Below are 270,679 nucleotides of genomic sequence, written 5' to 3'. Positions count from 1 at the left end.
AACTGAGGCTTGTCTGATAAGCAGGAGACGAGAAGTGCTGTCTGAATGTTTTGTGAGCTGTGTGGACATGGCGTTGCATTTGTGCAAATCTGAGCACAGTTCCTGGGACTTGCTGACGTTCGACTGCCTATCTACAATCGATCCCAGTCTGGTATGGGGACTCATGATATTATCCCCACAGCGGGAGACACAAAGGCCACGTGTCTACGTGTGGTCATTTTCATTTAAAGTTAAGTTGGGATGCTCTCCTGCACACATGGAATTGCTTGGGCTCATGTCGCCAATGGCTGTTACAGATTAAATGAAAAGCTAAAATAACAAACCAAGCTTGCTCAGTCTCGGAGCAAGAACCTTAGGTGGCAAAAGGATTCACACTCTTTACCTTAGCATTGGTCACAGACCGTTTTCTTCGTGTCATATTACAGCGGACCCCCGCCATACAAAATTAATTTGTTTCGGGGTTGGGATCGTAGTTAGTGCTACTTATATATTATACATGTATACGATTAAATAACATCATGAATAAAAACATATATAACGGATTTATTTACCTTTGACGTGACGAGCTTGTTACGGCCATATTCCCTAGTGAGGCTAGCCTAGCCTAGGCTTCTTTGTATTTCTTGATTATATCCAGCTTCATTTCCATACTTATCATCTTCCTACTTCTCTCTTTAACATCTCTAGCAATCTTGGGACCATGGCTAACCAATTAAAGTTTGAATTAAGCAGTAAAATGCACAATAAATACAATATTGTAATGTAAGAATTCACACGAGAACAAAGCTTTAACATGCCGCCATTTTGAAACCGTGATGCTGACCAATAGCAGACCAGCATCTTAGCACACTGACCGCCATGTTTGAGAAGCGCAGATGTCATGAGGCGTACAAAATGAAGTAAAGAAGGGACAAAAAAACGTCATGATCCACGTCATAAGGTGAAAAAAACATAAGGCAGGGACGTCCTTGACCGGGGGTCCAATGTATACCCATTTGGTTACGCTCATTCCAATGTTGTAGTTTTTGTTTAGAGTTTTGATCCAATTAGAGTTCAGCTAAATTGGGTCGCCGGGCTGTATGAAATCAGCCCGAGGCCTTCTGAGTAAATAGTATGGGTGTCTGTGCATGCGCTGAGAGTGAACGGGCACATATTGTTGATAGACAGTTGCAATCGCCAATCAGATCACGAGTTGGCGACAGAAGGGCCAGCTAGACGGCTAGAATGTGTGATTGGATCAGTTGGATAGAACACAGTGCTATGCAGAGCAACCATGCTACACCCTATGCTACACCCTGTCACTTGGTTGATCTGCATTAACAGTGTTGCCTACACCACAGCCAGACTCTGGGACCTTAAAAATAAAATAAAATAAAAATAAAATATATCTACTCGCTTTTTGTACCCACAATGACTGAAGGAGAGGAAAATGTCTCAATGACACTGAAGTCTTCTTGAGGACACAAAGAAGATAACTATAGATAAGAATCTAGGTTTTAGGATTGTCTCATCTTGCGCACCTGCACTTTGTTATTGTACATGTAAAACGCAGAGGATAGTGAGAAACGCAATTTCGATTCCTTTGTATGTTAAGCACATGTGAAGAAATTGACAATAAACTTGACTTTGACTTTGACTTTGAGCCTGTGTTGTACAGATGAAGGTGATGCACCGCCCAGTAATGCGTACGTGTGCTTCTGTATATGATTTCTCTAGCCCTGGCGTCATAAATGATGGTAATATTCCAGTAGGACATCACTGAAGGCCTAACTGTGAAAGGCATGAACCGCCACTGCATGAACCGCCACTGCATAGGAACTGTTGCATGTTTGTCTGCTTTTGTTACAAACAAAGACAGAACAGGCTAGTCCATCTGAGCAGAGGCTGCAAAAAGAGCAGGGATAACAACACAGTGTACAAAGTGTGTTCAGGATCAAAAATGTGCTAGACTCCAGAGTCTAATGGCTGCTACTTTGAATGACTGTGAATGGTGATTATGCTCAGTGTTAACCAAAGGTCACGGAAATGAAAAGAACAAGTATTTTGCTTCCATTAAACATCCATTTGCGACCTGTTTCTCAAGGATAACAAGTAGATTAAAAAAAAAGTAGTGGGTGCGTGTGTGTCAGAAAATTACATTTAGTCGATAAAAGCGTATATTAAAAGAAAAAAAGACAGTGCTTGTGCATTTACTGCAATACAATGAACACCTGCTCTTCCTAGCAACAATAATGAACTGTAAACCGCAATACTGTAGATGCATGGACTTTTATTTGACTATACATTCAAAAACACACTGTATAGGAAATCAATTGTATCCATCTTGGGTGACATTGGCAGCTTTTGAAAACATGCTTTCATGAAGACAGTAAAACTGTAAACCAAAACATTCACACTCATAGAAATCTTTGCACACTAAAAAAAAGAATCCCCCAGACCAAACAGAATCCTCACATATTTACATGCATGCGTAAAAAAAAACAACCCTCAACCATTGTTAAAATATCCTCAGTACTTCATAGACAGCATCATGTCTTCTACTTTTCGGGTGTATGTATAGAATATACTGCCATAAAACTACTGCAAACACCAAATGAATAGAGCATGAACACATTTTTTTTAAATTCTGTACTCGCTCATAGTAAGTGATAGTGTCATTTGCCCGTAGTGAAAATGTGTTTTAATTTTGTCAAAGAGTTATATATTTTACTCAAATATAAGTTTTAGAATAACTCAAATTTACAGACATTATAACATTTCCCTGCATTTTTTTTCCACACATTTTATTTAAAAGTGGCCTGTAACTCAATATAGCACATTTGTGTGATTGTTATACGATTGTCAATGTTGTTGTTGTGTGACTTGAATGAAATTAGAACTTTTGAGCGTTATGTCACTGTCTGTATAGCCAGTGGTAATATTTTTTCTTTCTTTATATTCTTTAAAAGTGTTTCTGAGATAGAATAAGATTTGTCTTCTTACTGCTCCATTCCATTCTAACTTGGCCAAAGTGTCTATTGGGGGTGGCTCGTAGGAAGAGTGGTTAGATCGTTTGCCTCACAGTTCAGAGTCCAGTTCAATTTCAGCATGCTCCGGCCTTCCTGTGTGGTGTTTGCATGTTTTTCCCTAGCCCGCGTGGGTTCTCTCCCAGCACCCCAGCTTCCTCCCACACTCAAAAATCATGCATGAGAGGTGTATTGGACACTCTACTGTCTTTAGGTGTGTGATTGGGTGCTTGAATGGTTGCTTCTGTGTGCCCTGCAATTGGCCGGCAATCAGTCAAGAATGTCCCTCGCCTGCTGCCCGAAGATGGCTGGGATAGGCACCGGCAGGCCAGCGACCCTAGTGAAAATATGAAGCTGGAGAAAATTGGATGTTTCTGTTTTCTTTTTATGGACAAATAAAATAAATCAATAAGAAAGAAAGAAAGAAAGAAAGAAAGAAAGAAAGAAAGAAAGAAAGAAAGAAAGAAAGAAAGAAAGAAAGAAAGAAAGAAAGAAAGAAAGAAAGAAAGAAAGAAAGAAAGAAAGAAAGAAAGAAAGAAAGAAGGAAAGAAAGAAAGAAACAAAGAAAGAAGAAAATGAAATATCCAATCAGAAGGATCGAAAGTCTCGATGATCCCATACCCATTCAAAAGGTTGAAGTCAGCCAACAATGACTCCAACATTACCACTGTGTTTTCTAAATTAATCAGACGTTGCGAACCAACCCCCAGACGCTCCCAAACTTCCCAAGATCAAAGGTGGCAGAAAACGTCAGCTTAAATATGCAGTTTCCTCGCTTGCCACAAATTTGAAATAAACTCCTTAATTTGATTGGGAGGAAGAGTTCTAGATATATTAAAGGTATAATGGTGTTTCAAAACTCAAAATATATTATTGTTAAATAACAGGTAAATCAATAACCAATAACTTTTCCCAATGGTGACACAATTGCCCTGACCTGAATTCCCTGGAGGGTCCTCGAAAAAAAAATCTTAAATTGAAAAAGGGTACTCGTGAGAATTAAAGGGGAGTACTTTTCAGTATAAAAACAGCTTGAAAGATACACATGTAGACTCACTTCATTAATCCCTGAGCAAATGCGATCCTGACCAGATTGCAATATGAGGTACGCAGGTGCCAGCATACCTCAATAAGGTCACAGGCAAAAATACTGAGGTAACAACTCTGAAAGAAAATTAGACATGGGTTTAGATGTGGAGAAAAGTGCAGGAACGCATGCTGAATGTGACTGACTCACTGATTGTGTAAATTTCTCTGTCATCATGGTGCCGTTCAGGATTGGCTGAAGACTACATTTGATGATGATTGCACCCGCAGGACCTTGATCAAACATTGGAAGAAGACTCGGCCACAGTTAATGTTACAGCTATTGATTGTGCTATCAATCAGGGAACCGGTGAAGAACTCGTAAACGTTATTTCAGTTTGATAAAAAAGTGTAATGGCTGCAGAAAAAAACTACAAAAAACCTGATCCTATTGACCTGATTGGCCGATAAGAGCAAAGTATAAGTTTGGAACATAATGCATTCGGTGACTGTGAGGGCCTCCAAGCAGTGACCTCCATTTCAAACTTACACAACATTGTGTTTATTGTGATTTCATATCCAAACGTTTTATCTTCAATTCATAGCAATTCTTTGTGTATTTTTGGCCAATCAGATTTCAGCTTCTATACATTGCCATTTCAATGGAATATACACATTGGAAAAAACCTCAGCCACCTGTAAGTCCATCAGTGGTTGTCACAACAATCAGTTCTCTCAACAATGGATGAAAATTGACCATCATAGAGGGCTGTCGGGTTGGTAGTAATGGCCTTAACGTTGGTCTGTCGCAGATGGACGTCAGGTTTGCAGATGGACAGCCGGATGATGAAAACATTTATAAAACGACAGGCCGAGCCCTGCGGCAAGGTGTAAAAGAGGTTAGCACGTCTGCCTCACAGTTGAGAGTCCTGAGTTCAATTCTAGTTGGCTTCGGCCTTCTTGTGTGGAGTTTGCATGTTCTCTCCAAGCACTCCAGCTTCCTCCCACACTTCAAAAACATGCATGGTAGGTGTAATGGACACTCTAAATCGTCGTTGGGTGTGATCGGGTGTGTTAATGTTTGTTCGTCCCTGTGTGACCTGCAATTGGCAACCACTTGAGGGTGTCCCCCGTCTACTGCCCGTAGACAGCTAAGATAGGCACCAGCAATTCAGCAACCCAAATGAAGATAAGCGGCTATAGAAGATGGCTGGCTGGATGAATGAAGCCTACCGAAATGGTTGAATTCGTCCGTCACTTTAATTTGCCGTTGTAATCGTCACCACCTGTTTTACCATGGTTAACCATTGATCAGCTGGTTAAATCTTGTAAATTTCTGAGAAATGTTTAAACTGCCATATACTTGGAAGCAATGGAGTTAAAGTATAACACAGTCCAAGCAAGCATACGCGCACCCAGGAATAACTGAGTGTTAGATCATTCGTATGCAACAGCTACTATTAAAGGAGCTTTTGTGTTACAATGTTGGCTACCAATTGAGCCTTTTAGTAAAGTCAAATGAAAGTATAAATAATCTTGTCCCATTATGATATTTTGTCCCTTTTAGACAATAACTAATCCAGGTCTTGACATCTTAAAAAGCACATATCTGGATCAGGATGATCCAATTAAATTTTGCTTGGGGGAAAAAAAAACAAAAAAACAAAAAACCTAGAATAAAGATAACTTGGTCCTGGATAACAACAAATGGGACTCGGGACCAAATCCACATCATTTTGATCCCGGTCAACTCAATTTGCACTAAAAGAATATAAATGTTTTTTCTCTCTCAAAAACAAGGCAATGCATACAGTAGTAAGACCAGGGTTCCAAGCTAACATTGTTTATGTAATATGTAAGACTGTACTATTAAAGTGATTATTTAGCACAAGACCATCATGCACAGCATGCAAATACATGTTTGAGCGATCTGAACGGGACTGGAGAATGTTGCTCTATGTTGCTCATCAACAGTCGCTATAGCTCCGTGTTTAGTTTCAAATTTGACGTGTGTGGCGTTATGCATGCTGTTATCTTGACGTCGCAGATCCACTTATATGAAAGAAGACTTAGAATCTCTCTTCTTTCATCTATTACCACTTGAACAAGGCAGGTGATGTCACAATTTTATGTTGTGTGTTCTGTTGTATTGTTTTGTAAATTTTGGCGGTGATAAATGTTGTTTTATGTTAATCTAATCTAAATCACCCATTTCGTTGTACACTCGTACAATGAAAATAAAGGCATTCTATCTATTCTATTCGCGATTTAGTAACGACCCAAGTGAAAGTGACAAGCTTCTAAAAGTATTTTTGTCTTTTTTTTGTTTTAATATCATAATGGGATGTGCAATCACAACCCAATCACAAATCAGTGATTCAGAGAGAGCTCTGCTTAGCGGATTCGTGTCCACACCGTTAGGAAAACAACACTTTGCTCCGGTGCCTCGTCCTGATCAACAAAAAGCTTCTTCAAACCAACACCCCGCTGCTCGTCATTCTACTGATAATAAGGATGGATGCTTCAGAACATTGTAGCCAGCAAGGTTTTTGTTGTTGAGTCTGCATGGTGCTGTGGGACAAAACAACAAACAGCAATGTAACACTCTGTGCTTCAAACTGTTACCTTTGAAAGCAACGTGAAAGAAATGTGGAAAAAAAAATGTGCACACTATTTGTTATCTTCTGCACAGTTAACAAGGAGTTGGATTCTTCCTATAGTAAGTAATCGGAAGTAAGTATAGTAATAGTAAATAACAGTAACTAATAATAAATAATAGGATTAGGTTTGCATCTAACAAAAAGTCCATTCTTTTCAGCCTGCAGTGCTCTACTAGCGCCAGCAGGTGGGGCCAAGCCCCCTGGCCCCAAATGCAGAAATTAGTGTGTAAAGTACAGTGGTACCTCGGTACTCGACCATAATCCGTTCTGAGGTGGTGGTCGAGCACCGATTTGTTCGAACACCGAAACCATTTTTCCCATAAGAAATAATGGAAAGTATGTGTGCACAAGTAAATGTGCACAAGCAGTACATGATAAAGATAAAGATAAATAAAGCATTATAAACCATTTTGTATAATTTACTTACGTTTTGGAGAGTGGTTGATGGCATACAGGAATGGATGTGGAGAGGACGGGAGGGAGTTACTCCTTCCATGATGACGCTAGCTAACTGCGACGCGAGGTACACCGCGTTCATATTTTGCTATAATTTCCTTCTTCGGTTCAATAGTGGTCCTCATTGTTTTCCTCTTTGCCTTCCCCTTATCACTGTCTTTCTTTGGACCCATTATTAAGGGCTAGAGCAACACGAAAAAGTTTAAATCCGGGAAGAAATACTCGAACAAACGTCTTACTCCGCTGGCGGTCTGAGTTGAACTGGCGCTTACCCGCTGGCCGAGAAGGGCCGAGGAGCGCGTTCGGGTCGGCTCGGCTCGGCTCGGCTAGTCGAGAACCGAAAATCTGTTTGAGGTCCGATGCATTACCTACTTGAATTTTTTGGTCGAGCACCGATTTGGTCGAGTATAGAGGCGGTCGAGTACCGAGGTACCACTGTATGTTTAATTAACATGTGAATACTGGACAGAGATGAAAAGTAATATTTTTGTTTTGCATGTGTATTATCGTTTTACAGAATAATGCGTACTGTATATATATTAGATGTAATTAGCTGTACAAGGCCGGATATACAAGTAAAATATCTTAAACTTCCATGTCAGGCTGTCTTTGGACCACCTCAACTCAAGTGTTAGCTACTGTATCTGTCTAGTTTGACATCAACGTCTCAAACGATGTCAGAATAATGTGAATTAAATGAGCTAACCAGGAACAAATATGTATACAGAACAGAAAGCAAATGGTCCGTAATCAACACAACACAATACTTCAGCATGTTCACAAATGAAAACAAAACACGATAAGACAAAAAATAGATATACAAACTCCAGTGTGATTCACGAACACATATAAATCACATACATGTAAATTAATACATATAAATATACTGTACTAAATAATGTTACAATTATGACTGGTAATGCTCCTGATATGCTCAGAGATGAACAAACTCGCACAGTTTTCACAGTTTGACCATACTCTTAATTTAGCTGCTCACTTAAAAATGTTTACTTTCATAAATTGTCGTAAATGTACCAAAAAATATGAATAATTTTCGTTTGGGCAACAGTTTTTCACATAATATTTTGATACTGCTATTTCCTGTGAAATTACCATGTAACTGGTCCTACTTTTTTTTTTAAATTCATCTTATACTATAAAAGCTATACAATTTTCATCCATCCATTTTCTATAGCAGCTTCTCCTCACAAGGGTCAGTGACTTGCAGGTGCCTATCCCGGCTGAATTCGGGTAGTAGACACCCTGGAATGATTGCCGGCCAATCGCAGGGCACACAGAGATGAACAATCAGTTACACACCTAAGGACAATTTAGTGTGTCCAATACAATACACCTGCCTCCCATGCATGTTTTTTGGAATGTGGGAGGAAGCCAGAGTGCACGCAGAGAACCCACGCAGGCTCAGGGAGAACATGCAAACTCCACACAGGAAGGCTGGAGCCAGCTGGAATTGAACTCTGGTCCCTTAACTGCGAGGCGGAAGTGCTAACCACCCTTCCACTGAGCTGTATTATACAATTTATAGCTAGCTTCAAAAAGTAGCAGTTGTCCACAAAAAAGACACTTTGTGTCCAGCAGACAGAAGTAGCATGATGAATCTGTGCACATCTATATATTAAGGCGGGATTCATTATTAATTGAATCGAATCGTTTTAAATAAAAAAATCGATTCTGAATCGAATCAGAGGCCCTAAAATTGGGATCAAATCATGACAGTCAAAGATTTCCACTCCCACTGACAACTGAAGTTTCAGTCCTTGATCTGTTCAAAAATATTTCCAAATCGATGCGCATGGATTGTCCAGATGATGGCAGTGCTGTTTAGCTTCATCTTTGTCACAAACTTCAGTACCTGCTCCTCTATTACAGCACTGTAGTTGTGGCTCAGTTTATACAAAATCACAGGACTCTATTAATGGTTCCTTGTTTGATTTTCCCACTATCACTATGCAATTCCTCATATTATCATTTTTGTTTTTGTTTTTTTTTTAATCATAGCAACACCGTCCACTCATATTGGCTACCTGCTAAACCAAATTTGTGACCCAACAATCTTTTGTTTGGGGCTCAGCTGCTAGGCAACATAAATGGTCACCTAAGCAACACGGGCAGGATTTACCGAATGGCCCCAGTGTTCATCTTGTACTCTAATAATTTCACTTGTTGTAAATTTATTGTGCTATTATATGCCCTGTCTGTGCTTATGAAATGTAATTCAGTGCAGCTGCTGGCCCATATGCGTTTCCAGATAATGATGGAGAAATTCAGCTTCCTGCAGTGTGCGCAGACTTCATTTCTATAATAAAGCTGGTCATTTTGACAGGTTAGTCTATTTTTCATTGGATAACAATAGAAGGACATAAACATTCAGGTAATGTAATTATTTTATCACTAATAATCATTAGACCTAATGAAAGATTTAATTGTAGTGCATTTGTAAAATACATGAAGCAAAAAAATCAGTAAAGCAATATTAGATTTAAAAAAATATTCATTTAAAAAAATAATAGGCTTTCCCAGTAGCTGATCTTTTTGTAGGGTGAAAAGAAGTTAAATTTCGTCAAGAAACATTTTAGGACTCTTGAAAATGAAAACGCCTGGTGGTACTTATTCAAGAATAGAGGGACCAGCGTGTGGTCGGCAGGTTACTCAACCCTGCTTCAATAATATATTTTGTTTATCTGTTTTGATGGCAGGTGGCTCGGTTGCGCAGTGGTTAGCTTGTCCGCCTCACAGCTCAGGGACCCGAGTTCAAATCTACTTCACTTTCGGCCTTTCCTTGTGGAGTTTGCATGTTTTCCCCGAGCCCGCATGGGTTGTCTCCGGGCACTCCGGCTTCCTTCCACACTCCAAAAACATGCATGGCAGGTGTATTGCACATACTAAATTGTGTGATTGTGTGCGTGAATGGTTGTTTCTCACTGTGTGTCCTGCGATTGGCTGGCAGCCAGTTGAGGGTGCCCCCCGCCTACTGCCCGAAGTCAACTGGGATAGGCACCAGCAAGCCTGCGACCCTTGTGAGGATAATTGGCTCTCGAAAATGGATGGATGGATGTTTTGATGAAATTTCCAATGGAAAGGAGGATTCCCAATTAGAATCATATACATCAAGTTGAGACTAACCATTCATGCCAAACTTGGAGAAACCTGTGAGGCCTTTTTTAATCAAGCCTGTGTTATTATGTTATTAGGTTGTGCTATTGTGTAATTATCATGTGCCATGGCCTGGATGCCAGCCAATCGCAGGGAGGACACACATAGATCACCATTCCGACACATTCACACTTAACTGCAAATCTGCAATTGGCTGGCAAGCTATAGGCGGAACCTACATTTTTTTGTATTGGTACAGTATCAGCGACTCTGGCATCAGTATTTACTGGTGCTAAGAACTGCTATTGACCGATAGAAAAATCTCAGTTATCGCACAGCTGTCCTACTCATTCAAATTAATTGAGTATGCTTGAACTATTCAAGAATGCAATTTTTTAATACATGTGCAAAATGTCATTTAGTGAGGAAACCAGGGTAACCAGAGAAAACCACACAAGCACGGGGGAGGACATATAAACTCCTGAGGCAAACTTTGAACCCAGAACACTGGAATCCTCTATGCTACTCATTGAACTTATTTAACATTTTTCACAAGGACGCATTATGAGACAGACAGACATACACGCACACACACACACACACACACACACACACACACACACACACACACACACACCCATATACTGTATAAATATATATATATATATATATATATATATATTATATATATATATATATATATATATATATATATATATATATATATATATATATATATATATATATATATATATATATATATATATATATATATATATATATATAAAACAAGAACTGAATTTTTTTCTCTAATCTAGGGCAAGCATCCATAAGCATTTTGCTTACCTCATCCAACTTCTAAGGGTGTAAACAGTACCCTCAAACTTCTGGAAGAAAGAATGGAAGATAAACCAGCTGAAGGAGTTGGTATCATTCAACAAAATCTCTAAGGGTACGCACGGGTTTGAAAGAACCAAGGAAATGACCCAAATTACCCTGAAATGCGTGCTTCAAAACAAAATGGCAGACTTCCTGTCTTTTTGGGAATGGCTTCTTGGGACTTTTTTTTGTTTTGAATGACAGACAGGCTCTTAAGTGCTTTGATAGGTCTGCAGGGAATACGCATGCAACAAATAGTTTACATTTCCGCTTTTATTTCTCAGTGCAACACAACCAAGGCACCACCGCACACGCAAAGAAAGATGTCAGGGGAAGAAAACAAAGAATGAGGTGGATGGATTTTGGCTCTATTATACCATATAATTCAACAAACCTGGCAGGCATTCGAGCTAACGGACTGGCAGAGTAGGTGCCTACGAGCTTTGTGAGATGTGGCTCAAAAGACGCTGAAAGACACTTGGTGTGTAACATAGTCCAAAAAAGGTTGCTAGTTTCATGTGATTAAAATGTTGCAGGACAAGGATGAATGCGCTCTGTATACTTCACAATTTACAGGGAGGCCCACATGACATGATCTGAGTATCACTGTGTACTTAAGTCAATATAGAACATGATGTGCTGCATGCTGCTACGCATTTCTCCAGGCAGCCCCTTCAGATGTTGTCCCTCAAATAGTTCTGAAAAACAATCATTGCTAATAGCCAAAATTGGGAAAGGGAACATTTTATATGCAGCTTACCATCTGGTACTGCAAATTGATGGAAAACTGCTGATAGAAATGTTCTCGGTGCCCGGCTTATAGACAATTTAGCAGGGAATAAATAAAAAATGTGTCGTTTAGGGCTTTTTTTTCTATTAATTGTCGAAATGTATATATGATAACTAAACCAGTTCACATTCTCACTAGAAAGATGAAGGCTGAAAACAGATAGCTGATAACTTTTTTACGCACCCAACCTGTTAACATTTAGGTAAGTAACATTCCAAGATTGACTATGAAAACAGTTAATTAAATTAGGGAGCATATTTGTTCAGGATTATGTGGATCATAAATAGATAACATTCCTTTTATTTTGTGCAACTACCTTGTTTATTTTTACTTTATTCGAAACCACAATGTAAATGATTTGTTTGCAAATCTTCTAATTCAGTCACTGTTACGCTTCACGTGGCTGGCGCTGCATGTGGACAGCTGAGAGCAACCATGACCATGAAAGCAATTTTTTTTAGAGTCAGTGCCGCCATCTTTGTGCTGGACCTCACTGTGGAGGCTCCTCATTGGCTGCTGTTCTTCACAGTAATGTCTTCAGTAGTTTGGCGCTTGGCAGTCATCATCCTTCTTTTTCCTGCAATGTAAAACTGTGGGAAAAACAAAACACACAAACCGTTTACGACCAAAAGAAAATTGTCAGTTGTTTGCTTCACTTGCTATTTCTGACCCTTCCTCCCACCCAAATGTGATTGGTTCGCTCCTGGATTTGTTTGAGAGACTGCTAAGGATGCATCACCCCAGGAAGTCAAGTATACAGTCTCGGTGGGGTTAGTGATGAGGTAGTTTTTGAGAAAAAAAAAATCCCAGTGAGAATAATTGTTAATATTTCTGTGAAGGAGTTGAAGAATAATGTTGTCGACGTTCAGATTCACTTTTCCACTGAGGGATAGTTTATCAGCTTTCACGTAGCTTTTTAAACCAATAGCAATATGAAACATATTGCCTAAAGGGTCATATTGCTAGAACAGTTAGTTTCATCTATATGCAATTCAAGACAGATAAATCAAAGGCATTTCAGCTTATGTCTTTATAATCAGGAATTGGCAGTGTATATTCACGTGGTGAATAATTAACACCTTTTTTATTTAACTGAAAAAACCTCTTGGTTGAAACATGTTCACCAGTCTTGTTGGGCAATTGTGGAGCTAAACAGAGATTTTATGATGATGTCCATTACACTTGGTAAACGATAAAACACAAAGAAAATCCACTGAAAACCATTTTAGGGTGTTACAGAGCGAACCTAAAATTATGTGAATAGATTCCTGTTTTGTTTTTTGTGGGGTTTGTGTGTGTGTGTGTGTGTGTGTGTGTGTGTGTGTGTGTGGGGGGGGGGGGGGGGGGGGGTCAGATAAAAATGTCCTTAGGTGAATGTAATTTTGAAGTTGTATGGACCTAAGTTGATATAATACAATTTGGCTTGTGTTGCTCATGCCTTGTATGGAATGTCAGTTGCGATCAGATTAAAGTGTATTAACAGTCGAAGTGTGTTGGCCTTGTTTGGGAGAAAGCACTGTTAGTATCAGTATACTGCCATTTCCCTTGTATTTTTCTGTTTGCTAATAACAGCAAGCACCCCTTGTCCTGCATTCTCTTATGGAAGTTTTCCCCAACACAACATGGACACTGATGCTATCACATCTACCGTACCTGCTTGTACAGGAAGACTCACGCACTGCCACAATAAGCGGAATACAGATGAAAATATCTTGCTTTAAAAGTCCTTTTACAACTCAGTTTTCACATTTCAAGAAGAAAAAAAAAATCTTTTGGAGGGGCATGTGAGGTGCCAATAACATTGATGTATTGGAGACAGTTAGCAACAAAAAGATTTGTTGTGATTTTTCACACAGTGACATGAACGATGCCCTCTTCACATCTGCGACTGCCGCGGTCAACTTGACATCATCCGCAAATAGAGGTCTTCTTGCCGTTTTGTGATATTTTGCAAGTGCCAATCTTCTACAAAGACTCCAGTGACTCAGTGCTGCTTTTGCCATGTGGTAGATTTGACATCTCTACTCTGTCAAAAGGTAATGCGAGGAGCCACCTCCATTAACCAGGGAGCATGTTTTCACGCTAATAATGGCGCAAACGCCCTACGTGTTTGTGTGAAAGTACCAAGTGAAGTTAAATGTATTTGTGTAGCCCTGCGAGTTGGGGGGTAGAGGCCAACAGGGCCTTTTCTTCTGACCAGAGTATAAAATGAATTTGCAGCCTCGATTCCAATATTAGTTCCATGAAAATGTATTATGGTCATTTCATCCCATTCATCTATCCAACCATTATTTGTCGCCGCTTGTCCTCACTGGGGTCGCAGGCTCGCTGGTGCCCATCCCGGCATTACGCTGTCAATTACTCTGTCACCAAGCCGCCCTCATTTTATCCCAGCAGTTTGTAATATCTCTTGGCCACACTGTGGAATTCTAGTATGTGTGTGTTATAGATTTGTACTATCGTATTTCAGCCTCTATCCATTACAGTGTTAATCTAATCTACCAAGGTCTTCAAGAGCAATAACCAATTAAGTTTCAAATTTTACCTAGAGGGCCATAGTACTGTGGCATTGGTATTAGCATTATCTGATTGGTGGAGCAGAGCACCACTTTACAACCAGTTCTTGTTGCTATTTGCTCACAATGATACTGTCCGTTTAATATTTACACTTGGGGAGCACGATGTATTCGGTTTCTTAGATGTTTGAGTTGCTCCTTTAGATAAACATTGATCTGCTCTAGATTGTGTATGCAGCTTGATGATGTGCTGTTCATCTTGGAATAGTATTCCTGGCTTCTATTGTTGCAAAAAGTTGAAGTGGTGTGAATTTGTGGTGTGAAGTACAGTAGATGAGGTCAGGAAAATTCCCAGTGAAGGCCCAGTTAAATGTATGTCCCACTGTTGGTTAATACTATTCTGCAGCCCTTCCCTGCAGTTACTTGTGACTCCTTCTTTATGGGTAAAGCCTTCACTTTCGGCTTCAGTAGGCTTCAGTATTTTAGAAAAGCATCCTGATGAAGGAATGCGTTGGTATGGGTCTGTTTTCTTTTTAACCTTTCTCCTGTTAAAAAATCTGATTCCACATAGTGGGGAACTCCTTAATGATTTCGGCTGAAGTCTTGCCTTTCCTTTGCATTCATGTTACTCATGTGTAGTGTCTTATTCTATGTCCAGTGTCATCGTATTGTTGTGAATTCCAGCAGGCTGCCAATTACAGTGAAAAGCAACTTTAAACTTTTTTGAGGCAAAGAATTGCTTCAATTAATGGCCTGACCTTACCTAAATAGCAAGATGGAAATACTGTTTCATTCCAAAATCAAGACTAATATGAAGGCATTTACAATCTTGAGTAATGTGACGAACAAACTACTCATTTTATCAAAGCAAGTCAAGACAGTATTATAGTCATGTAAAAAAATTCTTCAAGCATACGACCAAGACCAACTTTACCTCAGACACCTCAGTTTTACTCCCTGTCATACAATACTAGTTGAACACTTTTTTTTTTTTTCTATTCGGAATTAAAGCTAGCTCTTTGTGTAAAATGTAATTAATTTGAAACTGTATATCAGAACACTGGAACCGCTGAACACAACTACGTTAATTCTGTGGTATTGGTCAACTTCCAATTTGCTAAAAAGTGCAACTGTTTAATGATTTATAAAACTATGTTGTGTTTTTTATATACGTCTTGATGTAATAAAATACTTTGAACAAACTGAACCCCCTGAAAGGGTCAAACCCACCTAGGTGATTTGTTTAACCTGTGCAATTCAGGTTCACTTAGAGTCTGTCAGTTGTCTTGACTGAGACTCCCTTCAAATGTGAAGTGCAGTCATAAAAGGAAATGGGTCCACTTACAATATCTGTAAAAGTGTTTCTGGGTCACCATACTTGAATCTAATGTGTTCTGTTCATTTTAAACGAGCTATAACAAAGCACAAATCACAACAATGATCCAGTCCCTGAACAAATACTGAATTATAGCCTATATCCATTCTTGTTAATATTACAAATGACAATTATGAGTGACCACAATGTTATTTATAAACACAACTCATAATATTAGAAATGTGTAAATTGAGAAAACACCATGAATACTTTTAAACATGGAACGTTTTGCCAAAGTAAAAGCCAATTTAAAAAGTTAGTGTTTACAGCAATAATTTCAGTCATTTCATTTTCTTTTGCCTGTTCCTTAAATACACTCATTCAGTAAATTCATTTCCCTTCAAAATTTTAAATGAATAAGTTGAGGTTTGTGTGTACATTTTGATTTTGTGAATATTATCATGAGTAAAGTTTTTATGGATGGATTGGAAAAGCCTTAGCCCATGCTTCAACTTGGATTAAGATCATGAAAAATAGATAAGAAACACTGCAATGCTGGTAATCCATGAACAATTACACTTGTCATTAAAGGATTGTGTTTACGTGACAGACTGTGTAGGCTGTTGGCAATGTTGATAAGGGCTGCTGTGATATGCCCTCAAGCATTTCTCTGACAACAAAGGAGCCTATACGTATTGAGAATCTCTCCTGTAAGAAATGTAGCCCCTCGGCACTCAAGGGAACAAAGGCATGTTATCGACATTTTTTTTTATTTATTTATTTTTTTTATGAAGTCACAGCTGTGGATAGTTAGCTTTTGGTCTCTGCAGCAGACAGAAGAGACAGCATAGCAGTATGACGATAAGAAACAAGTATTTGAGGTTGTACTCTTGTATTAAACATGTGTTTTTATGTTCCTATGTCACGTTTCATTGATGTATTGATTTTGCCTGTAAAACAGCACCGGGATCACAATGAATTTTGTAGAGCACATTTTACTCTAAAAGACGAAATTCAGTTTGAGTATAAACAGAATGTACATTTTTCCAATTGTAAATGGTCCTTTGTTTAGGTTGGACTAGAAGCATACGGAGTATATATAATATATATATATATATATATATATATATATATATATATATATATATATATATATATATAGTTTGTGAATTCCAAGTATTTAGCACTAACAAAAAGGAAAAAAGCAGCATATTGTGGCTACATGTTAGAAAGTTAAAACACAACACCACACAGCAGGTTACTATGAATTTATAATATGTTAAACTAGTAATAACTCACTTATAAATCTTTAAGTGTACTGTTGTCATAAATGGTACCAGCTATATGTGTTCATCCTGTCACTGTGGCAATGTATTAATGTTTCCGTTATTACTGCCTGAATGCTAAACTCAAACATGATTTATTAAGGTGGATTTAAATTCTATTAGCAATCTGTACGTACAGTTCCCGATTACATTTAGTTGTTTATGCCTTTGTTTATTAGTCAGCTTGTGGCTGCACTTTGGATTGACATTGAGCCAAATGTTATGCCATTCCAACTTCAGTATAAACTGCGTGGTAAACAGCCTGTGCAGTTAATTGGACTGAGTGTTCTGGTCAAATATGATAAAGAATTATCTGATGTGCTGTTGGGCCTCGTCCACAGAGGCCCCCATGACTGGCGAAAAGCCATGTTAATATTTGCTAATACTGTATGTGCCACAGATCTCAATGTGTCAGCAATACAAGGGCAATAAATCACAAAAAGCTCCATTAATAATGTGATCTTTTCAAATCAATTCAGGAAATGAATTACATACGTGGTAAAATAACTGATGATTGTGCAGTCCTTTTCAATCATTCACATTTAAAGTATTAGTTTCCACTTTAATTTTAGAATGCTGAAACCACAAAAGTTTCCATTGATTTATTTTTCTGGACTGTCGGGCCGATTGCACTGAAGAAAACTTGAACTTGAAGATATGGCTATCTTCTTTCACAATATGTAATGCAGGGAATAAAGTCTGATCTATGTAAAAGTAAAGGTATTTCTTCTAAGTCTAACAGACTCAATTAACTAAACATTTTTATGCCATGTCAATATGCAATATTATGAACATTATTAACTAATGTAGCATGAGCTCTTAATAGCATGTTTATGCATGTCATCTCTCCATAATATTAGTTAATATTTCCAAATTCCAACTGAAATTATGATTTTATCACAATCACCCCCCTCCCCTTATTTTTTGATCCATCATTTTTATATTTTATTTTATTATTATTATTATGGAAGTTTGCTCTTGAGTGAGTTGAATTCTAATATAACGTATGAGCAATAATAAGGAAAATCCATAATGACTTTATTGGATATATTTTCTTTTCAACATTCTGCTGCATTATAAACAAACAGCATCTCTAGCAAATAAATAAATTTGTAACTTTTTGCAACAATGCATTGCTGTGCTGTCAGATGACTGCCAACTAACGCTACACCTAATTCTGTTGCGGAGCTCAAGGTTAAATGAGGACACTGCTGCAGATGTTTATCCCTATAACATTAGCTTAATATTTGCATGTGGAAAACAAGCAATAGGCAGAAAAACTAGTGAAGTAATAGGCAAATAAACAAGTGAAGTAAGCATGAAGTTGATAACCATGACCACTGTTTGGGGGAAATTGAAGATAGAATTGAAAAAAAAAACTTACAATCTGTCCTCTGCTTGTGATAAATCGTGGAACTGTGTACTGCCGTTGGACTGCAGAGGAACTGGAGAAGCCTCGTCGATCTTGTTACCTCGAGCGCTGGCCAAGCTACCAGTTGGAGTTTTTCGAAAGGAACCCGCCAGGCCAGACTCAGCCCGCCATTGAAAGCAGGAGCAGCGAGTCTGCACTTCTTTGTAGAGTGTGTTGAGCCACAGGGTGGACAGCCACGGACAGCCCAGAAGGTTCTTGAAGGCAGCGCGGAACTCTGCGCTCCGGCAGTAGATGATAGGATTGAGGCCAGAGTTGACATAACCCAGCCAGTTTAAGAGTCTGAAGATCCTCTCGGACGGAACGCTTCGGTCAAAAGCGTTGATGATGTTGGCAACAAAGAATGGCAGCCAGCACACAGTAAACGTCCCCATGATGATACCCAAAGTTTTTAGGGCCTTGTGCTCTTTAACAAGCAATAACCGGGACGGTCTTCGCTTGACGCCCTTCCGCCCCGTCCCGTGGCCTACGCATATCGACTGAAGGGCTGGATTGTTCATGTCAGCATCAACTTGCATTTGCGTTGTCGGACTCTCATGCTTGAAACGCAGTCTGCTTTTGTCAATGAGCTGCACCTGCCGCCTGGCTATTAGGAAGACCTTTGCATACACAAAGATCATTATGAAGAGAGGAATGTAAAAAGAGACTATGGAAGATACGATGGCATAAGCCCGGTTGGTGACAAAGTCACAGCAGGCGGGGTCGTCGTAGCACATTCTGGCTTCGTGTTCACTGTCCGCTCGCCAGTAGCCTTTCATAATCGGCACGAAAGAGATTAAGGCGGAAACGAGCCACACCAAGCAAACGATTGCTCTGGCGCGCCACTTACACAGTAAGACCTGGTGTCGGAGCGGCCTCGTAATTGCAATGTAGCGGTCCACCGCTATCACACAGAGCGTCTCTATGCTCGCTGTCACGCACAGGACGTCCACCGAAGTCCAGAAATCGCACGAGGTTTCGTCTAGCTGCCAGTTGCCCGTCAGCACGATGGTGGCCCCAAGGGGCACCACCATGACGCCCATGATGAGGTCAGCGCATGCCAGCGACATGATGAAGATGTTTGTCGTTGTCTGGAGCTGGGAAGTGGAAGCTACGGCGATGATGACCAGCAGGTTTCCCACAACGATGATGATGATGACAGTGACCAGTACCAGGAGGATCCAGGACCCCGCAGCAGGATGGTAGGGGCCTGTGTTGTTTCTCAAAGCGGTTGATGTGCTCAGGTTGCCGTCCATTATTCACCGGCTCAGTCACTACAAGTTTCGCGCACCAACATTTTTTTAGGTCATAAATATTTTACCGATTGCAAAAGGCAGATGTTCTTACATTTTTCGCCTGGGGAGGTTTTTTTGGCCGCGCTCAAACTTCAGCCCGGGCTTCCCATGCTTCCACAAACGAGGACCTCTTAATGGAGTCAACATGTTCTGTGCAAAAAATGCATGTCCCTCAATGCTGAAACAATCAAAGTTAACAGAGGTAAAAGTCCAAATGCCGGTCGAAAAAGTCAGCCTTGTACACTACAGCCTCGGAACAACAATCACAGAGGCGCGATCCACAACTGCTACAATTTGATAATGATCGAGAAAAGTGGCGCTGTGCAGAAGGAAGTGCGCGAGTGCATCGGCGTGAGAGCCCACCTTTTTCATCTGCTCTCTTACTCTCCCTCCCTCGCGCTCTCCCTCTCTCCTCGGCTGTCTATGACTGTATTGGTTGAGGGGAGGAGTTGAAGGGTGTGAGCGCTGTCCAGTGTGCAGAAACCAAACATGCATTAGTGGCTTCACTCAATCATGAAGATACATACTGTTTTAAGTAACAACACTTAAGCAGTGCTTTTGTATTTCTTTATTTCTCCATGGCTTTTGTGGACTGGACATTTCTACATTAAAAATAAAAGTTTAAAAATAGTTGAACATGAACAAAATAGAATACTTCCTTTTCACGCTATGCTTCAAGAAAAGTTGCAGCTGAACTCTTTCATAGTTGAGCATGAAAAAAAAAATCATGTTTAAAGTGCCAAACAAAAAAATAGTCAGCGAGATCTTGTCCCATCCGTAGTAATTAGCTTCATTCTAATACACTAATCATTCATCATCGTAAAGTCATTTATTTCATTTGTAATTTGTTGTGTTTATTTGTTTTTCACTGTAGCTAATAATAATAATAATAATAAAATGTTAAAATGAAATGTGTAGATGTTGGGTATTCTGGACTCTGATTCATTTCAGCTTGTTGAACAGTTTGTTAGTCATAGTTTTGTCAATAACTTTATAATAAAGATATAAAACGCATTACCCTGGTTTTGTTGACTTAATTTTCAAACATTGAAATGATAAAGAGCGCTCGTTTTGAAAGCCCAAAATGAGTGTGGCCTTGCATGCATTGGGGCTTAAACACCATTGACAAGTTTATGTCAAACTATAAAAAGCAACACAACATTAAACTTCTGCATTATACATCATTCTCTATAAACCTCTGCATTATACATCATTCTCTATACTGCAAATCCATCTCTTTTGACTAAGACCTCGTCTACACATCACCAGGGTTCTTGCAAAATGCCAGTAAATGTTGCCGTTTTGCCCTATTTGCTATAGGTGGCAGGGCTTTTTTTTTTTTTTCATCGTAACCGAATCTTTCAAAACCTCCTGCCAAAATGGAGATTTGCCCAAGCCTCCGGTTTCGTAGTTGCGTGTAACCAGCATAAACCGTAGATTTGCTTTTTCCTGCCAAAGACACAGATACTGGTGACGTCAGAAGCGAAAGTTCTTTCTGATTGGGCAATTTGGCGACACTACTGCTGCCCAGCGACGGCATACTTGTAGGTGAAAGAAACCGCACTGTGTTGGATTCGTACAGATGCAATTTCTTGAAATAAACAACAACAGGGAGGGGGAGACTATGCGGATTTAAATAAGATGGTTACATGTACCCGTAGTTCTTGCAAAATGGCGTAAAGGTTTCCGGTTTGCTCTATTTGCTATATGTACCCGGGATTTTTTCTTCATCAAAAACCGAAGGTTACAAAACCTCCAGCTGAAGTGGGGTTTTCCCAAATCCTTCGGATTCGTGTAACAAGCTTAAACCTGACATTTGTGCCATCACACTTCTCTTTTTCCCACCAAAGCTACAGATACCGGTGGCGTCAGAGGCGGAAATTCTTTCTGATTGGATATGTCAGCCTTAGCATGCTTGTAAATTAATGAAACCACACTATGTTGGATTCATGTCACAGTGATTTCTTTAAAAGAAACAAAGCGATGTGGTTAGAGTTTTTTTTTACACATGAAGGGTCAGAGACTACACGGGTTTAAATAAGCCTGGTTATGTGTAGACAAGGCCGAATATATTCACCTACCCACATACCTATTTACTCCCACCTTTGCTTGCAGCGAGCTCTTCTTAGACTTCATTTAATGGCGTTTGTGTTCTGTGTGTTATCACGATGTTTTGTTTTTCTCTGTTTTGGGCTTTTGTTATGTTTTTTAATGGTCTTTTGAAGTTGTGGGATTTTCTCCAGGTGTTTAAGTTCATATTTTTGTTAACCCCGTGTCAGTGGCCCAAGTGTTCCTTGTTTGTCTCGTCAGTTTTGAGAGTATTTAGTTTACTGTTTCCTTTCAGTTCTTATCGGATCATTGTCAAAGTATTGTGGTCGATATTGCATCATAGTTGCTGTCATTTCTTGGTCGTCCTCCCTTCGAGCTTTATTTGGTCATCCACACCTGTCCCCCTATGCCAAGACATACAGTAACAATGAGCTTCAAACATAGCCGGAGCAACTACAGACATGCATCTTTTTCATGTGCCTTAAAGGAACATAAATCTTTACTGAGTCAAATGTCCAAATACTTTTGTTAGTATTCTACAAATAAAATGGCTGTCATTTCAATACAGTAAATATATATGCAGATAAATACGGTAAATATATATAAACAATGAGCTCTCATTCATCGAGGTAGATACGTTCCGGAACCGGCCATGATAAGTGAAAATCCGCGAAGTAGTGACTCCACTTTTCACATAAAGAAACCTTTTTTTTTTCCTTTTTTTTTTAAACGTGAAAAGTCTATTACTGCAGTACACATATTTATCTAAATCTTAAATGATTAAACCTTATTCACTGTACAGTAGTGAACTTGTTGGGGGGAAAGAGAGCGGGAGAGAGAGACTGCTAGGCTGCGCGGGAGCGCCTCATCCACTAAGCATCCACTCATCCACTCAGATCAAAGAGCGGTCGGACTCATACGGCTCAACAACATGGCTTTTATTTTACTTACAACGTCACAACTGAACGTGGCAACTCCAAAACAATAAACCGAACTGTATTTCTACTCATGCTCGCGCCGTCATCGCCCGCCAATACAATGTAAACAAGTCCCCCGTTCAACGTCGTAGGACCCCGCTTAGCTGTCCCGTAACATGCCCGCTCCAACCATAGCACACAAAGGACCTCCCCCTGCTTACACACACATGGCTGCAATCCACCCTCATGCACATCAACCCAGCACCAACCATTCACCGTTGGAAACCTCTTCCGAAGATTTCTTTTATAATAAAATGGTATTTCAAGTGTAAACTCTCCATTGTAATCATCTTTGATCATGTACAGATTAGACTTTAATTCAACGCCCGGGCCGCTACTAATATGACCTCAGCTGCGCAAAACTTCAAAAGAAAGGGCTTCAGTATGTTCTTCTTCCATCGGGAGTCGGCAATCCAGATTGCTAAAGCAGCTTCCATACGGACGATCTTTTTATTACGAGCCGCAGCAACTGGCTTCGCTGAATTGTCAAAGGTGATGGCAGCCGTCTTGTTTGTCTCGTCCTTAATGTAGCGAACGGTGGATTCGTTCGCTCCCAAATGGCGGGCCACAGCCGTGTAACTTCTCCCTTCGCGAAGTATCACATTCTCAGCAATTGTCATCATTTTTTGATGGCGTTTAGGCTCAGTACAAGCCGTTGCGGGAGCAGCACGCTTGGGAGTTATTGCAAAAGTTCAATGTGTAATGAAAATAAATCCTTGAAGTCGTGAATCTGCGTAATGGGAAAAAAAATCTGCGATGAGGTGAATCCGCGTAATGGAAAAAAAAATCCACGATGGGGCGAATCTGCGATAGTGGAACCGTGAAGTAGCTAGGGTTCACTGTATACAGTCATATACCCAGGAAACCTTTTAAATTATAGCCTGATGTCTATTCACATCACTGATCATGTTGATATATGACGATAAACTTGGCATTGTCTGAATATTTCTGGGTTTAACTGTACCTACCTCTCAAAAAAGAAAAATTGCTCAACATATCTTTAAAATGTGGTCAACATGTTCACAACTGAATGAATCGCATTAAATGCACAAGTTGGTGCTGACGTCTGTTTACAAAGTTGCTAATGTTGTGTGTTAATTGCTGTGGTCTGTTGCCACTCTGCATTTGTTAACTTATTAGGTTTATCAGTCATATGGCAGTGTCAACAGTGTGACAGGCTTTTCCACAGCTCGCCTGTATTTAAACTCTTGACTGTCAAATAAGACTGGAGTGAATGAAGCTGAACACATAAGACGATTTATACATCGGTTCACTTCATTCAACAGCATGGTAACATTACACAGCGTTTGCGTAAATGTTGTGAATGTAATTGAAAGATCGTTTTGATGGTCAAGACAACACAAACAAACTTTTTTCTCACTTATATACACAATTAAGGAGCATTTGGAGAGTTCTTCTTCAATATGTGAAACAGTACATTTTGATTATTATGAGGAAAAAAAAACATTTATTTACCTAGACCAGCAAATTTAACTACATTGGCTTAATCTAAACATATTAAAAAAAAAAAAAAAAAAAAAAGTTATTAATACGAGGGTCACCAGCTTGATGCCCTTGAAGGAACACATGAGGTGTTTGTTGGCATGTTCTAACAATAGCTTGCCAGTTATGCAATGTTTTGATGTTATAAAAATGCTGCAGAACACCATTATCAACAATTATTGTGCTGTATTTTTTCCTTTCTAGGCTCTGCATGCAGAAGCTGCTGCAATCTTAAAGCCAGTCTTGCATGAGTCTCTCCAAAGTTGGACTTGTCATTGGCCCAGCAATATATTGGGTGAGCTTGCATAAGACACGATCAGCCCAATAAAAAAGGTCTACTTTTGACAAGACATGAAATACAAAGGGTGTGTACAATTACAATCATTCTTGAGCTTTGGAGTATTTTGATGAAAGTATATAATGTCATGTCAGACGTGTTCAATTGAACCAGGGAACTCTTCAAGGACAGCAAACAAAGTTTCCAGAAGCAGTGAGAATAGACATTATAGTAAACAGTAATTTATGGCATATTGTGATTTCTCCATAACTTAAATTTTAAAAATTGAGCTGAACACAGACTACTCAAACTCAAAATGTTTAGAGAAGTTATGTATATGTGACATGCATCTCTAGATGGATACCTGATATTCCTTGCATTCCACACATTCCTTCTATTTACATACTACCTGCACATTCAGAAACAAGCGTTATCATATTTTCAGCACATTGCATGACAACATATTTCTTCTACAGCCTGTACTCTGCGGTCCCCATGAAACTTAGAATACAGCCAAGACTAGCTTCGTATATGCACCAGATAGCTGGATGTCAATTTGTCTATACACTGTTGCACTCTGTCCTGTGCAAAATATGATCTGTGATGATTTTACTCTCTGAATGAAAGTTGTGAAAATGTTCTGTTAGCCATATGGCTTAGCCAGAAGGCATTCTAAAGTGCAGAAAATAGGAAATCATTGCACTCCCTTTCTTACTTACCATTAAAAGAAAAATAGGAGATGGCTATCAATTCGGTGAACTGGAGAACATTCAGGCAAATGCCTTCCATGAGACTTGAGATATTCATCTTGCGGGAGTGCAAAACATCTCTCGTCACCCCGCAGCTCCTTCTTTGGTTATTAAAACATTGAATTGTTTTTGTCTTTCCTCACAGTGGAGTAATCAATTGATTGTTTTGATCGATGGTTTGACATTTGACCCCAGTATCTCAGTCAGTCAGTGTACTGACAAACAAAATATACTTACAAATATCATTAACGTCTGCAAAAACTAATTAAATCCAGGTGATCCACCAATTACTCACTGAGGTGGTTAAAATGAGGTTTTGTGGGCTCACTTAGTTCACCATAACATCTTACTGAGACATACTGGTCACTTGTGTGCATTCAACATTTTAGGGGAGGCCTTACACGACTGTATCCCAGCGCGCAAAGTTAGTTGCTAAAGGCACAGTCCCCTCAGAGGGGTCAAATATCCTCAAAGCAATGAGTTTTGTTGAATAATGGTGCGAGAGTCAAGGAAAAACAGGTAACAAATCTTTAATGGTTGAACCCTTTAAAGGACTATAATGTTATAGTCAGTCTTCTTATGAGCATGATTATCCAGTTGACTGCCAAAGCAGTGAGAGGCCATTAAAATATTTGGAACACTTTTACCTGTATTTACTTTGGTAAAGAGATTGGTAGCTGTCATCCTTCTGGGAAGAAAAGCATGTTTACAGTGAGTTGCAATGACAATTGCCTAATTTCAGCATGGTAGGCTGAAAGTCAGCTGAGCCATCATTGAGGTTTAACACGCTCATCACACTTCCTCATTCACACATTCTGCCCTGGGAATGTTTCTGTCCTCTCCATGTAAACCTCTAAAGCTGCCATTTAAAAAAGTTTGCGATATTTATCTTCTGTGACAAAGCAGTATAATAAAGCCTGATCTGTGTTAGCCATGTGGTTTTTACAAGCTTGCTTTTCAACGCATCTGTTCTTTGTTGAAGATCCCAAGTTTGGAATAGGCCCTTGCAGTCATTGCACCATGAACTGACAACAATAAGATCATAGGGAGTTAAGTTTATCATTCATTAGTTGCAGCTAGCGAGTATTCGGATCACTTCATGCCATTTTTAAAATCCTGATGCACTGGTACCCCAAACTCTTGATGTCAAACACAGACCGACGATAGAAAATGGCCACCCTCTTCAGAGCCTCATATTCATTACCTTCACTGTTTGTTGCAATAAACATTTGGCTGAAGTTCTTCAGAGCACAAAGTTGTTTCTGTATATTATATGTTTACACATTTCTTCTGTGAGTGTTTGGAGGTCTCAAAAGACAGGAAACCATCCATTAAAGGCTGAAGGAGGCTGGTCAAGAGCGGAAGCGGGAGGAAGGCACAGCTTCAAGCATAGATCAATCTTGGCGCTCCAAAAACTCAAAAGAACTCTTTGTGTTTTGTTTTCCCGTTAAACATGGACGCCAGTGTGTCTATTTTTTTCTTCCCATTGTCAAAGTCTGCGCACCTCTCCTGCACTTTATCTATTGGGATATAAAGGAAAACAATTTGGCTGTGAGCACTCTCACGACTCAGACCAAACATCGCTTTTTGCATGAAAATATCGAATAATTAAAACAAATAAAAATATCCGCATATGTGCATATTTCAACCGCACCTTGCGATAGACTTGCGTTGGGCAGAAAAAGAGGGCTCAGTGTGTATTGAAAGCGTCTGGGACAATAAACTTTTCTGCGTGACATCATAAATTCAACTACTTCATTAAAGTAAAAAAGCAAAACTGCCATAAAATAAAACAGCTTTTGCGGTATATTGACCATTTCATAAACACAAATGATTTTGGTGATTCCAGATGCTGATGATGGGAACTTATAGTGCGGGCATTAATTTGGGTGGTGGACTCTCTAATTTGTACTCTGTGAAATTATTGCCAGCCATTCCAAATATCTGAATAATCCACTCTTTATTGATGCATTAGGGTTTCTATTATGGTTTAATATTGTAAGACTGTACTTTCATTCTGGAAATTATTTAGATAACTGGAAGAAGTATAGGCAGTACTATATATGAAACACACATGAAACATCAGCTTTTTATATTCTTTTAAAAAAGTGATTGTACATGAGACCAGAACAGATCAGCATTCTTATCAAGTACAGATTTAAAACAATGGATTTGCAGCTATTGAGAAAGGGTTTTTTTTTTTATCATTTGATGAACACAACATGTCTTGCAATGCCTTTGTATCATTTCTAGTCAAAAAATATCCATTCACCATGAGAACTTTCAAAAAGTTCTTTAACTCAATGTTTGAGTAAAGTATGAATCACGTTGCACTTATACATTATTAGAAATCTTGCCTCAAATCAACTTGTGACTTGCATACATTTTTCCATCTGAATGAAAACATATGTAGATGTTTCCTGGGTTTTTTTCTGGGGGATATGCACAAAAAGCACAAAACCCTTAAATCATCAATGAATGTCCCATCACACACTCTCAGGAGAACAACGACAAGTTATTTTGGGGACTGTTCTAGATACAGTATTTCATTTTGAAAACCCAGAGGCCTATTATATCTCAAACCACTATTCTTAAACAAGTGGGAAGAAAATGTTGAAAGTTGCTTCAGTGTTGCTTTTTACCATAATTAATTTTGCCCTGTTCCTGCTTTGCATGAATTCTTGAGGGTATTGTAAATAAAAAAGATTGTAAATTGTAGCCATCACAATATCCTGCATTGATCGCAGGTCATTCACTGGGCATTTATTGACAAATAACAAATTACACTTACCATCAAAGGTGCGCAATTTGGCGCACCATCGTGGTGACGGCTGAATTCTAACCCAGATCTCCCGGCAATAAAGAGTTACAGTATATATTCAATATTAAATCTCACGCTTCACTTTTGGCACAAAACTTTAAAATATCTTATGTTGGAATCAAATAGTGGTCAGGGGTGTTTTCACTCAACTGCAAAAACTTCCAAGTATTTATAAGAGGTTGGGGTGCGATTCTCTAGACAACAATATTTTATTTGATAGCATTCCAAGGGCTGTGATTTGATGTATCTTGAATAGAGCTCTTTTATTTCCTGCAGTGTAAATAGTTATAACTTGTAAAACATTATTTATAATGACCAGTACATATGAGTAAAATGGATGACATGAATTTTCTAAAGATAATGTGTACATGTGAGCGAAATCTAAGCCATGGTACGCCAGCTCACACAGAAGTACATGTGCACAAACTTCAAATCGAATAAATAATGCAATTATTTCTACTTCTGGTGACTAATGATCACCATCAACCTGCACATAACAGTAAGACTGGAAATAAACCAGTCAGAAATGTTGCATTAATGCAATGTTCCATGAAAGGGCTTCATGCACAAACAAGCCTAGGAGTGTGTCTTGAGCGACTGTGGGACTGCAAAAAAAAAAAAAAAAAATCATGAAGAGAAAAACAATGTTGCTTAAAAAACAGTACACTAGTGAAGACACAAAAGAACAGTTGAGGTTTCAGTGTAATCATCACATTTGTTTTTGAAACAAAAGTAATATGTGACATGGTTTGAATGCAGCTCAGCTTGTGATGGTCATATGATACTTTTATCTGTTGTCCTTCTGGCCAGAAGGAGCGGGGAGCAGTTTGCTTATGATCATGCTTTGGATCAGCTAGGTGGGAGTGGGCAGTTGGATCACACAATGCACGGCGCCAATGTCCCAGACATACTCAGAAAGAAGAAGGAGGTCTGGATCGATAGCTAAAGCCAACGCTTGCAGCATGTTGTTGAGTTGCAGTGACATTAATTGCAGTTATTACTCATTATTAGCGCTCGTGATCTCACTGAATGACTGAAAGCGGTGCAGTTGCAGGTCCAACGGTGTGTTAAATCCTTGCAGAAAAAAAGACCTGTTAAATAGAGATTGATTGCCTGGAGTAATGGTGGCAGTCTTGCCAGTAGAACAGATGAATGGGAGGCAGAACAGCAGGCAGCTAATTGAGCATAAAACGGCAAATACCATACAGGCACAAGAATAGAACACAACAGGAAGCTCTACCCCACATGGAAATTGTGACTTGATTAGGGGCATGCTCACTCACTCATTTTGAGTTTTCAACCACAATTTTGTATACTCACTGGCCATAATGTTAGGCACTGCTCAGCTTTCGGTACGATTGCTGGCAAAACATGGAAAGGGATGGTGCTAAGTTTTATTACAAACGTTTGCAGTTGGTTTGGCTCATATCTTAAAAATACCGCCTTACAATTGTTCATGAGAGAATTTCATTTTGTGTTGATTTCATCAAAGTATTCAGCAGTCTTGCTTTATGTCGGAGCTGTCTCGGTTACCTTTAGTTACCTAAATCAACTCACCTTTTGCGCATTTTCCAACCAAATAAGTCTTGCGGATCTAAAAATATTAGTTGATCATCAGTCAAATGTCACATAATTTCATTGTGCAAGTCATCACGTGTTTAAGGGTTAGGGTTAGTCTGTTGAAATGTCAAAATGTCACCACCATAATACTGTACCATGAACATTATACAGTATATGAGTTCTTTTTTGTTAGTCTTTTTATCTTTACACGTACAGTGATCCCTCGCTACTTCGCGCCTCGCCTATCACGCCCTCAGTGCATCGTGAATTTTTTGGGGGGGAGAGATGGGCAAGTTATCTATAAATGCACTTGTCACTGGCACTCCTTGGAAGTCGAACTACTACTGCAGGACACATATTTACTTTAATCTTAAATGATTAAACCTTATACAGAAAATGTACTGGTATGCCCTCTCTTTTCCGTGTCTTCCGTGTCTAGTCACATGCCTATACATTTAGCACTTCCTCAGACGTCAGACTAGAGCGAGTAACAAGAAGCTTACCGAACATGATTAAAACACAGAGTTTACACTTTGAATCCCAATTTCTTACGAAAGGCAAGAGGATCCAAAAGCTTGCTTTCGTCTCTCCTGTGTCTCTCCTGTAACCGCCCGTGTGCACTCAGCTCAGCACACGTAACGAATGTGCTAGTGAGCACATTGATTGACAGCTTGGTCTCTATATCACGGTTTTCACTTATCGCGGGGGGGTTCCGGTCCCGATTAACCGCGAAAAACGAAGGATCAATGTATTGTTTGCCCACTACATTGTATTTTATTTTGTTAAATGCTTGAGGGTTCCACTACCTGTTTTAGTCGCACGTGTAAGTCGCGAAGTGAAAAATTGCAAGTGCCATCTGATTTGATGAAGCTGTTAATGTTTCACCTATTTTCTTTGGAAGTGACTCTTTGACAACATTTGGACTTCATTCCCCCCAGGATTTGTATGCAGCCATCAAGGTGTTTTTTGCTGTTGATATGTGTTTGTACTATTGCATTTAATAGCGTTGTGGTGTTTTTTGTATGAGTAGTCATGTATAATCGTATCATATATTGTATTTTCTTTTCATGTTATTGTGTATGTTTTATTGTTTGACGGTGACAAATTAATAAATGTCAGCTGTATATGAAAACCTGACAGCGTGTTGTTGATCAACTGGAAGGAGTGACAAAGTTGTTTCACTCAAATTTGTTTAGCACTACTGCATTTGTCAACCTTATTATGATTATTATTATTTTGGTCTGAACAATTGTGGCCCTCCGAACATTGTATTCCCTCAGAGTATCAGATATAGATAGTTCAATATTTTCTGATAACAATATGGGAACATTTTATACAAGTAGTCTCTTTTGTACCTTGTGATGTGTGATGTGATAACACAACTGTGACTTTTGTACATGAGGCAGGTTTGACTAGACACGAGAGATAATGTGGGATCAGTGTGTCCATTATTATGATTTTTATTTTTATTTTATAATGATTACTCCTTGGTTGCTTGCTTGCTTGTTTGTTTTCTTCTCCTAGACTAAAACTTTAAGATTTTATCTTGTTTTTGCAACAAAAAAAAAAATCACTCTTTATTGTCTTACCACATGAGTTCTCACTACTTCTTATGAATGGATTATGGGACTTCTTTGTTTTCATCATGAGAATTCAATTTTTTGGCAGTTTAAACCATCTTACAATATTGATTTCTCAACCTAGACAACCCCATTGTGTTATTTCCCTTCAGCAATGCATTTCTAAGCATTCCTTACTAATTCTGGGCTCTCAGCACCTGCGCAGATAAACATGACTCGCAAAGAGGCCTGATGATGATCTAACGACGACTAAGTCTTTGTACCACACATGCTAAATACACGCCAACCTTATCTGCGTCTTTTAGTTTCGTTTTAGTCGCAGAGCTGAGGGGGAGAGAGTTGGCCAAGTAAACAGCAACAATTCATATATTAGTGACAACATTTTACTGTGGAAAATGCCAAAGTGGCGTAAATGTGTGTTGGAGAGCACACAGCTGAACAATCAATGTCAGTAGTAAATAATTCACCAGTTGTGATGAGGACTGGCTTCCCACAGGAGCGATTTGATAGGGCTTAGTGAGTGTGGGAATTTGACACTGTTTTACAATTTAATGTCATTAAAATGCCTCTTTTTGGCTCCTTCATTCGCACAGCTGGGGTAGGCACTAGCGACTTTCGACCTTTGTGAGGATGAGTGGGCAAGATAATGGATGGATGGATGTTTTATGGGCGGTCGCCATTCAATGACGTCTTGAAAGGGGTGAGGCATGTGAGAGGTGCGGCTTCAGTAGACAAGACGTTTCACTTCCTGGTTAGAACTATCTGTACCATAAAACTCATATTTAATAAGAAATGAAATTGCCATTGTGCCTAATGTAGTTTATACGCATACATTTAATTTTAACTGTGGAAATAATTCCTCAATCTAGGTCCTTTAACATTATAATAGAACACAGGGGTCTTTTTCTAAAATTTCAAAAGGCCTTGATTCTGGAAAATGTCTTCAAGGTAAGGTCTGGAACGTCATAAACTATAGGTAAAACAATACAAAAAGTGAGAAATACAAATTTTGAGTATTTTTAGTACATACAATACAATATTTACACTTTAAATATTACATGTAATGTATGTTGCATACTTTAACAGTATTTATTCTTCACACTGAACTACACTGACCAATAGAAATTGGTGACATATTTTTTTTAATAGTTTTTTAGACAAGGTATTGAAAATTGACTCAACTTTGAAGGATAAACTAACACAGATAACGTTTTGGGTCCAACAATTTTGTCAGGCTTCATTATTTCTTGACATTTTCAAACTATTTTGGATACAAACAATCTGAACTACTATTAACCACTAAACAGTTTAAATCGATTTTTGTTTTGTTTTAAAGCACAACAGTATCTGTTTACACTGAACTTTCATGCTTAATGTCTCTCCTCACAGCTTGCCTGCACACTGGATAAATAAAATGATTTAAGTGGTACATGGAAAAATAATGTATCTAAATGGATTGCATAGATATTATCATAGTTGCAAAAGTTTAGATTTTGAACAACTTTTGAACAGGAACCTAATCGCGTATATATGAAGAGGTTTGCTGGTTTGCATGTGAGAATTTTGACTAGCTGCATTTGCAAATAATTTTGGATACAAACAATCTTAATAATTTTGCCAACTAAGTACCGGTAGCTTAAATCATTTTTTTCTTTGCTGCTTTCCTAGAGCCGCCTCAAATGCTCACTGGATTCATAATGATTTACAGGTACAGTATATAGAATACAAGTATAATGTATCAAAATAGGCTGTAGACATGTTAACATAATGACCAGGAAACCTATTGAATGAAGTTTGGATTTTGAGTAACTTCCGAACAAGGACTCAGAATGTAAAATACAATAAAAGTAATACAAACAAAATACAAACAATAATAATAATATCCATCCATCTTTTTCTTAGAGCTGCTTATTCTCACAAGGGTCGCAGGCTTGCTGGTGCCGATCGCAGCTGACTTCGGGCAGTAGTCGGGGGACACCCTGAATTGGTTGGCAGCCAATCGCAGGGCACACAGACAAACAAGCATTCACATACCCAATTTTGTATGTCCAATTCACCTGTCATGCATGTTTTTGGAGTGTGGGAGGAAGCAGGAGTGCCCGGAGAGAACACACGTGGGCTGCATTTTCTTCTTGACATTTGCAAACTATTTTAGATATAAACAATTGAACTAATATTACCAACTAAGCAGCTTAAGTCGTTTTTTTTTTCCTGTTTTCCTGTTTTAAAGGACAACATTCATGGTGCGCATTGAACCTTCTTGCTTTGACTTTTCTCTTGACAGCTTGCTTGCCTCACACTCAGATACATAAATGTGTCTGACTAAGGTGTCATCTGATGAATTGCACTGCAAAATGCTGGAGAAAAATGCCCAGGTTCTCACTGGATAAAATGTTCCAATCATCGATCAGTGTCTTTATATTATAGAAAGGTGCCGGTGCTGGTCTGGAGCACAGAATACCTATTGAAGACATCAAATATTAGAGTACTCCTAAACACTTTTCCAAATCGCATTCCATTCTACAGTTTCCATTTTCATGTTTTAGTGAATAGCGTGGTTTCCATTTTGACCCAAGTTTGGGAAACTACCCATTACAGAGACGTTGCACTTTGTTTTATTGCTGTAACAAGACACTGTTTCTATACCTGCATATATCAACACTTTAATCATTCAGGGATAAACTGTATACCAAAACTGGTTTATGAATGGACCTGGAAATCCTCCCATTACCACTTCTAAGACGCCCTCATCTTCAGCGGTCAAACTGTGGCAATGAAATTAACCTCCGCGTCATGTGTATGCAATACTCAGACTGTTTCAAGCAGGTCTTTGTATGAGCACCCACCATACACAGCGTGTGGACTCATGGCAAGTCTAACTAGTCATTTTTTTAAGCTGTTGATTTCATTGCAGGTCAAAGGTATTTTTCATTCAGTTCTGATGATGGAGTGAAGGGACAAAATCATTTGTAACTTGTGCATGTACCACCACAATTAGTGTGTTGAGACCCACGTGATAAAATACACAAAACAAGCTTACACCCAAGTCACAAACTGAGCTGACTCCACCCTTTTGTTTCAATGCACACCCATGTGCTCACGCACATGCACGTACGCACAGACACACACTCACACAGGCACACACATACACACGCACACACATCATTTTTAGACATCACATGCGCTTTTATTTAATCTTAATCGCTAACCTAGACTCAACCTGTCTGTAACGTTGTTGTAAGTACAGTGAATTATATTAGCAAATGAGCTGTGTGAGGTGTGGATAGGGGCTGCAAAAAAAGTACGTTCATCTTCTCATGGTCATGAAAAGAACATCCTGATATCTTACAGTTTTTTTCTCGTTGCTTTAGTACACCTTTTGCTACAAAGGTGTTTAGGTGTGCTAAAAAGGATATGTGTAATGGCGGCAGTTTAGGGTGTTTTGGAGGCACTTACTGTCACAAAAAGTGTGTAGGGAGTCTGCAAGTAAACCAAATTTGATCATGGATATTTCAATGGTGAGCTAAGGCAAAGTAGAAAATTATTGTATTATTAAAATAAATATGCCAACCCTAATTTTTGGGGGAGGCTTTTTGATACAGCAACTCTGAACAGATGTATTATAGTATGCGTATTAGAACAAACACTGAGTCCAAAAATTTAACAACTTGTGGACCTTTTATTTTAAATGGAACATTGAACATATAAAATATATTAACAGAAGTTACCGTTCAGTACAGAATGTTTCTATGTGACTTTATGTTGTTAGTATTTACAGTTATAAAAACATATACATAAAAGTACACATCTAAAAAAAAAGTGGTGAAATGACAAAAATAATAAGGGTGGCATGGTGGCAGACATCCTCATCACAGTTCAGAGGTCACAGGTTCAGGGTTTTCTGGATGTTTTCACCATCTGGATATAATTTCAGATCCCTACTTTCTTCTTTCAATGCTTTCTTCTTGATATGAAATGCCATTGGTGTAAAGATCAAAGGATTGGACAAAAAAAATGCACATTGGTTAAGGAATAACGGGTTTCGTTGAAAGGCACATCTCATACTCCAACACATTGTACATTGTCAGCATAAAGTATGCCAAATGGCAGCAGCCACTTATTTGCACTTTCGAAAGTTTTTAGCAACCACCACGTCCTCTGAATTACGGTCAATTAGGTAATGCAGTGCTGGTGCTGACAAATGAGGCTCAAGCATGATTTGGTTTGAGCTGCAGAATTCCGTTGAGCTAGCACCAGAAAGACACTTCACAAGTTCAGAGATCAGGGTCCCTGGCTTGGTGGGGCCTATCCCAGCAGTATACGGTACAGTACAGGTAGCCAACCAATTGCGGAGCGCACATGGAAGAACAGTCAATCGCAACTATGGACAATTTAGCGTGTCGAATACACCTGCCATGCATGTTTTTGGAATGTGGGAGGAAGCGCCCAGAAAGAATCCACACAAGCACAGGGAGAATATGAAAACTCCACACAGGAAGGCCGGAGCAAGCTGTAATTGAACTCAGGTCTCTTAACTGTGAGGTGTACCCGCTAACCATTAGTTTAGAGATCATTATTTCCAAACAGGTGAACAAGCATTTCCTTTGGATCCCTTCAGGCTCAGAAGAACCACAGATTTCACTGCATGTCTCATAATTTGACTCAACAACAAATCCATCCATTCTCTTTATCTTCTGACACTGTACAGAAGACAGCTTCAAGACTGCTATCTGGTTTGTCTCAAATATAGATCATTGCTTTTGCATGAAAAGCTGCTTCAGTCTCAATCGCTGCATCTTTGTATGCCTGTGGCTGGCCAGTATCTATGGTTTCCTTCTGTAGGTATCTATGTAACCCTGCTTTTAAGGAAATGAGAGCTGTGAAATCAATCAGAAAAGAAGTGACTGAGTTTTGACTTCAATCCAACTGCCACAGCTGCATTGAAAGAAGAGGCACTCAGTGATGGCAGGGAAATTGTCAAGCACTGCAGCCACTGAAAGATACTGGCATGCCCACCGTGTGCTTGACAGTTGCACAAGTTCACGTTCCTGCAATCCTAACTTTTTTCTGAATGTCCACAAACAGGATGGTTCACAAGGTAAACAGCGTAGGAAGAATGGCCACTTTCAAACATGTCGAAGAGCTCTGTGGCTTCACAAATAGCTAGTGTGTATGAAAAAAAACCAAAACAAGATATAACTCATGTGCATAGCAATGCCCATCTATTGCCTCACGATACTGTTTTTGACACAAGGTTTGCAAGGACCGCCACGCGTATGACACCTTCTCAATTATAGTTCTGTGTCTCACACTTATCAACTGCTCAATTCCCTTCTTTTGCAATTGATTGTCAAACTGTTCTGTCAGGGCAAGGAACTTCTCTTTAACTCCACCTTCAGCAGGTGTAGACATGATGATAGACATGATGGCAACTGTCCTGATTTTCAGACATAGCGGCAGACATCTGCAATGACTTAATCTCACAAACAATAGTTGCAACTAGCACATATGCTCATTTGATTGTGTGATGTTTGATGGGGGTTTATATTGCTGCAAGAATGGATCAAAAAAAAAATTCTGTTTTGTTCCTCTCTTTTGTTACATCATGACCTCACAATGGTATTCCTTGCTTTCCTAAGAAGCCAAAATACCTTTGTGGTATGCCCTTATTTCAGTGGCACTCGTTGCCTTTATCAGTTCTAAAAAATGACTGTGTGAAGGACTTACAGTGGTTTTTTTAGTTCAGTTCATTGCTACTAGACTAAGACGAACTGAACAGTAGATTTGGTCCATCATTTTAATCCGTCTTTGTAATTGTCATCACCTGTCACTGTTGGTAACGGCGGGTCACCTCAACAGTTAAATTCTTCAAATTTCTAAGAAATTACCATTTACATGGAAGCATGGAAGGGAAAACATAGTCTAAATGGGCAGCAAGCATACATATACAACAACTGTCTTAGCACTAAAGCATTAGTATGCAATGGCTACTATTACATGAGAATGTGTCCTTAATAGTCATTGCTCCTAATTTCATTCTATTCCTGATTCAGTACACTTTGAACATATGCTGTTTGATGTGTATGCTTCCTAGGAGACCTGATTGCTTTTTGCAGCCTAGTGCTGAGGGAGGCTTTGTGGTGTGTGATTACCGGTAGTCTATTTTGTTTTAGGCACATTTATTTCATTTGGATGATTGAAGTGAAGACTATAAAGTTTATATTTCCTTTTTGTTAAAGGCCAATCAGTAGATAGTGATTATTAGTAGGATGACAGAGATTTCATTTTGGGGGGGAGCGGCAGGGGTGTTGATGATAGGAGTGAGTGACAGACTGATGATTGGCTGATTGAACGATAAACTGATTAAAATTTTCAGCTTGTAAAAATGGCAGGCTGTTGATAAGGGAAGGGGACGTCGGGGCACCGATGACAGACGGGCCAGCAACAAAACGTGAAATGCCCACCTCTGGTGTTTGTTTTAAAATAACAAACTCAGTGCAAAGCAATGTTTTTGCTTTTAGTTGAAGAACCTAAGTGGTTTTGCGATACTTGTTAATAGTTTTAGAGACTAGAGGCTACATAAATCACTTTTAGAGTCTAAGCATTTACAAAACAAAACAAAAATTGAAATTAATTAGTTCCAGTGATGGTTTTATCTCTCTCTCTATCTGATTCACTCTCTCACTATGTGATTGAAAATTGCTTCTTGGCCCTGGTTGTGTTATGTTCAGACAGTGTTGTTGACAAGACTCTTTATGCCACTGGCATAGAACATTAATGAGGTGCACACAATTTGACAACACTATTTCCTTGTAGAAGTGGTCAGCGTCTGGCGCCATAAGCAAATGATAACAAAGCATAGCGTACTGATTTTAAAATAAAGATGAGAAAGAAATTCTAGGAAGGGAAATTGTTTTACATAATCTAAAAGGTTTTTTTTTCTTTTTTTCCAAAATTAAGAATTTCAACAAAAACTGCGTTATAGCTCCATCCACAAGGTCTTGCTCCTGGATCTTGGGTCGATCTCAAGAGGCTGTAGATAACAAGCTCATGAGACCAGTGGGGTGGGGGGACCGGGGCATCTGCCTTCCTTTGACCTAAATTCCTACTCTGCACGCAAGTCCCTTGACAGCGTCAACTGCAAACTAAGATTGGCAACAAGACACACGCCGTGTGCTTGAATCCTGTTTACCTGCATGTTCGTAAGAATGTTGACAGGCCGGTTCATGGTCTGATTGCAACGGAGAGACTGAGGGCAGAGTCGTCAGAATGTGCGGGTGGAGAGGGACACGCTTGAGCAGAGAAGATAGGTGCGACATATTCGACTCTAGATTGAGACGGAGGAGACACTGCCGTCTCTGATAACATCTCTGGCAGACTTCCGTCTGCCACGGAACCTTGTTCAAATTGATAAGGATACAGTATATGAAGGTAGTTTACAAGCTTTTTACTGAAAATAGAACAGCCGTTGTCTTGTATTTGCCAGGCTAGTTGAGGCAATTGACCACCAGCCCAAAATAGCGAGATATATCATTGCTTGAGGCGAGGGAGGAGGGGGCAACAAACCACATCAAGTGCATACAAAAAACTATTCTCAGATACATGCTTTGGTATTCTCGAGTTATTTGTGTTGTTAGGGGATAATAATAATTATCCCTATTTTTTTCACAAAAGTGTGAGAAGTGTCTGCATCTGGTACCCAGCTGATATCAAAGGGCAATATTTTGTTCATGTAGAAATTCATCCAGTATAGATTTCCAAGGAAAAACGGTAAGTTTAATGTGACATGTCCACAAGGTCGTAGTGCCTATTTGAGCCAGAAGTGCACAGGTCACATTACAGCCAATTCACGTGGGAGACATTGCTAATGGAATTATGTGTTATTGATACAATAATTCACCTAATTCTTAGCCGGTACACAGCAGGCTGGTGGCGATGTGATCCGGGCATTGCTTGTACAGCAAATTGCTTGATGTTATGTAGCTTTGTAATGGATTTAATCTTAAACAATGTAAAACACAAGAAACAGTCATTGACATCACGTGACAAGAAAAGCCAAACAGACAAGTGACGCATGTGACAAGTTAAAAGTGCTGTATTCCTTCAGTTTACCCTTGTTATCATGCATTCAAAATATGACGCTGGAGAGGGAGCTCCATTGTGTCTTTTTTAAGGCCCCACTGTGAGAAGACTGAGGGCAGAGTTGTCAGAATGTGCGGGTGCATGGCTGCACTGTTTTCATTTGGAGGTTAGATATTTTTGTCCAACCGCATCTCAGCATGTCTTGCCATGTCCCTTGAGTTTGCTCATGGCATTCTGAATGAGTAGGGCTCGCCTATATTGCTTTCAGTCTATTCCCAATGAGATTATTTCTTTGACTAAACATTACAACTTTGTCCTCACAGGAATACTCAAAGCATCAAAACTTCTTACAGTCAACTCCGACGAGTAAGCCAACTGTCTATTTAGTGAATAAAGTATGACGTACTTTGTTTGTATGTTTATGAGCATGCTGTTATATTTCATTTGTGTATACTTGTAGTATTGATTACTGTATTTCTCTGAGTAAAGGCGTGTTTTTTTTCCTCAATTTCAACCCTCATATTAGGGGGTCCACTAATAACTGTCATGTTTGGTTGGAGTTTGGGGTTTTTTTGGTGTTGAGGAGTTTCGGGTTTCTGTTTTTGTGAGGTTTTGTTCAGGTTCTAGTTCATGTTTCGCTCGCGTCTGCCTGTCTTGTCTGTGTCCTCGTTATTATGATTTTGTCCACCTGTCTGTTTACCTGCCCCCAGTGTCCTCCAATCAGACGCCCGTGGTTCTCGTTTCGTCCAGCTGTTTTGTGCTTTGCTTAATTATTGTCCAGTTTAAGTCCCAGTTTAGTTCCTGTTAGTTGTCAGTTTATTGCCAAACAGTCATATATCTTACTTCTGAGATTACCGTCCTGGTCAATCCGAGTATCCCCTGTCTGCCTCCACCATCTCCCTGCTATTTCCTGTGAGTTTGTTTCAGTTTTGAGTATTGGTTGTTACTTTGTATTGTTTTTGTTTGTGTTACCTCATCCTTGACCGGAAATAAATCCTCAGTTTTTTTTTTAGTTCATGTACCTCCCGGCGTCTCTGCCTTTTCTTGGGTCCACCATTACTCATCGCCTCCTTGAAATAAATAAGTAATATCATAGCAGTAATATATCAATAATATCAATATCAGTAACACATCGCAAAAATGCACTTTTTGTCAAGTGCCTCTTTGATGTCGACAACGAGGCTGCGTGGCTCGTTTTTACACAAATTAATATTCAGCTGTGTAAAAAAAATAAAGCATTGAACTTTAAATCATTTTATTGTTGCAACATAATTTTCAGCATATGCATCTACATGCACACGTAGATTGCCTCGCAGTCTTGTCCGCCCCCCCCAAATGAAATCTCCGTCACCCCCCCCATAACCGCAACAGTGTGTTACTCGATATACGATGTAGAAATGCCTCTAGACGTAGAGTGATTACGTCATTTTAATAACACACACCATGTGTTTTAATTGGACAGCCATGATATATGTAACCACCAAAGTCAGGGGTAGACTGATAATCGCATTTTTGTAAAATGTATCCAAATTGCAGTAAAAAAAGGGGGGGTCGAGTTATAAGTGAGGTCAACTTGTGCACGGAGAAATCCGGTAGTTCTGTTATTGTGATGTGCTATAGGTAAAGAGAAAAGTCAGTTAAGTCCAGACTGTAGGCTCAGGTATATAGTGCATAGCCTGGCACTGTTCAACACATAATAGTGGCTGTTGCAGTTGTTCAAATAAACACTTAAGCGTATCTATATTTTTGTTTGAACTAATAATGGACACACCATCCAACACTTTTTAGTGCTTTTGGATGCTGAATAAGAGACTATCATTCATTCTATTCTATGCTGAGATTTTATCCATCCTATCTTGTTTTCTGCAAATGTATGTTTGTTTCTGCTGACCATTTTTTGACCCAAACTGTGCCCTTATGGTGACTGGATAAAATTGACCTCAGTTAGGTCCTTCCCACAGAAAAACATACAACCAAGAGTCTAAATGAGTTTAAATGTTATTATCTAAGGATCCCATTCATTGCCAGGAAGTTCTTAATGGACAGAATGTTAAGTAGGCACATTTTTAGCATGCTGTGAGAGATTGAAGTTCACTTGGATTAAGCTACACAAATATACTGATCACTATGTTTCAGTGGCATGAGGAAAAGCTGCTCTTCATATGGACAGATTGAACGCACGCATGCACCCCTGGGAAACCCCTGTCAATGTCAGAATAAATTTGTGCTGTTATCTCCCATCATCTCAACTAAACATTAAGAACAGATCTGGAAAGATTTTGTAAATACCGTAGGTATTTTAATTTTGCGAAGATACAAGACTATACTTTCACAACTGAAGATTATATAGAATTATGTAATAGTGTGTGTATTCATGTTATAGTATTTCAAATGAGATGTGTTAAAAAAATTTATGGCTGTTGTTGTTTTGGCATTCCGCTTGTCAGATCAGAGTTCACTTGATCAAGTTTCTTTTGCCAAGAGTCCTGGGTAAAATAATGTAGATTAAGTTTAAAACAGGTGGTGTGATAAATACAATAAATATAACAGTTCTAATGCAAGGCGCCAATTGTGACAGTTACTTTGAATAAACAATTACACAGACAGCTTCAAACGCCCATTAGAAAGACCGATTTTACATAAAAGCTCTCAAGATACCTAAACACCAGCTCATGTATTATCTAGAACAGCAGAAGTTTGACTACTCAGTGTCATGTTTGAGAAAAATAATTGCAATCTTTTTAGTGTGTGACATTCACCAGCATAAAATAGATGCAGCTGTTAATGTGTGGTCTGAGAACAAGGCTCTTTCCTGCCAACACTACGTTTGTCCCCTAAGTGACTCGTACAGTCACCATGTGCGCAGCCTCACTCAGGCGCTGTGTGTAAATCCAGACACATTACATCAGATGATCAGATTCTTCTCATTCCTCATCAGATAGACCTGCTTTTCACCTTTCACCTTGTTTGCCCGCCCACACGTATGCTTTCCACATAAAAGGAATCAGTATTAATCCATCTGTTGATTAGACATCACAAAAATAGCAGAGGCCACAAACGTCTCAGTCCAAATTATATCGTTTGAGAAATGTGATTAAACTACAATTTTATGTGAATTAACTCTTTCAGTGTCATGGACGAGAATTTTCGTCATGTAAAATTTTTAGGTTGTGTGCCAGTGAAAAGAATTCTAAACAACTATTTTTTTTTCTTAATGAATGGATAGATGACTTAATATTATGCCACTCAAGCCCTTTTGTAATGTAGGTATATACATAGGCAAACTTATTTTGCCATCAAAAACACATGTTCCCTGTTTTTGTTCATGTCATTTTTGTTTTGTCATTTATTGAAGGAAAGGACTGTTGAAATGTTTTAGATGGCACTAAAAATAATATTTGTGTCAAAGTGTATGTGAGGATTTTTCTTGTTTTTTTTGTTTTGTTTTTTTCCAAAATAGCTTGGTGTCACTCAAATTACCTATTTCAAACAGTGATTACTAAAGTACAGAATAGGGTAGGATCTTACTTTATTTTCTAGGTAAAGAACGGAATCCAATCTTTCAAATGGTACCACCAAAGTCTACATAGTTACACAATACAATATTATGTCAGCATTGAAAGATGCGTCAAAATGCTTGAAATCAGCTGGCACTTTAAGGGGTTGCCTTTTCAGATAATGCTTGAGTCAACAAGCAAGTCATTGATAGAATGCAGCAAGTAGCTTTAACCCTATCGGTTAACATGGATTTAAAAGGCTGCATTTTTTATGTTCAATTACAGTGCACAATTACTGCAACTGGCATTGCATTCATGCAAGTGCTTGCAGTCTGCTTGTAGTCCAAGAAAGAGCATGCTAGGTGCTATACGCTCCTATGAGTAAACACACAGACACTCGCATGTGCACACCCACACACACACACACACACACGCACACACACAAAACTCAAGCACTCAATAATAGTGACTGGAAGTTGTGGTAATGTTGTTGAATGACAATTGCCATTATATTATTCTGATCACGAATATAGATTCCCATGTATACTTAGAGTATGTTATTTATTTCAGATTCCTCACAGACTTATTTTAAAGGTTTCTGTTTTTTCTAAACTCTAGTTTGCATTTGCTTGTAAAGTGAAACACTGACATTCCGGTCTTGTTCTCAGGCCCTCATGCTGGCCTTCCGCTGGGACGAATGAAAAACAGATCCTGCACATTTTGTCCCAACCAAATCTTCCGGCTAGGTGCAGAAAAAGCATACTTGGAAAGTGAAAATGTTATGATTTTTTTTTCCCTGTATACACCCCAACTTTTTTTGCGACAATTTTGCAAAACTCAAAATTATTTTACAAAACTCACAATCCTTAATTTCATTGAAGTGCAGATGATGTTTGAAACACATACAAAACAGGGTACAATGATTTCCAATTCCTTTCAACCTGAATTTTAAATATAAAGTGTAGGTATAGACAACAACACGTTACTTCATAGGGAAGTAAAGTACAAAAAATCTTTACAATAATATGTTCTATGTAGGCCCCACAACTCTTAACTACTGCATTCTGAATAACATTGTATGTGAGGAATATGACCTAAGAAGTCACATCCCCCTGTTTGAACCAGCTTGCGAACGACACATGCACAAACTAAATGAAACAGGTGACCCCCAGCTTCTTTGATGTATTTTCATTCATTTCTGTGGTTTCAAAGCCGAAAAGGATTTGAGCATTTAGCTAAAAACCACAATGGACTTTTTCTTTTTTCACTTTGATAAATTATATGATAACTGATGATCTATGGTAATCTCCAAGAAGATTTGAGATAAATAGTAATTTAAGGCATGTATTACGTGGGTTGATGCAATTTACTAAACCCAGAGTTGACCTTTGCCCTTATAACTATAAAACAAGGTTTTAACAAGCCTCTGGCGGGAGCCTGAGAGAACGAATTGGAGCTTACGTCACATTAATGGATCTGATCTCACCATAAACTTTTTAACAGCAATGACATTCTGGCACACTGCCACTGTAGTGCCAAAAAGCTGTATTTTCTCTCTCTGTAATTGGCATGATTACTGGACGCATTAGGCAGTTCTGATTACGCTGGTAATTGGCAAAATGAAAAAATTGTATAGATGCTGTTGTCAGTGCTAAACTGCACTGCACAAAGTAACACACAACCAGAATAATTCGCACAGTCAACAACTTAAATTGGTCAATTTCTTGTTCCAGACTGGGAAAGTACCTTTAATAATGGAATGATAAGCATTGCGATTTTCATGCTGAAGACCCATGCTGAAGAGTGAAGTCCAAATTGGGACAAATTCACAAAATTGTATTTAAAAAAAAAAAAAAAAGTAAAAGTTCACCTCAAGACCAGTTTACATCTAACTTTGAGACAACAGCACATTTTGATTGGCAGCTCCCAAGTATCCCATGACAAATGGATCAATATTTGACATGCCAGATTTAGTTGTTTTCAAAATTTAGGTTAGTTACTGCTCATTGTCTTAAATGCTGAAACTTTTACACTCACTAGATGGATGAACATTTTAAGTAGGGCTGGTACGAGTCCTCAAGTAATTTGAGTAACTGAGTTCAAAAAGATCCTCAAGTAATTTTGTTCTTGTCCCAGATGCCCAATTATTAGTGAAGACATAAAAAAGAACACTTAACACAAAAATAAACCATAGTTAAGCAAATAATAGATGAAGATGAAATCTTACGATACGCTTTTATTTTGAAGTTGTTCTCGGCAGCGTGTCACAGCGAAACAGCTTGAATGGTATTTCTAGCGCAACTGTTACTCCAGACTACCGATGCAAACAGCACAACATTGTTCTGGAATCATACTCAATCGCCAGTTCAGAGCATTAACAAATGACTTAATTACGCTGACATCAACACATGGCACCGGTAGCCAGCGTTTACTGGTGGATTGGGCTCTGATAGACAGTAGCTGTGTCTAGCAATAATTAGCTGCTAGCTAGAAATGCTCATTCTCCGTATAGGCTTGATAGGTGTGATAGATGTAAATAACTCTAAACTCTTTGATGCTGACAGCCTAACACAGTTGCTGTTCCGACAGTTCACGTTTTAACAAACCACGCTATAATAATAATAAATAAATAAATAATAATAGTAAATGTTACGTTTAAAAGCATGTTTTGGTCTTTAGTGTTTGTAATTGTATTTGAACAAGTAAAAAAATATATTTTGTAATACGGTATCTGAATAATAAACATTCAATTTGAATAATCTGTAGGATATCCAAATACCAAAATTAGTCAGTAGCTATGAAAATGCATCAAAGTCATCAATGCCAGACAAAATTGCTGGAACACAGCTCAATTTTTACATCCATGCTGCTCGAAAAAATATATTAATTCTCACGTACTGTGCCATTACTGCAATGGCTTTGTCAGGAATTCTGGCTAGTAACTGTTAATTATTATAAGATGTAATGAATGTGTGCCATGTGAATGACTTGACTCAAGAGCGCAGAGCTCATCAATGATCCTAAAATGGCAAGTGACAGAAAATGAATGTATGGCGGTTGTTGTGATTTTAATGTTTAGTTCAATTTGAAAACATTGTTAGATTTCTTTTGAATAAAAATAAGCTGAAGCCCTGCCTGGTACCATTGGATGCCAGCGTCAACTTTAACTTTTGTCCAATTCCTACAGCCACAAAAACACATCTCATAAAATAAAATCGTTGTGAGAGAGTCAATCGTAAAGTGATGAAAAACAGCGTGGTTGTGGATGAATCAAGGCCACATCGAACTGTGAAGATTCTTATTATAATTGTGTGACCAGGACTGCGTTACACTTGTTCAATATGTTTCCTCCACAGGTGATGGTGTCAAAAGTCTGGTTTGAATTTCAGTTGAGACAATTCTGTGCAGAGTTTGCAAGTTGTCACTATGCTTGTTTCAAACCAACTCCCCCCTGCAGTCTGCAAAATTTATTTTGTTTAATTCAAAAGTAAAAATATTTAATAAATCCTGATTCATCCATACATTTCCAATACTCCTGATCCTGTTCAGAGTTGTAGAGTGCTGGTGCTTTATCCTCGCTGACTGGGGGGGGGGGGGGGGGGGGGGGGGTTGTTCCTCCTCCTGGTCTCCCTGTCATGGCCCACGTGAGTATTGAAGTCCCCCAGCATAACGAGGGAATCCCCCAGAGAGAAAACTCACCAGGACGCTCTCCAAGGACTCCAAAAAGGGTAGGTACTCTTGGTACTCCATATGTGTATGTAAAAAATGTATAAGTTATGATCAGCATCTTTGGCATTATTGAGAATAACGATAGTTTCTCTAACTATCACCATAATCATAATTTAGGTTGGAACTATGAAAAGTGAAGGTAGTTTGTATCTGATGTCGGAAATGTCTGAACTGTACATTTGAAAATACCACATGAAAAACTCCTTCAAAAGTAAACGTGAAAATGTACACTTGTGTTGTGCATGTGACATTTATCTGCTTAATAAAAAAAAATATCATCGCTGTTTGTCTTTTTCCACTTAGAAAAGGATAATGGTGGGATCACCTTTTAAGTCTTAGCATTTCTTCATACACCATATCTTATACATATGGACAGCTTATTTCCAAATGCAGATCAATTATTTTTAAAAATGAAAAATAAAGTCTTTCCAAGCCATTTAAATGTGTTAAGACTCTTATCTTTTGTTGACCTTGTTCAGGCTGAGCCAGTGAAGTGTTTTACCAGGATAAAATTGAACTGGAAAAAAATAGCAGGTCTGGGTAAATACCTGTTTCTGAAAATAATCTAAATGAATTCATTTTTGAAAACATCTCCTCATATAACCATATACAGTCAGAAATGTGATGTTTGTAGTTATAGTAGTGATGTCCAAAACAAATTATTTTGGCAAGATGTTGTAGATTTTACTTTGTGAGAAATGCTTGGGGAAAACTCTTTACTCACCCGGCAGAATGCCAGAATAAAATATGCGATCTATACTTTTATGAGTTTATTGTGGAAGAATTTGGAGGCCATTCGTTTCGTTTTTTTACTTTCAGTTTCCTTCTCGCTCTCCAAAAACATTTAATTCATGGTTGGCTTGTTAACAATGAGAGGTCGAAGCGACAAGGTGCCTGCGCATCCTCTGACGCAAATGGGGCAGCAGCCTATAATAGCACATCTTTGAATGTTGGAACATCCTCACATGTATATACATGTCACCTGAATGTAGCTGGTGATCAAGCAGGCACACAAAAATACACTGAAGGTGACAAGCAGATCGCAGGTCTCAGGGTCCGTTCAGTCGAAGTTATCATTGTCTAAATCTAGATGTGCCAAAAATTCTTACTTGGCCCAGGTCTTCACCTCTCCACAAAGTTTCATGAAGACAGGCTTAGCTTTTATTGCTTTTACTATTTTTCATCACCTTAACACTAAGAACTTCAGATTATGTGGTATATTGAGAAAGGACATCAAGAGTGAAATGAAGACAAAATTAACTTTTGTTGGCAACTGGCAAGCGATGAAGCATAACAAGAAGCTTGCACGCATCATGGCCAAACTTCAGATCCAAAAGGGAAATCTGCTCTCAATTTTGTGCACTGTTGTTTTCAATGAGGGGGGGTGGAGCATCAGGTCAATTGCAGGGAATAAAGGACCAGAAAGTCCAAAAGGCTTTCAAAGATTTTAGATATCAAACTAACAGCCAGACCCATCACTGAGACAGCTCTTTACTCCACTCACTTAAATTGATTTGTCATCTTGGCTAAAAGCAGCCCTCGAAACGTTGAGACTGTTTTAACAACTACTGAAAAATAAAATACAACAGGTTTAATTCCTGTAAGAAACAAAAAGCAGGACTCGAATTATGTTAAGAATGTTTTATGTACAGAAAGGAGCCGATGGAAGGTTACTTGCAGAGTCAATTGCAAAATTCACACAAAACATGGTACCATACAGTACAGAGCAAAAGAATTGATTCATCATTACAGCACGTTGGCAATTTTTGACTTGAGACACACAAGCCATGAACATTTTGCAAATATCCTCTTACTTCAATTCTTCATGAGAAAAGAGTGATAATAGCTATGTGGCACAGTGGGCCCTTTTATTAGGTTGTCAATTTTCATATGTACAATTAGTACACAATGTATACACTTTTTTTTTTCATGTTATGACCCTCATGGGATGAAGTATTTCTCTCTGTCTGTATGCTTAGCTAGCTAGCTAGCACATTCACAGGACGGGCCCACATCTAACCAGAACGGCTTTTATTGTATATCTCAAAAGGAAACCCTAAGCGGCGCCGTAAAGTATTTCCTTGGGGAAGGTGTGTGGAGAGGATGCAATACTTTACCATATAAGGCATGCATTAAATGAGTAATAAATGTGACAAACAATATCATGCGTGTTGGTGGGGGGGCATTAATCTGCATTTTGTCTCATTGAAAGAGACAAATTAATAACAAAAGACAAGTTCCGTCATAAATTGCCTTGCTAATTGTCAGTTCAGTTTAGAAAAACATGAATGATTGAAAGAATTGTTTACAAACAAAGAAGACTGCAAATCAAATGGCGTGTTTGAAGTCAAAACTTGACAATTTTATGTTTGTGTGAGCACACAGGAAAAAAAGATTAATGCATTTTCCCATAGGATGAGTTTGAGAAATGGCTGGGGGTGTTTAAGTTATGTGGGTAGAATACCACACAGACTCACAAATATTGTGTAATATCAAAGTAACAATCCACTTTGGGTTGAACTTTGCTGATAACCGAACCGTGATCCCACTATGGTCATAGAACCTGTCAGTCTAGGATATTCATAGTCGAGACTTTCTTGACCCAGGTTGATTTCTAACATCTGTTGTATATTTAAAATTAATTAGATAATTTTACTCCGGAGGGACCACACAAAATGAGAACAGTGTGTTTACCTTTTGTTAATGTTTCAACAGAGAGACAGTACATTGTAGATCTGTTTATATATATAAAAGTACTGTATTATCATTAATCATTCTAGCACTAACAGTATTACATCTTAATGGCATCATTATTTATGCATAATTGTCATTACAAGTTTAAAATTCAGCGTGTGCATCACAGTGTAGGTATTTGCTTGACCAGAAATGTTCTAAATAAATAATGGTGTTTCAAACCTCACAACACAGTGAAATTAGAAGAGGCTCTAGAGAAGAATCTTACTTTTTCAATCTTGCAGTCGTTATGTTATAATCGTTTATTAACTAAACGTTTGAATACAACAGAACCAGTAAGTGAATTGTTAAATGAATGGGGACGGTTTGAGACACATCCGGCATGTCAAAAACATCAACAAAATCTTACTCTAAACGATAACGTATAGAACTTTGAAGTTGGTTTTAGTGGGTAAACAGTGACCTCTAGAGGGGATAAGTTCGAGTCACGTATAGCAACTGGATAAATTTAATGTGACATTAAATTCTCACTCCCAATTATTTGCTGGTTAAAATATAAAACAAAGAAGAAAAAAAAGAAAACACTTTTTATGTTAAAATTTCATTTGCAGGACTTACAGCAATTTAACTGACATTATTTTCAACATTTACAAAAAAAAGGGAAGTCTGCAAACATAAATGGTAAAATCCAACTTGTAATGAGGCTCTTTAATTTGATCAATTTTACAGTATCACGAGGGGAGGGCGGCTCGGTGGCGCAGTGAATAGCGCGTCCGCCTCACAGTTAAACCAAGTTCAAATCCACCCGGTTCAGGTGCCTATCCCAGCTGGCATCGGGCTGTAGGTGCCCTGAACAAGTTGCCTGAACTGGGCACACAGAGACAAACAACAATTCACGAAGCCAATCACATCTAAAGACAATTTAGAGTGTCCAATTACACCTGCCATACATATTTTTGGAGTGTGGGAGGACCGTGAGGAACCCACGCAGGCTCGGGGAAATCATGCAAACTCCACACAGGAAGGCCTGCGACCCTTGTGAGGATAAGCGGCTCTAGAAAATGGATTGATGGGCGGACATATGAAAATTATATTAATGTTCATTATCATTTACACATTTAGACAATATGAACGTTGAGCATTGTGAATTGTGGGTGGTTATCATTTCCCACATGACAGGCAAACAAATATACGATCGTGTAAGTATATAATTTTCCCAATTGGATGCGAAAACACATGCGCGCGCATCAATTGTACACATGAACAAATCTAAACCTCCATGGCTGTATTTTGAAAGGGATTGTCTGACTTTAGTTCCGGTTAGAGGCGGGGCTTGAGACAAAAGGGTCGGGAAGCACTGCTGACATTGACCAATGATAAGAGAGAAATGACGCCGATTCTTTCAGCAGGCTCTTGTTTGTTGCTACGTTAGCGTTTTCCCTAAGTTATTTAATAAAGCTCGCCGGACTAATAACATCACTGACAGCTCAAGAAACGATATTTTCTGGCGACACCGAAAGGAGAGAAGTTGATTCTTTTCGCGTGATGTGATATCTTAGATTAGAGGCGTATTACCGGCATGTGTGATAAGCCGCTTTGGGTAGTACGGAGCTACCTGGCTGCCAGTCTAAGCAGCTGTCAACGCACCTAGCTGGTTAGCTTAGCCGCATAGGTGCGCTAACCACTGTTCCCGGGGGCTAATAGACTGGCAACACAGAAATCCAGTTTTCGCTTTTTGGGAGTTCAGACTTGAGCAGCATTTTACTTCGTGAGCAAAACGCTTCTCGAATCAAGGTCTAATCCTGCGCTCCATTCGAACCATTCGTTAGCCTGGAAACGTTGCCTTGTCTTTTCGGATACTTTGAAGTCCAGTTCTTCGGCTAGCCCTCAGCTAGCCGCTGTCATTCAAAGCCAGCTGACTCAGTAGCCACCAGCTCCCCTCGACCTCTCATAACTAACGACAGGCTTTCTCCGGCCCGCTCGAATATCGGGATTCTGCACATCCCTTTGGATAACACCTGGCGAGAATGAAGAAATTTTTTGACTCACGCCGGGAGATGGTAAGCTCGGGGCCTGGTCCAGGATCCGGGGGAGTCGGTGCAGGTTCCAGCAGCGGAGGCAGCTTCATCGGCCGGGTCTTTACCATTGGACGACACCAAGTGACCATCGAAGAGATCGTGGCTGAAGGTAAATGGATGTGCTTTTCTCTTTTGCGTTTATGAAATGAAATCCCGTAGCAGCACCCCGATGCATTTGACTTAGTTGCCAAACTGATGGGAACCAGGATTTATTTACAAATGTTTAATTGGGGCGAGGGGTGGTGTTTGTTTGTTTGTTTGATTTTTGGTATTTCACTCTCACATCTTTCAGGCTTCATAGAACTGGTTTTGTGTGTCTAATCATGGGATAATTTTAGTACATATGGATTTTTAATATTTCCTCCAAAAAAGTATACCCGTTTTCTTTCCTCTTAATATCACTGTCCCCTATACAAGATTCATTGTAAAAGTTAATGCTACACTGAATATCCTTTCTGCACATTTTACCTCAAGGCTGGGAGTAACTTGGTACAAAGGTATTTATAAAGTCAAAGGCCTGCTGAGTCATTGCTAATTGTAAGCATAAACATTGACGTTTTCATGCTTGCATAGTCATGCATGGAGTTTTGCTGCTCGGTTGTCCAAATAGTTACAGCAATACTGTTAACTATTAGTGTTGATTATGACATTTATTTCTAAAGATTATTTTCTGGTTTACTACAGTTAAACAGAATTGGTGTTTTCCATTATCCCAATGAGAGTCAGCCTTTGTTGTGTTAGCCAAGAGAGCTTGTTACTGAATAATAGATTTAAAAAGACTGATTAATTTATCAGTGTTCTGGCAGGACTCCAGCTGCCTGGCCATTTTATGAATGGTGTGGTCATCTGACCACAAACAGCAATACAAAGATAAACCAAAGTAATGTCATTAAAACTGCACTGATGCTGACTTACTAGAACCCAGTTTGTTGGAAATGACAGAAAGTGGAGGATGGTAAACAATAGTTTGTTTATATATATATATATATATATATATATATATATATATATATATATATATATATATATATATATATATATATATATTAGTCCGTTTTTAAAACAGCCACATTTTCTGTGATGGTCACAGCTGTTGAAAGACGTGTTTACACAATTTCAGTGTGTTGCCTTTATCTGTTTAAACAACTTGCGTACATGCAGAGACTTGCTTTACAGTTTGAAGTACTGTAGTATTTTTTTGACAATTTGCATTTTTAGACACACTGTTTCTTCAAATGTTTAGTGATGATGTGCTTAACACAAGGCTCTAATGATTTACCCCCTCATATGTGAAGCTAAATCATCCACTCAGCTCGAACTCTGTAAAGAAAATACTGGAGGCCCCAGGCTCATCTGTCTTCAGTTGACAAGAAAATGCTGCTTGTATCTTGTTTCATCATGTCTGTGTAACCTTGCGGTAAAGTAATTGTAAAGATATGGAAATTTCCAAAGCGGCGTCCATTACGGCGATGACAAGCGGGACCAAATATTGCACTTTTCATATGCCCAAAGGGTGCTTTTAGTTTTGTGAGCAATTCGTTGTGGGCGTATGCATAAGCCAGTGCAGAATAATCTTGACAGTTGGTCACGTCATTGGGCAGTGGCTATTTGTAGCCGTACTTAGTTATTCTTTTGGCACTGTCTCTTAACAGAGTACAGCGAAATGGTGCTCAAGAAGCTTGCTAATCCTTCTAATTTCTTACAGCCATCTCAGATTAGACAGCAAGTCTTAAAATGTCTGAACTCTCAGGGAACACACACGCAAGATGTGAATCTACGGCCTAATGCAGAATGATATGTTAGATTACCGGCGATAATTTGCCCCTTTTTAAGACAAATATAATAGAAAAAGCTAAACAGTTCTAACAACTCTCACACTGCATACAGTATTTGTTCAATATTACGGTAATTTCGGCACAGAATTTGAAAAGCCATTGATACGCTTGGTTATCATACCCTCTGAAAATTGTGTCACCACAAAGACCATGTGCACATCACTGCAAACAGCCCTGATGACTATGATTATGAAGTCAAGATAACCGATGCTGACTAAGTGAATCTAGTGACATAGCTCAGTCTAAAACATCAGTGCTCAAATTTGCTCGTTTCAATCTATGTGTTGAATTTGGATCTTTGCTGACTCCCTATTTTATGTGACAGATTTCTTTAATTGGCTGAACTAGTCCACAAAAGTACTCTTGATAGATTTGAGCCATTGTTGACAGTCTAAGCATTATAGATACCTACAATGAAGAATATTTCAATGTTTTGTAACTTGGTCCAAATGGTTTGTCATCAATGCTTTTGTGGTGAGCAGTACTTGATCTCTATATTGCTCCATCTGGTTGCAGGAGGTTTTGCCATAGTTTTTTTGGTGCGAACAAATCAGGGTCAGCGATGTGCTCTAAAGCGGATGTATGTTAACAACGAGCATGATCTACAAATCTGCAAGATGGAGATACAGATTATGGTGAGTTAAAAATAAGTGAACAGTAATTCAACAGTGTTTATTGGGCCTACACCAAGTCATAGTACTTTAAAGCTATGTTCTCAGCTACTTTTTTATTTTATTTATTTATTTATTAAACAGATAAGAGCTTCAAATGTGCATCCATTTTTCTCAGTGTCTTCACTTTCATAATGGTGGTTGATTTTTTTCACTGTTTCCTTTCTGTGTTTATTGATATAGCGGGACCTTGTGGGCCACAAAAACATAGTTGGCTTCCTGGATTCTAGCATAGCTGCAGTTGGCGCTGGTGATGTGTGGGAGGTCCTTATCTTAATGGACTTCTGTCGAGGTAGCATTGTCTTCCATTATCTCTTTTTGTCTCTATATCCAACAATTTCACATTTGTACCACTGTCATGCATATTTACCAACGCCCAATAAAAGATCATTTACCATATTAGTGGCCAATTTACACAATGAAATGGTCGTTCTAGGTTTGAGCCTGAACTAAAATAAACCATAACAGTTTCCTTTAATGAAAAAATAACTTGGCATTGATTAATCTTTTAGCATATGCTATATTTATTTTGTAGGCGGACAGGTGGTGAACTTAATGAACCAGCGTTTACAGACTGGCTTCACAGAGGCGGAGGTGTTGCAGATCTTTTGTGATACGTGTGAAGCTGTTGCTTGTCTGCACCAGTGCAATACTCCAATCATTCATAGAGACCTCAAGGCAAGTTACAAGTTTGAAAAGTTAATTTATTTGTCCTTTTTTGGTAATATCAAAGGGGTTAGTTTTTTTTTTTTTTTTCCTCTCCCCCTGTGTAGGTAGAAAATATTCTGCTGCATGACCAGGGACATTATGTGCTTTGTGACTTTGGAAGTGCTACAAACCGCTTCCAAAACCCACAGACAGAGGGTGTACCTGTTGTTGAGGAGGAAATCAAAAAGTAGGATTTCTATGCCCTTTGCCTTTTATTCTTTTTATGATTTGTTGAATGCATGTAGAAAATGATGCGTTTGGCTCTTCACTAGGTACACTACCTTATCATACCGCGCTCCAGAGATGGTCAACCTCTATGGTGGTAAAATTATCACAACAAAGGCAGATATATGGGTGAGATATTCAGATCATGTGATTATATTAGCGCATAAGTGTAAACTGAGAAAATGCACTTGTGTTTTTGTAATTGTGCGTGCAGGCTTTGGGATGTCTTCTCTATAAACTATGCTACTTCACACTTCCTTTTGGGGAGAGCCAAGTTGCTATCTGTGATGGCAGTTTCACAATTCCAGACAATTCACGCTACTCCCACGATATGCACTGTCTCATTAGTAAGTAGCATTTAGTTTTTGACTTCATTTCACAGTGTGTATACCTTATCGAGTTGTAGGTCCACGACATTTAAATTAGGTTTCGCTGTAGTTTGCATATGATCCAACATGTGCTTAGTTTAAGTTTCGTATGACAATCTTCTTATTTTGCGCAATAGAAATGTAATCAACTGAAATGGCCTAGAAATCCATGGTGTATCCAAACGATACATACATGTTCAGGTCAAACTGAAAATCCCATTCCTTAAAAATGTGCGTGTGCAGTTTCTCTACAAGTGTGAAGGGGGATATTTATGTTGCTGAAAGCTGAAGTTCCTCTGCCGCATGTGAATTTTTCAGGATATATATTGGAACCCGACCCCGACAAGAGGCCAGACATCTATCAAGTAGCTTACTTTGCATTCAAACTGAATCAACGAGAGTGTCCTGTTCCAAATGTACATGTGAGTTCAGAGTGACAGAAATAAATTACATTTTTAATTGGATCACACCTTCCTTTGTGTCAGCACATTCTTCAGTAGTTTCCAGACAAATAACTGCGGACCATTGTATTGGGTACCTAAAAAATAAAAAATAAAAATCTTGTGTTCTCTAGTTTGACATGGTCTATCTGTGGCATATTGTCTGTGCGTGTGTTTTTTTTTTTTTCCTGGTTTGAGTAGAGTGCACTGATTAAACACAAATTTCATATTTTCTTTTCATCAATTTAGAATTCATCCATTCCTGCAAAGCTTCCTGAGCCTATCAAAGCGAGTGAAGCAGTGGTAAAAAAAAGTCAAACCAAAGCCAGGTGAGAGACTTGCCAAGGTTTTTGATGTTTTCTGTAAAATTGAATTCACAATTCCTTCCCTCTGTTTAGGATAACTGATCCCATTCCTACCACTGAGACCTCAATAGCACCTCGACAAAGACCTAAGGCTGGCCAGAGCCAACCACAGCCTATATCGGGCATTCTTCCCATACAATCATCTCTGACCCCACGCAAAAAGCCCAATGTTGCTGCTGGAGCACCACAGGCCTTAGGTAGCACCTCGCTGACATCGAGCACAGTTAAAACTCGTGCTTGTTTTTATTTTGGGATAAGTCAACTTTAGTTTTCGGACTAATTACACTGATGCGTGGTTGATTTTTAAAAATGATGTGTTCTGTTTCTTTGCTCTAGGTGTTGGTATCAACGTTCCACCTTCAGTTCCAGGGTCCCTCCACTCTGCTCAACAGGCTCCTCCTGCTGCACAGGCTTCAACGCGACCAATACAGACCACCAACATGCAGCCTCTGGTCACAACACAACAGCAGCAGCTCCTCATGAAACAGCAGCAGCTTTCCGCTTTCTTACACCCACAGAATAACCAGGAGGTAGGCATCCCAGCAAGAAAACAAGAAAAGAATTGCAGTCTCCAGTGTTAATATCGTCATCACAATCTTAGTTTCGTGGGAAATTCAGTCTGCCTCTGACAATGCCATATGATATCGTCGTTTGCAGGCAGAAATATCGAAAGTATTCTTTGAATACAAATACAATCAGGACATATATGACCAAATTTTGGTTAGGTTCCTTATGTGGAGTCATCCGGCACAGAGTTTTGGCCACCAAGGCCAACACTGTGACACCCACTCTGCTGCCGTGTAAAGCTAAGGCTGATTTTTCCTGTTCTCACAATGCACCACCAGCAGCAACACGAGGTCCACCAAAGCCCAGTTCTACATCTGAACCCCATTCCAGAGTGTTCCGTCATTGGGCCAGCTGCTTACCCAGATGTGGTAACTTCGTACTAATGGCGCCGCGTTTTATTGAACATGGCACTGTAATCACAACTCTGTCCTTTTTTGCGCTCTATCGAAAATCTGTGTGCTTTCTTGTTCCGTTTGACCTCTAAATTGGGCAAGCCTGAAGTCCATCATGCCTTAATGTGAACCACCTCATTTCTTTTTTTAAGGGTGTCTGATCTTTGGCTTTCATTGGCAGGAGGCTCTAGACATGATTTTCTAAATAATCTTTTCCTTTTTCTTCAATCACTCTTCCCTGATTTTTTTAGTACTATATGTTAATTGTTAGTTGATGCTTGTTTGTCAAATATTGTGTAGATGTTTCTCTTGCTTATACAGTATACTTTATTGTCTCCCAACCACAGACAACTGTAAGGGGGCACAAAGTCAGTTCCCTAACACCACCATCATCACCCAAGATGGCGGCCAAGAGTGGTCATAGACGCATCCTAAGCGATGTCACCCACAGTGCCATCTTTGGAGTACCCGTCAGCAAGTCCACCCAGCTACTGCAGGCGGCCGCAGCTGAGGCCAGCCTCAACAAATCCAAGTAAGCAGAATGAGCTTCCATCAGTGATTTTAGAAACAACTGTCATTTCATGACTCTGTGATAGAAAATCTTTTCAGATGACACAACGGCAATGGATTAAAAGCATTTATTTTTTTTTACATTCAACATAATCTTCTGAAGATTTACTCTGTTCACACACTTTGTTTGCATGCACAAATAAGTTTAGACCCCAGTAATACAAACTTTCTAATTGATTTGTAGATCAGCCAGCACGACTCCTTCTGGCTCCCCATGTTCTTCACAGCAGACTGTATATCACCCAGCTGATGCTGACGCCCAATCTGCCTGTATTACAACCAACACTCAGCCCAGTTGGAATCCCTTTGGCGACGATAACTTCTCAAAGCTAACAGCTGAGGAGCTGCTTAACAAAGACTTTGGAAAGCTAACCGAAAGTAAGCGCATCATTGTCATGTAGTCTGTGAGAGGTTTTAAATCCGAAAACATGTTTTTCTTCGTTTGAGCACAGCTGCTGCTACGGAGGAGAAGTCCAGGGGTGACGGTTTAATTCACAGGCTCAATTCATTTGCAGGTAAGAGTTTGTTTTACTCTTGTAAAACCCACCGTGCAGAATAATTTTGTGTATGTTAAGCACATTTGCCAACATCAAAATTGCAACTGCTCATTTCAGAAGCCTACCTTTTGTTGACATAAATTAGCAGCTGCATAGTGACTCCTTGTCACTTGATATGAATAGAGTCTGGCCGACGGTTAGTTCGCATCTCATTTGCAGATCTGTGCTTTTGCTGTCACAAACACTTCTTTGTTTATTGGATTTCCCTACTGATGGAGGACTGTGTTCACAAATCAATGTGCCCAGACAGTCATTCAGTGTTTTATGTTGCTCTTTTCCTTTAGCTGTATTGGTTCTATGCTCTCTTATGTAGTGCTTTTTGACTTCTTTTTTTTTTTTTTTTTTTGAATATGTTGTTATGTTGAAGCAATTGCATAATCAGTGTGTGTGTGCGTGTGTGTGTGTGTGTGTGTGGGGGGGGGGGGGGTTCTGAAGCTGTGTCTAAGAATAAGTTTGTATTTGTGTCTTCTTTAATTCTTTTTTTGTAGAATATGTTGGGCTTATGTTAAAACAATGGCATAATCATTGGGGGGGGTTCCTAAGCTGTGTCTAAGTGGCGTGTGGGCTGTTGGAACTGAATCTGCGGTATTAGGGATTTAATTGATGAAATATAATATGCACATTATGTATTCATTAAACATTAGTTACATCGGCTAAGATACAATTATAGTTCACTCTGATAGCATGTGTTGATGTACCACGGCCAACCTAAACTTTAATAACCAAATGTGTGTATTGTTAAATTTAAGCCTTGACACTCAATAAAAATTCTGCTTTTTATTTACAGTGACACAGAGCTCTCGTAGGAAATCACATTGTGTGTGCCTATTGTTTGGGCCAATGTTTGTTGCCGTATTTGCACTGTCTGCAATTAGCATTAGCTTTTCTACCATGCTCTATCTTATAGAGAAGGGGGTAAAGGGCCACATCTGCTGTGCCATTTTCTGAGCCATCACATTCCACCTGTAAGCCCCCCAATTTTTCTCTCTGTAGTTTCCAGTAAGTATGGTTGGCTATGAGTGCTGTGAGAGTTTTGCTTTATGCATGGGATCAAGTGATTTCTTTTAGGAGTTGCGACTGTGGTGTTGTCTTTCCAGGTGACTGTAATGAGTTGTCACCTTCTGCCGAGTGTTGTTTGTTCAGCTAAACGCTTACTGATGAACGTTCAAGGTTGTCTTTGCCTGTGCCTAGATGGCCTCATACTAATGGCAAAAGTCTTGGGCTAACTTGGGAGTGTGTTGCTGTATTCACCAGAACTACTGTATGTAACTAATACATTAGACCGGGATAATGAAGCCTTTTATGAATACACAAGGCATGTACAGTATTATAATAAAATACTACATCTTAGTTTCTGGTCAGATTGGACACTTCTTGAACACCTAATGTTGCCTGAACACCTATATTTTCTGTTGTGTTTATACTGTACTGGTTTGCTGCCTTTTTCTCTCTCCTGCTATGTTTCTGTTTTTCTTCTCAATCATCTCTCTCCATCAGACAACTTGATTGATCATGGACAGAAGTCTCACGAAAGCTCTCTTCTGCACCCTGACCTCTTAACCCTGGCTGAACCCCTAAGCACAAATGCTGGTACTGGTGTCATCTTTTCTTGTTTTTCTTCCCTGCTTTACTGCCCTACTACAAGTATGTCATGCATTTTTGTTGCCTTCCCATCACTCTTCTCTTGCTTGTTCCTGGGTTGGAAGCCCCTCAAGCTCAGCGGCACACGCACCGGTCAGAGCTCACCTCCGCCAGCATGCCAGGTTAGCGTTGTAGGTCTCGGTATCAGAGTGTCAGCACTCAGCTGCATAGAATATGATTACACAGTGGGCCCCCGTGTTACGAACTTAATCCGTTCAGCGGCTAGGCTCGTAACTGGAATTGGCCGTATGACGGGCAATCCAAACCTATGTTAATGAGTGAATGCGTGCAAAGCGTGCAAAACCTTAGGTAAAAACATCACGACTTTATACACATATTAAAAATTAGTTCATAATCTACTGTACAGTTAAAGTAAATAACATAAATATACAAAGGAAAAATGACATTTACCTTTGGGGCGACGTGACTTGAGCTGGCGGTGGGTGGAGGCGGAGGGGAGCAGAGACCAACTCGCAGAATTTATTTTGATTTTTTCTTAAACGAGAACTTTTCTTAAATGAGAACATATCACCGGCGATTTCCTTCTCTTTAATCCATAATAGAAGAAGCCTCTCCATTTTGTTGTTGACCGAGGTCCGTCCCCTAGCAAGGAAAGTCTTGCCCTTAGAAGATTGCCGAGCGGTTACGGCCATACTCACTAGCAAGGTTAACTATGTGTGCGCCTCTTTCGTATTTTTTTTTTATCATCTCCTGCTTCGTTTCTATTATCATCATCCTCTTACTTCTTCCTTTACCGCCACTTGCAATTTTAAAAGCCATGTCTAACAGATAAAGTTTGCAAAGTCTTCACAACACACCGACCAGGACAAAAAAATGCTGCGGTCCACGTCGTAAGACAAAAAATACGTAAAACGGGGTTCGTGAACCGGGGGCCCACTGTATTTCACTTTGTTCTTATTAGGGTCCCTGTTTGATCGAATCTTACTTGCTGTCCTTAGAATTTGCTGTACTGTACTCATATAGTGGGAAATGGAATCAGTCCGTTCGGGATCAAATTGTTGCCATTACAAAAAGTATTTTAGGTCATATTTGCTAACGGTCAAGGCTGATATTTATAAGTCATTCCATTTAGACCATACCCACAGTTTTTCCACGTCAGCTCTTGTTCTAACATTAACTGTTACACAGGTATTAGAAGGAGAAAAACAATTGTATGTTAAAAATGGCGAAAGGTTATGTGAACAGTGTTGAAAAGGCCCCAATAATCTGTTGCTGAAGGAAAGGATCGCATTGCTGAAAACTGCTCAAAGAGTTAATCAGATATATTTTCATTAAGATTGAAACAATGATGAAAGTATGCGAGATTTCCATGTTTCCCATCTAATTCATTCCGCTGCTCAGGCTTTCACTCCATTCTTTTACTTTGCTCTCTTGTCATTCATTGAGAGTTTGCCTTCTTGCTGTGCTTTAGACTCTTTAACTGGGAAGGACACTCTACTGGGTTGCGATCTTCTATGTCATACTCCTCCTCATGGAAACCAGAATGTTTCTGCTACTTCCTGCTACCTCTCCTCTGCTCCTCTTGGCTCCTGCTCGGCATCCTGCCTGGTGGAGCCGCAGCCTGCTCAGACTGCTGCTGGTAAGCCCTTCTAATTTTGCATGAGCTCGCTAACTAAAGATGATGCATGAAGACACAAAGGCGATCGGTATACACCGTCTGTTCTTTCCATTTTTATTCGGCAATCAGAAAATGCAAAAGTGACTTATTTTGTTTGCTCTTTAACTTAAAAACAGGTTTCATAACAAGCATTTGTAGAGGTTTGTTAACATGGTTGCTACCACAATCAGTCAAGACCAATACCCACGATCTATTAGACATGTAGAACAAGGAAAAACGAGTTTGAAGCATATTTCTAATTGGCTTGGTGCATTACAGTATGTAGGATATGAAAGAGATGCTTTCACAATTTGTACATATTACACAAAGCTGGAAATAAACAGTTTTAACAGTATTTTAAGAATGAAAGAGTTGTTTTTATTCGAATGTTCATTTGATGCGAAAGACAAAATCAGCAACAAAGTCACTTTTTTGTCATTGCCAACTAGATCTAAATAACAAAAGAGCTCAATAGATCAAATGCTGCACAGATTAATGACACAGTCTTACCTCACTCACTCGCGAAAGAACCCAAAGCCACTCTGCAATGCCACATTTGTATGCCGTCCTAATTTCCCTGCCCCTCCTTTATTTGTTGCCTCGTGCTATGGCTGAATTAACTGCTTTCCCCTCACATCTGCCTTTCCTTCACGCCGTCCTCCTCCGCTCCAGAGTCTTCTTTCCTCATGTCACAAGGAGAGAAAGGGAATAATGACGAGTTTGACCCTATTCCCGTGCTCGTCTCCAAAACCTCAAATCAAGGTAAGAAGAACAGAATCTTAAGACGAGTAATTGCTTCTGCTGTCAGCGGGGCAGCTTTTGAGCCCTTCACCCCAAACATGGCTCCCTTCCTCTGTGACTTGTGATGTAAGAAGTCATGCCAGTCTAGCACTCAAATTGGAACGTGTGATACTCAACCCTGCAGGGGTTTGTCTTCTGACGTCATCGTCATGAAAGTCCCCCCATGTTAGATTTGACCTCACTTACTCTCTCCTGTGTTGATGCAGCCATGTTAAGATTATCCCAGCTCACTCTCTGCTTATTTCTCTTTTCCTGCTCCTATTCATGCACCCCTCTGCTCTGACCATCCTCATCCACCCACCCCTCTTATTTCTTGTCTTCATACAAATTTGTTTCACCTATCCTTTGGCTCACCATCTCCCTCGGATCTCCATCTACATTTCTTTGTCTCGTCTCTCTTTTTCTTTTTCTGACATGTTTCAGGTGGTCACTCGCGCAACAACAGTGGAAGTTCAGAGTCCAGCCTTCCCAACTTGGCCTGCTCCCTTCTACTTGTGGATCAGCTCATCGACCTCTAGAGGGGGTGGGAGAGGTCAAATGGGCAGCGTGCATCCCTCGCGTTGGGATAGAGGGAGGAGGGATGAGTGATGTGGAGGAAAATGTAGCATCTTATGACGTGAAAGAGAAGACTCTGCATAGACTTGTTCACCTTAATCCCGTTAGGCTGTTTTCATGAAGCTCTGCTAACATTCCCATCAATGTTTTAAGCATATCTTCTGCCACTAACACGGCTACACCATGGCCTCCCTCATGCTTTTCCCCCATAATCGCTCATTTAACATGCAGCCATGGTGGTCTACTTTCATTTCATGATAACCTGCTCTATGACACCTGCTTTGCTTTCCCCTTGTATGTGTGTGTAGTTTGGGAGTTGAAGATTTATTTGAACCCGCTCTTCACCAAAAGAGTGATAATTATGGTTTTATGCGCTTACCCTCCAATCTCGTACCGTAGGCTTACAGGTAGCACCCTCACCGGAACCCCACTGAGGTTTTGTCCTCACGCCAATAATGGCAAAATATCTGTCCTGGCAGCTTTTTCGGATGACTTTGGCCTGTTGTGAAGGGGTTTTTCCATATACTGGTTGGTAAACATACATAAGGCGATGCAGTATAAATTCCAATGACGTTGACACTTGAAATAAAAATACAATGATTTGCAAATCCTTGACAACCTACATTCATATACTCCAAAGGCAAGGTTTTTAATCTTCAAACTTTTCTTTTTTTACAAACACAACCCAAGTACACATAAATTCGTGTCTCGGGGAAACATAATCCTGCCATCAAAGGGGAGCCTTTTTCAGGGATATTCCAATGCCAAGGCACATTATGTACATATGACTTTGGAGCAAAAGTGTGACTACTAGACTTGCTTGACAGCAGTCCAAATCCGTCTCCCATTGGAAATGTGTAGCACATTACTAGACCCCTGATAGTTGAGCAACTGATGTTGTACTAGAAAAAATTGGTAAGAATTCCTCTTAGAAAGATTCAACAAATAGTGTCTTCAGTTCCCAAGTGCTTATCTGAGATTTGTTAAAAGGAAAGATGATGTTACACTGTAGTTAATGTGCCCCTGTTACTGCTGCAAACGTCAAATTACAAATCGTGAACTTTAAAGTGGTATTAGTTTAAACATTCAATATCTTCTCTTTTAGTTAAAATTTGAAAATCAAAGCCAAAGTGTTAGAATAATAGGGAGCTGATGTCATGATGATGTGCATTTGTTTTAAAAGACACTCAAGATACCACTCCCCCCCCAGTGAATAATACGTTCACGTGATGAGGCGCGCTCCTATTGGATGCTGACTTAGAGCCGTGTTATCATAGGAATCCACCATCCCAATTTGTCTCCCTTTCCGTAGGCCGCGAGGTCATGGCTTGAATCTCAATCTGGGAAGACACTCGATAAATATACAGCATAATTCTTGTTCAAATACAAAATAATAATGCGTGCATTATTTATCACATGTTTGCATTTGTCTGTAAAACAAATTTCTGACAGTGTAATAAGTCAATGTATCACATGTCATGACTCATTAGTGCTTAAGACCGACTATAAATGTGAAATATGTATATTGTAAAAGGACATCTAGACTGGAGTCTTACTTGTATATAAATGCTGTCAACCTTTTTTCCTGTCTTTTATTTTTGGTGTCACTTTTGAGACATCTCAGTGGATCAACGTGAACATAATTATTGTGTGATCAGACACGAGACAGAACTGTGTTTGGCACTCTGAGTCAAATGTTATTCCTCACGATCGCAAGACGACGGAAGTGAACACCACTTGTACAATCGTGTGGTTTTAGCCGCGGCGAAGATTAATAACGTATCAGGTAGTGTTTCACTTTTAACCTCCTTGGCGAGGGCAGCCTGTTAACGGCCGCCGTCGACGCGTCTGAGGTAAGACTGACCCGTGCGTTCCTCTGTGCTCGTCTTGTCTTACTGCACTGCCCTCCGCTACCAAGGCCCTGCTCCTTATTTCCAATGACTCCCTTGCTCACACCCCTTTGAAACGAGGAGAGCAAGTAATGGAAACAAGGCCGCCCCATGTCGTGGTGATGAATGTTGTAGGCTTTGCGTATTGTCGTGTCTCGACGCTTCTTCACTTAGTGCCTTATGTTCGTGCGGCCCGAAGTTCGTCAATATAAATGAATTAAAGATTGACTCGTTTCTCCGTTTCTGCCCTTCCCATACAGATGTGCAGCCGGAGAGGAACGACTACTCAATACAGGGCCAAGAAGAGCGCCGTGGCGAAAGCGCTGTAGGTTCCGCAGCAAACGACGGATGCATTCACTCCAGCGACGACGACCAGGAAAAAGAAACCTGCCGAGAGCAGCGGAATTTTGGGGGTGCCGCAGGATGTCTTATTGAAGCCCACGACTGCAGCGGCTCCAGGCCGCTACTGCTTGATTCCGAGGAGGAGGAAGAGCAAGGAATCCAACCAAGTGTCCGCTTAACCCCAACTTCCTGTGTGGCATCATCTGCCGTGATCTTCCATCCACCTGCACCTGCCACTGTTGCCCAGAAACATTCCCAGCTTGGGCCCGAGCCAGCTGGTACAGATGTCTTCTCAAAAGCTCCTTTCCGGCTTACGCAGCAAGAAGCAGGCGACGTGTTTACCAACGCGCCATTTCCCAGCGGGCCGTTGGGAGTCCAGCAGAAGCTAGACGTCTTTTCCCAAGCTCCCTTCGCAAAAAGAAAGGAAGCTGCACCACCTCCGCACTTTCACGGGGCAGCCGCGGTCCCCGAGCAAGGTGCGCTGGGACAGATTGCGTCTCATCCCTTCCGTCCGCAAGCGCTGGCCAAATATTCCCGCCATTTTGAGGGAATGGTGACCCCTCAGCAAGAGGGCCCTTTTAATGTGAGCAATCAAACAGCTGTACACACTGTTGACCCCTTTGTCTGTGCACCATTTCACCTCAAAGCCCCACAGGAAAAGCCCTGATGACACAAGCGCTGCAGCTGGACTGCAAGCCTCGTCGAGCTGAAGCATTTTGCAAGTCTTTTGCCTTTGAAAAACGGCGTCAATGTTTTTGGGGTAATGACACAAAGACTTGTTTTAGGGGACAAGGTTTCTATGTGTTTCTCCACATTAACCAAAATCAGCAGAGAAATCTGGCATGCGAGGGATGTTTTTTCTGAACCCACCTAAGTGTTTTTGTGCCTAAACCTGAGCAGACCTTAATAGCACTGACACGTGGTCTCAAATTCTTGGGGAATCGAAGTTCAGTCGTTGACATTGGCACAATAACCGTAAGTACTTCGCACAATAGGCATTTAAGCTCACCGTATGGAACTGCTGCTCCATGAAAAACCAAAATGTCTATTACGCTGCATGTTTGCATACCTTTGTCTTCTCTTCCAATCACAGCTCAACCTTTGAATGACACAAGTGTCTTATGATTGCCATTTATGTCGGCAGAGGTATTGCATTCATCATCTCAAATAGTTCTCACTGGCATTCTTGGACTACCTTTGCTGTTCAGTCCACCTTCAAAAAGATAGCTTTGTTCACTTGCCTACCTCATTAGACTCGCGTGTCTGCCTGTTTGGATTCAAAGGGGTCATAGTTGCCTGTTAAGTTGCTTTCCAGTTAAGTCCCTGACCTATCTTTGCTGAGTGTGACATACTGTTCATGTGCCCCCACTCCATGTGGCATAAAGACCTTTTTGTTTACTTGTTAGTAATTGACTCTTGGACAGTGGACATTATTCAATACATTTGTCAACATTAAGCAATGTTTTATTTTTTTTTTCATATTTTCTTTCAAATATGGCTGTGAGTGTGTTTCATTGCACTTCAACACCAAGTAGTCTTCTCTGCAATCTGCATTATGCACAATAGTAAGTACTGTACGCCTCTGTAATGGTCAAGTATGCACTGTACAATTTACAAAGAACTCCTGCAATGAATGTTTCTCTTTTTGAAATACTGTCAAGAGCACTTATTGGTCAGGGGTTGGCCAACGGTTAGTAGCAAAGATATGTGACACATTAAAGACATTCACTTCAGAATTGTTGTGTTACTGTGCTCTGTCAAGTCCAAAAGCACTTTGGTTACCGTTATGGCACTTTTATGCGACAACGTCCAAATCGATTGAACTTAAATTGAAATGATAATGGTAACCTCTTGAGACCTAAAAAGTTTTGTTTGAATGTCATGCACCTGTAAAGAGGATTTTTGTGTGTGCTTGGAAGCGCAGGTTTCAACAGCTGACTATGGATGAAAAGTGCTTGAAATACATCACAGCCTGCCTTTGCCGCCTTGAAAAATATTAAATGAATGTAACTCACACTTTTGTCATGTGATTGTTGTTTTGTTTTGTTTTTTGGAGGAGGGGGGGGGTGCTGAGTTAACGAGAGACATGACACACCACATGACAGCAAGTCAGAACTGTACTGGGCCTTCACTGAAATGATTGGTTCCATTTTAAATGTAAAAAGTTGTGTTGTTTCATTTGTGCGGGTCCTGCAAACGTGTGTGAATGCCGTATTGAATTATACGCTAGTATAGCAAAGAAGCTGAAATTTGTAATAAAAGTAATAACCCATGATGACTGTAAGCTGTGCAGGCATCTCACATGCTATCAGAGCGACACTGTAAGATTGACAGTTTTTCATTTCGGACACCCGGAGATTCTGCATTTACCGTTGTCCAGACATGGCAGTCTCCGGGGGAGTGCCACCCCTCATGTAATGAAAAACGGCCTAAATCTTACACACTGTTCCTTTAAATAAAGAGAAAACTATGTTGGTAATAAATTTACTCAATATTTTAAAAAATAAAATTACAAGATTTTTAAAGCAGGTCAGTGCTTGTTTTGACTTCTGAGAAGCTCAGGGAATATAACTAGTGTAATCTGATTAGGTACGTTTCGGGGTGCCAAAGCGTGATTATTTGGCCACTGCCTATTAAAAAATAATTTTAATCGTCACCAATGGTTTTGGTTATGGTTTGGTAATAGTTTTGAACTGTTGAGACTCTTGAAACTACCACTAGTGTCAGTATGTAATTTAGTTTAGTTTTTTTTACGTTTAATTAATTCGTTTTATTTTTTATGTGTATTTTTTTTTTCAAGATAGCATAACAAAATGAATTGATGAACACCGCTGTGGAGTACGTATCGTTAGTTTGTTTTGTCACGTGTTCACTAGGTGGCAGTAGTCTGCATAAATTGCGGATGTTACTCCTTAAAGTAGAAGAAGACAACATCACTGCCTGTTCTCCCCTCCTATTATTTATTAATCTTGACAAAATTCGTTTTAGACTGCATGTAAGAATTTCTTTCATTCATTTTCACCACGGCGCAACCATATAATGAAACATTTGGCTAAAACTTTGTGTGTCGGAACAGCGTTTCGCGTTCGCGTCCGCCTAGCTTGTATACACAAAGTCCCCGCGTCTTGAGTACGTTCACAGTGGATGATTCCGTTCGCGTTCATGAAGAGACTGTGAGTAAAATCGCCATCGCTTTTACCTGAACACAATGGCGACCCAGAGAGCGCTTCCTCAAAGCAAAGAAAGCCTACTGCAAAACTACAACAAGAGGCTGAAAGATGATATCAGGTCCATCTTGGACAACTTCACCGAGATCATCAAAACTGCCAAGGTGTGTTGTATCATTGTTTTTATTTTTGTCGTCCTTGCTGCCGGTCTAAGTACTTTTGCGGAACGGGAAATTATTCCTTTTCGCTTATTCCAATCCAAAAAGCAATGGTTTACCCCGAAGAATCTATGCTTACCCATCCACGGCGTCTCCTAACTTTAGTGTCAACGAACTAGTTATCATTTGAAGCTGACACCACTAAACATAAATGAGCAATAATTGGAACACCTGAAATATGCACTTTGATGTTTAAAACTAATCTCATTTACAGTCTCCTCCAGTAGTATTCCAACGCCAAAGTCAATTTCTTTGTTTTTGTTGTAAACTTCAGACCTTTAGGTTTCAAATCAAAATGTGAATGAGACAAGTTTAGAAGTTCTGCTTGTTTTCTTGCTATTTACATCATCCCGTGTTTTTATAACTATTGGGACCTAAAATTCTGTGTGTTTAGGCAACCCAGGTAAACCTTTTGGAAATCACAGCTCTAAAATGTTTTCATTGTTTTCCCCCCACAGATTGAAGACGAGACGCAGGTTTCCCGGGCAACTCAAGCAGAGCAAGACCATTATGAGATGCACGTACGAGCAGCTAATATTGTGAGTGCGATGACACAGAAACATGCCGAATCTCTATTCATGTCAGCACTGGGTTTAAAATCAATTTACCGTGGAGCTTCAACTCCACACTTTTTTTTACATGAAAACAATCTTAGCAAAATAATTGGGTTCTATTTAATTGTACATGATAGAGTCCATATAAATGGACAATTGAGTTGGTAACTGTCAACACATTTTCAAATGTGGAAGGAGCACCTGGAGAGAAACCGCACAAGCATTGTGAGAGCATTTAAACTTCACAAAGGAAGGTCATCGCAGAGATTCGAACCCCGCAATGCTGAAACATTTGTGTGCCTATCAGGTTCGCGCGGGCGAGTCGTTGATGAAGCTGGTGTCGGATCTGAAACAATTCCTCATCCTGAACGACTTCCCCTCGGTCAATGACGCCATCAGCCTGCAGAACCAGCAGCTGCGCTCGCTGCAGGAAGAGTGCGACAAAAAGCTGACCTCCCTGCGCGACGAGATCGCCATCGACCTGTACGAACTCGAGGAAGAATATTACTCCTCCAGGTACAAGTAGGCTTATTTGCCACTCCCTCATCCCACCTCTGTCCTGCGCTCCCACCCTCACCATTCTCCACTAAGCCCCAGAAGACATCTACTTCATCATCACCATCAATCCCATAGTAGCTGTGTGTGAGTGATGGATACACACCATGTGTAACGTGTATGTAGTTAGCATAGCCGCCCCTTCCTTATCAAAAGATTTACAGTTGTACAAAGTGAGTATGGCTGCCCTTTAAAAAGACTTTGAATAGAATTTTAGCAGGGTAATATGATATCAAAGCCGCTTTAAATATTTGGTGCCTTTTTTTTGCCAGCAAGGATGATAGGTGTAGATTAGTGGTATTTTAGCAACTTTATACCCTAGGTATGGTACATTATAATTAAAAAATAAAATGTCATGACTCACCACCCAACAAACATGTCACCAAATGTATAAATATTTAAATTTTTTATTCTGTTGTACGAATGGAAAGATTTAGTGATTATTTATTATGATTTCTGCTGTCTAGTGGAACAGCATGAAATTGTACTACCGGTTGATGACATTGAGAACTGAACAAAAATACATTATTTGGAGTAAATACTTTATTTTCCTGAAAATTAAACCGGACAAACTATGAAATTGAATCTTTGGACGCAGCATAGCTCTCACCAACCACTTAGAATGTGTCACAGCATGGTTGGCAATCGCCGTATTAGAGCAATTATTCGGATATCTCCTAAGTAAAAGTCATTTTATTTATAAAGCTTTTTTCAAGAAAAGTAGCACGCTTTTTCGAACAAAAAGTGTATGCCAGATTCTTAAGAGTGCATTTATGCTGGACAGGGTGCACCAACACTCTTAATCTCTGGTCTGGAAACAAGGATGACTATTTGATTAAATTGTCTATTCACTGGGAAGAAAAGGAACTATTGACTCACCTGTTCCTTTCACTGAACTAATTTTACAGATTTTTTTTCTGCCTCTCGCTTAGTCCTAAAAAACATGCAGCCATGTTTTATCAAATTCTGAACCTTCAATCTAAATGTTTTTGAGGCTCATTTTTTTTTCCATGTCACAAACGACCTTATGTGGATCTTCTGAAATTGTAGGGCTGTAAACTTCCTGATGGCCTTTGAAACACGCCATAATCGAGTGTTTCAAATTACCTTTCTTCCACAGTCTGGTGCCCTACCTTGTCAGTGTGTAGGTTTTTACATTGAGGAATAATTTTATAGGTGTACCCTGATTAAGTGACCAGCTTTGGCTATGTTAGGTTATACATTTAAAGCATTATTGTTTTACATTGGAATGTGTGTTGACACAATAGGATGTTGTTCATTCAAGGAGAATATCTAAAGTCAGGGAGACATTTTGGTTTGTGTATGTATTTTACTACAAGTATTGGTTTACAACGTTGTTGACTCAAGCTGTAAAATAAAGTGTCAATCTCACATGGTTGAACATATGTGCCAGTTGTGCGCAAAGATATAATGATTGAGAAATAAAATAGCGAGGAAACTGGAATAGTTTGCCGTGTTTTTCTACAAGAAAGCAATGAGTGTGTCTGTGCATCTTTCGTTGTGGACCGGCGTCACTTTCTGCATTTGCTCTGCTTTCCCCTCCCATCAACTAATCATCTTGACAAGCGTTGATCAGCGTTGGCCGCAAGTTCCTCAGCGTCTGTTGTCTATATCAATATTCCAGTTTCCGGCGTTGCTTAATTTCCACGCTTGTCTGTTACTGACTTTGAGCTTGAATGTGCTTGTTCTCACTTGGCGCTCTTGTCTGCTCCTCCGCTATGCCTCTGCTGAGCTGATTCTTTGCCTCCCGCTGGCCTTCCGCACCTCCAAGCTACAATCAGTGGGACAGTGCCGACCTGCCCTTGTGTGAGGCGTACCGGCGGCGAGACAGTTGGGCCTCCCCGGACAGCAGCTGCAGCTCCAGCCAAGGGGAACAAGAAGAGACTGAGGGACCTCCGCAACAAGAGGTCAACCCGCAACACCACCTCAACGGACACGCAAGCGCCGCTCCCATCGAGAAACCGTGAACTTGGGAGTACCTTCAGCTACTGTAGTAACTTGTGAACCTGCGCAAGAAACCTTCCTTCCAGCGGACTGAAAAAAATCTTGTCACAGTGCATTCCACTTATAATATGAATATGTTCACACTGCAGAGCTATTTCTTGGTTACTATATTTCTTTACTGCATCAGCATTAAAACAGGTCTATATGGAAATTTAAAAAAAAAAAGATGTCGGCATGACAAGATTTAAAGTCATCCGTTCTCATTTGTGTGTTCTACTTATTTGGAATAACGTTAAATAACATAACTGCAACTTAATATGACAATGGTGTGTGGACTTCATCTTTGTGTGGCTGCTGTCATGGACATCTTGCTTCTGGAGTTTCTCATTAACTGTTATTGCGATGATGACATTGCATGATGACTTTAATCTCATCATGGTGGCTCTTGCCATGCTGACATTGAATCTCATCTTTTGCTCGTTGACCCTAACACACTGTTGTATGGAACAGTAAATTTTCATAATTCATTTGTTTGCATGCTGGACCGCTTTTTTTCATTTATATTGATTTGTAAAATGTCCTGCTGATATTTCACAGCATGATGCTAATAAAGAACACGTTTTTTTCTTTTGTTTTTAATAAAAATGAGTGTCTGTGATGTAACTTGAAACATGTACATTATTTACAAAACACAACTCATTGGAGCTAGGATTTAGAGGTAGAAAGGATCTGATCTGCACACCGGTCACCTCCAGCCATTATTTTTTTTTTCATCATTGCACGACAAATTAAAGGAGGAAAACTACACCATTCACAATATATTTGGGATATTGTGAGAAACTAAGTGGATGTCATACATATGGTATTTATTTCCCTTCAGAGATTTTTTTTTAATTGGAGGGCAATTGTATTGGGGTGATGGACACACTTCCTTTTGTATTTTCCACAAAATGGTCTCCCTGCGTACAGTGTGCCTACCCTCATGCAAATAAGAGTAACTTATTGTGAACGCCGTAAATCTCGCGATCAATTTTTGAACACTTCCTTCTTTCCAGGATGACTTAGAAAATTTGCGTTATCATATGTGACCATTCAGCGGGACATTTAAGATCACTTTCATTTTTTAATCTACCCTCTTTACCCTTCATAACAAATCGGCAAACTTTTCGTAAGTCAGTCCATTTGATGGAAAAGTTCATTCTCACCAGTTTGCTATCAAAACATTAATATCGTCGATTCATCTTCTTGAACTTTTCGTAATGGTAGTCATCAGTAGCCTTTTCATTATTTGGTCTTTTGCGGAAGTTAGGGGGCTCTGATGCTGTGGAACGACAAAATTGAATGAGAAATATGTTGCAAAGACCTGGAGGAAAAAAAAAGTGTGTGAACACTTACTCTCTGGCCCAGGTTTTTCAGTGTCCCCCACACGCAGTGGTCTTGCTTTGGGTTCTTCTCGATCCCGTCTGTGGTGCCTCTGAGCTGTGTTGGCATCCTCATGATAGACTGCGGGAAGAATAAATTTGTATGGCAGAAGAAACCTCACCATCAAACATTTACGTAATGTTGTAACGTACATCGGTTGTGCTGGACATAATTGACGGCAATGTTGGTAGGTACAAATGATGTTCCGTTGTCCTTTTTCTTGTTCCTTTGTTCTGCAAGCAGTTTGGCTTTGGCTTCCTCTGTCTGAATGATGTTCTTTATCTTTGCACTGAACATATATTAAGTGTTAGTTGTATTTTTGTTTTTGTTTTTTTTATTTAAAGTATCTACATACTCAATGCCAAGGTCGACTTCAGGTATTCCACTGAGCATCTGATTGGACAACATCTCCTCTGTCTTCTTGGCAGAGTTGACGCGGATGTTCTCGGGCAGCTCGTAAAGGTGGTCCTCAGCGTTTTTCACCTTAACCTTTTGTTCCTCTGCTTCCACCAGGCCCTTCTTTCTTCTCAGCTCTGTTTCAATGTATTTCATCCTGACGGTACAAATTAAGCCAGGCATTAATCAAGTGTGTTTGGCTAAATTACACACAATCACAGCCCAAGCATATGTTAAAATGTATACTTAAAGCGGGTATGAAAAATGATTACTACATACATGTCAGCATCTTCATCTCTTCTGTTTGTCTCAGCTGAAAAGGAGGTACCCAGGTTAAGGTCTGTGTCATCTTCTGTCCTGTTAAGACAACCGCAAAATATAAAAACACAATGCTAAGTTGTTGGTTATGAAAAAGAGAACAATCACCAAATATTTGAGTTTATTTACATGTCTCGATTCCGATCCTTAACTTTCTTCATGTCAACAACTCCTCCGGTTTTGAGTTTGAAGGGGTCGTTCTGTAAAATGAGCAGACATTATTCACAGAACCATAAAGAAAATACACAACTGCACAAGACAAAAATGTCCACGTTGTTCAATTAGATTAAAACATTTTGTTTAGAGAGTACTCACGTCAATCTCAACCTCAGGTGGTAATTTTTCCCCAACCAATAACGCAGTCACGCTGTGAAAAAAAAACACGGTTATTGGATTGTTCATACATCATATTTAACCTGTAAGTTTTAAACTTCGGTAGTAATTGAAACACGTTCGCTGTTACCTAACTCCGTTCTGTCGTCGCCGCAAACTCTGCAGCTCCTTGGCCTCTTCTACTTTACATCTAAGCGGAGCCACAAGAACATCAAACTACACATTTGCTTGGATGAAAAAAAAAAAAATATATATATTTAGGTCACGGGTAACTTTGGTAGCCCTGTTAGCTAGCACGGCGTTCGCTTAGTGTACCTCCAGCAATATTTAACTTGTTACCTGACTTCCTGAGTCGTTTCATCCTCTTCCACATCTGAAGAGTCTCTTCTCCTCCTAAAGTTTTTGCCAGAGGGCATTTTAACATGCAACTTTAATCCTGGCTTCAGTTCTGAAAGTGAATACTGACTGAAAACAAAAACAACTGGACGGGGGACGATTTCAAATAGCGCACAACAATAAGTAAGCCATCCACTTCCGGTCGCTTCCATAATCAAAACAAACATGGCGACTTCCAGGCAGGTCGGCAGTTTGCTGGCTAATTCTGCAAGACTTATGCGTTCGTAAGTTCATTTTGATGCTTAAACGAGACGTTTTTGTTGTTCTTGGAAACTATATAAAAACAACAAACGGAAAGGGTGGGTGTTTTTGGAAGAATGGCTGCCATAAGTTTCTCGCGTCAACTAGCCTAATTTAGGTGTGACATACTGATTATGTGACGTCACCAGCTTCGTCGATTAAATTCGAGGGCCCTTCTTACTGTAAGGTTAGCCACTACACATTCGCAATGCAAATCACGCGCGTAAATGTTTTGGAGGGCGTACTTTGATAGCCTTGGAACGTGAGACTCATATACCCGTGGTCGGTGTGATTCGTTTAGAAACGAAAACCATTTGTTGGAAGTGCTTAGCTGTCATTTGTTTCTTGACATACAGAATATCAGAATACATACCCCAATATTAAGCCTCCTAAACACCGGTCTTTCTTCTTCTTTGTTTATTCGAGCAGGTTGGATGCCTCGTGGCGCCATTCTGCCTGTCACAGGTCAGTCTTTGCATGAAACCAGGTAACTTGCACCCGATTAGGGGGAGAAAATACCGTTACATGTGTGATGTGCTGTGTGATGGTCACCTCAGACACAGCACACGCAGTAAAAATAGCAAGCACAGCGATTTTGCTCTTGCATTTTAAACTGATGTCAACTCCAGATAATCGAGTATCCCACTTATCACTTTATAGAAAAGGTGTGCAGGGAGGCAAAACAAATCAACATAATAATCTGGATAAAATCTACAATTCATCAGAGAGGCTATAAGAAATCATACACCACACCGTGATCTAATCCCAAATGCTCATTGAAATGTATTATGGAATATATTTTTACTTTAAAAGTGTTTATCAGTCAGTCTGACATCCAATTATGCATAGTACCGGTTATGTACGGTCATTTAATGTTATTTTTCATTTTGCTTACAACGTTCATTTGTGTTGCTGGCAGTGGATGTCAGAGTGCTGGTTTTCACTGGTTTTCATACAACACAGCAGTCAAGACTAGATGGTCTCAGCAGTGGGTTGTCCCTGGTTGGTACCTTGATTCTTATGGCCATCTATCCTGATTTTTATTAAGTGTTTTATTCATTGTGCAATGCTTCTTTTATAGGTCGGAGTATGTTTGTGCAGACACAAGACACACCAAACCCAAACAGCCTCAAGTTTCTGCCTGGGCGTATAGTTCTTGAATCAGGAACTATGGATTTTTCCAGCCCTCGTGATGCATACACCTCACCCTTAGCCAGGTATATGGTTACTTTAAAACAAATTGGAAATAGACATTTTGATATCAAATTTTGTAATACGAAATAAGACCACATTAGCATTATATTGGACCTTTTAGATCACAAGCAGTCAATATTGGAAAGCAGGCCAATCTCTGATTTAGTTTGTTGTGTACTTTTTAAACATTACATTACAGAAATAAAAATAATGTATTCTGGCGTCAAACACTTGTGATCATAATGTCTGTATTCAATATACTGACATTTTATGGTAACATTCTTAACTGTCCTACAACTTTACAAAAAAAAACCTAAAAAAAATGAATAAATAAATGAGAAGTCAAGACAATCATTTTTATTACAATACTACATTCCGTGCATCCCCACCAGTCTAAACATGGCATTTTGACTAATATTGCAATTGCGCAACATGACTGAAGCAGCAATCCATTTTTATCCATGTCAGCGGGCCACCTATTTGCCAGTTGCTGGCATATGAAAATGACATCACAGTTGCTCAGGTAATGACCAATAATTGAATCATGAAAAGGTTCAATATGGGACCCAGTTGTCCTTTGTAAAACAGACACTTTGAACTTAGAAAACCTACGCGGACATGAGAAAAACATGCAAACTCCACACGGGATGATTGGAGCCGGAAGCGCGCACACAACCTGCGCATATGAGGCAGACGTGCAATCTGCTACGGTGCCACCCCTTAACTGATTTAAAGGGTTCCATTACCAATTAAATGTTTAAGCCCCTAGGTCTAGGACATTAGGTGGTTTTATGTGTATGTAGATGTTTTAGATAAACGTGGTCTTGTTGCAACAGCATGAAAAATAAACTTGAAAATTTTGGATTCAGGCAGCTATTCAGGATTGAAGGTGTCAAAAGTGTCTTCCTGGGCCCTGACTTTATCACCATAACCAAGGTAGAGAAGATCAGGTTGAGTGAAAAAACATAACGCAATCAAATAATACGCAACGTTTTTGTTCTTATTTAGGCTGATGATAAAATTGAATGGAAAGTAATGAAACCGGATGTGTTTGCGGCCATTATGGACTTTTTCACCTCTGGGCTTCCTGTCGTCAATGAAGATGCTCAACCTAGTGAAGACACGGGTAAAATTGACCCAGTTATGCTGGACAATGTTCATCATGGGCCCTTCTTATGGATTACTCATCAGGGACTTCTTTTTCCTCTGCAGCACCATCAGAAGACGATGACGAGGTCGTTGCAATGATCAAAGAACTTTTGGACACAAGAATAAGGTAGTTGAAACAGCTGTCCCTTGGTGTAGCTGTTGTGGCATTTTGTCTTCTTTCTTGTCATTTTCTTCAGACCCACAGTGCAGGAGGACGGAGGAGATGTTGTGTACTGTGGCTTTGAGGATGGTGTGGTGAAAGTGAAGTTACAGGGATCGTGCACGAGTTGTCCCAGCTCCATTGTCACTTTGAAGAATGGAATCCAAAACATGCTGCAGTTTTACGTCCCTGAGGTTGAATCCGTGGAACAGGTTGGTTTCAATTCCCAAGCCCTTTTCATAAACGCATGATAACATGTTTTCTCATTTGTTTGGCAATATGGAATATTTGTTTTAGGATTTTAGCAGTGTGATAATCAGAGCAAAACATATGTACCTTTGGAAAATCTCGATGTATCCATTTAGTTATAAAGGCATTTTAGAATGTGTGTCAAAGATAGTTTTAAAGTCATTCTGGCTTGTCATTTTTTTTTTTTAATTTATTTTTTACTTATGATTTACGAGCAGTCACTAATGTCATTGCTCACTACTTTGTACTATAGTACAGTCATTAAAAATGTGACTAATTTAAACTAGTTCCACACTATTTTTTATTTTTTATGTATAGCTGTTTTTTAATTTACTGTATTGTTCATATGTAAAAATGCATAGCATTGTTTGCAGTACTCCACCAAGCTGTCACCTTGTCAGGGTGAAATTAATTTCCTTCTGCTTACCTGGTCTTTTGGGGGGGAATATACATATATATTTATATATATTTATATATATATATATATATATATATATATATATATATATATATATATATATATATATATATATATATATATATATATATATCATGGCAAATGCCATGAAGAATAAGATAAACCATGTTATTGCACGTTAAAAACATATATATTATCTGTTCTCCTGCTCCCACAGGTAAAGGATGAGGAGGAGGCTGCTCAAGTTTAACTGACATTTAACATGGACAACATGAACATTCATCACTGTACTGCACAGTAGCACGCAGTGAGGTTACTCATCATCATCATCATGTTAATCAAAAAGTCACATGATTTAGACTGTGTACCGTATATTATTCAATTGTACTTCAACAAGGGACAATTTTTTTGTCTCATATTTATCATCACTCACTATTGAACATGTCCATAACTTGCTTCTCCAAATTACTTTGTTTGAACGCACAATATTTATATGAATAAAGTTTATGCTTTAACATTCTGTGTGTTTCTGTATTTTTCGAGGAGAGAAATGACCATTTTATTTTGAAATCTTGTATAACTACAGTGCAGTTGGTAATTTTCCGTTATATAATTTGAGAGAGCGTCATTGATGAATTTGGGAAAGGGCATAAAGACCTGTCTTTGTGCAGTGGGCAGTGATGCTGACGTATCGGCGGTACACGGATCCGCATCCGTTTGCCACGTCAGGAGAGACTACGTTTAAAGGTATTGTTTGATTGACAGACTGCTTTGGCCAATCACAAAAGATAAGGAAGTTGCGCTTTGGTTCTGATTTGTGCAACACATCAGAAAGGCGGTGTATTTGACAGACAATCCCAGCTGCCGGAGTGACAGAAGCGGGCAGCCTAACGCAAGTCATGTGTGGTGAGTGCTGCATGAATTTACACATTTACGCCATTGAGTTGATCGTCTGTGTGCATCTGAATCTATCGGACGACCGTGACAATCTGTTCGACATATAAATAACCTTATTCTTCTCGGTGGCTCTTGGAATTAGCCAGGGGTGGCTAACCAAGTTAGCAAACTGAATGATAAACCAATGATGCTGTTTAACCTCTAAAATATTGATTCATCATTACTGCCTCGTTTAGTATTTTACTCATAAGGCTGGAGGGTTCAAATAAAATCATTTTCTATAATTTCTGAATGCATCACGACATGGCACAACTAAGCTAGCTAACGTTCCGCGGCGACTTGAGGCGGTTCGTAGAAGAGCCACTCAATGTTTTAGTTTACAATTTGCCTTCAAATAAGAGAATTGTGTTGAGATTTTGTCATGTATGATATTAACTTTCTATAGTCTGAACAAGGAAGAAGTCGATGCTAACAAGAAGAGGCGTGACACTTCTTCGAAACAGTCTTACAGCTGGTTCTTTTACTTTTCGGAAGTTTGCTTTGGTGTGTGACAGATTATCGTTATTGTTTTACTTTTCCCGTCATTTAGAATATGAGCTACCTACGCAATCTATGACCCAAACTATCCAATTCGATTAGGTGATATTTTAAGGTTATAACCGGAAGGTACACTGAGTTAGATACACTGAGCTGCAGGATAAGGCCTTGGAATTGAAATAATAATAATCAAAATAAAAATGATATGTTTTATTCCTATTATTTTATTTTAATATTTTTCCTCAGTTGTTTGTTCTCCTAGCTTTATTAACATTTATTTCCACAAAACAAATTGAAATTCGTTTTTTTTTTTTCTTTACAATAATATTGGAACATTTCTCTTGATGAAAACCACATTTGTCAAACGGGGAAGTGAATTTAAATAGTTTCCTAAAAGTTAACTTTAAAAAAAACTTTAAACTCATATAATGCACGGTTTGATGACTGACATTGCATGCTCTCCAGCTCTCAATTTCTCTCATGTAAAATTGTACTGATGAGGCAAGGGAACCGCTGCAAAATAATGTGGCTCGGAAAAAGCCCCCACCATGAAAAGTTTCCAGCATGTCAAGAAGTCAATGTATAGTGACTTAATTAAAGACCGAGTTTACATTGTTTTTTTTGTTTTTTTTAAGTTATGGGGCTTTGTATTGTGAGCAAACATTTGATTTGTGACCATGCTTCAGACATGCAAGTTGCTTAAACATCCAGGTTAGTTTTTAAGATTGTATTGCGGTTGTTTTTGAGGAAAGCAGGATTCTAAGAGTGATGAATGTGTTTGTTTTTATTTTGTTGCCCTTCTTTATTTGGAGATTGTACATTGGCTCTGCTTCTTACATCACCATTTGTTTTAAGTCAAGTCAAATTTATTCCTATAGCCTTTAATCACAGCAAAATGTCTGAGGGCATCACAAGTCAAAGTATCTTGTTTGATATTGTTTGTTTTTAAGTATAGTGTCTTGTTCATATAATATAAAGAGTGTAAGTGTCCCATGAATGTGATTCCTGCACTTGAAAAAAAGAAAAAAACATTCTGAATGAAAGCTCTGTTGAACGATCCTGGCCCTTGCTTCCATTCAGTGCTTAACCCTTTTACCCAATGTACACTGCACTGACTCATTCGTCATGATGGTGAAGTCAAATATTTGCTCAAAGAGTGATTCCCCCTAAAAATTGTGTTTTTATTCCTCTGCATTGGTAAATATGAATTTTAATTCATCATTATTGACCAATAATACAGTTGAATCTCCAATGTTGCATTTAACTATAACGTGAAACTTCAGCAAATCTGATAGATTGACAGCCCAACCTGTTTAGTTTAGTTTTGTTTTTTTGCACCATTTTTACCATGGAGTGAACAATTACTTTCCATGATTTCTAATGGACTGTTGTTGTTTTTTTTTTTTGTTTTTTTTTTTAATCGAACCCTAACTGTCTATGAAATGGATTGGATTGTGTTTGAAATGGGAGGCAGTACTTTGGTGCTTCTATTGTTGGGGAGTTTCTTTCCCTTTTCATTTTGTCTGTGGATAGTTTATGCGATACTTATACACACACATACTCTGCTCCCTGACAACACAAACTGTGCTTCACGACACATGCCTTTGTCTCTAAACCAGTTACAAAGCTCAATAACACTCGTAAGACAGGTTTTTTTTATCGTATACGTCAACAGGTGACGTGCCTTTCATTTTTACTGCTAAATGTAGTGGTGAAAGACTGTGGTGATAGGATTGAAAGTTGCACATCCAATCTTTGTTGTCTTTCATCACTTGTAGTAAGAAATGAATGATATGACAGATGAACAATGAGAGGATTCCTTGGAAAGATTATCGGATTTGCAGTATGCTAAAAATAAAAGTGTAGAAATATAGTCTCGAATTTCCTGCATTGTGGGAACCTGCTTTGAGTTAGAATACTGCACCACCTAGTTTTGTTTTGACATCGCTGATCGGTGTCATTAATAATAACTGTATACTCTTCTCTCCAGGAATCTTCGCCTATCTCAACTATCATGTACCAAGGACTCGCCGCGAGGTCCTTGAAATACTCCTGAAAGGCCTACGACGTCTGGAGTACCGAGGCTATGACTCTGCCGGTGAGACAGATGACAAAACTGTTATCAGCAACGTGCTCTGCTTTGTTTATCCGTGGCTATCTCCTCACTTATGACCCAGAGTACAGTTACCTTGATTATTTTACATAGCTGCTGCTGTTAGAAGACACGGCACACACAGCAGAAACATGAATGCCTTTCTCGACGTAGAGCAGGGATACCCATTTAGTAGATTGTGAGTTACCAGTCACATATCAGTACATCTTATGGGATTAACTTGGTCACTGCTGGTCCTTTCAGTTTTAGACAACGGCAGTGCATGAGTTAAAAAAAAACAAAAAACCCTATTTGCCTGTCTTTTGTTCTGAAATTTGTCACTTGACTAACATACAAAGCAGCCAGTCACACTTCTTTAAAATATGGGTCCATGCACTTTTGCAAGGTACACCAATGTATTGTACATATAAAAAAGATTTTTCAATTGGATTTTGTCTTTTTGTAAGTACCGGTGTTACATGAAAAAATGTGGCCGCTCTGCTTAAGCTCATATCAACAGGTAGCCCCATTAGTCTAAATGTCTAACTTTGAATTTGATGTTGATGTGGAATTTTGTGGGGTGCTTTTTTTTTCCCTTGCCAGGTGTGGGCATTGATGGTGGCAATGGCAAGGACTTGGAGACCAATGCCAAGACCATCCAATTGATCAAGCAGCGTGGAAAAGTGAAGGCTCTTGATGAGGAGATCCATAGTAAGCGAAAAGTAGTTTATCACATGACAATGAAAGAACCTCTCTCGAATGTTCCAATGTTTTGCACGAGGGTGTTAAAGTAGTTTGTTTTATGTGTTTAGAACAGCAGGATCTGGATCTTGAGGTGGAGTTGGATGTTCACCTTGGCATTGCTCACACCCGTTGGGCCACCCATGGAGAACCGAGCCCACTCAACAGCCACCCACACAGATCAGACAAGACCAATGGTCAGTGATTTTGTCATCATGAAAATATTTTTTTTAACAGAACTTACTAATTTTTTTTCTACACATCAAAAAAACACGTATGTTTTTGTTTTTGCAGTCCATAAAAAGCCAGTTTTTCTCAAACACTTCAAAATCTTTGTTAGTGGGCACTTCTTTGTCAAGATATTCCATCCACTTCCCAGAATTGTTTAATTGATATTATTAGATGGCACGATTCTTGGATAGGTTTATCATTGGTTGCTCAGAGCAAGAGGCCACTGTAAAATTTACATATTTACTGTAATTTCCGGGGACTGAACAAAATGCTAACATCAGACATTGACTTGTTATATGCATCCCCCAGCCCCCCACACACACATGCACATAAGCACATACAGACACACGTCAACCAATCACCATGGTGGTGCGTTGGCTGCAATGGTGGGGGAGGATGCCGATCAGACCTGGGTGACCCAAACATATTGTGAGCCTTTGGTGAGTCCCCTGTCCAAAGGAGTTTCAACTCCCACCTCCGGCAGACTTTTTTCTAGGTCCCGGGGGAGTCAAGGGACATCAAGTCAGAGTGTACCATGTCCCACACCTCCATTGTCGAGGCGGCTGATAGAAATAGCCATAAGGTGCCTGGTGCCAATCGTGGGGGCAATCCCTCAACCCGATGGAGGGCACCGGTGATAAGGGATGCTATCAAGTTGAAAGGGTCCAGTCAATCCTTTTTTTTTTTTTTGCCTGTGGGACTCTGGAGGCAGCTGACAGGTACCGATTGGCCAAGCGGCAAGAGTGCGGCTTCGGAAGTCGACAAGGCAAAAAATCGGGTGTGGGAGGAATTTGATGTGGCCATGAAGAACAACTTCCGGACAGCTTTGAAGAAATTATAGTCCACCATCCCGGCGTCTCAGGAGGGGAAAGTAGTGTACCATTGACACTGTGTACAGTGGAGATGGGGCGTGACTGATCTCTACTCTGGATGGCATGAGCCGGGGGGCAACATACTTAAAAGACCTCCTCAATTCCACTGACATTTCTTCCTTTGAGAAAGCAGAATCTGAAAAGTTCAATTTGGGCTCTTATCTCTGGGGCTGAAGTCAGGTGGTCGAGGTGGTCAAAAAACGTTTTGGTGGCAAGGCCCCCGGGGTGGATGAAATGTGCTCAAAGTTCCTAAAGACTCTTTATGATGATGTTGTAACATCACATGGACATCAGGGACAGTGTCCCTGGATTTGCAGACTGTTTCCCTCGGGGAATTCTGTTGGATGCCCTCAGGAGTATGGGGTACCAATCCCCCTGATACGGGCTGTTCGATCCCTGCATCACCGTTGTCAAGTTTGGTCTGCATTACCAGCGGAAAAACGACTTTCTTTCCAGTGAGGGTTGTACTCTGCCAAGACTGCCCTTTGTCCCAGATTTTGTTCATTATCTTTATGACAGAATTTCTAGACGCAGCCAAAGTGTTGAGAGGGTCCAGTTTGGGGGTGTCAGCATTGCATCTCTGCTATTTACGGATAATGTGGTTCTGTTGGCTTCTTCAGACCGTGACCTCCAAGTCTCACTGAAGCCGGTTAGCATCAGAAACTGCTGGGAAGAAGATCAGGCTGGAATGTCTTCTCTGTGTCGGGGTTTACGTCCTCAAGTGGAGGAGTTCATCTTGTGGTCTTGTTCACAAGTGAGGGTAGGATGGAACTGGAGATCGACAGGCACATCGGTGCAGCGTCTGCTGTGATGCGGACTCTGTACCTGTCTGTTGTGGTAGAGAAAGAGCTGAGCCAAAAGGCGTTTCGGCAAAGCTCTCTTTACAGGTTGATCTACATTCCTGCCCTCAATTACAGCTCGTGACCGAAAGAACGAGATGCCGGATACAAGCGTCCAAAATGAGTTTCCTCCGTACGGTTAGGGTTGTCCCTTTAGAGATAAGGTGAGAAGTTTGGTCATCTGGAAGGGTTTCAGTATTGAGCCGCTGCTCAGCCCTGTTAAGAGGAGCCAGTTGAGGCGGTTCGGGCATCTGGTTAGGATGCCTCCCGGACACCTCCATGATAAGGCGTTCTGGGCTTGCCCCAATGGGAAGAGGCCTCTGGGATGGCCCAGGGCACGCTGGAAAGAGTCTCTCGGCTGGCCTGGGGATGCCTGGGGATACTCCTGGAGGAGCTGGACAAAGAGGCCGGGGAGAGGAAAGTCTGGGCTTCCCTGCTCAAGATGCTGCCCCCGCGAACCAGCTCAGAATAAAGCGGTAGATGATGGATGGATGGACACTTTAGAATTCCCTTTTGCTGTGGGCAGCCTAAGCCACATAACAAATCACACTCTCAGCATCTTTTTATGCCAAATTTTATGAGGTGAGTGGATTATTTCAGCTAAAGAGTTATGGTCAACCGATTTAGACAGAACAAAAATGACTGCATAATACAATTAATCCATACTTGATCAGGTTTGGAGCGTGTAGGTCATTAGCTCACAATCTTAGGGTTCTTTGTTTTTCTTTATGCTCTGCAGAATTCATTGTTATTCACAATGGAATTATCACCAACTATAAAGATCTGAGGAAATTCTTGGTGAGCAGAACATTTTCTTCTTTATCCATAATTATTAGCCTCATACATGACCCAGACAGGAATTTAATCTTTACTCCCACCTCACAGATGAGCAAAGGCTACGAGTTTGAGTCTGAGACCGACACAGAGTCCATTGCTAAGCTGGTCAAGTACATGTACGACAACCGGGAGAGTGATGACATCAGTTTTGCCACTTTGGTGGAACGTGTAACACAGCAACTGGTAAGGATGCGTGCACACACACACACACACACACACACACACGCACAATTATGGAATATTAATGGAATTGTTGTGGACTGTACTTCTCAGGAAGGTGCTTTTGCCCTAGTTTTTAAAAGTGTTCATTATCCTGCTGAGGCAGTTGTCACACGGTAAGAACATTCAAAGTTTTTTGTTTTTTTTTAACCTCGTCGAAATGTTGCGCTCCAGTGAATTTTCCTTCCTGTTTGATTCATGTGCAGGCGGGGAAGTCCTCTACTGATTGGTGTACGAAGTGACCACAAGCTCTCAACTGACCATATTCCTGTGGTCTACCGCTCATGTAAGTGCCATTTCAAGCCGCGTTTATCTTTTAAAACATCAGTTGGATTTAGACCTAGTTACGGCTATTTTCCTCAGCTGCCAAAGATAAGAAGAGCTGCAGTTCCCTCCCCAGAGTGGACCAGGACACCTGCTTGTTCCCTGTGGATGAGAAAGCTGTGGAGTATTACTTTGCCTCTGATGCAAGGTAAACGCATCTCAGTCATTGCAGCCCCCCTTTTCAACTTCAAATGTCATCGCGCCACGCTTCTGTGGTCCTATCAGAACGGTAATCAATATTTTTATTTGTGACTACAGTGCAGTTATTGAGCACACAAATCGGGTGATCTTCCTGGAAGACGATGACGTTGCTGCTGTGACCGAAGGGAGGCTGTCCATCCATAGGATCAAACGCCGAGCTGGAGACTACCCTGCCCGTGCTATCCAAACCCTTCAGATGGAACTGGAGCAAATTATGAAAGGTGAGTTGAAAGTCTGAAGGACAAATTAAGTCCAAGCTTCAAATTTGGTTTTATTGTTTTGAGGTGAAATTTTTACCAGAGCAGATCAGTAGTAAAATCTGTCTGGCGATGTGGCTGGTTGTAAAGGAAACCAGAGAATGCTTCAAAATAAAATGTGGAACATCATGTAAAGTATAAAATGAATGGCATTGGAGCAATTTTATTTCGAAATTACTCCCGGAAGCATGGTCGTGACAATGATCTAGTCGTCATCTACTTGATCATTACCTCACAGCGTGAGGCTCTCTTATGTAATCAAAGTGTTCTTTTTTTTTTTTTTTCTCGACTGACGTTAATTTTTTCCTCAAGATTAAAACACATATGGCATACGAAGTTGTCAAAACTGTTCATAAGTCTTCATGTTTGGAAGTTTACAGAGTGGATATTTTTATAATATTTTGATGTCAAAAAACAATGCGTCCAAGGGGCACACGTTGAGTTGAAAGTTTACGTCCTCTGTTTGGGGCATGGACGCAGGCAAACGATAGCACTGAAATGTATTGCCTTCCTCTGCATTTGCAAAGTAAAGCACTCAAGCAGTGCGCTGTAATTAGTTGTGAAACCCGTTTTGATTGTATCTTGTGAAAGGATAATTAGGAAGATGAATGAAACCGTAACTTATCAACCTTGAGGCAATACATGCTTACATCAAAGTTCATGTAAACATTCAGATCACTTTAGTGAGCCGGCTCCCTTGAAGCGTGCTAAGCACGTCTGCCTCACAGTTCAGAGTACCGAAGCACCCTGGCTTCCTCCCATTCTCTAAAAACGTGCATGGCAGGTATATTGGACACTCTAAATTGTGATTGGATGCGTGAACGGTTGTTTGTCCCTGTGTGTCCTGCAATTGGCTGGCCACCAGCTCAGGATGTCTCCCACCTAGCAAGCTAGGGACCCCAGTGAGGATAAGCAGCTATAGAACATGGATGCTTGGATTTATTGACTCCCAGTATTTAAATTTAGACATTGTTTTTTATTGATTACTTTTATTTTCTGTGCATATTTATGGAGGATGTACTATATATTTTAATTAAAATTTTAGTTAAAAAAAAAACGGAAAAGTTGGAATGGATAAAAAAAAGGGAAAATAGTATGGAATGGATTACAACAAGTGAAGTGGCTAAATAATTTTATGTATTTTAACTTTTATTTATTCGTTTGGGGACACTAAATTGTCATTGACAGTTGCCCATTTTAAACCAAGGGTAATGTATTATTGAGCCCATGCCCTTGTTGTACCACAGCTGTCCAGCAGAGAGCAGAACTTGGCTGCTGTTGGCTGGACTCAGGCATTCCTTTGCGGTCCAATCATTTCGCTGCCTGTTTCTGGAAGTGATCTGCAGAATAACCTAATTCGCATGACCCAATTTTTTTGCAAAGGCAAACTGAAAAACACACGCATTTCACAGTTGCAGTTTGTCAGAGATGGAAAAACATTAACTCCCTCGAGTCCCATCTTTGCTTTGCTTGATGGAAAATGGTTGTTTTTACCTGATATACGAAGAGTCTATTTTGGATTGAGTAAGCTCTTACATTTACAAGCAAGAACTGAAACACAAAAGTTTTTACTGGTCCTCATACCTCCTTATGTTGACAAGCACATTATTAAAACCCACTGGTGTGTTTTTCAGCTGGAATTTTTAACAATATAATGCATGTCTTACTTCTTTTACCATTTTACTACAGGCAACTTCAGCTCCTTCATGCAAAAAGAAATCTTTGAGCAGCCCGAGTCCGTGGTCAACACCATGAGAGGAAGAGTCAACTTTGATGACAACACAGGTGATTTAGCTAGCATCTGATTGGAGTCTTACGGAAGTACTGTTGGAGCAATGTCTCACCATGACTTGTGCATCCATTTCTTGACAAATAGACATTAGTGTACGTCTTTACATAACATAAGATTAAATAACAGTGAACCTTTAGTATTCACAGGGGTTAGGGACAGAGCCCACCAATGAATACCAAAAACAAGCCGAGTAATTTGCAACCCACAGAAATGTACGCATTACTCATTTAACCTACATTTTTGACAAACCCATGATTCCAAAGCACTTAGATATAATTGCTTATTAATCACATATTACACATTACCCTTAGACACAAATAGCTAAGATTGAATAAAAAAATATAAAAGAAATGCACCCAAAGTGCATATATGTACCGTACATACAACAGTAGTGAATACTCATCATTTCTCTTGGTAACAAATCTGTCTTAACTTATCCCTCCCGACATACAGAGATGGACAATTCTGAAGAGGAAAAAAGGTTTTTTGGTTTTTCTAATATTCCCCACAGATTGTTCTACAAAAAAAAGTTTGAGTCACAAAGCAGCGGGTATTGAGTGTACGAGGGATTCAAATCCATGTGAAAGCGTAACACACAAACGATTACTTCATGACTGACCTCTCTCAGCGATTTCATGGGCTGCATTTTAATGATGTGGAAAGTTGTGGGGCATGATGATGGATAGGTTGTTTACTTTGTTCCCAGTGACCTTGGGTGGACTGAAAGACCACATCAAGGAGATCCAGCGATGTCGACGCCTCATCCTTATTGCATGTGGCACCAGCTACCATGCGGGCGTTGCGGTGAGTAGATATTAAACACTTTTAGTGTAAATTGTTATCATTTAGCACATTAGACAGACTTGCACCCCAGGATGTTGCCTGGTATGGATTTAATAATTTGTTGCCCCCACAGACCCGTCAGGTCCTGGAGGAGCTAACAGAGCTGCCTGTGATGGTGGAGCTAGCCAGTGATTTCTTGGACCGCAACACACCCGTCTTTCGAGACGACGTCTGCTTCTTTATTAGCCAGTCAGGTGAGGGCTGGTCTAGTGCGCGGGCCTCGTTTGCGCATCACTTTCCATGTGACGGAGCCAGTCTGCGAACTGCTTTGTAAGCTGTTTATTTTCTTTTGTGTGATGTCCATGTGAGCTTCCTTTGAGGTTTGCTCAATTACAGCCTTGCGTGTGTCATTTTCTACCAACACTAACAATCACAATCACAACCTTTACATTGATTTTCTGATGAATTTCGTTTACCCTTACATGTTATCCCTCAGGGGAGACTGCTGACAGCCTGATGGCCCTTCGCTACTGTAAGGAAAGGGGAGCTTTGACCGTGGGCATCACTAACACAGTGGGCAGCTCCATCTCTCGAGAGACTGACTGTGGAGTCCACATCAATGCCGGACCTGAGATTGGCGTGGCCAGCACCAAGGTGAGGCGGGAGACCTTTGTTGCTCAGCTTAGTCTTAACAATCGAGCGAGTATTGGCCACCGTTTTTTTTAAGAGGAGGGCTCAAAAACCTTTTAACACACAACTTAAAGGTGAAGGCGCAATGCAAAGGTGAAACTCATCTAGGGGACTCATTAAAAAGTAGCTTACATTCTTCAGTCAAAATACACAAAAAGTAAAGAATTGTACTACACTAATTGCGTGTTTGTAAAATTCACCCAAATTGAAGTAGGAAAAGGTGGGCGGTCGACTTGTAAGCGAGGTCGAGTTGTAGTCTGAGAAATGTGCTAATATTTTCTCGACACACAAATGATTTTGCTCTGTAGGTGTCCTTATGTTTCCTGTGAATGAGCCGCTGCCTACACCGCCCAATGTGACCTCTTTGTTTGGCAATGTTCATAATGACTCGCTCACAGACACATTTATTGAAAATTGGCAGCTAACAGAAAGATGGTTTGGCAGGCACCCAAGTTAGTGCAGTCATAAACTGTCTGCTCAAATGTGGAGAATCATAATTCTGCATTTTAATCACCTGTACTTGTGTTTGAGATTTGCAGTAACAGTTGCGTAACTTAGTATTAGCAGTGGACAAAACATGGCCTAATCTGTTCTTTAACATGACTCTCTTAGCATTTACTTTTGTACATGTCATTCAGTATTTCTTGCATTAATTTAGATTTTTTTTTTTCCAAAAACTGAGAAATGTATATTTGATCTTTATACGTGATAATTTAACTGATTTATTATTGTGAATAGAATAAAACATGTTAGGAAAAAAATACCTAAACATTTAAAAAATGTTTATCAATGGTAATGGTTTGCTAAACAACTAGAATCTCATTATTATTATTATTAAACCTCATACAGTGCGCTGGTCCAAATGTTTTGATTTGTTGTTTAGGAATGAAATCTGGTCCGAGGACAAAAGCTGCATAATAATGTATGACATCATCTTTAAAGTAAAACCAGCACCTGGTGACAATGGATGAAACACAGATGAAAATGCAACGAGTGCCTTCTCTTGTTGCTCTCTCCTACGTGCAGTTTGCAACGTGTTTGGAAGTCAGACGCTGTCATCTCATTTACCAGTAGCTCAAAAGCAGATTACTTGAAAGGCCAAATTTGTGATTGGGTTCTCGTTTTGGGCCTCGTTAGGATTGTCCAGATGGGCCTAATTATGAGGCCAGTGAGCATATGTACACAATGGCGCACAAATAATAATATGTGGGCTTATTTGTTTAAAGCGAGAGAATGACGCAGGTCGCATGCTGGCCCAACCCTTGCGCTTGGCTCAAGGACTTGAGTGGTGTGCTGCTCCAGAGCCTGCAAGCACGCCTCAGAGACGCCATCGTTTTACTGCTTGGCTGCCTGGGCCACACACCCGCTCCAAGCAGTACTGCACAACGTAGCTCACCAAATCACTGGAGAACATGTGTCACATCCCGCAACTCTAATTTAGCACAGTGTGATTTGATGTGTTCTGTGAGGGGGGGAAAAAAAAAAAAGACAGTCATCGTTTTACATGGTCATATTAAAATGTTTCATCATGGATTCAATTGCGGAACGGTGGGGCCTGATGAAGACCCACTTGTGGAGGTCGTCTAACAGAGTAGAAGGCTTGTGCTTGTACCTTTTGTCTCAACTGCATTTAATTGTGGCCATCGTTCTAAGATCAATGAGATGCAGCTTGTTCCTCGTGAATCACACTGCGTGCACCAGTTAAATCACTTTTTTGGGTCTGCACATTTGGTTACAACACCAGGGGACTGTAGTTGAGGGGGGAAAAAAAGTGTTAAAGGTTTTTACAATTATATAATTGGCAGTGACTTTCAAGGTTCTTATGTAATGAATTGGCTTCAGGTGAAGATCATCTCTCCCAAATGGGCACTGAGGCCACTCAACTTGCACAGAGATGAAGGAACACACCGCACATGGCTGATGTCAGGAGGCGTCAGGTCGCCCAAGACTTTTGTGAAGCAGTGCTACGTATTCCCCAAGTTTCAAACATTTGTTCCGAGCTGAGTGCTGGTTTTGACCGAGCTCCACATTAGCCTGCACCCACCTCACTTTGCATTTCTCATCTGTTACGCATTATTAGATGGAGACGATATTAATTATCAGAGAGGCAGAAAAGAGATCATAGTCTCAGAAACATGACTCTTTTCAAAACTTAAATTGCAGAAAACAACATGCGGTTGGAGATATTTGCTAGTAAATGTCATTGGTCCCTACAGATTGTTTCCTGTGTGTTGATACTGAAACCTGCACTCACAGCCCTCACAATCTTTTTTTTTTTTTTTTTTCTCCCCCTTGAACTGTCCGCAGGCCTACACAAGCCAGTTTGTGGCCCTGGTTATGTTTGCTTTGATGATGTGTGCTGACAGGATTTCCATGCAGCCAAGACGGCGCGAGATCATCCAGGGCTTGAAGGTGCTTCCGGGTAAGTCAAAGGTTTTACCATGCTGGAATTGGCAAATTACAATGCGTTGTAAACTTCAGCTGGTTTGCTGGAATCATCCAAACTTGAACAAGGCATGCAAGAGCCATATACCGTGCGATGCAGTGAAACTTAACTGAACTGGGCAAGTGGGGCATTTGTGGATAAATGTCCTGCACATATTATTCACAGCCTTCGCTTCCTACTTTGTTAATGCACCTTTGGCAGTAATTATAGCACCATATAATGAGATTGAATGGTGGGTATGGTTTTGCTCATTGGATGGGGAGCATTGGTCCACAGCCATCTTCGGATCTCTCCAGAGATGTTTCAAATCTGAACTGTGCTGAGTCATTCAGAGACATTGACAGAGTCTTCCTGAAGTCTTTGTTTCCTTGTCCTGGCTTTGTACTTTTGAATGCTATACCTTAATCCCACTGAGTTCCTGAGCACACTGGAACAGGTTTTCATCCAACAAATCTCTGTACAGTACTGCATTAATCTCTCCCTCAATCCTCACTAAGGCTGGATTCACACTGCAGGGCTTAATGTGCAATTATGATACCCCCCCCACTATTTATTTATATGTGGACTTACAAAACTTTTCACACACAACTTAAAGGTGAAGGTCTTATGCAAAGGTCAATTGCATTATAAATGCACTTGAATAACTCTTACCGTATTTTCCGCACTATAAGACGCACCGGATTATAAGGTGCACCCTCAATTGACATATTTTAAAACTTTTTCAATCACAATATAGTAATACTCAAAGTAATAACAATAATAACTCAAATAATAACTAAACTCTCAATAGCATAACTCAATGTCAATATGAGCAACCTTGTTCAACTGTAAACACACAAAAGAAACAGGTAAAGCTTACTTTATCAGTTCGTTCCCCATCTACGAATCCCAATCTCAATATTGATCCATATATAAGGTGCACCTGATTATAAGGCACACCATCAGCTTTTTAAAAAAAATAAGGCTAGGTGCACCTTATAGTGCGGAAAACACGGTAATTGTTTCTGACAATCCGATATATATATTTTTTTCTGGTGAGGTTGTTGACATTTATAAATAAATGTGACCTACGTTTGAATGCTGAGCAAGCCAAAACTGTCTTGTATGTCCGTTGAGGACATTGTGACGTCACAGACAGCGTACCTAACGTCTTTACAGAAGTATCTGACGATGTTGAGATGGCTGTCATAGTGGAGCCAGAATATTTTCATTCTTGTTAAATGTTTTTTTTGTTTGTTTTTGTTTGTTGTTTTCGTGGGGATTATTTCAAGTAAGAAAATACTAAATGTTCTTATTTTATTTTATGCAAACAGTTAAACTTTTTTTAAACACTGTCAATATGGAGGTGTTGTGTGGAGAACTTTGAGGAAAAAAATATTAAATGTTAGAATGCTTCTGGAACTACAAATGTGGAAAACCTTAGGCATGGCACTGTAATGCATTGCTATTGTATGCCAGAGCAATGTAAAACCACAATAATGTTGTTCTGGGAATAACTCTCTTGACTTTTTGACATAGCTCTTAAGTTGGAACATTTATAGAATGTGCAGTTGTCCTTAATATTGTGGCCACAGAGTTTAGAGAAATGGAAAGGCAGTTTTATTTGATGCATGTACCGTATCAAGCAATGCTTTAGTCCCATTCATTTGTTGCTAAATTAGATAATAACAATGAAGGGGGGGGGGGGGGGGGCATGAAGGTGTGGATCTTCACTCTGTGCCTTTGCATGCTTTTTTTGTTCATCTAAAGCAGATGACAGCAATAAATTTCTCAGCATTCCAACCTGACTCTTGACGCGTGCATTTTGCGCAGCATATTTCCGCCTTGTCAAATCCTGATTTGTCTCCCTCCTGTTTGTATCAGACCTGATTAAGGAGGTCCTGAGTTTGGATGAGGAGATCCAGAAGCTGGCGACAGAGCTGTACCAGCAAAAGAGTGTATTGATCATGGGCAGAGGCTACCATTATGCGACCTCTTTGGAAGGAGCCCTGGTGAGAAAACAGACGTCCTTTCCTGACAAGCTCGATGTCATTTTTTTCCCAATTGTTGAACCTCGGCCATTTTTCTTCCCTAGAAAATCAAGGAGATCACGTACATGCACTCTGAGGGCATTCTCGCTGGGGAGCTGAAACATGGCCCTCTGGCGCTGGTGGACAAGCTCATGCCAGTCATCATGATCATCATGAAAGACAACACGTACGTCAAATGTCAGAACGCCTTGCAGCAGGTCGTGGCCCGCCAGGTAGGGCGTAATGCAGTACCGATGTATTTCTTTCAGTCCGGTTTTCCCACCCATCTGACATTTTTTTTTCTTTTCGGTGCGCTGCGACAGGGCCGCCCCATCGTGATCTGCGACAGAGACGATTACGAGAGCATCAGCAACTCATGCCGCACCATCAAAGTACCTCACTGCGTAGACTGCCTGCAAGGCATTCTCAGCGTCATCCCCCTGCAGCTGCTCTCTTTCCATCTGGCCGTGCTCCGCGGCTACGACGTAAGCGCTTTAGGCCCGACGTCTGCAAAGCGTCTCGTTTCCGACGCGGCCACCGACCGCAGCCGGCACTCTAGATCAATGTGGACGTGATTGGACAGTTACGCGCGATCTCCGGCTTAGGTTTATTAACGTTCGGAATCTTGAGAACCTATTTGATAGTGAACCTTCAGAACTTGCGTGATTATGTCATCCAGAATCTTAAGGGGAATTCATTTGAACTCTTGGATGGAAAAGGGTGGATGCGTGCACTTGACATTTTGTTATGGAGGAGTCTTAAACTTGATCCGCCGACTATAAATTGGTTCATGAAGACTTGAATGTGCTTATTTTTAACTTGTGGCTACGCTGTGTAAAATATATTTTTATTTCTTACTTCAAACCACTTTTATCAAGTTATTTTCCTCCCTTTGTTAAAAACATGAGTTTTTGCCTCGCGTTGTGTAACTTCCAGACCCTAGTCAAACAAAGTCAATATTTGTCGTAGAACAATTGAACTGCCCGTTTGAACGTTCGAGCCGAAGCAGGGCATACTTGATCCGAATCCCGAAGATGAGCTTTAAAAGTGTGAGACCCTCCGACTGAAGCTGATCTGTGCTGTTTCCACTCAGGTGGACTGTCCACGGAACCTGGCCAAGTCAGTGACAGTGGAGTGAAGTGGTCTGGAGGCTGGAGGGCGTACGGCAATGGAATGAAGAGCAACGCGTCTTGTGTCTTGCATCCTCTCTTATGCATTTTACTGATTTCTGCCTGTTTCATCTCTCTGCGTCTCCTTGTTGGACTTGTTGGTGTTGTTGTAGACTGGTGGTGGTTTGGGCTGGCACTCGCGTAATCCTCCTCGCTCTGACTCAATGTCAATAGCGATGAAAAGGGGCTGCTTCTATATTCATCCAGCCAACCGGTGAGATGAACTCATTTCACCGGGAGTATCCGGGAGCCGATGTTACTGACAAACGCAATTTAGAACAACGTTTTGCCTCCTTTCTTTTTCCAAGTGCTATGTGTTAGCATTTCTTTCTTTCTATTGGGCAGCTGATCATTTGAATTATGTCAGGCCATAGGAGTCATCAACGCTGCCGTTTTGATGCCGTTGGATTTGTGCACACCTTTTACTGCAGTAGCCACATGTGCATGTGTGTTGTAACTGAATGGTCTGTCTTGTTACAATTACTATTTTTACCCTCAAGTTGTTTTTTTTGTTTTTTTTAATGAATCGCTCAATTTTCATATTTCATTGACTGACATTTGTGCACAAGTAAAAGACTTAATTCTCTACTTGACACAATGAAGCTATATCAGTGAGATGAAGTTACTGCCGCCCCACACCCTTCCATCATGACTACTGCAAACACAATTTTGGGACCATTTGTAGCATATTTTTTTTTCTTATGAGGAATCTGCATTTTGTATTGTGATTCTAGGATTTGAAATGTGAATGTTAGTCTTAAGGAAAAAAGAAATGTCCTGTCAAACCAAACACACATCTGGTTTGGGCCGCTGGGAACCAAAAGCTGTGTATTTGATATGCACATCCTATGGTGTTTTTGTAGCCAAATACAGTGAAGATAATTCAAGCCCTTAGAAGGCTGTCACACACACACACACACACACTCTGTCAATGTAATGGCAGTGGGTCACTGTAGATGTACCGTTATTAGACTCTGACAAGGGGAGTAAGAAATGTGTCATTCCTACACGTTTGTGAAGGAACAGCAACTGCTATTGTTAGCATTTGTATTTTTTTGCGTTCAACATTTATCTTGCTTCTGCAATTAAGCCTTAAATCGTGCATGTATCCCCAACATTGAACTTTGCCAGGTTCGCAACCCTTGTTATTGGTGAGCAAACTATCTTTTTCAAATCATTGATGTTGCCGATAATAGTGGGACACTTATTTAGCATTCCGCCCAATGTAGTAAAGAGTCCACTAGTTGTCTTTGTGAGCTCCTTTATTGAGACTGTGCAACATTTTGGGATAGAAATACTGACAATGTATACTTTACCGATGTATTCCAATAAAGACTTTACGGCGGCTGTGCAATCTATATGGTGGTCTGTGACGCAGTTGGAATATAATGTAGTGTACCTATGCAAACATTTAGGCTGGTACTGATTCCGATTTAAGCTTTGATGTGTTTGCACGTCTTTGTGCAAAATATTTGTCCCGCGTCTACTCCTAACCCTCAGCACCGGTGTCAGCAGTTGAAATCACTGCTTCTTTTACAATCAGATTTTGGTTCGCAACACTTTTATTTCTCCATCTATGTAGGTGAATGGGTTGAGCTTTATATGATTCTCTACATGATATATATATATATATATATATATATATATATATATATATATATATATATATATATATATATATATATATATATAATCATTGCTGGCTGTTGTGTTTTCTTTGCACTTTTAGAGCTAGGGTACGAGTGGTATCAGTTTGCATGTCCAGGAATACATCTATGCATACTCTGATGACGATGTATTTATTTTTTAATATATGTATTGGTGAAAATTGTAGAGTAGTGTGTGGTGTCGAGATTTGGAGAAAATGAATTAAATGATACTCGTCCTTTTTTGCCCTTGCCCTTCAGCATGAGTTTGCGTGGAAACCAAGATTGACTGCTACAAAGTGATAGTTATTATTTGTTGGTTATTATGTGTATCAACACAACTTTATGGACTATTGGCTTCTTGTGTACACTAGCCCAAAGTCTGTGAGGTGGCTGCTAAATGCATAATTGGAGCCAAATGACGGCTTAATTCCCAATGAGCTCATGTATACAATGAGACTTCCAAAACACCAATGTGTTAAAGTATTATCTTTTAGAAAAATAGTGACTTTTCTCCACAGTATTCACTCAAACGCTTTGCATGCCTGTGCAATGTGGAAGGTGACCATATATGTCAGGTTCAAAGAGGATCAAGTTGAAAGGAGTGAGAACTCATGAGGGCCGCAGATGTTTCCAGACGGTGCCATGAGAGGTCACTGATGAGGTCAGTGAAAGGGCTCTGATGAGGGTGATATGTTGTAGTCTTCACAAGCGCCACATTTCAGTTCCCTTCAACTCCCAAGACACATGTTGCACCACCAGAACGCCAAGAGCTGTACAGAACAAGATCCTTTTTGCTGTTCAAATTCCTTACAGTATATAGAGGTGGCAAAAATAGTTTTCCAAACCCATTTACTGGGTAGCTGTGGGTTTTGAGCAGATAAGCCCGATTTTGCCTTGACGGTCAGACTTGACAGTTGAAACTAGTTGTCGTTTTGGAGCTTTTGGAAATTTAAATTAAAATCCACATTCTTAGAAAAGGGACATTTTGGCACTGGGTGTATGAGTGAGTGGGTAACATTGCTTTTTTTGGACACAGGGTTCAAATCCCAGTCAAATTGGATGCCCTACCCACAGGCTAACCTGGTATTGCATTTTTTGGTAGCTTTAACACAAGAGTATGGGTAATTTTTAACCCGTCAGATCAAAATCCCAACATGTTGGTTAATTTAATGCGGCGGATATAAATGTCCCAGGATTGGCTCGATACTTTTGGACTGGGTCAGCTATTTGTGGGTTACGCTTGGTTTTGACCCAACAATTATAAGAACACATCATGGGGTAAGTGCCGATTTAACTCCTTTGCCTAAGTCAAAGTAAAAAAATAAAGACATAAATGTAATGAAATGTGTGTATTCATGACTTGATCAATTCGTTAAAGTCGCTCATGTAGTCACACACAAAGCCTCGATCTAAGTCTTAGTTCTCTCATGCGACACGTGGCCCTAGTTTGTCATTCCACTTGCAGTCCAAACCCCGCCAGGAGCCATTAGCACCATTTCGCCTTTCCTAAGGCCCGTCCATATTTCCAGAGGATTAGTTGAGCTCCGCTATTTTCCGTGATGGCTCATGCACATGTGTGCATATTGCAGCGTGTGAACATCTGGAGCTGGTTACCCAAACTGGTGAAGTTAGACTCCCCCCGCCCCCAGCCCTCTTTACAGTCTACATCGCCCTGCGAAGAGGCCGTGTGTGAACCCGGTGATCCGACTCACTGTCTCACTGTGCTTGAATGCAACAATATCAATAAAATAGTGGGCTTTGTCAGAGCTTCTTAGCTCACTAGAATGCGAAACATATGAAGGTAACAGAGAGATTATGAGAAATTATGGAGAAACCGCCCCCCTCCAGAATTGCAACTTTCATTTTATGTAATAAAAGGTTTACTTTGATTATGAATCAAACACACCATCTTCTTTCTTTTTTTTTATACATGACATTCTGATGGACAACCCGCAGGAACATTCTGGCAAGACTAATCTCACCATCACAATAACATGAAAACAAATCTTTACACTGAGCAATATACATGCGTGTTTTGCGAGCTTCATTGTGAGCACAGTTTGTGGATAAAACAAATACATGATGATTACGATTACTTCATAAGTGGTGCATCCCAGTGATCAATTTTAAATAAGAATGTATGGAAACACGCAGTCCTGAATTAGTACTTTTTCCTATTTCACAACAACAATGCAATGCAGTTGGGTTGTTTTTTATGAAGCAACCAGTATTAAGCTTTGAATGCTATATTTTTGAAGGACTTTACAAAGATTAAGCTGAACTGTCAATGACCTTGAGTGGTAATCAGTTAAGGGACGTTTCTGTTCAAGCTGAGGCTACTAATGGAAGAAATGCGGCATGTTAAGGGTGCAGTGTTGAAAGCTTGCCCCTGATTGCAGCCCGTCTTTCTCCACATCTTGATGGAGAGAGCGTCTGCGATCGAGTTGAACAACAGCGATCATGCATGTGCCAAATGCCGTGTCCAACTCTTGGCTGTTTACTGTGACGTGCATGAAAGCGGGCCAGCTGCGACTCGCATCATGCTGCTTCAGCACAGTGAGGAACATGATGAGGATGCTGAAAATGTCTGTGTAGTCTACACTTCAGCAAAAAGGGGACTGCTGGCTGCTCAAACTGGGATCCACAAGGTATATGTTGTGGGTCTGCAAAATATTTGCAAAACAATTTTGGAAAGGTGCTTGTCTACAGCATATACATACGTGGACCAGCATGTCAAGTAAAAAAAAAAAAAAAAATACTTGACGTACTGTGGTGCATCACTTTTTTTTTTTTTTTTTATGTGATTGGAGTGTTCCAAAAGATGGTTAGTATCGCAGCCAAAGCATTATGCTGACCACACTGAATGTCTGCTGTTGTAAACTTGCCGGTCTCTGTGTACAGTCCTGTTGTTATGAAAGCAGGGCACATCAGTCAGCGAAAATGGATAATTTCATCAATTGTGATAAGTTCTTTGCTAATGTTTACTGTAACTGATGTTGAGGGGGACACTTGGACACTAAGTTTGATAACCCCAATAACAATTGTACTCTTTGTACATTACGGCATGCAATTGCTCAGCTGACTCACTCCTTTTCCAGAGGTATGGACCAGACTGTGGTAATTTGCGCCTGGCAATTGACTACTCTTTTCTTCTTTTTTCCCCTTTTTCTTACACCGAACCGAGCCGAACATTCCGGACTCACATTTGGAATCAGTCCATTGCGTAGCTCGCCTCATAGACCGCCTCACGGCCAAATCCCGACTCACCTTTGGCCTCGAGCAACGAAACGGATCAAATTTGCTCAGTTTCGATCATATCAGAACTAAAGGGTTTGTTGAATTCAGCATGATGCACTCGGAGTCATCTTCGTCTGTACAGGAACACGCTCCCATTTGTGAGTTTGTCACCTCTCTGCTGGACAGGGAGTGGACACTTAAAGCTCTCTGTGGGAGAAAAAATTCTCTCATGCGATTCAAGGTCGGTGATTCAAGCATCCGTTGGGCTAGATGTGTACAAGGGTCAGTGTAGACAAATAGCAGAAAGCAGCTCCTTGTTGTCCTCTGCGCAAGGCAGGTAGGCCACAGCCTGCTGGGCTTTGCTCTCCTGCAGACACAATCAAACATGGTCACGCGCTTACGTTACTTGCTGGGATTCTCACGTTCTGGGCTACAGGCCGGGGCGTGGCGGCGGGCGGGCCGGTGGCGGGGCTCGTCCCGGAGCGGGGCCTTGAGGTAGCGGAGGCAGGGTGCCGGTGGGCGAGAGGGGCGGCGGCGGGGTGGGCGGCAGCTCGGGCGCGGCGGCTATGTGCAAAGAGGTGGGGGGGAGAGCCCGCTTGGGAGGCGGGGTGTAATAGGGAGGGGTGGACGGCGGGGAGGGGGATGCGTCGGAGGGCGTGGAAGGCAGAAGGGGGAGGGTAAAGGAGAACGGCGGGGACGAAGGCGGGCCGCTTGGGGATGGCGGGAGGATGCTCTGGGGTTCAGGTGGACTCCTGCTGGGATGGGTGTAGATGGGTGGCGGCTTGTAGTGGGGGTAGCGAGGGCTGGCCGACTGCATGCGGATCAAGTTCATGCATCTGCCCTGAAATGACAAAGTCGACCAGATGTCCAGATGTTAGACAGACTTCTATATGTTAATATATCAAATGATGTGAAGCCCGAGAGCGTTAATACTCAAGGTCCTTATGAAGAAATATTGATGACATTGTTTAGTAAACAAAATATGTGAATCATTAAGTTTCTTTAAAGTAAGAACCATTTTTCCAGATAACGGCTCTCAGCAGCTTGGTATTTTTTCAGTCAGCTTCATGGTGTAAATGATGCTTTATGACCTGGAATGACTTCAGGTTACGGCTGTGCATTTTCAAGAGTTAAAGCTCTTGAATTTCTTGACCTCTTAATTTGTTTCAGACCGTTTGTGTTTGAAGGAGTCTCCAAACTTTTGTCTGAGACTGTAATTCTACTTGACAACTAAGTGTGATTATTTTTCCCACCTGTGTTTAGAGCAAATTAATAATGTTTGAGAAGGTAGTAAAGACTGGACCTGTCATTGTTTTGGAGCGCATCAGTGCACGTGTACAGAGCTCAGCTGGGAGCAGGCCCAATGATTCTCATATTGTTGGAAAATAGAGTATTGTAGTCCAACTCAAACTTGATATAGTGCTTCATTATTTGTACAAGTTCCTAAATGATCACAAAAAAAACGCTGCAGAAAAAGGCCAATGAAGTCAAGTACATTAGCTGTTTATTAGACCATTTAAATAAGGAAAATATGTAAATGTAGGAGCCATTGTTTCTTTATGTAATTATTATTGCATAAGTGGTCACTGGGTGGCGGTATAGGTGGGCGGGGTAGTGTTGAGGAGATAATTAGGAACTTATTTAAGGTCAGGTGTGTTGGCAGCACGGGAATGGGTGACGGGGAGATCCTACGTTTAAACCGCAAAAACGCCAACAACGCAAAGAACTCGAGGAAAACGCCACACAACTCAAGTCCTCAATGCTATGCGGAACTAATAAATAACTGGAAACATCACAAGCATAAGGTCAGGATTCGACCACATCATTTACTCACCATTTCATTGCCGCGCGTAAAAAACATCTCCCATCCCGCACCCACCTGAGCGGCTAAAATTTGTCACTGGATTAGTCGCTGCAGTTAATATAGAAAAAAATAATAAAGTTTTACTTTACATGAACTCATTCCAGACATTTCAGTGAGTGTCCTTTACAATATCACAAATTGATACCAAAACAAAGTATGACGCTAACAAAAAACAGCAGTTTGAAAATTGTATGTGTATATCGAGTGTTATTTGTGTATTAAGTTTTAATCTTCATGACAATAACTTGCGTGTGTTGCATTTAACAGGGTGTCGACTAGAAGGAGACACCTGCTTTCAATTACAGCACTTTGGTTTATTTGTCTCCGTAATGGTGTATAATTTTCTGCCAACATTTCTTCATTCAACCTGGATTCATTCGATAAGGTAGATGATGTTGCCAAAAAAGTTCTCCTGACATTCCACATATTAGAGGGACAATGAATGTTGTATCTCGATTCGAATAGAACGTGTATGCAGGCTTAATGTTTATTATGTGAATTAAGTTTTAAGTGTATTCTATTCAGTGTTCTAACTTTTAACGTGATTTAATGTGATTGTTTAAGCTTCGGTGAAGGTCTGTGTTCTCTGGGGTGTTCGTCTTGTTTTGATGCATTATAACATCAGCAAATCTGTTTTAAAGTAACAAACAGACTATGACACAAAGTGGAAAACAAGTGGGCACGCAATTAGTTCTTTCCGTGAGAAGGCGAAAGACAAAATGCGGCATGTTTTATTAGTGCATTTTTACCGGACGAGCACGAAAAGCAAATTGTCACTTATTGCATATACTCAGGTAGTTTTATAGTAATCCTTCAAGATGTCTTTTTGTTGTTTTGAACCCAATGCGTTGTATTGAAGTGGATCCCTTACAAAAACTAAATAATGCAACTTTTAAAAAAACACAGTTGATCTTGGCGACATGTTACAGCAATCTGACATTAAGTTTGCCACCGATGGGTCTTGTTAGTCCGACCGCTGCATTCAGTTAAGGGAAGTTATAAAAGGGAGGACCCTAATTGCAAGCAGACTATTCCCTGCAAATACTCACGGAGGATTTTTTTCAGTGCCCTGAAGAAAGTTTGCGATGAGGAAGACTAACTTAAGCTCAGGATGTTTGCTGATGGTTGCATAAAGTAAAAAGTGCCTGAGGTTGTACGATTCGGCATTCCATTCAATTTTTGCACAAAACTTAGCAATTTGAAATGCTGTCATATATGAAGTCAGATGAGGCATCGGCATGTGAAGTTAGACTTAAGGTTATTATCTTGTTTGTTAAACTTTGTCATTTTTGCGATATTTTTTTTTCAAAAAATTGTTTGTTGTTGGGAATGGCATCAAACTGTACCTTACCAGACCTCACTTCACTCTGCGTTGAAAGATTATTCTTGGTTGGTGCCAAGCTTTTTCATTGGCTTTTTCCATTTTTTAATTTTTTGTTTTATTTTTGTGTCCTGGACTTCACTCAACGAAAGGTCATTTGTCGTTTATCCGCTGAACCATGCAATTCGGCAATAGCGTGGCACTTTCAAAAAGGGACATTTGCTCCATTGTGATTGTTGAATCAATAATTGACTAGAGAGATCGTAGATTTGTGATATGGAAATTTGGATATTATCTTCCACCATTCACGCCGCTAGTCTTCCGTAGCTGAACGGTGCATAGGCTCTGTCTTCGTAAGGCTCGATTAAATTCACACAAATTACATTATATAACCCCTTCTAGCCAAGACAAGGTTCTACTTTCAGCCACCAAATTGTCAGGTGAAAACAGCATGGCACAGACATTAATTACGCTAAATTTTGAGACGTAATCGGTGGGCACCAAATACAAGGGGCTTGTGTGTGCGTGTGTGTGTGTGTGTGTGCATGTGTGTATGTGTTTTAAGACATGTTGGAAAACATGACACATACAATAGTGCAAGTGTAACTGCTGGAAAAAAAAAAAACTTGACATCTAATGTGACTTTAATATATGGGGTAATGTTGAACACCTGTTTGCATTTTTTCCTTGGTGACTTCACTCGGTTGACTTGCCGAGCGAATGCCTCAACGCGAGATGTAATAATGTGAATGTTTTGGTTGGTGTGTGTGCACGTGTACATGTGTAGCTTAACATAAATGACCTATGCGTTACAGGCATGCTATAATGTTTGCAGCTCTCTGGATATTTTTTTTTTTTAAAAGCTTATTATGACAGCGGTGGCCTGCACAAAGGACTGCAGCCTTGGGCAAAAATGTTACTAATGGATAATCGACTCATCGCAGACTGAATGATTTAATGATGAGCAGTGGTTTTATAACTTGGCCGCTTCTAGGAAATATAGTACATTTTGCTTACTCAATGACATCTGCAGACATGGATGTGAACATTTTAAGGATGTTGTTGTTTAAATGTTTTCCTGTAATATTTTCTAATAGGTTTTGCATTTGTGGATAGTTTGACCTTGTATCTGCTTGCATTTTCAGCCAGATGTGTAACATACTCTGTCACGGTTTTACTCGTATTTGTGTGTATACGCATACAGACCGCATCTCTCTACAATGAACAACTAAGAAGATTTTTACCCCTGAAAGTTGCCATTCCCTCTGTTGTCCTTGTAGGTTAAATTGGAAACACTTGAGATGAAGCAATGACTCACATTGTTCCATACTCCCGGTCAGACATGAGTGTAAACACAGCTGTGTGCCACCTGACACAGTTTTGTGAAAATAATCAAGCAGCTGGTATACATATAGTTCATAAGTGTATGCAAAGGTCTTTATATAGAACAGCCTGGACTGTAAAGGTGATTGTGACGTTGCTCCCCAAACGCATGTTGATCTCAAATGTGTTATTAATATTATTAGTCTAAAATACTTTACACATTTATTATTAGCTTGTATTCAATCATAATTTTTTAGCTGATCAGAGAATTGAAAAAACAACCCTAGGGATCCCTAGGAATGGGACTAGATTTCGTACATTAGAAGGCCAGAAGATTTCTTGTCCCTGTACAACACGCGATCTTTTTTCTTTTGGCTGTTTTTTGGCAATGGAGTACATTGTACAATGCACTACTTATGTTTAAGTAAAATAAAACATTCATAATTAAGTGGAATTGTGTTAGTTAGTTAGTTAGTTAGTTAGTTAGTTAGTCTTCTGTGTTTATAATCGTTTTTCACCAACCAACAAAATGGTTGTTTTTTTTTAATCCGAATGCTCAGTTCATTTTCAAAACACCGGTGTGATGTTGTTTTGGTTTTCCAGTTGAAGAAAAAGGATGGTAAAATATTGGCAGATAAGACAAAGTCAGTTTGTAAACACTGTAAACAATTGAGCCAGCAGCTAACACAAGTTGTAGGCAATTTGTTCAACTATTCAGTAAAATATCCCAGCTGCAGCTGAAAAATTAGCCTGACTGTAGATAGTAAATGTTCTTACAGTTTCCTCAGTAAAATCAAAACATTTAAAAAATGGAAAAAATCATATTACGCATTATTTTACAGTTAGAAAGTATCATTTTGATTGCCATTAGTTTACTGGATCCTGTCAAACCTACACAGCTGGCTTCCATTAATTCTATGAGGTGGCAAATGTGCCACAATGTTGGTGCAAACATACTGATTTTTAAAAATCTAAGTCTGTAAAGCGTTAGCTCCCATCTAAAGTTTGGCTGCGGTGTGAATCGATGCAGTGAAGAGATTTCTGCTGAAGTCATCACAGGACAAAGCCAAATGTGATTTCTCAATGGACAGCTGTGCGGGAGGTGGGGGTGGGGGTAACATTGGACGTAACTGTTAGCAATGAACATGGAGACTTGAGGAATGGAACCTTCTCAAAATTAGTGGAGTGATCTAGAAACAGAGAATGATGCACCACACACTTCACTTTTTTGGGGGCTGCGGGGGGCAGTTAACCTGAACAGAGGTTGTGCAATGGGATTCACTTTGTAACGTTCAATCCAAATCCCGCTGTTGTAGCCTGTTTGGTCACTGCCAACAGTAAAATGAACTATGATCACCTTGATTGCACAGCTGGCCATTGAGAAGTAACGTTAAGATTTTTCCTGCAATGACTTTAGCAGACAACTTTTCCCTGCATGATTTTGCGCGGCAGCCAGACGAAGGTTAACTTCCAATTTGCCATCTGTTTACCCACGGGGCTGTCTTTACGCAGTGATTCTAAAATAGGGGTCAACGGTTCCCCGAAGGTCCACAACATTATTTGCAATGCAGTAAATTAGCATGTTGTACATTTATTGCTAAAATAATGGCATATACTATTTTTTTGACTGATCATTGTATGCTTCAAATGGCAGTTAACATATGAATCTACTTGTTGCCATTTTTCCTGCAAATATGTCAGTTCCATTCTTGGGTGCTTTGGCTTGATAAAGTTTGAGGAAACACTCATCTGAAAAGCTCACATCTCCCCGAATTTCTGCACAATTAGCCTCCTTTTTTCAATCACTCACAATGATTGACAATATCTGTAGTTTTGTGATATTCTTACCTTATCACCTGGATGAGGCCTCATAACGGACACACGGTTGTAGGCTTTCCTTAAAAGGACCCACAATGCATCCAGCTTGCTCTATAGAAACAAAGACATAAGATCGGTACTCTTAATGACTCAGATGTTGCAGTGCAATCGGCCATTTTATTTGCTTCTTCCAGACATAGAAGGTCTCAAGGCCCTATTTACATTCGTCCTCATTAAGTGACTTATACATGGAGGATAAAAAGGCGACACAGTTGTTTTTTTCCCCTCACAAAAATGCTAGTCAGGCAGCCCAATTCCCTGGAGGTCAATCCAACAGGAGGCTGGTTTCTATTAACAAGTCTCCTGCTGGCTGGGAAGGAAGTGTCACTCTTTTAACCCAAAGCTAGAGCAGCAGTATTACGTGACTATACACGAGCTCGTGTTATTTTCATAAACAGATCTTAATGTTTCTACTTACATAGCTTGCAGCTGATTAAAATGCATTCTTTGTACTGGGCGTGTGATATAGACAAACCAACACGCAAATAGGGTAGCTGCTTCATAAGTCGAAACCGTTAAACTTTATTTCATCTGGCTCTGATCCTGTATCAGTTTATCATATTCAAATCCTTTCTACTTCTCACCAGATCAAGTTGTACCGTACACTTTTTGTGTTCATGTATAAGCAGATCTTTACTGTACGTATGTGCTCAAAATTGACAAGAACAATCTTAGCCGTATCAGAGCATTCATTCTTGTACCTGGATGGGGGAGTACCACTTGTGGGGTCCCAGGGGCTTCTGCATGCCATTGTTGAGAACACGCGTGGGGGACTGGACAAACTCCTGCTCGGGCATCTTCACTTTTGCGTTTTTGGCCTTCTCCAGCTTTGCGCCTTCTTCAGTGGAGCCTTTCTCACCCCAGCGGACCTAACAAAGGCCAGTTTGGTGGCTATTAAGTCCAGGTCCCCAGGAAAAGTCCTAAAACATTGTAACTTGACAAACACACCTCCATCCTTTTGATTCCCCCGACTCCCCGCCCGCCATAGTAGGAAGCATCTACAGTGGGCCATTTCTTCTTTGGTGTATCGTCGTCCTCATCGTCCTATGGGGTTGTGACAGGAAGCACTGTGATGAGGGGATTTAAATGTGCCGTTTCACTAGCTTCATGTAGCAAATTCAGGTTTATTATTGTTCTCTTGGTTACAATACAGGTGGCAGCGGTGATATACCAAGTGTTGAGTATAATATTAAGATGACCATTTTTCTATACACTACATAAAAGTGTAAAAATATTACAAACCACTCCCAGTATGTTACTGTGCCTTTCCATTATGAATATCTCAAAACTGTCCCACAAAAATATGCCAAATAGCTTTAAGGCAACAGCCATTCAATTCTGCAAGTGTACCTAATGTTGTGGCCAGTCATTGGATGCAATCTGTATATTTACATACTGTGTGCTGTACTGTAACCGGGCATCGTTGTAAAGTTCTCCTACAATATGCGGTTCTCCACCCTATCATCCATCCTTGTTTTTTCACTGTTTGCCTGTGGTGGTTGACAGATCCAAGGCAATAACATAGAAGCCCCAAAGGAAAATGTCATGACGTTACATCCATGTAATAAACTGTCCATCTGACTAAATAACCCGTCATTTTGTAAATTTGGCAAAGTCCTGACGAGCGTGCCAGGCTGTTAGATTCATGAATAAACATTACAATTAGTGTCAACAAATGCAGAAAGGTATTAGTGCCTTCTTTTTCAGCTATATACTTCCTAACAGAATTTCGGAAGGAATTTTGGCTTGAGACCATAAATTAGAATCAGCTGTAAAATGGGATGGGTTGGAAACTAGCAAAAGTACAAAATTCAATGTTAATGTTGGAGGGCGTTAACTCGCAACACATTTGAGAAATTGGTGAAGACCTTCATTGCTGGGAGACGTTTGAGAGGTTTAAGATGTCGGAAAAAAACTAAACATTGGCAGGCAGTCATTAGTCAGAAAGGGTGCCGCTCCTACCGAACTCTCCTCCGCAGTAGGTGGCGGCGGCTCATGGATGATCTGAGAAGAAATAAACACAGAGAGAGAGAGAAAAAGAGAGAAGACCATTCCACGTCAGATAAAGTCATCAAAGCATGTTGAAAACTTTGTTGTCTCCGCCCTTGGCTGAGGAAATGCTTTGTCCACTTAGATGAGCAATGCAATGACCTAGAAATCTGCCTTCCACATTTTTGGGCAAAATGAACTTCAAAAACGCTATATTATCTCTTTATTTATTTATGGAGCAATATCCTCTCTGTGTAATCTTCAGGACTTTCTCATATTTTCAGATGTGCATTGTTTGGTTTTGCTGTCAGGCTGGCTGTGGTACCAGCATACGCACGTACAGTTTAGTCTGCCTGGCACAGGCTGCTCGCACCTCTCGTGTGTGTTTTGGTGTCATTTTTGCCAACAACAGATGAGCTGCGAGCTTGATTATAAACCAAATAAAGACAGCAAATTAAATGCAATGCGTGACCCTGATTTTTCTTATTTGTGATTTTCCTCCATCCTTCTCCCAATCCTGGAACGAGAATGACTCTCCATAGTAACCCAGCATTGTTTTCCCAAACAGACATGCATAGACTTCAACTGCCATGAAAAAGACAAGCGCAGGGAGAGTAAAGGGAGCCATGCTGTAAAAGGAGACATATTGCTCCGGTTGTTTCCAGCTGTGGTAATATTACATGTTTTTTTTCAAGCAAGAAAGACTGAATTCGACTGTGACGAGATAATTTGTTGCAATATTCTGATGCTGGCACCGATGTGTTGTTTTATGCACATTACACTGTCCAGAGTAAGTGACTGCCTCACAAATCACGTCGCTTTTGCTGATTTACAATGCTATTCCATATCTTTCATCAGTTTCATCCATGCAAAAATTTTCAGTGATTACTGATTTTTAAAAATGCATTGGAGGAAAAATGTAATTACAGGATTAAAGCTGTAATGTTTAGAGATAAGTCATGATTTAATGCAAAGTCATTATTTTTTTCAAAGAAAAAAGTAGCCTACAAGAAAAAAAAATCATAGTTTCAATGTACAGTACAAACAGTTTTGGGCCAGCCGCAGTTTTCTCCAGAGATCTGTTTTAACTAATGGAATCAGATATTTGTTCCAACCACTTCTCGTTGATGATGAAATACATTCACAAAGTAATTAAATACGCGCATTCACTTTGCATCTCTATCACAAGAACAAACACATGCTATTGTTTGCTCGATCACATTACGCTGCTAATTCTGATTGTGTTGATGTGCCAAAACTGTGACTATTTCATTGTTTCAGCACTCTGCTGATTGAAGTGGGTCCCTGTCATCTCGTAAAGCTAAACCTTTATTCTTGTAAATGCGCAATTCCTGCCTCTACCTTTGATCTTGTGAGATTTAATTTTATTCTAGTATTTTTTTCTTTTCAATGCGGCGTCTTTACTAATTTCTTGAAAAAAAAAAAAACCTAACAAACAGATAATAGGAAATTACACTCACTGACTGCTCTATATGGTATTACCAACAAAGTCTTTTAAATAATATTGCTAATTTGGGCTTCCCCTATCAGAAATAGTATGCTCTTTTCGACAACTACTTATTAAATACTTACTTACATAAATATTACAATCGTAAAATCGTTAAATTGTTAACTTGATACCAATGATAGCTCCATCACGATTATTTCACAGAAAAATCGTATTTGAAACAACCCTCACTTAAGATCTCATTAGCTGACCGAATGTCCTGATCTTTGCGAGGTCAGGTGCCCTTACTGACGCATAGACACGCGACATTCACTGCTGTTAGGTTAACGAGACAATAAGGTGTGCTGTTGCCCAAACGTGAAAACTGCAAACCAGCCTATTTCTGCATTTTCAACAGAGGTTTATCGTAATTGTCATCATATAAAGCAATTGACAATCTATATGAGAGAGTGGACTCACCACAGTGCAGCAGAGGGGCCAGAACCACCACAGGAGAGCCAAGATGAGAAGCAGCATGAGGATGAGCAGAGTGATGGCCAAAATGGTCCCGTCAGACTGTGACATAAACACAGAGCGTCACGGTGGGTTGTCTTTTATTTCTTGCTCATTTACCGAATCAAGTTGTAACTTTAAAGACCGCCATATCATTTATTTGTCATGAGTGGCGGAAATAAACGCCGTAAACTACTGAATAGCTTAAAGGCATGCTTCTTTGGTGGCAGCGATGTTTGCTGTGTTCTGGACTTGAAGTCAACCTACACACATATCACTTGGTTGACTGACAAGGTCCAGATGCTCCTCATTTTGATTCCAGTAAAACTAGATGAAGCAGCAACACAATGAATGGGTCTTTCATTGTGTGCCTTAGGGATTTTGTTCCACTGAGGCGTATGTGAGATGTTCACAGTTGTTTAGTGTTCAGTTGTCATCACTGGTGGGATTTTTGTTGCGTATTTTTAGATTCAGAATGTATCTACCATATTAGAAGACTACATTTTGAGCCATATTGTACTCACACAGCTCACGGTGGTAATGGTAACTGAGCTGGAGATAAAACTGAGCCCTTCGTTCATACTGACATAAAGGTTTGCTGCCCTGGAAAAGAAAAGAGAAACTCTTTCATTGAACTGCCACGCTGGTGGCACTGTGGAAAAACATAAAGGGTGTAACGGTCAACTTACATTCCCTCATCCTGAAGCACCGGTGCCTGGCAGAGGAGGTACGTATCCTCCACTATCAAAGGTTTTACCACTAGGAAGAAAAATGGAAAACGGTCAGGAAAACAATACATAACCATGAACAAACATCCTAGTTCCCGCCTTATATTTAATGAAATACGTAAAGGGTAGCTGGTAAGCCAAAAAAATACCTCAGTGTCGGAATGTTTCTCTGAAATTGGTTTGTTGTTCACAAAAAGATGTCACATTTAGTGAATGGATGTTGGGCAATTGGAGAAGGCACTCCAGGAACATGTTCATGGAAAATAGTGACTTTTACAAGAAGTGGCTTCACAAATTTCTGAGAAGTGTGTTCCCTCTAAATCCAAACAAGTGTTTTCACTATTAAGAGACTTGAGTTTCTCATCGAAATACCTTCAACAAAATTGACAGCTTTTGTTTTTGAGGTAAAACTAGGTCTTGTCCATTTCCAGCTGGCTATTAGGAAAGCAGCTCCAACAAGCTCCATGACCAGCCCCCAGTGTTTATTCTGGCAGAGGGAAAGCATACCCCAGAACTGAGGAAATCAACACGAGAGTCACGTGGGTCATGGCTGATCCACTCTGGAAACTCCATGCAGGATGGAAGGATAAGCGAATAATGTGGCCACAAACAGCTTAGCCTCAAAATGAACTGAGCCAGAACATATATGATCTCGCTCAAAGTTCATCCCTGCTTTTTTCCTCTATTAAAGAGAGATAAATTGAACTAGGAGATTCACAAGAACAACTCCACAAATCTAGTGAAGAGCACACATGATTTAATTCCCCCAAATAGGCAAAATTCCTTTTTGGAAGAAGAGTTTACGTCCTTTGTTTCCATTTTATCTTGCATGAGGACAATTCAGATTGCATAAGAAGTTCATCATAGCAACTATAGTGTTGTTGGGGCGTATCAAAAATGACGGCATACAACTTGAATGTCCCCCGGTGGAGCGCAAACCTCCAGTAAGACTGAATCATTGAGGGGGACTTGGCACTCAGAGAAGGCTCTCACAACGCTGGCCAGAATTACTGGGGAAATTATATCAATTAATGTATCAATCGGAGGCAATTGTACGATTCCAATAGTGTGGAAACATTTTTTGAGGGCACATTTCTTCTCCAGGACGACCGTGTACCACCGCGTAATGAAGGGTCCAGGTTTGGTGCGGAAGTGTTTGATCTTTGTAAATTAGACCAATACCTCCCGCAGAGCTGCGGTGTGCACAGTAGGAAGTGGTTTTCACAACTATATCATTAATCCACCAGCAAAGACTCTGGGAAAATTGTTTGTGTGCCTGAAGGCATTTTAAACTCTGTTTTATGTGTGGAACTAATTGTCATCTTCTTTACAGGCTGGAAAATTGCAAAAAAAAAAAAATGTAAGCAAAAATAAAATAGCAGAAGCAGTAAACTAAGCACCTCTCTTTGATCATAGTGTCCAGCTGTGCTTTGAATTTAAGCTTACAATACAGTACAATACAACAATACAGTGTATGTATTTGTATTGGCCCATTTAACTGTAACTATTTATATCCATGGAAATTACAGCCAGAATAATAAACATTGGTCATCTTGATTTAAAAATAGGTTTCACTTACTTTTAGTAAGGGTGTCGTTAATGCGGAAGCTGCAAAGGACCTTATCAACATTGCGGGCATGGAGAAATCCATTTCCTCTTACTACGACCTGGAATGACTCTGGTGGAGGAGATATGAAACACAAATGTTACCCCAAAATCTTACAGGCCAAGTTTATATTGCTCAGCATGAAGGGAAACGCTGCTTGCTCACCTCCTGCACAGATACTGGATGGCTCAGCTGCCAGAATCTCAATGCAAGACTTTTTCAGGATCTGAGGAAACGTACAGTTCTCAGTGTTTTCTGATGCTAATTTCATGCTTCCCATTCCATCCCATGACAAATCTCAGCTTCCATTTGTAATGTGCTTCTTGAAGTGATACTGCTACTTCAACAGTTTTTAATTGTCCCTGGCAAATTTTAAATGTAAGAACATGCTTGCTCCTTGAAAGTCAAATGAGATGATAATGCACTGCAGATGAGGAGCCTAGCCTATCAAATGGCAAGCTTGTTGTCACGACACATTGGTTTTTAGTTCCTGACAGCGCTGAGGTCACCAGATATCCAGTAAGCTATTTGATCCCGTTCAGCCAAACATTGGCCTCGCTGATCAAAAACAGTAAAGTCACAGCAACATTTTTTGGGGGTGGAATTTTGTCCTAGGCAGTTTCATGTATGCAAACATTTAGCAAAAGCTTGCAGTCCTTTAAATCTGCTATGTGCTCCGTCTAACTATGAAGTCATAGGGTGCACTTATTATATTTCAAGGTAATTTCCTGTGCGCTTACAATGCAATGTCACTTATTTGGAGGCAGGTGCTGTTTGCGTGGACAAGAGTCACATACTTACAGAATCGATGACCCCTTGCAAAGCCTCAAATCCATCAGTGACTGGGAACACGTGGTCCTTACTATCAGCAATTTTCGCCAGCTTAAAAATGAGCAATAAATAAAGACAAGTCAGTTAGTTTGTTCTTCTTAGTCATTGTTCAGAGTTCAACATTTTTTTTATACTTGATCAACATTTATTAACTAAATAAATGACGGCATACATAATCCACCGTGCATTTTCCAATGAAAACAAAGCAGCATTCAACTGTGACAATTAAGTACACCATTGTACAACAATACTCCTCAATCATAATCGTTAAAGTGTTATTTTAGGTTAATTTTCTGTATCATTTTTGCTCCTGCCAAAGAGATTCCCAGAAAGCCTAACCAGAAAGCCCGATTGGGTGTGGCTTGCATTAAGAAAGTAAATTATAAGGGATGGACTGAGGTCTTGTACGATGATCTCTCAAGATTAGAGCGCCACGAGATTTGCACAGCACAAGATTTTTATTTATTTTAACGCCGCCGCCAATGCTGCACAAACTGTTCCTTCCACCCGGAGCGAGATGGTAGTCATGACTCACAACGTAAACAATACAACGGTGTTCTGAAATCGAATTCGATTAACAATTCAGGGCACTAAAACAATGACTAAAATACCCTGATATTTTATTGTACAAACTAGTTGCCAGTGTTTAGCACACAGTCGAGCATAAATAAGCCACCCGCTAGCTGCATTCGAGTGCCCTCGAGAGCAGTGGGATTATTTATCACTGGAATCTTAATAGCTCGAAATGAGTGCACACTTTGATGCTGACATGCTTGCTGTTGCTACTCATCCCTTTTGAAGCCACAAAGTAAATGTATCTTCTGTGTATGACATCATTTAGCCTCAAAATATTTATGGGGAGAGACCTTTCTAACAGTTTCAATTTAAGTCGTAAAAAATGTTGGTTATGAAAAAAAATGAAATTTGGTTATTTATTATTAAGTGGAAATGTGTTATTTGATCTTCCACGTTTATAATTTATGTAAAGTGTATGTTTATGTAAAAAAATCACCTGTGTCTCATTGAAGTCCTTGACTCCAACGCAGTAAACGGTGGCCCCAAGGCTCCGGGACCGATTGGCCTGCCCGGTTGGCAAAGATTGAGAACACAAATAAGACAACATTCCATGCAGATGCAGCATCTGGATTCAGTTACATCTCAGCAATTTACAACATCCTACAAAAAGCTACACAACTTTATATTTTGTCATGCCAGTAAATGTTTTACAACACATGCAGCAACCAAGACCATGCTGAATAATGAATCATTGTTTTCATAATGTTGTAGTATTATTGCTCTCTCCGGCCACATGTGTCTGAACACACACAACAAAGTCGCAACACATGTCACCTGCGCTGGGCTCTTCCAGAAGCTATTACATAGCAGTGAACAGCAGGACAGATGATCAAAGCGATCTTGTGGCGCCATTTAATGGCATTCGTGGTACAAATGACATGTTTCACCTGCTTGCAATTAGTGTGGAAGCCTGTTTGTCTTTCTGACCTCTCTCTCGGCGTAGTAGAAGAGATCCTCATGCAGCTCTCCATCTGTCAGAGCAATAATAACACTGGCGGTGCGATAACCTGCGAATGAAACCATGTGATCAGAACCTTTTAGAACAAATTGATTGTCTGTGCTTATCTAGATGAGCGTGCCAGACCTTAATTTGTGGACATGCAGACACAGGTAATGCGGAGCGTTATTGAGTGATGATGCAGTCGAGTTTCACTTAGAGCAGAGGTGGCCAAGTCTGGTCTTTGAGAGCCACAATCCAGCCTGTTTTCAAATTTTCCATTCAACCAACACACCCGATTGAAATGATTACCATTTTGGCATTATTCGCAGAATCCTGATAATGACCCTGATCAACAGGCTGGATTGTAGCTCTCGAGGACCAGTCTTGGCCACCCCTTACTTAGAGCATAGTCAAAGGCTTTTTTTGAAGATTCCTTTCATGAAAACGATCCTCTGACTCTTAAGTATTTAGCATAAATGGTGTTAATGCTAAGACCAAAATCTTGTAATACAGACCTTCTGTGTTTCCATAGTATATTTGCTCACTGGCCTGTTGAACAAACACAAATACAACGAGCTGTCAAACAACGATACGTTTCAGGAAGGCAACATCTTTTCAGATCATTGGGTCATGTGTTTAGTGTTCACGTTGTACGAAGAGTGGAGAAAGAGATGCTCCAGCTCACCCTCAAGATGCCCTCGTGCATGAAAGTGTCTCCTCCTGGATGAACTCCCTGCAGCTCCTCCAGACCTTTACTGATACGTTCTCTGAGGTGGCATACGCAAAACAACCTTGTCTCATATAATGCACTGTATTTTCCTTAATCTAGGAGTGGAAGAGTTCACAAAATTCACAGTGAAGTTTGTATCTTGGTTTTGTGATCACCAATTTCAGTTCAGTATGCATCAACTGATAACAATCTATTTGTCTTGTTTGGAAGCACTTTTAATAATAACAATAACAACAATAAGCATCATTAATTAATATAATTGTTATTGGATAATTTGTCATCCAACCACCCATCCATTTTCTAAAGCCGCTTATCCTCAATAGGGTCACTAGCTTGCTGGTGCCAAACCCAGCGGTCTTCAGGAAGTAGGCGGGGGACACCCTAAACTGGTTGACAGCCAATTGCAGGCACACCGGGACGAACAATCATCCATGCACCCGATCAGACCTCAGGACAATTTTCAGTGTGAAATGCCTAACTCTCTCAAAAGCTCATAAAGGTCCTCCATCATCGTTGCCGCCATGTTTCCAACCACTTTAGGCCATAGCAATGGATTGGACAAGATTTGACCTTAACAGGCTTTGGCCCTGCTGCCTAACTTTGACAAGCGAGTTTTACAGATTAAATGAATTTATTTGAAAATAAATTTCATGAAACAACATGAAATGATTAATTAAATTGAGAAATAATTAGATATGTTTTTTTTTACATATAGACATTGATAATTAATCAATGAACATTGATTTATTGAATTCCATATTTAATTATTTAAAATTTAAATTATTATTAGGTACTTTTATTTCAATATTGAGTTAAACATGTATTTATTTAATTTTGGCACTTTGGGTCCTCCATACGGGTTAAGTCAAGTCATTGTTAGAATTATAATACCTCAATCATGAAGATAGCAATTTCCGGTGGGTTGTAATTTCAAGTTATTCCTTTTATGTACCGGGGATTGATAATGAATCATCGTGAAGCCAACTGCAGACGTCTACGAGCTAGGAGGTGCCCTGCTGCAATATGATTGGTTACCGTGTCACTAGAAGGTTACGACCCACATGTTGTGTCCTGCTTAGAACTCTTAACATCTCGTAACCATACGTGCTGTGATCTGTACTTAGCGTTCCTGATGAAAAATGCAAACGTCGTGTGAACGGCTCAAATATAACTCAAACGAACCAAACCAAAATTGTTGAACCAGATGGTTATGACAGTATTCAAGAACCGCAAATCACATCAAGATGTTTTTATTTATATGTTATTATTCTATGTGTTGTTCACATTATTAATATATGTACCAATTAGAGGGGCGGAAGAGCATCCGCTCATAGTTAAGGGACCCGAGTTTAATTCCAGCTGGCTCCGGCCATCCTGTGTGAAGTTTGCATGTTCTCGCTAAGCCCGTGCGGGTTCTCTCTGTGCACTTTGGCTTCCTCCCAAATTCCAAAAACATGCATGGCAGGTCTATGCGTAAATGATTGTTCCTCTCTATTTGCCCTGCAATTGGCTGGCAACCAGTTCAGTGTGCCCCCTGCCTATTGCCCGAAGTCAGCTGGAATAGGCACCAGCAAGCCTGCGACCCTTGAGAGGAGACGCGACTATGGAAAATGGATGGATGGATCCATCATCTCCCAAAATAAATATTAAATTTGCATTTTTTTATTTGCAGAGCTCCCAATTTCATTGTGTATCTGTGTACACTGACAATAGAGGTATTCTATTCTATTCTATTCTGCTTTTAAAAGGGACTGCATGTTGTGCAGAAAACACCTGCACATGGAGCAAGCAGGCGTTTCCTTTTGAGATCTGTATGTTGATTTTTTTTAACATTATTTTGTTCACTTAAATACTATATTCTGAAGAAGTATCATTTAAATATTTGCAAACTACAATGCATAACTAGTTCTAGTTGTAAAAATGGCACAATAATATTGTTGGTGCATGGCACTTCACTACTCTCGCCTCAACTGTACAGAGTGACACAGTTGGATGACTTTAAGGACAGTAGTACTATATTTGAGTGCATGATCCTAAGAGAACAAATCAGATACATTTGAAAGCTGTGTGCAGCACAAGGCAGATATTTTTGCCATAATTAGTCATAAGATTAAGACAAGGCAGTACTATTGATTACCTAAAAACTGTGAAGGATTTGATGCATAATATTGAGACCAAACATAATTTAAAACCATTTTTCCCCACTGTTAATTGTACTGTAACCTTGAGTCAATTAAAAATAATTATGTATATTTTAGAAAGAAGTAAACAAATAATTCAGCAAAGATGAAAAAGGCTGTGGAAAAAAAGGGTAGATGCGTGAGCACCATATCAGGTCTATTGGTGCAAAGCAGGGCATCTTCGGTACTTACACTAAATTATGGATGGATTTTAGAATGATCCTTGTCAATATTTGCTCCAGATCAGGGAAGAAAAAAAGCTGAATCGTGTCATGTACTCACCTGTCCTCAGTCAGGCTCATCAAAATCTTCCCTTCGGTGGAGAACACGATAAACGACATCCGTAATTGTGGACTACAACAAAGTAGATATACACACTCAGTAAAGATCAGTAAAGATTTTTGAAGGCTACTTTATACCAAGACACTGATTGATTTACCTTATAAATTTATGAGCTAAGTGCTCAACAAAATGGTAGATTTCAGTCCAGTGGTCCATCACACTCCCAGATCTACCATAGGAAAACATCACATGATTAGTTTCCTACACATAAACTGAGACAAACTGAGTGATGTTAATTTGGAAGCTGGAGTGCCCGGAGAGAACCCACGCGGGCTCAGGGAAAACATGCAAAGTCCACACTGGAAGGCCGGAGCAAGACGGATTTGAACTCGGGTACCTGAACTGTGAGGCAGACATGCTAACCAATGCGTCACTGAGCCGCCAGGCCAAGAAGCAACTGCTATAAATTCCTCTATCCTGTGTTACAAACTAACCATAACATCATCACAGAGTGGAAGGAAGCCATTAATCATTCAATTATCTTTTCATGTTAATTGCAGTAAATGACTACCAAATGACATAGAACTTAAATGGCGTTTATGCAATACAACCGTGCACATTTTGCTATTCTATCTCTGAATCACAGTATAGGTCCTCATCTAAATTTTGCTTGTATCACTCCCCTCCCTCCCTCTCACTCTCTCTCTCTCTCTTTCTTTCTCTCTCTCTCTCTCTCTCTCTCTCTCACACACACACACACACACACACACACACACACATACACCTCCTTTTTTCAAAACACCTATTTTTCCATTATTAGTATGACATAAGTTCCAGTGAGAAGAGGCCAAGACAACTGGCTGAAGCATTAAAACATCTAGAGCCAATATCAGATAGGCTGTGAAGACATCAACAGATGATGAGGCTAATACTGGAGCAGGAGGGTGGGGGCAGGTGGAGGTAATGCTTGGTGCAACTGTACTGCATCTCAAATAAAATACGTTGCAAAATGGAATTGCATTTCTGACAACTGGACAATGCATCAGCATGTCTGGAATTGAAAGCACATACTCAAGTCCCACATCTCACATTCCACATGTACACATTAATACTACTATGATACTTGTATTTCTTGTTAGCCTACTTGGCTGATAGTGAACGTTTGTTAAATGAATCTTACAAGTGAGTACTACTATAATTCTTAATGTGTTTTTTGTTTGTTTTTTTTAATGGAGGTTTTGCAGTGAATCAGTGGCGGAGCAAATGCACCACATGAAACTGTCATGTGAGTTTGGTTCATGTTAAACACACCCTAAACCATTCTCTTGGAAGCAAACCCATTGACCATCAATGTAAATGTCCCCCACATGGTCTGTGTTATGTAGATGAGAACAAACACAACACTATATCAGTGCTAATGGTTAACATACAGTATGTGGATATGCAGTGAGCCAAGCTGAGAAATAACTCGGAGCCGATGACAGCATTACAACATTAGTTCATCCATACTGATGGCATCTCATGACACCATAATCATCACCAAAATATTTCTACTGACTTTATTGCAACATGTGTATGACTGAAGATTGGCAAAGCTAATTGATTATTAGAATTCCTATTCAAATTCAACAATACATACTGCATACTTATATTTGTTAGTTTTTTACAGAATTTTTATCATGTATTGTTTAGAAATGTAGTGTCTCTCTTCTCATTGAGATATAGAGAGTCGAACTCACTTGTCCAAGACAAAGTAGAGGTCAAAGCCTCCAAAGCATGAGGACGATCCTGCCAGCCTTCTGTCATGGTCCCATCCGGCATGAACAAGAGGAACGATCAAAGTGGCAGCAAACAAAGCTGGAAGCCAATGTCTTCTGCTCCAACATGAAAGCATTTTTCCATCTGAATATCCTACACCGGTAAATTGGAAAACAAGAGCACTTTTTTTAAGTGTCAATAAAGATGGAATCAAGACAATTGCCCTTGTGGATCTCTCTGTCAGTCCTTCACGGTCATCTGCAGCATCCAAAAACAAACAATAATCCAAAGCAGAAGCCAACTCAAGGGGTGAGGTGGAGAACTGAGCGAGTGTTGTGAGTCTCTCATCAGTGGGTCCAACACATGATGCAAAGGCCTTTTCGAATCGCTACCTCCCACTTGAGCGTTTTGTTCTCTACATGACCTTGCAAACCAGGGATCTTTTGACTTTTTAACTCTCACTAGTTAAACTTTTTTTTCCCTCCCTCAGTGCCTGAAGTTAATGAAAGCAGGATCCGTCACCATTTAGTATATTATGCCCCCTAGAGGTGAAATACGACAGTTAGATGAAGTGAACCCGTGATGAAAAAAGTTTTACAAATTTAATTTTAATTGTACTCTTTGTAAGGTTATTGCATGGAAATTGGTAGGTAGGGGTTTCTAAGTACTTCCCATTCGTCACAGTTTTTCAACTGCTCGATTAGTTTCCTAAATCCAGATAAATTTCTTTTATAAAATAGAACACAACCCTCAAGGTCAACCAATTTTAAAAAGCATCTTGACCAGGGTTCATCAACATGGTAGCCCACTAAGGACCACAAGAGTAGTTGAGGGGCCTTTTCTGAAATTAACTCAACGGTGATGGGACTTACTTACAATCATTTGAAATGTAAACACTAGCAGAGATTTATGCAAATAGTAAAATGGTGCATATTGTTGCATTTGTTGCTTGATTGTTGTGATCAGTTTCTCCACATAAATGAATATCATTATTCATTACATAAAAACATAATTAGAGCTCATTTGTTCTGACAGAAGTGAGTAGCAAATTGGTAGTCCTTCGCATTAATCGGTACCCAAAAAGTAGCTCTAACTTTCAAAGCTTTCACCACAGATGCTTATTATTACATGTATTCATTATTACGCGTATAGAGGTTAATCGAAGTTGCCTTTAACAAGTTTTGTGCTGACCAACCAATCAGCATCGAAATGTTGGCATCATTTAAGAGCCAGCACGCTGGCCCTGCGAGAATGAATTTGAAATCGTCCCGTTGCTAATCTAGCTGAATAGACATAAGTAAAAGAAAAGACTGTTGGTAATACAGTTAATGGCACCCATGTTTAGATTTTAAATGTAGGTTGTTGCTTCTGATATTGTATTGGCCAGCACAATAAGCCTCGATAGCTCTCCGCTGGTGGCTTTGGTGCTTAAAATTCGTCATGTTCATATTTCCTGAACGATCATAAAATGTTGTCTTATGTCAGACGTAAAAGCCATTTCATCAGACGTCAGTGGGTTCTGCGTGTGGGCAACAGGGGGCGACAGTGGGCCCCCTTGTAGCCATACGAAAAACCTCAGTGGGTGCAGTCGTTGATCTTAGCTGTTAGCGGACAGCAAGCGCAAGACTTTCTTTCAAGCGTTCACTTATCCGAGTAGCGCTCGTCATCGACAAGCCGAGAGCGAAGAGGTTTCATCGAGGCACTCCGAAGACCGCTTCGCCAAGATGAGCTTTCTGTTGTAAGTAAAGTTGACAAACATTCGCTAAATCGTGACAGGATTTTGTCATCGGCGCTTGCGGTTAACGTTAGCTGAAGTTCCGCCAGGGGAAGTAACTCGAATGAAGAAGACAACCTTGTTTAAAACGACTTACCACCGTTTATATTACGACTTGAGTCACTTTGTCGTATATGTAATTGATCGGAACGCGTGGAAAGCGTTTATTTCCACTGTTCATTCAACTGTCATTTATTTACTATTTAAATGCTAGCGAGACCGTTATTGCTAGCTTGGACTTGAGTAGCTCATTTTCGTTTGACGTGTGGATATTGGGAACATTTGTTACCGATTGTGTCTTTAGCTTCTTCGGTGAAATATCACTTGTATTAGTCTATTGTTTTAGTTTAAGCTTTAGTTACTTCAGATTGAACCATTTGGTTGTCCAACGCCAGGCGTTGATCATTGGCTGCTGGGCACCTCATGTTTACTTAGACGTTTTACGTGTCGTGCATGAAGACCATACGGAATCTCTATGCGATCTAAGACCTGAATTAAGATTTGTACCTTCGCAAAAGTGACCGTGCTCATTTCTGATTTAGTCACAACACACTTTATTTTTGATCAGATGCGGTTTTATTTTCTATATCACAAGTCACAGCTGTGTAAAATTTGATATTAAGTTTAAGGGTTGTATGCAATAGCAAAAGAAAAAAAGTGATACAGATTGTTAACTAGATCGCAATCAAAACACTGAGAAATCCAGCGAATGTTAATTGCATAATACAGGATGTACATATGATCATTTAACAATTATAACACATTCTTTAGAAAGGCCAATGGATAGACAATTCCAAGGTTATTGCAAAGTAAGGAGCAGATATGGAAGTAATTTGTCTTACGTACACCTGCTGTCTACTCCTTTAATCCACAACTGTCTCAATCTCAATAATTTGTTGTTCATAATTGTCATGACTGCCTTCAATATGCAATCATGTAGTTTTTTTCGGTCTGCATATCCGATTTTGTTTCCATTAACAATGATTTAATCAGACCTATTACTGATGAAATAGGTCCCCAGTAATTTGAGTCACTCGTATGACAGCAGCAAACAATTGCATTACAAGATTAAACATGTAATGCATATAGGGAGTCGGTGGTTCACTGACTTTCAGCAAATGTAAAGAATCATCAAGCAGTAAGCAGTAAAGGGATCACTATTGGTGTAATAATGATAAGATGACATTGTAGAAATTATGAAAAAATGATGTTGTAGAAATTATGACGAGCGGTGAAAAATATGCACAGTCTGCCTTTTCTTGCAGAGTAACTATTTATAAGGGGTTTATATAGCTTAGCCATTTTTAAGTTTGAACACGGGCTTATGGGCACTCTGTATGCAAGTGCTCAGTGTATATTAATTCCTATATTGTTGCAGCAGACAGCTGTTCAGCTCTGCCTGTGTTTGCCTCCAGTAGTAGTCGCTCATCCAAAACTTTCAAACCCAAGAAGAACATCCCAGAGGGGTCTCATCAGTATGAACTGTTGAAACATGCTGAAGCTACGCTGGGCAGTGGAAACCTGAGGCAGGCTGTCATGCTTCCGGAAGGAGAAGATCTCAATGAGTGGATCGCAGTCAACAGTGAGTGCAGACACGCAGTGAATAAAAGACATGGCTTTTGGTGATGCCGCGATCGTGCAAATGACATAACAAAGACCATACAAAAAGCATTTATGGCTTTAAAGTGACGCTGTGTAAGATTTTGCTACAAATAGCAGGAGGAGTGTTTATTGTTTATTGTGTTTAGTGTTTAGTGTTTATTGTTGCATTTACCGCAATGCCCCTAAAGCTCCCACAGGTGCATGCAGGAAAAAAAAAGAACAGATTCATAGGGAGTATGTGTAATTTAGGGGCATTACGGTAAATGCAGCAATAAAAACATCCTCCTCCTGCTATTGGTGGCTATAACAGACATGGCGACCTCCAGATAAGTGACACGCCATACGTAAAATAATTAAATAACTAGATCTACGATTATATTTAAAACATACTATTGGTCATCAAGAACACATTTATTTGTTAAGTTTTTGAAATGTATAATACTTTATTAATTTTTGATAAAAAAACGGCCTAATTAATACACAGTGTCATTTTAAAGCTTCTTCAGATTAGAGACTAAGTGGTCAGGGACAGTAGGTCAGAGATATTGTGAGAGATACAGTAGATGTCGTTCACAGTATATGATATTTGTTTCACTTCAGAGATTTTTGGGATAGGAAGATAATTGTGTACATACACACTTCGTTTTTTGTTGTCCATGAAATGGTCTCATTGTGTACATACAGTGTGCCTACACTCGTGCCATTAATGTCACATTTTATATTGTGCACCCTGCATTTGTCACTCTTCGTTCAAGATTACTGTAAAAAGAATGCAACAGAAGTGGATTAATTGTTGTAGTATAAAACACCAAAGTATTGAAATAATCCGTATCTCACCCAGCAAAAGTCTCACTATCTTAATCCTGACACGTAATGCAAAATGCAACTGACAGCCTCACAAAAATTATTATTCATGCTGTGGTAAGTACAAACATAAGGACACATACAACATCGACACATAAAAAGCTATGCAATAATATTCAAAACAAACATTTTCTCTTGAGTGTTTTAATAAAAAAAAAAAAAAAAAAAAAAAAAAAAAGCTATATTGCAGAGAGATGTGCTGTGAAGGTTCCCGGCATGCCAGACAGGAGAATTAACTGTAAACGCACATGCCACGGGCACTCCTCGGATGTCAAACTACTGCAGTACACATCCAGGATTTACTTAAATCTTAAATTATTAAACCTTAGACAGTAAGTGTAGTTATCCCTTCCCGTTTCCATCCCTTGACTGTTGTCGGGATCACACAGAGCTGCTGTTTCCCCTCAGATTAACGGCACCTGGACATCAAATTAGACTGAAACTTGTAGATGACCAAACATGACATAAGAAGAAGAGTTTACTCTTGAAATCCCAATTTAATACAAAAGATAGATAAGAGATTTACAACGCTCCTTTTTGTGGTCACCGCTCTGCTGCTGCCTCCTTTGCATCTCACTCACAGCGTGTTTGAGTATCATGAGGAAGACAGCACAGCCACGACCATGGTGCGACTATTGACCCGTGAGAGCAGGAGTTGTAATCGACTCCTGCCCTCATACTTAACGTTTTTACTTTACGCTGGGGGGGGCCTTCGGTCCCCATTAACCTAAAAAAATGAAGGAACACCGAAGACCCATCATCTTTTACCACCCTGCAATTAATTTTTGAAATTATTTTCATCAGAATTGGCTCACGCTAAATATAAAGTCCAGAAAATCTCAAGTGTTAAATAGATTCTATGCTAAAAAAAAAGAAAAAAAACATAACACGAAGAACTACACTGAAGTAAAATTTTACAATGCCAGTGTCAGTTCTGAGATCTAGGTGGGAGACTGTATTTCACAGCTTCATAATAATAAATCAGACACTGTTATTTGTTATTTTTTTTTGTAACAACATAAGGCACTAACTGCATGTATCTATATTTCAGCGGTGGATTTCTTCAACCAGATCAACATGTTGTATGGCACCATTACAGAGTTCTGTACTGAGGCTAGTTGCTCAGTCATGTCTGCAGGCCCCAGGTAAGGCAATAAATCACACTGAATAGCCCAAATACTTTTTAACAGTGCTGTTTAATTATGACCTGACCATCTTAGACAGCTCTCTTCCTGCAGGAAACCTAAGTGCCCAAGGGACAATTAGTTCACTGCATTATTCATAGAAAGCAAGAATTAAATAGGCAAACTATTGGTAAAGACTAGATTGTAGTCAATGTACATCAGTGTCCTACACATAAGCAAATATTATGTATTATGAAATATTTTGCTGTCAAAGGAATCTGTATTATTTTGATAACATTTTATGATATTCCTTTCTATTGAGTGGGTCATGAATACTTAGATTGAAAAAAAAAAACTGTGGTATTTGAGGGTCCTTGTAGTTTAATTGGCATTAGGATAATAGGAGTGTCCTCAGAAAATTGCATCCTCAGAAAATGGCATCCTTGGACCCAAAAAGGTCAAGATTCCTTTAGCTAAATAAATGAGCAAGAAACGTCTGAACTAAATTTCTCAATGATGTTTAGACATTTATAATTGTTTAAAGATAGTTTTAACAAATTGATTAAGTAATGCCCTAAAAGTTGTGTGACTATAACTGGTGTGAAACATAGCTAACAGCTTCTCTAGACGCTTGCTGTTTGTTGCTCAAATCTAGATCTGGCACTTCCTCTATGCTCTCTTACCGTGGCAGTCAGCGTTTAATTAGGAGGAAAGGGTTCAGGGCTCACTTCCTGCAGCTATCAGAAATATATAAATACAGAAGAGATAGTGCTGCATTTCCCAATTCCGTGTTTATATTTAGCTTATGTCCTGCCAAGCAAAGTTTGCATGAGCAAAGATGATATGTGCTGCCTTTAGGATGTGATCTGCTGCATCTTATTCATATTAATCGTATCCTAACTTTAAAATCTGGCGGAGTTTCACTTGGACATTTTTTTTTTTTTTTGCAGATATGAGTACCACTGGGCAGATGGCACCAATATTAAAAAGCCGATCAAATGCTCCGCTCCCAAGTACATCGATTATCTGATGACTTGGGTCCAAGACCAGCTGGATGATGAGACTCTTTTTCCCTCCAAGATTGGTATGTTTTGATTTTTTTTTGTAACCTGGAAACTGCTTTATTTTCAGATAGATGACAGTATTTTTGTGGCAGTATTGCCTCTCACCCTGATCTGTGCTGCAAATGGAGAAGTCACGGAACTGTCTATAACTGTCAAGTCAGATAGTGAACACATTTTGCTTTTCATGTATTAAATTAAACAAACCAAAGTCTGTGCTGTATTTAGACGGAAAACGTTTCAGTTGAGTGCTGCTCAGCCTGAGGGCAGCGCTTCAGCTTCTTGGTACATATGACTTCTCCTGTGACTTCAATTATATGAACAATTTGATGAGGTCATTTATTCAAGGGCTGTAAGACTCCTCCATTCAGATAATTTGGCGCCACCGGATGGAAGTCTTAAGAATTGTCAGTCCAAAGACGCAACAACAAAATTACAGACATGATATTGCTTTTGACGTCCCATCAACCCTTTCTACGAATTAAAGTCGATTTCCCACCACAGGGGTTCCATTTCCCAAGAATTTTATGTCTGTGGCCAAAACAATCCTGAAGCGCCTTTTCAGGGTTTACGCACACATCTACCATCAGCATTTTGACTCAGTGATGCAGCTGCAGGAGGAGGCCCATCTCAACACCTCCTTTAAGCACTTCATTTTCTTTGTTCAGGTGAGTTACTGCAACATGTTTGTCCACTTGTAACTTGAAAACTCCATGTCATCTCCATGTGGCTCTACCAATTATTGTGAGGGATAAACAAAGTATTGCTCAGATGCGTGCCACATGAAATCAATGAAATGTTTTAAACGGAGTGGTATTGGGTTCCAATATGTATACAGTATATACCAAAAACACAATTCAAACTAGGTTATTAACCTGTGCTTCTTGCAGGAATTCAACCTCATTGACCGGCGAGAGCTCGCTCCCCTCCAGGATTTGATCGAGAAGCTTGGATCCAAAGACAGATAGACATTTAATCTTATACCTCTCCTAACTTGTAGGAAGTTGAGGACTCTTTTTCACCACTCTCCCTCTCAGCCTTGGCTACCTCTGTGACTTCAGGTCACAATTTGGTGTGTGCCTTCTTCCTATTCTTCTCAGATGAGCATTTGAATTGTACCTTATTTTCTCATCTGTCTGCTGTCTTTCACCACTGTCTGAGCCTTCTTCTCCCCCGTTTCTCTCCTAATTTGTTTCCGCTGATAGGAATCAGCATTGTGTTCTAAAGTATTGATTGCAGGACTGGTTAATAAGAAAAAAAGTTTTGTTTACCTTTTAATTGGACCAAGAAAATCGGAAGTGGAAATGAGCCGTTTCTTTTTTTAAACGCTGGTTTCATGTTTTTGCATATGCTGACTGACTGTTTTTACTGAATAAATATCAAATTCTTATGTTTAAACCAGTCACTGCTATATAGTGCTAGAAAAGTGAAACGTTTTTATAAGTGAAGGTGGACCAAACCACTTGACATGTTCAGTCCAAAATGAAGGCGGTTGATGTGCTCGATGCTCTGTTAAGGCAATACAGTGCAATGGCGGGTGATTTTGAGAAGCCTCTCTTTCACACATGACTGCATTTCTTGTCCATTTTCCATTTTTGTTTGTTTTGTTTTTTCGATTGATATTGAAAGGAAACGACAGGATAGAGTATAGGGCTTCCAGTAAACAGCTGCATAGTGACAGTTCAATATTTAGAAAGACTTTGAATGCAAATTTGTAGTGTATTTAGGTTATGGTGCCAATCATTTGTGGAACTCTGGATAGCTGTGTGTTTCCGCAGTGTTGGTACTTATTTCCCCAGAGGTTAACAACTAGTACCTCTGTGCACAGAGAGGGCAAAAATAATGTAAATATACCGGTCGTGATCCTCTCTTGAACTCAGGCTACTGCAGCAGGGCTGTGTGTACTGCCATCATTTTACTAACCAGTTAGTTGCAGCTGGGATTTTAATGTTTTTATTGAGTTGTTTGTTTTTATTTGGCAACATTGATTTCAAATGGACCTTAATTCCTGAGATACCCATTAAAACCTCAGGAATCAACAGCTGCTGTCTGCTGCAGTTAACTAGTAATAATGTATCAGTAATTACATAAGACATTTCTACTTTTTTTTTAATACATGCTCAAAAGGCCCTTAAGTGAGTGAATCAAGCACGTCAAATTTAGTCCCTAACCACTTCATATTTTTATACACGTAGAATCAGAGAAATGAAAGGGCTTGCAAGTTTATCGGGGTTTTTAATGAATCCCACGGTGGTCACTTTGACTCGTGGGCAGGGGGTGCACAAATGTACAGTATGTACCGTGTCCAAACATTTGCTGTTAATGTGGTCAACATTTTTATCCAATAAAGCTGTGCCTTTACATTAATGAATTGTCTTGATATGACTATTTGCAAAAAAAAAAAAAAATCTCAAAATAAAGATATGTTTGTACGTTAACCTCAGACAAAGCTTACATAAAATGTTTTTGTATACGCCCGCCTACAAACGATTATTTGTTTGTTCATAATGTCAATACATTTTAGGCCTTTATTAAAGTAACGCAGTTAACGATTCACTGTAAAGAAAAAAATATTCGCCCAATTAAATTGGTATAGATTATCACCCTCATCGTCGACTAAAGGTGTGCATTTTCTCAACTACATAAATAAATCCAAATGTAAAATTTCACAAGTTCCAATTACTATTTGTCCCGCTCTGTCGTTTTCATTACATTAAAAAAGAAAAAAAACACTTCTTGTAGAATTCTGCATCTTTTTTTTTGGTCATACGTGGACAGCCTGACAGGCAAGACACTGGGCACAAGTAACCTGGTATTTACATAGCTAGGAAGAAATTGAATGATGGTGATCGCGAGTGGCCTGCGTCTGCGAATTTTATAATTTGTTAATTTCGAAGATAGTTACCCGTCATGATTGCTTTAAGTGGGGCTGTCACTTTTACTTGTTCCGGTTGACAGGACTTTGATGCGATAGCGTCTTTAGGTAGTATAGCCAGGCTACTTCGCTAGCTGCAAGTTGGTTAGCATTAGCTCAGGCAAAAAGCTACGCCAAGGACGGTTGCTAAGCTACATAGCCGGGCTGCAGACTCGCTAGGAACGCTATTCACATTTTATGTGTGGATAAAAAACTACCGCCTGCAAAAGTGAAAATGCTTGTTGTTCCTCGTTATTGAAGACCGCCTCTGTTTGCTAACGTTAGCTAGCCGGGTAAGTGAATAACTGTCACCCTATGTCATTCTCATGCTGTCGTTCGTCACTTATTTTGCTTATTTAATGGGCTATATAGAGAGCAAACTAGGATCCCCTAGAGATCAGTTCAAGTATAGATCGTCTATTCGTTACATTATTTTAGTTATAACGTGATTTAATTCCTCTTAGTAACCATATTGTATTTCAAGGCGCCCTTCAGTGAGACCATGGCAGATGAAAATACTCAATTCTGTGGCAACTGGTGAGTACAAGGGGGAAAAAACACGAGACTCGCTTATCGTGGCGAACAACGTGTTTCATCATTAATTCTAAATGTATTTTGTAGTAAACATGATATTCCGGAGGCAAATTTCACGACGCATGAGATTCACTGTCGAAGAAACATCGCACTTTGTGATGTGTGCCAGGAGCCGGTGCCACGCTCAGATCTGCAAGAGCACAAGCAGCAGGAGCACAGCCAGGTCATACGTTTTAGGCAACATTTTGTGTGCTTGCGTGCTGATATCGTCCCAATCAAGTCTTAAGCACAATTAATAGAGCAAATCGGTACAATTGTCGATTCTCAGCCATTATTGACCCACCTTTCATTACAGATTACTTGCAAGTGTGGACTCAAGATAAATAAGAATCAAATTGAAAGTCACCAGGTATTTATTTTCAATTTCCTAATAATTAGATCCATATTTAGACCATGGCAAAATAAAGATGGATAAAATGTGTCTTTTTGGTCCCCTTTGTATGCTAATATAACATTTTTCCCGAAATTGCACAACATGAATGGACATTTTCCATTATCCTTTTTCCATTTGTTCCTAATATACCTCTTTTGGGAAAGAAGCACATCCTGCTCAGTTGTGAATCCTGTAACATTATGCACAGTTTGAATCTTAACACTTGCTAGTTGTACTGCAAAGTTGATGTAGCATCGTTAATTAACCCAACGTGCATGTTTTTGGAATGCAGGAAATAAACGTCTGAGTTCACAATCTGAACTTTTGACTGGGGCAGACATGCTTTCTGTACTGTTACTGTACTGCCTTGCGCAACACATTTTAACACTCTTTGGAGGCAAATTGAATATTCTCCAGTGGCCTCATCTCAAACCAATGGAATCTGCTTTTCACTTATTGACAAAAGAAGTGAAGTGGACACAGTGGTTGATTGTCCAAGCATTTTGTGCAAGGAAATCTGAATTTGGTGAGACCAAAGGAATCCTGACATTTTTGCTCTCAGCTTTTGTGAGACCTCTTAAATTTAACATCTACACTCCCACCCTTGGTAGATGCACACTGTGTGTGGATGTAAGGGCTTTTTTTTTTAAAGAAACAATGACTAAATGCAGTAAAAATGTATTTTCACAAATTTTCCTCCTGCAGAACTCTGATTGCTCTCAGAGACTGGTAGCGTGCCAGTACTGTGAACTGGAAGTTGCCTTCAGTCAATCCAGAGAGCATGAGGATTACTGTGGCGCTCGCACCGAGCCTTGCCCACAGTGCAAGTGCAATGTCATGTTGAAGGAGAAAGCCTTGCATCCAATGTTATGTGGTAGTCCCACACTGCTCCAAGAGAGGAACAACAGTTACTCGAGTCACAGTCCTGCAGACCTGCAGGCTCCAGGGTCCTGGTTTGAAGGCCACTCCATCCGTAACCCCCTAAGAACCGAAGAGAGAGTCCCCAAAGAAAACAACCGCAGTGCAGGAAAGCATCAAGCCTTTCCCCGCAATTTCGAATCCACATTTTATAACGCATCAAGACAAGGCAGTGCAGACTGGAAGAACGTTGCCCCGAGGAATATGACATCCAGTCGATGTGAGTTTAAGCTTCTAATTTTTGGTCTTTCTTTCTTTATTCTGTAGTACACTGTATCTCATCTATTCAATATTTTTCTTCTGGTGGGATCACAGCAAATCAATGTAGCCCAGACGTGTCCTGAGTGCAAATGCAATTACAGTGAATATGTTGTATGTTAAAATTTTGAAATATTCAAAGTGCATAATTTTGTCCCCCGTATAATCTGCCAGTTTAATTCTAATAGCTAATGCCCAAACTGCCGTAGATGGGCTAATAGAAACTAGCATGGCTGTTGTGGTTATTATAAACCATCAAACACCTGCTTGTGAGATTGGCTATTGCTGATGGTTTGTAGGGAAATTTCTCTGCCTCTTGCTCCTAATCACACAACATTTCTTTGAGTAAACGCCAGTGCTGCCCAGCATGTTGCAGATAAACCTGGTACTGCACTGAAATTCCTCTACAACGGCAGATTTTGACTTGCCTGTGTGTGTATACTGTAGAAACCTTGCAGTATAGCAGTTGCACAATCGATGCTGCAACTAGTGAGGGGTACTATTTTTTTTTTTTTTGTTGTTTTAAAAAAAAAAATTAACGTAACATGTCGAGTTACTATGTCTAAAATACGATGTTAATCTGACCTCAGTGATCAAAACTAAGTTAATCAGTTGACACATTTCGTCTAATTGTTTTATACTGTATTTACAGTGCATTGAGAAAACATTGTTTGGTTGAACTTTTTTTTTTTTTCATACATGTTTTTCCTTTCTCTGTAGTAGCCGAACAGAACGACTTCTTAAGTCGCAGCAGTGCGTGGCTACTCCAGGATGAGGATTCTTCAGGCCTTGATTATATGCTGGCCCTCAGCCTGCAGACAGATAGCGAGTCCATGGCTGGGAGTGGAGAGGCCAGTTTGTGGAGTGACATCTGGGACCACACCAAGACGTCCAACAGCTCGGTTGGCTCTCAGCTTTCCCCATCCAACAACAATTACCCAAATTCTCCTTCTCGCACAAGTGTCCTTCTGGACCGTGATCAAACGGGTAAGGAGTACGTAAAAACTGTCCTTGTTCTTTCTTTTGAACTGTAGGCGGTCTGCGGTTTACAGGAATGTGAATGATTTCTTACAGACATCATGCTACCCTGTGAATTTTGTGAAGAGCTGTTTCCCGAAGAGGACCTCATTTTGCATCAGGTTTGATGTCATATTGACCCACAAGCCTCACTTATCCCAGAAAGCTTCGAAATTCAAAAATGGAATGATGCACTTGATGAAACTTTGCTATTGAGTCATCACTAGAGAAGTTTTGACTTCTTGCCACTCCCCAAGAACTTTGGTATTTGGTATTGTCATCTAATATATTGTAAGTAATGGCCTTATCTTGTCAGTTATCGTATAGAAGCCTTTTCTATCTTTATACCTTTGTTTATTGGCAGCCTTTGCTTGTGTGCGCATGCCATCACTCTCATCTGGGTTTGGCAGAACATACTTCCAACTATACACATACTGATTTTCTACATGAAAACCCACATGACATTCAGGTCACTTTCTAAATTGCTGATGTGACGAGAAACTTAGCGGTAATGGGAAAACCAATCGGTAGCAAAATTACAGCCGGATGGACGGCCACCGCCATGGAGTCCATGGCTCACACTTCACACACAGAAAGTTTTCTGTCCATAAACCTTGAGCAGGGTTCACATTATGACCAATTTCCAAAAATATCGGAAAGAAAAAAATCAGGTTTTACACCCCACGAGATCGTTGCTCGGGATCGTCTTTAAGAGACATCCTCCAATGATTTTTATCTGAAAAGAAATCAAATGTCCGAATAAGTCCCCATCACTGGAACTGCATGTGCATACCCCATTTATTTTTCTCTTGTCTTATACAGACTGGCTGCAGCCCTGCATCCGCTTTTGCGTCCTTCAGCAAGCAGCCGCGATCTCCCCCGAAAGAGGCCAGGAATGCTACGGGAATGATGCGTAGCCTCCCCAACACACTGGCCTCCAACATCCCCACCTTCCCAGGATCTGTATCACCAGCGTCCTACAGTCCACCAGCCAGCCCACTAGAGGGAGATGTGGTGATTCCTTGTGAATTCTGTGGCGCTGCGCTTGAGGAAGCAATTGTCTTTCACCATCAGGTGTGTAACTCGTCTAGTTGGTTAGACAACTGCAAATGATCAACTTTCTGTCTGTCATGTCAGAGAGAAAAAGAGCGTTCTGTTTTCACAATATTTTCACGTCTTCTGCGCATACTAAAGATCATTTTAGAAAAACTGGGAAAGTTTCATTTTTGTGTGTGTCTTTTTTGTGCAGGACAAATGCGACATGCGCCCTCAGACCACCTTTCCACTTAACAATATAACAAAAGCTTCTGTCAAAAAAACTCCAGCCAAAGACACGTTTGAACGAAAGTCTCCAGAATTTCATAGAAGAATTAAGCACCAAGGTAGTGTACTGATGGTGGTTGGGGAAAAGGTCAAAAAGCGGTTACTGCATGGGGGAAAGATTAAAGTTACATACCATAAATTGCACTTCACTTATTGTTTTTTGTTTGTTTGTTTTGTATCAAACACTGGTGTGACTGTTTTGCATCCAGGAGACTTCTTAGATTTGGATGACAATCTTGGGTTTGATGGAGACCCCCCACCTGGTCAAACCCAAAGGGAGTGGCAGAGAGGTTACATCGGGCGGCCGAGTCAGCGGAAAACATCCAACTTTGAGGTTTCAGCACAGAGCAGAGCTCAACCTGGCAGAGAATCGGAAGGGGGGCTGTCATCTTTCTCGGACTCTGACAAGCCAGGCTCTGACTATCTAAAGGGGTATGTCTACTAGAAACATAATTAATGTGATTATCTGGGCTTGTTTGACTTTTTTTTATTATTTTTTTTTTTTTGCATGTGTGCCAATCAGAATACATTCAACAGAGAACAAAGAGGGAAGAGGAAACAGAAGGAATGTGTTAACAAAGGTACAATTAACATTTAAGGTCCAATTCTTTTACTTCGTTTGGAGCAAAATACTGATGTGTGCGCAATGCGAACAAGCTAATGTAAGACAAACAACCTGACATTACACATTGGAAAGAGTCTGGTTAATGGAGGGAACAAAGCAATGTTTATTTTTTAAGGTGGGATTTCCCTTTCAGAGTCTAGACAATTTTATCTGGCACTCATTTTTGTTTTGTTTTTTTATTTACCTTTCTCCCATTCGCAGCTCCCTAAGAAGCAGCACGGAGACCAGCAAGAGGAATGAGAGCTGCAATATGCGGCGAGAAAAATGTTTATTTGATCTGCTTTTTGTTTCGTTCATGGTTGGAAAAAAAAAATCTTAAATATATCTGATAAGTGCCTGTGTCAGCAGAAACACCACTTTACATTTAACAAACGTGATTTGATTTTGCTATGAATATCATACATTTGTCTCAGTTGATATTGAATTTGTTGTTTTATTTGCTGTAAGCATTTTGTATTCACCATCCCAAATTTCAGTTGTTCTTTATGTGACATTACACTCTTCAATTGGTGTGTTTTTATACTGTTGAATATTATTTAGTACTTTAGCTGATATTTAGTGTATTTCATCGAGTCCCTAGAAATCACGTTGCGATTACTTTTTCAGCTGACTCTGCTTCCGTCTTCATATATATGCGTGTCATGTCCAGCCAAACAATAAATCATTTAAAAAAGGTTTACATCAAGGAAATGCAATTTCTCTATACTGTGTATTCATATGCCACAAATGTCTTAGGATCTGCAGCAAATAATTTGTTAATGAAGATGATCAATTCTCAATATAGTGTAATATTCATACCAGAGGAGCAAGTGAGTGGTGACATCTCCTGGTTTGATGTTTGTTCATGCATGTGGATGATCATTCTCTATGTCAATGTTCCCAACTCTGTGTGATTTTGGATGTTTTGTAACGTCAATAAATGTTCCCGGCATCAATTTGTATTTCTAGTTTACATCTCTGCTCCAACCTATGGTTTAATGTGTTTTTTGTTAGTTTTTTTATTGTGTTGGTTATGTACATTTATGGGATGAATGCCGTTTGATTTATCCGCTAATATAATATGCACAACCACACTTGCATAAAAGAAGAAAACATGTTTAGTACCTAAATCAGTTTGGCTGGGGTAAAAACATGGCAGGTGGGGAAAGATTGAACATACCACAAAAATCCATCCTCACAAGGGTCACAGGCTTTCTAGTGCCTATCCCAGCTGACTTCAGGCAGTAGGCAGGCCAATTGCAGAGCACACAGAAATGAACAAGCATTCATGCACCCAATAACACCTCTAAGGAGGATTTAGTGTGTCCAATAAACCTGCCATGCATATTTTTGGAGTGTGGGAGGAAATTCGAGTGCCTGGAGAGTACCCAAGCAGGCTTGGGGAGAACATGCAAACTCCACACAGGAAGGCTGGTGTGAGGTTGATTTGAACTCTGGTCTCTGAACTGTTAGGTGGATGGGCAAATAGCGCCTCCGAGCCGCCCTCGCAAAAATGCATTTCTTACTTAAAAAAAAAAAAATACGGATTATAGTAATGCACTGAATTCTGAGACATAATATGGTATTAGTACAATTTTTGTTGTTGTTGTCATTGTATAACGAGGCATTAACTTTCCGAGCCCTGAAACCCAAGTTCATAAGGCAACATAATTAAAAAAAAAAAAATCTTCATATACACCGCACTAACATACTTGAAAATAGATCTTTGTTAAACAAATCCATTCAATAGTTTTAAGTACTGGGTACTGTTTACATTCCATGAGAAACATTACTTAGAATTTGTCTGACATTCACACTGAAGTTTGTATTTAGGTTTGATGGATAGCCTTAAATGTGGGCCAAAAGTAGATACAGCGCCTAATCTAGAAGGATGGAAATAGGGACAATACGAAAGGCACGCTCTTTCAATTGCAATCTGCGTCACAATGTTCTGAAAATTCAAGCTTATACTGAACTGTGTTGTAGACAACAACAAAAATTAAGATAGTTTTGTGAAATTACATGTTTTATTGAAGGATTTTTAGATTTACAATATGATAATCCAGTCAGACAATAAATATTTAGCTCATTTGGCTTTCACTAAAACAAAAAGCTCATATCCCCTCTAATGGTAGTATAGAACAGTAGTTTAAGCAGCCTACACAGGATTTGGGCCACTAATCACCTCCCATGCACAACTCCTGCGTTTTAAGGAAAGTACTTTGAGCATTTAATGTCCAACATCTATGCTCTTCGTCTTCACTATAGTAAGAAGTGTGAATTTATTGTAATAGTGGCATTTTTTTCATATACTAGTCGAAGGTAGTAATGGGGGAAATTTTCATTAATAAGCTATGCGGTCGGCTAGCACACCCTGTTTAAAGTGCCCTAATCAATCTACCAGTGCATAGAAATGTTTTAGAGTAGTGGAAAAAGTAGTGGGAAAAAAAAGCACCCAGTAAGAAAGTCGTTCTATCTACAATTATACTGTAGTTCTTTATACTTGTATTCCGTCGTCTACTTGTGCAGGGAAATAGCAAAAGGAAGTACTGTATTTGACAAGCGCACCATGTATGCGCGCGGTGATCTTGAGCCGGTCCCAGAGGGGGGCGTGGCTTAGACAGTCCACTCTGATTGTGCAGTTCAAAAAGCGGCCAACGTTTCCCGGTGAGTTAGCGTGAGGCGGTTTCTTACTTTGGCTCACGAATACGACGCTTACCTGCAAAATGCTGCCTGTCTCATTGAAGACCTCCACGAATTGTTTTTAACTTTTAAAACTTCTCCCGCTGTGAAAAAAAATAATTAATTGAAAAGACACTTGACCAAGATTTGCTGTGAAGGACGAGCAGGTGGAGCGTTGTCGTTGGAGTCAACAAGTCTTGGAAGTCTGATTGTGTCGTTTGTCACCTGGTTGTGATAACGATACAATATGTCCAAAATGTCCCAGGAAAGTTACGCTGCCTTGGACGAATCCTCTCTCCGAGCTTTGGTGAGTAGACACGAGGACGTTTTCTATCGCTGCCAATAAACTTGTGGATGCCATTGCATATAAAAAGTTCTCGAAGCTCGTTACGACTCACTTGGACCAAGTGGCGTGTTTTGAGCATGTGTGTCCTAAAAGCCACAACATGTTTTATGTGTTTACATGCGGTCAAGTTTAAACTTCTTTGGGAGGAGTTCATTGCTACTGAACCACCTGAGCAATGTGGCTTCATAGTCAACAGACAGACTAAATTGTTATAGTCACTCACCAACTTCAACAAACGTGGAAAATATATATATTTTTGTTTATTATGATGATATTCTTATTGCTGCTTTATTATTTCTATGTATCCACTACATTTTTAACAGAACCTTGCGTTCAGGTGTAAATTTGGCGCATACTAAACAGCAGATTAAAGGGCACATTCAAACAACCATGAAAAATCACATTTACACGCATGAATTTTTTTTGTGTCTAGATTACCTCAGATACATGTTTTGGAAGGTGGGAGAAAGCCCATTGCATGCATAGGAAACCCTCACAAGGACACACCTCCACACATGCAAACCTTAAACCTCAGAACCGCGAGGCAGATTTGCAAAGCACCTTCCACCATGCTACAGTTGTAAACTGTGTTCACGTATTTGGTCTGGAAGAGTAGTAGTCATGCAGATTAGTCATGTGAATTTGAGGCATGTCTGCATTCTTAAGTTTGTATATTCTTTGCAATGGTTGAGTAATCGCATGCTGATTAATCAAGTACAGTAAGTTCTTTGCCGTGTGGGTTAACACTTTCTGCTCAGACGTGATGTCACTAGTAATCAGGATTGATGAAGTGTCTTTGGGTGTTAACGTGTCCTGCTTTATTGATGTTAGTCATTTCTCGGATACATCCCGCAGTAGAAGAGTGCGCTTTTTTCACCCCCCAAACAACACCTGGATGATATGACAGATATTTACGAGGTAGCCTGAGTCATCTACCTCAAACACACCGCCAAGTTGTTGCGCAACATTTGCACATTTTGTATCTGAGAACCAATCAGCTTCCCCAAACCTTTTAATTTTAATAGTGCACTGACAACACGCACCGACCACAACATTTTTTACATATTCCACATTATAACTAAATCAATTACACAAGCTGTATTTAAGTTCCACCTTCACGTAGCTTATAATGCTCATCATTAATTGACACTGTCAGAGGCATTCACCTACCGCTCAGTTGAATGCCTGAGGTTGAAACACAAGCTGTTTCAAGATTATCATGGACACACAGTACATATAATATCTTTCGATTTTTGCCTTAGGACCTCATAGACTCAACACAATCTGCCCCAGGGTCAAACTGTCATCGTCATAAATCCTTTATTAACTCTACAGGCATATTTTTGGTCAGGTAACATTGCCACCTGACATCCGCCCTCTTGCTCTTATTACAGTATTGTAAGTAAGAATATGGACGATAATAAAAAATGCACAGCTGTACGTCAAAACACGGCTTATGTGACTGACAGATCAATCCTCCTCGAATAGTGTTGAATTAAAAAAAAAATCACATTTTTAACTCATACTTTTGGCCTTCATTTTTGGGAATAAAGGTGTGTTTTATTTTTGGGGAATTGTGGTAGTTATGCTAAAATAAATGCAGTTGAAACCTCATTAAACTTCAGCTTATCTTTTTCAATTATGGTTGTGAAATTACTTGTACTTTTGTATGTTTTTGGTACTCCTTAAAATATTTATAAGATTCCATACTGTACATGACTTTAGGACTTTTGAATTTTCAAGCACCTGTTTGTTTTGAGGAGTTTTTGTTTAGTGTAGTGTAAAACCTAACTTTATTTTCTAAAATTGTTCCCAGTCACCATTGCTGCTATCATGTTCCAAGATTGGAAAGCCCAAATGTGTTCATGCGTTAAATTTAAAAAAATTTAAATTCTGAAAAATACATTATAATAAAAACTATTCTTAAAAAATTCTAATGTTAAAAATATGTCAAAGACATTAACATGGTTTTATTTCAATACCGATCGCTCTTTTTCTACAAAGCTGAATTCCAACAACTGCATCTCATTAGATTGTACGGGAGGATATAAGATGTGGTGGAAATGTACTGATATTGTTGACAACAGATGGTCTTTTTGTGATTTTCGACAGTACTGTCAAGAGACAACTGTATCTGTGTGTGCCCGAATGTGTGTGTATCATCACTTCACGTCTTTGCTCTCACAAGCTTTTTTTTCACCCAAAAAAAAAAAAAAAAAGTTAAAACACCTCACATTTTGATTTCAATGTTGAGGTCTGACACAAAAAAAGACTTATTTACACTGGGGGGGAAAAATGGTCTGTTGACTTTTCTGACTATCGTGTTATTTTTTCCAAACTGTGCACATCTTGCCAAGTTGCTCATACATCACCAGAGTTGCAATCTTAAGATATTTTTCTTCATTTCTGTGTAATAGCTGTAATTAAAGCCCCGGGTACTTTGATCAGTCAATTTATGTGTTTGTTTAAAAAGGCAAAGGGCAAAGCTGTGGGAGTAATGAGGGTGAGGTTCGATTTTTCTCACCAGAGAATATAGCAATGAGGACTTGAATCCTAGTCCCGAATGATGCCGTGTTCAATTCCAACTCAGTGACGGTTTGAAATGTGAGTGGGAATTCTTCTCTTTCAGTAAACATGCCTCATGATTGATTGGTGATCACTCATGGATGTTGTCTGTTTTGAGGTTTGCTGGGATAAGCTATTTAGCAAAAGAATGGGAATGGAACGATGCCCTTGGTCCGAATGCTCAACAGTCCCGATAAGGGAAATGGCGTTTTATTTTCTTGAATCATCTTAAAATGCTGGAGCAAAACAATGACATTGAGCAGAAGCTGGAATCCAGGACCTTTGTCATATGATGGGGGGCTAATCACAGACAGATCTCATCAGTGAATGAAGTTCCGCTCCTTCAATTGTGACCACCCTTGTGGGTCAGGAAGATCCCACATTCTCACTGAACATCCTTGTGGTGACAGAAAAGTCCCCATTTTCCACTCTCCACAGCCCCGTGGGACTGTTATGCAGTTTCAACGCGGCTCGTTCTACGTTCACATGACATTGGCATGCTGAAAACATACAGACAACAGTGTGGTTCTCCAGGATGAAAAAAGAATGCAAGGTGCTAAACACTGCAAAGCACTTCAAGCACTTCTTCAGTCTTATCCTCATTTGAATGTGTTTCAGGACTCTTACTTGCTATTGGAGCAGCTATTAATGAGCACACGCTCCCATCCTGTGTTGTACTTGATGAACTAAGCGGTCAGAAGGTCATATGGCGGCCTCTCTAAAGCCGCTAATCCCATCGCCACTCATCTATTCAGAGCACTGGTCGCCTTTTATTTTGCGCATCTAATCCTCTCCATGGCAACCAGGCAACCAACATTTTTCTTTTTGCTCAGCCACAATTATTTGAATATCCACCAAAAATACAGTTGGTGTCCCAGTTTTTTGCAGCAGTTGCGCAGCATGTGTGCGGTCATCCGTTTGGCTGGCAGAATTAGAGCTCGAGCTCTGCCTAAATCACCTGCTAAAGCTACTGTGTACTTACCTCCTTGAGCAGTTTGAAATGTATTTTCTCTCTGGAAATCCAAACCTACGATAATGGCTTAAAAAGGTTCAAAAGTAATGATAACTGCTCTAATGGAAACACAATTGCAGGCTGTCCAGGATACTAGAGCAACAGGTGGCGCTATAACCCCTAACCCAAGACTCTGAGCCAAGCGAGTAATCCCTTCTTGATTTTTGTGCTGACATTTTTAACCAGAAAGTCACTGACCTAAAAATCGTAACATTAACATTTTATGTGGACGCAACACTTAAGCATAAATACTTATGTTAATAATGAGAAACCGCGTCGTGTGGTTTTGTATCTTAGAAAGTGGAGACTACAGATAATCTGTACATGCTTTTGAAAAGTATCCAGGAAGTCAAACCTGAAGGACAAGCAGGTGGTTTACCGTGTGTGGCATCTGGCAGCTGCACTGCACTCCTCATTACCTCCTCAAACCTGCCGTACAGCCCCAAAGGAATGATGATTGACTTTCTTCTTCCTGCTTGTTATTAATGCAGTATTTTATTTGTTTATTTATTTATTTTAGCAGAAACATGGCTTTCTGTGCATGGCGCCTGTTCAGTTGATCGCCCACGTGGATGTCTGGCGCATTGATTTGTAATTATTCCTACCGGTCGTGTTCTCCCTGGAGATTGAGAAGCATCTCAATGTTTAAGATGTAGCGGCTTTGCTGTAATCAGGCCGCTGTGATAGTCCGGAGACCCCCCCCCCCCCCCCCCCCCCCCCCCGTTTTTTTGTTTGTTTTGTTTTTAATGACCCTCTGGACTTTTGTGCTTTTCAGCGGTCTCGGTGAGAGTGGAAGAATGAGTTTGCTTGTCATCTCTCTTTTGTCACCCCCAAGAGACGTGTTGAAAAATGTCAGCCTCATCAGAGGGGAGCAATAAATTAGCAAAATTATGTAACATGCCAGCAAAATGGAAACAACAACAATGAACTTTATCATGGCATCAATAAATTTGTCTGATTACACTCCCTGATATATTTCCACCCTTCTTTGTTGTGTGTCCACACCAAAAACGGCCTTCACATTAAATACATTTCAAGGACCATGCCAAGGCAATGAGATGAGCAATACTTGGGCTGGGTCTTACTCAAAGATAAAATTAACTTGACTTTTCCTCCCAAGTGCACCTTCAGGGGCTACACTCGCACCACTATCTGAAATTGAGACCGCTTCACATTTGGCTGTCAAGTCGACCCCATCGCTTGAGGTCTGCTGCTGCATAGTTTTCAAAAAATTCCCTCTATGCGTCCACCCTCACCATGGCTGCGCACGGGTCTTCTGGATCATTCAAACGCCCAACTTTTTTGGAGACTACATTGTCCCACAGATTGCCATCCAGACACGGATTCACTCCAGTGGCCACTTAGTGAGTGCACGTTGCCCCGTGACGTGGAGCTGCTTTCCTGGTTGGACACAAGCCATCAATTGCTCTGCGTTATCTCCTTTTTTAGAAGGCAGTTCAATTCCACTAACCTTGGCTGTATCAGAACCTGCCAGGGGCGACGTCGGCAGTGCCCGGTTGCTTTTCTAGCTAGCTAGATGAAGTAGTTAGGATACAGGCCAAAGAGCTTCTTGCTGTTTTGTACGAAAAACTATACTATGCCTACATGTTTGAAAACCATGATGACCAATCACCACCGAAATTCACACTTAGATTCATAGTCTTGTCTACTTCAACCTGCAAAAACTAAAAAAAAACAATCACCTGTTTTTTTGTTTTTGTTTTTTTTTTACTTGTATCTCCTCATCGAGGCTCACATTTATTGTCGATAAAACAAAGTTATTTCGACAATCGTTTGTATTTGTCAGAGGTTAAAGTGGACAGTAGGTTTGTGCATATGAATATTGGTGGCGATTGCTCACCTTCAAGTGACATGACAGACCAAGCATTTTATTGAGGGAGAATTTCAATGCAAGCATAATTTTTACTTACAGACATTGTACGAATACCGATGTTTGACCCAAATAATATTTGATCCTTTTTCCATTCACAAGCCCAGTATCAGTTCATAATTCTATAAATTGATCTTTTTGTCAAGCGTTTTTGCCACTTTATTTCTACAGCCCGCCCTGTGGTTGGGATTAATTTAAATGATTATTGTTTTCATTAGGCCCTGTTTAATAAAAGGTACATGATTTATTTAAATTATTATCATGGATAATGTCAATATTCGTATTTTTTGAATAATCACCAAGTTAGAGCAAGTTGAGACCTGATTTTGCTCTCCCAAGCACATCGTCATAGTCGCTCCTATTTGCATGCATGTTTCCCCGCATGGTGCACTTGCAAATGTCCATAAACAGTTTACCAGTGAGGACATTTTCTCCCCTGGAAGAAAAACAAGTTATCTTGATTGCCGCAGTGTCAGTCTTGAACAAAAAGGTTTGACATCTCCTATCCAAACATACAACACAGAGATAAGAAGGCACACAGAGGTTATTGGATTAAACAGGAAACTTCTTTTTCTGAATGCAACTATAAATGGTCATATTTAGTTGCGGTCCTATCGCCTCAAAGTCTATATTTACTTTTGGGCCTTTGGATTTATTGTACTGAAACAATGCAATTTTTTCCCCCGTCTATACTTTAGCGAACGTTTCTTTCAGGCTTGGGTTGAATCAAAGTTCACCTCGGTTTCCACTATTTAAGAGGACATTTGTTTTGTCATTTTCAAATGCCGTTCTTTATTATAAGGTGCTGTTTTTATTAGAACAGTATCATTGTTGTGTAATGGAATAATGTGGCAGTTAAACCCATTTCTGGCCAAATAAATGTCCCAGAGATGGATGCTAGTTGTGTTGGTATAGTAATGTGATCACATTCTTGCGTTAAATGGATTTCTCTTCTTTCGATTAAGCACACAGCCACATTGCTCTTTTTCATCTGTAAGGTCCTGTACTACTACAGTTCTGATATTGTTCTTTATACAATATTGTGTCACACAATTGACAATGTTCACCAAAATGTGTTTTTCATTTATTTATTATAACATCAGTACCTCTTGTGTAATATGGCCTGGTAGTTGTAGTTTTCATTTAACTACTAGTTAATTTTAATTATTATTCATTAATAATTATTATTTATGTTACTAAACCAGTCATAAAAACGATGGGTTTAAAAAATACGTAAACAAATACTATTTCACTTTTTTATAATCTCTCTTGTATTTAGTTAATAGTGAGAATCCTAAGCATGCACTGACGATTGATCATGTAAAAAAAACATATACAGTATAGATGGAAGGATACTTATGGTTTTCCCGGGTACTAGCATCATTGCCAGTCATAAAGCAGTCATCAAATGAGGTTAAACGACCACTCTTCTTAGCAAGGATAGTAAGTAGAAGGGTTGGAATTAATGCAAGATGGAAATGGGTCCTTTTTAATTCAACTTTAAGATACCATTCTCTCTCTCGCTCTCTGAAAAGAGAGACAAAAAATACATATATATGCTTTTTTCTGGTTGGTAGAATGGGCTTGGCATCTTGCGGTGCCCAAATGTTCATAGCATTTTCTCAAACCACTTCAAAGAATCATTTTGATTTTTCAGAGCAAAATCATAGTTTTTCAGGGCATGGACATTGAAGTACTTGTCCTATACACGTTTGAGCTACAGTAGCTTCACAGATAACATTTAAGATGAAATGTTTGCTGTTTTAGGTGCTTCTGTGTGCTGTGTAGCTTTGAAGGCACAGTACACAAAAGTGCTAATTATTGGAAAAGTGTCTAGGTATAAGGACAACATATTTTCAACTGTGGAAAAAAATGACAAAAAAAGAAACTTGCGTGTGAAAAAGTAAAATGAGAAGTAAAACAACACTGGTTGAACAGGCCTGTTGTTGTTGCTGCATCCAGCTGAGTTGCATTACTTGCATAAGTCAAATTCTGCCCTCGCTGGCTCAACTATGACCACTAATTCAGGTGAGACCCATCAGGACAGACAATCGCTGTGAATGTGTAATATTTCAACACAAAAGATTAGTCATTACAGGCCTGATGCTCATTGTTTATTGTACAAGCCCATGTGAACGGGATTGGTTTAACATTACTGAATTCTGTAATCAAATTGCAAAGAAAAATAGAGAATGCAAATTCAGTTTTACTTGTCATGTGAGTGGAGTGGTGGCTGTGGTGTACTTTAACATTAAGCCAGGTTGAGAGAGGATTTTAAAATAAAAAGCGGTTTAAAATAAAAACATGTGGTGTGGGCACAGATAAACGGGTTCTAGATCGAATCCCCGAGGAAAGAGTCATTTCCTCACATCTTGCAGAAGTCATCAAGCGGATGTTGATGTTTGTCTTTTCAGCTTACTTTTGTTAATGCTCTGAGCTTCTGGGGAATTATCGGATCATAGCTCATCTATTCAGTGGCGCAAGTTTTACTGGGCTTATTGAAGTGAAGTCAGCGCGCATCTGTTTAGACTAATAATTTATTGTTTTCCTGTCCTAGAATATCCACATTCAGCACAAACTTCAGCAGTGTCTTTTTATGACAAGAAGCACCATTTCCCTTGTGGTCAACACTCAGGAAAACGATATCCTATCTGGAAATGTTATGCAGTCTTCTGCTTGCTATCTAATGAGAGAACTTAGTCTATTGACATTGGTAACAATCCTTATACATTTTTTATAGTATTACATACAGTACTGCATTATGGAACATGTACAGTATACAGTACTACAAACATTTTTTGAAAATCGTCAAAATCATTCAGCTCAATTGGTTCAACCAACATTTTTCATAAGAAGTAGGTTTAACTCAGGAATATCCACTGTTAGCGTGCAGCTAGCCAGCCCCCGATTGTAAAAACTGGGAAGCGTAAACATGAACTCTTCATTCTTACACCGTTTACCTGATTTGAAAGGAAAGAACGTTTTGTTATGTTTATTACAAATTCAGTATGATCTTAAGATAAAAAGATATTGACAATTTAATCTAAATTAAGTGAAATCTGGTTTTGTATAGTTGAACATTTAGCTGATGTAATTGCAGCTAGCCCAGACTTAGTATGGCGTATTAATAGCATCAGATGGATACACAAGTTGCTTGTGTGTTTTGGCTTATTTAAAAAAAAAAAAAAAAAAAAAAAACGTACCAATAATAGTAATTAATTCCACTGCCGTGAACTTATACATTTACTTTTAACCAAACAGCAAGACGAAAATGAATCAATGAGGTTTTATTGGCACAAAATGTAATGGACTGTTTGGGAACATCAGAATGCTTTTGTTCCTTTTAAGGCCAAATCTACTTTGCCCTACTTTACTTTTTTCCCAATGCCGTAAATTCAGTGCGGCTTGTAAATACAGGAACTCTATTGTACCCCGGTTTCAAACTGTGCAACGTAACACCTTCCTTGTATCACAAGTCTGCACATTAATCCTTTGTGTCCTATAGATTGTCATTTATGCCCTGTTTCCCTCCACCAACTTGCATGCATTCCGCCATGTGTCCCCTCTTTGTCTGTGCTCTGTGGACTGGAAAGCGAGACACTGTTTTCCCAATGTCTCTGTCTGTCTGATCATCTATAGTTATGTTTGAAAGTTGAGCTGCCTTGGGAGTTTTCGTCAACGCTAGCACGTTGCCACATGTATATTCATCTTTCTCCTTTTGGGGTTTAATGCATTGGCATTCCCTGTTCAGTCTTGTTTCCATACAATGCAGGCCCAGTGGGCTCTGCACTACAGTGTGCTTCAACCTTGAATCTAGTTCATTTCTTTGTTGATCTTCCAGCTGTGAGGTGACAAACTCCCTTGTGAATGAAACAAATTGGCAGGGTTCTCTTGTGTCCTGACTACTTTCCCATTTTTCACAGGGTATCTGCTTGCCTTTTTGTCTGTAATTATTTTCCTTAGTTATTAAAAAAAATCTAAAGTAGGATTTGACCCAACTGAGGAAAAATCGGGACATTTTATAGTATATTTTTTTTCATGATTGATTTTGTCTGTCTACAGTGGTAACTGGTATTTTCAATAAGTATCCATTCCTTTGTCCTTATAAGGCAAGAAAAAATCTCCCTGATCCCATCTGCTGCCTGGATGCACTCTAACCTTAACATGCTCTGGAGATAATTATTCCAGGGCTCAATTCCAGCCTACCACCATACCTTCATTACTCACGCACCTGTACGCATGCATGCTGAAAGCACATGCGTATCAGTGTGGTCTTTGATGCACATATTTCATCAATTAGAGAGTGTGAGTCGATCTACAAATGCAACAGGAACCGCGTATATGTATAAACCGGGAATCAAAAGGTCTAGAGTTAGCGTTGGGAGTCATGATCTGTCCAGATCGTTTTGTTGCTGGTTTCTGGGAGCTTTCTCTTGCACTGTGTTAAATTCATCAGCTGAAGTACCCTCTCCTCCTTCTGGTTAAGCAAATTATAATGTCACTAAGACGCTGTGGTACTGACTTCCGTTGCAGGGCTGGGGGTGGGGGGGTTGGGTTGCCAATTGTTAAAAATGGCTTAGTCACTTGATTGACTAAATATAATAACATGACTGACGTTAGACATTTTTTGCCTTCTAATCATTTCCTCATATTATTGTGTAATTGTTGTTGACTTGTCATATTCTGAGCAGCAAAGACAGTGATGTACTATATGTACAAGGGTTTGACCGATTTTATTTATATATATATATATATATATATATATATATATATATAAGTATACTAAATAAATCCTTTCGATATTTTATAGCACTTACTATAATATTTTGATACCAATTTTTAATATGTATGTACAATTTGGATGTTTTTAGCTGGGATTCTAAACGCATTAGCTATTTAACATAGGTTTGGATTGCCCGTCATATGGTGAATTCACCTTACGAGACCAACCGCGGAACAGATTAAATTTGTAACATGCGTCATCAGTGCCCATATTTGGCATTTTAACATATTGTCATCTGTGTTTTTCACAACCCTTTTGCTCAATAAATCTGGTTACTTTTTGCGAAAATCCCTGATACCCTTTTGTCAAAATCTTAGCATAGTATATTTTGGCGTTTTTACTCACAAGCATCCTTCTAGAAATGGGCCCTAACGTAGAGGCTTGTGTTTTGCTCTAGGCCACATCTTTCCACCAATTTCAGTCAAAATCTACTTTGTAGGTTTTGCATATTCCCACAGAGCTGCAGCGGCAGAAGCATTGATGTGGCAGGCCAGTGAATAATGAAAGGTGTAGAAAGGAGGGGTGTCGTTTAGACGTCAACTGTTAAATCACTTGCTTTGTATTTGTACAGTAAGTGAGCTGAATTGTCAGTTTCTTTTTCAGTTCTCTTGCGGTGGCACATGGTCATTAAAATGTAGATCTCAGAGCCCCATGATCATATCTTAGGGCATTTTGTCTACCTGTGGAACTTGAATCATCTGCCACTTTTGACCAGTTGACCGTTGGCACACGAGGCTAAACAGACCTTACATATTTTGAAATCATTTCATTCTTTTGCCTGGGGTGTAGATGAGTGCAAAGGGTGGAGATCACCAACATTTTGCTAAGTGAATAGGATCAAAGAAAACCACGAATAGTGCCTAATTGACTGAGCTGCTCAGTCAGACATTCTTCGGGGGTACACCAAGGTCGACCAGCAACTGAACATTATTTAGACTTACTTTTTTTGAGTCCTGCCACACCACGTCCTGCCTTTCTGGTTTATTCTAAGCAGGCACTCGAAGGTGTGAGGCAGACACTGTCTGTAATCATCTGCAATTATTAACTCTGTTTTATCACTCGTCATCTTGTCAGTCATACGTCTTCACGTGTTCACCAACATCCTATCTAGGCAGGTGACTCCCACCAGGGCTGATAACTGGGTCAGTAGTGTTTTAAGAGGGGAAGAAGTGTTGACAGGTAGCTCAGACGTTTACACTTTGAGACCTAAACTTTTCGTTGGCTCACATCCCTGTCAGGGTGCTGTGAAAGGCAGTTCTGTATGTGTTTAACGGCTATTCGGTTCATACAAGGAATGTTTTTGTTGCATACAGACAGTATTATTGAATTTGAAAAATGCCTTCAGGCTTGGTCACTGGAAGAAAGGTGTTGCTACCATGTCACCAGAGGTTTCCTCTCATGTTTCCTGTGACACACTACTGTTGCCCTTCAACTGCATGTGGACTCTGTGCATACAGTCATTTCCCTATTTGTTTCTTTAAACGGCTATACTCTTGTTTTTGTTGGCATGTTCTCCTGTCTTAGGTGTTTTATCTGCTCTCGTCATGGTCACTCATTACTTTACAGTGCTGGTACAGAAGACAGTATTGTTTTTCTTTTTCTTTTTTTTTTTTCCTGCATCCCCCTCCCTTTTTTTCTCAAAAGCCCAGACGAAAAAACGTTACAGCTTGCTGGCTTTCTGCCAGGTAATTAACTGATTCAAAATGCTGCAACCAATTCAAAAATACGCTACCAAATGTCCGTGTCCCGATTGGCTCATTTTGAATATCAACGATATTGTCGCTGCTTTTTGAATGTATGTGTCAAAGTACTAATGTGTTCTGTTACCAAGACTTTATTGTGCTTCCAGGTCTTTTTTTCAGTTACAGTCAACAAAGGCCTGATTCACAGGTGTCTCTGACGGTTTTTCCACAGCATAGTGGTGTGGGGTGTGTTAAGATTGAATTTTCCCCTCCTGATTTGTTTGGAAAACTAGGGCAGGCATAACAATTGTCCTTGTGTTTGTGGTCAACCCTGAATTTGGCTGAGCCACGTACTGCAAGATTATTAAAGAAAATGATACAATAGCCAATCAGGAAGTGACTTCATACTTTTGACGGATGCAAATGGAGAAGTAACTGTTTGTATGTTTTTATGCATTCCATAAAAAATAAAATTCATAACAAGTAGAATAGTGCATTTTACAGATAAACTATCTTACAGGTGTTAAACACGAGGCCTGTGGGCCAGAACTGGCCATCCATGGCATTACGTCCCTTCATGTAAGCTACCTACTAAATGGAAAGGATCTACTTTTATTGGTATTCCATTTAACCAAAATGAAATAAAAGGAAGACTTTCTCACTGTTAAAAAATGTATCACTGAAACCTTTAGATGCCTGTTCTCTGAGTCTTCTGTTGTCACTTCAGTTACCCCTTCTGTTGGAGTTAGTAACTACACCTGGAATGCCACATTTCTTCTGTAGGTTTGGAAATCTCAGATGATTTAATTCTAACCTAGGTTTTGAGCAAACTATCATTGACATCTTCCAGAAACGCCATGTATGTATGACAAAACATAATGACAATGGATATATGATACGTTACAGACCAAATGAAAACTGGTGCAACCTGAATTTTCAAGTTGACAACACATATATGTTGCGTGGCAGTCACGATTGGGGTTTTTTTTTTTTTAAGCTAATTTTTACAAGTTCTCACGACAGCCACGTGACATTGAAGCAGCCTAAATGGTTGTGAGAGGCCCTTGGCTTGATGAGAACACAACCTCAGACCCTGGCTTATATGAAAATCCATCCATTCCACCGCTTTATCTGGGGTTGGGTCATGGAAATTAGCGTGAAAACATTGTTTTAAGTCAGTCTTTACATTACTATACTTTACATTAACTGTGGCTGTTGTAGTGATAGTTGTAGATATGGACTGTCACTTTTTACTGAAAAAAATGTTTGTGTACATTTTAAGGGGCATTGCCCGAGTATAAAATAATCATTTTGATTATCAATTCTAAAAAGATTTGTTAGTGAGAACCGTAGTAGGAGCATTTACATTTTAAAAATGAACAGGACCGGGTAAAAATTTGTGTGTGTTTGTAGAAATCGCCGTGTATAGTCATAACTTGTCTCCACTCAGTATTTCACTGTTTAAATACAAAGCAACCTGACCCCAGTTCCTGACTATGATTTCTTTCCTTGTGAGTCAGCAGGAATGTGAGGAATGACCTGTCCCCTTTCCCACCCAGTTTTTCTCTGCCCATTTTTAGGCAAAAAAAGAATCTCCGCTTCATTCTCCCTTTTTATCCTCCTTGTCACTGTACCTCAATGCTAATAACTGTTTCCACTCTTCTCCTGCTCCATCTTTTTTTTTTTTTTTTTTCTGGGAGCGTGTTCACATGCTCTTTTCAGTTACTTCAGCCCTTTTAAATTTCCACAAATGACAACGTGACGGACTCTTAGCTGGTGCATATTTTGTGCAAACCGCAGCGAGACCTCAAAACCACGCGTCATCCTTGGTGAGGTCCCGCCTCCTCCGATTCCTGCATGTGGGGAAAGCTTTTGGAGAGGCAAGACGTCAACTCCCACTTTAGAGTCATCATAGTGTGTGGCTTGGCTTAACAACCACATCCAGTTAGCAAGCTGGTATGAAGGGAGAAGCCTGGTGTTCCTCCATTGCATGTTTTGGACGAAACAGCAGGAATCTTTAAAGAGTGTGGCTGAGCGTGAGGGGTATCAAACTTTCTTGGATCACTCACCTCTGCATGTGTTGACAGGCTCCTGCCGTCTTCCAAAAATGTGGTCTGTCTCTCATGTGACCACACGCAGCAGACCTCTACCGTCCATTGCTCACAGTCCTAAACCCCAAGCTGTGTTTGACGTCTGCACTGGAATTATTAGAAAATTAGTAGCTAACTTAATTTAGCTTGAAGAAATCAAAAGGATTTGGCCTAAAGAGGCACCACTCTGGAAGCCGTACAGCAGTTGTTTGTGTTCTGCTCGTCCAGGTGGGCCTGTCGCTTCATATTAGCGCACTTATCGGTGCCGATCCACTCTCACTGGCTATTTCATTTTGTACACCTGCACGCTGTAATGAAAGTGAATACAAAAGCAGTTTCAAATATTTTGCCTTCACACATACACACGATGCCCAGCTTTTAAACTCAATTTGAGAGTCTTTAGATGTTATGTGCATTTGCTGTAGCTGTGTGTTCCATTCATAAAACTGTGCCCGTGTTCATAATAAAGTCACATATTTGATGTTGAGTATGAAACCTTTCATCAAATTAATCATGTCTCAGTCGAGGCTTAGGTTTTTCTGTTTTTGGTTACAAAAGTGACAGGGTACAAACGACACCCAAGAAGAATCATTCAGCGCAGGTCTACTCCACCACAAATTGTAATCATAAGAACAAGCGGTGTTTAGAAATAGATAAATCCAAATGGTCTTTTTAATGTTACTTTGATAAAGTTGTGTCTTATTTCCTCTTGTTCTGTTTAGATCTGCAACAAAAATTATTATTTTAATAATCAAACAGTCTGTTTTTGTCTTTAATTTAGAAATCTGATTAAATACTTTATTGAAATATAGGACTCTTACAGATTGACACAGTAGAAAATAGGCAAACATTATTTGATTGTCACTGTTTGGTTGACAATGTTAGAAAAAAAATGTTGTTTTTTTTAATCATACTTACCCATTGTTAAAGTAAATGTTTATTTTGATTCAAAACAATGATCGTAATTGGAGAATACTGCATTTACTATTGAGGCTGAAAGTCCAAAGATTTGGACTATTTAAAAAATAAAAAAAACTTCCATAATCTAATTGCTGCACCTCCTAGCTCTACTCATAAACTACGCTGACACGATGAAAAAAAGTCATTCACATTTAGCTCCTACGTGGTTACCACGCATTCTGACTTTCGATCTATCTTTAACTCGGCATTGCGCCTTACCATTAATTACAATCTTTTGTCTACTTTTTTATGACGTGATTGAATCAACTGTACTTGCCACACTGCTGCTACTGTAAGGATATATCATGAACACTCACATTTTTATGTGTATAATCATTTTTTTTTTTTTTTAATGGTCAAGCTCAGACTGTAATTTTCTCTACTCTGACTGACTTTAGAAATACAAACAACTGTACCCAAGTGAAAAGTGGCTGATCCTTGACTGTGCGGTGCACCTTGCTATGGCTCGACCTCAGTCATTCAACTCCCTCTGTTTGTCTTTTTGTGGTGGACATGCAGCTGGACGGAACCGTGGACCTGGACGAGAGACGCCTCATCCGTTCAGCTATCCGCGAGTTGAGAAGGAGAGAGATTGAAGACATGGAGGCTGCACTGGCCAGCAAAAGGTTTCGCCACACACGACTCAAACAGCAGGAGGACAAGGAAAACCAGCACAGGTGAGGCCACACGCATAAACATGCTGAAACTGAATGTCCTAATTACAAACCGGCTCAGGTGAAATGGATATACTGTACTAAGCATTCCTCAACGCACCACTCGGAAAAGTCTGGAAATGTGAAGTCGCTTCATCGTAAATGGCAGCCACAGTAGACTTTCCGTTTTCCACAGTAAATAGACCCGTTTAATAGATGGTCTTCATATCAAGTTACCGAGTCAGCATTTAAAGTGCAAGTCAGATAGAAGAGTGCAAGCTGTCTCAAAAGATTTATTAGTGCATTTTTTTCCTATAATGGAATTTATGACAGTTAGGGCTTTTTTCTAAATACGTTTACAGTAACTGAGGCAAGAAAAATTGTTTCTTAAATTATTGTTAGATAATAGTTTTCCAACCAACATCTGATGAGAAAGTGTACAAATAAAGTGTTTCAGTCATCTCGAACGATATCGTTGGTGTTAGAATAAACAAGTCAGAGGAAATCTTTATCTAATTACTAGTGACGTTTCTATCGAAAGAAAAAAATACTGCCGTATTTAAGCCAGCACTTTGTTAGCATTGGTTGTACTCTCTTCGAGTGACATATGCTTGAAATCTCTCGAGGCAAGCCAGATTGCTTCGTTAAGAATTAGAGCCACAAAATCCTTGTTTGGCAAGTTTAACCTAAAAGAGATTAGAGATACTGTTTCTCCCAACTAATTGGATTGCAAGAAAAAGTCATTGGGAGAAACAGAGAAAAACTGTTTGATGGTGGAGCATCAAGGATATACAAACGTGTTTGTCTGTTTGTCATGGTTTGGAAAAGTAGTTTGCTAAAGTTGACCAAGAAAAAAAGGTTTGCAAGTTGACCAAAAGAGAAATGATTAGGCTCTTTGCTTGATATTTTTCTGTTTACCACAATTCCTAAATATTCCACAATAAATATTATTACATCACCCTTCACCCTATTTAATGCAAGAAACTATCTCTTGATACATTAAATGTCATGGTTGTCATAAGTCCTGACTTTGGATGCAGAGATGGCACACATGATAATGAGGGAACTCAAATAGCGTATGAGTAATAGAAAGCAAACCAGAAAAATGAGTCCAAAAATAAAGAGGATGAGAGGTGTCTATTTCAAACCAGCTGTGTCTGTAGTGCCAAATTTCTTCTGCTACAGTATAATTATTTCCAGTTATGGAATATTTTTTTTTTTTTGCATAGCTAAGACAATTTTCCATCCTGCTGCTCCTTCATATGAATCAGTGAAGACGTAGTTTGTATTGTGAAGTTGCGGACCAGTGATGATGACCATGTTATAATCACTATTTTGCGCTCTCAGGTCAGAATCCAGCACGACCTTGGATGTCCTGTCACACAAACTCAAAGCAATTAGAGATGTCGACGAACTCACCAAGATGGTGAGTATCAGCAGGGATGAAATTTTAATTAGGGACCAACATTTGTTTCTCGGGAGGAACTGATTGTTGAATATGTATTTGTCTTCCTCGTTTTGAAGCAGTTGAGGCAAACTACATTACTCGACTGCAAGCGGCAAAATCACTGTTGACTGTCACAACTAGTGTGTTTTATCTATGGTATGGTATGCAATGGCAGGTTCTCTGGGAGCATTATTCTGCTCAGTACAGCACTAGCGTTATGACATAATTATCATCCAACACTTTGGAATGTTATTTAAAAAAAAAAAAATCCTATGGTAAATTTTGTAAAATGGCTATTCCTCATTTAAATAACTATTTGCTGTTCTGTGAGGACGTCACTGTTATAGAAAAAAAGCTTGAAAGCTACATTTCAAATCACTCTCCGTTGACTGTTATTGCCCTCTTTATTGAGTTTGTTTGTTAAGTATATTTTAAATTGTACAGGTATCCTCACCGTGTGTCTTAAAAGTAGTGAACAGCTGATGCACACTAGGAAAGAGGAATATCCCCTGATGTTTTGCACCATTGGAGAAAAATGATTTCACTGTGGTATTGTTTGTTGTTTGTTCCAGCACAGAAAAATATTAAGGAGTTGTTCTGCAAAAATTTTCAATATAGGTAGAGCAATTTGTTACCACATGGATAAACATACAATTCCTTGCTTGTATTGATTTTGTAAATTACGTTCAACTTAAAATAATTAAATTTTATATATATATTTGATTTGTTCATTTGTTGTTTAAGTCGACGTATTGTAATTATGCAAGACCAGTGACACAACTAACAGTTGCCGACTAAAACGTTTGTCATTTGACTGAGGGAATTATACAGTCAAATATATAAACATGAATTGACATCAAGATAATGGAATGAATGCTTCAGAGTACAGCCTAATCCTTTGGTATGCTTGTAGCTCCGTGCTGCTGGTGAATATGAGGAGAGGAAGATGATTAGAGCAGCCATTCGACAAGTTAGAGAAGAACAGCACCAAGGTGAGTTTTATAATATCACACTCTGCCTGATTGTTAGTATGACATATGCACCGCACTATTACTGGAAGTCATTTTTTTTCCAATATTGAATTATATAATAGAAAGTAATCATGTCCAAAATCTGTCCCGGGGGATAAATGTGGACTACACAAATTTGTATTTTTCCAGAAGATGGCAGCAAACCTGTGGCCACGCTTTTGATAAAATGTTCTTATCAAACTCTACCTTTCTGAGGCCGTCACTCTAAAAATCAAGTCATGTGTTAGAATAAACCCCTCAATCCATGATTATTCTGTGGCCCTTTTCAACTTTTTTCTAAAATGGAGACCGTATAAAAAGAAAGTTGACAGGGGGCCGGTCCCTTCCAGGACAAATGAAAATTGATGGAAAATGTCCTCTCTCTCTCTCTCTCTCACTCACTCACTCACTCACTCACTCACTCACTCACTCACTCACTCTCACACACACACATGAAATAAACCAACTAGTTTACTGAAGCTGATATCCCACAGAGGGGCAACCGTGGGCGAGTGTCCGCAAAAGTAGCGGTTCTTTTGACCTCTAGGGTTCAGTGAAGGTCAGCAAGGTTTCCTTGCAACATGTGGCGGCCTTGTGGCAACCTCTGGCAAGATTGACCAAATCCTTGAGAGGATAAAAAAGCCACTACCTTCATGTACACTCACGAGGAAAAGGAAACAATCTCTTTTCAAACATATTCAGTGTAACACTTACATTACATTCACGGACCGATCACAATGTGGGAAGTCTGAAACAATTAACGCACATCAAACATAAAACCTCCGGATATAAACACAAGAAAGGAAGATGAGATTTATTCGGTTGTGCTATAGTTTTTACATAGTCGCCAAGGTGTTGGTACATCTTAGACATAGAACATAGAAAATACCAGAATTTGACCCCAAAAGTTAGGGTGCGTCCTATACACAGGTGCGTCTTATATTTGGGGAATTAGGGTACAAGTGTCGTGGCACAGTAACATGATACAAATCTCTCAATACGATAATTATCATGATACCGTGTTGAGATTGGATTGTATCAAAAGCTCACTTTGTATAAAAACTCATATTAAAGTTCATGATACTGGTAGGGGGAGAAAAAAAGCACAATGTTGTGTTTTTGTACTTAACCGCAGTGATAACAAAATAGGCCCATCAGTCATTTTATTGTCTTGTGTTCCCATAGGCTCAATGAGGCAAAGATCTTGAGAGATTATAATGATGTGATTGGCAGAATTGGGCAAAAAGTAATATTTTGATGCAGATATGCTGTAAAATGAAAGCGATGCTATAATGGATATTTTAATATCGAGAGCGGTAATATCGTTACATCCCTGCAACCAGACAAAACTTGCAAACTCTGACAAGGCAACTCGGTATGACCGGCGTGAAGATTTAATTTAAGCAATTCAAACAAGAAGCTAAACGGCCGGCGCCTGCACATTATCACCTGATCAAATCTCTTTGCACAAAAGTTTGGGTACCCTGATAGAAAGCAAAGTTTTATGATTGACTTGATGTATAAAGTCATTCAGTGCATTGGAAAAAGTCCATGTTTGAAGAGATCACCTTGAAAGCTGTGTAACTATGGTAGCACAGCATGTGTGATGCTCAACCAGATAGTGGATTCCTACCATTCTTTCATGCTGTCTACTGTGTGCAGTGCGTATGCCATTTTGTATCTCTGTGATAATTGAACTATGCGCTGTAAACACATGCACATTCTGTCCTGAGCCTATCCTGTCTCTCGCCCGCTCTTGCTTTGAAAGTACCGTAAACATTTCTGCCATCTCAGTGCTCATCTTTGTTTGCATCTATTCTCCAGTCGTGAGATGTCCAAATGATGGTGTACGCTGAAAAAGCTTGTGCCACTGTTGTAAATTGTGTCTTTTAGGGCCAGTGGAGAGGGTGAAAACCCCCGGTTGCAGCTTGGAGACAGAGAGTCTGGAGCCCCAGAGCATCAAGGGGACTGTGGTGAGTACAGTTAGAAGGAACATCAGCTTTTTGTAGGAATGCAGAGATCATTTAAATGTTCTAGGCTTATACTGAAATAAATAATCTTGAGTTAGGTGTCTCGTGACAGGCTGCAAATCTGAAATGAGCACTGGCTTATTTGTGGGTGCGGAGTTTGTTCGCAGGCCTGTGGTGGCCACTGGGGTTTCTGTGCTGCCACAATCAAGTATGCAGCACACAACAAGGAGTGTGTGACTTGAGTCACAAGCGCAATGTCATAAAGCAATGTTAAATGCAAGCCTCATGTGAACAGATGGATAAATTTGGGGTTGCACTTTTTGGTTGAGTTCTGATCAGTCCTTGTGTGTATGTCAGTAGACAAGTGCTTCATAGGGCTTCTTTTTTTACTGTGGAACCCCCTTTTTATTTATGTATTAGTTATTTATTTTATCTGATCATTTTTGCGCATGACCATCAATCGTGTGGACAGGGGTAGGTAGGTGTACAGTATGGTATTGTAAAAAACAAAGACTGTAATTGAAATGATTGTTCCAGTAAGGATAATGGTGCAGCCATCCTAGGGCCAGATCTTATCTTATGTACAGCTTTTTTTTTTTTTTTTTTTTTTTGCTTCGTTTTCCTGGACATCAGAATGACTCTTACCGTAGGTGGCCACTGTTGTGCTGTACTCAGATTAGGAAGCTATGACAGCAAGATGGCGTCACAGGATGTTGGAGCATTCAAGGTTTTTTTTTGCCTCACTTCCTGTAAGACAGCTGAGTGCTGTACAATGAGGAGGTCAAGAGTCACAGCAGGTGTGGGTGTGTGCTTCTGAGGAAAGAAGTTGGACAGCTCAAGGCAGACTGACAAACACACAGGCAGCCCACCAGCTGTGCTCCAGTAGCCTAAATTCGGCACTGAATCGTGTACGTGTCCAAAAGCAACACAAGCAGCGGCAGCGGGGATCTTTTCAGTCACATCACAGTAGCAGATCTCTTTGAGCTGTACGCAATTGTACTGTGGCAGATGAATCTTTCAGATAAGCTGCCTCAGCAGCCACGCACACACACACGAACACACACACAAATACATGCTCGTTGACATACACTATACAAAATGCATGCCACAAGCATCAAACTAACACCAGCATGTGAGACTTCAGATGGAAAATATGTTGGCTCGTTACATGGATTAATGTAATGTGTAGCCAAAAAGCATTAGACGATGACTGTTTTAAATGGCATGACGGAGTTACAGTAAAAGATTCCTTTGGCTTCTCATGAATCCACTTGGTGACAACATATTGAAACTTAATTATACGTTTCAAGTGCTAAAACGCTGGCGCAAAAGGCACGTAAGTCAGCACAACACTCCAGATGACTGTAAAAAAATGTATATATTTCACTTCTGTTTGGTTGAAGTAAAATCAAACCAAAAATGTACAGTTATATTGCAGTACCAATTGCAATTATCATTAGCGAATACCATTTAAGGTCAACAAACACTAACATTTAGTTCAAACATACATAATGTTATATATGTACAGTACACACATGATAGTAAATTCACTTAAACATGATGCCTCAACAATATTCCATGAGTAAACTTGTGAGTCGAGCTACTTTGTGGTCAACAGATTCCTCTTCTTCATCATCTCCTTCTTCTTGATAAGCAGGCTGGGCCCTCTTCATACCTGACTGCCTCCGGCTGGTTTAAAAGGCCCATATCATGATTTTAAACTTTGCACTGTGAAATATATGCATATAAATTACATTTGACACTTTGGCGATTTAATTTCTTATTAAATATTAGTTTTCTGGTACCGACTTGCTAACCAGGAAGTGAAAGCTATCTCACCCCCTTGATGACGTTGTACAGTGCCAGACGGTCACGAAACATTCATCCATTCATCATCTTGACCTGTCTTCGCACAAGGATTACGCGTGCTCGAGCCTATCCCAGCAGAGTGAAAAAAGGGGCCAAAAAGAGACATTTTACAGACATTAAAATGCAAAAACAATGTCAATACACTGCTCTCACTAACACCTATTTCTCCTATCAAATTTAGACCTGATGGAACTCGGTATTCATAACAATAGTTTCACCTGTGGGTAAATAATTTACTAGACATTGAATGTCCCAAACATAAATATTTGCCACTTTGGCATTTTTTTTTTTTTTTTTACAAGAAAACTGTTGTAATTAATAAATAAAATGTTGTTGATTACTTGGCCAACTCAGTGCAAAACTTCTTCTTAATTTTGGAACCAAAGCAAAACTCGATGACCAATGCTGAGAGCACACAATAAGCAATGAATTCTTAGAAATGCATTAATGATTTTTTTTTTTTTTTTTTTTTTAATTTCCAAAAGAAGTGTTTCCCCAGCTGTTCCCTAAAAAAGGTATTTATTTTGGGTTTTCATGCTCTTCATGAAATGATTCCTGTGTTGCCCCAAGATTCTGCCAAAGTCCTGTCTAAATAGGAAACTAACACACTAATGAGTTTTTGGAAGATATAGGACAATTAAATGATGCTGCCTTTTTTGCTTTTTTAAAATGAGTCTCTCTCAAAATGCTTAGGGAGTTAATTTTGTCGGTTTGATTCAATTTTGATTAATTTTGACTATGTTTGTGTTTTTGTACTCTGTGTGACCTGCTCAATTTAAGGATAAACAGTATATGTTGTGATTTTATGTAAATGCGGCACTGTTGAGAAACCCAAGGTCAAAAAGGAGGCAGTGTCAGAAGTTAATATTCAAGCTGGCAACCCATTAACTTATGTTTTTGTGTATGTGTGGTGGAATTGTGTATAGTGGGGTTTACATCCCTGTGGAGCCAGAATGGGAGGCAGAGGAAATTGAGGGAGTGGCTTGTTTGTACTATGTGGTGTGTGTGAGGGGGGTGTATATGTTTGTGCACATGCCGTCTGTGTGTATAATGACTTAGCGGACGTCCTGACTACAGAGGGTTAAAAGAGAGAGACAGAGAGAGAGAGAGCTAAAGGGGGCGGTCACTCTTGTTTAAGAGGTAAATGTCAGTCTTCTTTTCCTCCAGATGTGTGTCACCCGCCAAGTGCTCCATTGGCGTTTTCCCCCTCTCCATCCCCGTGGCACGGGACAAGCCAACTTGACAACTTTACTCACATTACATTTTTTTTTTCTTTTTTAATGATCTAACTGAAGAATGGAACAAATCTGCCCCTCTGGTTACGTTTCAGGTTTGTGAGCCAATTTAACTCACCGTTTTATCAATGGGTGTGAATGATGCCTTCTTGATGCATGTTGTCCCACTTAGTTGATTGAGACATGTTTGGTGATGCTAACCTTCCTACCATTTTGTGACACCAGGCCTCCTTGTGGGTTTGCATGCCATAAACTACAAGACAGGTGTCCTTAACGAGAGATCAGTGGCTGGGAGAGGAAAAGTGAGGTTTACAATAAGGTTGAAAGAGAGTGTATGGTTAGTTTCTTTTAGCTGGAAATGATGCAGTAAATAGCAAAAAACTTTTAGACTTTAGGATATTTCTTTTTTTTTTCCCCATATTGACAAAAAGATGCATATCAACCGATTCTTGATTTTTGTTTTCAATAAAGGAATAATCAAGGTTGTCAATGTATTGTTGATTAGAATGTTTCTGATTATGTGTTATTGTGATGTATGTCAAATATGACCAGGGTCTTTTAGATGGCTGCAATATACGAAATTATTTGGCAAATAGATTTCATTTATTATTTCTAATGTAACTTCTTACATTTTTGTTTTGTCAATTTTTCAACCATATGTCCACTTTGACAAAAACAAATTTGATTGAGCGCTGATTTGTGCTAGGGTAATAATCAAGGAGTGTAGTCAGTCCTGGTCTACTGTAGTATATTACATTCAAGTAGTCTCACTTAGTGTATTTTCCCTCTAATGGGTCTTTGGAATTTTCACCAGATTATAAACAAAGTCAATTTCCCAACAGCTTGACAGTCATAAAGATGTGAAGATCCTCTCAGCCTAAGAATGTGCAAAATAAAACATCCTTTAAAATCAAACTTGACCAAAAAAGGAAAACAAAAAAAAAACTTAATGTGAGATTCTAGAGTAATGCACCCAGGTGATGAAGAGTAAGGGGAATGGATTTCCTTTGTGGGTTCCGTCATCCCAGACTGTGATCCAGACAGGATTGCTACTGTTGCTTTGATTTTGGAAGTGGGCCGAGTGTGCGGAGGCAGTAATGGAAAAGCCGTCAGGTTTCGGCTCCTTTCCACATGATGGCATGGAACACTGATGCAAATTCCATGAAGAACACTAAAGCTGGCTTCATTAATCCATGTGTCTGAAACGCATGGCTCAAAAGGAGCTAGCCTCCGTTTTAGCAGTCCAGAGCCATACTGCTGTTAGCATGTGCATTTGGGGGTTCAGAAGAGTGCAGATGGCCTACGCCTTGCTGTGGTCACACCAGAGAACAGTCCCTATATTTTTGGTCATTGCTATGAGCTTTTGTAATTATAGTCTTAACACAAACATGCTCCTGTGGCCAAGTTGGGGTGAGTTCTTCAAAGAAGCGGGCCATCGGGCCGGTGTCACTGTTGACTCTTTCAGTTCTCAGCTGTCTGGATCAGTGGGATGCCGCTAATGACGGCATGGCAACTAGCAGCATCTCCATCCAGCCCTTTTTTTCCCTCTGAAAAATATGTTCCCAGTAGTTAAGTGGGAGCTGTGAACTGATGGTTGTCATTGCTTCCCGGAGCAACAGACAGGCAAGGGAAGGCTCTTTCTCTCTAATTGTGTTTATAGCTCAAACACCATTATTCCCCCCCGCGGCTCCTGTGTAGGTCCATTTACACAGAAGGTGCCCTTTGTATGCAACCGTGGCCATAATGGCTTGCCAATGTCTTCCTTCTGTTGTGTTAAATGGGGAAAAACCTAAGATTTCTTCCAAGCTCATCAAGTACTGCAATAACTCATTAAGGAAGATTTGCACAAAATTTTAACTTTTTGTGTAGTTGATTTATCATCATTTGTGAACATTGGCTATTGTCTTAAGAATTTGAAAAGAGATTTTCGTGAGGTCACTTGAGATTGTTGTTCCACAAGCGGAGGAAGCAAAATGGAAAAAATGGAGGGATGGGAGCATCTTGGTTCTCCATTTACTCTGCCACAAGGTTACAAATTCACTTCCTTGTCACTTGCACAAATTGATCTCAAACAAAGTCTGAGTTCATATACAAATTGTTGCTTTTGACTCTGCAAATGATATTCTTAATTGTCTTAATAGAGAAACACCTTTTCCTATTGTTTGTTGACATGTTTTTTTTCAAATGGAATTAATTGCTGTGCTTCATAACCTACTCAAGACAGAGAACTCTGCACTCAATACATCTCGTTTGTTTTTGAAAAAACTGCAGGGTTTTGTGTTTATCACACAGTTACTTCATTAATAGCTCTTTAGAATACATGTTAGTTGTTTGTCTTGGCTTTTTCCAGACTGGGAGTTTGAGCTTTCAATCCATTTGTCTGATTTCTAATGAGTTTTTTCTCAAAATCATATTGTTTTTAATTGCATACATGAATTAAAGTTACATTTAAAAAATGCGGTCTCTCCTCTTGTGGAGGGTTAGCTAACCCTTGAAGCAATATTTTTAATAAACAATATCACATTATAACAACAACAATTATTATTATTACAATTATTAATTATTGGTAATGTTAATGCGGCTGCCCTTTTCTCTGTATGAATTTGAAGTGTCAAATTTCAAGTGACTGTATTTGAAGGCACTCTATGTCTTGTACTTATGTTAGCAGTGATTTGTGCAGTATCTTGCAATAACAACTTGACAAGCGGTTTCTTAGTGTCCTTCGTCAGTGATATAATATGATTTAATGTGATGGCAATAATTTAGGATAAATGTGTCATGAGGAAGAGTCAAGGTAATCACAACGCAAACATTGTTCCAAGAAAAAAGTTAAAAAAAAAAGCTTAATTCAAATTATTCTCATTTGAGTGAGTCCATCTGTTTACATCTTACTTATACAACCCACAAAGTATCCACAAATTTTCTTCTTTAACTGGGTGACTTCATGCAGGCTTATTGCTAAGATTCACCTTAAACAAACAACTTATTGTCACTTTAGTCATACTGATTTGTCGGTTTTGACTTCAGTCGAGCTGATCATTGACAGTTCTTTGCCATTCTGGCATTGCTTGGATTCACTTCAAATGGTCATCTTCTGTGTTCCACAATGTCGCTCTGGTTTTACTTTCCATTTTAAATCATTGGAGATCATTTTGGCTAAGCACCCGACCCGTTTTTTTTTCCCTCCCTTTCAAATGTTTGATTCAAAGTTCACTTTTCTACTGAACACCATCTGGAGAACTCATTTTTCATCCAGTTTTCAGAGGCCCATTTACTGTACTTGATTGCCATCGTTTTTTTGTTTTTGTTTTTTTTTTAAAAAAGGATTTACCTCATGACTTGAAGCTAATACTATTTATTTTGAACACAGCCCTTTTATAGTAGTCAATATTAAATGTTGGTCCAGGTGGTTTTCCATGATTCTAGTAAACATAGTGCCTATAGCTTTTTTACGTTTTTATTTTACCATGTAGTTTCCAACTATAAACTTATTCATGTTGTTTACGGTGTTATGTCGGACTTATTTTTTTTCAACTTAACTGTTCTTGGACTAGTCTTCCTGATGCATCTGATGCTTTTAAGAAGTGTATCAAGGTTTCTTTAGCCTAAGAATAACCTTGTTTAATGTACAGTATCTGACGTGTCTGGATTTTTTTCTCCATATTCAAAAATATCAAAACCAGTCCTTCGAGAATATCCTTCTGTTGTGACTTTGCCCTACATTGTCGTTGTTTTTTTGTTTTTTTTGCCTTCTGGCATGAGGTAATTGTCAAACAAAAGGAGCATCATAATTTGGGTAATTGATAACATTGATAACAATTTTGGGTCACATGGTGGGCCCTTCTTTAGCCTGGCCTGTAGTAGGGAAATGAGACATGTGTAGACCATTCGAACTGCCAAAGCATGTGGCACACCATAGCTGCAGCTTCTAGCAGAGCAGTTGACCTCTAAAAGCAATCCTCAACTGACCTCACATTCATTTAATGGTTTTAACATTTGTGTGTGCGTGTGCGTGTGTGTGTGTGTGTGTGTGTGTGTTTTAATTTACAGTGGAGAGAGCAGGACTGTGAACAAGACCACATCAAATCGCAGATCTGGGAGTTGCGGGGCCAACACACTAACCAAAGCCGAGAGCTACAGAGATTGGGTGAGAACCACTTCTCTAAAAGTAGGGCACACCCTTACACTTGGATCCATTTTCCAAACTCCACACGTCTGTGATTGTTGCCATACAAAAGTTTGTATAGGCTGTAAACATTCACCTGAAGGTCAAATTTAGAAAACTCTGAGGAAAACACTAACCGTGTCTGTGCAATGAACCTGTGACTGCATTAAGGCAGCTAAATACAGCTTCCGCTCACACGCTTATTAAAACAGCCATCTAAAAGAGCTTTTCTTCCTAGGTGGCAGTTAGAAAGTCATATTCGTTTTGAATCTTTAAGACCTTTCATGTAGCTTTATTAACTGTGCAGAGGCACTCTAGCCACCGGCTTAAAGTCTTTTGCCTCTTAAGTGTGAAGACATTTCATAAACCATTGAGGCCATTAATAAGACGGCATGAATGCAAGCCTTCAGGGCAGAATGAATAGATTTTTTTTTTTTTTTAAATACTATCCCTGACAGTTGATAGTTATGTACAACGTTCCCTTGCTACATTGCGCTTCGTCTTTAATGCTCCACCGTTTTTTGTTTTTTTTTAATCGCGGAGACATTCTCTGAAGGTTTCCTGCATGACAAACAAGTTGACTGTAATCGCACATGTCACGAGCACTCCTCCAACGTCGACCTAGTGTGGAGCCCGTAGATGACCAATTAACAGTTTACACTCGAAATTCCAATTTATTAATACAGCGCTTTGTTTGGTCCTCACCGTATTGCTCCGACTGTGCGTTGTCACCCGCGTGTGAGGTGGAGACTGCCTGCTGGAGGCGCAGTCAACAACCAGGACAAGACTGGTCAGGCAATCAGTCAATCAGCTCACAGGCACTCCTACAAGACACATGATTGGCTCCCTGCGCAAGATAAACCAATGAGAGCAGGAGTGGATTACAACAGACTTGTACAAGCTATTGACTGATGTCTGTCTTTGGAGCATTCTCCAAGTGAAGCTCACATGCGATTGAGAACCCGCAGCAGAAGGAGAGCGATGAGGACAAAAGAAATCCCCCCCAAGGGATAACATTACAGTTACCAAATAAGGATTAATAAAGATGTAAGTAAATATGTGTGATACAGCAATGTTTATCAAATATGTAAAGTATAAGTGCTTTTCACATTTTGGAAATGCTGTTCCCCACATACACATTCATGAAAATTCATTCATTCCATAGACAAATGTGTTACCCACATCTAAAGCTAATTTTATCACTTGTTTTAACTCCTCCCATTAGATTTTGTAATTTCCTGTTTACTCATCCTTTCGTACAAGTGGTACAAGTGCTCATTCTACAGCCATAATAGAATTGTACGTAATCGTCCTCATCTAGCCATCCAGCTTTTTATGGATCTGTACTTTGGCTATGGGTTTTATGAACCAAAAAAGAGAAACCCGGCAGCCACAACTTGACAAAATAAAGCTGATACCAGAACAAAACCAATGTTGTCTTGATGTGGCGCTGCAAATCTCCTAATGTCCTGGATTTATTCCTGCCATATAATTTAAGACTGGGTGAAGTTTGTGTCAACAACAAAAAAAGACCACCAGTGAATAGCACTTGTCAACAAAGGCAGAGCACATTATGTGGTTGGGAAAAGAGTGAGTAGGCAGTGTGAGCTGGTGGTTTTTCGAGTGGCTTGTCCTTTTTTTAGGGTAAAAGTATGTGAAAATGAGAGCTGAGCCTGTAAAAAGTGCATTCTTTGGGACTGTCAACATTACAAAACCCATTCCCATGCTTCTTTCTCAGGCAAAAAAAAAAAACGTAAGTATTTACGAGCTTTAACTATACGACCAGCCATATTGCATTCTATAGCAATTCTTACGCCAGGGCTATGATTTGGAAAATTAAATGTTTGTATAGACTCAGCATTATGTCCTTGTCTGACATGACCGCTTGATGTTCTGCCCACCATGGATGCCTAAATGCAGTCTCACCACTTATGAAGTTGCAAAAATAACTGAACACGATAAAAATCTCTCAAATTTCCACTCTCCCTCTTTTATCCCTCGTCTATTTCCTCTCTTTGTATTCTTATAATGTGGTGACCAGAGCAATGCCCTTCTTCCCTTGACAATTGTGCTAAATTGTTTGTGGTTCAGTAAAGTATAATGCAGCACATTTATATCCAACCTTACATGTTAAAATTTGTGTGTTGTTGTTTTTTGTTTATTCTTATTTATATATTTTTTTTATGACCGTAATGAACTCTTTCCCTGCCATTGACGACCATAGACGTCAAAGATCCATTTTGTGTAAGTTGTGTAAGTTTGTTAACTTATTCTCTGTCTGCCTAGTCAAATGGACCTTTGAAGACTAAAGCCGTCAATGGCCGTAAATGATTCATAAACATAAAAATAGAAAGCATTGTCATGTGAATAGTGTTAAAAAAAAAAAAAAAGAAAAGAAACAAGCTATGCCTTGCAAGGAGTGGGGGAGGGTGTCTTGGAGCTCCACCTCCACGCTACCAACTATCAAAATCAAAGAAAGGGTGAAAGAAACATTATCTCTGTTGTGGGGTTAACGTCAGCTGCTTGATAACTTGAGTCTGATCTGTTTTTTTCATCTCTGGAATGTGCACAGACACAGAGATATTCCCCCATAAATCCAACTGTTGTGTGTTTAGAGGTAAAAAGGATGTGGGTGCTGCTGTGTAGTTTGGATTGTGGTTTCCTGAGGAGAGAGGGAGCAGTCAAGGAGCTCAGACAGAAGGGAATGAAAGCTCTTGTCTCCATTTCACTTCTACTTCCTCCTTGATGTTTTGCCACCTTCAACAGCGCCGCCTGCGCCGTCTCCCCACTTCCTCCTCTTTTATTCGTAGCACAATCTGACAAGTCTAACTCAGGAACACGGGCCAGTCTGGAGGAAATGCAGACATCCCGTCATGTCTCCTCTGATCCTGGCCGATATTATTTATCTTGGTCTCTTTGAGCTGTGTGTGTCTGCTAGTATTTATTTTCCTTTTTTTTTTTACGCACTTAAATGTTACCTGTTGCTTCTTCTCAGAGGAAAAAATTGAATTCTAAAAACTAGGGATGCACAGGTAACCTTATTTTTCCAAACAGAATTCAATTTGAAAACAGAGTGCCGATTCTGGATGCCATTACAGCTCAGAGCTACTATTATAAAATAATGGCCATTATAAGTATGCTAGTTTTCAAAGTTGTTTTTTTTTTTTTTTTTTTGAAGAGGAGCAGCACTTTTGTTACATGCTCATTTTTCAGGTGCTGCTGAGCTAGTTTAACAAAATGCAAGCAGCTCATGTCAGCTGCAGAGGTTGGAGTATTTTTCAGAGTTTTTTTTTTTTTTTTTTTTGCAGTGTTTCTGTTTGCAGTTTTCTTTTTCTCATACCAATGTTTTAGCATTCCTTTCTTCTTTTTTTAAAACGAGTACATACTCCAGCATCACTATTTTAAACCCATGTTTTACTGTTTATTTTTTATGTTGCAGGCTCCAACTCAGGCATGGTGCTCGTTCTTGATCATCTGGTCAAAGGGGGGGATGGCTCTGGACCTCTTCTGATCCAGGCACAGAGAGAAGCAGTGGCCACAGAGCCCGACTTGGTTTTGTCTCACCGTGAGAGGTCAGATTCTGTAGTTCCAGACTGCAGCGTTGCCTCCTTACGTTCCACATCCAATATGGATTCTCAGACTACAGAAAAGAGCCTGAGCTCAACCTACAGAGCACGTTCAGATTCTGGAGCCTCAGACAGAAGCCAGTACTCGTCTCAGCGTAGCAGACAAGACTCTGGAACATCAGAGCATAGTATCGAATCCCAGTCTTGCATCAATCAGACAGTTGGCATAGATGGCTCTGATTCATGTATCGGGCTACCATTAGGTTCAGGAGATTTTGACAGCATTGATTTGTCACGAAACCGCAACGACTCTGGAACATCAGATCGCAGTGTGAGTATGTCCCCTGAAGAGAGTTGTCCGACAGTGGAAGAGGACATGGGCAAAAGTGTCTCAGCTCAAGGTGCCGACTCAGAAACAGAGATCAGAAGTCACGATGATTCCAATCTCCACGTTCCGGCCAGCCACGACCACCTTGTAAATGTTGGCCAAGATCTTCCAGATGGATCTGTCTTGTCCCGCAAAGCTGTTGAAATTGGACCAGTCAATGGCACCGCCGAGGCAAAGCATGACTTCCTGAGACAAAAGGTAAACTGTCTTTTTGATTTTCATAGACTTTATTGAATCTTTTCAATTCAATATACGAAACATAAAGTGACACCTTCAATAAATAAATAAGGTTATTATCAATGAAAATTGTATAAGTATACCTAAAACTATATCCTTAACATTATTAAAAGAAAAAAGCAATATAAATCAACTTTCAACAACTGTTAGCTGCTTTTTTTTTTTACAGCGTTTATAGAGGTTAAACATTAGTCTAAAAATGGGGAGGGGGGGGACAAGTGCGTCGAAGTGCCAGAAAAAAAAAATGATGCCAATCCTTATTTTATTGCAATTACACTTCACATGACAAAACCAAAGCCTTTTCCCTGGGGTCTTCTGCAACCGCCTGGCATTGCCTTGCGCCCTCCGAAGGGGGGCCCGCCCCACTTTTTGAAAAAGACTGGATTAAGAGAAAAAAATAAAATTACACATTGTGCCTTTAAACTAAGTAACACTGCTACTGTCAAAATCATTCCGCCAGAGGGCGCTGTTTAGTCACAAAGCTTGCATTTGTCAAAAAGCATATGGTGTGAGTGAGCTCTCACTTTCTTTCCCCTGACACCCACTCGACACTTATGCGACACCCAGGTTACAGTGGCATCCATAAACACATTGTGCTGACATCCATCGCTAGGCTGTTTATCATTTGTTGCTTGGATACATAAACAAACACTTCTGCACCTGAGGATCTCTGCTTCATGTCATCAATGTGTGAGTTCCACCTGTTGTCAAGGAAGAGATGGCAGTCTTCTGTCTTTCTTCAGCCAAAAGCACAGAAGACACAAATTCCGTTTTGCGTTATCATTAACTGTGAATCCTCATATAGGGATCCTATGATGTTTCCCCATAAAATGTGTTTACCCAAGGAGAGCTTCAACTTCTTTTACTGTCCATGTCGACATGGGCTAATGCTCACTCGCCTGAATGTAATGTAAACACTCAGGGGCCCTGCAGCCAGAAAAAGAACAGGGGCCCCACAACTTTACTCAAAACACTAATGTTACGTAATAAGAAACGGGCACTCAATTTTGTACTGATTATGTGTGGCTCTCACAACGCCCGTTCATTACAACATTAAAGCCTCTTCAATGAGAGACTCTGCCATTCTAAATGGAGCATTTTGTGTTTGTGATTCCTCTGCAATTGAACTCTATATCTGTATACCCCTCTCAACTGATTGTTCTATTCTGTTTGGTTTCCTTCATTTAGATGGCAGCATGTGATCCAACCCTCACTCACGGCAAGGATGCCGGTAAGGAAAAAATGCTGTGTAGACAGAGTTGCCTTGTAGTATAAGTGACCTCAATTATTGTATTTTTTTCCAGATTATTTAAGGGGGGGGGGGTTGACCAACAATTGACCTTGCTGATATTTTGCGTTTTGACCAATATCGGCATCAGAATTTTTAAACTTCTCATGACAGATAGCAAGTCAATTTAAAACTGTGATAACTGTGGCTAACTATTTCTTTGAATTTTTAGTTTACTTTTTAATTATTTAGTGACATTTTAACATTTCAGGTTTTTTTAATTTTCAAAAACTTTTACCATAGAAAGCGCTATTGTGTAACTTCAAGACATCCTCTTTACCCTGGTCTTTGTTTTAAAAAAATATATATACTAAATTTATAAAACACAACAGTCATAGACATTTTACTGAGTTGGAGGATTTTATTTATTTTTTTTGCCAGTATTTTCCCCTTTTTCTGAAAACCAATGTCGGCTTCAAATATCAGTTATCGGCCTCTTTCACTATTGATAATCAGTAGAAACATATCAGAAGAAAAATAGCAGTCTGACTCTAATTACTATGATTAATAGTGTTAGTTCTTGCTTTGACTTTGATGCAAATATTTGAGAAACAAACAATGTTTTGTGGCACTGCGCTGGGGTTCACAACAGACCATTTGGCAGGTAGTGAAAAACATTTTCAAACAAGACGTTCAAGTCAATTAGCCTAATGCTGTCACATTATGGGAAATGGCAAGACATCACGGATGATGTCATAGATGGGCCAACAAATAGCATCTGTGGCAGTGTTGTAGCATTTTATTAAATTGATATTTGAACAGCAACGCAGACGGACAACATACTGAAACATACAGGCATATTTCTTTATGCTTTGAGTAAAACAGCTTCTGTTACGTCAGAGTGCTTTTTCACTTGCAGTAATTGTGAAAAACTCTTGTTTAATTGCCTGACTATATTTTACTGTTGCCCGGGGGCCAATTTGTAAGGACCAAAATGATATGCAATGAATTATGAAAATGTGACAATAAACTTTTTTCCATTCGATTGGGGGGAGGCAGGAACACACTTATCTTTTCATTCATTTCAGTGAAGAAAGAGAATTTGAAATGCAAACCTCTTTATTGAATAAATTAAACGCACATCTCAGGGCACCATTGTACAGTATGTGTCTAATTGGATGCAATCACAGGTAACAGCAAAGGTATTTTTTGTCGAATACCAGTTAATGATTTGTGCGGCACTTTTTGTATCTGTGGGGAACATAATACTGTACAGGCATGTAAAAGTTGGGAAGCAGGATTCTTGAAGTTATGCAAAGTGGTTGAGTGGAGCCTTTCAATTGTGTGTGTGTGTGTGTGTGTGTGTGTGTGTGTGTGTGTGTGTGTGTGTGTGCGCGCGCTTGTGCGTGTGTGTGTGCGCGCAACTCAAAGAAAGTATATAAGAATGTAAACATCGTAAGTTCAGGTGGGATTTCACCTTGTCTTCATCTTCACAGCACCTGAGAAGAAGGATGTTCAGCTGGAGCAGTCAAAGCGCAACAATTCTGTTCGTGATCGGATGCGCAAGTTCAATGAGTCCAGTCAGAACGTCATTTTACCAACTTTGAAGAAGACTCCTCTGAGCAGCAGCAGCAGCCAGACAAACTTCTCCAGAGCTGCGGAACTGTTTACTCCCACTACAACATCCTTCAACTCCTCTGGCAACAGGCCAGCATGGGCGCGCACAGACTCTGCATCTCACACCTCTGCTGCGTCCAAGAGTCAGGCCACACCTCAGCTCAGAGGTGTGGCTAACAAACCTCTGTCTTCACCCACCCAATCCCAGCAGTCCATGGGTGTTACAAGGCATCCGGCTGAGAAGAGTGAGCCGGTCTTGAGGGATTCAAAGGAAGACCATACTCCCGGGAGAGAAGCTGGGCAGCAGTCCACCCAAGAAGAAGCAGACCCAGACATGAAGACGTTCCTCACCATTGAGATCAAGGATGGTCGCGCAACATCTGGATCCTCGCAGAGGGCCAACATTGTGCCCATCAGCAACATGTCCCCGCGCATCACCGCTACTCCTTTGGGGCAGAGAACAGGTAGGACTTGTTAGCAACAGCAAACTCACTTATTCTTATTTCTCTCTTATGTTTTAGCTATGATTTTGATAATTAATGCAGAGTGGTTTGGCAGCAGTCGTAATTAAAGCTGTAGAAGGTGGCAGGCACCAGTGACAGGTCACAAGTGAGATGACGATGAAGCCTTTTGTAAGATTTCTATGAAGAGGCGCACTTGTCCTTAAGGGTGATTGTTGGAAAGAGGCCTTGCTGTGTGGGTGAGGTCAGTAGTTCACCACAGAAAGTATATCGGGACAAAGGACACAACAACGGTCCCTCTCAAACCAGACTGAATAGTGGAATTGAACAGACCTTGTAAACCAACACACTGTTCTTTGATTTTCTACTATGTGATTGGCGTTCTATGTCGAAGTCTGAAGGGTCAGTTGGAGGTTCACTGGCATCTCATTTTAAGCTACTGACAGTCCAGAGCATCTTATAAAATTTATTTCATCCATTGCTTAGAGGATTATTTACTGACACGTTTTAGGATGCCCTTTGATCAGTTTGAGGCTGTTGTATTCATTTCCAAGTTTCCATGTCACACAACTGGAGAAAAACGTTTGTTAATTTGCATTCATTAAACAACCACATTGTAATGTTTTCGCAAAATGTATATTAGTTAGTATAGAGGCTTTTTAAATCATGATTTGGTGTTTGTAAGTTGATCATTTCGATTTTATTCGAAACATATCACCCGCAAACCCCCCGTTCAGTTTGTTTTTGCACATTTACTAGCTAAACGCTCATCAAATATATTGGGTACATTGGGATTTGGTGTATCTTGATGATGCATATGCACACTCATTAAAAGTGTCGTCATGTACATATTTCTGTCTTGCATCCTGTCCAGCTTAAGTCTGATGTTTATGGCTGTCTGGCATCTTATGTAACTGACTAATGGCTTCTCATAGCATGCACACATATTTATCGGGGCCTTTTCTTTATGTACGGTGCCTAAAATATGTATCTGTGCCTATTTTAGAGTTTACCCTTGGTCTCAGAGCTACACCCTTCAAGATCTGCTCTTCCCCCAGCATCTCTTCTGGATCCTCCATTAAGGTACTGGCCTTGGGAATTCTAAATCATTAGAGGCTCCCCAGAGATGTTCAAAACATGTAAAGTGTGATCTCTAACACACTCAGTTGAGGTTATTGTGTTTAAACGATTCCACAGTGTTTCTCTGCAACAGAAATCCCCTATAAAGGAAGCACGCATGTCTGTTCAGTGAAAGCCGGACAGAATAAGAAAAGCGTAGGGACGAGCAATGTTTATCAAATACAGAGAGGCTAGCCAGTCACATCTTTCCTTCTAGGGTATATGAAGGAGAGCAAAGGAGGAGGAGGTGCTCTGGGCTTTCCTCCTTTTTTCCCAGCAGGCAAATGCCCGCCGAGATGCGTCCGTGTAGTGTTGGTTAAATCACATCTGTCTATCATCCATCACACCGAAAGTCAAGTTGTTCCATTGAGTCTTTATTTGGCCGCGCTTAAGGTGCATCTCTTATGGGGAGCGTACAGACGTGACTGTTGATGGAAGAGAGTGACTGCTGCTAGAGGCTTCTCTGGGCTCATTGAGGAGTTAAAATCCAAATTGTTGCCTTCTTTAACCTCCACCGCCCTCCAAGAAAGGAAGTGTTCTTGTGAACTGAGGGCAGGGAAGAGGGGCGTGAGGGTGAGGAGGAGGAAGTCTTGCCCACTCTTTAACATCACTGGCGAGGGCAGACTTAATCTGAATTTGGCATCAGGGAGTTGCTTAATTGGTGCTAGGAGGAGTCTTCATCAGACTGCAGTCTTGATATAAGGTGTTGGAATGACTGTATGCATCAGTTAGAGCCTCACTGAGGCAAAGATACCACCTAAGACACTTTATCAGAGTTTTTGACCACGAGGTAGCATTTTGCAGAAGATGACACTGACAAACCTGAACACACCAATCTAATATACAGGTAACCTTATTCCATTTTTTTAAGTATATGTGCAATTAAGTTTTATGTGATCTTTTCACCAACCAGGACAAAGATATGGGGCTACATATTTATGACGGTCACTTACTGTTCAGTTTTTCAACCTAAATTGTTGTTTTGCTGCAAAGTTTTATTTATTTAATTTTTTTCCGTTTTGTGTGTGTGTGTGTGGGTGTGTGTGTGTGTGTGTTAACACACTAGCGATGACCACATGCTTGCACTCCCTTATAAACAAGGAACGCAACAATGGCAACGTTATTATATCACTTGTACGTGGATATCAAGCCCTTTATTTTACGACTCTGACTTTAAGTCTTTTTTAGTTTTAATCTATCATTTGGTTTATGGCAACATTAAATATGTAAAATGTTATATTTTTCTTACTGCTACATAGCTCAGACGTAATATCCAAAAATCCCAAATTTGTGTGGCATTGCTTTGGATTGTGCTGCGGAGGTGTTAGAATTAATCAATTAATCCAGAACTAACCAGTCAAATTGTGCAATAACTGTTATCATATGTTATGATAACAGGCATTTGTGGGGGATGTTAGTTTTGACCAATATACACCATGATGTGACCCTCCAGCACAACATCGATCAGAAGCCAGGCGGACTTTTCAGCCATGTCAAATATACAGTTTATATCAACACTGCTGTATCTGCAATATGTGACATAACTGCACATGTGCTCCCTTACCTTGAAGCAGATAACCAGGTCATCCAAATGTCAGTTCCTGGGTCTCTTTTTTTTTAAAGAGCCTTCTTTTAATTGAAACAAAAAAGTGTATAGGTTTGAAATTCCTTTTGAGTAACCATGTTTTCTAATATGTATTTTAAAACATCAAAACTGTGTTGAACCATTAAAATGCGATCAAAAGGTATTTTCGTCATTTTAAATGTAAATGTTTTCATGTTTTAATCATTAATTAAAATTCTCTTTGCGATCATTTGACGTTAAATACCACATATACGGAGCATCATTAAAACAAGCAAACTTGGGCAGACGATGCCTTATAAATTCATTGTAAACTTATGGAAAAGTTGTTAAAGGGTTGAGGCCAAAGAAACAATTTTGCCCAATTTCTTTTATTGAGATGTGAAACTTCCTCTGATTTTAAAGTGTTCAAATCTTAGATGATAACCTTACTTGCCGTTAGAATTTACTCTCAATGTTCATTTAATACTTCCTGAAAGTTTCAAATCAATAACTTTTTCCTAATGTACTCGTTGCTATAAACTTTGCCAAAATTTTAAATGTTTTAAATATGTTTTTCTCAGCTAGTGCATTCAATTTAGCAATTTAAATTTCTGTAACTCCATAATTTTTTGAGCTACCGCCATTTATTATAGATTGTTTTAAAGGATGGAATTTTTGTGCACAGTTAGAATACATGTGCTTCAAAATTCTTGAAAAGTAGACCTTCACTTTTCTGATAGGTAATAAACTATCATTGGCTTGATTAGTTCAGTTAACAGATCAAGGGTACAATTTTTATTACATGATTTCATAAAATTACTCTTATAAGAGGGTTGCAGGTAAGGTAAGGGTTGCAAATCTGCACTAATGTTAACTTGCAGGAGAAGAAATCTGTTTAGCTAGCAGTTACTGCTGACCAAGACGAAAAACTTAACTGATGTAAATAAGGAATAAAAACAATTATTGTGTTATACTGATTATATGCATAACATGGTGAACCGCATATAAAGTAAATCCTCCGATTTCAGAATCTCAACTGTAAATATTGTCTGATTTCTGTTCTTTCATGTAAGCATACTTTAAAAAAATCATTTGTCAAATCTTGTTTATTTTAAGAAACAATTTTCAACATTTTAGCCATTTTGCTGACATGTTACTGAGCGAACCTGAAAATAATCATAATCAATTTATCATCTCAAAAGCGTATATCTTTGCGTCCAACACTTCCACTTCAGTGGTATTGCTTTATTGTTCCCTATTTAGTTTTGTTTAGTAATTAAATTAATAATGAAGAACAATGTAACTAGTGCAGTAACTTAAAAATATTCTACAATAACATTTACCTGGTATAAAATAAATCTTTATCCTATTATTTGATTCTAAAAATATATGACAGCTACGGCCCTATGTGCAGATGTACAGAAATGCCTGACTGTTAATATCCAAGGTGGACCATAAAATACTGTAGGTGAGGAAAAATAGTTTAGGTTTTTTTTTTTTTTTTTAAACTGTATTTTGGGGGTATACTGTATCCTGGTAAGGATTTATAGATACATTCTCTTTATTTTTATCGCTGGTCGCGACACTATAGGGCCTCATTCTCTGATCTGTTTGTGTGGTCTTGTCTTCTCCTCGGTGGTCCTCGGTGCTCCTCTGTGTCAAATCTCGATTTCCTTCGTTGTAGTTTTATTGCTTCTGTACTGGCGACAGCTGTGGCCAGAGGCAATGTTGCCTCTTTGTCTGACAGCTGAACATCTGCCCATTTCAGGAGCATCTGGATGAAATTAATTATTTATTAAGAATAGTTTTTTGTTTAAGGTGATTTTGATAATAGCAAAATATTTTAAAAACCGTAATTGTACAACTGCATAAAAGTAATGTTTTGAAAATTTGGGGGTAAATTATAATACACACACAAAAAAATATATATATACTTTACGACTAGAGATATGCAGCCATGCATACTATATCCTAAATATCCATCCATCCATTTTCTATAGCCGCTTATCCTCACAAGGGTCGCGTGCTTGCTGGTGCCTATCCCAGCTGGCTTCAGGCAGTAGGCGGGGGACACCCTGAACTGTTCGCCAGCCAATAGCATGGCACACCAGGACGAACAACCATTCACGCACCCAATCACACCTAAGGACAATTTAGTGTGGCAAATACACCATCCATGCAGGTTTTTGGAGTGTGGGAGGAAGCCGTAGTGCCCGGAGAGAACCCATACGGGCATGGGGAGAACAGGAAAACTCCACACAGGAAGGCCAGAGCCAGCTGCAATTGAAGTCAAGTCCCTTAACTGTGATGCGGACGTACTAACCACTCATTCACTGAGCTGCTTATCCTTAATATCTATGGCATGGGCAAATTTGGAATAAAGTTTGACCTGTAAAAAAAGACTTCTGTATCCAGAGCCCTCAAGTTCAAAACCTGTCAAAGCAACGAACATAATCGAAGAGAGGCAATTTCAAAGCTTCACGAAGAAAATGATTTAAAAAAATCTACTTGAAGTGAGATTAATGGTGAGGAGGTCAAAAAGGCCACAGGACCATTCATTCAGGTGTGACCATTGCTGAATATTAATGCCTAACAGTCTCAGTGATCACAGCTGTTCCTACTCTTCTCACTACACTCATCTTTGAGCGCCAATATCATAAAAGAAGAGTGATGACAGTCCAGTCACAGTCTTTCTCATCGTCGCAGAGATAAGCGTTGAGCCTCAGCTCATACTTGGAACTTGCTGCTTGCATTAACTCTAAACCTCGGTGGCCCATAGTCAATGACTGATTGATTGTGTTGGATTTGCACAGTGTGATGATGACCCCATTGTTAAAATACCACTGAGCAGTGACACATGGTGCTTGACTAACCACTTCACATAGTGTACATTGCAGATGATAGTCTGGTTTGCAGAGTGGGTGCTAACTAGAAAGTTTGATATCTCTTTTCTTTGTCCTCATTCATTATTTAGTTTATTTTGCCACTTGCTTTGGTTGAACAGTTTTTCATTTGTTGTTGTAGGCCTTTATTTCTGAGCTTTACAGGGTGCTAATCTACAGTATTTTTAGACACAGCAGAAAGGCCTTATACAATTGGTTTGCTCTCTCTCTCTCACACACACTCTGGCTCTCCTGCAAACATACAGATAAATACTCAAACTAATATAATTCTCCTTACTAATGTAAGGTTTTGGCATTGTCCTCTTGGAGATTAAATGCACTGTAATTTGAGTGATGCCTATAGCTTCACGCTGATGTTCCAATTGTCAAATTATTTGCAAAGAAACCTGTTTTGTTGTAGTTGTTTTTTATTCATTTTGAATGAAAAATTAATCAAATATTTATTAGAGGAGACATGAGAAGGTCCTATGTAGACCACCAGTGATCAGCCACTTTTATTGTCTAAAAACAACAACATTGCAGGATTGTGTTCAATGAACACAATCAATCTAGCTCAAATTACCTAAATTAATTTAAATGTAATCTTTTAAGTTAAATTCATATAATTAATGCCCATTTTCAAGATTGTCATTTAAAATAATTATTTACTTGTGTAATTATAACATCTTAAGCCCAAAACTAAATCCACACCGGTGCCCCCCCCAAAAAAAGAAAAAAAAGATGTCAGGATTGTGCCCTTTCAGTCTTCCAACATTGTCCCACAGCTGACTGGCTCAATGGAATAATGTACAAGCCAGAGATTAATAGGCATGTGTGTGGCACCTGGAAAAAGGGGATGGGACTCTTGTTGCCTTGGCAGTGGGATTCCTTTCATGCTCATTGGTTGGCATGGTATGGGTCTCCGGAGGGGGGTGCCGTTGGAGGGGTCTATAAAGAACATGTGTTGTTTGACAGGTCCTAGAAAAGGACTGCAAGGGAGAACATTGTTCGCTTTTTCTTTTTATTATCTGAATGATTTTCTAATTTGACATTTTAGGCCTCTTACTGTAAAAAAAATGAAATTCATGTAGAACGAAAAGTTGTGGTCTTGGTACAACCTAACTGGCAGTTATTACAACTTTGACAATGCCTGGTGTTAACTTAGACTTGATACCTGCCCATGAGGACCCAGAGGAACTAGGTAGCCCTGAAAGCGCCTGTTCTGCATCTGGCCTAGAGGAAGTCATTGGAGATCTGCTCTCACAGCAAGAGTATGAAGAGCCTCTCGGCGAGAGGAATTTTGAATTAGCATTGAGATGTGCAGTAGAGGAGATCCACAGTGACCTCAAGTCATTCCGAAAGCAAGTGGATTTCCAGCTGGAGAAGGCAGAAGTTCAGATGGCACCTCTTGCCCAAACGCTGGCGAGTTTGCAGGAGGAGAACTTGAGGCTGAGGATTCAACAGGAGAGGTTGGTGAGGCAAGTGGAGGCTTTGTGCCAAGCGATGGGGCTTCCTGATTCTTTACCCCAAGTCATCGAAAAACCCCCTTCAAATTCTTCATTGAATGATGCCAGTGCTAGCGCAACCCAGAACGAAAAGCTTCATATAGCCCGAGAGGAAAAATCCAAAATTTCATCTGGCGATGTTCCACTTGTTGAACCTCTGGAAATGAAAGCAACAACCCAGGACCTGGAGTTTGCTTCAGAATGCACAAACTCAACTCCGACTTTGGAACCTGAGCCTGGGCCAGTCTCTCACCCTCCTGCCTTTGCGTCCTGCCGCTCTCTGTCTGCTCCAGCCCTGATGGGGAACGTATCACGGAATAACAGCACGGTACCATGCAGACATATGTATACTGTGTGTGTGTGTGTGTGTGTATATATATATATATATATATATATATATATATATATATATATACATACACATTTTTTTCAGGGAGGCTGATATTAACTGGCATCAAAATTTAAAACAAAATACTAACTGTTAAAATGAATCCAGGCGTAATCTAACCAAGGTCGTTGCGCCGCCAGTTATCAGCGTGTCTTAAAATGAAGACATTAAGTAAATTGCATCTACCCTATACGTTTTTCTACAGAAAGTTTTCCAAAGTTTCTAAATAAGCCAAAGAGGGAACTTTCACTCATTTTTGTTTCAATAGAAAAAACAATTATAATAATGATAATTGTGAATTTAAATTGTCCCACAGATGTTAATACAGTTTTAAACTGATAGCTTATTGGTTGCAGATTTACAATAAATAAATAGATCAAAATAAAGCTGAGAGAACCGATGTAAAGAATAATCATTTATCTGACTGGTTGGCCTTAACTCTCTTGCTACAGCAATCCAAAACAGACTTGCACAAAAAGGCTTGTAGTGATTAGTTTTCACCCGCTGCAGATCCACACACATTCAGACTTTGCTAAAGTTGGAAGTCTTGTTTGGCTGCGCTGCAACCCAAAACATTCCTTGTCAGTCAAGTATTTCGTGGTCCACCCAGTCCCAAGGGGTCAAAGGTTCACCCTGATTCGGTCACCAGTGATCATGCAATTCTGGCTTTTCTCTGCTTTGTCGCTCTCTGTGGAGAAGTGACCAGACTGGGGCCCTCCTAGAAGAGTGGTGGACCGAGATGGAGACAGCTGTCTGAGCTATATCTGGAGCTGGACCTGATTATGGCAAAGGCCGCACTTACAGTGGTCTTCCACAGGCATTCGGCAGCATGTGAACATTTTAAGAGGTGTTTTGTTTAGAATTCATGGTCACTGAATATATTTTGGTACACGCCTAAGGCGTTTCCCTCCCAAACTACACCAAGGTACTTTCGCTATCTCAAATGCTTCCCACAATCGTCCAACTTTAAAAAAAAAAAAAAAAAGTCAAAGAATCGGGGGGCAGGCTTTCTGAAGTGTGGCTGTCGACCAACCATGGGAGGCAAGCTGGGTGAAGCGTCTTTCTCAAGGACACAACAACACAGCAGGATTTGAACAGCCTCCCCTTTGTTTACTGGACAACCTGCTCTACCGCCCGAGCCATAGCCACCAATGACACTGAACATCATGTTTGTATTTGATGTTTTGAAGTTAATACCAAGATTATACTCATATTTGTTACAAGCTTCATAGAAAATCATTTTTTTTCTTTAAATATGAAAAATTTTGCAATTGTCATTTTGAAAAAGTAATCTATTTATATACAGTCATGCATAATACATTATGATAACAATACTGAACTCTCACATGTAGCTAGCTGTCTCCTCTGAGCCCATGTATTAATTATCCATATTAATTTGGCATGTCAAAATCATGCACAATGTTCTTACCCATATGTTTTGTTCATCCACCTCAAGATTTGGACTGTATTTAGTAGAGCTTTTCAATTGAGTGATTTTAAAACTTCTATAAAGTCGTTGAATAGTCTCCTGTCTTCTGTGCCTAATGGTGTTGCATAAGCCGTGGGTTCCTGGCAGCTCAGTCACATTTACAAACCCACTGTCTGTCACACGTGATGAACAAGTGGCTCTCGCGAACTCTCTGTCATTTTCTGCCATGGCCGGGGGTGGAAGAAATAATGAGCTATGTGCAGTAGGCAGGCTTTGTGAGAGAAGAGAAGATTATCTGAAGGAGGGAAAGATGTGTGCTTTGAAAGCACGTTCACAGATTCAAGCCTATTATGGTATTCACCTAAATCCTTCTTTGCCTGTTCCTTACTAAACGTCAACAAACTTTGGTTGTGTTTTCTTAACATCACCCTGCTCTTCATAATGATCAAACTCACAGTCTGTGCTTCTGGTTCGGAGATGTGCATCGTATCTAACTATGGTCACAATTTATGCAATGTCACCAAAAAAAAAAAAAAAACACACATCATTGCTTACGTTGCATGTTTTTCTTCTTGTTTGTATTGTCTTGCGCAGATGGAGACTGAGGCTGTCGCTGTCTCAGAAACGGTGTTTTCATCTGGGCCCTCGGTCCAAGTGCACATCCCCACTATCCCAAATGGCTCCACCATCCAGGCCAACGCTGAAGAGTGTCCCGAAAAACTGACCGCTGAGCAGTTGGCTGCTATAGATGATGAGGAACTTCTTGATAAAATGGTACTTCACACCAAAGTTATACTTCTGAATGATTTATCAATCCACTTAATAACAAATACAACAACAAGAGACAGAGTTTGTCAATGTGCAGTAAATCTTGTCAGTTGGGTTATACTTGGAAAATTTGCAGCCTGTTGCCATTTTTTGGCACCTTATTATCATAATCATCATAAGGGTGTGCGTAAACAGTCGTGACCCTTTTGTTGAAGAACTAACCTCTCGGTTGTTGCTATTTATATTGCTTCCAACAGCTTGATGAGTCCAAAGATTTTGAGGAAAGGAAAATGATCCGTGCAGCCATGAGGGACCTTCGCAAGAGAAAGAGAGGTAACAAGAGCATAATTAATCGATTACATCTATCGTGAGTCACACAAAGCCCCTAAAACGCAAATGTATAAAAGTCATAAGGCAAGGGATTAGTTGTACAAGATCTTTGGTCATTTCCCAAGTATTTCCATTCACTCTGCTCTCAGAGGCCATGCTGGGGTGTACTCAAGAGGAAATAGGTAGGACAGGTTGCTTTGCTGTGCGATTGAACAGCTTGCGTTGGCTCTTTTGCGTGTGTGTTCGCAGCCTGCCGCCATCGTCCGACACTTACAATGCAGTCAATCGCACATCTGTGTGTCGGCCAATGCAAGATAGTTTGACGCATGCTGATTCATTTTCTTTGAGAGAAGGTTTTGACAATCACCACAAAAGGTGTTCTGACACTAGTCACATCTAGTTGATTCATGCAGATGAGTCAACAGATGTATGTAACTTGGTGCATGATACACTAGTCTAAAAAGTCAGAACTGTCCTGTACAAGTTGCAAGCAAAGGTTTAACTCACTTGGAACTTCAGAATACATTGATTGAGTCATTGTGTTTTGTCACTGTTTGTCCCATTACACTGGCTAGAAGTCTCTGTGCACTTTAACTGGGAAGCACATTTTATTCTTATTTGCGGAAGAATTTTTCATAGGGCTCTGTCTGCTTTGTTTCCCACCTCTGTCTTATATATTCATCTCCATTCCAGACCAGAGAGAAAAAGAACGGGAGAGTCGTCTGGAGGAGCTGCGGCAGCAGAGAGACGAACGCTCTAACAAAAGTCGTGGAGGAGTCGGGGCGGGAGAAGTTGTGATGAGGAAAGTGGAGAAGTCTGCAGATGGTTCCACCCTGAGTCAAGTCACCAAGACCGACCGCTTTGCTCAGTCTGGTACTTTTGCCATTTTGCGTTTCCTTACCTCCCTCAATTCATTCATTTTATTGAACGTGTTAAATGCTTGAGCCGCCGTTGTCAACTGTCTCCGTGTTACCATGTGCGCTTAGATGATGGGAGCAGATCATCTCGCAGCACTGTCGTTGAGGCGAGTTACGTGCAGAAAACAGACAGTGAGTTGCCCCCCCTTTGTTCCCTCGTTCTAATTAACTCCCTTTAAATAGAGCGTATTGTGTAATTTGCTTGTTTTAACATGTTTTTCTATGTTTTAGGAGGAACTGTGCAGTCTAAATCATACAGCTATACATCTTCATCCTCCTCTAATACAACCAAAAAAGTAGGCAGGTGAGTTGTTAAGGTCTTTGCACAAAATTAGTCCCCCATTTGGTAATGTAAATTGGGTTGTAACAAATCTCACAGATTCCACGTCATGCATTTAGAATTTGTTTCTCTTAATTTTAACATATTCATGAAATCTTTTTATTTTCCATGACAAAATCAGATATCCTTACTCCTCAATGAATATCCCAATGTAAGTTGTTGTTTTGTTTACAAGTAAAGTATCCTTTACCAGGAGGAAAAAATTGTACGATAGGTTTTGTAAAGGTTTTTCAATTGTTAAATTATTTACAAAAAGCACTATCCAAAAGTATCAGAAAAATCATGCAGTGATAATGTGAGTTGTACGATTCACCTAATTATAATTAAGTTGCCCAAGTTAACAGCACATACAATAAGAATGTCTTCTGGGTAACAACGTAGTTGTCAGTCGCCCGTCATTTTTACACCCATTTTGTCTTTTTTCTTTTGCTAATGAAATGTTTTGCTTACGGTCATTTCAGCGTGTTTGACCGTGAGGACGAATCGTCGTCCCGCGGCGGCGGATCGGCCGCGGTGGAGCGAAGGCAGGCCGAGAGGCGCAAGGAGCTGATGCGGGCGCAGACCTTGCCCAAGACCTCGGCCATGCAGGCGCGCAAAGCCATGATAGAGAAGCTGGAGGGAGGCAGGTGGGGAAAAATGGTTTGGTAGACCAAGTAAAGAAAGGAACGAACAGAAGATTGACATCAACTTTGCTCTTTAAGCCCGGGACATCAGGTGGTCTCCAAAGTAAACAAGGTGCAGCGTTCCACCAGCTTTGGCGTACCCAACGCTAACTCCATCAAGCAGATGCTGCTGGACTGGTGCCGTGCCAAGACCCGCTCATATGAGGTGCTCCTCCAGGCCACGTGCTCGTCGCTCTTCTTTCATGCCGCCCATTAAAATTGGAGAGCTGAACTCGCTAATGTGCTTTAGGCCGGGATTACATCTTACTACCCGGGGAATTTTTCCATCACCTAACCCGCTCTGTTTTTTTCTCCCCGCTCAGCATGTGGATATCCAAAACTTTTCATCCAGCTGGAGCAACGGCATGGCGTTTTGCGCCCTGGTGCACAACTTCTTTCCAGAGGCCTTCGACTACAGCGCCCTGAGTCCCAGCAACCGCAGGCAGAACTTTGAGGTGGCCTTCAGCAACGCAGAGTGAGTTCAAACACGTAACCAGGTTGGCTCGGCGGGTTTTAACCCCGTCAGCTCTGTTATTTCAAGAGAAACTAAAACAAGATGAAGTCAGTCACCTAACAGCTTTGTAGAGAACATATGGGCAAAACAGCGGAAGATGGATATAGTACTACGTAAATATGGCTCACAGGCAAAGACATTTTGTTGCGCCTCCACGGTCTGATAAGGGAATGTAAAGCTGCTTTATAGATTATAATCAGAGATCTAAAATCGTTTGACATGTTTTTTTCTGTAATTGCAGTGGCGATAACACTTCTCTGTAGTAAACCGAGGGATGCTCCTCAGCTATGTCGTTTGACCTTATTTAGCCGCACCAGAGAAGAGCCAAGAACAATGTTGCAGCCAATGTTTTATTTTCAATTCTAATGGAAAATGCATTAAAATGCCAAGCTATTTACACGTTGAACAGCATTCCTACTTAAAACAGGGTGTCCTCACTTTACGACATGGCCTTCCAAGGCTATGAAATGTCACACGGCACAAGAAAGGACCTTTGATATTGGCCATCTGTCTTTTATTTCATTGTTTTACAATTATAACTTGAAGTGTTTTTCATACAAATGTTTATTACAATGAGGACATTTTTGCAATCTGAAGTGGCGTAGATGCATCCGGATATATTATCATATGGCATATGAAGTCCTGCCCGGTTATTGCTCTACTTACTGTTTTTGTTTTATGAGTTCTAAATGTTTTTTTGTTTTGTTTTTTTATCCAAATATTTATTGGGATTCTGATGAGTGCAGAGTCGTGATAGACAACAAGCACAAGTTAACTTGGGTAGAAATATGTATTACATTGCCCGTTGCAGGGGCTGAACTTGGTCATAAGTCGAAAACACCAGGGACAGAAGCAAAATAGACAATATTTCAAAAAGGAAGTTATTGAAATAAGTACTGGTAGTCAAAAAAAAAAAAAAAACTCAATAAAGTCTATATTAATAGAAGGCTTTATTATTACCACAACGTCCGGCCATCTCATATTATTTCTATAGCCAAAGACCTGTTGGCAACTCCAGAAAGAAAAGGTCTTTCTTCCATTTTCTCCTCTTCTCTGTCATCATACCAAACCTGTGATGTCACCCATGTGCACCTCATCCACACTGGTTCGTGATTTATAGACTGTCACCTGACTTAAGCCACCACCTGTGTGCTTGTGTGTGGATGTGCACTCTTCACATGCACTGACCTCACTTGAATTTTTTTTTCCCGTTGAATCTGGATTCACACGCTCGATTCGCATCGACAAACAGTTTTCTTTAAGTCACATTAGAATGAGCATTGTTTTAATGCTAAAAACAAAATCAGGCCTAATGAGAATCGCTTGACGCTCGTTTGTTTTGTCTTACGTCTGTTTGTTTATTCTATGCCTCATATGTATGATGTAAACTTGATGTTTCAAAAGCATGTCAACACATGGCTACTTGTGTGGACACTGAGAATGTAATGTTGTTTGTTTGTCCCTCTCTGCTGTGTCTGTCCACTGAATCTGTATCATGGCTGCTCACTGCATTTTCTGCGTTATTCCCTCCATGTCTTTCCCACCTGTTGTTGTCCTTTTTTCCATTTCATTTTCTCTCTGTCATCCTTTGTATCGTTTGCCTCCTCCTTTCCGCCTGTGTCCATCCTCCCGTTCCTTGCCGGGCGTAGGAAACTATTGGACTGTCCGCAGCTGCTGGACGTGGATGACATGGTGAAGATGCGCGAGCCCGATTGGAAGTGTGTGTACACGTACCTGCAGGAGTTCTACAGGGGTCTGGTGACCAAGGGCCTGGTTAAAACCAAAAACTCCTCCTAAGGTCGCACCCGAGCCTAAAAGCAAACCCATGGTGAGAGAGGGAACGAAGCGGTTCTTCTACACTTTGTGTTTCATTCAGAGTATGTTTTGTTCAATGTAAGTAAAACGTACGTGGAACTAGGATATTTGCTTCATGTTTAAAAGAAGAGCCAAACTTGGTCTGCTCGTGCCCCTTTGTGCATATTATCCAGACTTTGACTGAGGCGTCTGGCCAGGTCGACCTGCTCTTAAACACTCTAAAAGAAACAAATGTATCACTGCGTTTCAAACAGACGGCTCCTGAGACGAAACAGAAAAAAAAAAATATCATAGGAAAGCTTGTGTCGTAGCTCGTGGTTTCTTTTAATCAAGTGATAGTTTACATGTGTTTATGCATTAGGCTTTCAAACCCTTTTAAAGATGCTTTTAAAGCAAGAATTGTTCATGTCTGTGATCCCTAAAATAGCTGGCCTTATTTTACTATGTTGATGTTTATATTCTCATGCAGGAAGCCAGACTGTATGTGTGTGCCATTTTTGATCGACTGCATTGTGGAGAACCCTGTGAGATCCAAGCGCTACATTATGTTTGCATACTGACACCATGTGGTCATTATGTGTAGTTCTCACACAACGCTTTTGAATGTACAGCAGTCAACAAAAAGATTCCCGAAGGATGTAATCAACCTTTGATAATTCCTCAATCTCCTTTCGATTCAAAATATCTAATAATTGTACAGTACAATTGAATGAGAATTAGCACCGGATAAGAAGGCTTTCAAAATCCAGCCTTGACAAAACCAATGCTTCGTATTGATTGAACCTGATGGCATTTTTGCGTCCTGCGGGGGAATGTGTTGTCGTTTCACCCGTCCCTCCTTCAAAAAGTCGAATGTGTATTTTTGTGGCTCGTCGTCATCACGCTCATCCTGTGTGTCTCTGAACGCCTCCCCAGGACGTATGCCAACTGCATGCCCCTGCTGGAAGTGGAGGACATGATGATCATGGGAAACAAACCCGACTCCAAGTGCGTGTTCACCTACGTGCAGTCTCTGGTCAACCACCTTCGCAGGCACGAGATGGCCATGGGTCGGCCCTCTGACCTTTGACGTGTGTATCCTGACGAACGTTGAGCTCAATTGGTGGGTTGCACCTTTGCTAACGGACAAGGCAGGAGAGATTGCGTGTGAGTGTGTGTTAAAAAAAATCTTCCGGCAGCAGTGTTGATGTGTTGTCCATCTGTCCTGGATAAAACCACATATGTATTTCCCAAAAAGATGGTGTTGAAGGAACATAGCATTTTGAACACAACCACCGTTTCATTTTCTTGCTTTTTTTTAAATTCAGTCATATCTATGCTTGTGACACACAGCAAGAGAAGCAAAGATTTACATCAATTCTCTGTATCTTAACTTATTTATACATATTTTCTATTGTTCGTTAAATGTCAGCAGTCCCACTAAAAAAGAATCCTTGCATTATTGGCTTTTAACGTTGGTACCTTTTGAAAAATTCGACCAAATTCTGGTCACTTTATTATTCAGCTTTAAGTTATTATCCTCCTGGTACCGTTTAGCATAATACTATTTAATACATTCACACTGGGTTGTTTATTTGTAGTAGCGACACATCTGTATTCATATCGATGTAAAATCAGCTGTCTGAAGTCTGCAATGCTACTGAAAGCAAGCGTCAGGTTTGGACAAGACTTGTGTACCATATTAGAGTGACACGATGACAAATGATCAGTGATCTTGCAGCCACCATCATCACGCTTGTTTATTCTGAATTGTGGGCTTTATGGCAAAGGCCCCACTTAGTTGTATCGGGTTTAAAGAAAAAATAAGACAAGGTTTTAGTTGTTTTTGTGGACCTGATTAGCTCAAGTTCTGTTGAAAGAAAACTGAACCAAACCTGAATGCATGTGCATGTGTAGAATTTACAGATAAGGGAAAAATGTACATGTTTTTTTAACAGTTTTATGTCTACATTTTGAAGGATTTTAACTTTTGGTTGGATGAAACGAAATGTATTCACCCTTCTGTAGACCTTGACAAAAAATGTTGGAATGTTATCCCAGTGCTGCCGACCTAAGACAAAAACGTTTTACCATGCCCGAAGTGCTGTACATAAGAGCTCAAACAATTGTTTCTGTGCACCGCACTTCGATGTGAATTAAAAGACAAACGAAAATTCTTTGTGTGATTATTGCTGTCTGGGGTCAAAATGTGTCGGGACCTCTCAGGTAGGCCTACGTCTCTGAGTGACAACTCACTCTTTTTTTCATATTCCAACTTGCAACTTGATAGAATTTTTTTGTATTGGTTTTCTATATAAAAAAGTATGTTTCATAAAAGGATTAATATCTACTCTATATCTTGTGTACTGTATTACCAGCATAATGTCACTGATTAGTGCAGGGTAGTGCAGCTATTACCAAGATTATTTTAAAATTTTGTTGGGGGGTGTATTAAAAAAAAAAAACACTTCAATTTTGTAGGAAAAAAACTTTTTTTTCTGGGGGGGGCTACTTTAGATCACGAATGTGTAGTTAAACATTTTAAAAGCATTCTTTCAATAGTCCAAAGTAAAAAAAAAAATATCATGACCATGATTGTAGTGTTAATAAAATGGAGACACTGCCTTAAAAAGCGTTTTGTCTGCCTAATCCATACAACAAGGTAGGTAATCAGTACAACAAGGGGCTAATGTGTAAACATGCATGTACTCACCCAATTTGGAATCAACTTTCTCCAGTAAAACCATATGGCATTTGTTGGAACATTTTATTTTTTACAGTGCTGACATGTGAATCTTAATGTGTTTTAACAGCCCACCCACCAGTACATGTAGCATCAGCCGCAGACCAATCGGAAGATTTTTTTAGCCTGTAGCGTCATAAGGTAGCTCAGTGGGTGGGAAGCAAACAAATGAGGCCACCCCAAGATGGCCATTGTGATGAGGGAATGAAAAATGATGACATGAACCAGTCAGTGCAACAAAAATACACACCAGTCATTTAGTGAAGCAAAGAGATTGTCCTTCCTCTTGTTGCGGGATCTGCTGATAGAAGCAGTCCCAAATTGTGGCATCTTTAAAGGTCAGAGTGCTTGGCCTCGGGTTCGGACTCTGATGAGGAGACGTTCTGAGTGATCACGGAGGCAGTGGCGGGCTTGTGCACTGGCTCACTTTCAAACGGGCTGTCCTTGGCGGGAGAGAAGCGAAACTCTTCTGGCACGTCGTCATCTGCTTGAGCCTTCTTGTAGAAGCCCAGTTTGCCCAACAGCTCGTTGATCTCAGAGCGTGTCATGTCAGATAAGGCGATCCGCTGAGGAGAAACATTTTAACTGTGACACAAATGCTCAAATTGCTAAATAGGAAATCACCACACAGTATTAGCGCGTGATGTACATATAAGGTTCCTGTTTGAGCATGTGCAGATGTCATTTTTAATCTGGACAAACTTACGTCCAGCTCTTCATAGTAATGGTTTAGGAGGACAAGCTCAGGGTCGGCCCCAGGAATGTGCTTCATCACCAGGTTATGGCTGCGGGGGGAGTTGGTCAAGGACTGATGGACATTCAATGCTGGTTATGTACAATACTGTGCACATGGCTATTTCAGATACAACCACAATGCCATTATGACTTCATTGCACTCGTTTCAGGAAGACAAACTCTCCCACATGAGATGAACTGTAAAAAAGCAGCAATGCAATTTTGATTATCCAAAGGATACTAAAGAGGAATGTCCTGGACCACAAAGGCTTTGACCTGCACATAAAAGTCAGAATTCAATGACATGTGAACAAAAGATGATTGACATCTTTGAGGAACAATATTTTGTGACTGTGCATTCTCATATTCTAAAGTACCTCTCTCAGCCTATTCAACTGTCATCCGCCACATGTCTGGAACAAGACATCATTATTAGAAACACTTGTGTAATTTGTTTATGTGCTCACGTGTCCCCGGTTTAGTGCGTTAATCTGTAGTAAAGCATTCCAAATCCATCCTAGATTTCGCCCAAGGTCCTTTACAATTAGTAAATGGGAAAAGCAGATTATTTTTCCCCTTTTTATTTAACTTTCCACGCCCTGTGGGAAAGATGCTCAACCTATTTTGTGGAAACGGGAGACGTGGTTTCGAGTTGCGGGCGCTACCGTCCCAACAATAGTGACATATAGCACGCTTTTGTTCAACTGTGAGGGGAGGCCAGGCATTCCCTTGAGGAAAAACTCATACTTTTCAATTCTACACCATCCCACCTCGGTTAGTGCAATTCTGTATATTGTATATGTCAAACGTAGGACACTACACATTGCAATCAGGATCAGTGGTTGATTATGGTGCCATATAGCCATATAGTATCTTTTTCCTTTTTGGAGGTAACTGTAGACATCTACAATGAATGTTTTAGATTTTTCTTCTTCTACGCATGCGCCACCGGCATTTACATTAGCGGTTCAAAAGGGACTTAAAAAAGGACTGAAATCATTACAGGTGATTCTCGGTTTATGAGGGTACTTGGGAAGGCGTAAAAACAGTCCAATACCAAATATATGCCAAAACACTCGTAAAGGTACGATTACAGTACATTTGTGATTGAATCCATAAATAAAGGGCCCCGTACCTCCACCCTGGCTCGAGCTAGCCCGTCCAGCTTGTTGACATCCACCTCATGTGAGGACACACAGGAAAAAAGGGCGAACAGGAGCAGCCACATTGTTAGCAGCCTAAACCAGCGCTGAATCAACTCCCACCTGAAGATGTGCAGCAGAAGCGGGAGGAAGAAGGATGTGCTTGGCGATGTCACATCCGGATCGCGTGCCACGTCAAAGGTTTTCCCGGGAAGAAAGTGGGCGCGGTCAAAGATGCGCCAACCCTTTCATTGCGATATATATATTTTTAATAGAAATGTATTAAGTACTATATTTCAGGGCACACTGGTAAAAATACTTACAGTGTACTGAAAGTGATGACGTAGAAATTCAATGAATAACGAACTAGGAGATTTAACTTCTGTACTTAAAAGAGGTCAACTCCAAAATTGTTTTGACAGTATTCAAATGCATGCAAATGTCATTGGAACAAACGCATGAGCCGAGATTAATCGTTTCCTGAGCCCTGAATCATGTCATTTCGGTTGACCACAACGGGCAAAAATGGCCCCTTGGGATAAATAAAAACAGGTCATTTTTGCTGCTTAATGTCTAATGAGTGCGATATATTGTAAAGAGTATTTTTGTGGACTTTCCCATTTAAATGAAAGGGAAAGCTATAATATAGACTGAAAATTAATTAAATGATAAATGGACTTTCACTTATATAGTGCTTGTCTACCTTGGGAACTCAAAGCGCTTCACACTAACTACAGTAAGTACATAAATATATTTTTTATACTTCGACATTGGCAAAAAACAAAACAAAACAACAACAAAAAAACATGCTGTCGAAGTTTGTCGTTTTAACGTTGTGAAGTGATTGAACTAATAGCCAAATGAAATATATATTTTAGCTGGTTAATGAGATTTTTGCTCCTGAAAGTTGGCATAGAGAACTGGCGCATCAAACTTGGAGACATTAGCTTCATTTCTATCACACACAAGATTGAGAGGCGTAAGTTTGTCTTTAATGTTGTTCACACATTACGTTCAAGTTCTGAGTTTTGTTGTTAAACAGATGTTTGCTTCAGATTAAAAAAAAAAAAAAAAAAAAACCCACATTTTTTTCTGTTGTGCGTATCCATGGTTTGCATAGCTCAACACATCTAGTGCCGTAATCCATTTCATGACTGCACATGTGCAGACTTGATTCAGGAAGAGTAGCAAAACAAACCTGTTGGCGCGGCTGTGAAGAAAATGAAGCGGCGCTACCCCACGGGGGAGGAGAAATGGAGAAAGAGACAGGTAACTAAGCAGTTTTGATTAGTTTTAAATGCCGAATGTGTGTGACAACAGCAAGGCAGTCTTTTGACAATTGCAAAAGCACTGCAAACTTGCTGAGGAGCATGCAACAGGAGAGATTTTAAACCAAACGTTCGGTGTGTGTGTGTGCTCGCGTGTGTGTGTGTGTGTGTGTGTGGGTGGGTTGGGGGGGGGGGGGGGGGGGGGGCATAAAAGGGCTCTCTTTTCCCAAAAGGCCAAATGAAATACGCCCCCTACCCGTAGGCGACACATTAACCTGGTTGTGCGCTTCCTGGTTATGCACTTTCCCATGTTGACCGCCAGGCGGCGGTGTGGTTTAAACTTTCCGCCGAATAAGCGCGGCTGTATCTTTTTTAGTTTATCTTATCTCAGCCCAATCACGTCCCTGCAAGCAGATGCTTGGTCCACTCACAAACAGAAGCCGTTGGTGTGGCTGTAGATGTGGGCGTGGGGTGGGGTCGTGTCAGACTAGTAGTAGCTGACACGTTGCGGTTCAAGTCAAGTCCCATTCGACTGTTGTAGTCGAATGTCCTTCACCGGCGGTTTCCGGAAGCAGCGGACTACTAAAGCAGCTTTGAAGGACACTGGGTGGCAACTCGGCGGTGCCCGTGTCTCTTTAACGCTCAGCTGGAGGAGGAGGAGGCTGTGGTTGTGTGTCTGAGAGATGTAGCCTCCTGCCTGCCTGCCCGCTTGCCTGCTACTACCTTGGCCGTGTGGCTTCAGCATCCACCCCACTTCCTGCCTCTCTCTGCTGAGATGCCGATGCTGTCACCATCAACCCTCTCTTTCATAGTCAACCCGAGAAGGTTTTTTTTGGAGGGTAACGTTTGACGAACTACTAGCTTTTTTAAATCAGCGCAAAACAGGTGAGTGCCGATTATAAACACCAACAGGCGTGTCTACGTCATTTTTGTATTATTTATAATGTAACAGTGTTTCTCGTTTGTGTGCATAACAATCGTGCTAATGTGTTGTTTCCGTTCATATATATATATAATATATATATATATATATACACACACAGAAGATCCTCATCTAAACACGCTCTAAGTAGATGTTATTTGATGCAAAGCTGTTTGAGCAGTCATGCAACATCCTTGATATCTATCTTCGACGATCTACGACATAAAAAAATAATCAGCCCAATCTTGTGCCTTCAATTTGGTGTACAAAAAAACCACTGCACCTGAGAAAAAACAACCAATCAAAGGCAGCCAGGACTCAAGCAGACTCCCTGCGCCCACCTTGCCAAAACAAATTCAGAATAAAAAATATTTAGTGTTAGTGATTTTCATTATGAATTAAGTGCTTTTTTGGGATTGCAAATGACCTGTCGTATACAGTATATCATGTGTTACTTTTTGAGTCATAATGACTAATTCAACGAACATGACCAAACCTTTTTTTGTTGTTGTTGTTGGAAATTGTAAACGCTATTTGAACCCACAAATTTTCTTATATATAATGTTCTGTGTGGCACCACTTGTACAAACATACTATTCTGATTTAAGTTGCATTTGTAGAACATGGATTAAAGAGCAAAATCCACCCATTTTTATCGAACTCATAGGTCAGCCATTTTGCTGCAGACAGAAATGACCTCACACTCTCAGCTCAGCTTGTGAATGTCTCATGACGAAACTCAGAAACCACGTATACTGTGATCGGCATTATCTGAGCCCCATGCAAATTTGATATAATTTTTAGTGGACCCTATTTGGGAAAGCGACCTCCTCACGAGTAGGATAAACACGGGGTATTTTGTTCCTTAAGGTCCGCGTTCAAGACGCAATTTGTTTCCACACACGTAAGACAAGGCAACACAACGACTAGGGTTCAATAGTAAACCTGTGTCTTTACCAGTAATATATATTTTTGCATCGTTTGTTTCATCACCACAATCCTGTTGTATCAATGGGCAGTTGCGAACCTTTTGTGGGGAGTAAATACAAATTTCCATTATTCACGCAATAGTTAGTCTCTATTACTATGCCACTTTTGGCCAACAAGTCAGTCCATGATTAAATATTACTAGCGAACTACTGTGCTGTAGTAATACCACTATTAGGCCTAGTAGACATGTCATGCAATAGTAGTGTAAATTTAAGAATAATAGTGCAAAATTCATTGTTTAAATTCATTTATTATATTGTTCTTAATTTTCTTGTTTACTAATTGCACCGAAATGTCCGCTAGTAGTTCTGAATCACTACTAACAAAAAGTGTTACTGGGAAGACACAGTCGTTCTGCTAGTGCGTTGAAAAATCTTGCTAGTGATGCCCAAAAGTCTTATACATGGTAGTACATGGACCTTCATCTTCATTTATCAACCAAATGCTCAAACAGCTTTTCATATTCATTGCAAAAACAATTGCGATATCCTGTTGATATCAACCTCTAACACTCTTTTGTTCGCGCAACAAGCCTGATGACAGCTCGACAGGGAATCATATGACCCTCATCCTCTTTGTCCAATCACCGAAATGTCCTTGAAGCTGTTTTGTAATTAGGCCGCATGAATACGTAACCGCTGGAGACGTTAGTCATTTCTTTCGTGATATGCAAATGAGTTCTGACCCGAGGTTCACACTGTGGGTATGGTTTCATGTAAAACCGACAGGACACATTTGCATTATGTGCAGTATCATTGGCCAAGTGTTACAGCTACATTTTGGTGTGCACTATTAAGTTCTATGGCATCGTGCAAACATTCGATGCCTTTTTATCTAGTGATGATGTGTATGCCTGGTTCATTTCATTTCAGGGGGCCTAGCTATCCTCAGGAGAAGTAAAGGGTGTAAAGATGTGCTACTTGTGCAATGCTTTTGCTCTTGCCTTGAACGGAAGGAACATGTTGGTAGTGCAGTGACTCCTTTGTAACTGCTCAACCCTTTTGCAGATATCCATGTACACACATTAGACCCCTGTAGCTTGTGTTTCAGTTCACCAATACTGTGGATTTCTGTTCCTTCACCCAGATGAGTTTCAGTTCGACTTCATTATCAGGTTTCCCAGCAATGTGATCTCGGTCTCAAAAAGCCATTGTCTGTGGATGATGGAAAATGCAACGCAAGATTTGAATTTTACTATCATATCCATGATTCATGATGAGTTAATTAAAGGCTCAAAATTATATATATATATATATATATATATATATACCAGTGAAGGTGTGGCTGACATGATGCCCCACAAAAAGCAAAGCGGCGTAGAGGCTCAGGCACTAGGACCTCGAGGAAGAATTTCCAGCTGTGACAGCATGTCATTAGCATGAAGGTCAACATTGACCCCCCCCCCCCCCCCCCCCCCGCCCCCCCCCCCCCCCCCCCCCGCGCCACACACACACACACCCCTCTCAGGAACATTTGGCCCTGGAGGCCCTAAATGACAACACTCTCCTTTGGCTTCGATGCCAAAATGAAACACCATGGCAGTGTGGGCCAAACATGATAGGCACATTGCTGGGCGGCTACACATGCACATGACAGTGTGACTCTAACCATATACCCTGATTAGAAGCGTCATGATATTTTTTGCAAGGCTTCGCAGACCTGTTTGGAACCTACATACGGGGCATACATTTTTCCCAAGACACCCTTTTAATCCTAACCTAATACTCACTTCTGACATAGGGATAAATAAACCAATTGTGTATTATAGTAGTCTAAATCCGGGAGAGGCAATTTAAACAAAAGAGGAAGCCACCGTTTTTTATCAGCACTCCTGGGGGAGGCACATAGCACCATGTACTTCATAAACAGAAATATGATAAACACAATTTTACCATAACTTAAAACTAATCTTTTTAAAGTAAACATGTTTATCCGCAAAAATGAATCAACTGCCTCGCCGAGTGTACAGCCCATCGGCCGCCACTTCCCCATCCGTGGTCTGATTTGGTCTTGTTGAACCATTAACCAAATGCACATACAAATTGCATTAAGCGTTATCAAACTGTGCGCGTGACATTTCATTAAGCGCTAACAAACTCCAAACCGTCAGAAGTCCTTCGCGGCCATCGATGCTGTCAGAAATCCACCTGAGGGTCCACACAGGACTAGATCGAGCTTTTTCCTTGAGTTCTTCTACATCCTCTCCGCTTGCATCTCTCTCGCCCTCAGGAGAGTGCATGTAAACACCATGACACATTTGTTATTATCAAATTGTTCCGCTCTCTCCTCTGCAGACGCGAGCGGAATAAGAAATACTGTAATCTGTTCGGACTGTTCCTGGCGCGGAAAATATTTTTTGCTCTTGCTGCTTTTTTAAATAGGAGGCTCATGAAAACTAAATATTTCTTTTATGTGTGTGACTTAGGCTCATCAAAACTGAAGGTTTGACTTAGCTTGCACCTGACCTCAAGATGTCCATCTGAGGTCTTGGTTATCCTTCTGGTTTCTTTCCCTTTCATTGTGCAACCAGTGAAATTACGAAGACCTTATAAGTCATTTTTTTCAAGACTATGACCCCTTGTTAAAACTACTCCCTTGTTATTTTTATTTATTTCTTTATGGGATTTACTTCCTGTGCTGTGATTACAGAAGCATAAAGCTCATAGTGATGAATGCCAAAGTAAGAAAATGACCTGATGAAGAAAATTAGTCCTACTTCCATGTCCATTGAACGCATGGAAGTTTGGCAAAATGGCGCTCCAGAGCAAGAGTAGAGCGAGGATTTAAAAAGGGAGAGGGGTGAGCGAGGGATTTAATCTTGGAGAAATACAGTGCCTCAAGGAAGTATTTTATAGTGCAAAGAAGGCCCGTGTTGCCACTAAAATAGGACAGCTGTCTGTCTATCTCTCTTGTTATCATTTTGGACCCATGTGACACAATTGCCTTCCCCTGTTCAGAGCCATACGTGGCGCATGAGAACAGATAGCTCCCACACAAAGATAAGCTTTCTGCGTCGAATGAAAGTCACCTTCTCTTCAAGGTCGTGTGTAATAATCACACAGTGCTGTTGTTTATTTATTTTGAAATCAAATGATCATTTGTTACATGGGTTGGCTGGACGAGCAAGGGCATTGAAATGCAAATTTACTGTATGTCATTCTTGAATTTCCCTACGGGGATGAATAAAGTATCTATCTATCTATCTATCTATCTATCTATCTATCTATCTATCTATCTATCTTTACACAGACTTCTGGATCCGAATCAGGTTCTTAGAGCTTTCTTATTTCCAGTCTCCATGTCATCATTTTAGGCATCGTCAGTGAAAGGAATTTAACAAATGAGAAATTGGATTCCATGGTAATTTCATTGTTTTCAATTGCTCAGTGGCTGCAATTTTAGACTATCATGTTTCGGTTTAATTGGGATCATCCTATTCTTAGATCATTTGTAGATAATACTTGGGTTTGATTAAAATCTCTATTGTGTTTTTGCATACTCGTTTGTCAGCATGGAATACAAATCTTTATCAAGGATTAAATGTTCTTTTGCTTGACTGAATGGGCTTTAAATTCCCCCTCTATTGCCTGGCTGGCTGTGTCTTGTGCTGTTGACTTGTCCCGTGTTGTGGTTCACGCAGATCCTCCTTGTGTCTGGTGTGTATGTGTTTGTCAGGTACTCTTGAGTTTGATAGAAAGTGACCAAGCATCTCCCTGGTTACTGCAGGAAATGTACTAAACACATTAGGCTTGTGGGGACAGTGTGCACTGAGGGTAGGTCTTGTTTTCTCTGCCACAAAACATAAATGCTGTACATTTTGTTTTTTGTACATTTGTTTGACAATAGAAGTCCTTTAGCAATTCTTGCTGCTGCAACAATGGGTTTTCAAGGTTTTGAAACAGCAGGAAATAGACCTGGCAGGGGAGTCTTAATGACTAACTAAGGCATCCCGTTGAGTCAACAGTGACCTATATTGACTTGACATTCATTAAGTGGAAAATGGCAAAGAAATGGGGGGGGAAATGAATGGGGGGGGGGGGGGGATATGGAATAGAAAAAATAACTTAAAACAAAGAAAGAAAAGAAAATCAACATTTCAGATAATCTACAGTAAGTAAGTAGTCTCAAAACACTGAACCCATGTGTTCTGTAATACTAGACCATCCCAATTTTTTTTCCATTCTGTTTGTGCCATATGTTTTACCTGGCATAGCAAAACCTAAACCTATGTGAATTGACCAGTAATTCTTTAAATGCTAAACCGATTCCTACTTGGTGATGTCTTGTGGAACATCACACAATGGCATTTTTTAGATAGGATCTGTCCACAGAGAATTTTGTCAAATTTCAAATTGTATGACATCAAAGCATTTGCGTTCATATTTTGTGTAACCTTTAGTGATAAGACCATCTGCTCAGCAGTCTCAGCACCGGTTACTGTAGAAGAAGCAGTATGAAGAAGAAGCAAAATCCTCTCCCCGTTTTATCCACACCAGCTGGCGACCATTCGGCCACTTGCCATCAAAGTTGCTTGCGTTTACTTTCCTTCAACAATCTCTATTATATTTTCCTAAGAGGTTTTAGCCCTTTTTTGTAGCCTTTTTAGCCCTAAATGATGATAATTTTAGCACTTGCTTGATTTTTGTCTTTATGTTTGTGCAGAGACTACAAGAAATGGAGCAAGAGGACCCCATCCAAAGCCGGACGCCAAAAGACAGCTCCAGTGAAGCAGTAGACACAGTGACACCTCACACTAAAGCATCACATCCTTCAGAGTCATCATGTGATCCCAACATTGGGCCGCCCGCTGCGACTGCAAGGCCCCGTCGGCCGCAGAGAAGCGCCAGGGTCGAAGGTTCCGTTGACGTATGTGAACTCAAAGCTGAGCCCATGCGAGGTGATACCCAGGGCGAATGCAATCCTGATGGCGCCATGGCTAGTCGCCCAAAAGCTGCTTCTAGCCCACCTGTCAGGCCCTCGGAGGACCGGCCTAGTCCTCACATCAAAGCTGGTCCAAAAGGTCCGGGGCACCACGCGGTCAGAGCCGCCTCTGTGCCCCACCCGCCTTTAAGCAAGACTGTACCCCCTCACCTGAATCCTCACACCCAGAGAGCTCTGTCTGTTGCAGGCACAGCTGACACGCAGGCTCAGACTGTAGAAGATTTCAGGCAAGTTCCCTGACTCGTGTGCCTTCACACAGCTTATCTAAACAAGACTACCGCGACAGCCGCAAAGGCACTAAAGCACCCCCATGCTGCATACAAGCATTTAACTTCACTCTATTATGCAGTACATTGTTTTAATTAAGGTTGAACTTTGCTTGTATTGTGCTTCAGGACAGTACTGCACACTGCATTATGTGGTTTCAGGGGAGTGGGGCAGTTTTATAGTTTGGGAAAAAGAAAAAAAAAAAAACTCCAAGAAAACTGTGTCACTATTGAGCAGACACCAGTGTCACTTGCCTAATCTTACATGTCACCTCGGCCCTCAGTTTAATACACAGTATAGAAAGTACATGTAAGAATATTTGTGCTTCAAACAAGATTATGTCCCCAAAGTATTTTGCCAGAGATGCCACAGCATTTTTAAGGCATAACAGTAACTTAACACTGATGTCAAACCGGTTATAAGTTTGTCATACACACAAGGTAAGCAAAATAACTCAACAGCAAATCGTTGTCTCTGTGGGCCTATCGGGTTGAATTCGATTAGCTTAGGTTAGATGGGTTTCCGCCTTGATTTTAGTGAGTACTGGAGTTCCCAGATAATAAGTCTGTCATAAATATTTGAGATGTATTAACTAGTGTGGTCAATTTATTTAAAAAAAAGGGAGATGAATTAAGATTTATAATTAATTGAATTTCGTTTTGATATAACCTAAACATTTTTGAGAAAAAAAACCCACACCTCAAATTTTCTATAATTTAGATATATTGTATTATTGCGGCAGTAAAAAACAATTTATTAACAACAACAATAAACAAAAAGGAACAAAAAAGAAAAATGGCTTCTGTCATTTGTTTTCCTTAACACATTCAGTTGTAACAATTTAATTTCTGCTGAATGAGTACTGCCTGCAACCTTAAGTTTTAACTATCAGGAGGAATGATGCTTTTTTTTTTCCATTGGTGAATGGCAATTTAATGAGAATTACAATACAATAAAATTACAATAAAATATCATCCATCCTGTGCGGCAGTCACACCTGGGTGCTTTGCATTTATGTGTTAGTCTAAACTCAAACTGCTTCTGTAGGAAGCAAGCTCGTTTTATATATAAAAAAAAAAAAAAATCATTTCACTCCATCAATCGTTCCAAAAAATAATTAACGATGACTTGTAATTCATTGAGCACAGTCAATATGTTAATGTGACACCCCTACACTTAACAGTCGGAAATAACTGAGGAGAGCAAAATGTTAATGAAAGTCTTTTCCAACAGGGTGCACATCATCACTTGGAACGTGGGTTCAGCCACACCTCCCGATGACATCACCTCCTTGCTGGGCTTGAATGTAGGTGATGGGAACACAGACATGTACGTCATCGGGTGAGTATTTACCGTCGCGTCACCGGTTTAGCCTTGTACACTTCCGATCATGTTGCTATGGCTCAACATCCAGAAAGTTTTCCCTAATGAGCTGTAGCACTGTAGTCATTGTTCCTGTCGCAAATGCTAATCCACGAGAAGATCAAAGGCTTTTCTTCTACTTGCTCCTGCTGACCCATGTGCATTGTGTCATGTGTTTCCAAGGCTGCAGGAAGTCAACTCTATGATTAACAAACGGCTGAAAGATGTCCTCTTCACGGACCAGTGGAGCGAGGTTTGCATGGAGAGACTCAGCCCTTTTGGATACGTGCTGGTCAGTAATGGTTTCTGGTTAAGAGCATGTGCTCGCTGATTACAAATGTAGTGCGCCTTCCATTCATATGCATTATGTGATGGCTGATAAGGTCTGTGCGCATAGCCCTTTTTTTTCCTGTGCTGTTGCGGCTGCCTCCACTCATTTTGTTCCCTGAGCAACAAATAAGAGTGATGATTTCTAACAAGCGTGTAATGTTAGCGTGTCTTCTCTCTTCCGCTCCCAACCACACTCATTGGGCACAGTCGAGTTATCGTTGTCTCCTGGTCTCTCTGTGTGCCTACTTTCCCCTTTTGGATGCTTCGTTTTATAGCTCAATGATCTAATATATGTTAGACTTTAAAGGGCCTAGATCATGTTATTTTCCCACTTTCCACAGTTAAATATATGTATGTACATTACATTTGTTACATTGGAGATTTAATTTCGTATTAAATGTCAGTTTTATGGTACCGATATATCCAAGTAAAACTCCTTGTTAGCAGATGCTGCATCTCTTACCGTGCGGCTGCCTTGCCCCGTTTGTGCCGTCGTTTAATGTCAGTCGGCAACAAAACATCCATCCATCATCTTGACTGCTTATCTATTCCAGTGTGAATAACAGGGCCAAAAACATGCGTTTTACTGACATTAAAATGCAAAGCATGTCAATACACCGCTCTCACTAACACTTGTTCCTCCTATTAAATCAGTTTCCGTGGGACCCCAGTATTCATAACAACAGCTAAAACCAAGTCGACTATCCCTTTAGAGGATTATGGTACTGTGACTGTTGTCAGTATTCGTTGGCCCATCTGCGGCATTTTGCATTGTGTTAGCATTAAACTTGGAAAAGATTAATTTTTGTGGTTGCTTTTAATATGCAATCTGTCATTCTTCTTGTTTCATTTTTAATTTGATGGTAAACCACATCAGGAAGTAGCATTCAACAGGTTGAAGACATTTTTTTCTGGTTGTATTGCATCCATCATCTCTCTCTAAAAAAATAAAAGCGCAAGTCCTGTCACTCGAATCTCAAGGCACAACCAATACATCAATACATCCATCCTATTCTCAATAGGGTCGCTGGCTAGCTGGGGTCTATCCCACTTGTCATCGGGGAGTAGGTGGGGGACACCGTAAACTGGTTTCCAGCCAATTGGATGGCACACAGGGACAAACCATCACACCAAAGGACAATTCAGTGTCCAATATCCCTACCATGTTTTTGGAATGTGGGAGGAAGCTAGATTTCCCGGAGAGAACCCACGCGGGTTTCATGAACCGAAATAATTACTGCACGGAATTTTGCTCAGCGCATTCGTTGTATAGCCCTAAAGTAAAAATAAATGTTTAGAATTAAATATTAAGAGATTTTTATGTTAATTTGCATTTTAATTATGATATTTAATTGAATCAATCACTTGCACATAGTTATGTAAAGCATTCTGGGACGACTGGGAGGTAACCAATGGGAACACCACAATGTGATTTTTTTTTTTTTTTTTCCCCGCCTAATAAGCTTGCCTACCTTACGTGGGTCCACGTAAGGACAGGACTAGGTTCACACTGCTGCCTGAAGTGACCCGATTCCGATTTTTTTTGCCTATATCCGACCCTTACCTGATTCCTTTGATCGCATTCATCCGACTCGCATGTCACAAAGCGATAAACGTCACAATTCTGCGCTCAAAAAGACGCAAGTAGGTTGAAAAAAACAAAACATCAGTAGCAGACGAGGCAAAGACAACTCAATGAATGATGCCAAGGAAAAGGCTCTGGTTTTGTCATGTGAAGTGTAATTGCAACAAAATGACAATTTTCATCATTTGCCTTTTTTAGTTTTAGGCACTTAAATGCACTTCCTTAGTTTTTTCTGTTTTGGACTAAGTTGGATGTATATGTATACTTATACCATTTTTCTAGGTAATAAGGGGTCTTGGGAAGCAATTGCCGGCAATTGAAATAACATTTGGGGAAGGGGCTGGAATATGTCAATGCTATTTTCTTTCATTTTAGTGGGTAACGATGATTTAAGGTATGAGTGTTATGATACAAGAGTGTGTTCGATGAACAGTGCCTGTAAAGAGAATTCAGAGATGTGGGTGTAAGCACATGAATCATCTTTGAAGATAATTCCTGCACACATGCAAAGTCTGGGAACTGCAGGGTTTGCAACTGTAGAGCTATATTTTTCAACATGTGTTCAGTTTTTCAGATAGTTCTTGGCAAGCTTAAACACTTGGGCATCCAATATGAGCTGTCCCTCCCCCAGTGGCTCTTGAGCGCAATTATGGGGAACTAAAGTTATAATTACTTGGCCCATTTCTAGCACTACATCGTGCAGTTAGAGAGTTGCTCTGCCAACAGTCTTACAAATGAATCATCCCTGAATGCCTCAATTTATAGAGCAGCTCAGTGTAATTATTTAAATACCAGTGTTATTTTCTTGTGCTATTCAGGTTACTGTAATATGTTGAATTTCAAAGCATTGCGGGGTTTGTCTAGCAGGAAGTATGCGCCGTCATGTCGTGTGAGTCACGGGTGTCTGTTTAATAAGAGTTGTGTTTAGTAAATGTTTAACTTTCCCTGAAGTGGCTCTGTTATGTGGACTCACTGACACAACATCAAGCGAGGCAGTGATGTACATGCTGTAAGAATATCTGTGGCTTAACTCTGGAGGGATGCTAGATGTACAAATGGATTTGATTAACCTTTGAAAGTTAAGTGGCCTGTGTTTTCTGTGCATTCAGCTTCTTGCTTTTTCAACATTTTGATGCCTTACTTTGTATATTTGGTATTTTGTTCTCTCCCATTCAACAGCACCCTTCTCTGTGGTGTGTCAAATTTGTTAAGCATTATAATTTTCACTTAACAAGGACTTTAAATTCGTATCTCAGTGCATTACTATAACTGTGATAAATGTCCCCAATATATGTACAGAAACTTTAGGTGCAATCCTCATTTTGTCATAATGATAACCATTAAAATTCTTCCTTGTGAAAAGCAATACATTCGGAGTTGACATTTATTAATTGCCTCAGCTGGGAATATCTGACACAATCTATTTAATTGAAAATAGTTCTTGAGACGGAAAATGGAATCCTTCAATACTGATGACGTTCAATTTTTTTTTTCTTAGTCAATGCAGTTGTAACGGCAATGACCGTTTGAGTGAATTGAAACTTGTGCTCTTGGATATGTTTTACGGTACATATTCATAAACAATCATGTAAATACTTGGATAATGCTTATTGTATGGCCATCTACGATCATGCTTCTGTGGACCTACTCATAAGTCCACACCAACTTGCAAGTTTTCCATATTACATGCAGTCGCTCATACCGACAGGTTTTACTGATATTTTTCACCACTTTTGCCTTTATAAACACATAATTCCAGATTGTATTATATTGTGCTGTATTATAAAGGATTTCGTTGATTGTACATCATTTGAGATGGTTGGTTATTTTGTTTTGACTATACAGCACGCTTTGACCTTAAACCTGCCAGATTGCAGCGTCAATCAGCACAGAAAAAAAAATAATCATCTCAAGCACCTTGTGTGTCGAAATTTTCTATAGGTTGTGTGTTAACAGGACATAGCATTGCATGCTGCTGGTTTTCCTGTATCCTGTTATGAAAGGATGTTTGCTGGTGCCGTTGGCATGGTAAGAGACAAAATCATTTATGTGAGCATGAAGCAACTGTCGAGCTGAAAGAGTGAGACAAACGTCTCCCAGGGTGCTGTTTTATTTTTGGATCGGAATGTTGTCACTTTTGATGGGCCTCTGGCGACAATGCTGATGTCTCCCAACTCTCATGGTCAGCTACAATAGTTGAAGTCTCTGTGAAATAATGTTAGTGTTCGCGTTGCCTGGACATTAAACATGATATGTTAACCCTTTTAAGGTGGCCACGTGCTTGTGATTGGATTCCGTGTGCCTTAGTTGGTATGATTATTTCAATAACATATGTCCATTATAATTTTTATTACTTGTATTTTTTTTTTTTCTAAAATGGAGAGTCAGCCCTGTCTTTTGGAGTCAACCTCGATAAAGCGTTTTTATGGTTTCGTTTACATAAAAGAAAGCAAGTTTTCTGGAAAAAAAAAAAAAAAAAAAAAAACTTTCTTGCATGCCAGACAGACGAGGTAACAATAAATGCACTTGCCACGGGCCCTCCTCGGACATAGGACTACTGCAGTACACATACTGTATTTGCTGAACAGTTGTTACTGTACAGTAAGTGAACAGTTCCCTCGTTCCTTTGAAGTCCCTCACAGCCGAGGTCATATTAGCAGCAGCTCGGATGTTGAATTAAAGTCGGATCTGTACATGATCAAACATGATAACAATCGAGAGTTTCCACTTGAAATACCATTTTATTTTAAAAGAAATCTCGGTAAGAGATTTCCAACGGTCTGGTGAACGTCTGCTGCATTGTGTTTCATGATCTTAACGGAACCTAATGCATATTACATGCATTACATGTATGATGACACATGTATATTATGAATGTCTGGGGTTATGGCTACTTAGACTACTTATTGCTGCTAAATCTCAGATTTTTTTTTATGTTAAAGAGTTCTTGTGAGTTATTTTTTCATTAAAAAATATTGTCACTTGATCCACACGTTCAGTTTCAAGGTCAAATGATTTGGTCAGGGTCAAGTTCCTAAACAATTCACCTTGTAATCCTTGTTGAATTTCCTTTTCAATGATACCTCTTTTTTGAATATTGGCGCTGTCGTTTCTGAGATATAAGGGTTCAAAAAAAGGCGGCTATGCCTGTTGAAGCTCAAAATTTCAAACTTCTGTTGTCCATGCTATTGTGGTTGTAGTTTACTGTGGAACAATACAGAATTGTACTGCGTCTAATGAGAAGTGGTTATATTTTTGCAAAAAATAGTTGCACAAATATTTTGGTTACATTTTTTTCTGTTTAACGCTAATCACCATCTTAGAAACAATTTTCATGATGATACAGAGCTATTCTACACCACTAGAGCCACAGTTATTAACCTTGTTAAGCACAACTGTTTTTTTTTCTTTTGCGCATCTCTTGCATTTTATCCACAGTATTTTGATTGTGCAGGTGCACCACATGACTGGTGTCCACTTTTAAAGTTGGACTCCAAACAATCATCATAAAAAGATGGTCCACTTTACGGTTCAGCGAAAATCATTATGCAACGAAGGCATGCATGTAGCCAGAAACAACACAAGCAAGAGGGTCTTCAGTCACGTGGAGTTTTGCGCATTCATTACTGGCCACAGGGCATTTCAGGCTCAGCATGATTGTGCTTCATTGGCCTGCAGTTGGCATGAGCGGACTAGCAGAGTAGAATGGGAGGAGGACAAAATCACAGAAGACATCCATTGGCAAGCTTGTTATAGCATGCAAGTACTTGATCTTGTTCTACTAGAACCCATGCATGTGCTTTATTCACACATCTCCATTGTGCATCGTACATGCGCCGTTCCAAAATGTCAAAATAAGCATATGCTGGGTAAATGCAAGAAAGAGAGAAAGAAAATAAATGACTTTCAAACATTTAGTGGCATTTACTCTGAAACCCAGCTTTCTTCCACGGTCAGGAGTGACCGCGAGCAACAGTGTGTGTTCTTGTAAAATAGTGGTTGAGCTCAGCCACTTCCTCCTGTGGGTCGAGGATCATCAGCAAGTTGGCGATGAGATCATACAATGTTTCTATTGAGATAAGAACTTGTCCAGCTACATCGTTACACTTTGAAATATTACTTACCTCCTTTCATGCAAAATCTTTGATGTTTACAATTGTTCATGTTTTCTGCCATGTTGTCCTTAGGTGACCTCCCAAAGGATGCAAGGCGTGTTGCTGCTGGTTTTTGCCAAGTACTACCATCTGCCCTTCCTCCGTGGAGTCCAGACGGAGACCACCCGCACTGGCCTCGGGGGTTACTGGGTGAGACAACCATTCATACTGCGCTCTCTTTAGCACTTGAATATGGAAGCATTACACAGTAAGAGAGACTGACATCCCTAACTATATAACCTTGATATATGCTCACGGGGCACAACAATACATTACACAATTTATCGGGATCTAATGCCAGATCCTGATGCTCTTTTGATTGGCACTGATAGGGCGTCATGACAAATTGATCATATGCATACACCAGTGTATGAATTTGGCGTCTTCCAATCAGTTGTGATAACCAATGTTGATGATGATCTGCATCAATGTAAAATAGGTTTAATACACTTGTGATCAGACAGCTGGTGGAGCTGCCAGTACATTGCCTCCACATCTGACACCCATCATCTCTGCTTTCCCATCTACTCAGATACTACAATATCAGACGAATGCTAGGAGCTAAGATTACTTGCTCTGCACTGGCCACGAGCTTTATCTGGCTATCTGGCGTGGTTAAATACTGTTTTTCCACAGTCCAAGTCTGCCCTTCCCAGTCACTAACCTCGCTGCCATGAACGAAAATAAGCTAAGCTTTTCACAAGTGCTATTGAAACAAGCTGAGTAACTAAGAATGTGACATACCGAGGGAAAAAAAAAGACTTCTAAACCCGTAAACTAATGTTGAGTAGTGTTAAACTAGCGTAAATGCTCAGGCAGTACATTAGACTTTTCACAGAACCGCATAATGGCAGAGAGCATGCCTGGAGTGAGTGATCTGGACTTTCTGGCAAACTTCCACTAAGCTGGGCTGCGATTTACAGACCGCAACAGGCCATTATACCAACCTATCCGTTTTCCAGCTCGCGGATCCGTTTTGAAATCAACAAATACAGTGCACCCATGACACTTGAATCCTGTATTGCTACTGTACCTTTGCAACTAAGGGTATCATCACATCACAAATATTTAATACACAAGTACAAGAATAAAAGCAATGTCACTGTAACTCTATTACACAACTCTACAACATATTAAAAAGGCCTCACAAGTTTTACAAATAACAACAATGCATGATGGGAAAGCCTCCCCCGATTACTGTTGCTGTCATGAACTTAAATGTTAGTTCGCTTAGCAGTGCACTGAAAGTGGTATTAATTGGTTTCAAATTAAGAGCACTAACAGAAAGTATATTGTTAGCTTCCTTAATCTTGCTGGCTAAACAGCGTTTGTGTCATCCCATGTCATGCCTACTGGTCTACTGGTCATCCACCTTTCATTTAGCCTGCTGGGATAGACTCCAGCTCTGTGTGAGCCTCAACAGGATAAGCAGGCTAGAAGAAGAATGAATGGATGGATTTTGTCTTGCGGGTGACTACGCGTGCAATATTTATGCAACGCAAACATCGTGACTAGTTCTTTAGTGAACCAAAACTGCATGGTAGCAACCTAAGCAGTATTGAGTAGGCTTACTGTGTAAACTGTGGCCATTATTTTGTGTCTTTCAGCTCTATCTTCACTTGACACCCTTCCAAGTATATCTGCAGAGGGATTAAATTCAAGAGCCGTGTTGCTAGTGTTTGACCAGTCAAAAAAAAAAATACACTGAACAAAAGGCAGTCCGACGTAATGCCTATTTATGTCAGGTTTTATAATGTTTCAAAGAAAATGTACATATTTTGGGACATCCGCCTTACAAAAGTTCATTTTGATTGCTTTGAATGTTGGAATTGATGGAAACAAAAAAATGTTGCTGCAGCACATCCCAATCATGCAATCCCATGCAGATAATTTGGCGGTATTGTCCGGAGTTACGCAACTCCGACTTCTAAGTTAAATCCCGCTGTTGTTCGGACTGCATGACAGGAGTCAGCACATTCTTCACATTTTACACACTGAAGCATCATTTGTGATTCAATGAGGCAGAACAGTGGGGAGGAAAGTAGCTGCATGCTCATCTTTCTAACCTTGCTTTGCATGTACGGTTTTTGTACATGTAAAATATTCCCTAACAATGAACACATTTCCTGTTACATTGTAGTAATGAAACACATATCAACACATTTAAAATGTGTAGGTTCTTACAGCCTCGTTTCTATTGGATTTCATTTTTTGATTATCTTAACTAATGAATTCTTCTGCCCCTGGTTACCACAGGGAAACAAAGGCGGGGTCAGCGCCCGCATGTCAGTATTCGGTCACACTATCTGCTTTCTCAACTGCCACCTGCCGGCTCACATGGAAAACTCAGATCAGCGCATGGAGGACTTTGAGAGCATCCTGCAACAGCAGCAGTTTGAGGGCCAGGCGGCCTCTGGTGTCCTTGACCATGAGTAGGTCAAAAGCACACACGCTCAGTGATCACACCCACCTATGTGACTGTAGGGTTTTACTGATTTCAAATATTATATGTGAAATATTGTTTTAAAAGTGTTGTTTTTTTTTTTCAAATCTCACATGTACAGATGTTCTTTTTTTAATCAACAAAAAAAAAATGTCCTTTGAAATTGAATGGCAGTGTAGTGTTCTGGCTTGGAGATCTCAATTTCCGCATTGATGACCTGGAAATGCAAATGGTAAAAACAGCCATTGACAATAACAAGCTGTCCATGTTGTGGGAAAAAGATCAGGTAAGGAAAACAGTTTTTAATATTTCGTTTTCAGTTTCATGTTTAAGAAATTGATATCATCATCACCATTACTATTGTATAATTTCATTGGGCAATAAAGGCAAAGACGTTGGAAACACAAAGGGTAACTCTCAGGTGGAATAGATTCGGATGGAATAGATTCTTAAAGTACACCTTCACTGCTACCTACTATTACTGGAGTCAAGTTGCAGAAAATTGGAAAAATATATATTTACAAAGTCCACCAAATAATACCAAAATCAGCTATTACGCGGACGTGTTCGAGGGTGATTCCACTACATCCGCGCTCCGCTCCGCTCCGTTCAGCATCCGCAACGACAGACTCACCAGCGCCCGCCCACTGCATGCGTTTCCGATCCGCCGCGATGCGCTACGTAGCGTCACACATCGATAACATTCCTTGCAAAGTCAAACTACGCATGCGCGGGGATCATCAACTCGGTCGTTTGTGGAAAATTTGCTAGGATAACACTTGATTGCATAAGCCTAAAAAAGGCTTCTCGGGTCTCCGACGGCGACTGTACATTCACTGTGAAGCCGTGAATCCGTGCTAAAACAGCGCGTGGTCAAATCTCTTTTTTTTTTTTTTTTTTTTCCTTTCTCTCCCTCCTCTGTCGCGCGTAAGTCAATCTAACGCGCAAACACATTCTTCAAAACTGAAAACAAATGTGACCAAATGAAAACACAATACATACTAAATTTATTTACAGTTGGTGAGTACACACAACATTCATTGTAACTTTGAAGTCAATTAATTGAATCACGACTCAAACTGTAATATATATTTGTACACACTTTTGTGCCAGTCAACAGGAGGAAAGCGTTTGCTCCTTTTGGCTCGATGGCAGTGGCACAGACGAGCAGAAGCTTGCACTCGCTTTTGACTTCATTCAATCAATCGGCAAAGGAGAACACCATTTTGCCTTTGTATCCGGATGTAGACCACGCTCTTTTTCCTGTTTGGTGCTCTCTGAACAGATTTTTCAAGTCTTGCGTAAAGTTGACGGACCGCGGGGGAACAGAGCGCAGCGCGGCTCGGCAGATGCAGTGGAATCGCTCTCATTCATTAACGTGGGAGCGTCATGTCTGTTGCGGCGCGACGCGGATGTAGTGGAATCTAATGTTGTAATGATATTGTTTCAAAATATACAAAATGGTTAAATTTATCCTGTCTGGGCTCTAAGCACCCCTAAACCTGTGACCCTAGACCGCCTGGTGCAGATTGTAGTTAGTGCCACTAGAGATTGTAAACCTAAATTATATCACCTATGATGCAATCGCCATTATTATGATTTCAGTTAAACATGGCAAAGGACAGTGAGACGGTGTTGGAAGGATTCCAAGAAGGGCCCCTCAAGTTCCCTCCCACTTACAAGTTTGATGTTGGGACAAACGTATATGACACAAGGTGGGTGATATCGGTGAAGGGGCATTAGGTCAACGGAGAGGGTATGTATTGTGTGGGGGTGGGGAGGTCGTTCCATTGTCAATATTTGTCTGACAAAATAATTTTTCAGAGATTTGGCTCAAGGCTGTTCTGTAGAATACAGGGCGTGATGCAGATATTCTGTAGCTGTTATTTCTTAGCCAATAATCACATTCCTATGGAATGCAGTCATCAGATTTGACTTAATACCTTAGTTTCAATCTTTTCATTTGAGGAAATCTTTTTTTTCTCTTGGCTCCATCTCCTCGTCGCAGTGGAAAGAAACGTAAACCAGCTTGGACCGATCGAATCCTTTGGCGCCTGAGGGCCACGGTGCCCGCTGCCAGCACTGGAAAGCGTAGTTCCGTTTCAGGGCTGACCAGCGGCACCAAAGTAACGCAGCATTGCTACAGAAGTCACATGGAATATGTAGTCAGCGACCACAAACCTGTATCTTCCATTTTTACCCTGCAGGTGAGAGCACTGGACTATTTGTCAGGTAACCTTATTGAGAAGGAGACATCTACACAAAGTCAATACTTTTAAGTTTTATCATTTACTTTATCTTTATCATTTAGTGCATTTATCATTTATAGAAATAGAAATTTACTTTGCTATGTATTTTGCTTTATTACTACTTATGAATAATTTAATTTAAGCATTAAAAATGTATTACTAAAGAGCACTGACAGACCCAGGGGGAGGGCTGGGGGCCAGTGAGACCCCTGGAATGTGCTTGGACCCCCAAGGTGCCAATCCAGAAAATTGACACGTTGGCAGCTTCTCTGCGCATGAGTGCAGTTAAATGTCTCTTACCACCCTCTCCTAGTAAATGTTCACACATTATCTTACAGAAGATTACTTCCACCTCATCAACTAGCTTTAAAGGGACAATGTGTAAGATTTAGACCGTTGTTCATTACGACCAGCAGGTGGTACTGCATTTACAATTGTCTGTAACCTCAACAGACATGGCAGCCTCTGGAGGAGTTCCACCTCCCATGTAATACAATTGAATGAAAACTAGACCTACAATTACAGTGGGCCGATAAAGCCTTAATCGGTTTAGCGGCTAGGCTCATAACTCGAATTGGCCCTATGACGGGCAATCCAAACCTAAGTTAATTAGTGAATGCTTGCAACGTGTGCAAAAACCTTAGGTAAAAACATCACGACTTTATACACATATTAAAAATTAGTAACATAATCTACTGTACAGTTAAATTAAATAACATAAATATACCAAGGAAAAGTGACATTTACCTTTGGGGCGACGTGACTTGAGCTGGTGGAGGCGGAGGGGAGCAGAGACGAAGCCGCAGAGTTTTTTTTTTTTCTAAAGCGAGAACTTTTTTTCAAACGAGAACTTTTTTTAAACAATGACTTTTTTTGTTTAAATGAGAACTTTTGAAAACGAGAACTTGTTTTTAAACGAGAACTTAAACGAGAACATATCACCGGCGATTTCCTTCTCTTTAATCCATAATAGAAGAAGCCTCTCCATTTTGTTGTTGACCGAGGTCCGTCCCCTGGCAGGGAAAGTCTTGCCCTTAGAAGATTGCCGAGCGGTTACGGCCATACTCACTAGCAAGGTTAACTATGCGTGCGCCTCCTTCGTATTTTTTTATTATCCCCTGCTTCGTTTCTATTGTCATCATCCTCTTACTTCTTCCTTTACCGCCACTTGCCATTTTAGAAGCCATGTCTAACAGATAAAGTTTGCAAAGTCTTCACAACACACCGACCAGCTCGTGCCATCAAGCTCGATGAAGGCGTTCGGCCAATAGCATATCGGCATTTCTCTTATTGACGTGACGCCGGCCAATAGCATATCCGCATCTCCGTGACTGCCTTAATCGACCAATAGCATATCGGCATTTCCGTGACATGCGAGAAAAGTTGTTTTTGTTGATGCAGCAAAGCGAAAGAAATAGTGTGGACTCACTGACCGGCATGTTGGATGGTTCGCAAGACAAAAGGTTTTTGCGTAAGAGGGGGACAAAAAAACGCCGCGGTCCACGTCGTAAGATGAAAAATATGTATGACGGGGCCCACTGTATATTTAAAACATGCCGTTGGTTGTTAAGAACACATTTATTGGCAAGTTTTTTAAATTTGTAGTCATTTAATTTATTACTTTTTAATGAAAACGGTCTAAATCTTACGCAGTGTCTCTTTAAAGAAAAAAGACATAAAAATAAATCAAATAATTAGAATAATAGTAAAAAATAAAGCAATTTAACATCAACAGCCATCTATTTTCCTTGACAACAGTAAAAAAAAAAATCAAATTAATCACCATTGTATCTTCACATTTTAAATGTTATATCCTGAAATTGTTTCCTAAGAATGATGCAACTGTTATCTAGATATTAAAAAACAAAACAAACAAAAAAAAACATTCAAATGAAGAGGCCAACTATGATACCAGACCACCAGCACCAAAACGCCATAGTGTAACAGCGTGGACTAATTGGCACCACAGAAGGTATCTCTGACTATTTCACACTACTACTATTTCAAACTCATATGTATGTATAATATTTCTATTTTTATTTACTGATGGATATGTTTAAATAAGAGAAATATAGAAAGTATGAATATTTAAACTGGCTCTGTCACCATAAAAGAGATTCTATTACAGGTATGAAAACTGTTAGAGAAACATAAAACATGATATTGGTGATAAATATGATTAATCTGTAGATTATTTTGTAAATTTAATGATAACCCCAATGTCAAAAATGCTTTTCATCCCTTCAATCAAAAACTTTTTTTTTTCAGTAGGCAGTGCAGAAAATGCACTAACCTGGTTTTTGGATTATTCGGTGACTTGTCAGAAAATAGATCAAAACATTTATAAGTGAAAGCAGATATTTCTAAATGTTTTGTTTTTTTTTTTTTTTTATTCAAAGCAATGATGTTCAGCCTGTTCATGAATGTATAATAAAGTAGTCAATTATCTCAAATAGTTATCATTGAGTTTGACGATTAGTCGTCAATTAGTGGATCACGCAACGCTCCTGCAATCCTAATATAGGTGTTAAGTAGTGCATATACTCAAGTAAATCGTGTCGATGAACATTTCCTCTTTAGTTCCCTTACAAGGTGGATGTTCCCCTGGTCTTAATCTTGGTGGAGGATGAATGGAATAGCATCGCTGACGCTGTCGCCAAGTTCAAAATGGCACCCAACTACTCTCGAAGCTCCTGGGATTGGATCGGGCTGTATAAGGTAGAATACGTGACGTTCAATGCGCACAGCAAAAAACTGTTTTAGCAGCCATGGGTGATTTTGCCTGTGCTGTTTCAGGTGGGCTTCAAACACCACAAAGACTACGTGGGATATGTGTGGGCCAAACAGGAAGAAGCAGATTATCATAGGCAAGAACATCAGGTGAGCTGGATGTGTGCCGTCATCTCTTTTCAATGAAGGCATCTCACAAATTGTTTTGCAGGTAATCTTTACAGAAGAGGAGCTACCCAAAGGCTCGGGAGATTTCATCCTGGGTTACTATAGCAACAACATGAGCACCATTGTGGGCGTAACGGAGCCGTTTCAGGTCATCACCAACATACAGTACATACATACCACCTTGGATACTGTTTGTTTCCTGTTCCAATACTTCTTTTCCCCTTGCTCCCGCGTCCACAGATCCAGCTCCCCACGTCCGGCAATGACACCAGCTCTTCGGACAGCTCCGACTTCAGCTCCGAGGACGACGGCACTGTCGTCCTTATGAAGTCGGGGTCCCGCAGTCCCAGTCCTCACAAGGCCAAGCACCACCGCCGTCGCAGCGGCAGCCACAGCCGCTCCGTAAGTCCCTCGCAGGATGCAACCAAGGAGCTCACTGCCGCTGACAAAGCTCCATCCGAGAGCGAGTCCATCGAACGTCCAGCAGAGGGCGACCAAAGGCCTGCTTCTGAGGACAGCAACCGACTGAGGGAGGAGACTGGCGTGTGATGTCTCATGGCTCAAAAATGAAATTGTGAGTCCTTTATGTGATAATTAACCATAATGGAGGGTTGTTTTCCCTGAAACTGCGCAGTTTGGGATGACGTTCTTTTCAGGAACAATTATCAGGTTCCTCAAGAGATGTTTGCTTTGCCCTGACTTGCGTTATTTTCATATTCCTGTCCTACATTTGATCAATCTTCGTCCATCCTTTTGTGCGGGCAGCCCAACCATGCATGTTTGTTTGTTTTCATTTTGGAAGTCAAGATGCATCAGGTGCAAATGTTTGATGACCATGCTGAGGATGTGATCCAGCTCAGGTTGCAAAACGTCTTTTGAGTTCCTTAACACACAGCATGCATGTCGTAGCATCATCAAGTATTAGGAGAAAGCCTCATCCAGCACACATTTTGCTCATTCTTGATTCTACGTGAGTTTGAATGAGCCATCCAATGAGATTTTCTTCAACGCAAAAAATGTCACAACAAAGTCATGACATATCAAATCTGCACTGAATATAAGAAAGTTATTCTGCGCCGTTCTCTTTGGAAATGAATTTTCACAAGACAAACAGGATTGTTTTGTGTATGATCGTGTGTGTGTGTTTCTTTTTGTTTTTTTTTTAATGATAGGCTCCGGTAGGGCTCTCCTATTGACCATGTCAGCAGCATTGCACATGTCAGTGCAGAAAGTGAACGTGAACGTTGCGGGCCTTTAAATAGAGCCCCGAATGAGTGCAGTTAGATGCGGCGTCCTGTGAGAGGATCACTCTCAGCTGACACAGCACAGCTGTCCTGCCAGAGCTCATTTTTACTGGCTGCAGGGCAGCTGATATTGTCAGGGTAATTTTGATGGCCCTAACAACAGCCAAAATCGACGCCCCCAGCCCTCCTTTTTCTTTTAAAAAAACAAATTAGGGAAGAAATATCAGCTGAAATCTCTTTCCTTTGAAACCGGGATCAAATCAGAACAGTTGCATGACTTGTGGAAATGTAAGCAGTTACTCTACCATGTAGAGGAGCTACGAGGCTTCACATTTGCATTGTGAACCAAAAGTGTCACACGTTGTTATGAAATATCCCAATCCCAATGTGATATTTCCTAAAATTACATGCTTGGTCCAGTTTAATTTCATGTCCTATGTCTTTACTTTTCAACTCCTGACTGTGATTGTCCTCTCTTTGCGAAGTTTCTCCTTCACTGATTAACTGGCAGTTCAGTAGTTGCGTGACATTTGTTAGAGTGTGACCTCTGATGACCCGTCTGACACAGTTTGACCCTTTTGAACTCTTAGAGTAGGACTGTGTTGTGTAGCTATTACCTCAGTGTGTATGTCTAAGATTTGGTATTGTGTATGTGTGTGGGTGTGATTTTCTGAATGGTGTGCTGACGTTTGCATGGTGTGCACATACTCTACATTCCGGTACTGTGATTCTTGTGCCGTCAAGTGCTGTTTTGGACATATGTATGTCAATGTGAAAGTTATTAGAAAAGATAGGACGGTGATTAATGTATCTTCCGTGTAAGTGTTAGGTGAAGAAAACGGCAAGGATAGATACACCTGCATAAATCTGAAGCTTTCAAAATATTTCAAAGTGTAACAAATAATGTATTTTATTTATTTTGAGATGACAATAGAGTATAGCATAATGGACCTTTGTTTATCGTAAGATGTAAAAAAAAGACAGATTAATTAGATACAGATACATGTCTAAAGAATGTCATTGTTTTCCTATGTGTCTCAGATAGAGTACTATGTATCAGAAAGATAAAAAATGAAGTATGATATAAAAATAGATGACAATCTATGCCACAAAGCTTATTTTCTTTAAATGGTGTATTTATTTTCTTATTTAGAGACTGTACTGTATTAAATAAATGAGCCTGAATTCTGCTGGCCAGTGAGGGGGCATTATTTCAGTGGGGTGGGGGGACTCATTAAAAACTGTTTTTCTTTTCTTGTTGTTATGAGCTTGATTTTTAAAGTCGCTTAAAATGATGAATTTCAATAAAATGTTGATTTCATTGTATGTTTTGTAGATGATTAACTCTGTGTGTTGTAAGACAAAGAAAATGATTTCGATACAAAATAGGCTTGTGAGTAAATCGGCTTTGTTTAGCTGGCATGTTAGAGCAAAAGTAAGGTGTTCTTCTGGCACCATTTTTAAAATGTTGCCGCTGTCCAAAATAGCTGCTTCATTTTGATGAATATAAATGCAGCCTGTCATTCCAGTGTAGACCATGTGGCATGATTCTGTTGTGTAAAGAAACTGAACATGTAGTCGCTAAACTAAACCTGGTGAAATAGCCAAGGAATAACAGTACAATACTTGATTGGCCAGAAAACTTGCTTGACCTGAACCCCACTCGGTATTGTCAAGATGAAGGTGAGGGAGCAAAAACCCAGAAACGCAGACAAGCTGAAAGGCGATACCAAAGCAGCTTGGGCTTCAATAAGACCTGGACTGTGCCAAAGGTTGCTCATCTCAGTGCTATGCCACCTTGATGCTGTAATTCAACTACGACAACAAAAAAGCACACCCAGGTTAACATCCTTGTTTTGCTGGTCACATGAAATATTTAAGTATTGCGATCTTACTTGGTGATGCTGCTACCGTTGCTGTTGCTGATGGGGATGTTTTCTGGATGAAATTTGGGAACAAAACATCACAATACATTCCGCAGTGCAATAGCAGGTGCATCTTGCATCATGCGTTTGCCCACTGAAAAGAAAATGTCCGTTCTGCAAATTCATGCTGACTCATTTGCACTGATGCAACACCAGCCAGGGATTGTACCACTTTGTTATTATGGAAATAGAAAGTTCACAGGTAAAAGTAGGATAGATGTAATGGTGAATGTGCACTATTTTATTGTAGTTCTATTCTCAGTCTGACTTGATTATATTATCCTAAAAATGACACCTATGTCTAACTTGGCTGGTTTCCAAACAGACAAGTCATCTTTGCCTTGCCAGCCATTGCTTTGAGATACAATTGTGTAAGAGAGCTTTATGACAGTGTAAAGAAGTCTTTTATGGAAAGAGGACTTCAGATTATCAATAAAGCTCCACTGACCTAGCTCTTTTGACCTGTATGTAGCGACTCGTTTTAGTCCTATTCTAAACCAGACCCTGAAGAGTCATTTGATAAATTTCTTCATTTACTGACAAACAGGTACGACGTGTTCCCAATCAAGAGCGTGTAATTAGATTACAGAGGAGCACACGGCACCTGAAGCAAAATAGGGGGATGGGATCTGTTTTACCTGTAGAATAATGACGTTAAAAGATAACTCAATGCTTTGCTTGCTGCTGTCTTCGGATGACTTTTTGTAAAAACGCATAATAATCATCTTTTACATAATATATAATGCGCGTGATAAGCCATTCGATTTGGATAACTCATCGAGCCATCCATTTTCTTAACCGCTTGTCCTCACGAGTCGCGGGCTTTCTGGTGCCTGTCCCAGGTGTGTGTGCGCGGCAGCCATGGTACACCCGGAACTGGTTGCCAGCCAATCACAGGAAACACAATGACAAATGACCATTCACACTCACAAACACACCTCAGGGGAAATTGGAGTGTCCAGCAATGTACACTGTACCTATCATCCTGTTTTTTGGGAGGAAATCGGAGTGCCCGGAAAAAAAAAAAAACAATGCGGGCAACAGGGGAAGATGCAAATTCTACACAGGAAGGCCGGAATCAAACCCACAACATCGGCATGTGAGGCAGTTTTGCTACTATTCTTCCACAAAAATAAATCAAACAATTATAATATTCATCCATTCCCTGAAAGAACTGGCTCGAGCTCAATCCACCCATCCATGCCCACATGTATATCAACAAACATCTGTTCACGCTCGAAATTGTCGAGCAGCAGAGATCACCAACCTTTTTGAACATGAGAGAAACCCTCGGGTAATGATCAAAGCAACAGGCTACCAATTTGGTACACACTTCTGAAATGTGGTCAAAATATCTTGAATTACATTAGTATTAATAATTTATTGTATTCACATGTGAAGACACTGATTGTGTTAATGATTAAGACAGATAAACATCCATAGGCGGTATTTTATTTCTATAAAATGCTTTATAGGGTTTACATATTGGAAGCATCACAAATCCCAAAGTCCCTTCACCATTCAGCTATTAAGGACTACTCATAAAGTCCTGACGGACACTAAAGAAAACCCATGCAAACACTGGAAGAAACTGCAATCTCCACGCAGGAAGACTGGAACTGTGATTTGGACATTGAACCTCAAACCTGGGAGGCAGATGTGGTAACCACTAATCTACCCGACATAATCCAACAATATAATATCCTATTTATGAATGTTTAATGATTAAACCGCCATTGTATTAAATTTACAAGTCATAAAAATCCACAATAGGGCCTTTGTGTTGTTATTATTCGACCTTGTCTACCAAAATTACACAAACTTGACAACAATCAAGTGTTAAAGAAGAGTAAAAGGTATAACAGATACCACTACAAATTCAGTTCCTAAGATGAATAAATAAACGGATGACACCTTTTTTTTTTCATCTACAAATATTTTGCGCTCGTTAGAGGGTACTGCACTAGTAGATATTTGTAAATGAGTTGTGTAAATCTGCAAAGATAAATCCTGTTCTGCACAAATGTCAAAATGTCCAAAACTCCTGGGCGAAGCTTTGCAGATATTTAGAACGGTAATTGTGATTAGGAGATGTGATCGGTTCTTCTGGATTACAATCCAGTATTTCAGATGAAACTCGTGAATGACACCCAAGTGCGTCACAAAAAAAAAAGTGAATAGTTGAAAAATAAAAAGGAGCAATAATAATCATCTATTCTGCAATTTAATTGTACAGAGACATTAAAATAATGAATTAACATTTCAAAACGGAACTTTTTCAAAACATAACTTTTTTTTTCAATTTACTTGTTGAGATGTATTAAAGAAGAATTTAAAAAACGGTTTTTTTTCTTTCCCCAATTTTTTAGCGACAATATGCCCAGTGCAATACAGGGTCTACTGAATTCATTTTAAGGCGCCCCCTTCAGACGTCATTGGTATGGCCCACTTCCTATGACGTCACGGCCACTGACTTCATGGCATAAATATCAGAGCTGGGCGCCATGAGGGTTACATACTAGGCTGCGAGGACTACACAGTTGCTAAGTAAAGCCGACCCACGTGAGAGTAGTCAGTAAAAGGACACTCTCTTTGTTGACATTTTCGCAGTTACACCCTCTTTGATCGCCTTACTATTATTTGTGGTTAATGATGATGAACGGCCAGGTGAATGGTTTTCACAACTCTGTCATTAACGAGGACTGCTTCTTGTTCACCTCGGAATCTGTCGGAGAAGGGCATCCCGGTAAGTACACGCTGACCTTTTAACCCAGTAAGCAGCCGGTGACGCGCGGTCGACGATTAGTTGTCAATTAGCGTTTAACGTCGAAGTATAATAAACGTTCGAGTGGTTTACTACATTTGCGTGCCTACATTCGCTTAGGAAATGAGGGGCCGGTCGGCGCTAGCAGGCACACGAGCCGATAACTAGCCTGCTAATCTTCGCTCGAGCAGCCCTTCGGATTTATGGTGACCTAACATGTTTTCCGTACGCATTGTAGTTTTTTTTTATGTCTGTGAGTCGTGGGTCTATGGGCTCATCCCGCTTTGCTCCGGATGAAGTTGCGACCATGACAGCGCTTGTCAGTTTGACAAGATGCTAACAACGTTCGACGGATTGGGAGATGGAGTAATTCATTCGCTTGATTTCAGACATTGCCTTTTTTTTTGCACGCCGCCATTTCAAAAAAATGTATTTGACTTGTGGTAAGTGTAAAACAACGCCCTTTACTCGAATCCCGGGTGAGCCAGCACGAAGGTGCGCTGTGGAAAAAGAGCATTTACGTAAAAGAAACCTCGACGAGAACTAAGGTTGAGCCATGTGCCTTGTCGAGTTGCTCTCCTGTTGCCGGTTAGCTTGAGCCCCCACCACATGTGCACATGTTTGAAATGGCGGCTCTGTGACTCTTTTAGCCACTCCCACCGAGCGCATGGGCCGCACTGCACTGAGCCTGTGCTTCACATTAAGTAACCTTGTGGTTGAATTTCTTTTCAGACAAGATCTGCGATCAGATCAGTGATGCGGTCCTTGACGCTCATCTCAAGCAAGATCCAGATGCCAAGGTTGCTTGTGGTAAGACAATCAAAGCCTTTTCTTACACATAAACCCGTGCCAGATGTTAGTCGTGCTGACAGCGCATTTCCTGTGTTGTCCAACAGAGACTGTCGCCAAGACCGGTATGATCCTATTGGCTGGTGAAGTGACCTCACGAGCTACAGTGGACTACCAGAAAATCGTGCGGGACACTATTCGCCAGATTGGCTATGATGACTCTGCTAAAGGTGTTTGTTTTTTTTTGTGGCTGTTTTTCAATTACATTATAAATATTTTTGGTGGAAGCAGCCTTGTTGCTGACTAACAGATGCATTTTGCCCAATATATATATTATGATGTTACCTTAGCAATCCACTTTATGTTCCAAGTTTTGTCACGCAACGTACCCGAATATGTGACCTTTGGTTTATAAATACACTCACGGGACTGTTTTGTATGCATCATAAAGAATGTAAAACCTAAGACAATCAGATGTGGATTGGGGGCTGGAGATTCCCTTATCTGCAGGAGGGGGCATAATTTCACCTCTTAAAAATTTATTGATTTTGTCCTTTCTTCCCAAAGCTGGAGTCTTTCTGTTACCGACATCCATTTTGTTACTGACATCCATTTTGTTTGCTTTGGTTGTGAGTCTTGACTTTGTGTTTTCTGTGTGCAGGCTTTGACTACAAGACCTGCAATGTCCTTGTGGCCTTGGAGCAGCAGTCACCTGACATCGCTCAGGGTGTTCACGTTGACCGTAATGAAGAGGACATTGGAGCTGGGGACCAGGTAAGATTTACACATATCCTCCTGTTCATTTGTCTTGTACTGAAATAGCATGTGAATGTGACAGAGGTGTTTTTCAACTCATTTTCAAGGGCTTGATGTTTGGATATGCCACTGACGAGACAAAGGAATGCATGCCTCTCACAATTGTGCTGGCGCACAAGCTGAACGCCAAGATGGCCGAGCTCCGACGCAACGGCACTCTGCCGTGGCTTCGACCCGACTCGAAGACACAGGTAGCTCTTTCCACTGAAGACCACTTTACTTAGTGTTTACCATTTACTTTCTCTTGTTTTTGTTCAAAGTTTTATGTTAAAAATAGTATACACACACACATATATTTTGTAAGCAGATATGATTTAGAATACCTCTGGTCCAGACTATCCATTTAGGATGCCATCTCTTCGATCTCTTCTCAGGTTACTGTGCAGTATCGTCAGGACCGTGGCGCCATGCTTCCAGTGCGTGTGCACACAATCGTCATTTCCGTTCAGCATGATGAGGAGATTTGCCTTGAAGAGATGAGAGATGCCCTGAAGGAAAAAGTCATCAAGTCTGTTGTTCCCTGTAATTATTTGGATGATGACACCATCTACCACCTGCAGCCCAGTGGCAGATTTGTCATCGGTGGCCCTCAGGTAACGTGTGCGGAATTCAGACGTGTTGCGGCCTGAGCGTTGCTCGCTCATCCGAGCGCCGTCGCTGCGTTCCCAGGGTGACGCGGGTCTGACGGGGCGTAAGATCATCGTTGATACTTACGGCGGGTGGGGGGCCCACGGAGGCGGAGCTTTCTCCGGCAAAGACTACACCAAAGTGGACCGCTCGGCTGCATACGCCGCACGTTGGGTTGCCAAGTCTCTGGTGAAGGCTGAGCTCTGCAGGAGAGTCTTGGTTCAGGTCAGTCGGTCGGGCACTAGCCTGCAGCGACCCCAGCCTCTGGGCAAGTTTCTTTCGGCTTCCGATGCGGATGGTTTTGCTCCACGTCTCATGTATGCTGTGTTAGGTGTCCTATGCCATTGGTGTCGCCCACCCTTTGTCCATTTCGATCTTCCACTATGGGACCTCCAACAAGAGTGAGCGGGAGCTGCTGGACATCGTAAGGAAGAACTTTGACCTCCGGCCCGGAGTCATTGTCAGGTAATGTAGGACTGAAGCCACGGCCGTTGATGCACACTGCAGGTCCTGGCTTCTTTGCTTTGTTTGTGTGAGAGCTAAGCTCTCCGGTTCATCTGGTTGCTAAGGGAGTTTAGTCTATTAGCTCAGGAGTTGCATGGTGAGAGCTCATGATTAGTTTGGGGGACTTGCAGTTAACCGCATTTTTCAGAGGAAAGAACGGTAGGTGTGGTAAGTCATGCGTTTTACTTTCTTCCGTGACTTTTATGAGCCGTGCGCAAAATCACAGGAGTTTGCCCGCTAAGAGATTGAATGTGTGCATCTGATGTCGACGCGTGGATCCGTGCGTGGTTGCTGCTAAACCTATTGGTTATGTATTCTAGGGATCTGGATCTGAAGAAGCCCTTGTATCAGAGGACGGCGGCCTATGGCCACTTTGGCCGTGACACCTTCCCATGGGAGGTTCCCAAAAAGCTCAAATACTAAACCTGTTAAGCTTTTCGCCCCCAGGCTTGTTGGTGTATACTACAGAGAAGCCTCCAAGATTCCGGGGGTGAAATGCCCTTGGCTGTTAATCTCTCTCTCTCTCTCTCTCTCTCTTTTCCTCCCTCTCTGTCTTTCTCTGAAATGATTTATCATTCATCACATGGGCATGTGTCCTCTTGTTTTGCTGGCTCATTGAAGTCATTCATTTTTTATTTTATTTTTTATTCTTTTTTACTTTGGGTTCCAAGAACTTGTCCCTTCTACTTGTGCTCATCACTCTCGCGGAGCCTGATCGGTGGCAGTTCTCTCGTCATTTAATATGAGTTTAGTTTAGTAGTCAATGGGAAGGTGTTGGTGTGTATTGCTGTAGTTAGCCTTCGCTCACTGGTGCTACAACAAGAGGAGCATGCATGACGTGCAAGGTAGCTCTTCATCCGGTCATTTAGAGGATCTTCGTCTCTTACCGAGCAACATTCCTCCTCGGTCAGTCTGGCACAAATATTCCCTCACCCGCTCGTCTTGTTTTCTTTTTTGCTAGCGTCTCTCCTTTCCTTCAAGGAGGACGCTGGAGTGGCACGAGAAAATAAGAAAGGTTGCCGCTTTTAGCTAAACATAAATGCTATGCATTGGATGCTGAAGAGCCGCCAAATGTTTCACTTTCAAGTTCTGTCAATTGAATGGCCCACTTGCCGCTGCAGACCTTTGCTGTTTTCTGACGTTATACAGAAAAGTCAGAGGCTGCTATGTCACTGCTCTGGTCTGCAGAGGCGTTGGATGAACTTGATAGGAATGAAACATTTGGATTCCGTTTTTAAATGACCCCCCCCCCCCCCCAAAAAAAAGAAAGAAAAAAAATGAAATTATTGAGCACGGTGGACTCCCCAGTTGTATTGATGGCAGGTGTAGTTACAGAGAAGCCTGGCATTCCATCTTTCTTCTGGAGGAGTTTGTCAATCTTATTGGATATCCAGTGTCAACACTATTTATTTGTTCTCTGGAGCTCAGCGTGGATACAGAGAAGCTGAGGTTTCAGAAGGCAGCTTTAAGACACTTGGTTACTGAATCTTGAATTCCTCTTGACTTGATCATTTGATGGTTTGTTTGCTTGGGGCCCCTGAGTGTTGTACAGAAAAGCTTTGGTTCGCCTCAAAAAACAAATGGCAAATGCTTTGACTTTTCTGCAAAATTCTTTTATTTTTGGACTGCAGAAATATTTTGAGATATTCTGGTTTGCTCTTTTTTTTTTAATGATTATTATTTTTAACGAATGGATTCAATTCATTTTACAAATCCTCGTTAGTATGATGGCAACATTTGGTTGGTGTAGTACAGAGAAACCAGCCTTGTTTACATGGCCATCCGATGTAGTGCTCTTATTGCAGGTCAAAACTGTTGGCTACAGTAAGTGTATATGTGCCTTTTCAGTTTTTTCTCCCTCCTCCTCCACACTCCTCACACACAAATGTGCTTCGGCCGAGAACACTTAGCTTTTTGTCATGAATTTCTTGTTTAGATTGGACACTTCCCTTGTGCTCTGTAATAAATGACATACATACACCGTAGAAAGTGTCTTGAATATGATCTTGGTGTGTGTGTGGGGTTCATGGGGGCATGCATGTGTGCCAGGGTGCAGATTTTGCTTTTCGATTGCGATTCGGTTTGAAGGCACGAATGATGTCGACGGTGTCTACATTTCTCACGTTTGAGCTGCATGCTATTTGAAGCAGATTGTCAAAGTGATGTATTTACATGTAGCAACAAATCATATATAATCATAATAAGCCAGCATATCAGATGATAGTAGGTGAGGCAGTCTGACCAAAAAAAAAAAAAAAAAATATATATACCCATGTATTCTGCCCAAAAGGGAAGAGTTCCGAGGCGAAAACCGCTGCTGACTGATAAAAAGCATGGAAACTTGTCTTTCTGCATAAATAAATGATACATCTTAATGATTCCCAAGAATTTGGGGAAAATGTTATTTGTACTCGTTGCCCACACTGTAACCTTTTGGAATGTGTTTGTGTCTTGTTACATCTGGCATAAATATACACCGGTCCAAGAACATGCTGGGACATAAGGGGGCAATTTCTTACTGTGTGTTAGGCAACTTTTGTGTTGCTTGACAGTCAAAACCTGAATCGCAGTGAGTCAACAGATGACAAGCGTAGGTAGACACAACGAACGTAGCAAATATCCTATTGTGTGACTGCAGCTGTGCATTTTATGGTTAAGACATTTGGGATCATGTGGGATTCAGGATTAAGAATAAGCATTTGATGGGAGAGTGTGGAAGACCGTTTTTCATTATGGACAGCAGGAGGCGCGGCATTTGCCGTTGTACGTAGCAATAACATACATGACTGCCTCTGGATAAGTGACACCCTCCATTTAATATCATTTAATAACTAAACCTATAATACACTCAACAAAAATATAAACACCACTTTAGTTTTTGCTCCCGTTTTTCATGAGATGGACTTCAGAGATCTCATTCCATATACACAGTATTACCATTGCTCTTAAACATTGTTCACAAATCAGTCTAAATGTGTGATAATGAGCACTTCTACTTTGCTGAGATGATCCATCCCACCTCACAGTAAACACCATGACTAGTGTGACGTGACAGGTGTGCCTTAGACTGTCCAAAATAAAAGGCCACCCTGAAATTTTTGTCTCACAGCAAAATGCCACAAGCATTGAGGGAGCGTGCAATTGGCAATTAAATCCATCTGAAAAAAAGAGCAAAAACAAAAGCGTTGCGTTCATAATTTTGTTGAGTGTATTTAAAACATACTGTTGATCATTAAGAACACATTCATTTGCAAGTCTTTGAAATTTACAATCATTTAATTTATTCCATTTTAATGAAAATTGGTATACTGCCCCTTTAAGCAAAACGACAACAAAAATGCTGGTCAAATGACTGAGCACAAAAACAAATTGAAAAGCATGAACAGATGAGATGGCATTTTTCCCCATCTGCAAACACCCCAGGCCAGATACTAGTGTGCATCCAGTTCTTGTGTATCCATTAACTTCTTTAATTCAAAGCAAAATAAGAATGTCTCTCTGTTGAGCCCCCCACCCCAGACACATTTCTTCCATTAACAAAGAAGGACATAACAGTCCCCGTTTCACATGGTTTGGAGGTCACGAAAGTTGTCAGGGAGAAACTGGGCAACAGCTGTTGTTTGGGACAACTATTTTCTCTTTCACGCTGAGAACATTTTAGATTTGCTTTCTTCAGTTTGAGTCATAGAGCATTTAGTAGCTTTGGAATGTCTTTGCCAAGATGTTCTTTCCCAGGGTCGCATAAACGATATTCACAATTGATCAAAGTATCAAAAGTCACGTCTGATCGCAGTTTCATTACACATTTATTTAACTGCATGATGTCAATACTTACAACAATATGAGCCAAGTCCTGTTTTGAGCTTTGGCAAGATGAATTTGCATTCAAAATCCATTTCAAGAATGCTCTTAAGGCATTGGTGAATAGGTGAATACATATGGAGGATAATGTTGTATAACCAGTGGAGCACTGCTACTATTTTTTTTTTTTTTTACAGATGCACGTGACAAGCTGCATCTTGTAGCTACACAAGGTACCATCAAAAATACAGGTTGCATCATTACAAATATTTCAACAAGTCATGGCCTTGGCTCTCTGCAATTAATTATTTGCTATGTTGACAACTAATAAAACTCCTAGTTTTTACTCGGGCGGGTTCACTGGCTCACCGGAATCCCCTTCTCTGACTGGATCAGGGGTGTCCAAACCCCATCCTCGAGGGCGACTATCCTGCATGTTTTCCATGTTTCTTTATCCGCCACAGCTGATTCGAATGGTTGGTTAACAGGCTTGCTGATGAACTGAGCATTTCAATCAAGTGTATGGAGGAAAGAAACATGGAAAACATGCAGGATACTCGCCCTTGACCGAATTTGGACACCTTCGGACTCCGTGCTAAGACCTAGCAGTATCCTTCTCTTCAGATACTCTAATCTCCTATTTAGTCATTGATGTGATAGTGCAGAAATACAGAAAACACAAAAACACTTATGTGGCAGTCACACACTTCAATTGTTTTATAACACTAAAGTTATACAGGCAATGCTGAAAGTTTTTTAGGAGCTGAGCGACTCTAATAATTAAACTTTTTACCAAAAAAAAAAAAAAAAAGTACTCACTCCATTTGGGTAAACAAACCCCTCAGGCGACAATTTATGAAATACAATATTGAGCAGTCACGCCACCAAATCCTGTTTAGCAAAGGATTACTCTAACATTTGCCATGTCATTATTAGCTTTAGTAAAAGGTCACAAAACACCTTCCTTGCAGTTGTCGCCGTTTGACTCAATTTAAAGGTACATTTTAATACGTCGGGTTGAAAACATGAAGAATTCGGCCTGATTCTTCGTACTTGAATGGATTCAGAGGTTTGAAATCACACAAGGGTTTTTGGCCGGTGGAGTTTCTATGTAATCGCCGATGCGGCAGACATTTGACCCTCTTGACCTTTGACCGTGAAGTCATTGATCAACTTTTTTTTTTTTTTTCTTGTCATGAACGGATGGCTTTGCATATTAGACTAGATCACTACAGTTATAGTAGGCTGTGTCAGGCTACAGTATATTTGTGCAAATGTTACATCATCGCATTCCGGCTGCTTCCCTTACAGTGTAAATACAGTGGCTTTGCATTTCCACTACTGCGCTGGCTCACTTGAAAGTCTATATTTACCCAGTCGTGACCAGTGCGGCTGCTATGTTGCAGCCATGAATGGGAAACTCCTTCACTCACACCACTGTGGATCAAAAACAAGGAGGTGCACTTTACTTTGGTCTTGAAACAGCTTTCGCTTGAGCGTAGCGGTAAATACATCTCTGGCGGTGTCAATCAAAAGGGAGCATTGTTTTTTTGTTGTTGCTGTATTTTATTTTATTTTTTTTATCGAGTCACAAGCTTTTCCTGTTAGCACTTAGAATCAAAGAGCACAACATTGCCGCGAACTGAAAGGCCGAGCGGGAATGCCGGGTCACTCACAGCATGCCCGCTGGCGATCAACCCCGTGCAGACTCAGGCCAGATATTTTCCTGACGTCGGTGACATTTCCTGCTGGCATTAGGTGACAGCTGAGGCAATATTTTTCATAGCGTGATATCTTGTGAAAGACCAAGGCCCAGTGAATATGTACTGTACTTGATAACTCCACATCTCTTCGTAACATTTGGACTTTAACGGCTCCAAACCGAGTTTCCACTTAGTCTAGAAGTTATTTTAGAATAAAAGTGAACTGCTGGCATGGAAAGCTCGCATGTTTTTACCTATAACGTTCTGTATGTTTTTCGGCCTGCTGCACAGGATACTGAATGGGATTAATACAGAAGCGTTCTCCTTTTGCATATTACTTTACTGAACAAAATATTATTACACATTTGCGATGTTTACAAGCAGGTTAGGTAGTCGTGCAAAAAGAAGACTTGACAAACATCCCCTCAGAGTGGTCATCAATAAGACAGCTTCTACAGTACATCAGCTGGAAATGGGTCATTCCAAAATTGGAGGACATTTGGCTTATAACCTCCACTTTTCAATTTTTTTTTTTTTTTTGCTACCTGTTAACATCAGCTTTCATTACGCTACCCTCAAGACGCAGATACAGGACACTCAAATTTAGAAGAGCCCATATCGACAAAAGCCTCGTTCATTCCGGCAGCTATTGCCGCCATGAACGGCAGGCCTCGTTAACCTGCTGCTGCTATTGTACTCTCTTCGTCTTGTGGGGGCTTTTACTATGAATTGTTGTTTTTCTTTCCTTTTATCATTGTTGCCTGATGCATGAACAATGTCTCCACTGCCAGCAAAAATACTTTTCCCTGCAGGGAACAACAAATCCATCTAAATCTAAATAAGTATCAAAGGCTTGATAAGTTCATTTTACAGATCAAAATGGTACAATTTTCTATACATGATTTAATAAATACATATTTTTTTCTCTAACAAAACAATGATTCAATAAGCATAATAATGAGAAAGAATTTAAAAAAAGTTCTCTTAATCGGATGGATGGATGATTAAATGCATAACAGGTTTGCATGAGGTGGAGTGAAACTTTCAAGTAAGGCTAACTATTTGATAAATAGATCAACAATATAGGAGAGGAAATAGGTACCTTTTGCATGTGGATTATTTAGAAATGTTTTGTGCGGGATGTAAAATGTTCTTGACCCATATAATATGAAGGTGAGGGAGCGCCTCACATGTGATGGGTTTCTTACCCCCAGTTGCTGAACAAAGCATTATTGCTGTGGATTGACAACTAGAGGAATCTTTATGGGAACGCATTCCGCACACCCTGGCCAAGTCACATGCTGTTTAAAAAGTCTAGCGGAAGAAGAGGTGTGTCTCATTCCCACCAATAGCAGAGCCCTTTTGGATTTCGTGTGAAAAGGTTTTGCATAACATTCTTGAGGCGCGGCCAGCCTCGAGGCCTAACGTTTAAAAAAATGCCTTGCATCATAGATTGCTTCAATCAACTTCTGAGTTCATGTCAAGCTAATCATTTGTTCCCCTCACATAATTGCGTGTGATGCCTATAGTTAAGGCCTATAGAGCATCTGCGCTTTATGAAATTAACTTATACTCAGACACATTTTAAACGTCCAAATGACAGCTGCATCCACATTTAATCACATTTAGGAATCACTCATTTGGAAACTACTTGTAGTAACAGCGTGATAGCTAAGCGACTGGCACATTAAGAACCACTTATGGTTACAAAACACTGGTAAGTGCGCCAAATTTCTATCAACATTCTTGATCATACAAAGCATTTTGTGGGGAACTAGTCCACAACCTGTTAAGTTTAGAGCGATCACTTTTTAGAACAGCGATTACTGCCCTCCACAGGAGGAAAATTGAGTTATGTCGCCACCTGCTGAAGAAAACGTGTAAGAACATGCCATTTCGTTTGTCATGAAACGGAATGGCCATTTTTCCAGCGCTAAAAGATTTTTTCTTGCTGTCCATAATTAATGTAATGGCTAAATTATCTTTGACGCACAACTGATACCTTCAAAGACAATTCTTGCGACTTATTGTTGATTGAAAAATGTCATCACATGTGCAAAGGAAAAAAAAAAACAATCACAACTAAGTTTGTGAATGTCACATAACCAAACCCAGAAAACAGGTGAGGTTTTTACTTAAGCCTTGCGCACAGACATTTTCTTTAGCTGGCTAACCTCACTAGGGTCACCGACTTGCTGGAGTCTATCCGAGCCGTCCTTGGGCAGTAGGTAGGGGACTGGACTGGTTGCTAGCCACTTGCAGGACACGGCAGAGACAAACAACCATTCACACTCACAACAAAGGGCAATTTGGAGTGTCCAATATACTTAGCATGCAAGTTGTAGAAACGTAGGAGACCAGAGTGCCCGGCGAAGACCCACATGAGCACGGGCAGAACATGCAAACTCCCCTTGAGCACATGTGATGTCTTTTTGAGTCCAAATGTAGTGACAAAATGTTTGTGTGTTCAAACCTTTTACAGCTAAAAATAGCTTAACACGTGTCACAATAATGTTATCAAAGAGCAATGGAAGACTGAATTGATATTTAGAGAAGAAAAAAAACATACTTGTATTCAAACTTTTAATGTTCATCTGACATGTTGAAAAGATTCACATTGTGACGCTATTTGCACCAAAAGTTGGGCCAACGCACATTTTGAGCTGCCCCCCCCCCCAAAAAAAAACAAAAACAAAAAACAAAAAGGTGTCTACAATAATAATACATCACAGAAAAATGAAATGAATTTAAAATACTAGAGGTGGTGAAACCAAACCAATTCATGGTCAAAACTCACTTCCTGGCAAACCGGTGGTGTTCCCACTTCCAGCATTTTAGGAAAATGTTTAACACATGGAAGAAATGAGAGGAAATATCCACTTCTTTGTCATAGAAAACATGTAAGAAATGTGCACAACGCTCCCCTATGTGAATCTGGGAAGGTATCAAGCACAAGTTGAGCAAACTGCCACTATGACTGCCATTGACCCCACGTCCTTTTTAGAACACAACAGGAATACAGATGGGATCTGTGCTTGCCTACTTGACACAATGATCCGGGTCCTCCTTCACGCCAGCTCAGTCTGCAGCCTTCCTGCTAATCAGGATGATGATGTTGCGGGCAGGTTTTTTTGCCTACCGTGGATCTGTTGCAAACTACACTCTCGCGTTCCTCCCTCAGCGTTTATCTCGTCTTTTGTCAATCTCCTTTCGAATGCGAACCTCTAGGACTGCCCTCATAGCTAAGTCCAGGACGTTCTTTTCAGCAACACGTTCTACCACCCTTGCTGGCTTATCGTCCTTTGGGAACAGAGAAACAGATTACCAAACAATTAAAACTGCACAAAACCGTACAGACGGTTAAGCCACCTTGTGCACAAGGAAGGATGTAATGGTCCCTGAGTCCGCCTGATAGTCAAGCCAGAATAGTTCAGTTCCCTGCATCTCTGTTTCAGTGCTTGAGCCGCTCTCATTCCACTCTTCTGCCTCGGCGCTCGCCTGAGGCTCAGATTCATCTAGAACATTATAATTAGTGGATGTGATGTTCACTTGACCTAGAAAATTGATGACAGTCAACAAAACTCAAACATAATATTGTCTTACGCCTTTGTCTAGGATGGTAAACCTGGATATCAGGTCTCCTGGGTCTTTGAGGAGTTGTGGTGTGCCTCCGCCGTCGACCTTCTTTGGCTAACTTCACCTCTTTGTCGTAGTCATCTCTTGGGAGGGAAAGAAAAATGGGAATAGTCACAAATGCTGCATGCGGCTTGTTCACCCGCCCTTGTTTAAAAGCACTTGAGTGGCTGGATCCAGCCTAGAGGGTCCATCAATCGCATACAATCAGTGGACTGGTGACGTCATCGATAGAGCGTCTACAGATAAACAAGTATGGACAATGGGATTTACACATTTGGGGCAATTTAAGGTCTTCGATTACACTAACATGAATTTTTTTGGAGTACAGCACAAAGATTATAATCTAATGATTAACTGAATTCTGAATAGCTAATTTAGCAATCAAGTTTTGCTGTAATTTGGGGAAAAAAAAACTAGAAAAGAAAAATACAACCAAAAAAAAACCCCCACTGCTCTATATTTGAATCTTCAAAATATTGCTCCGGATTAATTTGAATTTGACTCAAAAGCATAATCTTGTATACATTTATTGAACCCTAAGGATCGTCAAAACGGTGTCCCTTTCAGGGATCACCAATGACTAATTTTACAGGGAGCACAGTGCCCCCAACCTGAATTTTAGGGCTACACAGTGTTTACTGTCAAAAAACTTGTTAATATTTCTTCTCATGTTCAACATGTTATCGAGAAACGGGATGAAATGTATAGCGGGTTAATCAATAAAATATAGTCAAAGGGAAATACCCAAATTTACTGATCGCACATGCAACAATAAATACATAAAATAAAATGTATTAAAAAAAAACTTGGTCAGGCTCAAATTTAAGCGACAAAATGTCACAATCTAGAGGCACCCATGCCCTAGGTTTAAAAGAACATATAACGGTAATTACAAGTACTGTTTTGAAAGTAAATACATTCAGCATTTGATTAATCTGTACCAACTGTACATGCTACCTTCACTCGCACACGCATGCCAGTAATTTAATAGCCGATGAAAAAACTACGACTCAAATTCACGTGTATCTTTTGCAATATTGTTATTATTATTATTATCTGTGTATAAGACACAACTAAGAAGAAATAACCCTCCCGAAGTATTTGCATTTGTTCAGACTGGATGAGCTGTAACCATAATCGATGTGTGCTAACAGTGTAGCATTAGCTTTAGCCACCTGGCAATCTGGTTCCTGCGGATATGGTGCAGGAAGCCGTGGCTCATGTCCAAACGCCCTCCGCGTTTGTACTTCAGCTCATGCGCGTCTTCGTCTCTAAAAATATCCATTTCCGAAGACATATTCCACAAACGGGACAGTATGATTATGCTAATAACCCAACAAGCTCTCACAAGAGTCTGACAAAAAGCTACATAGCTACATAGCTAACTGCTGCTAACAAGTAGCTGGCTAGGGCAAACACTTCCGGGTCAATTTTAGGCCTGATAACTTGCTAATAAAATAAACTTACTTCACGGTGTATTGAAATGATTACAACAAGCAATTATTGAATAAAACTTCAACCAAATACGTTATAGAAATTTTTTTTTGATTTTGGACATTTAATGCTCTGTTAAAGGAGATTGTTATTTGAATTGCTTTGTGTACTTATATTATATTGTGTATTACATATTTATTGTACAAAATATACTTGCTTTACGGACTACGGTATTTTCATCTATTGTGATTTTTGGTTCATTTTTATGTGTGGCCACAATCTCCTGTCGCAGCGAGTGACGTAGCTCGGCGGGCTCCGACGCATTTCGTGTTCGACCGATTGGTTTGCGTGGAGTGAAGTTGATTGTAATCAATTATATTTGCTTCGACCAATACCCTCATTATGGCAACGACAATGGTTCCTCTGAAGCGAGAAAGATACGATGACGTGGACGACGAAGACGAGGAGGGTAGGTGAAAATAAGTTACAACAGTCATTCTGGCTTTAGATTAGCATGTTTGCTAACATCAACATTTCTTAAGATCGCGATAGTTTTAATCCTGCTCGGGAGGGGCGCACATCCCAATCGTCGTATTTCATTTTGCAATCGAAAAAAAATGCACTGACATTTATTTACATCTTTCCGTCTGCTAAGTTTGTTTCCTCACGTGCTTGCCTCGGCAGCCAGCTTGTGCCATGAAATGAATGAAACATTCCAAAACCCGCTCGCTTGTCACTTGTTATTGCAGTGCCAGTCAAAAAAGGACGAGGTCGTGTTGCAGAGGATCGAAGGAGCCGTCATTGTCCGTATCTTGACACCATTAACAGGCAAGATGCGTTCAGTTATGTGCAAATCAATGTTTAATGCGGCCAAATCCCTTAGCTCTGTTCATACTTCAACGCGTTTTTCCCTCAGGAGTGTGCTGGACTTCGATTTTGAGAAACTCTGCTCCATCTCCCTCTCACACATCAACGTTTATGCTTGCCTTATATGTGGGAAGTACTTTCAAGGTATGTGCATTATCTCAATGAAACATCACTTTCAGTTCCAAAAGTGTCCTTACTTACGACTTACTTTCCGTGTAGGTCGAGGTTTGAAATCCCACGCGTACACCCACAGTGTCCAGTTCACTCACCATGTGTTCCTCAACCTGCACACGCTCAAGTTTTATTGCCTGCCCGACAATTATGAGATCATTGACTCTTCACTAGAAGACATTACGGTGAGTCTGGGATTTGTTCACTGAAGACCGGGACCCATTCAATTTGTCCCAGAAAACAGCATGCATCCATCCATCCATTTTCTAGAGCTGACTTTGGGTGAGAGGCCAAATCAAGTTTACATAAATCAGTTCACATAAATCAATAACATACCTCACTTCTGCTCATTCAGAAACTTAAACTGATTTAAGGGGAAAAAGGGAAATTAAAAGGACTCCACAGGATGACAAACCTAAAGACATCATGTAGGCAACGTTAATGATGTTATTGCACGATACACCGTTGGTTTAAACAGAATGAGTCAGTTTAATGAAACCAAGTCTCACAAGTAGATGCTTCGGTAGAAGTGTGTGTCCCCAGGACCTGTTGACGTCAAATGATACAGAATCTGCCACAGCAACAGTTTCATCCTGCCAGTGGACAGCTAGCACCCTCTCCCCACGGGTTTTGTTTTTCTCCCATAAATTTGGGCCACAAATATCATTTGCCCACAAATTCATTGATTTTGCAAAGATGAGTTCACACCAATGGAAGATAAATGAAATTATATCAATTACAAGAATTCTAACATAGGTAAATTTAGTCATCAAGTTTGATCATTGCTGCGCACTGTCGAATTGAAGGCTTACGAAGCACTGTAATATGAAATACCTCTCCGTATGACACAAAGTAGTTTTGGTAGTAGTAAAAATTCTAACATAATTAGCTTGTCCAATTAAATACCTTAATACTTGGTTTAGGGTTAAGTCATTGTTATCCTTATAATGCGTAGTTTTGGTAGCGCCTGTATTTGATTAGCTTGCGCAAGTAGTCATAGTTAACATGTACAGTAGTTAACATTTACATCTGTGTTTTTTTTTTCTCGCATTTTTAAACTGAAATCGTTCATAAATGTAATAATCAATTTCCTCCACAGTATGTGCTGAAACCAACATTCACCAAGCAGCACATTTCGGGTTTGGACAAGCAGGGCAAACTTTACAGAGCCTACGACGGAACGACTTATCTGCCAGGCATTGTTGGTCTCAACAACATCAAAGCCAATGACTACGCCAATGTGGTCTTACAGGTATGAAATTCTTCATTTTATGCAAAACCAAGTGCAGAAAGGTCACAGTTTTACTTAACTACTTTGTATCTTCAAGGCCTTTTCCAATGTCCCGCCACTGCGAAACTACTTTCTAGAGGAAGAAAACTACAGAGGGATCCGAAGACCACCGGGGGACATCATGTTCCTCCTGGTGCAGCGTTTTGGTGAGCTGATGCGCAAACTTTGGAATCCGAGAAACTTCAAGGCCCACGTGTCTCCTCATGAGATGCTCCAGGCCGTGGTGCTTTGCAGCAAGAAGAACTTCCAAATCACCAAGCAAGGTCAGAATTCTGTGCTTGCAGTTGGGAAGAATGGAGAATGCATTTAAGCGGAGATGACTGTAGGCATTTTATGTGTGTGCTGTAGGGGACGCTGTGGACTTCATGACATGGTTTTTGAATGCGCTGCATGGTGCCCTTGGCGGTACAAAGAAAAAGCCAAGTGAGTGTGACGTACAACAAAAGTATGGATTTATTGTTATTTAAAAAAAACCAAAAAAAGGTAATCCTGTATGTCTGCCATCTAGCAATCCTAACAAAAGCCTTCCAAGGCTCCATGCGGATCTTCTCCAAGAAGTTACCGCACCCAGATCTGGTGAGTTAACTGTACAGTTGACATAAATAATGCTCATCATTTACTGTAAATAAGTGTGGTGATCTTTTAGGTGCTAAGAGTTAAGGGGTGCAAAGTGTCCAGTACTTAACCACATTTACTACTTTTCAACTCATTTGATGAATCCTCATGATAATGTAAATGTTTCCAGACACCAGAGGAAAAGGAGTTACTGCTCATGACAGATGACTACCAGGAGCAGATGTCAGAGTCGACGTTCTTGTTTTTGACCCTTGACCTCCCAACGGCCCCCTTGTACAAGGATGAGAAGGAGCAGCTTATCATTCCACAAGTTCCTCTTTTCAACATTCTGGGCAAGTTTAATGGCAGCACAGAGAAGGTAACAAAACAATTCATCTATGGTTTAAGTCATTCATTAAGACATACTGTGTGCACAATTATTGTACTATGTTAGGGATTATTTATATTCCGTTTTTTTTTTTCCCCTCCGTTTACCGCAAAAAAGCTAATATAAAACTAAAACGTTCAAATTTGTTTCAGAAAAAAATGTATCCAAAGTCTGTCACCTGTCTTCAATATGCAAAATTTTTGGAATTTTGGTCATAATTATGGAACTATCATACTTTTTTCTTACAAAAGGTCATCAGTCTAAATTGATACTTATCAACGGCCAAAGCTTTATGCTGCGTCGACACCAACTTTGATGCAGTCTGTGTAGCAGTAATCAAGTATAAAGCACAGTGTCTGTCACTTAATTTTTTTCTGGCAGGTGAGTTTTGCTGCAAGGTGAGGGATGTGTTTTTCTGACCTTTTTTTTTTTCAGAAAAAAAATAAACGTGCTGTAGGAGAAAAGACTGACTCCGCCACAATGTCTTAAAAAAAGTGAACGTTGTCAACAGTGCTCTTTTTTTCCCCGATCCACTGTAAACTGCACAACTAAACGAAGCCCCCCTGCGTGAACTAAGCTAACAAGCTAAATGCCAGTAGGAAAAGCCAAAAAAATGTGCACACTGAGATGTTCAATTAAAAATGACAAAACCTGAATTTGACTTTATAAAATAATTATGGTTGCACTACAATGACATTTAGAAATTGAAGTAAGCGAGAGTGCTATAGTTATAAAACGAAACACAATTCTGAAAAGCACAACTTCCCAAATAGTTGTGCCAACTGTTTATTTTTTTGCAGTAAACTAGACATTTTGACAGCATGAAGTTGCAAGTAAAAACATGTAAATAATGTTGAATTTTTTTTTGATTCTCCACTTGCCAAGTGTTTAAAAAACAGCCTTCTGTCTGATGTGTCTCTAGGAGTACAAAACATACAAGGAGAACTTCCTGAAAAGGTTCCAGTTGACCAAACTCCCACCGTACCTCATCTTTTGCATCAAAAGATTCACAAAGAATAATTTCTTTGTGGAAAAGAACCCCACCATCGTCAACTTCCCCATCACGTAAGCGATTTTAGTCAAATATTTGTACACAACAAATACCAAAAACGGAGCTCACAGGAAGTCCTTAGCGAGGTGAGTCTGATCAAATATTATTGTCGCGTTCTTTTTGTCAGGAATGTAGATCTTCGTGAGTACTTGACAGAAGAAGCCCAAGCCACGGAGAAAAACACAACGTATGATCTTGTCGCCAATGTGGTGCATGATGGGAAACCTACTGAAGGAGCCTATAGGATACATGTCTTGCATCATGTAGGTTCCGCCTAAAGATGTACACTGACTTAAGAAGTTGTTAAAGTTATTAGCATTTCCTTACCTTACACAAACAAACCCGAATGTAGTTTGTTGAGATTGATAGACCAACATAAAGTAGCACGTCAGGTAATTGTAAAGTGGAACAAAAAGTTTTTGTTTTTTTTAAGAACAACATATAAATCTGAAGAATGTGGGGTGCGTTCATATTCAGCCTACGGTTCTCCAATACTCTGAAATACAATCCAGCGCAATCCACTTCAGAAGTCAAGTAATTGCTAATTTGAATGCTCCTGTGGGTAATTTACACAGTTTTAATACACCTGTTCTGTGACGGGCTCAGTGTTTTCTAACAGAACGTTAAGCCCTGTCTCCACCCATGTTATCGAGTAGACCCTACTCTACCAAAAAAAAAAAAAAAAAAGCCAGTTTCCACTGACAAGTCTACCCGGATACTGCATTGTGGTTCCAAAAAAGTAGCCCGGTTCCAAAACGTGACGTCAATACTTTGGAAGCCGTTGCGACAGATTCGAATGTGCAACAGTGCAAAACATTTGGGGAAAAAACAGCCACCATGAACAATAATTGGAGGAAAAAGCTCTCTCTTACAGCCGTCATTTTATAGGGTTAAAGTAGGAGAAGTAAATCTTGTCATCTGGTTCATGCAATATTCCAAATCAAGCGCCAGGTACAATAAGCCTTCCCCACTCTCCACTGTTTTTCTTCTGTATGGTCCATGTTAACATGACGTCACTGGCTAGATGAGGAGGGGCTCCCGGTAAACGCAATGTTCATTTGGTGGAGAGCTGGGTAGATGCAGTCGCAGCTTCAATACGTCTTCCAAAAATGGAAAATGTACGCCTCAACTGTAAACCTACCAAGACATGGCAATCCACATAAACAGAGTAAGTGAGGAGAGCGCTGGTAAAAAAAAAAAGAGGCAGACAAGAAGCCCTCGGCCACTCTGAAGGAGATGCAGAAATCAGCAACTCAGGTGGGGGAATCTGGCAACAAGACGAATATACTACGGCCATTCCTTCCCCATCCCCACTGTCAAACATTGGTGTAGGCAACAATATATTTTGGCGACAAGAAAGCTGGTCAGAGCCAATAGAACTAAATCAAAGCCAACCCTTTTCAAGACACTGAACAATGTTGAGCACTTAAGATTGAAGAATTCTTGTTGTTCAAGTTCTGATAACTAAATGTTTTGTGTCCCATCAGGGCACTGGGAAGTGGTACGAGATGCAGGACCTGCAGGTCATCGACATCCTTCCTCAGATGATCACTCTGTCGGAAGCCTATATCCAGGTCAGCTCGTATTTGTCATTTGTCCTTCTGTTGCGATCGTTTTGGCGATTTAGTCATTATACATCATGGCTAAGACGAGCTCCTCCACTCATAACTTTACAGAAATAGGCAGAAAATAATATCAAGTGGAGCCACTTTTTTTTTTTTTCAATGGAAAACGTATCAAGCTCCGCTTGAACTTTTTAGGTTGAAACCACTGTCATACGCATCCTGATATGTTGGCAAATGTTACAAAACCTCAGCCAAAGATGTGTCGAAGGAGTCCATCGGTCTCTTTTGCTAGTTAAGGACTTTCCGCAGTCTACACTTTAATATAAAAACAAAGTCATGCTAATAAAATAACTGTCTAATGTATTAACATTTAAGTGTAATATTGCTAATATTTAAGTCAGATTTGTATTATTCTGATTTTTGCAGGAAATCCCCCTCTATAGACCAAAGCAGATTTTGCAAAAATGCTTTAAAGTGGCAATCTAATTTACTGTTAAACGCAGCAATGTATTTTTTTCCCTTACATCAAATTGGTTTGTTAAGCACTTACCCGATTTCAAGATGGAGGAAAAAAAAAAAAAAGAAGGTACGTTGGCAGTTATTGGCGTGACAAATTGTTAAATCGTGAGTCACTGGGGCGCATCTGTGGTATAAATGACTGTTTTCGTTCTTAAATCTGAATATTGACAGTTACCGTTTTGCACCGGGTAGCATTTAAAATGTTAACATGTAACATGTAGAGATGGTAAAAACGCACATTATAACCCTGGGATAAAGGGAAAATGTTTTGAAGAACTACTGTATTGGAATCACTACAAATTGGAACTTTATCTGCATTCTGGAATTTGCGTTCAACATTTTTGGCTCGGCCAGACAAGCAAATTAACAAGGGTAGAGCAACTGTTCTTCTTTTTTAATATTTTGACAGATATATGTACTGCTCAGATGATTAGAATTTCCATTTTCATCTCTTGTAGATTTGGAAGAGACAGGAGAGTGACAAGGACGCAAACAACCACGCTGGTGCATAGTGGTAAAAAAGGAGCACCACAAGATCGAAACAGGATTATAATTGTTTTTGTAGTCACAAAAAAAAAAAAAAAAAAAATCAAAATCGCATCAGGTATTTTTTTCCAGTTTGTTTATATGACGTTTTCAAATAAACATTCTTCTGACCCATATTTTACATCTGAGCGAGAACGATCGAGCTCTTCATTTGCCTTCCAATCATATGAAGACGATTATCATCAACCACATAGAACATTTCCACATTCATTGATGGGAATACAACTGAACAAGTGGTTATTGCAAATGCAATTGAATTCTGACTGGCTGATATATTTTTTCATGCAGGAAACAAGTCGTGAGGGAAACAAATTACATTTTAAGTATCTTAAGGCTAATGATTAGTGTGATTGCGCATGCACGAGCATGTAGGAAACAGCTCTTCACTCCTTCCACATGTGCTTCTCACAGAAGGCCACATTCTGAAAGGAGAACATAAGCACATGAGTGACCAAAAAGCAGATATTGAAATACATGCTCACAACACAAATGCAATTCTGCAAGTAAAGTAGTGATAATGCAAATCAGTCATTATTTTTTAGGATTTTTTAAGCAATGTACTGTATCATTCGCAAAGTCTGCCTTTACAAAGAAGTTTTGCTCTAGTCAGTTTTGCACCTTGGTATAAGGATGATCTACATTTCTTAAACGTTGAAATACTGTACTAATCTCGAACCATTGACACTTTTGTGAAGGTTTAATTGATACTGCCACCTAGTGGTAAAGGTCCCACCCTTCTATCACCGTGGCGACAATCCATATACATAGTCATATGGAAACGGGTTATTCAGATGTTGATTCATGCTGGTAACAAACATATCTACAAATTCACATCTAATCCTGCACTTTGTGCTTGGTAGTTAACGTGTGTGACAATAACTTACGCCACACTTGTGAGCTGTGTTTGTGTCTCTGCACCAGTAGCTTGGCCCCCAAGTGCACGGATTGCTTCCCAGCAGCTCTGGCTTCTTTGCAGTGCACAGATCAGCTCTCTAAATGACCGACAAAAGTGATGACAAACTGCACGAATGGTGCAAATGCATTTGCACTTACTTCACAAATGTCTTCACGGTCCACTTGATTTCCCAAAACCTGCTGCAATTTTGCGCCATAGATTTTGGTGAACGACTCACACTGGGGTGGAAAAAAATACAAACGATAATTCATTGATGCAACGGGATAGATAAATTAGCTACTACTTCTGAAGGCGGATTGTTTGAGTGACAACTTGGAAAAAAGGTGGAGGATGACTATTACATACAATGCGAGCATCAGCACATGATGTCAATTTTGAGTATTTAATATAACGAGCATATTTGGAAGCCTGTAAGGTAGAAAGGGTACTCACCTAATTCACTTACGAACACGTGAAACATTTTGTTAGCGGGAGCAAACCTTTGGGATGGCGTTGGGGTGACGACCACACACGGACCGCAGGAAAGAAGACGTCTGAGGCTTTGTGGCGTTGACGCCCAGCTGAAGTCGGCTCAGCAGAGCAAGCGTACGGCATGCATCGCAGTCCGATGGGGCGGGCACCTCTGACAAATTGGCGCGACATTATGACCTGAAAGTCGGAGGTGATCCTCTAGGTAAAGCGCTGACTGACCTGGAATAGGAGAATCCTTGAACAAACAAACGTGCAGCAGTGCACAAATGGTGTGAGGGGCAGCTGAAGATAGCAGGAACTCCACTATCTGTACGCCATATTTGTCAACAAAGTCATCACACTCTTCCTTGTAGCTCTGAGGGAGGAGATCGCAGACCTCACCCATCAGCTTCATCAAGGTATCCTGCGGGAAAGAAGACGATGGTAACAGACAACAGATAGGAAGAAAAAAAAAAACCACAGACGCTAAAACAGACCTCGGTCATGTTCTGTGGCAACAAAGTCTCCAGTTTCTTGATTATAAACAAGCACAGGGTGCAAGCCGGGTTGAAGTTCTCCTGAACAGACAAAAAAACTCATGACAACACTGGAACTTGCCACGATAAAAATACTCTTTTGCCTCACCATCTTAAAAAAAAAAAGTTTCCATCTATACAGTGTGTATATATATATATATATATATATATATATATATATATATATATATATATATATATATATATATGCCGGGGATAATGCTTTTCTAGCAGCCATTCATTAGCTACTAAGTATTTACTAAGATGCAATGAGGACAATATATATGGGGTAACTCGCGAGACCAGGGTTCCGCAACCTTTAATACTCGCTGGGAGCAACAAAACCAGAAAAAAAAGTTTTTTAATTAGCCCTCCTATTAAATTTAAGTCGAACTAATAAAACTAATAATCCACCTGTAGCAACCAAAAAAGCCATCTTTTTTGTTATTGCATGTGAATCGTACGGTCAATCTAATGGAATGGACTATTTCACTTAATGTAAAAGGTGTGTTTGCAACATCACCAATTAAAATATTTTTACGATACCATTTAAAAGTTTGGAAATGCCCTAACATTCAAATATTCTCAATCACATTTAGAGGTCAAGAAATTGAAAATGCACAGCTTTAAAGTGAAAGCCATTCCAGGTTACAAGTTGGTCCACATAAAGCTGACTGAGAAAATGTGCAAAGCTGTCTTGGCAAAGAATCAGTAACGAAAGTAAAACCTAAAAAATACTCAGTTGGAATAAAATTTTAACCTAAGTAAACAGTTTTTTTTGCAGTCTGGATGAATTGTACGAAAAAATAAAAAGAGTGAATTTGAAAGTGTTTCCAAACTTTTGACTGGTATTGCCATCTACCAAAACTTTATTTGATTTATTTACTCCACAAAACTCACAACATAGTTCAGATGGGGCATTTCCCAGCTGACTTATATTTGTACATATTACAGTTATCTCATTAGATTTTGCAGGTCATTATATTGTTTAGTGCACATTGCTATTCTGTGTTCTTATACGCACATGCGTGTTGGAGAGCGCAGGTGCATCATCTTCATTGTCGTGGCGGGGAAGTGCCACCCCTTCCTCATCCTTGTGGGCAGCACAAAGCCCGAAAGCTGAGCAGGTAGCTTCTCCGTCCTACAAAAGCCAATCACCCATCTTTGTAAAACTGAAGTCAATTAGCGCTGAACTCTTCCTCCCATGAGAGGATGAAACATACCTCCTGACCATGTGGTTGCAGCAAGATTTTGGGTAAATACGTCTTCAACTGAGAGTCACATTGCAATGCTTGTTTGTCTGGGAGGTGCTGACACAGTGCATACAAGCTTTCATATATGCTCGCCTGCAAAAACAAAACAAAACAAAAAAAAAAAAAACGACCACAATGCAATTAGCACATAAGCAAGACTACTGGGAATGTATGCAAAACAATTGATAGACAAAGCCACATTTTGATAGGGTCATATTTCAAGTAAAGACAAATGAAAATGATCATCACCTTACTGTCTTTGCTGGGAATAAGGTTAGCAGAGAGTTGGATGATTTGTCTGCACTCTGAGCAGATGCCCTTTTTTGAAAAACAGATGAGACAAAAAAAGAGTTCATATATTGATATCGTATGTTTGAACTGAGCGAACATGTGTGTGAACTAAGCAACCATGTATGCTTCGTCTTTTTAGTGTAGCCATCATAGCGTCATCTTTCTTGTGTGTGTGTTTTTATTGTTGTGACAAGCATGATAACACGCGAAATCGAAGCTGTAATTTGGGGGGGAGGGGGGGGGGGTAATACTCAATAGGCACACGCGTTCGTGCTGCATATTGTATTTTTTCGTTTTAAATTCTTACCTGAGAATTATGTTTCACGGAAGTCATAGGGCCTTTGAGGATCATGGAGTGTCCTTACAATCCAAAGATAAAAATGAATGAATTGGAAAATTTGATCAAAGGAAAATACAGAATGATAAAGATGGCAAAATGTGAACTCATAATCTGGATTAATCGCATCCCATTGTATACTGAATAATAAAACGTTTAATACCAATGCTCGTCCAGGAAATCAGGGGTAATATGAGTGCATACATTAATATGTTCACCTTCATCTTACCTGGGCATAGAGACGCCGTTACGACGACCAGGAAAAAACTCGAAGCCAACATTATATAGGAACACATACAGGATAAAATGAGAAGCAGGTGACTATATTTACAGTATTTGTTTGTCTGACGTTCCGGCCGGAAGTTATTGTCGCTGCGTAAATCTACGTCACCGCCCGCATGACAAAAACGAAGCCTTAATAGCCTTAATCCCCCGCATTTTATTAACTTTACAGCTGCCCGTTTTCTACAAGTTTGTCGGAGTGACAATGAAGTTTAGCAAGCAAGAGGGACCCAAGACCTTAGATAGAGAATTTGGGCTCTAAATCATACGTCGGTGCGTCCGCCATATTGGAGGTGGCAGCTCAGCCGTGATAATTGCAATGATTAGACACATTCAAACATTAAACATTATCCATGTTCTCAAGGTCCAAATTCAGTATCCGACCCACCAAATACTTATGTGCTGTGTGCGTCTCTTGCATTTTTCTGTGAATGCTGAGGCGGCCTTCAGTTTGTAACAGATAAGCACATTTTAAACAGCTAGCTGCAGAAACAACCACGAAATACAACGTTTTGCATTGGAAGACCACTAGATAGCAGCAGAGGCAATAAGCGCGACTTCTGGTTGTCTTTTGGAACATGTCGGTGATAAACGTGACACCAGAGTAAACATATGTACGCACGCGCGCACGCACACGCGTACGCACGCACACGCACACACAATAGTGTAATTTGAGAACCTTGTCTGATTTAATACGTACATTGTAAAATAAAAATGAAAAATTCAGGTGTTAAACATACTAGAACGTAGTGAAGATTTCTGGGTCAAAATGTGTTCATATTTACTGAGGGGAAACAATGTACGTCTAAAGTTTAATTGTACAAGTTAAAGAAATGTGTACCATGCTTATACACACCATAGGTTTTTTTTTTGTTTAAAAAAATGTCGCTGAAAGCCGTAAGAATGTTTTATGAAATTTGTAGATAAATTCTTAGCAGGAATACGTTTTCATATTTGAAGGCATTATTCATTCATTCTTTTTTACGTTTCAATTTCTTTTCTCTGAGTCAATATCTAACATTAGATTCACACTTTACCACGCAAAGAACACCAACCCATAATATGATTTCATTTAGTAAAAAAGTATAACTGTATTTCATTTCATAAAATAATGTTGCTTCATTTGATAAAATGCACATGTATCATATTACACATCTTGCCCATAATATTCATAATACAAGACAGAACAAACTAAACTAAAAACTAACGTTTACAATTGTGACAAATTGAGAGATTTTTGTGTCATTGTGCTATTTTGAAATGGATTGAATGAGTGGCCCATCAATTACATTGTGCAAAATGGCATTACTCGGGTTAGCTCTTAGTTAGCAAATCAGTGCATGAGACTGAATCAGATTAATATGATATAGTACTAGTACGTAAGCGCAAAGCAATGGTTAATAATGGTTAATGACATTACAGCAGCAAAACTTTTGTATTTAGATTTGCAATGCATGTATTATGGTTGTGTTGGCAAAGTTCTGGATATGTGTGCATGTTATTTCATGAAATCCTCAATGTGGATGGTGTAATAAACAGTATACGGGGTTTAGGGCCTGTGAAAGGCTACACGTATGTGCGAACTAGTGGTCACCCGTCAGTGAAATTATTGTTCACTCCAATTAATTTCTGGGTACAGGCCTGCCAGCCAGTCGCAGAGTGGCATTCTCCCTTATTATGACACACCTCCACATAGCCGACACACACAAAGGCGTCACAGTTTTCTTCTACAATACAAATGTTCTAATTGAATAAATAGCACAATGATTAAAGCGTATGAGTCGGCAACAAGTTTTAACCCTTGATGATTTAGCCTCTCATTTTTATTCACAGGCCCATCACATTTCTGGGAAGAACTTGAAACCGACCATTTTATTGGATTATCTGATTAATCGGCCCCAATTACAGTGTATCACAAATCATTTTGTCATTTTTCACTACCTGTAAATCAGGGCATCAGGGCTCGCCAATTTCGGTCCTCAAGGGCAGTTTTAACTAACTACAATGTGTATATATCTATATATATATATATATATATATATATATATATATATATATATATATATATATATATATATATATATATATATATATATATCTATCTATCTATCTATATATATATATATATATATATATATATATATATATATATATATATATATATATATATATATATATATATATATATATATATACTGTATATATACAGCCCTTTTGCAGCCTTACAGATGCATTTTGCCCTATATATATATATATATATATATATATATATATATATATATATATATATATATATATATATATATAATATTTATTTATTTATTTTAACGCTGGAGTTACAATGAACAACAGATAGATGTTATTCTGGCTGTATGTTTATTTTGTGTTAACTAGGGGTTTGTTTAGGAGGTAGGAATTGATAGACTTGAAAATAAAGAAAAGATGAAGAGTGTTTGAGTTTTGTTTGTGTGAAATTAAATTGTCTTGCTAAGGAACCAAACAAAACAGGTTACAGCGAAGGGTGAGTATTATGAGGACTGAGGACCAGGTTTGTTTGGAGGTTGTTTGACGTTGTGTGATGTTTTATGTTGGATGTGAGGCACCAAGGGCCTCCTTGTGCATTTGTTATTGGTGTGCCTTGTGGTATAGCTTGATATGTTTCAGGGCAGGGCGATTGAGCGTGGAACCAGCAGGAAGTTCCTAGAAGTGACAGCACGTGTAGTTGAATGGACCCTGAAGCCTCGTTGACAGGTTATTGACGTTGACATCAGACTTTGATCAAGACATTTGGGAAGGTCTACATTGTCAGAGGAAGAAGACATCGTGGGATGGCTATGCTGGAGTGTGGCCTGATTCATTCTGTATTATTTTTGATGTTGATACTACATTGTTGCCCAGCCTCACCAGTTTTGTTAATTTATTATTGGATGACTGTTGTGATCCAAGAGGGGGTTGACAACACTGGAGGAACTATAGATCATTATTTTGTTTGTACTGTTTGTCATTTGGAGGATCTAATGTTAGCATAAGTGTTCTATAGTTCCTTCTTGGATGTTGTGCTGTTTTGCTTTTGAATATGATTAGCTTTGTGAAAGGGTTCCATCTTCCTGATTGGCTCGTGGATGAGGGTTCCCTGAGGTCTTTAGTATGGGCCCCCTCTTTTTCCACATCTGTTTGAGAGTGGTTTTTCGACGGGGTACCAGCGAATCGTTGTCCCCTCCTGAGGATTGCTCTGAAATTTGTAATGAGAATCACCGGTTGTAAATGGCACGTCGTGGCATGGCGACGTGAGGCGGTGGAGGGAAAGGGACTCAAAAACGCAGGAGGTCGGAGAGGGTGTGCTCAAACAAAAATGCTCTTTTAATAATAAAACAAGGCAGGAAAAGCAGAAGACAAAAGCTAGACAAAGTAGCAAAATAAATGAGGAACGGAATAACTCACGAGACTTAATTCGGACGACGGGGAAGAGTGGAGGGCGAGTACAGCGGGACAGGGAACACGAATTGACGATATGTACAATAATCCGACAACTAACATAAAAAAGGCTGCAACTTAAATACACAAGGCTACTAACAAGACAGCGCGAAACAGCTGGGAGAGACAAGAGGCAGGGGAAGCTGATTGGGTGACACGCAAGGGCAGGAACGCACAGGCGACAGGTGGACAAGATCAAACTAATAGACAGAAAGGTGAGGCAGACGCGGGGAAGAAACTATACAAACTAAATGGCTAAAGAAACAACCCAAAATCTCTACAACAAAATCCATAGCAGAACGTAACTCAGGCAGAACGTGACGGTAAACTGTGGAGTTTAATTGGAAGGACATCTCGTAGCGTCGAAAGTTGTTAATTCTGCGGCTTTGTGTGCATTCTCTGGAGTAGGGGTCAGGGTAGTTTCAGTTTTCCTTGTTAAAATACCTCTAAATAATCTGAAAATAAGCCTCACATAGTTATAGTTCCTAAATCGTAGTTGAATGCTGATGAAGGTTGGAGCGAGATTTGTTTCAGGCTGATGTCATGACTGTTTTCATTTCTTGTTCAAGGCTAAAGATGATTGACCTTGACAGGGGGAAATATGTGGTGTATTTTCAATATATGTGACCATAAGTCTTTATCAACTTTTATTAACTTCACCTAGTGTCTCTTAGTGTGTGCGAAAGTATCTTTCTAATTGTGGTGAAACCAAAGGCACATTCCTGCACACGGGAATGACAGTAGGGGGTCGGGGGTTATCACACCTCTGGCCATGCCCCTGGGTGACAAGATGGCTCAGTACCACATACCCTGGGGGGGTTTCAGGATGTCGTGTGACAAAGGAAAGAAGGGATTGAGAGATAACATGTAAAGAGGTAGACAAGAGTAGAGTTGCACGGCTTTTTTTCTGAAGAAACGTGAACTGATATCAGCGGGGTTTGGCTGAATAAAATCTTTTTCCGACCCATCCTGTTGAAGATTTTTTCCATCGCCAACCCAGCATTTGGCCTGCTCCGGAGGGCAGCCGGGACGACCGCTCCACAAATTACACCACAGTATTCCGTGTCTTTGTAAAAAGTAGAACACCAGATTTAAGCGTCATGTGACAAAAACCTCCTGGCAGAAACACACAATAGGTGCTTCTCTGAGTGCATTCTAATTTTGTCCCACTCATTTTTCAGAGCATATTACGGGGTTTTGACATCGCCCAACTTGCAGCTTTGTGTAATAAATTTTTATGCAGCTGTTAATTCTTATGTCCGCCATTGTCTAAACTATAATACAGTGTTTTAATGTTTTTTTTTCTTCGTATAATTACGCTTTTATGAAATATACAATAAAAATTGTACTTAACTATTGACTACCAGGGAAAATTGACTGCAAGAGTTGAATCGAATGTTTATTTTTGAAACCAGAACCATGACAGTACACGCTTCAAGGTAGACAAAACAAAAGCATTGCAAGGACAATGCCTCGTCTACCATTGGGAAACACTGATACTGCTTAGTAGAACATAAAACCTAATAATAAAAAAGTCAAACCGACAACAAATACATTGTGTGTGGAGTATCTCAGAACAAACACCAATGCAATGACGACTTGCTTTTACAGTATGAACAATAGGACCACATTCTTTCCTCAACAATCATGCCCATTATTAATACAAAACTACTATGCAGCGTTCAATTTCACTTCAAACTGCTACATAGAAAATACTAATAGAAAAGAATAAGTATTCTTGGAAGAAATGTGAAAAAATAACAGCAGTGTTCTTGGACTGAATAGTAGAACAGTTCATACTGTATAGTCTTGAACTAATGTAATGTTATTTCAGATAAGTGTTGAACCGAGTATTTATAAGTAAAATAAATACAATAGAGCAAATCTTGCCAAATGTTTTGGCTGCTTCGTTGGTGCAAGTATGCTGCAGGCCTGTGGAACCTGCTGTAAACTGGAAATGATGGCCTATTTGAGATTATGTGTTGCCAAGCGAGATTATATGTTGAAAACGTTTCCATATCAGATGGAACCCCCCCACCCCACATAACACACACGCGCACACACACGCACATACACGCCTCATACCAGGAAATAGTTTGCTGCAGTGATGATGCTTTGCTTAAAAAAAAAAAAAAACAACAACAACAAAATACACTGTCAGTCACTAATATTGAAATTAGCAAGCAGATGCTGGTACTGTCCACGATACTTCATATTTGACAATTTTAAGAGCCCATGACTGACAGTGGACCTGAAAATGACATTCCATTTTCAGTAAAGACATGGAGGATCCCAAATTGTGTTGTCCATTCATGTTCAGTCTGTTTTAGTTGAATTTTACTGTCATTTCTGTCTTTCTTAGATCAAGCGTTTTGTGTGACACAGAGTTGCCTAACGTACTTTACTGTAGCTATGGTGTTCTTTTCATGATGAGCAGTGTTATGTTTGCACCCAATATTCTGGAATATGCTGTACATTATGGAAATAAAGTAATTTAAACTGTCATTTGTAAAATGTAGGCAGGTTTTGATTTTTTTGGTATCATAAGACACAGACTTATGTAAAAAAGTATTATACTAAAACAGCCAGTACTTGCCAGAACACTCTGCAGATTCTATCACTGTTGTTGGCCACTTTGCAGCCTCTCTGGCCAATTTGCCTCTCACCTTTAATGACTTTGAGGACGGATCCAATTCTTGCTAATGTCAATATTGTACTGCACCATATTTGATCCTTTTACTTTTGTCTCTCTTTGCAATGTTCACTGTTATAATAACTCTGGAAATTCTTTTAGTACCTTCCTCCTGGTAACTGCTTTTGAACAATGAGATCCCTCAGTGGCTAAGGAAGTGCTCTGCTCACTGTGGCTTTTAGTGGAAGATGTGACAACAACAATGCCAGGAAAAGTCAAGAACACTTGAACTTTATTTGAAGTTCGTCAAAGGCGCAGGAGAAGGTAGGTGCTGACCCCATTCAATATGACTTCAAACGTAGTTTGTTCATTTTGAACGCAGCCACATTTCGTCATCTCGTCATTATTAGAGTGTAATTAGAGTTTTAGTAGTGTTGTGAACATTTTTTTATCTTGCCCTCTATAAACAGCTGGGTCAAAAATAACTCAATTTGAAATAAATTTGACCCATTTACCATGTTTAAAAGGAACTGACCCACACTTCGGTTAATTTGAGCCCCCTAAATTGTGTTATTCCATGACGGCCCAACAAATTGGGACAAAACAATGCAACATATTGTTCCCTTGGGTTAACTTTGAGTTAAAAGAATAATGGTGTGTTTTGAGTTGTAATGTTACCCATAGTTTTGTCACACAATGCATGATGGGTGACCCCGGCTCCAGGTTGCGTTGTACCGCCTTCTGTTATGACTAAGTGCTATGCAAAAAAAGAGTTAACACGACGTCGTAGTTCGGAGTATCATTGTCATCTTAAGTAACAAAGAAAAGTGAACGATATAGGCTACTGTAACATGAATCACTGAACACATTTTAGTCACAATAGTCAAAAGTTAGCCAGTTTTATGTATTTTTTTATTGTTATTTTTTTTTACATGTTAACATTTCATAAAAGATAATATACAGTGCAGCCATTTTTTACCAATAAGTATATCGCCCATAACTGTAGGTGGATAAAACTACAATTAGTCGTCAACCATTAACCCATGGATGTGATAATCATTTTTATCACGGGTCACAATGTAGTTATAAGTAGTTTCCATCGGAGGACCATTGTAACTGTGAGGTTAAATACATCTTACACATTTTGAAATCAGAGGCCGCTAAAAATGTTTCAAAAGAGGTATTTGTAACAAAAAAAAGAATAAAATTACAGAAAACATGCAAATTTGGTGTTTTGGCTAGAAATTTGAAGTCATAATTGGCATTTGGCATGCCACATAAAATAATGTGGTTGGCTGGATGTGCCCTTGAGTATGACACCTGTGCATTAACCTATTCTTTTTCAATGAATCATTAGGTTTTCTGGAGGTTCCGACACAATATAACGAGCAACATCTCAAATGACATTTCCTTTCCCCTAATGGAGGTATGCATTCAAAGATATAATAATGAAAACAAAGAAACTTGCAACAAGGTATTTAAAAATGGAAAATTATCAAATATAAATAGTTGAAAATTGCCATTTTTGATTACATAAAACCCTGTTATTATTATCATTATTTTTTTTTTATACGGGTGAGTTGACCTTTTTTATATCCACTGTTTATACAATTCTTGACATTAAATAAATCATTCTGCTCTTGGAATTCAATGCAGCTTTCATCAAATGCATGCATGCCTTCTCCCTCTTTACATACAGTTCCCTCTTACACAATGTGAACCTCCGTGGATTTCTTTTTTCTCGATCTCTGGGATGTGCAGCTGCAGTGTTACTTGCGACAGCTCCATGGGATATATAGCAAGTGACTTGCTCATGCAAAAATGTTTTATAACTAAACAGATTTGAATGTTGCAAAACTGCCTAACCTTTAAGACAAACCTAATTCCAAAAACCTTTTAAGGTGTGACTTTTAGGTAACATGTATGCGGAAATGACACAAGCATATTTCCCTGTCTTGCTCCAACACCCTGAGAAGAAATTGTATTCTAGCTTGACACAATATAGAGTTCATAAACATGCACAAATGAATTCCAAGTATTAGCTAAAACCTCTAAAGTTCAGGAAATGTATGAAGCGTATGCAAAGTTATTTAGTTGAGTTAGTTTTTCCCCTTTTGCTTTGAATAAATATGTGAAGCAAGAACGCAAGTGACTTTTCCAGATTGGCAGGTTTATTTACCTTGAGAGGCATATTGTATTCAAGACACATAACTATACCATACATCTTTGACATATTTAAGAACGGAAACGGTATGAACCATTAAAGACTATACAAACCATTATGACCAGTTCATGTAATTCACAAGTTTTTGTTCCATGACATCAAAACAAGTTCATGGGAATGTATTTTCTACATTTCGGATCATCTATTTGGCTCTCAATAAATACCGGCTTAACAAAAGCAGGTTTCAGAATTCATCACATCCTCTAAGTCTGACTTAATGTGGCCCGACTCCATCTTCACTCCACCTGTCTGGCAGTGTTTTTTAGGTGAATTACACATGCTAATAATAAGCTTCATCATGATAAAACAACTTCCTTTGTTCTGGAAGGTGACAACCACTTGCGTGCCAATGCTTCATTTGACTATTACACAGCCTCAAAATGCGCAAAGTACAAAAACCTAAAGCGTTTGTCATCCGTAATTCTCTTTGCATGAGTTTCTTCATCCACTTTCAATGATTTCATATTTTTAGCTGGGCTCTATTAAACGTTCTTCCACTTGAATTTGAATCATATTGTTTTGTATGTCTAAGAAAGTCGCCGATACACAAAAGTCCGTCTGTGAAAAAACCTCTGGCGTCTGTTAAACAACAGCCGTAACGTCAACACAAAACCGGTTGTTGTTTGATTCATATGAGAGTATGAGACAAAAGAAACAAACCTGTACTTTGAGGAACGTCACAAGACGATAATCATCTTACCAAACTGGCTTTAACTTTCATTAACGCTAGGCACATGAAGTGAAAAGGTACCAAGTGCCAAAAACCCATTAACCATCTGGTAGGATGTGGTTTAAGGTCAGGTTACAAAATATTTTATATATACAGTATATGTATATCAAGTGACTTTATTAAATCTATCCATCCAACATGCAAACATGAGAACATGCAAACTTCAAAACGAAAGGCCAGCAGCAGACTTAAACCTCCACATGTGAGGTGGATGTGCTAACCAGTTTGACCTTTATTAAACAATACTATGAAATTAATAAGGATTGTTTTTCTTCTTTGTATATTCAACAGTTTTTATTTCTCAAAATCACACTGTTGTATAGTAAATTATTTGTCTCAAAGCAAAGCGAAATTGTTTACAAAAACAATATTGATAATAATAAAGAGGTGATATACTGCATGTAAGTGTATGGACATTGCAGGGGGGTACGTGGAAGCATTTGGGTTTTAGTTCCAAGATAGTGAAGTGGATTTTGGGATGTTCATTCACTTTTATTAATTTCTTCAGTATTTTGTTAAAGCCTGATTGCAGTAGATTTGCCAGTGTCATTTTCAAGTGAAATAACAGCATTCCTTTTGGGCCTGTCTTGGGGGCTGGGTGTTGCTGGGCCCCTGATCGTCTGCCCTCTTGACCAATGAGTGTTTGCCACAGACATGCAATTTGAGTGGTAAAGGAGAAGCAAAACGGGTTGAAAGGAAAAACAAAAGGGCCACCTGGGTAATCACCATATCGGAACCAGTTTAACATCAGCAGTATGAAACTATAGAATACATCTTTTTGCCTGCGAGATGCCTGAGTCCAAGAGGTCTTCATTTTCGTCACCAACCAGCATTGCCTGCCGGCGGAATCCGAAAACGCAGCCGGGCCAGACCCACTACAAAATTTAAAGAAATTCACCACAATAGTAAGTGAACATTCTCAGTTATTTCATGAACTGTCTTGTCAATAAAACGATATGTGCGTGCTACAGTATATCTGTTTTTTTCCTGGAGAGGAGAGTGTTTAATTTAGATCACGTGAATATTTTCAAAGTAACATACTGGTTATTTTTGTGTTTAAAAAGATGCTGCTTGAGAATTAAAATTAGAGACAAAATATAATCAATTTTAATACTCTAGATGACCGTAAAAACACACGCATATATTTTTAGGTTTAAATATATTTATAGGATTTTGTATTTTTAAAAACGATGATATGTAAATAGTGTCAGAATGGGGAGGAATAAGTAACAGAACCTTCACATTTAATAGCCGATTGCATTCCCATTGGCAGCAATAACTTCAACCAAACGGTTCTATAGTTGCAGATCCGGTCGTCATGCTGATCAGGGTCAATCTTGAACTATTCCTCTCTCCAAAATTGCTGCAGTTGAGTCGGATTCTTGGGCTTTCCAGCATAAGTCATTGTGTTGAGGACAAGCTTGATTACTTCTGTGTTTTGGATCCTTGTCCTATCGCCGCACCCGACCCCTTAACTTCGACTGTCTGGATCGACGGCCTCAGATCTCCCTGCGCCATGCATCGATAGCAGCACCATGAAGCACGGGCTTCCTCAATGTAGTCCACCCATGAACGCTCTTCTTTGCCAGTGTTTTACTGTACATATAGTTGTAGTTGATGTATGTACAGAGTCAGAGATATTCCACTGTGACAATGACATCTGTAAGTCCTAAGCAGACACTGTTTTGTTTTTTTTTTTCCTCTCTGAGTGTTCTGCACTGAACTATCGGTTTTCTTGGTGGAAAGCTATGCCTATCTCTAACTGTGGATTGATGAACATTCGAACTTTTATTGATGGTTTTGTAAGCTTTCCCAGCTTGATACAAATCAACAATTATTGTTGGCTGGTTTTCAGAGGAGCGAGGCACGGTCCACTTCAGATAATGCTTTTTACAAGACATCATTTTTGCCAGGTCTGTGTTTCTAGTGGGCGGGGAAGCTTTAAGCGACAGCCTAGTCAAGTCGATCTTAAATTAGCCGAGCAATAAAAGCACGACTTAGTCACCATTGCTTGGTTTGAACAATCATAACGGTAAGTAATTCACTGCCATGGAGACATTTGATTGCTTCGAGGATGGTCCAAAAACAAAAACTTGTTCAGACAGACAGACTGCAAACTACAATCACCGTACAATTGATGAGGAACAACTTGTTGCTGGAATGCTCTTGGTTAAATGAGCACACACTGCTCTGATATCTTGCAATTCATGGTGTTTTGTTCATGGTGTCCCCTGCCTACTGCCTTAAGTCAGCTCCAATAGACACCAGCAAGCTTGCGACCCTTGTGAGGAGGAGGGGCTCTAGAAAATAGATGGATGGATGAACTCCTCTGTCTAATAGTATATTGTCTAATTTCAATCAGGAACCAACAAACACCTTATCTTTATTGTAAAAGAGCCCCGATTCCCAGAGTGACGTAACTACCATGGGCTATTTTTCCCCCTTTCCTAATATTATAATGACACGTACTGCAGAACTAGCGATCAGTGACCCGGGTTACCAAATGAGACTGTCTCTGTCCATCTACATATGAAGGCTCGTGTAACATAGTCACGTTTTCTCTGACATGGGTGAGGTCAGACTTCTCAAATGTTCTTTGGCATTTGTTTTCTTTTATTGCACCTCATAGAAGACGGAAGGATCCAATACTAAAGTCTTTGCCATCTAGCACACGCACGCACGCGCACAGATCCACACACATACACAGTAAATACCACAACGGACAAAAATAAAATGAACAAAACAAAAAGCCATTATTATTTTGACTTACGTGCATTATTTTCTGTGCAATAAAATGTAAGATGCTATATACAATTCTCACAAAAGTTTGGGATATTTTCTTTCTATTGAAATCTCAGAGGTACAAAAATACAAAATGAACTTAACAATGAGACAAATGTTCATACAAAAGATCAAATTGTGCTCACAATTTGATCTTTTGTATGAGCATTTGTCTCATTGCTTTTTGCACAACTTGTTCTTTTTTTAGCAATAGTTAAATGAAAATTCACCACATTTTAAAAAAAAATCATGTTATGCCTTTTTCAGATTCTTCCATTGTTTCTATTGTAACTTGTCAATGAGGTGCTGAGCAAAATGTCCAAATGTGAAAGGCATGATGAAGATGATAGTTATCTTTTTTTAATGTTTTTAATTTTAATTGAAGGAGGAAATGTCTTGGTTTATTCATTCTATTAAACGGCTATTGTAAATTTTGCTTTTCAGGATCATTTTAGAGAACAGTAGGTTGTGCTAAAAATGACTGAAATCTAACATCCATCCATCCATTATCTTTAGCTGACTGGCTGGTTCCTATCCCAGCCGTCTTCATTTATGTTTAAAATTTCAAGATCGAAATCAAGTGTGAAATGTTATTCCCTAACTTTTTGTGAGTTCTGAAGTTCTGAAGCTCCCTTCCGTCTTATTTATTAATGCTTCTTTTTCATGACACTGTATGTCTTTTCAATCCCGGAACCAGTAATTAAGTTTCATCGTTTGCTGGGTGTGTTACTAAAGTAATGAATTGTGTGGGAGTTGGAAAGTTAAAAATGAGACTGGAGTATGTCGTCGAACAAATCCTTACCGCAAAATGTGCCTCAGGGCAAAAAGAAGGGAGACAGGAAGAACAATAGCATTCAAGCTCAAATATACATTACATGCCAAATGACCGATGGCGGAAACAACAAGAGGATCTCAACCATGAGACATTTTTTACCACTCGAGTTTGTCATCCACTTGTGTCACATCAGGCCACCCACTGTGGCTCAGGCTGAGCCAAAACAAGTTACATGGGTCCTTTCCTCTTGGCGACGTCATAGGGACATCGCGGTTGCTCAGGTAGCAACCAGTCAAGACTTTGCCATAGCGCTTATCCACATGACCAAACATGACCAAAAAACAGATGATCCGAAATCGGTCATTACCTGTGGCCGGAGCAACTGTGAAGTCATTTTAAGGTGCCAGACATTGACGAAATGGCTGCCTCCTGAGATGGAAAATACCTAGCGTATTTTCCTTCTTAATTCATCTTCCACAAACACAATTTTAATCATAGTGCTGTGCTTTGACAAAAGGGGCGCATAGAACTTTTTACCACATAGTAACATCTGCAAAATTCCTCTCTAAAAAGATAACAAACACACATATTATTAGATTTTCCATCCATCCATCCATCCATCCATTTTCTTGAGTCTTTTATCCTCACTAGGGTCGCAGGCTTGCCGGTGCCTATCCCAGGTGTCGATGGGTAGTAGGCAGGGGACGCCCTGAACTGCTTGCCAGCCAATCGCAGGGCACACGGAGACGAACAGCCATTCACACATCCGATAACAATTTAGTATGTCCAATTCACCTGCCGTGCATGTTTTTGGAATGTGGGAGGAAGCCAGAATGCCCGGAGAGAACCCACGCGGGCTTGAGGAGAACATTCAAAGTCCACACAGGAAGGCCAGATGGATTTGAGCTCGGAACTCTGAACTGTGAGGCGAACATGCTAACCACGCTTCCAACGAGCCGCCCTCATTATATTTGATGATTATATATGATTATATGTACATATTATTCATTAATTTCATTGTATTATTATTCGAGCCTCATGTCAGTGTGTCGAAACATAAAATATGTGCCTTTACCACTAAAGTCATCTTAAAGTGAATGATTAACAAGTGAGGTGAAACAAAAAGGTATGCAAATCTTGACACACCCAAAGTAGAATCCACGGTGATTAAAAGAGCACAGTACCTTCATTCAAATCCTTGTAACTATTCCAAATTTGTCTTTGCTACCCTATCCATATATGTATTCCCTAAACTTATCAAGTTTAAGTCATTCATCAAACATAAAAAAATATTAAATGATGCTTATTTTTTAGTCATTAGTGCCATACTATTCACAGAAAATCTGCGGCCCGCAAGGAAAAAACCCTGCTATACTTGAGCGACACCCTTTTACTGACATCCAAAACATGTTGCACAACTTGATCTGCGGGGCAATCAAAGCCTGCTGTAGTTACACCGACTTCCAACTTTAAAAATAAACCAAACAACCCTCTCAAAATAAAAACAACCTCTTCCTCCTCGTTTTTGAATCAGCTAACAGAAAAGTGGAAGCAAAGGTTTTACGGAGAACAAGTACGGTATAATTCCAGCAGCGATGAACCATCAGAGTCCGCAAGCCCTTCTCTGCCGACTTAAACACGATTAGAAGCACTGGCCTTCATTTGCAACCTAAATTTGACTAAAATGTATTCCCAGCATTCTATGCTCTTCTTCATGTAAACGAATGTGGCTGTTAGATCTTTTTTTGTTTTGTTTTTTGTCTTCAGGATTGTAGACTTCGATTGAGGAGCAATTTTCTCATTTTGAGAAGCGGTTTTTTATTTGTTAGTCCCAGGAAAGTGAAGCAAGGGTTTTTATTGAAACATTTAAATGACAATATAATGAATAAACACTTTTACCATCAATGAGTTTAATTTCCTAAATTCATATTGTTCATAGCAGCAAAAAGTATTTTCTTGTCCAGAAAGTGAAGCAGTGAAGCAGTGAAGCAATTTTAAACACAGATATAATTTTATGTAAATTTACCAGAATCTTCCAGAATTATTGATATGGTCCTTCAGCAAGGCTAAATTGATTTTAAAAAAAAGATAGGATTCACTCTAAAAACATTTTGACAGCATTTATTGTGCAGCGCGCTAAAATCACGAGATTAATCCGTTCCGCGGTTGGGATCGTTACACGAATTCGCCATATGGTGGGCAATCCAAACCTATGTTAATTAGCTAAAGTGTAAAATCCCAGGTAAAAACAACAAAATTGTATATTGTATATTAAAAATTGGTATCAAAACAGTATACTAAGTTCTAGGCATATATAATGTACATGTATATAATCAAATAACATCATAAATAAAAAAAACATACAAAGGATTTATTTACCTTTGAGCGACGTGAAGAGCTAGTCATGGCCATATTCCCTAGTGAGGGTAGCCTAGCCTAGGCAAGCTTTCTTCGTATTTCTTGATTACCTCCAGCTTTGTTTCCATATAAATCATCTTCATACTTCTCTCTTTACCATCACTAGGCTAACCATGGCTAACCAATTCAAGTTTGAATAAAGCACTACAATGCACAATAAATACCATTTTGAAAGCACTCTCAAACGAGATCAAGTCTTTAGGCAGCCATCTTAGGTACCCTGTGTGCTTCATGACTTTGTGACGCCGACCAACAGTAGACCAGTATCTTAGGGAGTCGTGACACCGACCAATAGCAGACCAGCATTGTAGTGCCGCGTGTATACATGTATGAGCGCACACTGACCGCCATGTTGCATATGTCATAAGGCAAAAGAAATGGCATAAAGAGGGGACAAAAAACGTTGCACGCCATGCCATAAGGTGAAAAAAAAAAAAAAGTAAGGCAGGGACGTCGTAAACCGGGGGTCCACTGTAACATTTTTCATCCTATAGGGCACAACTCCTGGCTGATGTACTGTGCCATAATTAAGCATATGTAGTCACACCAGCTATTCGGCTGAAGCTCGTCGCTTGCAAGTAGCTAGCGGAAGTGGCTGCTTTTGTCTAAGAAGCTTGCCATGACAGTGCGGGGAAAGCTTTGAGTGTTTCTGACTACTCATTGTGGGTGAACCATGATTGATTTCACAGTATTTTTTCATAAAATTCCCCCAATTGCACCAGCATTTCTAACGTCTCAGTCGCTTGACACATGTCGGCACTGATCATTTGATTCAAGCATCGAGCCCAGTGAATGTCGGGACAATTTCTGCATATTGGAAAATCTTGAAAATCTTTGATTATTGGTATTGCCATTCAATTTGTTTTAATGAGATGCAAAATATAAATTTTGACTTGCAAACTTTGCTGCAAAACTGCTTATTTGGAGCTAATAAGATCAGATGTCAATCTCATTTTCCCATGTTGGGCTGGCCTATAAAATTGGAATTTTCAGCAATGGGACTATTTAACCATTCGGATTTCAAACTTGTTCTCACCGAGTGAACGTTGACCTTTGCTAACTTTAAAGTATTTGTGTTCTCTGATTCGTGACAGAACAGAACCTCTTACATCCAACTTTGACCAACAAAACACATATTGTTTATGGCAATCTGCATCCATGAACTCTCAGGGGTATGTTCATTTCCTGATCCATTTACATGTTTTGTCAATGTTTTTTTCAGTGGTGTGAAGTTATCAGAACTTTTGAGTATTACAAAAGCACTCTCATCTTTAACACTATAATTTATAAAATGACCTCAAATTTGCTGTCGCAGTGTCAATCAAAACCAAGCATCATAGTCTTTATTAAAATAGCTACAGTTTACAGTACATCATCTGAATTGAATAAGAATAAGAATAATGTCACAGAATGCATTTTTTTTTTTTGCCCTGCCAGAGCCATGCATGTTGTGATGAATTAAAAATGCAAGATATTGAAGGTCAACTGTCCATAATTGTCCAACACAGCAGATTCCTTTAAGTCGATGTGTCCCGATTTCAAGTCAATCGAGCAAGCATTTCATTTACTGGAAAACAATATTGAAAGCGAGACCAAGACCAGTAACTACAGCAGGACTGCTCAGGCCATGTGACATAGAGGGCAGAAGAACTATTCCATTATTATTTCTCTCCTATTCTTTCCCACATGAGACCAGCTCAAACCTTTGAGGGAGCAGTCCCTTAATTAATTTGCCTTTCCAGTCCTGTGCTGCAGTAAATTCTGAGAGATCATCCTCAGAGAACGTTATGATTTGTTCAAGTCTACGGGCTTCACACTTGAATGCAACGGATTTCAATTTTATTGTTAATGCAGTCAAAACATAAAAAAAAAAAAAAAGACTAAAACATTGATTTGTAAATAATTGAGCCCTTAATGGGAGTTTTTTGTAAACTTTTATTTTATGTTTTAAATTTAGGTACATTGTGTTGTTGTGGCTGATGGACAAAAAAGTGGCTTCGGTAGTTTATTTATTGAAACAGATTCAAATGGAACCATATACCTTCTGCTGCATTTGAGATGAACAGTGTTGTTACTTCAACACTGTACTGCATCATTTATTACTCTTGACTGTCTTTTCAGTGATTAGTTACACACAATTACAATACATTACTGCATTTGAAATGTATAGTATTACACTACTATTTCATTACTTTTATATTACTTTCACCAACACAACTGGACATATAGAGTTGCAATTCTAAATGTAGCTCTTTATGCTCATTACACATCCAAAGGAATGTTAGTTTAAATTTAAAAACACTATAAACCACTTAATCTGTAAAATTACTGGTGCTATTTGACAAAGTGTCACACACAAATTGCCCCTAACTGTTATATTCTTCTTGACTTTATCTCTGACAAACTGATAGCAATGGACATAGGTCCATCTTGTCCGTATTCAACCTGTCTTCTGCTGCTGCTGCGCTTAGCCAGGCAGTAAACATTTTGCCCAAGAATTTTCCCCTTCGATCTCCCGATGTTTTTGGCAAATTTGGGGGAAAACACCACTTACAAGTGAAACTTGCATTGTAATGTATTGTGTTACTCGCATTTGCACTGAGTAAAATAATACTATTTTTGTGTGTGTAATGCAATACACTACTGCATTACAGCAAAAAGTAATTACAGTAATTATATTAGTTTTGTAATGAATTACTCCCAACACTGGAGATTAGTTTGATGTTTTGGTTGCAACCTTTAGTTTTGACAGTCAGGAAGGAATGTTGCCCTTTTGTCAATGGCTAAATAATTAGAAATAAAATTTAAAATAAAACATCCATCTTGTACGTCGCAAACTTGCTCAAAGGCGTTTTTTTTTTTTAGTTTGTTTGGTAGTTCGTTATATGAAAAGAGTGACTTTCCTGAATTTTACAGTTTTTTTTAATGTTTTTTATGCACATTTTTCCTAACCAATGCCAATTGTTGCCAAACACTTCACACTAACAAGAAAACCATGGGTCAAAACTGCAATTTATTGTACTTGTTTTGCAACAGCAAATGGCTTTTGCTGAGCTTATTTTTGTATGAAACAAAATGTAAAATACCGATGGGAAAAATGAAAAACACATTGGCCCTTTCTAACGCTTTATCTAACACTAGGCTGTACTGTCTTTGTAAGATAGAAAAAGGTATTAAAATAAAATATGTGTGTGCTTGCGTGTGTGCGTGCATGTGCGTGTGCGTGTGTGTGCACGCGTGAAAAGGTGGGCGAAAGTGCTGTGGGCGGAAGTGCTGTGGAAAAATTGGTAGTTATGCATCACATCTTGTCACGAACGTATCTCCAGGAAGTTGTCTTTGCATCACCTGTCAATCGTGTTATCTTATCAACGCGCATTGTTTGTGTAACATTCCTATGTGCAGACATACAAAACCATACTTCTACACATCGCAGCTTTAATGTTTTTCAGATTGTACAAGCGCTACACAAACATTTAAACTTCTCAACACAATCAAGAACATGTTTTGTGATGTTTGAAAAAAAGCAAGAAAAATTACTATATAGCATTTATTTATTTGCTTTGTCTAATTGCACTAATGCCGTGTTTCTCAAATAGTGGGGCGGGCCCCCCTGGGGGGGCGCAAGGCAATTCCAGGGGGCTGCGGGTGACCCCAGGGATAAGGATTCGTTTCCCTTAGCAGCTAACAGTTGTTGAAAGTTTTTTATTTTGCTCTTTCCTTATGTCAATGTTAAAAAGGATCCAGTTTTAGGCATGGCTGTACCATTTTTATACATAATAATCATATTAATGGTCGGGGTGGCAAGTGGGTGGGAGGGATGTTTTCTCTCTCCTAAGAGGTCTTTGCAAAATGTAATTGAGAAGCACTGCACTGAATGAGTTGACGTATAGTCTATATACTGTACTTTCCACAATTATCTCAGCCTGGTTTGAAGTGGTTGAACCGGGAGCCCAAGACGGAACAAAGAAGAAGAAAAAGAAACAAGGAAAACAAAATGCTCCAAATTCCTGGTGACGAACAGTGTTTCCAGTGACGCTCCTTATAAAAGCGGCGAGCTAAGCAGCTCCTTTACTGTATACGGACTGCCGCTGCTATAACTGACACATCTTGGAGCTACTTCTTTCCAGGTCACTACCACCTAACCCAAAACACTGAAACAATTGCTTCATCTTTGTTTATTGTTATTATTGAATCATATTGGTTTTATTTGCGTAATTTTGACAAGGCAATACACTGTTTTTTCTTCTTTTCTCCACACCAGAGATGTTTCAGCTCGTGTGCCTGCTGCTTGTGGCACATTGCCTGCAGTGGCACGTGAATGCACGTAAGTATAAACAGCTCACATTTATTCAAATGCGGTTTGACACTTTCAATCGATACATTTTGATTAAGATCATTTTTTCTATTTACTTCCAGAACATATAAGCAAGGCAAGTCTGGAACAGGCTGTGAACGCTGCCATCGCTAGAGTGGACTCGGCATATGAAAATTCAAGAGTAGAGTGAGTTGATATCGAGATTGCATGCTTTTTTGTATTTTTATAATGTTAAGCCACATTAGACACAAAAACGCATTTATTTGATCATAAACACCTCTTAGGTTTTCTAATTCACATATTTGTCTCAAGCAAATTTAGTCTCGGGCCTTCCTGTGGCATTTGGAAGTCCTCCTTTTTCCTTGCGTGGGTTTTCTCCAGTATACTCCAGCTTTCTTTCAAATTAACAAAATGTGCTCCTTCAGTAAATAGAAGACTCAAAATCTGGCCGGGGCAAGGCCTCATCTATACTCGGAATGGCTAATGTAAAGCAGTAACAATTATGCACGTTTTAGACATCTTACTCTGTTCAATCAACGGCAACGTGGATACAGAGATTAATTGGACATTCTGCCATCTGGTGGAAAAGCATTTAATTGTTCTGCCTGTCACAATGCATCGCTGACAGGGCTAGATGAACAAGATTACAGTGCTGTACTTGGAGTAATATGTATATTATATGTATGTTTTTTTTTTTGCACATGACACACTGATGTGCCACAGGAGTGTTTTAGACTCACTGGTTCAGACAGCAGATGGAAAAACGTTTCAATCTTTAGACATTAAGGGCCATTTTTGTGGCCAATGCAATTCTAGTTAAGTAACTGCACAAATTTTCCTTCCTTTTGAAATTTTCATCGATGGGTGTATGGGTACGGGATGAAGGACTCGCTGGAATCCATGCTGCGTAGTGGGCACTTGGTGTCCACCTTAAACCTGCCGATTGTGCTTTTATGTGTCCCCTCCTTCCAAAGTTGTGCTACAGTTAGGAGAGTACTTTTTAAAACGTACAATACAAATTGGTTTCTACAATGATTCAGACAGAGAGATGCACTGTGTTGTTATATTTATGAATGAAATATGATGACTTCCGCCATACATGTTCATAAAGCTCAGAATCTGTGTCTGTCTGATCAAATCCACCAAAATCATCAAAGTGGCACCACCTTGACCTGCTTTTAGGTGCTCTACAGACTACTTTCTGTCACTAAATAGTCAGGTGCGCTTGAGGCCCTTGGTCCACACGGCCTGCCAAATTTCCAAGCACAATAAATTGAACTTGCCCAGGCATGAAAATAAAGATGCGTTTGTTTTTATGTGAAGTGCCAGTGCACCTATCCACAAAAATAAGGCCTTAAGATTGTGCAGGTGTACTCAATAAGGAGATTTACGGGGATTTGGTTGTGAACAGCAAAAGCCATGATGCTTGTAAATGTGACTTCTTCCAGACTTCTTCCATAACGTAAATGTGACTTCTCCAGGTGCCTTGATCGCATCAGGCGGAATGGCGCTAGACCTCAAGATGTGTTGCGCTTTTTCAAGCAGCCTACGGGAGTTACACGCGAGGTGGCCCGATCTGCTGATTACTTGGACATGACACTGAATATCATCAAAAATTCGGTGGAAAGACGTAAAAGACGTTCCATCAATGCCACAGGTGAGTGAAAATAACATTTCAAAGTTTTCATTGTTTGTGACTCGACAAGATTGGGTTCACATTTATGTTTCCCTCATTCGTTCTGCATTCCTACCCTTAAAATGTTTATACTCTTGTGACATGCCCCGGGGTCGCTATGGGTGACACATTAGTGTAGATTTCGCAATGAGATGTCTTTTTAATCGTGTACTGATACAGTCACTGGTATGGTTTTGTTGCTAGATCTGCTGTCTGAGGAGGATCTGGAGTTCATTGCAGAGCTGACAGGCTGCTCGCCTCGACAGCGCCCCCCTTCATGCAAGACAACGCCCAACCTGAACATCTTCCGCACGGCAAGCGGCGTCTGCAACAACGAGTAAGATAACAGCGGTTGTTGGCCCCTTCCGAATGTGATATATTTACGATGTTTTTCTTACTAAACTGAGCACCGCCACTGAAGACCTTGATCGGTTGCTCTTGCTTACAGGCACAATCCTCGATGGGGGGCCTCAAACATACCATTCGTACGCTGGCTTCCTGCTGAATACCAGGACGGAATTTCGCTGCCTCAAGGATGGGACGACGTTGAAATCAATGGCTTCCTCCTTCCTTTGGTATGATCATTCTATTTTGCTTCTTTGTAGAATCCTACGGAGAATATCCAAGTGGCCATACAGAATAGGATTTGCCATTAAATGATAACTTTATTGTTTAAGGCAAGAGAGGTGTCCAACCGCATCCTGGCCGCAGCCATTAACGACATAGAGAGCGACACAGTCTTTAGTCACCTGTTGGCCTCCTTTGGGCAATGGTCAGACCACGACCAGACCTTGGCGCCAATGTCCCCAGTCATCCGTTCCTTCAGCAACGGTATCAACTGTGAGGAGACCTGTGAACGCACCGAGCCATGTTTCCCAATTTTGGTCAGTATTCTTCCACGCTGCCAGGCCCGTGAGCCTCACCCACAGCACAAGACATGGTGAGCGCATCCATGCAAACACGCTGACCGTTTCTCTGCGTCTGAACAGATTCCCAAGGATGACCCACGCTTTGGTGTGCAGAAGTGCATCCCCTTCTTCCGATCGACGGCGACTTGCGGATCTGGCAACACAGGCTTCATCTTTGGTGCTGCCACTGTGCGGCAGCAGTTAAACGCCCTCACGTCTTTCATCGACGGAGGTCAGGTGTATGGCTCAGAGGACGCCAAAGCGCTAGAGCTCCGTGACCTCACCACAGATGAGGGCTTGTTGAAGATCAACAAAGAATTCACTGACAAAGGCCGAGAACTTCTGCCCTTCACCGAAGCGATGGCCAACGTGTGTGCAACCCGGCGTCGGATTACCAATGACCCAAACGCTGAAGAAGTGCTTTGCTTTTTGGCAGGTGAGGAATAGGTTGAACAAGGTCTTTTTGAGTTTCTGGATTCCCGCGACAAGCATTTTACTTGTTTGACTTTGAAGGTGATGAACGTGCCAACGAGAACATCATTCTGACCTCGCTGCACACACTGTTTTTCCGGGAGCACAACCGCCTGGCTAGGGCCCTGGCCAAACTAAATCCTAGCTGGAATGGAGAGAGATTGTACCAAGAAGCCCGCAAGATCGTGGGCGCATATCTTCAGGTCGGCGCATGCCTCTATCTTGTCTGAACAATAATCATGCTTGATGAATTCAGCTGTTAACATTTTTTGTTGCCTTTCAGGTTATTACGTTCAGAGACTACATCGGCAACATAGTTGGTCCTGAAGTGGTAGCCAAGAAGCTCTCCACATACCCTGGCTATGATAAATTTGTTGACCCCACAATTTCTAATGTATTCGCAACAGCCGCCTATCGATTTGGCCACTCTATGATTCAGCCATTTGTTTTCCGGCTCAATTCGGCCTACGAGGAACACCCGCTGTATCCTTCTCCGTTGCTGCACACGGCCTTAAACGCACCATGGAGGATTGTCTATGAAGGTATGGTCTTTCTACTGCGTTGCTCTCATATGATTATAGTATGTATGGATGTACATACAGTATGTATGTCAAAATTATTTCAGGGGGGATCGACCCAATCATGAGGGGCATTGTGGCTCGGCCAGCCAAGTTGAATGTCCAGGATAGCATCATGACAGACGAACTGAGAGACATGCTGTTTAAATTCTCTTTTGAGATGGCACTGGATCTGGGCGCTCTCAACATGCAGCGTGGGCGTGACCACGGAATCCCTGGTATCTTTTTCCGTTTTCCCACATGCACAACATGCTTATTGTGAATAGAGTCAAATGTTCTATGTATACACCTGGGTTCTCAGGATACAACAAGTGGCGCAAGTTCTGTGGCCTGTCACAACCAAAAACTCTGGCGGAGCTGAGTGCTGTCCTAAAAAATGATGAATTAGCGAGGAAGCTTCTGGACCTTTACAAAACACCCGACAACATCGATCCATGGCTTGGAGGAATTGCAGAACCTCTGGTGAAAGGGGGAAGAGTTGGAGAGTTGTTTGCCTGTCTGATCGGAATTCAGTTCAGCAATCTTAGAGAGGGAGACAGGTACAGACAAAAACAGATATGTATCTTTAAAGATGCGCTCATGTCCAAACTCACCGACCAAATGCTCACTCCAGATTTTGGTGGGAGAACGAGGGAGTTTTCACAAAGTCTCAGAGGGCGTCTCTGTTGACTACGTCAATGTCCCGAATCATCTGTGACAACACCGGTATCACGGAAGTTCCAGAGAAGCCTTTCCTGTTCCGACCACGAGGTGACGGATACACCGATTGCAGGAACATCCCCGAGTTTGACCTGACCCCATGGATAGAGACTCGTGAGTTCCCTGAAGAAAATCATCAGAGAAAGAGTGCCATTTGTCTTTGTGTTTTGGAATGTCTGATCCATTTAATATGTTCTAGCATATGGATTTTACGACCCCATGCCAGAGGCAACAACAAAGCCCAGTCCAGGTATGTAAAAGAAAAAAACACATTCATAATATTGTTTTGAGCACATTTTAGACCGTGCTTTTGTGCTAGTCCACTCGTTGCAAACACCTGTAGCTCTGTCTTTTGCATACATAAAACTTTGTGATGGGCCTGAGGGATTTCCAAAATGTCTTGATATGCTTGATGAAAAATGTGGATTTTGATTGACTTCTATCGCCGATTTGTTGATTCAAGCTCCGTGGTCAGCGTGGTCAGCGTGGTCAGGGTGGTCATCCTGGTCCGGCACGAAACCTGGGGCAGTTGGACCTCCTGGACCTCCTGGACCTCCTGGTAAAGCTTTCCATGGTGTTTCTTTTCAAAAACCGCAGGTTTGATATACCCTTAAAACTGCTGGGTAAATTTTAACCCAGTAGTTTTGAGGGAAATATCTATCTATGTTTTTCCTTTTCCAGGAACTCCAGGTCCCTATCTATCTATCCATGTTTTTCCTTTTCCAGGACCTCCAGGTGCACCCGGGTCCATTATCTCTGAGAAAGTGGCCTTCTCTGTTCGACTGAGCAATAATTTCCCAACTCCCGGTGTTCCGATCGTTTTCCACGATGTCATCTATAACGGACAAAACAGCTATGACACGAACACGGGCATATTTACTTGCATTTATCCGGGGGTTTATGAATTCCAGTTTTCCTGCACCATTTTCGAACATGCTGCCAGTGTAGATCTATTGCGTAATGGAGAATTAATTTTGCATTCATTTACCACCAGGCAGGAAGGTTACATCACAGCCAGTGGAGTCACATATATTAAACTGAGAAGGGGAGACAGGGTATGGCTTTTGGCTAACTTTGGCGGCAATGGCCTGACAAGAGACAGCTACTTCAATGGGCATTTGCTCTTTACAGAGGAGTAAAAGCTAGTACAAAATATTTTGACGGATAGTTACAAATGAAAATGCCCATGTGCTAATACTTGTTACTCTGTAACACAGCTAGCTAAGACAGCTAGCTAGTTAGAGAAACTGACAGACAGACAGACAGACAGACAGACGGATAGATGGATAGATAGATAGATAGATAGATAGATAGATAGATAGATAGATAGATAGATAGATAGATAGATAGATAGATGGATAGATAGATAGATAGATAGATAGATAGATAGATAGATAGATAGATAGATAGATAGATAGATAGATAGATAGATAGATAGATAGATAGATAGATAGATAGATAGACACCGTATTCATCAACTGACTTGTATTTTTGTTTTTTAAGTGTGTATGTGAGTGTGTGCGCATGTGTGGCCGTTGTGCGCTTGCCTGAGTGAGTCGATAGATATGTCTCCATCTCACATCTTAAACTGATATGTGCTATTGTTTTTTCCTTATTTGAAAAAAAAATATCTTTTTTAAATAATCTTTTCTTTTCCCATCTTCCAAAACAATGGCTTTCCACATATCATGGGCTTCTTTTTAAACCTTACCAGAACTTTATTGAATATGTCAATAAATATATGAATGCAGCATGTGCCTCCAGATGTTTCCCAGATAAATCATTCGGTATTCAGCCTTTAAGACGGATAACCAAACTATCATTTTTCTAGTCAAAGAAATTATTTCAATATTTCACAAGATTGGTAATTAAGATCCGAAATTGTGCTTGAAAATTTTTTCTTTGATCACACATTGTTACTTTAAAACCCCACAAATTGCATGTGTTTACACAGAAAGCGTTGGAACAAGTGTTCACACAAAAAACATGCCCACGCACTCGTGCACACAGAGTCACTTCACTTTAAAAGTACAGTATTAGAAAAGGTTTTTATGATATGGATACGTATTAACATCCAGCCACTCTAAATGGCCTCCAGAGGCACTGCTCTGGTGAGAAAGAACACAACACAGGGCAATCGATGTCTTCTTCAAAATCTCCATAAAAATATTGACATCAACCACGGCAAACTTATTGCACTGCTACATACACACACGCACACACACGCACGCGCGCACGCACACACGCACACGCACACGCACACAAAAAAGTCGTCTTGACAAGTCAGTGTATGATAGGATAGGATAGTTGCTAGGATCATCATTTTTTAAATGATTTGTTTGGACAACCCTGCCTTACATTTATAGATTTTTGTCTGGGTGCTCAAAGGGGCAGTCGACCCCATTTTTTTTATTGTTTGTGTTTTGTTTTTTGCCGATAAACTACATAAAACAGGGGTATTTTATTTCTGTCTACATGCCATCACATTTTAGTGCATGCTTATTGAAAGCTTGAATGTGGGGTAATACGCGTCTGTGGCGCCATCTTCAGGTTGAATTCTGTGAAAAACACAATTCTGCTGTTAGTCCCATCGCCAGAGCCGAGGCTACCAACATCACTTGTTGAATCTGGCGTAGTTGCTCTTTGTATTCACGCCTCCTTAGCGAGTTGGTCTTCTTCTATCACTGCAGCATAACACATCAAATTAAATGCAAACATTGTTTATAGATGCCCCCCCAATAGAGAGAGGGGGCGGGGGGTCAA

At 40.0% G+C, this 270,679-nt stretch overlaps 17 protein-coding genes and 1 long non-coding RNA gene across 30 annotated transcripts; 11 read left to right on the top strand and 7 right to left on the bottom strand.

The window, feature by feature from the left end:
- Positions 1-11,395: 11,395 nt before the first annotated feature.
- On the bottom strand, positions 11,396-20,177 carry adrb3a (adrenoceptor beta 3a). Its single transcript, XM_088427616.1, has 3 exons — positions 19,842-20,177; positions 18,471-19,768; positions 11,396-12,520 (listed from the first exon to the last, which is right to left on the bottom strand). The coding sequence occupies exons 2-3, from the start codon at positions 19,748-19,750 to the stop codon at positions 12,493-12,495; spliced, it is 1,308 nt and encodes a 435-aa protein (XP_088283742.1). The 5' UTR covers positions 19,751-19,768; positions 19,842-20,177; the 3' UTR covers positions 11,396-12,492.
- A 30,523-nt stretch (positions 20,178-50,700) lies between these two features.
- Positions 50,701-66,943, top strand: LOC148429908 (AP2-associated protein kinase 1-like). 5 transcript variants are annotated; one of them, XM_088415097.1, is made up of 20 exons: positions 50,701-51,494; positions 53,737-53,855; positions 54,075-54,183; positions 54,427-54,569; positions 54,665-54,786; positions 54,872-54,953; positions 55,039-55,171; positions 55,511-55,614; positions 55,882-55,961; positions 56,031-56,194; positions 56,334-56,527; positions 56,843-56,932; positions 57,304-57,488; positions 57,711-57,904; positions 57,979-58,041; positions 59,581-59,673; positions 59,790-59,846; positions 61,157-61,324; positions 62,015-62,104; positions 64,848-66,943. In XM_088415097.1, the coding sequence occupies exons 1-20, from the start codon at positions 51,335-51,337 to the stop codon at positions 65,594-65,596; spliced, it is 3,099 nt and encodes a 1,032-aa protein (XP_088271223.1). In that variant the 5' UTR covers positions 50,701-51,334; the 3' UTR covers positions 65,597-66,943. The 5 variants fall into 5 exon arrangements, with proteins under 5 accessions (XP_088271223.1, XP_088271230.1, XP_088271239.1 ...); XM_088415104.1 differs by having other exon boundaries at positions 54,427-54,573; positions 54,669-54,786; XM_088415113.1 differs by lacking the exon at positions 56,843-56,932.
- Positions 66,944-67,839: 896 nt separating this feature from the next.
- Positions 67,840-72,058, top strand: med22 (mediator complex subunit 22). The gene is made up of 4 exons (XM_088419033.1): positions 67,840-68,260; positions 68,773-68,853; positions 69,176-69,384; positions 71,216-72,058. The coding sequence occupies exons 1-4, from the start codon at positions 68,138-68,140 to the stop codon at positions 71,409-71,411; spliced, it is 609 nt and encodes a 202-aa protein (XP_088275159.1). The 5' UTR covers positions 67,840-68,137; the 3' UTR covers positions 71,412-72,058.
- c1h9orf78 (chromosome 1 C9orf78 homolog) lies at positions 70,755-74,392 on the bottom strand. Of its 2 annotated transcripts, XM_088418998.1 has the most exons (10): positions 74,197-74,392; positions 73,988-74,047; positions 73,840-73,891; positions 73,654-73,724; positions 73,486-73,563; positions 73,166-73,363; positions 72,963-73,099; positions 72,784-72,891; positions 72,594-72,709; positions 70,762-71,296 (listed from the first exon to the last, which is right to left on the bottom strand). In XM_088418998.1, exons 1-9 carry the CDS (start codon positions 74,271-74,273, stop codon positions 72,612-72,614), a joined length of 879 nt encoding a protein of 292 aa, XP_088275124.1. In that variant the 5' UTR covers positions 74,274-74,392; the 3' UTR covers positions 70,762-71,296; positions 72,594-72,611. The 2 variants fall into 2 exon arrangements, with proteins under 2 accessions (XP_088275133.1, XP_088275124.1); XM_088419007.1 differs by having other exon boundaries at positions 70,755-72,709; positions 74,197-74,390.
- nfu1 (NFU1 iron-sulfur cluster scaffold homolog (S. cerevisiae)) lies at positions 74,372-78,183 on the top strand. The gene is made up of 9 exons (XM_088419020.1): positions 74,372-74,477; positions 74,923-74,958; positions 75,413-75,495; positions 75,575-75,710; positions 76,557-76,623; positions 76,696-76,813; positions 76,900-76,963; positions 77,034-77,208; positions 77,881-78,183. The coding sequence occupies exons 1-9, from the start codon at positions 74,419-74,421 to the stop codon at positions 77,911-77,913; spliced, it is 771 nt and encodes a 256-aa protein (XP_088275146.1). The 5' UTR covers positions 74,372-74,418; the 3' UTR covers positions 77,914-78,183.
- A 315-nt stretch (positions 78,184-78,498) lies between these two features.
- LOC148429904 (glutamine--fructose-6-phosphate aminotransferase [isomerizing] 1) lies at positions 78,499-95,953 on the top strand. The gene is made up of 19 exons (XM_088422502.1): positions 78,499-78,569; positions 81,088-81,195; positions 81,793-81,900; positions 82,002-82,127; positions 84,612-84,670; positions 84,758-84,892; positions 84,983-85,044; positions 85,135-85,214; positions 85,292-85,400; positions 85,511-85,674; positions 87,400-87,495; positions 88,209-88,306; positions 88,419-88,539; positions 88,782-88,939; positions 91,283-91,397; positions 93,285-93,412; positions 93,496-93,663; positions 93,754-93,915; positions 94,524-95,953. Exons 1-19 carry the CDS (start codon positions 78,563-78,565, stop codon positions 94,566-94,568), a joined length of 2,049 nt encoding a protein of 682 aa, XP_088278628.1. The 5' UTR covers positions 78,499-78,562; the 3' UTR covers positions 94,569-95,953.
- Positions 95,954-98,121: 2,168 nt separating this feature from the next.
- antxr1a (ANTXR cell adhesion molecule 1a) lies at positions 98,122-119,857 on the bottom strand. The gene is made up of 18 exons (XM_088413314.1): positions 119,433-119,857; positions 117,851-117,922; positions 117,694-117,765; positions 115,187-115,268; positions 115,017-115,050; positions 114,489-114,568; positions 113,998-114,066; positions 112,956-113,036; positions 112,320-112,380; positions 112,128-112,226; positions 110,510-110,579; positions 110,345-110,423; positions 109,788-109,883; positions 107,834-107,875; positions 106,820-106,915; positions 106,573-106,740; positions 105,842-105,922; positions 98,122-100,326 (listed from the first exon to the last, which is right to left on the bottom strand). The coding sequence occupies exons 1-18, from the start codon at positions 119,585-119,587 to the stop codon at positions 99,916-99,918; spliced, it is 1,848 nt and encodes a 615-aa protein (XP_088269440.1). The 5' UTR covers positions 119,588-119,857; the 3' UTR covers positions 98,122-99,915.
- A 1,151-nt stretch (positions 119,858-121,008) lies between these two features.
- Positions 121,009-128,243, top strand: LOC148429902 (MOB kinase activator 1A). 2 transcript variants are annotated; one of them, XM_088413326.1, is made up of 6 exons: positions 121,009-121,189; positions 122,641-122,807; positions 124,743-124,836; positions 125,766-125,899; positions 126,381-126,544; positions 126,767-128,243. In XM_088413326.1, exons 1-6 carry the CDS (start codon positions 121,176-121,178, stop codon positions 126,842-126,844), a joined length of 651 nt encoding a protein of 216 aa, XP_088269452.1. In that variant the 5' UTR covers positions 121,009-121,175; the 3' UTR covers positions 126,845-128,243. The 2 variants fall into 2 exon arrangements, with proteins under 2 accessions (XP_088269452.1, XP_088269460.1); XM_088413334.1 differs by having other exon boundaries at positions 121,010-121,189; positions 122,644-122,807.
- A 429-nt stretch (positions 128,244-128,672) lies between these two features.
- trafd1 (TRAF-type zinc finger domain containing 1) lies at positions 128,673-134,833 on the top strand. Of its 2 annotated transcripts, none has more exons than XM_088434085.1 (12): positions 128,673-129,083; positions 129,275-129,327; positions 129,412-129,547; positions 129,680-129,733; positions 130,463-130,895; positions 131,657-131,920; positions 132,008-132,072; positions 132,773-133,024; positions 133,200-133,332; positions 133,483-133,705; positions 133,797-133,854; positions 134,100-134,833. In XM_088434085.1, exons 2-12 carry the CDS (start codon positions 129,293-129,295, stop codon positions 134,136-134,138), a joined length of 1,692 nt encoding a protein of 563 aa, XP_088290211.1. In that variant the 5' UTR covers positions 128,673-129,083; positions 129,275-129,292; the 3' UTR covers positions 134,139-134,833. The 2 variants fall into 2 exon arrangements, with proteins under 2 accessions (XP_088290211.1, XP_088290203.1); XM_088434077.1 differs by having other exon boundaries at positions 128,674-129,083; positions 131,654-131,920.
- A 1,700-nt stretch (positions 134,834-136,533) lies between these two features.
- On the top strand, positions 136,534-188,120 carry smtnb (smoothelin b). Of its 5 annotated transcripts, XM_088417886.1 has the most exons (21): positions 136,534-136,866; positions 152,408-152,565; positions 153,889-153,967; positions 154,902-154,980; positions 156,892-156,971; positions 164,123-164,219; positions 167,677-168,389; positions 169,617-169,659; positions 171,153-171,737; positions 172,741-172,817; positions 181,216-181,395; positions 181,647-181,722; positions 181,869-181,901; positions 182,413-182,592; positions 182,706-182,768; positions 182,868-182,940; positions 183,438-183,602; positions 183,678-183,804; positions 183,962-184,113; positions 185,802-185,980; positions 186,883-187,031. In XM_088417886.1, exons 1-20 carry the CDS (start codon positions 136,807-136,809, stop codon positions 185,947-185,949), a joined length of 3,168 nt encoding a protein of 1,055 aa, XP_088274012.1. In that variant the 5' UTR covers positions 136,534-136,806; the 3' UTR covers positions 185,950-185,980; positions 186,883-187,031. The 5 variants fall into 5 exon arrangements, with proteins under 5 accessions (XP_088274012.1, XP_088274003.1, XP_088274030.1 ...); XM_088417877.1 differs by lacking the exon at positions 185,802-185,980 and having other exon boundaries at positions 186,883-188,120; XM_088417904.1 differs by lacking the exon at positions 181,869-181,901.
- A 574-nt stretch (positions 188,121-188,694) lies between these two features.
- selenom (selenoprotein M) lies at positions 188,695-190,748 on the bottom strand. Its single transcript, XM_088421885.1, has 5 exons — positions 190,560-190,748; positions 189,802-189,837; positions 189,666-189,700; positions 189,396-189,474; positions 188,695-189,255 (listed from the first exon to the last, which is right to left on the bottom strand). The coding sequence occupies exons 1-5, from the start codon at positions 190,650-190,652 to the stop codon at positions 189,022-189,024; spliced, it is 477 nt and encodes a 158-aa protein (XP_088278011.1). The 5' UTR covers positions 190,653-190,748; the 3' UTR covers positions 188,695-189,021.
- Positions 190,749-192,259: 1,511 nt separating this feature from the next.
- Positions 192,260-216,545, top strand: inpp5jb (inositol polyphosphate-5-phosphatase Jb). The gene is made up of 13 exons (XM_088420863.1): positions 192,260-192,719; positions 198,409-198,914; positions 200,188-200,295; positions 200,500-200,608; positions 206,419-206,535; positions 208,642-208,817; positions 209,003-209,114; positions 210,434-210,543; positions 210,837-211,035; positions 213,658-213,795; positions 213,874-213,957; positions 214,019-214,123; positions 214,216-216,545. The coding sequence occupies exons 2-13, from the start codon at positions 198,421-198,423 to the stop codon at positions 214,522-214,524; spliced, it is 2,061 nt and encodes a 686-aa protein (XP_088276989.1). The 5' UTR covers positions 192,260-192,719; positions 198,409-198,420; the 3' UTR covers positions 214,525-216,545.
- On the bottom strand, positions 215,107-217,472 carry LOC148429897 (uncharacterized). The gene is made up of 2 exons (XR_015866340.1): positions 217,115-217,472; positions 215,107-217,034 (listed from the first exon to the last, which is right to left on the bottom strand). It is a non-coding gene; the product is annotated as an uncharacterized LOC148429897 (long non-coding RNA).
- Positions 217,473-219,629: 2,157 nt separating this feature from the next.
- On the top strand, positions 219,630-224,633 carry mat2ab (methionine adenosyltransferase 2Ab). The gene is made up of 9 exons (XM_088423679.1): positions 219,630-219,890; positions 220,641-220,718; positions 220,805-220,927; positions 221,359-221,471; positions 221,561-221,704; positions 221,888-222,106; positions 222,183-222,365; positions 222,472-222,605; positions 222,965-224,633. Exons 1-9 carry the CDS (start codon positions 219,794-219,796, stop codon positions 223,065-223,067), a joined length of 1,194 nt encoding a protein of 397 aa, XP_088279805.1. The 5' UTR covers positions 219,630-219,793; the 3' UTR covers positions 223,068-224,633.
- Positions 224,634-230,726: 6,093 nt separating this feature from the next.
- Positions 230,727-233,195, bottom strand: c1h2orf68 (chromosome 1 C2orf68 homolog). Its single transcript, XM_088421056.1, has 4 exons — positions 232,960-233,195; positions 231,752-231,867; positions 231,518-231,663; positions 230,727-231,448 (listed from the first exon to the last, which is right to left on the bottom strand). Exons 1-4 carry the CDS (start codon positions 233,079-233,081, stop codon positions 231,326-231,328), a joined length of 507 nt encoding a protein of 168 aa, XP_088277182.1. The 5' UTR covers positions 233,082-233,195; the 3' UTR covers positions 230,727-231,325.
- Positions 232,949-240,287, top strand: usp39 (ubiquitin specific peptidase 39). Its single transcript, XM_088421031.1, has 13 exons — positions 232,949-233,687; positions 233,968-234,046; positions 234,135-234,229; positions 234,305-234,441; positions 235,356-235,508; positions 235,585-235,810; positions 235,896-235,970; positions 236,056-236,123; positions 236,293-236,481; positions 237,413-237,555; positions 237,669-237,804; positions 239,029-239,115; positions 240,084-240,287. Exons 1-13 carry the CDS (start codon positions 233,621-233,623, stop codon positions 240,135-240,137), a joined length of 1,509 nt encoding a protein of 502 aa, XP_088277157.1. The 5' UTR covers positions 232,949-233,620; the 3' UTR covers positions 240,138-240,287.
- On the bottom strand, positions 240,231-244,405 carry sftpbb (surfactant protein Bb). Its single transcript, XM_088421043.1, has 11 exons — positions 244,184-244,405; positions 243,925-243,977; positions 243,576-243,644; positions 243,297-243,419; positions 243,098-243,214; positions 242,035-242,115; positions 241,778-241,961; positions 241,567-241,709; positions 241,225-241,305; positions 241,056-241,163; positions 240,231-240,593 (listed from the first exon to the last, which is right to left on the bottom strand). The coding sequence occupies exons 1-11, from the start codon at positions 244,248-244,250 to the stop codon at positions 240,555-240,557; spliced, it is 1,065 nt and encodes a 354-aa protein (XP_088277169.1). The 5' UTR covers positions 244,251-244,405; the 3' UTR covers positions 240,231-240,554.
- Positions 244,406-263,280: 18,875 nt separating this feature from the next.
- LOC148429892 (eosinophil peroxidase-like) lies at positions 263,281-269,667 on the top strand. Of its 2 annotated transcripts, none has more exons than XM_088421253.1 (16): positions 263,281-263,397; positions 263,532-263,594; positions 263,687-263,771; positions 265,067-265,242; positions 265,465-265,597; positions 265,709-265,835; positions 265,938-266,144; positions 266,250-266,604; positions 266,682-266,842; positions 266,923-267,181; positions 267,265-267,435; positions 267,519-267,756; positions 267,831-268,030; positions 268,116-268,166; positions 268,380-268,475; positions 268,598-269,667. In XM_088421253.1, exons 2-16 carry the CDS (start codon positions 263,534-263,536, stop codon positions 269,053-269,055), a joined length of 2,778 nt encoding a protein of 925 aa, XP_088277379.1. In that variant the 5' UTR covers positions 263,281-263,397; positions 263,532-263,533; the 3' UTR covers positions 269,056-269,667. The 2 variants fall into 2 exon arrangements, with proteins under 2 accessions (XP_088277379.1, XP_088277387.1); XM_088421261.1 differs by having other exon boundaries at positions 263,290-263,397; positions 268,643-269,667.
- Positions 269,668-270,679: the final 1,012 nt, after the last annotated feature.

The sequence above is a fragment of the Hippichthys cyanospilos genome, chromosome 1 (assembly GCF_059441005.1).
Source record: "Hippichthys cyanospilos isolate Australia breed blue-spotted pipefish chromosome 1, RoL_Hcya_1.0, whole genome shotgun sequence".
Taxonomy (NCBI): domain Eukaryota; kingdom Metazoa; phylum Chordata; class Actinopteri; order Syngnathiformes; family Syngnathidae; genus Hippichthys; species Hippichthys cyanospilos.
The sequence above is the reverse complement of the archived record's forward strand: the minus strand, read 5'-3'. Positions and strand labels throughout refer to the sequence as shown.

Excerpts from the sequence above, each read along its gene's own strand:
- adrb3a (XM_088427616.1), bottom strand. The coding sequence starts at position 19,750 with ATGGACGGCAACCTGAGCACATCAACCGCTTTGAGAAACAACACAGGC. Across the intron at positions 12,521-18,470 it reads TCACAAGCAGAGGACAGATT|TTTTACATTGCAGGAAAAAG; the intron begins GTAAGTTTTTTT and ends TTTTTCCCACAG.
- LOC148429908 (XM_088415097.1), top strand. The coding sequence starts at position 51,335 with ATGAAGAAATTTTTTGACTCACGCCGGGAGATGGTAAGCTCGGGGCCT. Across the intron at positions 54,184-54,426 it reads CTTAATGGACTTCTGTCGAG|GCGGACAGGTGGTGAACTTA; the intron begins GTAGCATTGTCT and ends TTTATTTTGTAG. Across the intron at positions 54,954-55,038 it reads CAACAAAGGCAGATATATGG|GCTTTGGGATGTCTTCTCTA; the intron begins GTGAGATATTCA and ends TTGTGCGTGCAG.
- med22 (XM_088419033.1), top strand. The coding sequence starts at position 68,138 with ATGGCGACCCAGAGAGCGCTTCCTCAAAGCAAAGAAAGCCTACTGCAA. Across the intron at positions 68,261-68,772 it reads AGATCATCAAAACTGCCAAG|ATTGAAGACGAGACGCAGGT; the intron begins GTGTGTTGTATC and ends TTCCCCCCACAG. Across the intron at positions 68,854-69,175 it reads ACGTACGAGCAGCTAATATT|GTTCGCGCGGGCGAGTCGTT; the intron begins GTGAGTGCGATG and ends TGTGCCTATCAG.
- c1h9orf78 (XM_088418998.1), bottom strand. The coding sequence starts at position 74,273 with ATGCCCTCTGGCAAAAACTTTAGGAGGAGAAGAGACTCTTCAGATGTG. Across the intron at positions 73,364-73,485 it reads AGAGATGAAGATGCTGACAT|GATGAAATACATTGAAACAG; the intron begins GTATGTAGTAAT and ends TTGTACCGTCAG. Across the intron at positions 72,710-72,783 it reads TGAAAAACCTGGGCCAGAGA|CATCAGAGCCCCCTAACTTC; the intron begins GTAAGTGTTCAC and ends GTCGTTCCACAG.
- nfu1 (XM_088419020.1), top strand. The coding sequence starts at position 74,419 with ATGGCGACTTCCAGGCAGGTCGGCAGTTTGCTGGCTAATTCTGCAAGA. Across the intron at positions 75,496-75,574 it reads TCAGCAGTGGGTTGTCCCTG|GTCGGAGTATGTTTGTGCAG; the intron begins GTTGGTACCTTG and ends CTTCTTTTATAG. Across the intron at positions 76,814-76,899 it reads TCAACCTAGTGAAGACACGG|CACCATCAGAAGACGATGAC; the intron begins GTAAAATTGACC and ends TTTCCTCTGCAG.
- LOC148429904 (XM_088422502.1), top strand. Across the intron at positions 85,675-87,399 it reads ACTGGAGCAAATTATGAAAG|GCAACTTCAGCTCCTTCATG; the intron begins GTGAGTTGAAAG and ends ATTTTACTACAG. Across the intron at positions 87,496-88,208 it reads CAACTTTGATGACAACACAG|TGACCTTGGGTGGACTGAAA; the intron begins GTGATTTAGCTA and ends CTTTGTTCCCAG.
- antxr1a (XM_088413314.1), bottom strand. The coding sequence starts at position 119,587 with ATGCTTTCATGTTGGAGCAGAAGACATTGGCTTCCAGCTTTGTTTGCT. Across the intron at positions 117,923-119,432 it reads CTCTACTTTGTCTTGGACAA|ATCTGGGAGTGTGATGGACC; the intron begins GTGAGTTCGACT and ends TTCCTATGGTAG. Across the intron at positions 112,227-112,319 it reads ATCCAGTATCTGTGCAGGAG|AGTCATTCCAGGTCGTAGTA; the intron begins GTGAGCAAGCAG and ends CTCCTCCACCAG.
- LOC148429902 (XM_088413326.1), top strand. Across the intron at positions 125,900-126,380 it reads TCTTTTTCCCTCCAAGATTG|GGGTTCCATTTCCCAAGAAT; the intron begins GTATGTTTTGAT and ends TTCCCACCACAG. Across the intron at positions 126,545-126,766 it reads ACTTCATTTTCTTTGTTCAG|GAATTCAACCTCATTGACCG; the intron begins GTGAGTTACTGC and ends TGCTTCTTGCAG.
- trafd1 (XM_088434077.1), top strand. The coding sequence starts at position 129,293 with ATGGCAGATGAAAATACTCAATTCTGTGGCAACTG. Across the intron at positions 129,548-129,679 it reads AGCAGCAGGAGCACAGCCAG|ATTACTTGCAAGTGTGGACT; the intron begins GTCATACGTTTT and ends CTTTCATTACAG. Across the intron at positions 129,734-130,462 it reads ATCAAATTGAAAGTCACCAG|AACTCTGATTGCTCTCAGAG; the intron begins GTATTTATTTTC and ends TTCCTCCTGCAG.
- smtnb (XM_088417877.1), top strand. The coding sequence starts at position 136,807 with ATGTCCAAAATGTCCCAGGAAAGTTACGCTGCCTTGGACGAATCCTCT. Across the intron at positions 181,902-182,412 it reads GTGTACTCAAGAGGAAATAG|ACCAGAGAGAAAAAGAACGG; the intron begins GTAGGACAGGTT and ends TCTCCATTCCAG. Across the intron at positions 182,769-182,867 it reads TTACGTGCAGAAAACAGACA|GAGGAACTGTGCAGTCTAAA; the intron begins GTGAGTTGCCCC and ends TCTATGTTTTAG.
- inpp5jb (XM_088420863.1), top strand. The coding sequence starts at position 198,421 with ATGGAGCAAGAGGACCCCATCCAAAGCCGGACGCCAAAAGACAGCTCC. Across the intron at positions 198,915-200,187 it reads CAGACTGTAGAAGATTTCAG|GGTGCACATCATCACTTGGA; the intron begins GCAAGTTCCCTG and ends CTTTTCCAACAG. Across the intron at positions 213,958-214,018 it reads ATCATAGGCAAGAACATCAG|GTAATCTTTACAGAAGAGGA; the intron begins GTGAGCTGGATG and ends ATTGTTTTGCAG.
- mat2ab (XM_088423679.1), top strand. The coding sequence starts at position 219,794 with ATGATGATGAACGGCCAGGTGAATGGTTTTCACAACTCTGTCATTAAC. Across the intron at positions 220,928-221,358 it reads CTATGATGACTCTGCTAAAG|GCTTTGACTACAAGACCTGC; the intron begins GTGTTTGTTTTT and ends TTCTGTGTGCAG. Across the intron at positions 221,472-221,560 it reads ACATTGGAGCTGGGGACCAG|GGCTTGATGTTTGGATATGC; the intron begins GTAAGATTTACA and ends CTCATTTTCAAG.
- c1h2orf68 (XM_088421056.1), bottom strand. The coding sequence starts at position 233,081 with ATGTCTTCGGAAATGGATATTTTTAGAGACGAAGACGCGCATGAGCTG. Across the intron at positions 231,664-231,751 it reads TTACCATCCTAGACAAAGGC|ATGAATCTGAGCCTCAGGCG; the intron begins GTAAGACAATAT and ends ATAATGTTCTAG. Across the intron at positions 231,449-231,517 it reads CATCCTTCCTTGTGCACAAG|GACGATAAGCCAGCAAGGGT; the intron begins GTGGCTTAACCG and ends CTGTTCCCAAAG.
- usp39 (XM_088421031.1), top strand. The coding sequence starts at position 233,621 with ATGGCAACGACAATGGTTCCTCTGAAGCGAGAAAGATACGATGACGTG. Across the intron at positions 234,230-234,304 it reads ATGTGGGAAGTACTTTCAAG|GTCGAGGTTTGAAATCCCAC; the intron begins GTATGTGCATTA and ends CTTTCCGTGTAG. Across the intron at positions 235,509-235,584 it reads ACGCCAATGTGGTCTTACAG|GCCTTTTCCAATGTCCCGCC; the intron begins GTATGAAATTCT and ends TGTATCTTCAAG.
- sftpbb (XM_088421043.1), bottom strand. The coding sequence starts at position 244,250 with ATGTGTTCCTATATAATGTTGGCTTCGAGTTTTTTCCTGGTCGTCGTA. Across the intron at positions 241,710-241,777 it reads CAAGGATTCTCCTATTCCAG|AGGTGCCCGCCCCATCGGAC; the intron begins GTCAGTCAGCGC and ends CCAATTTGTCAG. Across the intron at positions 241,164-241,224 it reads ACCGTGAAGACATTTGTGAA|AGAGCTGATCTGTGCACTGC; the intron begins GTAAGTGCAAAT and ends TCGGTCATTTAG.
- LOC148429892 (XM_088421253.1), top strand. The coding sequence starts at position 263,534 with ATGTTTCAGCTCGTGTGCCTGCTGCTTGTGGCACATTGCCTGCAGTGG. Across the intron at positions 263,772-265,066 it reads TATGAAAATTCAAGAGTAGA|GTGCCTTGATCGCATCAGGC; the intron begins GTGAGTTGATAT and ends TGACTTCTCCAG. Across the intron at positions 265,598-265,708 it reads AGCGGCGTCTGCAACAACGA|GCACAATCCTCGATGGGGGG; the intron begins GTAAGATAACAG and ends TCTTGCTTACAG.